The sequence below is a fragment of the Pinus tabuliformis genome, chromosome 3_2 (assembly GCF_031772625.1).
Source record: "Pinus tabuliformis cultivar Carrire ecotype Pingquan chromosome 3_2, CPIR1, whole genome shotgun sequence".
Classification (NCBI taxonomy): domain Eukaryota; kingdom Viridiplantae; phylum Streptophyta; class Pinopsida; order Pinales; family Pinaceae; genus Pinus; species Pinus tabuliformis.
In genome coordinates, this window is record NC_142302.1 from 1,086,213,255 (window position 1) to 1,086,501,612 (window position 288,358).

General features: G+C 39.1%; 1 protein-coding gene across 1 annotated transcript; it reads left to right on the forward strand.

The window, feature by feature from the left end:
• The first annotated feature begins 43,198 nt into the window (after nucleotides 1-43,198).
• Nucleotides 43,199-163,148, forward strand: LOC149184456 (MICOS complex subunit MIC10-like). The gene is made up of 3 exons (XM_089417492.1): nucleotides 43,199-43,623; nucleotides 110,975-111,129; nucleotides 162,464-163,148. The coding sequence occupies exons 1-3, from the start codon at nucleotides 43,494-43,496 to the stop codon at nucleotides 162,476-162,478; spliced, it is 300 nt and encodes a 99-aa protein (XP_089273618.1). The 5' UTR covers nucleotides 43,199-43,493; the 3' UTR covers nucleotides 162,479-163,148.
• Nucleotides 163,149-288,358: the final 125,210 nt, after the last annotated feature.

Consider the following 288,358-nt stretch of genomic DNA (forward strand, 5'->3'; position numbering starts at 1 on the left):
ATATTGTGTCTAATATCTATTTGATTTTGGTTTTTTCATACTTGTTCATTGATTTCACTTTACTCTAAGTGTGGGAATGCCTACCTCGGTGATGATTATTGATATATATTTGCATTGTAATCCTTGAATGTTCCCTGCATGTTTCCAACCATTGTCCCTGATCTGATCCTTGGAATGATGAAGCACTTCAATCTTTTAAACTTATTTTACAGACTTCGCACTTTTGGGGGAAATCTGTTACATGTCAATTTGTCGCCATGATCAATTTATGGGTCTTTTTACCATCCATGAACATGTTCGATTGAACTCCCTTACAAGTCAAACAACCAAAAATATCTTGAAGAAGATGAGAAATTTGGGAATAATAGTTGTCACACCTTGTGAAGTTTCACCTACACTGATTTTCCTAACTCTTCCCATGCATTCGCTAGAATAAACTCTGAGAACAGCGCAGAGATGCGCTCGGTCTGGCACTATAAACCCATGCAGGTGAATTCAAGAAAGTAAAAATAAAAAGTACATTCTAGAAATATAGTTTGTCGAATATTTCCCAACTGAAAGCTTCCAGGTGATGACTATTCAAACTATAACCCTTAGATGATGCATCTTAATCCATTTCCTCTTGGAAACCTAATCCTTCAATCAAGGTATCTCACCCTCCTCTTTTGGATCTGAAACTTCTTCCTCTTGGCCTATAAAATGACTAGAGGATAGAAGGTTAGAGGAGGTCATAACTCAGAGAAGATAAACTTATGCTGTTAGTTTGAGATTGGACAGCTTGTCATCTAAGGAGGAGATTGAAGGCATTTGGGAGGAACCTCAAGGCATTAAGACGAAGATTGTAAGGCTCCCTTTATCTTTGATTAATACAAATGAACACTTTTTCCCATTGATTTGTCTTATTGGAATGATGAATGGTTTATAATTGTTTACAATGTTTATTAAGGCAAATTCAATTCCTAATCTCCTTGATCATTAGGTTAAGTTTTGTTTAGATTATTATATCGCATATGCTTTGGATCCTTTTATTGTTTATGGTTGGAAGTCTTGTCAAGCATTGAGGAGTTGCATCAAGTCACAAGAAGGGATCTTCATCGAGCATTTCATGAAATAGGTAAGAGGCTCATCCATTAGCTTTAATTCTTATAATTCAAACAAGTCCAACTTAGGGAAAGAGTCAGTTCAATTGTCTTGCTTGTTTCTAGTTTCCGTCAAGGATCTAGGGAGATTGTTCTTGTCCGCAAGAGGGATTTATCCGTTGTAACACCATTGTATCCATTTCCTCTTGAGTTGGAACTAGAGAATCATTTGCTTGAATTGTCGATGGGTAAGCTTTGGGAAAATCCTTAGCTCAACAAATAAGATGTGATTGGATCATCAACTTTCAAGTTGTTATAAACTCATTGCTACATTTGTGATATTCTCTTCTTCCATCTCCAAGTCATTTGAAATGGGATCCAAAGTAGAGGAAACATTGTTGGACGTTGAACCATTGGCATGCAATGGTGCCTCTATGGGTCCATGTTTGGGAGAGTCCACTTCAGAAGAGCTTTCCCTATCAATAACTTGATGCTTGGGTCTAGAACCAACCCAATAAGTTTAATTACGCTTGTGTTTGTTGTTCTTCCTATTCCTTGGGTATTGGGCTATAAGATGACCTATATTGAAGTAAGATTTGCATCAAAAATAGATTTTTTCATAATCTGGTTTTTTTTTTTGGTCAATGAGTAGTGTTTGTTGTTCTTCCTATTCCTTGGGTATTGGGCCATAAGATGATGTTATGAAACCAGCTCAAGAAAAGATAGAAAAGATAGATCAACGCCTTAGAAGTTAGCCTCTTCGAGGGGGCAACCTCCTTTACATTACATAAATGAACAATTCTTGGATGATTCAAATGACAAAACCTTCTTTCTCTATATAGAAGTCTAAGGAGTCACAATATAACCCAGCCGACCTAACAATAATAATATAAAGCCACAAAAATAATAATAGAGGGATTCTATGGGGCACAATAATAACAATATGGGGATGATAGGGCACAACAATATTAATAAGGGATGCAACTACAATAGTAATGGGGTAATTACTAGTATTATAGGGACCCAACATGCCCTAGGGACCCAACATGCCCCTCTCCTTCAAAAAAAGTGTTGTCCTCAACACTTGAGAAGTTCTGGATGCTTCTGTATAAAATTCTCATCCTCCCATGTGGAATCTTCAGCAGATAAGTTCTTCCACTTGATAAGATACTCTGAAATTGATCGATTTCGTAGCTGTCGAGTTCTTGTTTCTGTGACTGCTTCCGAATCCAATATAATTTTTCCTTCCTCGTCAAGTTCTGGCAATATTGTTTGAACTGGGAGCTTGTCGCCTATAACCTTCTTTAAACGTGAAACATGGAAAACTAGGTGCAATCGAGAAGCTGCAGGAAGCTCCAATTTGTATGCCATAGCACCAATCTTTTGCAACGCCTTGTATGGACCATAATACTTTGGTGATAATTTATTATCCTTCTTAGCTTGCTTGAGGGACATTTTCTTATATGGTTGTAGCCATAGGAATACCCAATCACCTACATCAAAACTTCTTTCGCTGTGATGTTGATCTGCCTGTTGTTTCATTCTATTCTGTGCCAACACGAGGTTATCCTTTAAGAGTTGGAGGACTTGTTGTTGATGTTCGATGTGATGTTCCACTGCTTGAACCTTAGAATTTTCTCTTAAATATGATGTGATGGATGGTGGCTGATATCCATAAAGTGCCATAAATGGTGTCATTTTTATTGCTGTATGGAAGGAAGTGTTATACCACCATTCAGCCAGAGGCAACCATTTGACCCATTGTGTCTGTTTATCAGATACAAAGCAATGAAGATATCCTTCCAAACATTTGTTTACTATCTCAGTTTGCCCATCCGATTGAGGATGATAAGGTGAGCTATGAGCTAACTGAGTACCAAGACAAGAAAATAATTATGTCGAAAAATTTCCAGTGAAAATGGGATCTCTGTCACTTACAATAATCTTTGGGTTTCCATGTAGCTTTTGAATTGTTTCCATAAATGCAGTAGAAACCGTACTGGCTTTAAATGGATGTGATAATGCACAAAAGTGTGCATACTTGGTAAGTCTGTCAACTACCACCATGATGACACTCTTTCCCTCAGACTTGGGTAAACCTGTGATAAAATCCATTGAAACCTCCTCCCAACGTTGGCTTGGAATGGATAAAGGTTGTAATAGACCCGGTGTCTTAATTGTTTCAACTTTATTTTGTTGGCAAACCAAACATTCCGCCACAAATTTTTGAATATCCAATTTAAGGCCATCCCGAAAAAATTCCTTCTTAACCCTGTGGTAAGTTTTTAAAAATCCTGAGTGCCCTCCTAAGGGAGAAGTGTGCAATTCCATAAGAATCTTTTGTTTTAGTTGGGAATTCTTACAGAGGTATAAGCGATCTTTGTACCATAAAGAATCATTTTGCCAGCTAAATGTATCAGACGTACTGGAATCTTGTTGTAACTTTCGAATAAGTGCCCATACTTCTTCGTCATTCTTCCATTCCTCCCTTGCTTCGTTTATCCAATCTGGTTGGATAATAGAAATGGCGCACAACAATGCTTCCACATCCTCATCCTTTCTTGAGAGTGCATCTGCCACCACATTTTGCTTCCCTTTCTTGTAGATGATTTCAAAGTCATAACCCAACATCTTTGTGACCCACTTTTGTTGCTCTTCAGAGGATAATCTTTGCCCTAAAAAGAATTTAAGGCTATCATGATCCGTTTTTACCTTGAAGTGTCTTCCCATTAGGTAGGCTTTCCATTTCTTAAGTGCATGGAGTATTGCCAACGTTTCCTTCTCATAAATAGCTTTGTGTAAAAACTTTCCCTTGATTGGACGACTTTCAAAAGCAATGGGTCTTTCATCTTGCATTAAAACAACACCAATTCCATTTCCTGAAGCATCGCATTCCACAATAAAGGTTTTTGTGAAGTCCGATGTAGCTAAGACCGGTGCTTGGCACATTGCCTCTTTAAGATGTTCGAAGGCCTTTGTTGCTTCTGGAGTCCATGAAAATGCATCTTTCTTCAATAATGTTGTTAGAGGTGCTGCTATTCTCCCATAATTCTTAACAAACTTGCGATAGTACCCTGTCAACCCAAGAAATCCTCGCAGATGCTTTATGGATGTGGGGATTTTCCTTTCCTTAATGGCTTTAATTTTGCTAGGGTCTACCTTAACTCCTTCATGAGACACAATATGACCCAGATATTCCACCTCTTGTACTCCAAAAAAACATTTGGATCTTTTTGCATATAATTGTTTCTCCTCCAATAGTTGTAGCACCCTATCAACATGTTCAACATGATCCTTCCAAGAATTGCTGTAGATTAGTATATCATCAAAAAATACTAACACAAATTTTCTAAGGAATGGTTTGAAAATGGAATTCATCAAATCTTGAAATGTTGAAGGTGCATTGGTAAGGCCAAAAGGCATGACCAAAAATTCATAATGACCCTCATGAGTTCTAAATGTTGTTTTCGGAATGTCTTCAGTCTTCATTCTGATTTGATGATATCCTGAATGAAGATCCAACTTGGTGAAGTAAATTGATCCATGCAATTCATCCAGTAATTCATCAATGACGGGAATGGGAAACTTATCTTTAATAATGAGCTTGTTGAGCTCCCTATAATCCGGACAGATGCACCATGATCCATCCTTCTCGTGCACTAATACTACTGGAGCAGAGAAATAACTTTGACTCGGTTGAATTATACCAGCCTCTAGCATTTCTGCAACCATACGTTCAATTTCATTCTTTTGGGCATAAGGATATCTGTACAGCCTTATGTTTGGAGGAACACTTCCTGGAATCAAATGAATAGCATGATCATGATCACGAATAGGTGGGAGACCTTTGGGAGTCTTAAATACCTTGGAATGATTGTCCAAGACTTTTTGGAGATATGGAGAAATAGATGATTGCAATGTGGAAACATCTAGCGAACATAATTATGCAATTACACCCCTTTGTTCCTTTTTTAGAAGCTTTGTCATACCATTAGAGCTAATTATCTTTCCCGTTTTCCCTGCAATACCCCTTAATTCAACTTCCTTTCCTTCCACGGAAAATTTCATGAAAAGTTCTTGAAAATTGAAAGCTATTGTACCCAAGGATTGTAGGCATTGTACTCCTAGTACAACATCAGCACCTCCCATTGGAATGGAAAGCATTGGGCTAGTCAATACATATTCTCCTATCGATAGCTTGATATTATGGCATTTCCAGAGTAATTTATTGTTCCTCCATTTGCAACCGTCACTTGATACTCTGGTGTTGTGTATAAGAAGCAATTCAATTCTTTTGCTACCTTACAATGAATAAAATTGTGGTACTTCCTGAATCAATCAACACTAGTACCTTTTTCTTCTTGATTTGTCCTTCTATCTTGATGGTTTGAGGAGTGGTAATTCTCGCCAATGCATTACAAGATATGGTCGGATTCATTTCTTCTTTATTTAGGCTTTGTTCATGGATTATGTCCTCTTCTTTTGACCTTTCTTGCTCCTTTTCTTCTTCCTCTTCACAATCTATGTAGAATAATTTATTCTCAGCACACTTATGACCTTTAGTGTATTTGCTATCACAACTGTAACAAAGCTCTTTTGCTCTTTTTTCTTCCAATTTTTGTGGTGTCAACCTCATAGGTTGTGGAAGACTAGGAGCAACCACACTTCCATCTTTATAGTTGTGAGTGGTATGCTTCCTGGTTGCCATAATTTTGCTTTCCATTTTTCTTGCTATCCTGAATGCCTTCTCTAATGAATCAGGTTCCCAAAGGCGAACATCATGTTGGATATTATCTTTTAAAGTCCCTATGAACACATCAATCCTATGCTCCTCTGGAATATCTTTTACCCTTATGTTCAATTTTTGGAACTCCTCAATGTGCTCCATTATTGAACCCTTTTGTTTGAGACTTATCAATTGGCTAAAAAAAATGTTGCTTTTTGTATCCTCATAATGTGATATCAATTCTTCCGTAAAAATTGCCCAAGTGATAAATTGTTTACGAGAGCAAAGCCATTGATACCATACAAACTGATTTGGTTCCAAATATAAAGTTGCAATACGCACCTTTTGTGTGTTTTGCACATTATTGAGATCGAAAAATTGCTCCATTTGTAATATCCATGTCGCGCGATCCTTGCCATCAAACTTCCTCATATCGGTTTTTGGAATATGGTGGGTTTTCGATCCCCCGTTAGAGTCTAAGAAATCATGATTAACATTTTTTTTTGTTCGCATCATGAGTTTCGTTTACTACCTTTTCACCATTGGTAAGTATTTCTTGTAGAAAATTTGTCAAATCTGTCTTCAAATCTGCCATGCCTGTCTTCAAATTTGTGTTCAAATCTATCTTCAAGTTGTCCATCTTAGCTTCCATGCCATTCATCTTAGCTTCCACACCATTTATCTTAGCTTCTGTTAGCTTTTGTGACAGTGACATTTGTTGCACTTGTTCTTGTAATTTTGATATATCATGTAGCATTTCTTCCTCTTCTTCATGAGTCATGCTAAAGCTTTCAGTTTCCTTACTATGTGTTTGCATTTTCTTTCCTCGGGGCATCAGTTACTGATAATAATGCTCTATTATGCCCTTTGAATTCCTTCAAAATAAATTTTCAAACCAAGCTTAAGCAAAAATTTAAGAAAATCTACACACCTTTTTTCACTTTGTAGGAGCTCGATATTGCCTCTAATGTATCTTTGTACTTTCCGATCATCTAGTTCTGAATTTGTGACCTGCAGTAGCCCTCTGTGTCCTCTTTCCAATGCCACAAGTCTGACCCAAATTGGATTCTCTAAGGAAGAGTTATGCGAAATCTCCCACACTGACTTGATTATAGACTAGTTCAGTAGAGCGAACTTGTACGACATGCCATGAGTCACTGTTTCGACCTTTGGATCTGAAAAATGCATACAAGAAACTACAGTCCGTCCTCTTTCTGTACCTTCTTACAAAATTTCAATCCGATCCCCAGAGAGAAAGTTATGATGATTTTCCCCAGGTCACCTGTTTGGAATGTAATTTAGGAGTCTGCAAAAAGACCAACTTTCTTAGATCATATCTCTGCAAATATAGCACGAAAAGCTCTGAAATTCGAACCCGAGGTTCATCGCGATTTCTTATCAAATGGGTTTTTTTTTTAATTTCTGAAACGTCGCAGAAAAAAAGTTATAGCGAAAATGCCACGATGACCTGTTTGGAGTAGCGAAACCCTAGAATCCAAAGCTCTAATACCAAATGTTATGAAATCAGCTCAAGAAAAGATAGAAAAGATAGATCAACGCCTTAGAATTTAGCCTCTTCGAGGGGGCAACCTCCTTAACATTACATAAATGAACAATTCTTGGATGATTCAAATGACAAAACCTCTTTTCTATATATAAGAGTTTAAGGAGTCACAATATAACCCAGCCGACCTAACAATAATAATATAAAGCCACAAAAATAACAATAGAGGGATTCTATGGGGCAGAGTAATAACAATATGAGGATAATAGGGGCACAACAATATTAATAAGGGATGCAACTACAATAGTAATGGGGTAATTACTAGTATTATAGGGACACAACAGATGACCTGTATTGAAGTAAGATCTGCATCAAAAATAGATTTTTTTCATAATCTAGTTTTTTTTTTTTTTTGGTTTATGAGTAGTTTGTCCTCATCAAATTTCTTTTCATCGAAAACCCTTTGATAAAGTTCATTTCTACACAAATTCATGCATAAATACAAATATTAGAATCCTTTATTTCAAGGTTGCAATAATGATATTTTCCCAAATCATTTTGAATGGTACAAAGAGAGGGTAATCTCCAAAACTACAAAGGTAAATTTGGGAGCCTTGCCCAAACAAGGGTTGTAAAAAGAGAAACAATAGAGGGATCAAAGGCCAGATTCCAAGGCATCATTCATAGACTGGAGCTTTTACAAAAAATAGGGATCATAACCCTAGATCTTATCCCTATTTCTAGATATACTAACTCTAGTGTTAAAAAGCCCCTTTGCACAAGGTTGAATAAAAACCTTTGATTTCAAATTTGGAATCCAAGATTTATAGATCTAGTGATGAAGATCAATTAGGCGAGACCAAAAACCATTAGAACGTCCCACCAAAGCTTTAGTATGGAGACGAGAAGACTAAAAAATGACATCCTCACTAATATGTGTGAATGGGGCTCAAGCTTTTTGCACAAGACAAATGCAAGAAGAATAACAATAACAAATGCCCTAAGTGCCATCAAAATCAGAGAGAGTGTGAATAGATGACCTAAGGGGAACCTGAAATAATATCAAAAGAATCAAGATCAAACCCCTCTAAAAAGAAAACCTACTAATGTTATCATATTATAGACTATTACTACTTTTATTTCATATTAATAATTACTCTTAAAACTATCATACTACCAACAAAAAAAATAAAAATAAAAATAAAATTTAATATTAAATTATTTTTTTCTCATTAATAATATCCTTTTCATTGGGCTGAGAGCGGCTCTACAACTCAATATTGGATGTGTGAGTGTTAGATGTGAGATGTTAATTTTGAGATGTGAGATATTTTTAAATTCATTTTTTTTATATTGTATTTTTTTTATTAATAAAATTACGAACACTTTAAAAGAAAGTATAATATACATATCACATTAAAATATATAACACATAAATAATACTTATAAATTAACATCCATTTTACAATATAAATTAAAATAATGATTGCATAACAATCTTTAAATTTAATTAATAAGTCCACACAAAAATAATATTTACAATATAACAATAATTTTAATTGTGAATATTTACCATGGATATTATTAATTTCTAAATAGGCTTTTTTACAATACCATGAGCCAATATCGAGAAGAGAAAGAGGGAAAACAATCATAACACTATGGTTTATCAATAATACTATGGGCCATCCATGCTTTTGATTATTATTTTATGGATCTAGACTTTTAATTATTCCGTTACAATACCATGGCCATTGGCTTATCAATACCACACGCCCAAAAACCATAACTTATTTCAAAATCAAAATATTTTACAAATACTTTATTTTAATTTATTTTTATAACATTTTTAAGCCCAGGGGCTCATTCTACAGCCCAATGTGATGTGTGTGATGTGTAATGCTATTCGTCGGTCTTCAAAGTTGAAATTTTGCTCATCTCCCTCAAAATAAAGAAATTTAAATATCTAAAAATAAAAATAAATAAATAACTATACAAAACATTTAATAATGTCCACTCATTATATATATATATATATATATAATAAAATAAAATAGCAAGTGAAGAAATTGGATCCCTCTCAGTGTAAGTTAGATCTATGTTGTTAGATCTGTGTTGGTTTAATTAAATCTAAAAGCAAAAAGGTTATAATTACTTTTGAGGTATATCTAAACCCACCATCCTCACGACTACTAAAAATATTCCCATAGAGATTAAATCGAGGTTTTAATAAATTAAAAATGAGAATACTTTTATATATACAAATGTGAAATTTATATAATATAAATAATATTATAAAGAACAACATAGTAGATTCATTTTAACCAAAGATCCAAGCAAAGAGAGAAAGAAAAGTGACTAATAATGATAGAGGAAAGATAGTGCATGATTCTTTTAAGTTTTTTATTATTGTATTTTCTTTGACATGATTGATCCAAAATATAGGTTTAATATTTTACAACCAATTATGTTTTTTTTCTAATTTAGATACTTTCTTAAATAAAATACAATGGGATCATATTTAAGAGAGAGAGAGAGTGAGATGGAGGGGGAATAGAGTGGGGGAGAGAGACATATAGGTGAGAGAGACAGGGAGAGAGAGGAAGGAAGAGAAAAAGGAGGAGAGAGGGAGGGAGAGGGAGATGGATTTGGAGGGGGGAAGAACAAATACAATGCAAGAGAGAGAGAGAGGGAGATAGAGAAGGAAGAGATGAAGATGGAATGAGGGAGAGATGAAGATGATATAAGGGAGAGAGGAGATGAGGGAAGGGAGAGAAAAGGAGAGGATAGAGACAAGGAAAGAAGGGGACAAGAGAGACAGGGAGACATAGATATGGAGGGGGGAGAAAGAGGGAGATAGTGACAGAGTTGGAGGGTGGAGAGAGAGAGAGTGTGTGTGATGGGGGAGAGAAACGGGGGGAAGTGGGAGAGAAAGGGAGAGAGAGGAAGGAAAAGAGAGGGGACTTAAGAGAGAGGATAGGCAGGGGGAAGAGAGATGGAGTTGGAAGGGGGGAAAGAGAGGGAGGGAAGAACAAATACATTGAGAGATAGAGGTGGAGAGAGAGATAAGAAGTGATAAGGGAGAGATGAAGATGGAATGAGGAAGAGAGGAGACGAGGGAAGGGAGAGAAAAGGAGAGGATAGAGATAGGGGAAGAAGGGGAAGAGAGAGACGGGGAGACATAGATATGGAGGGGGAGAGCGAAAAGGGGAGAGAGAGGGAGATAGTGACAGAGTTGGAGGGTGGAGAGAGAGTGTGTGTGTGATGGCGGGGGTGAGACATAGGGAGGTGGGAGAGAAAGGGAGAGAGAGGAGAGAGAGGGGGGGGAGAGAGATGGAGTTGGAAGGGGAAGAAAGAGATAGAGAGATGGATGGAGGTATAGATTTAGATAAAAGGGGGGGAGAGGGAATAAGGGAAAGATAGAGAAAGGGAGGGAGAGGTGGAGAGAAAGAGACGAAGGAGAGAGGGATGAGGGGAAAGAGAAGGATAGAAGGAGGGAGATAGACACATAATGGAAGCTTTAAAGGGAGGAAAGAAGAAAGAGATACACAGAGACAAATATAAACATATAAGTTAGATCTAGAAAGTCATGAATATTTTGGTTTTTCACTAAAATAGATGTATTGATTTCAATGTAGTTCATTTCTAATACTATTTGATCACTTGCACTAAATGCATTGACTTCAATGTAGATGTCGATTTCTAATCCTATTTAATACCTTACGCTAGATGCATTGATTTTAGTGTAGATGTTCATTTCTACTCCTATTTGATTGCCTGCACTAGATGCATTGGTTTTAGTGTAGATATTGATTTCTAATTGTATTTGATTGCCTGCACTAGATGCACTGATTTCAGTGTAGATGTCGATTTCTAATCCTATTTAATACCTTACACTAGATGCATTGATTCCAGTGCAGATGTAGATTTCTACTCCTATTTGACTGCTTGCACTGGATGCATTGGTTTCAATATAGATATTGATTTCTAATCCTATATGATTGCTTTCACTAGATGCATTTATTTCAATATAGATGTCGATTTCTAATCATATTTAATACCTTACACTAGATGCATTTATTTCAATGTAGACGTTGATTTCTACTCCTATTTGATTGATTGCACTTGATATATTGGTTTCAATGTAGATATTGGTTTATAATCCTATTTGATTGCTTGCATTAGATGCATTGATTTAGTGTAGATGTGGAATTATAATCATGTTTGATTGTTTGCACTAGATGCATTGATTTTAATGTAGATGTTGATTTATAATCCTATTTGATTGTTTGCACTAAATGCATAAATTTTAGTGTAGATGTTGATTTTTGATTTGATGCAACTAAATGTATGATGTAGATTAATTTCAAAGTAATTATATTAGTAGTGTGAATTGATTTTAGTATAAACACATTTATGCCCCCTCCATCTATATCTCTACCTCCCATTGTCTCTCGTTCTTTATCTCTTTATCTCACCGCCCAAGCATACACACACACTCTCTCCATATCTCTCTCTCTCTCCCCCTCCCTCCCTCCCTCCCTTTTCCACTCCCTCTTTCTCTCTTCCCCTTCTCTCTCTCTAACACTTCTCTCTCCATATCTTTATCGCTTCCTCCCTCCCTATCTTTGTCTCTCTCTTCCTCCCCAAGTGTCGTTTCAAGGGCAACCTTTACAAGGTCAACCCTAGAGTTAGTTTGTTCAAGGTCCACCTTTCCAAATTCAATTTATCCAAGGTCAACCTTTGCAAAATAAATCCTTTCAACGACAGTTCATTCAAGGTCAAATGGGTCAGAGTCCTCCTTTTCAAAATCAATTGTACCCAGGTCATACGTTTCAAGTACCTATGAAACCACAATACAGTGTGGCTCATCTTGGATTTCTAGGAGATATGCAGATTCCAACTGCTCAGGCTATTCCATGATATCTTAGGTATCCTCCCCCTGGTACAGGACACGTCCCTCAGGGTTATCAATATACACCTCAGGATCCTAACCTCCAGTTTCCTTTCATTGTAACTTTGGATTTGCCTAACCTCTCTCGGTTAACTAATGATCCTCTTCTTTATTTACCGTTTTGGCCAACCATTCCTTCTAAGTTGCCCAGTGACATCCCTAAGTTTGAAGATAAGTCGGGCGAAGACCCATCAATCCATGTTATGACCTATCATCTTTGGTGTGCGTACAACTCATTAATTGACGATTCTATTAGATTACGATTTTTTCAACAAACCTTAACTAGTTCAGCAACCAAACGTACGTAGAATTGCCATGAGCTTACTAAAATACATTTAACGCCCTTTCTACAAATTTTTTGACCCATTTTCAGTTTCCCATTGGATATGATAATGGAACTGAACTTTTAACCTCTTTAAAACAATCAACGTCAACCTATATCTCAGATCACATTCATGAATGGTGACAAAGACATCTTTTGGTTAAAGTTTACATTCCAGACCATATTTTGGCTAAATGGTTCATAAAATCCCTTTTACCACTACTAATTAATATGTTTCCAAAGGAGGTATTGTAACTGAGGAGCAGTAATTGCTCGTGCTCAATACCTTGATCTTGTTTATACTCAGTCCGATACTTTGTATGAAAATATCCCAGATTTACCCCGCCCTGGTCAAACTAATCCAACCCTTACAAGATCACATGCCTCTAATGGTAAGATTGGTTATGTGAGCCAAAAATCTAAGAATAAAAAGAAGAATTCTAAGAAAACTTAGATTTTGGCTTTATCTGATTCACCTAAAGAAGATCCCTCTCCCAAAATTACTTCAGAGATTATCGTCGTAGAATCATCTACTGGCAAAGGTAAGTAATCGAGTAATAAGAAAAATGGAAAAGGGAAAGCTAAAAAAGACACTTATTCTAAGGAGAAATCAAACAAGAATGAACCATCTGATGAAAAGAAGAAACCTCGTTATCCTTGCCTAATTTGTGATGAAGATCATTACACCAAGGAGTGCCCACATCATGCCGAAGTTTCTAAATTTATCAAAGGTTCACCCACTCCTGCTGTTTTGAAGGACCCCTTTCCTCCTCAAGACAACAAAATGGTTTCTCATGACCAATCCTCCTCATCCACATCGGCATATATCATGATGATGTCTTCCAAAGTTATGGTAGCAACGAGATCCAAAGATTATACATCAAAGAGTCTTGTTGAAGATGGAGATGACTCTAGTCCAACTGGTAAAACTTCCACATCTACTCCTTCTTACAAACCATTACATATTGAAAAAACAAACCCTGATATGATAATTTGTCCCCCTCCTATGGGTATGCTTTGAAAGTCAGCCTTTAATCCTCATGCTAGGGCTACTCATAACTATAACATCGTCAAAGATTTGGCTATGTCACCTTTGGCAATGTCGGCTCTTGAAGTGTTGCAAACTTGTCCAGCACAAAGGAAGTTATTATTATTAGCCATTGGAGTAGTAGATCCTCATGACTCCAATTTGATTGTTTTCAATCTCAAGAATCATGTCCCATGTCTCCCACACAAACTGGATTTTCAGATACCAGTCCATGTCAAAACTCGACGAGTTTTTCGAACAATGATTGATGAAGGAGCATCAACATGTATTATGTCCATTGCCTATTGGAGAGCTTTAGGTTCTCCGACAATCAATCAATCTCCCACAACTTTGAAAGCCTTTGATGGAAGAGGTTTTTGTCCTTACGGTATTTTAAATGATTTACCAATTGAATTAGAGGGTAAAACGATTTCAATAGAAGTTGAGGTTGTTGATGCTCAACTTGACTATAACCTTTTGCTTGGTCAGAGCTGGACTTATGCCATGGCAGCAATAGTCTCGTCATATTTTAGGATGATCATGTTTCTTCACAAAGGAATAATTGTGAAGGTAGACCAATTTTCCTACTAAACCTCAGATCCTAGTTCCATTGGTAGTGCCCCTTTTGTTGGAAAATCAACGAATCTGTATGAAGAAGTTGGTGCTGGTCGGCTCAAAGACTCATCTTTGATGGGAACTTTCGCATTCCCTCCACCCAATTTCCCTCATAATGATACCCAGATTAACATGATTACATCAAGTATTTTTGAATCGGGAGATCTGTAGAAAGTACCTTCAGAGTCAAAATTAGTATTATATGGCAGTGAGATGCCTTGTAGCCCTTTTGAGTTGGCTTATGAGGCAATTCAGTCCTTTTCCAACTTATCAACATCTAAAACAATCGAATGAATACGATGATTGATGAATATTCTCATTTGTCACGCTTAGAACCAATCTCCATGCCTGATCCTTTTAACACAATTTTTTTTAACTCATGAAGGGATTATGGAAGTTATGACCTTAGATGAAATGCCATGGGACGATAATCAACATCGTTCAACCTTCTTGCCATATTTTGACAAAAATGAGAATAATTTCTCATCTATGTTTTCATTCGAGACTCTCAGTGATCCTCAATGTCCAATATCTACCCTTTCTTCCGATTCTGAACAGAATTTAGGGAACATATCAGCAATCATACGCATAGACATCTCAGTGAAACCAGAGATAACTGAAAATATTCATATAGGAGCTTCTTGTTCTTTAGAAGAGATTCAAACTTATAATTTCGTATTTCAGGAATTTTGCGACATCTTTGCCTCGTCATTTGAAGAAATGCCAAGAATCGACCTTAGCATAGATGTACATGAGATAAAAACTTATCTGGATGCTAAGCCTGTTAAACAACGATTACGTCCTATACATCCATGAAAAGTTACCGCTATTAAAACTGAGGTTGAAAAATTGTTGAAAGCAGGATTCATTTACCCCTTTCCTTTGACTAAGTGTGTATCAAACATTGTACCTGTTAATAAAAACCAAGGAATTATTAGAGTATGTGTTGATTACAGAGATATCAATAAACAAGTCCCAAGGATAGTTATCCAACTCTGTAAATCGACCAGATTATTGATGATTGTTCCGGGAATGAAATTTTTTCATTCATGGATGGATTTTCCGACTACAATGAGATAAACATACTCCCTGTCGATCAGTACAAAATCGTGTTTATATGCCCATAGGGGACTTTTTCTTATCGCAAACTCCCATTTTGCCTGAAAAATGTTGGCGCAACTTTTCAACGAGCAATGTCTTATGCATTCCATGATATCAAGCATATGCCTTAATTGGATGACCTGCCAGCTCAACCGATGAAAAGGAAAGATCACCCATTGCACTTAAAATAAATTTTCATTGGGTGCAAGCATTACAATATTTGCTTGAATCCGCACAAATGTGTTTTTTTGTGTACACTCGGGTCGGCTTCTAGGTTTCATCATTTCGAAAGAGGGCACTCATGTTGACCCCCTTAAGGTAGAGGCAATTCTGAATTTTCATTCTCCTTCTAGCCTTCCACAACTCTAGATTTTGCAAGGGAAAGCAAACTTTTTGCGTAGATTCATCCACAATTATGCCAAACTGTTATGAAACCAGCTCACAAAAAGATAGAAAAGATAGATCAACACCTTAGAAATAAGTCTCTTTGAGGGGGAAACCTCCTTTACATTACACAAATGAACAATTCTTAGATGATACAAATAATAAGACCTCCTTTCTATATATAGGAGTATAAGGGGTCATAATATAATCAGAGCCGACATAACAATAATAATGTAAGGGCACAATAATAACAATAATGGGCTTCTATGGGGCACAATAATAACAATATGGGGACTACATGGGCACAAAAATATAATAAGGGGGTTGTACTAATAACAATAAGGGGTTACACTAGTAGTATAGGGACCTAACATGCCCCTCGCCTTCAAAAAGTGTTGTCCTCAATGCTTGAGTAGTTCTTGATGCTTCTGTATAAAATTCTTTTCCTCCCATGTGGAATCTTCAGCGGGTAAGTTCTTCCACTTGAAGAGATACACTGAAATTGATCGATTTCGTAGCTGTCAAGTTCTTATTTCTATGATTACTCCAGGTTCCAATATGATTTTTCCTTCCTCGGCAAGTTCTGGCAATATTGTTTGAACTGGGACTTTCTGTAACTTTTGAATGAGTGTCCACACTTCTTCATCCTTCTTCCATTCATCCCTTGCTTCGTTTATCCAATCTGGTTGGATAATATAAATAGCACAAAATAATGCTTCCACATCCTCATCCTTTCTTGAGAGTGCATCAGCAACAACATTTTCCTTCCCTTTGTGTAGATGATTTCAAAGTCACAACCCAACATATTTGTGACCCATTTTTTTATGTTCTTCTAAAAATAATATTTGTTCTAAAAAGTATTTAAGACTATCATGAACCATTTTTACCTTGAAGTGTGTTCCCATTAGGTAAGGTCGCCATTTCTTAAGTGCATGTAGTATTGCCAACATTTCCTTCTCATAAATAGCTTGCTTGAGATGTAACCGTAAAAATACCCAATCGCCTACATCTTAACTTCTTTCACTGCGATGTTGATTTTGCTGTTGTTTTATTCGATTCTGCACCAAAGTGGCGTTATCCTTTAAAAGTTGGAGAACTTGTTGTTGATGCTTTATGTGATCTTTCACTGATTGAATCTTTTTCTTCTTGATATGTCCTTCCATCTTGAGAGTTTAAGGAGTGGTAATTCCTTCCAATGCATTACAAGATATGGTTGGATTCATTTCTTGATGCTCAATATTATCTTTCACTTCTTGAACATTTTTCTTCTTGATGTGTCCTTTTATCTTGATAGTTTGAGGAGTGGTAATTCCGGCCAATGCATTACAAGATATGGTCGGATTCATTTCTTTTTTCTCAATGTGATCTTTCACTTCTTGAACCTTTTTCTTCTTCATATGTCCTTCTATATTGAGAGTTTGAGGAGTGGTAATTCTTGCCAATGCTTTACAAGATATGGTCGGATTCATTTCTTCCTTCTCTAGGTTGGTTCCTAGTGTATATCCTCTTCTTTTGATGTTTCTTGATCCTTTTCTTCCTCCTTTTACAATCAATGTAAAATAATTTCTTGTCAGCACACTTATGACCTTTAATGTATTTGTTATCACAATTGTAACAAAGACCTTTTGCTGTTTTTTCTTCCAATTGTTGTGGTGTCAACCTTGTAGGTTGTGGAAGGCTAGGAAAAACAACACTTCCATCTTTATAGTTGTGAGGGTTAGGTTTCATTTTTGCCATAATTTTGCTTTCCACTTTTCCTACCAACCTGAATTCCTTCTCCAATGAATCAGGTTCCCAAAGACGAACCTCATGTTGAATGTTATCCTTTAAAGTCCCTATGGATACATCAATCCTCTGCATCTCTGGAATATCATTTTCCCTTATATTCAATTTTTGAAAGTCCTTAATGTGCTCTGCCCTTATATTCAAAACTTTTGTTTGAGATTTATCAATTGGCTAAAGAGGGTGATTCTCTTTGTATCCTCATAATGTGCTATCATTTCCTCTGTGAAAATTGACCACGTAACAAGTGGTTTACGAAAACAAAGCCCTTTATGCCATAAAAATTGATCTGGTTCTAAATATGAAGATGCAATACGTACCTTTTGTAACAGTTGCACCTCATGTAGATCAAAATATTGCTCCATCTGTAGTATCCAGTTTACCTAATCCTTGCCATCAAACTTCCTCATATCGCCTTTTCTTGATTTTAGGGGCTCGATCTTGAAACGACTGTATCTCTGTAATTTCGGATCTTCCAATTCTGTAATCATGACCTGCAGTATCCATCTGCGTCCTCTTTCCAATGCCACCAGTCTGATCGAAATTGGATTCTCCAAGAAAGAGTTATGCATAATCTCCCAAGATGACTTGATTATATACCTTTTCAGAAGAGCGAACTTGTATGAAGTTCCACGTGTCACTGTTTTGACCTTTGAATCTGAAAAATATACAAAGAAAACTATAGTCCGTCCTATTTTTGTAACTTCTTATGGAATTTCAATCTGATGCTCAGAGAGATAGTTATGACAATTTTCCCTAGGTCACCTATTTGGGATGTAATTCGGGAGCCTGCAAAAACCCTAAATGTCTTGGATTGTATCACCGAAAATATAGAGAAACAAGATCTGAAATTCAGGCCCGAGATTCACTAAGTTTTCAAATCAAATGGTTTTTAATTTTAGAGTCTGAAACTGCATAGAAAAACAATTGTATCAAAAATTCCACGATGACCTGTTTGAGATGGAGTTTTGGAGCTTACCAAAACCCTAACATCCTCAGATCAGATATCCCAAAATATAGCATTACAAGATCTGAAATTAGGACCCGAGGTTCAGCGATATTTCGTCTCAAATGGGTTTTTGTTTTAGCTTCTGAAACATCACAGAAAAATGTTATAGCGAAAATTCCACGATAACCTGTTTGGAGCAACACAACCCTACAATCCAAAGCTCTGATACCAAATGTTATGAAACCAACTCATAAAAATATAGAAAAGATAGATCAAGACCTTAGAAATAAGCCTTTTCGAGGGGGCAACCTCCTTTACATTACACAAATGAACAATTCTTAGATGATACAAATGACAAGACATCCTTTCTATATATAGGAGTCTAAGGGGTCATAATATAATCGGAGCCGACTTAACAATAATAATGTAAGGGCACACTAATAACAATAGTGGGCTTCTATGGGGCACAATAATAACAATATGGGGACTACATGGGCACGACAATATAATAAGGGGGTTGTACTAATAACAATAAGGGGTTACACCAGTAGTATAGGGACCTAACACAAACTAACCCCAGGTTTTTATTCGACTGTTGAAAAAGGGTATTCCATTTTTCTAGGATGAGCTTGCTGATAAAGCTTTTGATGCATTAAAACATGCACTGACCAATGCACCATTACTGCATCCACCTGATTATCATCGATATTACTTTTTGTACTTAGTTGCATCTGATGCCACTATTGGCATGGTGTTAGTCCAAGAGGATCATTCTAGCAACGGACATGTGATTTATTATTTGAGTAGAAATCTTATTGAAATTGAGATTAAATACGCACATGTGGCGAAGATAGCCTTGGCAGTTGTTCAAGATGTTCAACGATTTTGTCACTATATACTTCTCTGAAATACAACTGTCATTTTAGATTGCAAACCTATGATGTATATTCTTATTAGGCAATTGCTATGGGGAAATATTCCAAATGGATAGTTATATTACAAGAGTTTGATTTAGAATTTGAAAGATCTAAATCAAATAAATCTTTGGTTTTCGCTGAACTATTGTGTGACTTTCCTCATACTGATATAGAAACTGTAGTAGAAGATTCTTTTTCTGATGAATCTCTCTTTCTTATTAGTACGTCAGATCCATGGTATGGAGATATCATTATATATCTCCAAACCCAAAAATTAAGGCCAAAGTTATCTAAAACTGATCATCATCAGATCCGATACCAATCCCAACAATACAATATTATTGGTGACACTCTTTACCGTCGCGATATCGATTATATGTTTCGATGTTGTTGGACTCCCCAAGCGGCTGAAAAAAAACATTAAATGACTGTCATTCTAGAGCATGTAGCGGTCATATGTCTGGGTATGCTACCACCCAAAAGATATTACGTGCCGATTATTTTTGGCCTTCGATTTTAAAGATTACATTATCGCGGTCTGCAAATGCCATAATTGCCAAATCTATGATCGCAAAATGTGAGCACCTCTAGCTCCTCTTCACCCTATCATAGTTGTCGGTCCTTTTGCCAAATGGGGCATGGGTATATTATCCTTTCAGTAGATTACTTTACGATATGGGCCAACGCGATGCCTACATATAAAGACGATGACGAAACTGCAACAATTTTCATTTTCAATCATGTGATTGCTCGGTTTGGTGTCTCGCAAGCTATTGCTACGGGCCATGGTAGTCATTTTCATAACTTTATGATGGTTGAACTATCAACACAACTCATCCTACGCCATGATATCTCTACTCCTTACTTTCCACAATCTAATGGTTAAGTCGAATCCATCAATAAATTTTTAACCAATATGATTAAACGGATTGTTGGTATTCACAAAGGAAATTGGCATTCCATGTTCTTTCTAGCGCTGTGAGCTACCATACCACTACAAAAACATCGACGGGTTTTACTCCTATCCAATTTGTTTATAGTTTGGAAGCAGTACTACCCATTGAATGTGAAATCCCATCTCTGAAGCTAGCTATCGAACTATTTCCTGATACCTCTGCAGACGAAGAACGTTTTTTACATTTAGCATGTTTAGATGAAAATCATCGTGATGCCGAACTAGCTAGTGAAGCTCACACAAAACGAGTCAAAGCTCAATTCGACCAAAACGTCAATCCTCGTTCATATTTAGAAGGTGACCTAGTCTTTTTTTATGATCAAGCTGATGACAAGTTAAATGTGGGATAGTTTGAACCCATGTAGCATGGCCTTTACGTCATAAAACACGTATTAGCTAAAGGAGCCTATGAGATGGTTGATTACTATGGTATTCCTTTAGGAAAGCCCATAAATGGTCTTTACCTAAAGAAATATTATGCATAAAATTTTAGTGGAGATTTGTACATAATTTACCGTTTTTTAGGTATGTGTGATAACTAATGTTTTTTACATTTTCTATTACTTCTCTTGCTTATCTTATTTAGCACTTGATTTGCAAATGTCGACGTTCCCTCAGACTTACATTGGCTTTGCTGATGGTGCTAGTCGCAGTACTCAAAATTTATCTTCTGCAGCCTGGGTTATCTATTCACCCAGTGATGAGATAGTTTCTATTCATGGAATATGCCTCGGTCAAACAACAAATAACATAGCAAAATATAGCATAGTCATCGAGCTATTATTTGATGCCATCACATTTGGTATTCAACGTTTAATCATTAGGTTAAATTCACAGCTTGTAGTATTACATTTAAACAGTGTATCTGTAGTAAGAAATCCAACAATGTTAAGAATGTTTTTACGGGTCCGTCTTTTGGAAAGGCAATTTGATTATATCGAATATCAACACATTCCAAGATATTTAAACACATTGATAGATGTATTGGCTAATCATGTGTTGAATAGACATTTGCGACATTTGTAAATTAAAACAATATTCATTCATATTGATCAAGATAAATTATAGGCAAAAGAAGTATTTTTTCATTGAAATAGATTTTGCATAATCGTGTGTCTACAAAATATGTCATCCAAGGACATAAGGCCTCGTGGCCTTTATTTTCCGAATATGTTGGCACCACAAATAAAAAAAATGTGGTCCTAGAAACTATAAGAGCTAACCATGATGATGCTCATGATAACAAACAATAGCACGAGCAACTCTACGCAGTAAATGTCTAAGTGGCACTGGAACCCCAACTGCATGTCTCTGATACCATAGAGGAATGTCATCCATCCCAGTCTCTGGGATATCCAAAGTCAACCTCCCTAGGTTGTGTTCCAGCTCTGTCAAAATCTCTACTGCTCCTGGATTAGTTATCGCAGCTGCTATAGGCTACTCACCTCATCCATGAAATCCCCTTAGCCCTATTGGTCCGTTTGGGCCCACGCACATGCATTTAAGATAATTAGCCTTTGAAGACAAAAATCACATAAAAATTGGAAACATGTCAAAATGAGAAATTCTCACCTATATCACCCCATTGAGATCTGGTTATAAGTGGGATACTGGGATCACCTCTGTAATCCATCCTGGCATATGGGAAGTCCTCAATTGAAACAATTTGCTGGCCTAACGAGTCGAAAAACTCAGAAGTATACCTCACTACTGGTCCATCACCTCCATGACGTGCCATCGGTGCAACCCACCTCATCATGCATGATCCCTAGGTTCCCCCTCATCTGCTAGAACTTTTTGTGGCCAGAGAAGAGGAATCCTCTCTGGGGCGAAAGCAATAAGAATGGCACATAACTGAAGTTCTTCAGTTTCCCATTCTTGCATCTAGTCAGTTGTCCTTTCGTGTTTATAACCACTACCTCACACCAATTGAACACCGTGGATTCCCAACATTCCAGAACAGTTTGCATTTGTGTCGTGTGGCTAAATGAACGACAACATTGCCACACAACTTGCTAACAGTGAAAGTAATGGGCCTCAGGGGCAAGAGATCAATGGTTTGAATATAAGTTCTACCATCCTTGGGTGGTGCACCTCTACAAAAGCATCGTAGATACCCATATGTAGTATCTCCTCTTGTCCTTTGTCCAAACAATGAAATATCTGCTCCCTGATGAGAAAGCTCAGCCAAGAAATAAACATCATCAATGTCAATGGTAAACTAGTTATCGAACTATTTCCTGATACCTCTGCAGACGAAGAACGTTTTTTACATTTAGCATGTTTAGATGAAAATCTCCGTCATGCCGAAATAGCTAGTGAAGCTCACACAAAACGAGTCAAAGCTCAATTCGACCAAAACGTCAATCCTCGTTCATATTTAGAAGGTGACCTAGTCTTTTTTTATGATCAAGCTCATGACAAGTTAAATGTGGGATAGTTTGAACCCATGTAGCATGGCCTTTACGTCATAAAACACGTATTAGCTAAAGGAGCCTATGAGATGGTTGATTACTATGGTATTCCTTTAGGAAAGCCCATAAATGGTATTTACCTAAAGAAATATTATGCATAAAATTTTAGTGGAGATTTGTACATCATTTACCGTTTTTTAGGTATGTGTGATAACTAATGTTTTTTACATTTTCTACTACTTCTCCTGCTTATCTTATTTAGCACTTGATTTGCAAATGTCGACGTTCCCTCAGACTTACATTGGCTTTGCTGATGGCGCTAGTCGAAGTACTCAAAATTTATCTTCTGCAGCCTGGGTTATCTATTCACCCAGTGATGAGATAGTTTCTATTCATGGAATATGCCTCGGTCAAATAACAAATAACATAGCAGAATATAGCATAGTCATCGAGCTATTATTTGATGCCATCACATTTGGTATTCAACGTTTAATCATTAGGTTAGATTCACAGCTTGTAGTATTACATTTAAACAGTGTATATGTAGTAAGAAATCCAACAATGTTAAGAATGTTTTTACGGGTCCGTCTTTTGGAAAGGCAATTTGATTATATCGAATATCAACACATTCCAAGATATTTAAACACATTGATAGATGCATTGGCTAATCATGTGTTGAATAGACATTTGCGACATTTGTAAATTAAAACAATATTCATTCATATTGATCAAGATAAATTGTAGGCAAAAGTAGTATTTTTTCATTAAAATAGATTTTGCATAGTCGTGTGTCTACAAAATATGTCATCCAAGGACATAAGGCCTCGTGGCCTTTATTTTCCGAATATGTTGGCACCAAAAATAAAAAATGTGGTCCTAGAAACTAGAACAGCTAAGCATGATGATGCTCATGATAACAAACAATAACACGAGCAACTCTACGCAGTAAATGTCTAAGTGGCCCTGGAACCCCAACTGCATGTCTCTGATATCAGAGAGGAATGTCATCCATCCCAGTCTTTGGGATATCCAAAGTCAACCTCTCTAGGTTGTGTTCCAGCTCTTTCAAAATCTGTACTGCCCCTGGATTAGTTATCGCAGCTGCTATAGGCTACTCACCTCATCTGTGAAATCCCCTTAGCCCTGTTGGTCCGTTTGGGCCCACGCACATGCATTTAAGATAATTAGCCTTTGAAGACAAAAATCACATAAAAAATTTAAAAATTGGAAACATGTCAAAATGAGAAATTCTCACCTATATCACCCCATTGAGACCTGGTTATAAGTGGGATACTGGGATCACCTCTGTAATCCATCCTGGCATATGGGAAGTCCTCAATTGAAACAATTTGCTGGCCTAACAAGTCGAAAAACTCAGAAGTATACCTCACTACTGGTCCATCACCTCCATGACGTGCCATCGGTGCAACCCACCTCATCATGCATGATCCCTAGGTTCCCCCTCATCTGCTAGAATTTTTTGTGGCTAGAGAAGAGGAATCCTCTCTGGGGCGAAAGCAATAAGAATGGCACATAACTGAAGTTCTTCAGTTTCCCATTCTTGCATCTAGTCAGTTGTCCTTTCGTGTTTATAACCACTACCTCGCACCAATTGAACACCATGGATTCCCAACATTCCACAACAGTTTGCATTTGTGTCGTGTGGCTAAATGAACGACAACACTGCCACACAACTTGCTAACAGTGAAAGTAATGGGCCTCAGGGGCAAGAGCTCAATGGTTTGAATATAAGTTCTACCATCCTTGGGTGGTGCACCTCTACAAAAGCATCATAGATACCCATCTGTATTATCTCCTCTTGTCCTTTGTCCAAACAATGAAATATATGCTCCCCGATGAGAAAGCTCAACCAAGAAATAAACATCATCAATGTCAATGGTAACATGATGATCTCCGATCACGAAACATTGTTCCTGGACATTCTAGGTTCCTACCAGCCATGTCGTCAGATCTACCTGAGCTTTCATCCCAAGAATGAGCCAGTATTTCAGGAGGCCAGAAGTTCTTAGAGCCTGCATGGTAGCTGGATCTGCCAAAGCTGCCAAATCATTAGCTTCGTGCTCTCTTTCCCTCCACTCCATTTTGAACAATCAATTAACCTGAAATGACAATTTTAAAAAGATCAGAATCATTTTTTAGGCCGACCTCATATTTTTTGGGGCCCAAATCTTTCAAAAAATAAACCCTCGTCGCCTGCGCTGTCATTGTTTTACAGATAGGGTGCGATTGCGTGGAGTTTTCCAGAAAACATCTGCCTAGGCTGCGATTTTCCATATGGAAAATTGTCCTCGACTGTGCGGGCTTGATTGAAGGAAATCAGCGCAGGGCCGAGGGCATATTTTTTTACAAATCCTTGCCCCAAAAAATTAACTGAAAGCTAAAAATGGAAATTTGAACGGATAAAAAGCTAAGTTAGGGAGAGATCTTCTCCTTGGAAGAAGTTGTTTGCGATTTCATCCACCAGTTAGCTAGAAATCAATCTCGGAAGTCTAGTGGTAAAAATCTCCTTTCTCTGCTCTCAAATGGTAAAAATGCAAATGGTGAGAAATAATTTACTTTTTCCACTTTTATACGGTTTTTAAGCTAAAAATAAATATTATTTTTATATTTAAAACCTTTTAGGAGGGAAAATTTTATAATTTTGAGCATTTCTAATGATTTATTGAGTTTAAATGTGCACGATAGGTTACAAAGTGAGAATAAATCATTTTGGCTATTTAGCGGACTTTTATCGCTTTTCATGACGTAAAAAATTATGAAAAGCGAAAATCATAGAGTCGTCTTTTAAGCCCTTTTCAGACTCTTTAAAAATGAAAAGATTGTCGAGTACTTGTTTGTTCAAACTGGTAAAAGTAAATGAACAATCGTCCACTCAGTATAAGTTTACCCATATTACAGACTGAGTTAGGAATATTTACGAAAAAGGTATACGTTGATCAAACATGGTCAATAGAGTTCTCTCTTGTATTATTTTATCCCTTTTTCGGACGGAGGGACTAAAACTTACGAAAAAGAACTTGATGGAGTCTACTTTTGTTTTTCTTTTGACTCTCTAAAACTGAAAAACGCCGAGCTTTACTTTTTCCAGGATTGTTAAAATTTTACGTAAAAGAACTAAATGAGTTTCCTTTTTGTGTCTTTTTCAAACTCTTTAAAAGAAAACAACACCGTGTTACTCCTTTACTGGACTCATAAAAGCTAAACAATATAGGACTCGTTAAGTGTAACGGGACGAGCCATTCATTCTTATGGTTCATTAAAAATACTTCGATGGACTCATCCAAAGGATGAGCTTACAGTCCAAGCATATGTTATCCTCCTCAAGCTTGTAAAAAATAAAGAGGTACTTGCTAGTAATGGTGGGGGGAAATTGGGAAAATGTGTCCATTTTATATTTCATTTCTAAAGGTAGCATGTCACTCTTGAACACGACACTCTGTCACATTCATGTTTGGGTTGGGAAATCCATTTGTCTTACAATTAATCGAACCTCATTGAAAGTCTTCATGGTTTTGGGTATTATCGTTAAGTCAAATGCTGCCAAGTCAATTGTCATGTCGTTATGTGTTCAAGAGAATTTTAACCTAAGTTCAAGTTCCTTTGCAAATTTTAACCTTCAATCACGTTGGCCATCCTTGAGTCAGTCCTTGCAAACTATTTTCAAAACTTGACACTGTGTTTCGTGTTGTAGGCTTTCCTAACATAGGTTGCTTCCTATTGACTTCAGCTCATTATCTAAGAAGTTGATTTAGAAACCTTCAATGCCTTGAGGCCTGCATGCCTTAATGGCAGGTTTTTCGCCTTCGACGACAAGTTCTTATCATTAGCTTGTGACCAAACGATTCTATGAGTGTTCGACTTTAGACCACTTATTCACACTTCATAGATTGTACTGGAAGTACCAAACCATTCTCATTATTGGTGGTTTCTCTCACACTTGTTAACGATTTACATCATTGACCGGTAATTAGGTGGTTTCTGCCATGTTCAACTTCGAAACATTCACTCGCATGGTTAGATTCGTACTGTGGATCGAGAGATGGAGATCAAGACCCTAGATCTAGTTTCATCAATCTAGGTTGCGAGGAGATTTTATATCCATGATCATGTAGACCTGTTTATGACAGATGGTTTTTGTCCATACTGTGTCTACTATCTATTTGATTTTGGCTTTTTCATACTTGTTCATTGATTTTACTTTACTCTGAGTGTGGGAATGCCTGCCTCAGTGATGATTATTGATATACATTTGCATTGTAATCCTTGAATGTTCTCTGTAGGTTTCCAACCATTGTCTCTGATCCGATCCTTGGAATGATAAAGCACTTCAATCTTTTAAACTTATTTTACAAACTTCGCACTTTGGGGGCAATCTGTTACATGTCAATTTGTCACCATGACATTTGACCAGTTTATGGGTCTTTTTATCATCCATGAACATGTTTGATTGAACTCCCTTAGTAGTCAAACAACCAAAGATATCTTGAAGAAGATGAGAAATTTGGGAATAATAGTTGTCACACCTTGTGAAGTTTCACCTGCACTGGTTTTCTTAGCTTTTCTCGTGCATTCACTGGAATTAACTCTGAGAACAACGCAGAGATGCGCTCGATCCGGCACTATAAACCCATGCAGGTGAATTCAAGAAAGTAAAAATAAAAAGTACATTCCAAAAATATAGTTGGTCAAATATTTCCCAACTGAAAGCTTCGAGGTGATGACTATTCAAACTATAACCCTGAGATGATGCATGTTAATCCCTTTCCTCATGGAAACCTAATGCCTTAATTAAGGGATCTCACCCTTCTCTTTTGGATCTGAAACTTCTTCCTCTTAGCTTATAAAATGACTAGAGGGTAGAAGGTTAGATGAGGTCAGAACTCATAGAAGATAAACTTATGCTGCCAGTTTGAGATTGGAAAGTTTGTCATCTAGGGAGGAGCTTGAAGGCATTTGGGAGGAACCTCATGACATTAAGGCGAAGGTTGTAAGGTTCCCCTTTATCTTTGATTAATACAAATGAACACTTTCTCCCATTGATTTGTCTTATTGGAATGATGAATGGTTTATAATTGTTTACAATGTCTATTAAGGCAAATTCAATTCCTATTCTCCCTGATCATTAGGTTAAGTTTTGTTTAGACTATTATATCGCATATGCTTTTGATCCTTTTATGGTTTATAGTTGCAGGTCTTTCCAAGCATTGAGGAGCTGCATCAAGTCACAACAAGGGATCTTCATCGAGCATCTCATGAAATAGGTAAGAGGCTCATCCATTAGCTTTAATTCTTATAATTCAAACAAGTCCATCTTAGGGAAAGAGTCAATTTAATTGTCTTGCTTGTTTCTAATTTCTGTCAAGGATCTAGGGAGATTTTTCTTGTCCACAAGAGGGATTTATCTGTTGTAACACCATTCTATCCATTTCCTCCTGAGTTGGAACTAGAGAATCATTTGATTAACTTGTCGATGGGTAAGCTTTGGGAAAGTCCTTAGCTCAACAAATAAGATGTGATTGGATCATCAACTTTCAAGTTAGATTGCTATAAACTCATTGCTACATTTGTGATATTCTCTGCTTCCATCTCCAAGTCATTTGAAATAGGATCCAAAGTAGAGGAAACCTTGTTGGAAATTGAATCATTGGCTTTCAATGGTGCCTCTATGGGCCCATCTTTGGGAGAGTCCACTTCAGAAGAGCTTTCCCTATCAATAATTTGATGCTTGGGTCTAGAACCAACCCAATAAGTTGAATTACGCTTGTGTTTGTTGTCCTTCCTGTTCCTTGGGTATTGGGCTATAAGATTCCCTGTATTGAAGTAAGATCTGCATCAAAAACATATTTTTTCATAGTCTAGTTTTTTTCCGTCTATGAGTAGTTTGTCCTGGTCAAATTTATTTTCATCGAAAACCCTTTGATAAAGTTCATTTATACACAAATTCATGCATAAGTACAAATATTAGAATCCTTTATTTCAAGGTTGCAATATATTTTCCCAAATCATTGTGAATGGCACAAAGATAGGGTAATCTCCAGAACTACAAAGGTAAATTTGGGAGCCTTGCCCAAACACAGGTTGTAAAAAGAGAAACAATAGAGGGGTCAAAGGCCAGAGTCCAAGGCATCATGCATAGACTGGAGCTTTCATAAAAATAGGGATCATAACCAAAGATCTTATCCCTATTTCTAGATATACTATATCTAGTGATAAAAAGCCCCTTTGCACAAGGTTGAATAAAAACCTTTGATTTCAAATTTGGAATCCAAGATTTACAAATCTAGCGATGAAGATCAATTAGGCGAGACCAAAAACCATTAAAACGTCCCACCAAAGCTTTGGTATGGAGACAAGAAGACTAAAAACTGACATCCTCACTAATATGTGTGAATGGGGCTGAAGCTTTTTGCACAAGACAAATGCAAGAAGAATAACAATAACAAATTCCCTGAGTGCCATCAAAATCGTAGAGAGAGTGAATAGATGACCTAAGGGGAACCCAAAATGATATCAAAAGAATAAAGATCAAACCCCTCTAAAAATAAAACCTACTAATATTATCATATTATGAATTATTACTTTTTTCATTTCATATTAATAATTACTCTCAAAACATCTGTTGTTGACCTGACGAGTTAGGTCTCGCGCTGCATTGCTGCTGAGCCTGCGCTCTCCAGTGCTTGCGTCCTTCAGCCCATCACTTGCCATGGCCCCTTCGGATGCAACCCTGGAGGTGGCCGCTGCCCAGCTGGCCTTCTCCGCCCTAGTCAAATCTTTGCCGCCTCAGCACCCTCGCCCAACAATCTCAAAGTTTGTTAAGAAGTTAGATGTTTTGCAAGAAGTGATTCTTCCCCCTGCTCTCCCTCGCATGGCAGCACTTTCTCTGGCAGAACAAGGTCTCATCAGGCAATTCACTGGACTCTGGCCCTCTCCGAACACGGTGCAAAGGTGGGTCGAGTGAAACGGATCCGATAAAATAAACGACAAAATTTCCATCCGCTTCCGTGCGAAAGGGTACTTCACCTTCCACTTTGAATCAAGAGAAGACAAGGATCTAATATTTAGGAATAGACCATATTTCATGGACTCCAAAGGCTTGTACCTCAACAAATGGACCTTAGATTTTGATCCTGAATTGGATGTTCCTAGCGCGGTCCCGGTCTGGGTTCGACTCCCTCATCTCCCTCTCCATTGTTGGGGAGATGAATTGGTTTGAGCCATTGGAAATTTTGTAGGAAAGTTTATTGATCGCAGTGAGCCAAAGGACAACATGCAAGCTTGCGCTCGCATATGTGTTGAATTTGATCTCAACAAAGGCCTCCTAGAGGCCATCAAGCTCAAAGTGGATGACTGGACTCACATCCAACAGTTGGACTACGAACAGATCTCGTTTAAATGCAAGGTATGTCACGAATATGGCCATTTTGCCAATCGCTGCTCTAAATTAATTGATGTTGAAAACGTTTCACAAGATGAGCAATGGGAAACTGTTAAAAAAAAGGAGACTGCATCCATCCCTAAGGCAAACCCTGAAGTTGCTCCTCCCAAGTCTAATCACACAGCCTCCGCCTCCACCTCCTCACTGGATCCTCCTCTCCTCAACTCTTCCATCCCTGTCCCTCTGCCTCCCCCCCCCAAAGACTTCCTTAGAATCATCCAACCCCTTTTCCGCCATTTCCCTCCCTGAAGATAACCCCCCCTCTCCATGCCTCTATCCCAAGCTGACACTAATGCTCCCATCTCCCCTTTCCTAAATTCTTCTTCTTTTTCCCAAGATCCTCCCTCCACTAGGTCAACCAGGAGTTCTTCTAAAGAGCACGGTGTAAATCTAGACACAAAAAAAATTAAGGGTCGGGAAGGAAGTTTACAAAGTAGCAAAGAGATGAAAATGCCCAAAAAGACATTGACATGGGTACGCAGAACCCCATAGAAACTTAAATTTTGGGGAAAAATAGTAAAGAGGCAGCACATAAGGAACAATGAGGGCGAGCAACTCTCAGTATACCTCACATTCAATGATGAAAGCCCTATCCTGGAATAGCAAGGGACTAGGTCACCCCTCCAAAATTGTTGCTCTAAATGATCTGATAATTCATGAGAAACCAGAAATCCTAATGCTACAAGAAACAAAACAAGGACACCAAGAAATGAAAGGAATCATTGATCAGCTCAAGCAGTATGAAGGTTGCATATGTGAGTCAAGGGGCGCCTCTGGGGGAATTGCAACCCTTTGGAACCACAGAGTTTGGAAAAACACAACAGATACAATCGACCAATATTGGATTAAAGTCACTTTAGAGAGCCTAACAGATAGCGAAATAATTGTTATCTACAATATCTATGCGCCAAGTCACTACAGAGACAAAGAACAATGTTGGACTTCCCTCAAAGCAGACATAGATGAAGAAGAAAACAACAATATTATCCTTGGTGGAGATCTCAATCTGATACTCCACTCAACCGAGAAAAGAGGAGGCTGTTTTTCACATGACCCTTGCAAAACACGGTTGGAAACCATCATGCAGGACCACGATCTAGTTGATGTTGCACCAAAAAATCATAAATTTACTTGGAATAATCACAGACTAGGCAAAGGCAATATCATGGACTGGCTAGATAGGATTTTGGTGAATGTTTCGCTCCTCTCACCTTACTCCACTACATACACTGTTGTACTCCCCTATTCAACGTCTAATCATTATCCCACAACTCTTGTTCTCGAAGCCCATTGTCCCTTGGGGCCCATTCCATTTAAATATAATCCATTGTGGAGTAGCATTCCTATTGTCAATCAGATTGTCAAATTCACATGGAGTCAGCACATAGAAGGGTCGTCGGGATACATATGGGAAAACAAGCTGAAAAGGACCAAAAGTGCCTTGAAGGAATGGGCAAAAAATTATTACAAGGAACCTGAGAAGGTTAAAACTGAAATAAAAAGCAAATTGGAGAAAGTTCACAGCATGATAGAGGAACGAGGGCTCTCCCAAGAATACAAAGCACTCGAAGGCGATCTCTACTTCTAGCTATATTGTGCCAATAGAGCGGAGGAGCAAAAATGGAGAATAAAATCAAGACAGCTATGGCTGCAAGGAGGTGACAAAAACTCTGCCTTCTTCCATAAGCAGGCCACTGTCAGGAAAATCAGAAACAATGTTACCTCCATCACCGATGCTGAAGGCAATCTCCAAACCACACAAGATGCTATTAAAAAGGCTGCCTCAGAACATTACAGCGTCCTCTTAACTGAGACAAAAGAAGTTGAAGATTACTCAGATCTTCTATAACACCTTCCCGCGGAGACCAATGAGGAAATCAATGAAAATCTAACCAAGGAAATTGAAGAAGAAGAAATACAAAGAGCTATTTGGACGCTTCAGCCAAATAAGGCCCCTGGCCCAAATGGTTTCCCCATCTGCTTCTATAGAACTTACTGGGGAATAATAAAAAAAGACCTTGTTAAGATGATAAAATGGGCCCAATGCAAGTGCAAAATCAAAGGTTTCATCAACGCCACCCATCTTGTCCTCCTCCCTAAAGAGAATTGACCTTCCTCTTTCTCCTGATTTCGACCCATTTCACTTTGCAATTCCTCATATAAAATTCTAACCAAAATCCTCGCTTCTCGTCTTAAACCTCTTCTCCCCTCGCTCATCTTTGAGAATCAAGGAGGCTTCTTGGCCAATAGACAAATTTCTGACTCCATTCTTCTTGTCCAAGAGGCTATACACTCCAGCCAAACTAGGAAAGAAAAAGGTTTCATTTTAAAATTGGACTTAGCCAATGCCTTCGACCGAGTTAGGCACTCATTCCTCTTTGTTGTTCTAAAGAAAATGGGATTTGTTGTGCCCTTCCTCGACCTTGTCAAAGCATGCATTTCAGGTCCTTGGATCTCTCCTCTCATCAATGGTAGACCAGGGCCTTCCTTTCAATCTTCTCGAGGATTAAGACAAGGCTGTCCCCTTTCTCCTTACCTGTTCATCTTGATGGCTGAGTCTTTCAGTAAGGCTTTGGACTATAATCGGTGCATCGGTCTTATCACTGGTATTAAATTTGGGAATGGAGTCAAAAACATAAATCATTCTCAATTTGCTGACGACACACTGTTAATGGGAGGAGCCTCCAATATCATAGCTCATCGATTCAAAACCCTCTTAGACAAATATATGAGCTACTCTAGAGGTATGGTCAACTATATCAAGAGCTGCATCTATGGTTGGAACACATTTTCTCAAACTCTTCATAACATTGCCAACACATTTGGGGTCCCTTGCAAGTTAGACTAGGGGCATTTCTCTTATCTGGGCATGCCAATGAGTGCTGGTCCTATGAAAGCTGAAGTATGGGACACTATCATAGATAAAATGAAAAGGAAAGTGCAGCAATGGGGCTCCTCTTGGCTTAATCTAGCAGGACGCCTAATTCTTCTTAAATCAGGTCTTTCTTCTTTGCCCTTATATCAATTTACACTTCTGCAAGCTCCTGCCAGTTTTCATCACAAAGTGGAAGCCATCCTTCGTCACTTTCTTTGGCAAGGGGGGAAAAATGAAAGAAAGAAATACAACCTTATAAATTGGAAACAAGTTATTCAACCCCAGGAGCATGGAGGTTTAGGAATCAGATCACCAAAGCTCTTAAATTTGGCTTTTGGTGGCAAGATTGTGTGGAGACTCATTAGTGGCCAATCTTCTTGGTGGAAAAATGTGTTGGAAGCCAAATACCTTAATTCTCCAAAGCAACACCTCTTAGATCATGATATCCCTATCAGAGCTTGCTCTAAAATCTAGGGGCTGTGTAAGAAAGCAATTCCCTTTCTTTCTCAAAACATTTCCAAGGTTCCCAAGGGTGGCAACAATATCAGAATTGGGGTAGATAGAATAATGGGCCAGCCTCCCATTAGCAGCAGACCTGGAACTCATCAGATTCTATCCTTTCTCAACAACACGGGGCTCCATTATTTGGACCAGATATCTCAGTGGAACATTCACTCACAACTTTGGACAGGATGGATCTTCCCAGAAATACCCACTGATCTCGAAGCAAGTCTTGCTAATCTCCAAACCCATCTCCATGGCATTGCCCCTACCAAAAAAACAGTGATGATGGCTTTCGTTGGGACCCTTCAAGCTCCAATTACATAGTCAAAGTTGCTTACCAACATATCTGTAGCAATGAATATCCCATGCCCATTAGGGCACATTGGAAAATTGCTTGGAAACTAGAGACCCTTCCAAAAATAAAATTCTTCATTTGGGTCCTCCTAAAAGGGAAAGTCCTCACCTCAGACAATCTGCAAAAACGTGGTATAATTGGCCCATCCCGCTGCCCAAACTACTAAGCAGTCGAAGAAACCATCCAGCACCTGTTCATTGGTTGCCCCTTTGCTATTGCCTGTTGGAAACAATTTTTTCTAAACATCCATCTCCCTTGGGGTTCCCACAACTCCATTGTTGAAGCTTTGCATCTTTGGAAGAGGAACTATCCTTGGCAACGAAAGAAGAACAATATTGCTATAAGAGTTTGGAATGCTCTCCCCTGCTCTCTTCTGTGGAACATATGGCTAGCACGAAACCGTATGGTCTTCAAAGACAAAGAAGCCAACATCAGGAAATTATGCAGCAAGGCATGAAGCCTTACATTGGAAGCAATATCTGTCAAAAGTCAAGGGAAAATTGACATCGTCGATCTCTATGTCGAAGAAAGGAATTTCATAGGGTATTTGTTGGATAAAAGTAATAGTGGCCAAAGCAGGAGTGACATTAGCAGTTAACGCGACAACTGTAATTATAGTTGGAAAATAAGAATGAAAGACGAGGAGTTTTTTTATCTGGCTCAGAAACTGTAACACACATTATCTTTTCTTTGATGGGGCCTCCAAATTTAACCCAGGAATGGCCAGGGCTGACGGAATCATTTGCAATGCCAATGGAGATATTATATCTGCTTATGAATGGGGATTAGTCCCCCTCTCCAATAACAGGGCTGAAGCTCTCGCACTATACCAAGGGCTCATTCAACTTCAAAAACTCGACATAACCACTGCAATGATCCTTGGAGACTCGCCCATCATCATTAGTTTGATGGTATATAATCGGAACGCCTCCAATGTGATCCTGCAACAAACAATAAGTCGATGTCAAGCACTTACCCAGCAAATGAAAGAAGTCCGTTTTTTCGAACGTACTTCGCTCCCTCAACAAGGAGGTCGATTCTCGTGCAAGCAGAGCCTGCTCCAAATCCATAGGCAATCTCCGATGTAATGCCATCGAATCTTAATGTTACCTGCCATGAAAAGAAGTGAATCAATCTTCAAATCGCCCGGAGAGGTATCTAACAACATTGGGTACCTCCTCACTGTCATTCGCAATGTATTTATGCTAAATTTGGTCCTTGTTTCAGCAGAAATCTCCTTTGAATCTTATGATGATGATAACACTGTCACAACATCTCTGAATCCAATCTGAAATCTTACTTGGTCCATTCTCCCAAGAAATTCTGACTCTTTCGTATCTTACCCATGATTTATCCCTCAAATTCCCCGTGACTCCCTCTTCGCTCCACCTTATCCCCCTACCTGAGCCTCATTACTTATTTGCGTTTTCCTACGTCCTGAATCTCACCTCTATCTCCCCTTTGTTACATTCAATCTATCCCCTGTTTTCTCCTGACCGATCCCATGCTACATTGTGCTCTCGACCATCATTCTTCAGGTTAAATTCTATTAATCTTCACCAAGCTCCCTTTTCCCCTTTTAGTCTAGACCCTTGCTCTTTGGAACAGCGCATTAGTAGCCTTTTGCTTTTGCTGTGCACTGGTAAATTAGTCTGGTTATACTCAATGTCGAGAAGCGAAGATTGCTTGCTCTGTGCTGATTTCCAGGCAGAACTGGAGCAAATCCGAGCACACCAGAAGATCTTGGACACCAAAATCGATACCCATGCTCAGATCAGCAAGGAGAAACATGAGGCCGACTTCAATCTCTTTCACAGAGTTTCATTCCTTCAGGAGCAGTTCAATGACCTCTCAAACAGATGCAATCATGTCCAAGAGTCCATTGACATCCTGAAGTACATCCTGGAAAAAATAACGCTCCTAGCACCAGCTCAACAAATTTAAGGAATGCAGGTGTTGAAGGCAATCCTAAAGAATCCACTGCCCGCCAAATCAGTCATATAAACATTGATTAAGCATGACTTGCAAATTCTGCCTTCTACTGTTTCAGTTTGTTAGAATCTACATTAGTTTGGTATTTCAAAAAGTTAAGAATGATAGAAGCAAAAGGGATTTTGTTCCTCCTGTTATATTTCCCTACTCTGCTTCTCATGCATATCGCCTTGTAACAATGGAGCTTAGTCTCCCTAATCTTTTTTGAATACAAACAACAATCGATTATGTAAAAAAAAAATAATAATTACTCTCAAAACTATCATACTATCAACAAAAATAAATAAAAGTAAAAATAAAATTTAATATTAAAATTTTATTTCTCATGGCTGAGAGCCACTCTACAACTCAATATTGGATGTGTGAGTGTTAGATGTGAGATGTGAGCTTTATATGCGATATGTTAGATGTTAGACGTTAGATGTGTAGGCATTAGATGTGAGATGTTAATTTTGAGATGTGAGATATTTTTTAAATTCAAATTTTTTTATAATGTAATTTTGTATGTGAGATGTTAATTTTGAGATGTGAGATATTTTTAAATTCATTTTTTTTTGTATTGTAATTTTGTTTTTTTTAATTAATAAAATTACACATACTTTTTAGATAAAAGAAAGTATAATATACATATCACATTAAAATATATAACACATAAATAGTACTTATAAATTAACATCCATTTTACAATATAAATTAAAATAATGATTGCATAGCCATCTTTAAATTTAATTAATAATATCATAAAAAAAAATTATTTACAATATAACAATATTTTTAATCAGAAAGAAAGAAAGAAATAAATTATTTTAACGTCCATGAGGCTAAAGATAGCCTATGGGACAGATTGATTCTTCCTTTGCTTGATGTATTCAACCCTTTTTCTGTGAAGCTTCACAATAAATGCTCCCAACTTCTTGACAAACCCCTCGATAAATAGATTATCCCATCAGCTAGCTGCCAACATATTTGCATAACTTTCCCTGTTGTCTTTAAAGGCCTCACATTCTAAAATGAAATGTTTTCCTGTTTCCACTTTTCTTGAAGAACAAAAAATGCATACCCTTTCCTCCCACACTTCCTTTGGCCTTTTCCAGTGCCCTATTTCACAATGGAGTTGATGAAAATTAGTCCTTAACTGAGCAATAAGAATTTTGGCTCTCCAAGAGATATTGGCCTCTATGTATGCTTTTGGTTGATGATTATGAGTGGGATTAAACACTTCAATATAGTGATTTTTCTTTCTTCCTAGCTCCTTATCCCACGTATGCTTATGGAACTTTTCCATAACAAAATCTTTTATCTCTTTGTTGTTTATGGGACACGTGTTCAAGCAAATACCCCATTTACTAAACCATTTGTTATTTTGCTGCATCCAAGTTTTTTTTCTCTTGCACAATCTATCTTTAAAGACAACCTTAGTCCATCTACCCTCTTCCATTTGCTCTTTTTTTTTTTAATACCTTATGACTCGCACCATAGCAATTGCTTCAATAGGAGCAGTCCCTGTTTCACTTAACAAGATATCATAAGGAACTGCACTTTTAATCTTAAATTTGTTTGTAATCAAACGCTTCTGAATTTTCTCAATTTGTCTCCACTGCATGTCGGAGGTACTGCTAGTCCACAATTCACAACCATAGAGAATCACTAGAAGCCCAAAAAGAGTTTGAGTGGTCTTCCAGTCCCATAACTCTGCCTCTCTACACCTATTTTGAAAAGCATAAAATGCTTTCCAACCCCCCAAAGTTCTTTTCTTTCTACAATCATTCCAGCTTAGATTTTTGTTTAAGTCAATTCTGGGGTATTTGTAATCCGCAACTTCTTCGAGAATGTTTCCTTCAAAGTAGAACTTATGCTGGTTATGTTTTATTTTCTTAGAGAAAACCTCTACTTTCGTTTTGTTGATATTGACTTACATCCCCACCCTTCTACAAAAATGCTCAAGGGATAGTAAGTGCTCTTGCAAACCAAGAGCCGATTTAGCAATCAGAATAAGGTCATCTGCATACAAAAGAAGCCTTATAACAAACTTGCACAAATAGATACCATCACCCCCTTGCAAATTTAACCACTCCTCAAGCTTGTCGATATATAAACCAAAAAGGGTAGGAGACAGTGGGCAACCTTGCTTGACCCCGATATCGCTTCTAAAACTTTTAGAAATGCTTGCTGAAGTTCTAATTTTGACTTTCACCTCTTCATACTGCCTATGCACAACTGCTCTCAAATGTTTAGGAACCCCAAGTTCCTCCACTCTTTGCCAAAGTTTATCCCTAGGAACCGAGTCAAATGCTTTTTTGAAATCAACAAAGCAACAAAAGACTTCTTCCTTTTTCTCCCAAAATTTTTCAATGATGTGCCTTAAAGTTATGCAATGATCAACTGTGGAATGTTTAGGTCTAAAACCTGCTTGCCCTTTAGCACGCTTATCTCTTTCTTTTGCCCACTTGCCAATTTTGCTTTCTACCATGCTTCCAAATAGCTTTGCAAACAAAGGGTTTATCATGATGGTCCTATAATTGGAGGGATTATTGATGTCACCGCTCTTGAAAAGAGGTATTGCCAGACTAGTTGTCCAATCTGTGGGGAGCCCTTGTTGTATGATGTTGTTGAAGATTTTTGTAATGTGAGGTGCAAGAATCTTTGAGCCCCACTTTAGATATTCTGCTTGGAGTTCAGCTAAGTCTTTTGCTTTTCCAACACCCAACTTCTTGATACCCATCTCTACCTCTTGTACCGTGAAGAGTTCAGTATCAGTGTTGACCAAGGGGGGAGGGTCAACCTTGGGAACTTTCTCATAGAGTTGTTTTGCATAGTCAAACCATTTAGAAGCTGTAATATTATTTCCAATTTGTATCTTTTTCGGTTGGAGCTCCTTCCAAAATAATTTGGGATTATTTTTCCCAAGGAAGATTAGTTCTTCCCTCCTTGAAACCATGAAATCAGCCTTTTTCTTGCTTAATAACTGCTTGTAAGATTTGAGCTTTATGTTATCCTTGTTTGACTCTTTCCACATTCTCCTTGCCTTTTTGCATTCCTCGTCAAACCAAGCATTAATCGGAAAGCAATTTGTTTTAGACTTCTTAATTTTTGTTCTTTTGCACTTTGCAAGTGCGCAATGAATTAAATTTACCATGGATATCATTAACTTCTAAATAGGTTTTTTAACAATACCATGGGCCAATACCCATAAGAGAAATAGGGAAAACAATCATAATACTATGGTTTGTCAATACCATGGGTCATCCATGCTTTTGATTATTATGCTATGGATCTAGGCTTTTAATTATTCCGTTACAACACCATGGCCATTGGCTTACCAATACCACACTCCCAAAAACCATAACTTATTTCAAAATCAAAATATTTTACAAATACTTTATTTTAATTTAATTTTATAACATTTTTGAGCTGAGGGGCTCATTCTACAGCCCAATGTGATGTGTGTGATGTGTAATGTTGTTCGTACGTCATCAAAGTTGAAATTTTGCTCATCTTAGTCAATAAAAATAAATAAATAACTATACAAAACATTTAAATAATGTCCACTCATTACAAAAAATTGCAGATGAAGAAATTGGATCCCTCTCGGCTCATGTTAGATCTGTATTTAAGATGGATCTCGGTCAAAAAGATAAAAATAAAAATAAAAAATAAAAATCTAAAAATAAAAATAAATAAATAACTATACAAAATATTTAAATAATGCCCACTTATAAAAAAATTGCATGTGAAGAAATTGGATCCCTCTAGGCTCAACTTAGATCCATATTTAAGATGGATCTGTGTTGGCTTAATTTTTTTTTTCTAAGTAAAGGCTACTGCTATATTAAGAAAAGAAAAATATGTACAGAGTTTAGATCTCGCGAGGAGGCCGAGGCCAATCCTCAAGCTGAAGAAGCTTGACAATTCTATCTATCTGCTTTAACTGAGTGTCAAAACAAAGTCCATAATCATCTGTGTTGGCTTAATTAAATCTAAAAGCAAAAATGTTATAATTACTTTTGAGGGATATCTAAACCCACCATCCTCACGACTACTAAAAATATTTCCATAGAGATTAAATCGAGGTTTTAATAAATAAAAAATGAGAATACTTTTATATATACAAATATGAAATTTATATAATATAAATAATATTATAAAGAACAACATGATGGATGCATTTTAACCAAAGATCTGAACAAAGAGGGAAAGAAAAGTGATTAAATGATTCTTTTAAGTTTTTTATTATTGTATTTTCTTCTACATGATTGATCCAAAATATAGGTTTAATATTTTACAACCAATTATGTTTTTTCTAATTTAGATACTTCCTTAAATAAAATACAATGGGATCATATTTAAGAGAGAGAGAGAGAGTGAGATGGAGGGGGAATAGAGTGGGGAGAGAGACATAGAGTTGAGAGAGACAGGGAGAGAGAGGAAGGAAGAGAGAGAGGAGGAGAGAGGGAGGGAGAGGGAGATGGATTTAGAGGGGGAAAGAACAAAGACATTGCGAGAGAGAGAGAGAGATATGGAATGAGGGAGAGAGGAGACGAGGGAAGGGAGAGAAAAGGAGAGGATAGAGACAGGGAAAGAAGGGGACGAGAGAGACAGGGAGACATAGATATGGAGGGGGGAGAGAGGGGGAGGGCGAGAAGGAGAGAGAGAGAGGGAGATAGTGACAGAGTTGGAGAGTGGAGAGAGAGAGTGTGTGTGATGGGGGAGAGAGATAGGGGGAGGTGGGAGAGAAAGGGAGAGAGAGGAAGGAAAAGAGAGGGGACTTAAGAGAGAGGAGAGGTAGGGGGGAGAGAGAGATGGAGTTGGAAGGGGTAAAGAGAGGGAGGGAAGAAAAAAAGACATTGAGAGATAAAGGTGGAGAGAGAGAGAGGAAGTGATAAGGGAGAGATGAAGATGGAATGAGGAAGAGAGGAGACAAGGGAAGGGAGGGAAAAGGAGAGGATAGAGATAGGGAAAGAAGGGGAAGAGAGAGACAGGAAAACATAGATATGGAGGGGGAGAGTGAAAATGAGAGATAGAGGGAGATAGTGACAGAGTTGGAGGGTGGAGAGAGAGAGAGTGTGTGATGGGGGGAGAGACATAGGGAGGTGGGAGAGAAAGAGAGAGAGAGGAATGAAGAGAGAGAGGAATTGAGAGAGAGGAGAGAGAGATGGAGTTGGAAGGGGAAAAAAGACATAGAGAGATGGAGGGAGGTATAGATTTAGATGACAGGGGGGGGCCAGGGGAGAGGAAATAAGAGAAAGATAAAGAAAGGGAGGGAGAGGTGGAGAGAGAAACAAAGGAGAGAGGGACGAGGGGAGAGAGAAGGATAGGAGGGAGATAGACACATAATAGAAGGTTGAGAGAGAGGAAAGAAGAAAGGGATACACAGAGACAAATACAGACATATAAGTTAGATCCAGAAAGTCATTAATATTTTGGTTTTTCACTAAAATAGATGTATTGATTTCAGTGTAGTTGATTGCTAATCCTATTTGATCGCTCGCACTAAATTCATTGATTTCAATGTAGATGTCGATTTCTAATCCTATTTAATACCTTAGACTAGATGCATTGATTTTAGTGTAGATGTTGATTTTTACTCCTGTTTGATTGCTTGCACTAGATGTATTGATTTTAGATGTTGATTTCTACTCTTGTTTGATTGCTTGCACTAGATGCATTGGTTTCAATGTAGATATTGATTTCTAATTGGATTTGATCGCTTGCACTAGATGCATTGATTCCAATGTAGATGTTGATTTCTACTCCTATTTGACCGCTTGCACTGGATGCATTAGTTTCAATGTAGATACTGATTTCTATTCCTATATGATTGCTTGCACTATATGCATTTATTTCAATATGAAAGTCAATTTCTAATCATATTTAATACCTTACACTAGATGCATTGATTGCACTGTAGATGTTGATTTCTACTCCTATTTGATTGCTTACACTTGATATATTGGTTTCAGTGTAGATATTGGTTTATAATCCTACTTGATTGCTTGCATTAGATGCATTGATTTTAGTGTAGATGTTGAATTCTAATTATATTTGATTGTTTGCACTAGATGTATTGATTTTAATGTAGATGTTGATTTATAATCCTATTTGATTGTTTGCACTAGATGCATTGGTTTTAGTGTAGATGTTGATTTATGATTTGATGCAACTAAATGTATGATGTACATTAATTTCAAAGTAATTAGATCAATAGTGTGAGTTGATTTTAGTATAAACACATTTGTGCCCCCTCCATCTATATCTCTACCTCCCATTGTCTCTCATTCTTTATCTCTTTATCTCACCCCCCCAAGCATACACATACTCTCTCTCCATATCTATCTCTCGCTCTCTCCCTCCTCTCTCTCTCTAACACTTCTCTCTCCATATCTATATCTCTTCCTCCCTCCCTATCTTTGTCTCTCTCTTATTCCCACCCCCTGCCGCCTCCCCTCCATCTATATCTCTATTTTACCCCCAAAACATATACACACTCTCTCAATGTAAGCCCATAAACATTATTCATGGCGTGAATTGACACTATGTGTTACAATGATTCAATCATAAATATAATACTTGATTTTTCATCCTAAATAAAATGTTCACTTACTTGAAATGTCTTCTTCCTGGAACTGTAAACTATTTGTAATTGGCTACATTCTTATTATTCTCATTTTTCATCATTCAACATTGTTAATCACTTTGCATTCAAACGTGGTATTAGAAAATAACTAATAGGTGCGACAATAAGAAAAATAGAAGAAAATAGTTTTAGATTGATCGTAATGAAGATTGTTTCTAATTCACTATATTCTTACTATTCACATTTTCTATCATTCAACATTGTTACATTATCACTTTGCACTTAAATTTTTTATTTCATCATTCAAGTTACTAACATTCAACAAAAAATAATTAAGCAACGTTAAAATAAAATTGACGAAATTAATCTTAGACATATTTGGCATATTTAAAATGATCAAAATTATTAGATGTTCAACAATTTTTGTATCACTGCATATGAAACTAACCTAGATTTATCTTAACCCCGGATCTATCAAGCACCGAAAGGAATCAAATCTTTAAGAAATACAAACCTTTCATCAAATTTTGCACTCAAGAAAAAAGTTTACACCTCAAGAGATTTAATACCTCTCTCTCAACACTTACAAATAAAAAATTAAAATGAATATAAACTAATACATACATAATAGTATGTGAGGATGAATACCACACCCTTTCCTCACTATGAAATACAATTTGATGAAAGTTGCTGTGATAACCTTTTCCATCAGCGGCAATTTGATTTGTGCGCGTCCTTTAACTTCCAATCCGTAGCCATTTACGATCGGTATCATCCAACTTGAAATCATAGAAACCCAACCTTAAATTTGAGCCCCTGAGATTTATAAGGCGCGGGCGCACGAGTGTCTTAAAAACTCAAGGAACTCGCCGGTCTCTGGATTTTGGAAAAACTTACATACATTCTATTTGCTGGTGGTGGGAGAGTGGCCAGTCTGGGAGGAAGAGGCGGATTTAGCAGCGCAAGCGTGGGAGAGCTAGAGGAAGGAGGAGGATAACAGTAAAAATGGCGGGGGAGAAGGGAGTGCCTCCAGAATTGGAGCTCGATGCCAAATGGGATGCCTGTCTCGATATTACTCTGCGGCGATTTGTCTACTCCTCCGCTGCTGGAGCGTGTTCGGCTCTGCTCCTGTTCAGTAAGTTTGATCTCAAAGCCCTACTGTATTTATTTATTCATTTTCTGGCCGAGAGTTTTGTCTATTGGAACCAGGGTTTTTGTCGATGGAAATGCAATGCCTCCGTGGGATTCGAACCGGGATTCGCAAGAATATCTTATTAATTAGCCAAAAAAACAGATCGGGGGTTGCTGTTATTCAGGCTATTTTCGTTTGTACGGGGTTTGCTGTTATATATTGTTGTTTAACTGTAGTTTGCATCTTTTTTCGAAATGTTATCAATGATGAAAAAAGGATGAGAGGATTGTGGGAATGGGAAAAAGTTTCGGCTGTATTTGTGTTTCATTCTCAAGGGGCAAGCGAACCTTAAATTTTGTGTTTGTTAATGTAAGGCGACATCAAAAAGACTAACCAGGGTTCGTGGTGAGGTACTCCAGTTTATTGATTAAACGATGTAAGTCCACATTAACGCAGTCGAAAGTATCTTGTTTGTAGCTGCACCTTGGATGTTTGTCCGAGATTGTGACAATCGTTCTTTATCACAATGCTGGTTGCAAGGTCTGTGTACAATATCTTTGACATTCTTGGCATTGCTGATACAATGTCTGCAATTACGTTTACTCTATGTTGCATGAGTTTTTGAAAAGTGGGATGTTGCATGAGTTTTTGAAAAGTGGGAACTTTGGGAACTTGGGTACGGATGTTTATAATGGCTAAAAGTTTCCCCAAAATTTACAGGAAATGGTTAATCTAGAGCAATAATATTATCTAATACAATTTTTTTTGGTTGTTGTAAGTTTATATAATAATCAAAATTGATATTGAATCAAAATATTTAAATATTAAAATCAATTAAACTATATAAATAATAAATATATAATCTCTTTTATATATAAATATATTCTCTGGGTGTCTCTCTCCTTGAGTCTCTCCTTTTTATATATATATATGAAATGTCAAGTTCATTATCACTTTTCTGACACATGACCGGTGTTTGAAACAATTACTAAAATCAATTTAAATATATTGTTGACACCTAATCCTTGTGATTGGGTGAATTATTGTAAATAGATAAATAGGAAATATGAATAGTCATTGGGAGATGAACTGAACAGTCTCTCCCTCATGTATATAATGAGGACCTACCTGATGGAATAATACAGTCAAATTATTTCTGCCTTATGGAGTTACTGCCTGGCCTGACATGGTATCAGAGCCAGCTCCTTTTTTAGCTCTCATGCTCCTTGTAACTCCTCTGTCTGCCATATTCCTTTACCTGCGCCCTCTGTCTGCCATATTCCATTATCTGCGCTCTGTCTGCCATATTCCTTTACCTGCGCTCTCTGTCTGCCAGAAGGCGACTGTCCATAAACGTTTGCTGTTCTGCCATATTCCTTTACCTGCGCTCTCTGTCTGCCAGAAGGCGACTGTCCACAAATGTTTGCTGTTCTGATTGGTTTCATAAAAAAAGGCGCCGTTGGATTGTCCATACTATGATTGTGCTTGACATCATCTCTAATTTTTGAATCCCGCATGCCCTCCATTGCCGACAAAAGAGATCTTTAGGAACCCTAAACGCACCCTGTGCGCACACCATCGCTACCCCAAACATCAACGCCGAAATGAGCATAGCCTTGACGCTTGTCATGAAGACGATAACAATCGTAAGGACCGTCAGGATCCCCAACACCTCCCGCTCGCTGTAGGTTCTATCGAGTAGAAGCAGGGGCTCCCTCCTCAACAGATAAAGGAAGATCCAGCCCCCTTGGAGCGCAATGAGGAGGAAAAATCGACACAGGGTTGGACAGAAGGCTGAAAGCGAGGACGCCAGAGAGCAAGAGGAGGTAATTCACGCGGAAGTATGTCCAGTTCTTGCGGACCCTGGTGACCGCTTTTGCCATGGACGCGGGCTTTGCCAAGGAGTTGCGGTCTACGAGCTCTGGCCAGAACCGAGACCTCGTTCTAGTGGTGGCGCTGCCCGGACGGGTACTTTTGAATGGTGTTGAAATTTAAACTATGATAGTATATGCGTGTTAGCCTTTTTTCACATTGCCTTTTATATGATGGACATGGCATATAACAGATTAAAATGTTATATGCGGTGAAGATTTTTAGCGCAGTGAAATTCTATTCACGCCTTCCAATGGTCAATGGTATATGAATGGCGTAGCGGAATTCTATTTCTGCTCCGGTTTTGGATGGTTTTAATACACTGTTGTTTTCATACATACACTGGTATATATAATGTTTGGTGTGGCTACTATTTTCATATAGGCTATATTCCATATATACCACGCTGTTGGGCTACCATAGTGTTGTTTTCATAAAGCTGTTTTCAAAGTGACTAACATAGTTAACGCTCCTGCGTTTGACTGTGTTTAATATATTGTTTGAGGCCAGAATACACTTTGATATCAGAATCATTTTTTTTAGCAGCAGAAGCTTTTTTTTCTCCACAAAAGCACTTTTTTTTGCCAATAGAAGTATTTTTACAACTCTCGGATTTTACAATGCATTCAATCATATCTATGGTGGGAATAGTTCTCACTGGCAAGGAGAACTATCCTGAATGGTCTCGGATGATAAAACACACCCTCATTTTCAATGAGTTGTGGAAAGGAGTGTGTGTCGGAGACGGAGACAATGAACCAGTACATCCTACCTCAGACAAAGAGCTCGTCATTTGGGAAAACAAGAACAACAAAGCTTATGCATTAATTGCAGCATATGTAAATGAAGAGGTGAGTCGCCATATTTCGTCATATTCAACTGCCTTTGAAGCCTTACAAAAGCTAAAAGAACTCTATGACTCACATTCTGCACTTGAAGTTGTTCAACTCATGATTAAACTCTTCACTTTTGAACTGCAAAATAATGATCCTCTTGCTCTCGCATCTGAAGTAAAGTCTATAATGCATGATATCAAATCCACTAAGGTTGAATTGGATATTCCTCTTATCGCTTTTCTCAAGGCACTTTATCCTACTTACTCCAATTATCTTGAGTCATTGCAAGCAAATGGAAATCTCAAAGATAACCTTTGACTCTCTTGTGAAAAAGTTTGTTGAAAGAGAGAAAGCTTTTGGAAAGAAGACAGCCCTTGAATCTTCTGAAGAGGCTGTGTGCCTTGCTCATGAAGAAAAGCATCCTGTTCAAGATTCTACAAGAGGAAGAGGTGGTCGAAGAGGAAGAGGAAGATATTTCAGAGGCAGGGGGGGCAGACATTCTCAAGGAGAAAAGGCAGATTTGCACCGCATACGCTGCAAAAAAAATGGATCACAAGATGCCTCTACATGCAAGCTACCATGGGACAAAATTGAGCAGAAAAGAAACCAACAGAAAGGTAAAACTGATGATACAGACAAAGGTAAAGTACTTGAATCCGCTCACTATGTTGTGGCACAATGTAACATTGGAGTAAATGAAGATTTATTTAATGCTTCACTTGCTTCTTGGAAAAATGATTGGTTGCTTGATTCAGGAGCAACCTGCCACATGACTCATAGAAAAGATTTTTTTGAAGATTTTACTGACAATGTTGATGGAGCAGTATACTTTGCAGATCAATCAAAAATCAAACCATCAGGGCTTGGCACAATCAGGCTTAAACTGCCTGGTCTTCCAAACTTTCTTCTGCATCATGTTCTATATCTCCCACAGCTCAAGAGGAACTTGCTGTCCTTGGTCCACATCCGCCAGCAAGGTCACTCCATTCATATGTTTGATGGCAAGCTTGAGGTAAGAAAAACATCTGACCACTCACTTGTCATGAGGGGAATAGAAGAAGAAAGGCTTATCAAGCTGCAAAGAACCTCTGCTCATGCACAACATTTCTCATACAGTTCTCATCATGAAGAAGGTACACTTCCATCAAGTTTATTATGGCATGCTAGATTTGGACATTTGAACTATGACAGTCTCCACTTGTTGAAGAAAAATGGTGTTGCTGGTTTGCCTACAATTCCTAGGAAACTTAAGCAATGTGATGCTTGCATTCTAGGAAAGCATAGCAAACAGTCTTTTCATGATTCGCATTCAAGAGCACATAGAAATCATTCATTCAGATTTATGTGGTCCAATGGCTGTTCCTTCCGCAAATGGAAATAAATATATCATGACATTTATTGATGACTACACCAGAATGTGTTGGGTTTATTTATTGAAGAACAAATCTGACGCTTTTCAAACATTCAAGAATTTTCATAAATGGATTGAAAATGATGCACAATCTCATATTGGGTCTATTCGCACTGATAATGGAAAAGAATATACATCAAATGAATTTGAAAACTATCTTCGCCAACATGGGATCAAACATCAAACAACTGTGCCTTATAATCCCCAACATAATGGTGTAGCTGAAAGAATGAATAAGACAATCTTAAATATGGTACGATCCATGCTCTTCTTCAAAAATGTAAAGATAATGTTTTGGGCTGATGCTGTTCTCTGTGCTGCATATATAAAGAATAGATGTCCATCTAATGCTATTAGAAACAAGACTCCATATGAAATGTGGTATGGACATGTTCCTTCGGTAAAGCATCTCAGGGTCTTTGGTTCCACCTGTTATGCCTTGATACCAAAGGTACATAGAAACAAACTTGGTGCTAGAAGTCGTAAGTGTATCTTTCTGGGATATTCAAACACCTCCAAAGCACAACGCCTCTATGATGAAGTAAATAAGAAATTTGTTGTATCTAGAGATGTAATTTTCCTTGAATCATCCAAAACTGACAATGTTGTTGAGCGGCAACTTGATTGCTTGGATAGATTCGCAAAAGCAAAATCATTTCAAGAATTTGATAATCAGATTCCACATCTTGAAGGGGGGACTCCTATACTAGATCAACATGTGGAATCTTCTTTTGAAGAACACTCTCCCCCGCATGAAACTCCAACAACGGATGATGCTTTAAGTGATGTGATTGATAGAATTGGGAGACTCAATCTCGATTCAGTCCCAACTCAATCAATGGAGCAGCTTGGACCATCTAAAAAAGGTCCCCCAAAGTGGGTGACAAAGACACTTGAAAGTGTTCATCCTGATGTAGTTGGAAAGACAGGAACCAGAAATTCAAACCGGCAAAATGGAGGTGATGTAGATGACTCTAATTCACCTGTTGATATGGATGTTTCTTATGATTGTGAATTAAACTTGTCTACAGATTTTGAACCAACTTCCTTCAAAGGAGCTGCTTCTCATGATGAATGGAAAGAAGCGATGCAAAAGGAGTATGATGCCCTCATAAAGAATGGCACTTGGAAGCTGGTTGATCCTCCATTAGGAACCAAACCAATTGGCTGCAAGTGGGTCTACAAGAACAAGTATAAAGCTGATGGCTCACTTGAAAAGCACAAAGCTAGGTTTGTGGAAAAAGGTTTTGCACAGAAGGAAGGGGTCGATTATGAGGAGACTTTTGCCCCCACAACAAAATGGGCTACCATCCGGACACTCTTTGCACTAGCAACTCAGAATGATTGGAAAGTCCATCAAATGGATGTAAAAACTGCTTTCTTGAATGGAGATTTAAAAGAGAATGTTCTTATGTCCTAGCCTGAAGGATTTGTTGTGAAAGGACATGAACATAAAGTATGCAAACTTGTGAAGTCCTTGTATGGCCTCAAACAAGGACCGCGAGCCTGGTATGAAAAACTAACTGAGCATCTTCTGAAACTCAATTTCAAACATTTTGATCTTGATGATGCAACTTTATTTGTCAAGAAAGTTGGCAAAACAGTTGTATATCTTGTGGTATATGTAGATGATCTTTTGATGACAGGGAACAATGAAAGCTACATTGCATCCATAAAGAAGGAATTGGGGAAAAGTTTTGAAATGATTGATTTGGGCTATGTTCATTGCTATCTTGGCATTGAAGTAACCCAACATCCAAAGTCCATATTTCTTTCTCAAAAGAAATACATTGGAGATCTGTTGAACAGGTTTGGCATGACATAGTGTAATCCTCTTGCTACTCCAATGGAACAAAACTTAAAGCTCACATCTATTGAAGGAAAAGAATTTGAGGATGCAACAAAGTATAGACAGCTGGTAGGAAGTCTCAACTACCTAACTACTACCAAACTAGACATTTCGTTTGTTGTTGGAATCCTCTTCAGGTTTATGCAAAAACCTTGTGAAGGACATTGGTCTGCTGCAAAAAGAGTTCTAAGGTACTTGAAGGGAACTCAAGACTTTGGAATCAAGTATATACAGGTGGACGACTTCAGTTTGATTGGATACTTTGATTCAGACTTCGATGGAGACAAAGAAACTGGGGTATCAACTTCAGGATATGCTATGAGTCTTGGATCAGGAGCTGTCTCCTGGAGATCACGCAAACAATCAGTTTCAGCAGATTTCACAACAGAAGCAGAATACGTGGCAACAACTGAAGCAACAAAAGAAATTGTGTGGCTCAGGAAAATTCTTGAAGATTTGCAGGTAAAACAAGTACAATCAACTCCACTCATGATTGACAATACCTCTGCAATAAAGTTGGCCAAGAACCCAAAGTTCCATGATCGAATGAAGCACATCAATACTAAATATCATCTGATTTGGCATCGTGTTGAGGCCAAAACAATCCATCTCCGTCATTGTTCCACAAATGAGCAAATTGTAGACATCTTCACCAAAGCTCTTGGAAGGGAAAAGCTTGAACGATTAAGAATGATGCTTGGACTCACCAACATCCCTTCAGATTAAGGGGGGGAATGTTGACACCTAATCCTTGTGATTGGGTGAATTATTGTAAATAGATAAATAGGAAATATGAACAGTCATCGGGAGATGAACTGAACAGTCTCTCCCTCATGTATATAATGAGGACCTACCTGATGGAATAACACAGTCAAATTATTTCTACCTTATGGAGTTACTGCCTGGCCTGACATATATAATCTATTATATATATAAATATATTCTTTGGGTGTCTCTCTCCTTGAGTCTCTCCCTTTTATATATATTTATATATATATGAAATGTGAAGTTCATTATCAGTTTTCTGACACATGACCAATCTTTGAAACAATATGGCTTAAAAATACAAGGGAACAATTTTACATATGTTTCTCTAGTTATTCTTAAGAGAAAAAAAACAAAGCAACTCTAATGTTTAAGCATTGACTGCCACATACAATATGCGCACACAATCTTCTGTGATATATATACATAAACAAAAGAAATACTCATCACCATGACATCCTAGATATTGCAATTTGCCCTTACATCGACATGCCACATGCTTCCTTAACCCATCAAGAGATTGCTTCAGTTTCTCAATTAAGGATATCTTTGGCCTTTCTTCCTGCGAAGGTTTCAATATAGGCTCATGTTTTGTGGGTAGTTCAACATATTTCTCTACAAGTTTTGTATTCTCCAATTCCAAGGAACGTCGGAACTCCAAAAAAACAGTCTTCAAAGCTCCCAGAACTTTCCCCAAGTCCCATTGCAACTCCCGCTGAAAAAGTGACATTCCCATATAGTTCCGAAGCTCCCGAGAGCGCGGAAACTATTAGAACGAGTTTCCCACCTCTCGGAAGCAGTTCCAGTGTAACAGAGCGATTTACTGTATTTAGGCAAACGGTTGGAAAATATTTTGAATTCAATAGCATTGAAATCTGTTTGTAAACTTCAATAATCAAGTCATGATTGTATTAGGAGATGAGAGAAGTGAAATGCTTTACATCCCGGACGGGGTGGGTCAGATCTTGACCACTTCATGTTTGTGTGTAAATGATGCATTGAATGTGGACACTAGCACACGCCCATCTAAAGCAATATTTAATATGCACCTCACGCCTGTGAAGCTCCAGGTTGTATATCTTGAGTTAATACAGATGATGCATCAATTAATGTATCTCGAGCTTCACTGCCTTGAGCTGTATGATATATATCAGACCCAGATTTAGATAGTCCTGTGTTAGTCGAGAATCATCTCTGAGAACATGCACTGTATATGGTGCTACGAGTAGCTCGACAACACACGTACAAAGGTGTAGATATAACAACTGTTCAGATTTGAGGCTCACCTATTAGTTTCCTTCTAGTGCTATATTAACCTAGAAGAGTAAATCCATTCTCTGAAAATGCAAAATATTGCAAACGAGCAAGATGGAGTGAAAACTTTACTGTAATAGCCAGATGGACCTAATCCTTAACTGATCTGTGCCATCCCCATATCTATATCTTGTAACTTATTACATAAGCTTTTTGAAGGGAAGCTGTGGCATATAGAATACATGGTATGTCTTATAGTAGAATACCGCCGGGATGTATGTATTTTTGTTTGTTTGTTTCTCGAGGAATCGATGACTAGGTTAGGCTGATTGTTTGTTTCTAAAGGAATCGATGACTAGGCTGATACTCATGTGACATGGTGTCGACTCTAACTATTAATTCATTAATAATTACAGCTCATCCTCCTCATGTTTGCGGTATGTTGTTATTTTTGTTATTTAACTCTAACTTGCATCTATATTTCATTAGTAATTGCATCTCATCGTCCTCGTGTTTGGGGTATGCTGTTATTTTTGTTGTTTAACTCTAACTTGCATCTATTTTTTAAGTGCTGTTAATGATGGAAAAAAGGAAGAGAGGATTGTGGGATTCGGAAAAAGTTTCGGCTGTATTTGTGTTTCATTCTCAAGGGGCAAACGAACCTTAAATTTTGTGTTTGTAAATGTAAGTCCACAACAAAAGGCCAAACCAGGGTTCGTGGTGAGGCACTCCGGTTTATTGAATAAACAATGAAAGCCCAAATTAACGCAGTTGAAAGTATCTTGTTTGTTCCTGTGCCTTGGATGTTTATCCGAGATTGGTATATTCGTTCTGCATCACAATGCTGGTTGCAAGGTCTGTGTACAATATCTTTGACATCCTTGGCATTGTTGATACAATGTCTGCAATCACATTTACTATATTTGGGCAAGCTGTTGGACAAGATTTTGAATTCAATAGCATTGAAATCTGTTTGTACAATGTAAACTTCAATAATAAAGTCATCATTGTACTGAGAGATGAGAGAAGTGAAATGCTTTACATCCCGGACGGGGGTGGGTCAGATCCCTGATTACTTCATGTTTGTGTGTAAATGATGCATTGAATGTGGACACTAGCACACACCCATCTAAAGCAATATTTAATATGCACCTCACGCTTGTGAAGATCCAGGTTGTATATCTCGAGTTAGATAGTTCTGTGCTAGTCGAGAATCATCTTGGAGAACATGCACTATATATGGTGTTGTGAGTAGCTCGACAACCACACGTACGAAGGTGTGGATATAACAACTATTCAGATTTGAGGCTCACCTATTAGTTTCCTTCTAGTGCTATATTAACTTAGAAGAGTAAATCCATTCTCTGAAAAGTGCAAAATATTGCACACGAGCAAGATGGAGCGAAAACTTTATTGTAATAAAGTGCCAGATGTACCTAATCCTTAACTGATCTGTGACGGGGTGGGTCGGATCTCTGATCCCTTCATGTTTGTGTGTAATTGATGCATCAAATGTGGACGCTAGCACACGCCCATCTAAAGCAATATTTAATATGCACCTGGCGCTTGTGAAGGTCAAGGTTGTATATCTCGAGTTAGATAGTTCTGTGCTAGTCGAGAATCATCTTCGAGAACATGCACTGTATATGGTGCTGTGAGTAGCTCGACAACACACGTACGAAGGTGTAGATATAACAACTATTCAGATTTGAAGCTCGCCTATTAGTTTCCTTCTAGTTCTATATTAACCTAGAAGGGTAAATCCATTCTTCGAAAAGTGCAAAACATTGCACACGAGCAAGATGGAGCGAAAACTTTACTGTAGTAAAGTGCCAGATGGACCTAATCCTTAATTGATCTGTGCCACCCCTATATCTTGTAACTATTTACATAAGCTTTTAAAGGGAAGCTATGGCATATATAATACATGGTATGTCTTATAGAATACAACTCGGATCTATGTTTTTGTTTATTTGTTTTGTCTATAGGAATCGATGACTAGGTTGGGCTGGGGTGGGTTTTGATCGACTTATGTGTGCACAGGTCATGACACTATTTTTAATAGTCTTTTTGGGTGCAATCACACGTTTGGTGACTACCTGGCTTCAGGGCTAGGCCCTCAGAGAAAATGAACTTTGCTCAAGGATGAAAAATTCCACATTTTCCACCATTCAATCCAACCCTTTAGTCACCAAGATCTACTTTTATAGTAATCGGAAATAAGGATTGGAATATGAAAATAGAAACAGGGCTAGAAACATGAACCTGAACATGAAACATGAACCTGAATCCCTACCCAACAAATATTATTCTAATAAAATTGATTAACGATGTACTAATAGTAGCGTCAAGAGTCAAGATATGAATATGAATGGGAATAAGGAGAATGAGAAAAAAATGAAAAATGCGTCTCGTAATCAAGTTTATGAGCAATAGACTGGGATTATATAAAGGCAAAGAGAGGCAACTATGAATTGAGTACTATTGAAACACAAGAATGCGGTGTAGCGCATGTATCATACTTTTATAGTCACCCCTCGAACAAATGATTTGTAAAACTAGGAATTTATGAGTATAATAAAAAGGATTTATTCAAAAAAGGAAAAAGAGCATTCCCTATGCCATAATTTGTTAATTTATGGTATGTTTTATGCTTAGTGCAGTTTACTTCGATTTCTTCTTACTACTTACTATTTAGCAATCACATAAACATCAAGTAAAATGCTGATAAAACATTAATAGATCGATAGAAAACAAGCCAAGACAAGAGACACAAGATGTGGTGGCTAGCCAGGGACAAACCCCAATGCGGGGAAACCCTTTGATCAATTCTTCTTTAATCTTCAATAGTTCAGCAGAGAGAATTAGTACAAATTCAACAATCTGTAATTTTTTGACAGCGGCAGCAAACTCTAAATCAACGAAGTCAACTCTAGTCAAACAGCCTCGGATTGACCTCTAGTCAACTTTGAAGAACTTGGTCTTCAACAACAAACTTCGGTAGCCCAAAACAATCCTTGGTGAACGGTCAAAATAGCAGTTAAAGATCAGCAGTCTGCGGTCGGCCCTAACCAGTCAACACTGGTCAACACTTTGGTCAATGTTGTTCAACGCAGCACCCAAACAACATGCACAGGTCAGCCTTTGGTCAACACTTCATTTAGCAGCCCAACACTTGGTCAATGCAGCCCTAGAAAAGTCAATGCTGCCCTAAACAGAAAATGTGTCCTTCCTCTTGCACGTGTGAGAGAAGCTCCTCCTTCGCTGGCCCAATGAGATGAGGAGAGAAAAGATGACTGTTGAGATGATGATGAAATGAGGCACAATGTCTCCTTGCTTTATATGCAATGTTGAGGTAAAGCTGGGGGTGTGCCCCATACTTAAACACTTTATCTTGCTGGCCGACCTTGACAAATTGTCAAATATATACAAATAAATTCATATCTCCATAAATACACGTTGGAATCGAATGATCGTTAGATCAATCCTACACCTCTCGACGAGAGGAATCAAAGAAAAATATCAGCTGCCATAAATAAGATGACCCACATGGAGTTTGGCCCTAGTTGCCAATTTTAACACTCCCTCTCAACTAGGGAGAACTCCATCTGCTAATCCGTCTGATCGTCGATACTATCTCTGCCATCAAATGCACTGCCCTGCACTGCTCTGCTTTGCTCTGCTGAACTATGAAGAAGAAGAAATGATCGAGGATGTATCATACCATCCTCTACTGACCCGAAGTCAGTCCCAGAGAGTGTGTCATACCACTCTCACTGATCCCAGATCAGTTTCATTGATCCCAGATCAATGGAGGTCATCCTAGCATAGGGAGTACGGTAGATACAACGATGCGTCCATCGATAGTACTACTATGGTCCCTAACCCCATTTCCCTGCTCATTGATCAGATGAGAGGTACTTTCCATGAGTCCAAGACGGCATGGGTAGGATGCCTAGACAGGGGAACTAATCATCTTGTCCCTAAGTCACCATGGGGTATCATAGGGGAAGGTTGAACCTTTCACCTTGTACATAGCGCACCACTAGGGGAGGGTGAGTCGCCCTGTGGTTGCATGTCGCTCCAATAAGTACCCCAAGCCATCCAGAGCTCCCAGAGCTCAATGTATGCATCATACACGACCCTCATAAGAGGGTCTCTCAAAGACACCAAGTCGTTCTCGGAAAGTCAAGAATTTGACCTTTCCCAGGGGCTTTGTCAAAATGTCGGCGACCTGCTCATTTGTATCGATATGTTGGAGCCTTATTGCTCTCCTCTGCACCATATCCCGCATATAGTGGTACTTGATATCGATATGCTTGGAGCGATCATGAAATATAGGATTCTCTGATAAACGAATCCTGCTTTGGTTGTCGCACAGGATCACGGTAGTATCCAATGTAATTGAAGAGCTTCCGCAACCAGACCGCCTCACAAGAGGCCATACTCGCAGCAATGTACTTTGCCTCAACGGTGCTCAAAGCTATCGGCTTCTGCTTCCTACTCATCCAGGATATCGAGGCAGATACCAAAGAGAAACAACACCCGAAAGTGCTCTTTCGGTCCACCACACTGTTTGCCCAATCAGCATCTGTATATCCATGTAGTCTCACATCTCCGGCAATGTATCTTAACCCATGAGTGGTTGTGCCACGAAGGTATCTCAATAGATTCTTGGCAACAATCCAATGTGTGTGGTGAGGCTCAACCATATGTTGACTCAACGTGTTGACTGCAAAACATATATTTGGACAGGAGTTCACCGAGAACATCAATTCTCTGATGAGTTGACGATACTCGGTAGCATTTTGTAGAACATGTCCGGCAGCACTACTGCTTAACTTCTTGAAGTCAAGCTCCATCGGGGTAGTCACGGGCTTGCAGTCCACCATATCGAATCTCTCCAATATCTTCACCACATATTTTCTTTGAGAAAGGAAAATCTCCCCTGGCTTTTGCCAAACTTCTAGTCCTAGGAAATAGTTCATTAGTCCTAGGTCCTTCATCTCAAACTTAGAAGCCAACTCCCTCTTACATTTGCGAATGAGAGGGTCTGCACCTGTTAGAAAGAGGTCGTCAACGTACAACACCAGTATGAGAGGTTTGTCATCTTCAACCTTAAAGTAAATGTTAGGGTTGACTTCACTCCTAGTGAATTCCAACTTCATCAAGTAGCTATTGATCCTCTCATACCAAGCTCAGGATGCTTGCTTCAGCCCATAAAGGGATTTCTTCAACCTGCACACGTGAGATTCCCGATCATGAATCTCAAATCCTTCGGGTTGTTCCACATAGACTTCCTCTTTGATTGAACCATGCAAGAACGCGGTCTTGACATCCATCTGATGTAGGTTCCATCCTTGCGAAGTAGCAAGGGCTATGATCGAGCGGATGGTGGTATATCGGGCAACAGGTGCAAATATCTCGTCATAGTCTATACCTTCCTTTTGAGAGAAGCCACGAGCGACAAAACGAGCCTTATACTTTTCAACACTTCCATCAGCTCCATGCTTTATCTTGTAAATCCATTTCGAAGTGACAACTGCTTTGTCCTGGGGTCTGGGGACCACATCCCAGACATCGTTCTTCATGATGGACTCATATTCCTCAGTAGCATCCTTCCATACTTGATGCTTGACAACTTCTGCGAACGATGAAGGCTCATTTTTAAAGATCGTGCTCATGATGGTCAAGTATCCCTGATACCTGGACGGCTTCTTACTTTCACGGAAAGTCCCTCTGGGTGCAATGTGTCCTTCGGCATCATCAAGTGTCCACATGAGCCATGAAGGCCTCTTCCTAGAAGAGAAAGTGTTAATTTTAGGTATGTTCTATGCTTAGAGCAATTTATTTCAATTTTCACAGTTAGCTCAATATTCTTTCCAGATTAGCAATCACATTAGCATTAAAGTAAACTGCAGATAGAACATAAACATAAATCGTAGAAGACAAGCCAAGACAAGAGGACACAAGATGTGGCGCTAGCCAGGGACAAATCCCAATGTGGGGAAACCCTTGATCAATTCTTCTTATATGTTCTTCAATAGTTCAGCAGAGAGAGAGAGAGATAGTACGTTCACAACAGAAGTCAACACTTTGACTTATCTAGGTAAGAGCATAGGTAATCTCTAAGAAGATGATACATGAGATCAGTTGAAGACATGCTGCTTCAACTGATTCTCCAAGGTGACTCATTCACCTATCGTTGTGCTGCATTTCGTCATCATGCTGCACCTCACCGCGTTGCACCATGTTGCACCCATCATCACTATGCTGCATATCATCTCGCTTCATTAATCATGACTGTACCCATCGTTGTACTGCATTATGTGCCATTGTTGCACCATGTTTCCATCCTGACCTATGTGTTGGTTGCACTTTGCTTGCTTGTTGTCCCTTGCTTGCTTGTTGTCCCTAGCATGCTTGTTGTCCTTTGCTTGCTTGTTGTCCCATGCTAGTTGTTCCTTGCATGCTAGCTGTAACATTGCATGCTTGGTGTATTTGTTGCTAAGTACCATACAACTGTCCCAATGTTAGTTAGTTGTCCCTTGCATGCTGTTTTCCTTCGGAGACAGATGCTCCGGCTGTTCCCGCAGTTCCCGGCAGTTCTAGCTCTTCTCGGCAGTTCCGGTTGTTTCCGATAGTTCTGGTTTTTTCGACTTTGCCGACTTTTCTTGCAGTTCAGGCTTTTCCAGCGTTTTGGGCTTTTCCGGCATTTCCAGCAGTACGAATTTTCCGACAGTTCGGCTTTTCCGGTATTTCCGTCTTTTTCGACAGTTCCGGTAGTTTCGACTTTTCCGGTTTTTTGGCAGTTCCGGTAGTTCCGACTTTTCCAGCAGTTCCGACTTTTCTGATAGTTCCGACTTTTTTTCGCATTTTCGGCTTTTCTGCAGTTCCGACTTTTCCGACAGTTTCGGCTTTTCTGGCTTTTTGAGCAATGTAGAGCTTATTCTCCCATGACTGCATTTAGATTTAGGGCATGTTATCTAGGGCAGCGTATACCCTAGGGCACTCCCTCTAGCTCTCATCTTCATCAAACCCAAAACAGGATGAAGTGAGATCACAAGAGTGAGTGTGTGTGTGACAAATGACTTCAAGTCCTCTTCTATTTATACTAAAACGTAGAGGTTGAATAGACATGACTGTTAGGCTTCTGAGCCTACATAAGTTGCTGCCCGACTTGACAATTTGTCCATAATCAAAATAAATTCATATCTTCATAAATACTTATCGGAATCGGATGATCTTTAGATCAATCCTACACCTTTCGATGAGAGGGATCCAAGAAAAATATCAGTTGCCATAAATAAGATGACCCACATGGAGTTTGACCCTAGTTGCCAATTTTAACACTCCCTCTCAACTAGGGAGAACTCTATCCGTTGATCCATATGTCCGACTGTACTATCTCTGCCATCATTGCCTGCAATGCTCTGCTCTAATCTGCTGAGCTTTGCTCTGTTGAACCATGAAGAAGAAGAATTGATCGAGAATGTCTCATACCATTCTATACTGACCCGAAGTCAGTTTCATTTGAAGAGAGTGTCACATCACTCTTACTGACCCGAAGTCAATTTTATTGATCCCGGATCAATATCACAAGAGAGTGTCTCAAACCTCTTATACTGATCCCAGATCAATATCACAAGAGAGTGTTTCAAACCACTCATACTGATCCTAGATCAGTTTTATTGATCCCAGATCAATGGAGGTCATCCTAGCATAGGGAGTATGGTAGATACAACGATGTGTCCATCGATAGAACTACTATGGTCCCTATCCTCATTTCCCTGCTCGTTGATTAGATGAGAGGTACTTCCCATGAGTCCTAGACTGCATGGGTAGGATGCCTCGACAGGTGAACGAATCATCCTGTCCACAGGCGAACGAATCATCCTGTCAGTGGATGCCACGGAGAACGAATCATCCTGGCCCACAGGAGAACAAATCATCCTGTTCCACAGTTGCCACGGAGAACGAATCATCCTGGCCCACTGGAGAACGAATCATCTTGTTCCACAGTCGCCATAGAGAACAAATCATCCTGGCCCACAGGAGAACGAGTCATCCTGTTCCACAGTCGCCACGGAGAACGAATCATCCTGGCCCACAAGAGAACGAATCATTCTGTTCCACAGTTGCCACGGAGAACAAATCATCCTGGCCCACAGGAGAACAAATCATCCTGTTCCATAACGCACCACCAGGGGAGGGTGAGTCGCCCTGTGGTCGTATGTTGCTCCAATATGTACCCCCAGCCCCTTAGAGCTCCCAGAGCTCAATGTATGCAACATGCAGGACCCTTATAAGAAGGTCTCCATCGACTTCAAGTCGTTTGGGAAAGTTATAGATTTGACCTTTCCCCGGGGCTTTAACAAAAAATGTCTGCAACTTGTACATCGGTCTCAATGTGATGGAGCCTCCTCGCTCATCGACTTACCATATCCCAGATAAGGCAGTATCTGATGTCTATCTGCTTGAGCAATCATCGAATACGAGATTCCTCAATAATCGAATCCCACCTCTGGTTGTCATAGAGAATCACAGTGGTATTCATCATTTGTACAAACAACTCACTTAAGAGCTTCTGCAACCATGCAGCTTCACACGAGATCATACTCGTAACTCTGTATTCAGTCTTGGCGGTGCTTATAACAACTGATTTCTGCTTCCTACTCATCCATGATATCGAAGCAGAATCCAAAGAGACTAGCACTGAGAAGTGCTCTAGTGATCCTCCACACTGCCTGCCCACTCAGCATTCGAATAATCATGCAGTTTCATATTTCCGGCAGTGTATCTCAATCCATGAGAGATTGTGCCCCGAAGATATCTCAGAAGATTCTTGGCACCAATCTAGTGAGGTTCAACCAAATATGAGCTCACCATGCTAACTGCAAAACATATGTCTGGACGGAAGTTCACCAAGAACATCAATGCAAATGAGTTTATGAAACTCAGAGGCATTTCCCAAATCTGGTTCGACATCACTACCATATAACTTCTGAAAGTTAATATCCTCGAGGTAGTCACAAGCTTGCAGTTTATCATTCCACATTCGGAGTACAACTCCCTCTTACTTCTGCAAATGAGAGGGTTTGCACCTATCAGAAATAGGTCGTCCTCATAAGGTGTTGGTATGAGAGGTCTATCATCCACAACCTTCGGGTAATGGTTTGGGTCGGTTTCACTCCTAGTGAATCTCAACTTCATCTAACAACTATCAATCCTCTCATACTATGCCCAGGGAGTTTTGCTTCAAGCCATAGAGGGCTTTATTCCACCTGTATACATGAGATTCCCGATCATGAATCTCAAACTCCTCGGGTTGTTCCAAACCCGTGGACTTGCTACATGAGGGGAATGGTCCCCTTGTAAGATTTTCCTTTGGTACATTTTAGACATGTACTTTCATGCTCTTTTTGAATTCAGGCATCCTTGTCACCATCTGACTCACAGACCTTCTGTGCTATGTGTCAATGGACATGGTCCTCAGTGGACTTCCTGCAACTTGATACAACCCTGAACTCAAAAACATCTTTGAAAATTCTATTTTCAAACACGTACCTTTCCATCGATGAGTGCCACCCTGAAACCTTTGACTTCCATTGTTGAAATGGACACCAGGTTCTTCTTGCGATCAGGTACATAAAAGCGATTTTGTAAATGAATTGAGTTACCCTCATTCAATTGAGGGATAACATTCCTTGCACACTTTCCGGGATAGGTGGCATCGGCTCCAAGTATATTCCCATGATTGTTTTCATCTCTACCAAATTAGAGAGTGCACCCATATATCCGATGAAGTGCCTTGAAGCACTACAATCAATAAGCCAGATTCCCAAAGAATCTGAAGGAGAGGGCCAATACAAGATAACGCTTCTTTATCTTATTAGAAACAACATTTGATTCTTCATACTTGGAGTTCCTTGCTTTCTTTGAAGAGTCGACCATTTCCTTGATGACTTGCATTACCTGTCATTCCTTTGATCACTGAAGATGTCTTTGGAATGATTGTTATCTTCATCAAGAGATGTGTCTTTGCCATTCAGACACTCCTTCACATAATGGCTGAACTTATTGCAACCAAGGCATCTGCCTTTCCTTCCACCCTTAGATCCGAACTTCCCAATGAAGTGATCTTTAGGTAGGCCATTAGAAACTTTCGCTGCGCCATTCTGATAATATGCTTTGCTTCGACTTCATCCTCGGTGAATTTGAAGAGGGATGAGGAATTCACTGATCCTTTTGTCCTTTCCCAACTGTCTTCGGTGATTGCTCTTTCACTCTTGCTTGGGCATTTGTCTTCACCTCAGCTCCGATTCCATGTTAATTTTAGGTATGTTCTATGCTTAGAGCAATTTATTTCAATTTTCACAGTTAGCCCAATATCCTTTCCAGATTAGCAATCACATCAACATTAAAGTAAATTGTAGATAGAACATAAACATAAATTGTAGAAGACAAGCCAAGACAAGAGGACACAAGATGTGGCGCTAGCCAGGGACAAACGCCAATGTGGGGAAACCCTTGATCAATTGTTCTTATATGTTCTTCAATAGTACAACAGAGAGAGAGAGATAGTACGTTTACAACATAAGTCAACACTTTGACTTATATAGATAAGAGCATAGAACATCTCTAAGAAGATGATACATGAGATCAGTTGAAGACATGCTGCTTCAACTGATTCTCCAAGGTGACTCCTTCACCTATCGTTGTGCTGCATTTCGTCATCTTGCTGCACCGCATCGCGCTGCACCATGTTGCACCCATCATCACTATGCTGCATCTCATCACGCTTCATTAGTCATGACTGTACCCATCGTTGTACTGCATTATGTGCCATTGTTGCACCATGTTTCCATCTTGACCTAGGTGTTGGTTGTCCCTAGCATGCTTGTTGTCCTTAGCATGCTAGTTGTCCCTTGCATGCTAGCTATAACATTGCATGCTTGGTGTATTTGTTGCTAAGTACCATACAACTGTCCCAATGTTAGTTAGTTGTCCCTTGCATGCTGTTGTCCTTCGGAGACAGATGCTCCGGCTGTTTCGGCAGTTCTAGCGGTTTTGGCAGCTCTAGCTCTTCGCGGCTGTTCCCGACAGTTCCAGCAGTTCCAACTTTTTCGTCAGTTCCGGCTTTTCCGACTTTTTCGGCAGTTTCGACAGTTCCGGATTTTCTGGATTTTTTGGCTTCTCCGGCATTTCTGGCATTTCCAGCTTTTCTGACATTTCCAGCAGTTCGGCTTTTCCGGCAGTTCCGTCTTTTCCGGCAGTTCTGACTTTTCCGGCTTTTTTGGCAGTTTCGGAAGTTCTGGCTTTTCCGACAATTCTGACTTTTTCGACTTTTCTGGCAGTTTTGGCTTTTCCGACATTTCCGGCTTTTCTTGCAGTTCCAGCTTTTCCGGCAGTTCATGACTGTTGGGCTTCTGAGCCTACATAAGTTGCTGGCCGACTTGACAATTTGTCCATAATCAAAATAAATTCATATCTTCATAAATACTTATCAGAATCGGATGATCTTTAGATCAACCCTACACCTCTCGATGAAAGGGATCCAAGAAAAATATTAGCGGCCATAAATAAGATGACCCACATGGAGTTTGACCCTAGTTACCAATTTTAACAGAAAGGTTCTTGCGGAGGGGGGTCAATAGGATCCATAGGCTCTTCTACATCGGGCATCATCTCATCTTCCTTTTCCTTCGGTTTCCTGGTGACAACTTCTCCAGATTTCTTCAGTATAGGAAGATTGTTAACTTTGCCAAGAGCCATATCTTCGTCAAGGGTGACATCATGGCTAATCTCGACATCCTTCTGACTAGCCACATAGATTCTATAGCCCTTAGTATTTTTGCTATAGCCCACGAAGATTCCTTTCTTTCTGGATGCACCCAATTTATTCCTTTTCTCTTTCGGCACATGAAAATATACAGGACTAACAAAAATTCTAAAATGAGATATGTCAGGTTTCTTACTAGTGAACATTTCTTTGGGAGTCTTGGAACCCAATGCTTGATGAGGGCATCGGTTTTGCACATATACGACAGTATTTGCAGCTTCGGCCCATAGAAACTTCGAAAGCCTTTGATCATGGATTATAGCACGCACAACTTCCACAATCGTACGAATCTTCCTTTCCGCCACACCATTCTGCTCAGGAGTATATGGTGTTGTAGTCTCCCTCTTAATGCTAGCGTCTTTGTAAAAATCATGGAACTCTTTGGATTCATACTCAGTCCCATTATCAGTCCTTAAGATTTTGATCTTCTTTTCGGTTTGATTCTCGATCAAGGCTTTGAAGTGATGAAACCAGGAGAACACTTCATCCTTCTTTTTGAAGAAGTATATCCAAGTCTTGCGAGAATAATCATTAGTAAAAGTGAGGTAATATAAATATCCTCCCAAGGAATTCACATGCATCATACTAGATATGTCATAGTGAACCAACTGCAATATCTCGGAGGTCTTGCTATGGCTTGAGGGGAATGGTCCCATTTTGAGCTTTCTTTCGGCATATCTAGGACATACATCTTCTTGCTCTAATTCGAACTCGGGCATCCCGGTCACCATTTGTCTCACATCTAGCAGAGTTTTATAATGAAGGTGGGCAAACCTCTGGTGCCATAGTTCGGACTGAAGAGATGTGTCACAAGTCATGATACCCAACGGACTTCCTCCGACATGATATAAAGAGTTAAACCCAAGAGTGAAAGCATCTTTGAAATTATTTTTCTATACACTTACCTTGCCATCGATGAAGGCCACCTTGTAGCCTTTGTTCTCCATTGCCGAAAGGGATACCATGTTCTTTTTGAGATCAGATACATATAGGACTTCGTGCAAATGAATTGTATTACCCTGATTCAATTGTAAAGAGACATTCCCTACGCCTTTTACGGGATATTTGGAGTTGTCCCCAAGAACAATTTCCAGGTTGGTCTCCTTCTCTATCAGATTAGAGAGAACTTCTTTGTAACCAGTGAAGTGCCTTGAGGCACCACTATCAATAAGTCAATTTCCCAGCGAGTCTGGGGGAGCAGTAGTAGAGAGGGCTGCTGGTATTGCTTATTGTTAACAATGGTATATTCATACTTGGAGTTTCTTGCCTTCTTGGAGGGTTGACCATTTCCTTGATTTTCGTCATTCCTTTTTCCTTTGCCATTGAACCTTCCCTTCCTTTGATTGTTGTGGTGGTTAGTTCCCTGTCAGGAACGACTTCCCCAATCGATAGGAGATCATGCTTGATCTCGGTGATCCTTAAGAAGTATGCTTGCATACTCTCATCTTTGCCCTTCTTAATTTCCTTCAGCTTATTTCTAAGGAACAAAACTTGATTTGCATCATTAACTTTAAATAAGCTTACTAGTCTATCGTAGATTTCTTTGGAGGTGGTCAACTCGGAAACATAGGCCACCAAGCGTTTGTCGATAGAGTCCCGGATGATCTTCTTTGCTTTGACTTCTCCCCTGGTCCACTTGTTCCTAGCAGCAGCAGATGCATTTGATGGAGGCTCAACGATTCTGCCTCTCACATGGTCCAACACTTCTTGCTCTTCTAATGTCAGATCGAGAGACATCTTCCATCCGTGATAGTCAGACTTCTCATGGAGCTTGTCTTCAGTGGGGAAGTGTGATGAGGACCCCATGAAGTCTTTGAGATTGCTTCAACAACCTTCGGTGATTGCTCTTGCTCTTGCTTGGGCTTTGTCTTCACCTCAGCTTTGATATCATGTCAATTTATGGTATGTTCTATGCTTAGTGCAGTTTACTTCGATTTTTTCTTATTAGCCACTGTTTAGCAATCACATAAACATAAAGTAAAATGCTGATATAACATTAATAGATAGACAAAAAACAAGCCAAGACAAGAGACACAAGCTGTGGCGGCTAGCCAGTGACAAACCCCAACGCGGGGAAACCCTTTGATCAATTCTTCTTTAATCTTCAATAGTTCAGCAGAGAGAATTAGTACAAATTCAAAAATCTGTAATTTTTTGACAGCAGCAGCAAACCATAAATCAGCAAAGTCAAATCTAGTCAAACAGCCCCGGATTGACCTCTAGTCAACCTTGAAGAACTCGGTGTTCAACAGCAAACTTCGGCAGCCCAAAACAATTCTTGGTCAATGGTCAAAACAACAGTCAAAGATCAGCAGTTTGCGGTCAGCCCTAACTAGTCAACGCTGGTCAACACTTTGGTCAACGTTGTTCAACACAGCACCCCAACATCATGCGTAGGTAAGCCCTTGGTCAACGCTTCATTTAGCAGCACAACACTTGGTCAATGCAGCCCTAGAAAAGTCAATGCTGCGCAGAAACTCAACACTGCCCTAAAATCAGTCAACGCTGCCCTAAACAGAAAATGCAGCCTTCCTCTTGCACGTGTGAGAGAAGCTGCTCCTTCGCTGGTCCAATGAGATGAGGAGAGAGAAGATGAGTGTTGAGATGATGATGAAATGAGGCACAATGTCTCCTTGCTTTATGTGCAACGTTGAGGTAAAGCTGGGGGCGTGCCACACACTTTATCTTGCTGGCCGATGTTGACAAATTTCTAAGTATATACAAATAAATTCATATCTCCATAAATACATGTCGGAATCGGATGGTCGTTAGATCAATCTTACACCTCTCAACGAGAGGAATCAAGGAAAAATATCAGCTGCCATAAATAAGATGACCCACATGGAGTTTGGCCCTAGTTGCCTATTTTAACAACATAGATATTGATATATAGATATTAATATATGGAAATCCCATATATTGAAATGTGAAATCCCAGATCTCCGCTCATGATTTGGACTAATCTTTGTGGTAGTGGTAAAAGATTGGGCCGAGTCTGATTGGTAGAACAAAAGTCACTGGATTACAAGCGATCACTCGCATCAAATTTGAAATTAAATTAAATACATATTCTTTCAAGCTTTAGGATTACTATTGTGGGTGCATGTGCAAAAGATTTTTAAAATCCAAGGACGATAACTTCTTGCAGTATAAATAACAATTGCACTATTTAAGTTATAACATACATGCCTTCTCTTTGTTTTCATTTATCTAAAACTAATGTCCACTCTTTTTTAAATTAATTTAACTTAAGTTTTTGTTATTTTGGATAAACCCTATTTGCCTCTAACATAGGAAAGAAGAGGACACACATTTTTTGAAGGCATGACAAGAGTCTATAACTTGGGATATTCCTAGTAAACTACAGGAAAAGGGTTAAGCACCAGAAAATTGTTATTGAAAATGTGGCAAAAAATTGAAATAAAACCTATCATCTATCTATCATTTTTTCCCAAGGAAAAAAAACTTTATATTTGATATTTCAAGAGTGAAATAAAAATATTCATCATCTGAGCCCCATGGCTCCTGTTCAAAGGGATCATTAACAATCTAAGTCCTATCCATGCCTCTGCTTATTACAGTCATCCAAATCAGTCCTTGTCACTAAAAAGAGATGATTACTCCTTTTACAAAGAAAAACAGTCCCATAAGGGCACTAGGGAATCAACCCTACAATGAATATTCTGAAGGATCATTTTTCTCAATCAGACAAAAGATATATATATGATAGATTCAGAAGAGAGCTCTTCTCACCTGAACCCTTGAGCTGCGAAAGTATTTTCCTGCAAAGGGAGAGCACTCTTGGAGAGAAAGTTTGCTTTTGTGTTGAATTCGCTAAAAGTATGTGTGAATGAAATGAAGTCAATTTATTTATTTATTTATTTAATTTTAATTTTTAATTTTAACCTTCCAAACTCTATCTTGATAGATCCCAGAGTCATATTAGTGATTTGACACTTGACATTTGCCCGGTCTGTGAGTGATTTAGAGCCACCCAACACTATCATCTCTCTATCATGTTATTGATTTCATTTAGAAATAAAACAATAAAAAGCTATACACAATTTTGAACTTTAATCTGAACGAAGAGATGAAACTTCTATTGCCAACTTAAAATTTGAACTCAATATTTAATGTTCATAATTTACAATACATATATTTAAGGAACAAAATCACACCTAATGGCAACGTCATGGATTAATCATCAACTGCATGGAATCTCTCTAGAGGTTACGTAGAGGTGATCATCGTGATTCGTTGCCATGTAGTGGTCATCTATGGCTAAGTGAACAATGTTAGACAATTCATCTTTATTTCATTAGTAATTACACCTCATTCTCCTCACGTTTGGGGTATGCTGTTATTTTTGTTTTTTAACTTAGCTTGCATCTATATTTGAAATCTATGTTGCACGAAACTACTAGGAACCCAACGTTTCGGGCCGTACCCATACCTGAAACTCTGAAACTTGGCCGAAACTCAACCATCATGTAATCATCTACGATAGTTAATATAGACTTGTTTATCTTTCTAAATTGTCATATATGGGTTTTATTCCCTTTTTTCTTGCAAGATAATGTGTTACTCACTCATTTATTTATATATAGATATATGACGTTTCGGCCAACATTTCCATTTTTGGGAGGTGACGTTTCTAGACGTACCTGTTTTGGAAACTCTGAAACGTTTCGGAGTTATTTGCAACTTAGTTCGAAATGCTGTTAATGATGGAAAAAAGGAAGAGAGGATTGTGGGATTCGGAAAAAGTTTCGGCTGTATTTGTGTTTCATTCTCAAGGGGCAAGCGAACCTTAAATTTTGTGTTTGTAAAATGTAAGTCCACATCAAAAGACCAAACCAGTGTTCGTGGTGAGGCACTCCGGTTTATTGAATAAACATTGAAAGCCCAAATTAACGCAGTTGAAAGTATCTTGTTTGTTCCTGCAACTTGTATATTATCCGAGATTGGTATATTCGTTCTGCATCACAATGCTGGTTGCAAGGTCTGTGTACACTGTACATTATCTTTGACATCCTTGGCATTGCTGATACAATGTTTGCAATCACATCTACTGTATTTGGGCAGATTGTTGGACAAGGTTCTCAATTCAATAATATCGAAAACTATTTGTAAACTTCAATAATCAAGTCATGATTGTACTAAGAGATGAGAGAAGTGAAGTGCTTTAAAGCTCATACGGGGTTGGGTCGGATCCCTTATCACTTAATGTTTGCCATTGCGTAATGGTGCATTGAATGTAGACATTAGCTGCTAACACACATTTATCTAAACCCATATTTAATATGCATGTTGTGCTTGTGATGCTTCACGTTGTATTTCTCAAGTTAACACAATGCATCAAATAATGCATCTCGAGCTTCATTGCCTTGAGGTGTATAATATATATCAGAGCCAGATTTAGATAGTTCCGTGCTAGTCTAGAATCATCTGTGATAATATGCACTATATACGATGATGTGAGTAGCTCGACAATACACGTATGAAGGTGTGGATACAACAACTATGCAGATTTGAGGCTCACCTACTAGTTTCCTTCTAGTGCTATATTAACTTGGAAAAGTAAATCCATTCTTCGAAAAGTGCAAAATATTGCACATGAGCAAGATGGAGCAAATACTTTATTGCAATAAAGTGCCACATGCACCTAATCCCTAAATGATCCGTGCCATCCCTATATCTTGTAACTATTTACATAAGCTTTTAAAGAGAAGCTGTGGCATATAGAATACATGGTATCTCTTATAGAATATCACCAGGAAGTATGTTTTTTGTTTGTTTTGTCTAGAGGAATTGACAACTAGTTTGGGCTCATACTCATGTGACACGTGGTCGATTCCAACTGCTACCACTATAATCTCCCATGGCACGACACATGGGCTAGGTGAGGTTTGAACCAATGTTGCATGACTCGTACTCGTATAAGACTCGTCGACTCTTATAAGACTGGTCACGACATTGACTCGTTAACTCATATAAGAGTTGGGAACGACCCTTATAAGACTCGTCAAAATACAAAAAAAATTAAAATATGGTAATTTTAAGCACAAAAAAGAAACTAATGACAATTCCAATCCTTATAAAAACCACAATATATGCAATAATTCATAACATCATCTCATATCTATAAAAGTACAACATAACATATTCGATTTTTGTAAGCAAAACTTTTAGATACTGAATAAGAAAAGGACTCATGATTCCATAATTAAAATAAAAAATTTCAGCAAGTTCAACATTCAAATACATATGTCATAAATGATAAATGATTGTCTCATAACAATCTTGAGTCTCATCACTCATGGACGACCACGTCTACAATAAGCCCTCGTGGAGCTAGTGGTAACATCGAAAGGTTGAAGCAACTATGAGGCAGGTGTATTTGGAGTCTCCTTTTGAGATGACAAACTAGAGAGATCCTCAGTCTCTTCATCAAGCCAACTCAAATCAGGGGCCTCCTCCTCTACTACCCAATCAGACTCTAAATCAATAGTATCCAATAAAATTGGATTTGTATCCGTTGGTTGCACTTGTTTTGTGAGCATTCAAAGGTTGTACTAGATGAAAACCAACTTCTCCAACCTCTCATGCTCCAACCTGTATCTCTTTTTGCTGTGGATGTGCTCAAACACTAACCAATTGCGCTTACAAGAAGAGGCACTGCAGGGTTGACTCAAAACTCTGATGGCAAATTCTTGTAATTGTGGCGCCTCAATGCCACAATCTATCCACCAATGAGCTGTAAAAAAATAACAACAAAGATTATTAGTTTGCAATGCCAAACATATAAAAGAGAACTAACAAAATTACAAGCTAAGTTCTAACAATTGGCACTTACAAGGCATTTTCTTGTCCTTGAGACGTTGGCTTGCGCTGAATCCAAACATGCCAGATGCTTCCTTGTACATATCTTGTTGTATGTTGATTTTATCTTGAATATCTTGATTCGGGAACATCTTCTCAATGCATATCATGACACCTCTCATCACCTCGGGATCTCTTTGAATGCTAGAAGCTCGGATTGAGATATGCTCCTGCTGCATGCAATGGTGAATGTAGTTGCCTATCACACCTGTAATCAATAATTTGCCATATAGGGAGATATTTAGATTCATTTCCCTTGTAGAAAGTCTTGTTGGCCTCTTTGGCCTTGTCCATGCCCTCATAAATATATCCCATTGCAGGTTTCTCTCCGTTCATCAATCTCAAGAGTTTCACAAGGGGCTTAGTGAAGCTGACAATCTCAGTGAATTTGTTCCACAAACTATCACCAAAGACATATGCTTTCACAGACAATGCTTTTGGCTTGGTGCTATCTTTCCCAAATACCCATTGCTGGCTACAAAACATTCTTCTCAAAGCTTGGTACTCATACAAAAGGCTTTGGAGGGAAAGAAAGTTTGTAGCAAACTGTGTGACAGCTGGGCGACTAAGCTCACCGTGTGTGAATTCCCTCATAAGGTTCAACACCCAAGCATGATTATAAATATACTTGGTAATTTGCTTGCATTCTTGCACAACATTTTGCACGCTCTCCAACTTCCCAGTGTCCTCTAGCATCAAGTCTATGGAATGGGCAGCACATGGAGTCCAAAAAATGGTGGGATATTTGGCACAAAGCAACCTTCCAGCTGCCATATAATTTGCATTGTCCGTGATTACTTGGACAACATTTGCAACCCCAACATCCTCCACCACATCAGCCAACAATGAAAAAATCAAATGTTCATCTTTTACATTTGCAGATGCATCAATGGATTTTAGTAACATGGTTCCTTTAGGACAAGCTACAACAAAATTTATTATTGTTTTACCCCTCTAATCTGTCCACCCATCAAACATAATTGTACAATCTATAAATTTCCATGAGCTTTTAATGCTTTCCAATTGTTCCTTGACACACTCAAGCTCCTCATCTAGCTCTTTCCCCCTAAGTGTATTATAAGATGGGGCTTTGTATCCAAGGCCAACACTTGCAATGGCATCCTTATGGGCTGATAAAAATAAGACTTTGCATGGTTGAATGAAAGACTGTTATGGTACCAAAACCTCCTCACTGCCATATCTGCCTCCTTCCTCTTCTTTCCATTAAAACTCTCCAAGGTTGGTTGAGATCCTGGAGTTGTACGAGGATTGAAGAAAGAAGAGGTTATACTCCTGTTTGCCACAACACTTGAAGAGGAGTTACCAATACCTGGACTTTGAAACTGTGTTCCACTCTGAGATGAACATCTACCTATCCCAAAAATCTCATCCTTCCTTCTTGCCCTTTTAGAACTTTTTTCTTTAATGGATTCCAAAGCAGCTGCTATTTCAGTAGTGACTTCATCAGGGCAACTATGACAACATCCCACACCATTCCCAGGAATTCTGGCTAGGTGGTATTTCAACCTTTTTATGCCTACATGCATTATGGCATTGCAATAATTGCACTTGATATGGTGGTCATTACCGGCAATGATTCGTTGACCATGTGCCCATGCCGGATCACGAGAATTTCTAGAATCCTTTGGTGGTATGGTGAGTTTTTTTATTTTTTTTTGGTTTTGCAATTTTTTTTGGCCCTGTGGTTGCCGCTGTGTGGCTGAGGAACTCAGCCACAGGCAGCCCCAGACATAATTTTTTTTTTAAAGTTTGCAAACACAAAAATTTGAATACATGGAAAACATTCAAACAAGGTTCATGAAGCCTACCTAAAGCTGAGTCTGATCCGATGAAACATCCTTTATCCTCCTCCAAGAGCTCCTTCAGCCTCCTTTAGCTTCACTGCTCAACACTCATACAAATTAGCCAAACAATCAAATGACAAGTGAATGAAAAATGGAAGGGAGAGAGGTGCTTATAAAGATTTTTCCCTCCTCCAATTTGCCTTTCCCTCCACCTCATTTCCAAAAAAGAAGAAAAAATAAAAATAAAAAATTTGAAGAGTTTGTGCCTTTTGAGGCTCGACAGGTCCTATACGGGTCCGATACAGGTTTTATAGGCTACTTGCGGGTCCTATACGAGTAGACGAGTTTAATTATAAACCCGTCGGGTACGGGTCTTAACTGCGGGTTCTATGCGGGTGAACCGGCCCGGTAGAGGACCCGTGCAGACCGCGAGTCATGCTTCACTGGTTTGAACCAACTACGTCGCAAAGAGTGCCTTAACAATACGCTTTATTGTCAATTGATATACACTCCCGGGGATTCTTAAAAGAGGACATGAGGTGGGCTTTGATACACTTATGTGTGCACAAGTCATGGTACCATTTTTAATATAGTCTCTTTGGGTGCAACCACACGTTCGACGACTACCTCAAGTTGCCCCCATGGCTTTACGGCTAGGCCCTCATAGAAATTGAATCTTTCCGAAGGATGAAAATTCAACATTTTCCAATATTTGATCCAACCCCTTTGGTCACCAGGATCTATGTCCACAGTAATTGGAAATAAGAATTGCAACGTGGAAATAGAAATAGAGCTAGGAACATGAACCTGAAGTCCTTCCCAAGAAATATTATTCATATAAAATTGATTAGAAATGTACTAATGTAGGGTCAAGAGCGAAAATGTGAATGGGAATAAGAATGGAATGAAAAATGCGTCTTGTTATCAAGTTTATGATAAATAGATTGGGATTATATGGAGGCAAAGAGAGGCAAGTCGTAACTATGCTGAGTAGTATTGAATCACAAGAATGAAGTGTAGCACATTTATCATACTTTTATAGTCACCCTTCGAAATCATGATTTCTAAAACTAGGGATTTATGAGTATAATAAAATGGATTAATTCTAAAAGGGAAAAAGAGCATTCCCTATTCTAAAAGTGAAATTTAAAAAATACATATCTTTTTCAAGCTTTAGAATTACTAATGAGGGTGCATGTGCGAAAGATTTTTAAAACTCAAGGAAGATAACTTTTTGCAATATAAAAAATAGTTACACTATTTAAGCTATAACATACATGCCTTCTGTTTGTTTTTCTTTATGTAAAACTAATATCTGCTCTTTTTAAAGTTAATTTAATTTAAATTTTTGTTATTTTGGATAAATCTTATGTTCCTCTAGCACAGGAAGGAATAGGACACACATTTTTCGAAATGGGCATGACAAGGGTCTATAACTTGGGATATTCCTAGTAAATTGTAGGAAAACGGGTAAACACCAAAAAATGGCTATTGAAACTGAGACAAAAATAAATTGAAATGAAACCTATCATTTGTCTATCATTTTTTCCCAAGAAAAAAACTTTAAATTTGATATCTCAAGAGTGAATTTAAAATATTCATCATCCGAGCCGCATGGTTCCTGTTCAAATAGATCATTAACAATCTAAGTCCTATCTATGCCTCTCCGTATTACTGCCATCCAAATAAGTTTTGGTCACTAAAAAGCTATGTTGCACAGGGACCTGTCCCCACCAAAATTCACGGCGTTTTCTTCGTCCCGACGATCCGGGTATTTTGGAACTCGTCGGAAACTTCCCTAATTAGCCGATGACTCCATCGAGGACTTGGGGACTTCCAGGCTATCTTCGAGCTGTCCCTCGAAAAATTGGGGACTTTTCGAGGGACTTTAGGACATCCCCAATATCATGCACATTAAACTTACAAAAAATTTAAATTAAAAAAAATAAATTTGAAAACCTAACTTCTAAACTTTAAAGTCAAAAAAATAAAAAACAAATTTTGAAACCTAAACCCTATTGCAACCTAAACCTATTGACTAAACTAAACCTATCGCATACACACTAAACTAAACCTACCGCATACTACACACTACACTACACGACACGACGACGACGACAAAGGTAAACACTATTACAGAGACATGACAACAAAGGTAAACACATGTTGTGAATGTTGCAGGTAAAACTTGAGCTCGAGTGAATGTTGCAAGTAAACATAGGTTGCGAGGGTTGCAGGTAAGAGTCGAGCGAAGTCTGAGACAGTGGGTGAAGGTAAACATTGAACAAAGAACTTCATTCACGGCAGCAAAAGGCAAACAACGCTAAGAGAACTTGAGCGAAGGTTGTAGGTGAGGTAAGAGTCGAGCGACAAGGTGAAGTCTGTGACTCTTAATTTGGGATTTATAATTAAATTTTAATGACTTATTCATTTTTATAGTTTATAGTCACTATACTCCATGAATTAATTTGCCTTCAATTTGAACTTTTCTCTTTCTCTATGTCTGTTACAAACCTTTTCTTGGCATGAGTATCTGAAATTTCCTTATGCCAAAATCACCATGACTTTAATACCATGTTAAATATATGCAAGAGACAAGCATGAGAGACTATATGAGAGATAAGATGGCATATCAATGTGCTACTAAATTACTAGTGGTGTTGTCTATATACATAGCAAGTTCCATCATTCATTTTAGGAACCAATCAACTAATTCCCTGAACACATTAATTTAAACATCATTTATTATATATAATTTTTTTTCACTTTATGACATTATTTTTGTACATAACATTTGTTACTCCTGAAACAAACATTACAATGGCTAACTCATTTTTAACGTTTGAAACAAACATTACAATGGCTAACTCATTTTTAACGTTTAATGCTATAAGGTAAATAGATGGGATGGTATTACTCTTTGTGCTCTGTAAATAGTAGTGATTATGAATGATTATGATATACATTATAACGATGACAGGTCCTGCAAGGTTCTTAATTTGGGATTTATAATTAAATTTTAATGACTTGTTCATGTTTACAGTTTTATTTAATTTTACTTTTAGTCTTTAAAGTTTAGCTGCTATTTAAATTTTGTAATGATTCATCATGCATCATAGAATGATTATGTTGGCAGTAGTAGATTGTAGGCTGTAGCAGACTAATAGCACTTCTTAAGTTCTTGACAATGGGGAATGATGATAAGCTATGTTTTTGTGATGCACAATGATGATTAGATAGTAATGCACTTTAATATTTTGTTTTGTAATTTGAATTTCAAAATTAGTAATAGTTCTAATTTTTATATTTTAATTTGTCATTCATGTTTATGTTGAATTACTAAATTTATTTAATTTATGATTCATGTTTATGTTGAATTACTAAATTTTATTTTAATTTTAATTTTTAAATAAATATAAAAATTATTTGTCGCACTTGCCCTCCCCAACCTGCCATCTCCTGAAAATTTGGGGGTGCACTTTAGCCGTTCCGGAAACTCGTCCCCCGTCCCCACAGCCAGGACAACATAGCTAAAAGGAGACCAATTACACCTTTTACAAAGTAAAAACAGTCCCATAAGGACACTAGGGAATAACCCTACAACCAATATCCTGAAGGATCATTTTTCTCACTCAAACAAAAGATAAATATGATAGATTCAGATGAGAGCTCTTCTCACCTGGAACCTTGAGCTGCCAAAATACCTTCCTGCAAAGAGAGAGCACCCTTGGAGAGAGTCTGCTTTTGTGTTGGATTCTCTGAAAACATGTGTAAAGGAGATGAAGTCATGTTGATTTTTTTACCTCCAGAACTCTATCTATGGTAGATTCTGGAGCCTATTAGTGATTTGACACTTGACAGTTGCCCAGTCCTTCAGGGATTTAGAGTTACCCAATACTATCATCTCTCTATCATATTAATAATTCCATTTAGAAATAAAACAAAAAAAATGTTATACACATTTTAACTTTAATCTGAACGAATATATGAAACTTTCTTTGCCAACTTAAAATTTGAACTTAATTTTTAATGTTCATAACTTATAATACATATATTTAAGGAACAAAATCATGCCTAATGGCAGTGTCATGGGTTAATCATCAACCGCATGGATTCTCTTTCGAAGGTGTGCAAAGATCAAGATCATTGTCGTCATGTAGTGGTCATCTATTGCTAAGTGAACAATGTTATATAATTCTTCTTTGTTTCATTAAACCTCATCCTCCTGATTAAGTCATTTATTCTTTACATTAATACCCCAATGAAATGTTGGACCTTCGAATGAGTAGGTTTCTTCTGCTCCACAGGTGTAGTCTTTCATTTATGTAAACCAGTTTTTGCCTCTTTGTAACTAACATTTTCATTTTTTTTGTGCGATGAAATAAATATGTACTCCAGCTCCATTCACATACATAGGAGTTGGTAAATCGGGACCACGAATTGCCAAATGCCACATCTTTGGAGCTCGATCACCAATTCATTCCTTAACAAAACTAATGAAAGTAATTGTGTTCTATTAAGGTTGGTCCCTTTTGGAGCAAAAATCTTTGAGAAAGCTTCGGATTCTTATCTACGTTTGCATCTTCCATTCGTGGGATCTTATGAGGCATACCTTCTGCTATTTAGGATTGAAAGTATACATTACGTTGTTACCATATGTAAGTAAAGGAAAATTTAGCTCCTCAAATGCTATTTCAATTTTTAACTATAATGCTACTTTGTGTCATAAGCATTGGATAAAGTAGCAAAATTAGTGTCTAAATATATAATGGCCATCACAAAGGTTGTGTGAAGGCTATCAAATATTCTAGGTCCTCCTACCATTTCTTGTCAAGCACATTTTCTTGAATTTTTCCCCCTCATCTGTTTTGGATCCATTTCATCTCTCCAAATCATTACAAATAACTGTGGTGTTTATTGATTCTTTACATTGAATCATGTGTTCCATGAAAACAAAATAAAGCATCACTTTTGTTGGTCTTAACAACTCAAACCATGCATGTGACCTATATGTGGTGTTTGCAAAGATATATTTGTAGAGATTTACCTTGTATAGTCTATCAGAAATCTAATCAATCTTCATCATTTTTTTCAATGAATTTTTCAATCCATGACTACCCAAAACAAATGTCAAAAATGTTTTTGCACCATTAGTTCTGCAAAACAACAAATTTGAAATAGCTGTTGCGGCTTTAACCATATATATTGTATTTGAGGCTCCAGTGTTGGCTTTTAGAGATCCACATCCATAAACATCCAAGGACATTTGATATATGAAGACTTTACTATTTACTAATGAAAGTTATTTTGTACATTGCCTATAAACAAATTTACACCTTGACTAACCTATATGCTATGCTGGGTCAGTAACATTTATTGTGCAATCGTGGAGATTAGGATGGCCAACAACAATAGCAACATCACCATAAAGTCCTATGCATAGCCATAAACTACTTCTATAAATCACCATAAATTTCTTTGAGTACAACAGCATAAACTTCTACACACAAGCTTCCTCCTCAACTAATCTATACTTCATGTTGGGTCATTAACATTTGTTGTGCAATCACTGTTATTAGGACTACCACAACCTTAGCATCACTTTATTGGGTGTTACCACTCTACCAGCCCCCCTCCCCCATTGTAATGCCTCTTTTTTTGATATGTGCCCAAAAATTCACAAAATTCTCGCTTACACATTCAAACACCTTAAATGCAATCAAGAGAAACCTTTTTCCGTAGGGACATTTCATTTAACATGTTGCATGCAATTTAAGTAGTACACCCTCACACAATAAAATGCACAATGAAAATCCAAATGAGCAGCAAATAATAGCTCAACCAATTCTTTATTTCTATCAGTTATGGAATTACATGCCAATGCTTCAGATTTAGAAACTGTAAATACTCCTGCAAAATGGTATGCTTGGCTGAATAATAATCTCAAACATTTAGCACCAATGAGAAACCTAGATGGCTCCTCCTCTAGACTAGCTAGGGTGGTTGATTCTCCCCACTGAAACTAGTTTTAATCAGCTAGGGTGTATGAATCGAAACCAATCTGTTCGGATTAACTAGGGTAGATCTCACACCAACGAAACTATCCTCCTTACGCGGGTTCACACCCTCACACTTAAGCTCCAGGAGCTCTTAAATCAATATGAAGACAAATAACCAATAAATGTTCATGAGAGAGCTATAGTCTTCCATTTAAAGTCATGAGCTATTAGAATACCATGGGCCATCCAAATACCATGGACGATGCGATGGGTCATCCAAATACCAGGGGTCATTTGAAATACCATGTGTGGATACCATGGACGATGCCATGGGTCATCCAAATACCATGGGTTATTAGAAATACCATGTTTGGATACCATGGGTCATCCATTTACCATGGGTCCCCCTTTTCCCCCCCTTTGATGATCACTTGGAAAAGGACACGATAGTCCTCCTTTCCCAAGATTGCTTGTCCTCATTCAATTGCAAATTCTACACATCAATACTAGGATCCCAAATGAATTTGAAAAATTCCTGCTACATCAATAAAATACTATACTATCGATCCCAGTACCTCTTGCCAACTCTTTCACACAATGCAACAAATCGTCCATCATAAAATCCTTGCATCCAAAACTTCGGTATCATCATATATCCTGGAGGTGGTATTCGAGTAAAGCCAACCAAGGGAAGGATGTCAAAGTCTTCCTGCCATGGGTGTACTCCACCTGGATCCCATTTCCAACTTGGGAGTCCAACATGTTTCCACGACGCTACTCAGATGACATTTGGAATACCAATATGTTGGAGCTCTATCTCTTTTTCCTGCATCCCCACAAAATAGCCATCTTGTAGAAACAACCTGAGAGACCTACAAGACTCAACTCCTTTCTCCATAGAAGGAAACACCTTATATCAACCCTCCATCCCATACGTATGTGTCATCACCCTTTGTGTATGTGGGCTAAACAATAATATGCAAGGCCGCTCATTAATCACACATCCACTCATATGCAAATTTGGACTCAAAGTGCTGCAAGCCTTGTCTGTGTACTTCTGAAGAGGGCTGTTGTACATCCCACCTCTTGCTTTTGCTAAATGCAATTCAAGAGCATGTTTCTGTTGCTGCCCCATTAGGAATTTTAATTACTCCTCAATATTAGAAAGCTTGGCAGCTGCCCTAGCACACATGATTCCACACACCTCAAGCTCATTGTCCTTCTTTAATATTGTGCCTTTTAGCCTCGAGATTTTCCTTCATTGCTAAGAGGCATTTTGTAATATTTTTGATCTCCTCTCGAGTATGCCCCTAATGAATTTCATTTGAAAGCTTTGGAGAAGAAATAAAGGAAGTGGCACTTCAACTAGTGGTATTAGATTTCACACTACTATCATCCTCTTGTATGATGGCATTTGAAGAATGTGCTTCCAGGTTCCACATAAATTCCATCTAGCCTTTCTTCTTCTTCCATTAGTTCCTCATCAAACAAGTGAGGTTTCAACTTCCCTTCACATTGTTTGACAATACTATGTACCAAGTTGTAAGTAGTTGTAGAGGTGACTTCTTGTTGTTCCAGAACAACCACTAACAAAGATATGATGGGTTGTGAAATGACATCACTTTCCTCAATAATTGTAGTCATAATGATTCTCATTGTTGAGAAATCAAGGGGGCAACAAGTGTAGGTGATTTCTCTTACTTTGATAACTGCTTGTGATGTATTTTTACTTGATTAACTTTTTCCTTCCTTTATTATTATTAGTGTTCTATATTATCAAACAACTACCAAATCATAAATAACAATGAGACAACATGACACATGATATAGGCGATCAATCAAGGCCAAAGCGTCTCCAACTGAGAGGAAAACCCACTAGAATCCTTCTCTTCTTATAGAACTTCAATTGACAAATTCCAAGATCTATGACCCTTGACCAAGACCCTCCAAGACCAAGTCATCCTTTCTTCTTGATGAGCTTTCCTTACACAGCTTCCAATAACAAACTTTGACCTTCCAACAACTTCTCCAACAACTTTGACCCCAACAACAATTTCTACAACTTCGACCTAGCAGCTTCACAACTTTGACCTTGATGTAGCTTCACAACTTCGACCTAACAACTTCACAACTTTGACTTTGTAGCTTCATGGTTTCGATGTAGCTTTAGAATTTCATCTAGCCCAAAAAATGTGGAAACCCTAATTAAAGAGAGAGAGAGAGAGAGAAGCCCAAAAACTTTGATCTTGATCTTCTTCTTCTTCTTCGTCCTTTTCTAGCTTCTATCTTGAGGAGATTGAACTTGCTTTAGTTATTGTGCAAATGAGGTCGAATTCCTTCTCATTTATAGGCTTGTGAGGGGTACGAATTGCTATCTTGAGGTCAACTTGTCCTTCGTGTAGGTTGACTTGATCTTTGTGCCTTGACGAGGCCTTGGAGGGTCTTTTGAATCCATTTTGACTCAATAAAATTTTCTTTACAATATGTAACATGCCCAAATGGGTCTTCAATACATGACAATGACTCAATTGACTTTATGACAAACCTAGAAGCACTCAATGGGTGCCTGACTTAAAAATAAATTTTCCTTGAGCATGAAACCCATGCATCAAGAATACAAATAATAAATTTATTTTCCTCTTTTCATTAAATACATAAAATCACGATTACATATGCCATTATGAAGACCAAACGTAGTTACATATTTCAACACTCTCTCTTAACTAGGGATGTATTCATAATCCATACAAGGTACTTGGACATTCTCATTCTGAAGAATTCTCATAAGAAGAGTCAAATTGGTAACCCATCTGTATAGCATCATATCATCCAATATTGTCACATAGAAGCGCCTTGACTAACAACTCTGTCTCTCCACAAGATCAGATCACAATGCCGGTGAGACCAATGATTTATAGACACCCTCATTATTGTCTCTCTTGGAACATACCCCACTTGGGTTCTCTTAGTGTATGTTCCACCAAGACTATTCTTATCTTGGATTCCCAATCCTCAAAGAATATTGGTCCTCTATGACTACTCTTATCTTGGATGCCCTACCACATCCCCAAAGAGTATCGGATGCCAGATGCTTACCCAATCCTCCATTCTATCTTCCCAGGTGAAGACAAGAATGATGTGTCTATCTCTCCCTCTCAATTAGGGAGGATCAGTGTTACTTGGGAGCGGGAGCGAAAACAGGTGCGAGAGCGACATTTTCAGAAGCTCTCGGCTTGGGAGCGAATCCCGAAGCATTTTTTATATAATATATATATTTTTTATATTTTGATACATATATGTCAACAAAAACATGTAGAATGATGAATTAGATATAAAAAACATAAAAAACCATAGATTGATCATTGAACCATATAACAACAATCATCTAGAAGTTATAATATTCATCAACCATGTCCACAAGTTAGTAACAAACAACATATTGAGTCTCATGAATCATGATTCATCAATCTTAAAGTTTCAACTTCAAGCTTTCAAAATTGAAAATTGAAAATTTCAATATATAACATTTATCATCATTGATCACCAAAGTTGTACTTGTAAGCTAAGTTTAACCATTACAACAAATAATATCTAACTGTAACATGAAATGAAATGTTATAAAATGAAATAAAATGAAACAACTTTCACGAAGCATCATATTCATAATTCATTACCAATGAGTTATAATTGCCAACTTCAAACTTCAAACTTAAATTGTCATATATTGTTTACAAAAATATCATAATAAATATGAAAGAGTCAACTGTCAACAATTATGAAAACTACTAGAAACTAGAAAAGACAAGTAAATCTATTATCTACTACTTCATGTGGCCCTTGCCACGAGAAATGTCTGATGTATGAGCAGGTCGTGGTGGTCTTCTAGGAGTCTGCTCCCGCACAGACCGATGACCAAAACCAGAAGACACATGCCCTCCATGTGAGGGTGTAGATGGAGGCGACGACAACAAACGAACAAGACTTGGAACTTGAGCACTGCTACTGGATGGTGGAGGTGGCATGGTTGTTGCTTCATCTTCCTCTCTCATAAGTTCTGCTTCGAGTTCTTCAAGATGTATAGTGCCATCGTCCAAATTATCATTCTCTGGGTTGTTGTCCCAAATTTTATATGTTGGGTCCTCGTAAGCCCGATCACAGTAATGACTCAACAACCTCAAGTTGTAGTGCACAAAACCAAGCTTTCTGCTCTGCTTTCATCGAGTATGTTTCTTTTCACATTATGTATGAAGCTGTAGGTGCTCCAACACCTCTTTGCAAAAGAAGTATTTACAACTTGTGAGAGAACTTTTTTTGCCAATTTTGGCAAAAGTCCCTGGCCGCCATATGCTTCCCACCATGTGAGAGCATCAAATCTGTCTCTATCTTCATTGCATGGAAGGTACCAAACAAACCAATGCAACTGAAGTATCTGCCCAATTCAAGACGCAGACTAGCACATTCCTCCCTGTCAGGGATCAACTTGTCTAATGCTTGCAAATATCCTGTAGATACCTCTTCATCTATATGGGGTTTGATCCTAACCCCATCCCCTAGTGCAGGTTGGTCCAACCAAGATGCAGAGTAGTATTTTGGCGTAAGGATATATGCCAAGCATGTAGTGGAACATTAAGTTTATCCCACCGTATACACACACAATTGTGAACCAGTGTATACAAGTTGGGATCATTTTTATGAACAATATCTTTTATTTGCCCCAACATGGTATCCATCTGCTCATACACCTCCCCAATCACTGGTTTATCTGTATCTGCAAATGGAATCATGTGATAAACGGGCTTCGTGAAATCCAATACTCGCCTCACACGCGCCCAAAAGATACCATCAAGAGCGGTCTCCTCCACTTGTTCAAAACCTTGCCTGTCAGCTACATTTGTAGCCCTTTCCTTTAATACCTTCCAGTGTGGACTTGATACCATGCGAGCCAATGACTCTCTTACCTTCAAAAGGCGCCTGAAGGTGAGGTAATAGCTACCAAATCTAGTCCTCACAGTCTTCAACAACTCCAATCTTGAGTGACTGCGGAAAAGGCCATGGGTATTGCTATGATTTGTAATAAATTTTATTATTTCTTTGCCTCTCTTGTACAAATCACCAATCCATTTGTATTGTTGGTTTTTGTTCTTAACAATATCATGCATCAAAAGGTTCATTATGTGAACCAAACACCCAAACCAAAATATGTTGGGGTAATTATCCTCAATAATTGCTCCCACTTCCTTACAATTAGGAGCATTATCAGTGATGACTTGGATGAGATTGTATGGCCCAATACGATCAATTGTTTCAAGTAATGGTTCTGCAATGTTGATGCCGGTCTTGAACTTGTTTGAGTAATCATATGCTGAAAGAAAGATGGCACCGCTAACAGACACATCAAGAACACTTATCAATGGCTTGCCTTTTACATTTGTCCATCCATCAGATACAATGGACACCCCATAGTCAGTCTAAGAACTTGTCATTCTACTCAAAGAATGTGATATTTTTGCTTTTTCATGATCAAGTCCAACGGTTCTAGCCTTGTCATAACTAGGGCTCTTGTATCCTTTAGGGGCGTCATTTATGGTAGAAACCATTTCGTGCCAATAAGGTGAGCGAAGAACATCGAATGGTATCCCACATGCATAGAGAAACTTGTAAACTTTTGAATCCACATCATTCCTACACCTTTCATCAAGGAAATCTGATATGCTTCTACGCCTTAAACTTGGTGACCTTGTGCCTCCATATTCACTGCCATGGGAGGATGCTGAAGGAGTTCTTTGTGCATGTGATTGTGAGCTTGGTTCAAAGAAACCCTTTGATTTTTTAAATTTGTATTGGACTTCCTCCTCTTCCCTTATATATTTGGCTCTATCTGCTGTTGACACACCTGTACAAGCTTTGATTCCTATTTGTTTATCTCCATCCCATGGCCTTTTTCTGTAGAGGTGCTTTCTGGCACGGGTGTATGAACCTGTATAATTATTGTTGCAATGGGGGCAATGAAATTTAGTGGTTCCACCCCCTTTCCTTGCTTCAGGCCTATTAACATATTTCCACAATGGGGTTTGATCTTGTTTAGTTTTTTGAGCCGACTCATGTTCACTGTCCTCCAACTCCTCCTCACCAAGGTACTCCTCTTCGGGGTTTTCATCAAATCCACTATGACCCACTTCTTCATTTTCAACCCTCGTTTTTCTACTCTCTAACGCCATAATAACCAAAAAAGGAACCAAGAAGAAGAAAATGCCAAGAAATATAACCATGATGTTTGAAATTTGAAGTTTTGAATCTGCAAAAAAATGGAATGGGAAATAGAGAAAAAATTTATTTATTTATCTAGGAATGAACATTATTTTCTTTTTGCTAGAATAGAGTGTAGAGCCTACCTCTTTGGCTTTCAATATCCCTTTTCAAGTTCTTCAATCTCCCCTTGCTCCTTGCTTTCTCTTGCTCCTTGCTCTCTCTTGCTCTCTTTTTGGCCTCCAATCTCCCCTTGCAAGCTCTTCAATCTCCCCTTGCTCCTTGCTCTCTCATGCTCTGACACTCGCTCTCTCTTGCCCCTTTATCTCTCTTGCTCCTCAGTCTCTCTTGCTCTCTCTTGCTCTCACTCTCACTCTCTATTTCTCAAATAATGGAATGCATTTGAGGGAGGGTTTATTACATTCTATCGCTCCCTCCCTTTAATTTTTCCCACCGTCGCTTTTTTTTTGGTTTGCGCGAATTTTTTTGGGTGTCGCTCACTGCGGCCAAGAGCGATTTTTATAGCCCAAGAGCGGTTGGGAGCGATCGCTCTCCGATTGCTCCCGGGCTATAAAAATCGTTCTGGGAGCAACGCTCCTTAAATCGATTCGGCAATAGGTAGGGAGCAATTTTTTTTTAGGGAGCACGCTCCGGAAATCGCTCCCTTTCCTGACCCACTCTCGAGTCGTTCCCTGCCGGAGTGCGGATTGGGAGCGGGATCGAGGGGGGGTGATCACTCGCAACATTGGGGAGGATATTATGTTAAAATTGGCAACTAAGGCCAAATTCCACCTTGGGACAACTCATTTGATGGAGATGATGATTGCATTAGATTCCTCTTTTCAAGAGGTCCAAGATTGTTTTAAAGATAATCCCATTCGGACAAGCAGAATTGTGATTTTGAATTTATGCCCACATGTGCAAATTGTTTAGGTCGGCCTCATCATCATGTAGTCTCAAGAAGCCCAATGGATGTCTCTTCACCCACAACGAATTGTATAAATACAAGAGAGCTCACACTTCTTTTGGCACATTTATCACTCACACATTCTTCTCTCCCTTCATCTGATTGGTTCATACAACTATTGGACAACTTCTCTCTCTCACACGTGTGGCAAGGAGGACGAGTTTTCTGGGCAGAATTGCAGGCCAAAATTTCAGAGTTCTGTGATAGGTTTGACCAGTGTTGACTGAGGACTTGTTCGCCGGGTTTGACTGTGATTTTTGCCTCAAAAGTTCAATTTTTCTAGTCACATCTCCGGGCACAAAAACCGAGAAATTTTGCGCTGTTTGACTTCCGTTGACTTTAGGGTTGACTGTTGTTTGACTGCAAAAAAATTACAGTGGTTTTCTCTCTCCTTTGATTGAGTTTGACCGAACTGTTTTGCGCTAAATTTGTCCCCCTGTTCAGGTCGAGTTTCACTGAGGAAGACTGAGTTTCTTTGAGGATGATTTGCTGCTGTTTTGACCAGCGTTGACTTTTTGGTTAGGGCTGAAGTTTGACTGTATAAATTTACAGGGTTGTGTTGACTTTGTATTGGGCAAGTCAATTTGACTTTTGTACTCTCTCTCTCTCTCTCTTTGCTGATTTGTTGATTTAATAATAAGAAGAATTGATCAAAGGGTTTCCCCGACATTGGAAATTTTCCCTGGCATCCACCAAATCTAGTTTTTTTTTGTCTTGGCTTGTCTTCTGCATTTTGTTTCATGTTCTATCTGCTTTTACTGTCATTGTGATTATTGTGATTGCTATTGGAAATCATAAATTGTTATTAGGCTACTAAGGAACATTGAAGTAAATTGTGCTAAGAATAGAACATACCATTGTTAACTAAAATTAACATGGTTTTAGAGCCCAGGTGAAGACAAAGCCCAAGCGAGAGTGAGAAAAGCAATCACTAAGGAAAGTTGTTGGACAAGAATATTGGTCTAGCTTCAATGACGACTACGTCATACTTCAAATCCGAGGACAAGCTCAAGGACAAATCCGACTATCATGCATGGAAGATTACCTTGGATTTGACTTTGGATGAGAATGATGATATGGACTATGTAAAGAGAAGATTGGTGGAGCCTCCTTCAAATGCACTTGTTGCTGCAAAAACAAATTACAAGAAAGGTGAGGTCAAAGCTAAGGAAATTATTGTGGACACCATTCAAAAGCATTTGGTTGCCTATATTTTTGATTTGGAAACATCTAAGGAGATGTATGATAAGTTGGTTGGGATGTTCAAAATAAACAATGTAAATCAAATCCTCTTTCTCAAGAACAAGATGGATAGAGCAGAGTCTATTCAATCCTACTTCATGAGGATCACCGAAATCAAGAATGATCTTCTATCTATTGGAGAAGTTGTTGGTGATAGGGAGCTCACTCTTATTGCACTTGGAGGTATTACAAGAGCATGGGATGTGTTTAACACCACCATCCTCAACAATGACAAGATTCTGGGTTTTAATGAATTATTGGCTAGATGCACTCAAGAAGAAATAAGGATGATGGAGAGAGATAAGCCCTCAAATGGAAATGATCCTACTGCTTTCTCCGTTCATGCTAAGAGGAAGAACAATGTTGCTCCAAGGAAACGAGGTCAAGGATTTAAGTCGGGATTCAAAGAAGCAAGAAAAGGTAGACGCTACAATTGCAACAAGTTGGGCCACTATGCTAGAGAGTGTCCTCACAAGAAGGATACTCCAAGGGATGATGAAAACAACAACCACAACAACTACAAGGGCAATGGCAATCAAAGGACAACAAGTTCAACAATAAAGGAAAGAGAAACGCTCCGCTGCTCGATATGGAAATGGTCGCCCTCCCAAAAGATTAAGAAATTCCAGGTATGAGGAAAGTAAATGTTGTAGAAAAACAAAATGAATTTTATGTTATTTCCTCTTTATCTACTGTCTCTCCTCCGGATACATTGGATCATTGGTTGATTGATAGTGGAGCCCTAAGGCACTTCACTGGGTACAAAGAGGCCCTCTCAAATTTGGTTGAAAAGAAGACTAACTTGCAAATCATACTTGGAGATAATGCCACCTATCCCATTAAAGGAATAGGAATTGTCACTCTTCACTTGAATCAAGGTCAAACCATTCATCTACAAGAAGTATTGTATGTGCCCAATTTGAAGAAGAACTTGGTATCTGTTTCTGCGATGGAAGAAAAAGACTTCATGGAATGATGGAAAGGTATGTCTTTGGAAAAGAAACCCTAAAGATGCATTTACACTTGGATTTAGGGTTGATGGTCTTTATCAAGTTGGAGGAAGTCCTCTGGGAGCCATGTCTTGTGACACTTCTCTTCGATCCGAATTATGGCACCGAAGATTTGCCCACCTCCATTATAAAGCTTTACTTGGGGTAAAGAAGATGGTCACAGGTATGCTCGATTTCAACATGAATCATGAAGGTGTTTGTCAGGGTTGTGCAGTTGGGAAACTTATAAGGGGACCATTCCCTTCAAGCGAAAGTCAAACTTCTGATATTATTCAACTGGTCCATTATGACCTATATGGCATGTTGTCCGTAACATCATTAGGAGGATACTTATAGTAATCTTTGTAGACAATTTCTCTCGCAAAACATGGATCTATTTCTTGAAGAAGAAGGGTGAAGTATTCAAATGGTTTTGTGCTTTCCAAGCCTTGGTGGAGAATCAAATAGGGAAGAAGATCAAAATATTGAAGATCGACAATGGGACCGACTATGAATCAAATGAATTCAATGACTATTGTAGAGAAGTTGGCATTAAGAGGGAGACAACCGTTGCATACACTCCTGAGCAAAATGGAGTTGCTAAAAGAAAGAATCGAACGATCATGGAAGCCACCTGTGCCATGCTTCATGATCTAGGTCTACCGAAGTTCTTATGGGGAGAAGCTACAAATACTGTCGTATATGTTCAAAATAGGTGTTCACATCAAGCATTGAATTTCAAGACATTTGAAGAAATTTTCACTGGTAAGAAACTTGATGTTTCTCATTTTAGAATGTTTGGTTGTCTCGTATATTTTCATGTGCCTAAAGAAAAGAAAAACAAGTTAGGAGCATGCGGGAAGAATGGAACATTGTGGGTTACAGTGAAAATTCAAAGGCATATAGAATCTATGTGGCTGGTCAACGAGATGTGGAAGTAAGTCATGATGTTACATTCGATGAAAATACTGCTCTTGGGAAAGCCAAATATCTACCCATTCCAGGAAAAGAGAATGATGATGTTACAGGAAAGCATGATGAACCTTCATCTGATGAGCGTATGCTCGATGTTGAAGGCCCGATGGATGCCATTGATCTACCTCCTGGTGATCCCTATACCTCAAGGAAAAGACCTTTGTGGCTCAAAGACACTCTCAAAGATGCTGAAAAGCATATTGTTCCAAGAGGGACATTTCGTGAAAGTAAGAAGTCCAACAGATATAAAGGGTACCTTGTTGATATGAGTACCATTGTTCAATCTGAGCTTTGTACGTTTGAAGAAGCCATGAAACACCAAGTATGGAAGGATGCAATGAATGAAGAGTACGAATCCATCATGAAGAATGATGTCTGGGATGTGGTTCTTAGACCTAAGGACAAGTCTGTGGTCACTTCTAAATGGATTTACAAAATGAAACATGGCACTGATGGGAGTGCTGAAAAATACAAGGTCAGATTCGTTGCTTGAGGCTTCTCTCAAGAGGAAATAGTGGACTATGATGAGATATTTGCACCAATTGCCTGATATACCACTATCCGTTCGATTGTTGCTCTTGCTGCCTCTTAAGGATGCAACTTACATCAAATGGATGTGAACACTGCTTTCTTGCATGGCTCACTTAAGGAGGAAGTCTACTTGGAACAACCTGATGGGTTTGAAGTACAGGATTGAAGGACATCGTACGCAGATTGAAGAAAGCCCTCTATGGGTTGAAGAAAGCCCTCTATGGGTTGAAGCAAGCCCCCATGGCTTGGTATGAGAAGATTGATAGCTATCTTATGAAGCTGGGATTTACAAGGAGCAAAGCTGACCCGAACCTATATTTCAAGGTTGAAAATGACACGCCTCTCATTTTGGTCCTTTATGTGGATGATCTCTTTCTGACAGGTGCAAACCCTCTCATTTATCAATGCAAGAGGGAGTTGGTTTCCTAGTTCGAGATGAAGGACCTAGGGTTGGTGCACTACTTCCTAGCCCTGGAGGTCTCGCAAAAGCCAGGTGATATTTTCCTTTCTCAAGGAAAATACATTGTGAAGCTGCTTGAGAGATGTGTGATGGTGGATTGCAAGTATGTGTCTACTTTGATGGAACTCAATTTCAAGAAGCTATGTGGAAGTGTTGCTGGGCCCAAATTGGCAAATCCCTTTGAGTATAGACAACTTGTGGGGGCCCTGATGTTCTTGGTAAGCTCCCATCTTGACATATGCTTCGCTCTGGATATGTTGAGTCAATTTATGATCGAGCCTCATCACATACATTCGATTGCTGCTAAGAATCTCTTGAGATATCTCCGGGGCATAATCTATTATGGACTGAAATACATTGCCGGGAATTTGAGGCTGCATGGATATACAGATGTTGACTGGGCTGGCAGTGTGGTGGATTGTAAGAGCATGTCTAGATGTTGCTTCTCATTAGGGTCTGCTTCAATTTCTTGGATGAGTAGGAAGCATAAATCAATTGCACTAAGCACCGCCAAGGCCGAATACATTGTAGCTAGTATGGCCTGTTGTGAAGCTGTTTGGTTGAGGAAGCTCTTTAGTGACCTATTGGAGCACGTATTGGATACCACCGTGATCTTCTGCGACAAAGAGAGTGGGATTCGCCTTTCAGAGAATCTCGTGTTTCACGACAGCTCCAAGCACATTGATATCAAGTACCACTTTATCCGGGATATGGTACAACGGGGAGCAATAAGGCTCCAACACATCAAGACTGATGAGCGGGTTGCAAATATCCTCACGTAGCCTTTGGGGAAGGCCAAATTCTTAGCCTTTCGAGAGAGACTTGGAGTTGAGGAAAGACTCTCCCATGAGGGTCCCGCTTGAGTTGGAGACTAAGCTTTGGGAGCTCTTGGGGGCTTGGGGTACTTCTTGGAGCTATAAGCAAACATAAGGTGAGTGGTTCACCTTTCCTTATGTGGTGCGCTATGTATAGGGTGAGTGGTTCACCTTCCCCTGTGATACCCCATGGTTACATGTGTGTAGGGTGAGTGGTTCACCATCCCCTACAATTGATATATGCATAGGATGAGTGGTTCACCTTCCCCTACCCGCTTGAGTTGGAGACTAAGCTTTGGGATCTCTTGGGGGCTTGGGGTACTTCTTGGAGCTATAAGCGACCATAAGGTGAGTGGTTCACCTTTCCTTATGTGGTGCGCTATGTATAGGGTGAGTGGTTCACCTTCCCCTGTGATACCCCATGGTTACATGTGTGTAGGGTGAGTGGTTCACCTTCCCCTACAATTGATATATGCATAGGATGAGTGGTTCACCTTATCCTATGGCATATGAGTAGGATGAGTGGTTCACCTTCTCCTTCTGATGCCCTAGCATACATCCTACCCATGTAGTCCGAGACTCATGGGAAGTACCTCTCACCTCGCTAATGAATTGGGAAACGTGGATAGGGACCATAGCACTACCGATGGACGCATCGTGTACTGTCGTACTCCCTATGTCTAGGATGCATGGTGTTCAACAAGTTGATCTGGGATCATTTGAGGTTCTACCTCTGGACTGACTTTTGTCAATGGAGAGTGGTACGGTCTTGTGACTCACTCTTGATCGATCCTTCTTCATTATTATTTCCATGTTTCAGTAGAGCAGAGATGAGATGACATAAATGATACATGACGACAGGATTGCATGATGATCAATGACGACAGATGGATTGACAAGTAGAATTCTCCCTAGTTGATAGGGAGTGTTAAAATTGTAAACTAGGGCCAAATTCCACCTTGGGACAACTCATTTGATGGAGAGGATGATTGCATCAGATTCCTCTCTCCGAGAGGTCCAATATTGTTATAGTGATCATCTCATTCGGACAAGCAGAAGTGTGATTTTGAATTTATGCCCACACGTGCAAATTGTTCTGGTCGGGTTCATCATCATGTAGGCTTAAGAAGCCTAATGGATGTGTGTCTTCACCCACAACGAATTGTATGTGTACAAAAGACCTCACACGTCATTTGGCACATTTATCTCTCACACATTCTTCTCTCTCTTCATTTGATTGGTTCATACAGCTATTGGGCAGCTTGTCTCTCTCACATGTGTGGCAAGGAGGACGAGTTTTTTGGGCAAAAATTGTAGGCCGAAATTTCAGAGTTCTGTGACAAGTTTGACCAGCGTTGACCGAGGATTTGTTGATCGAGTTTGATTGCGATTTTTGCCTGAAAAGTTCAATTCTTCTAGGGCCGCATCTCTGGGCCCAAAAATTGAGAAATTTTGGGCTGTTTGACCTGCATTGACTACAGAAAAATTACAACAGTTTTCTCTCTCCTTTGATTGAGTTTGACCGAACTGTTTGGGCTAAATTTGTTCTCCTGTTCAGGTCGAGTTTGATTGAGGAAGACCGAGTTGCTTTGAGGATGATTTGCTGTTGTTTTGACCAACGTTGACTTTTTGGTTAGGGTTTAAGTTTGACTGTAGAAATTTACAACGCTATTTTGACTTTGTATTGGGCAAGTCAATTTGACTTTTGTACTTTCTCTGTTGAACTTTTGATTTAATAATAAGAAGAATTGATCAAAGGGTTTTCCCCACATTGGGGTTTTTGAATTTTTCCCTAGCATTCGCCAAATCTGGTGTCCTCTTGTCTTGGCTTGTCTTTTGCATTTTGTTTCATGTTCAATTTTCGTTTACTTTCAATGTGATTATTGTGATTGCTATTGGAAATTGGAAATTGTTATTGGGCTACTAAGGAACATTGGAGTAAATTGTGTTAAGCATAGAACATACCATTGTTAACTAAAATTAACATATTCCCATTCCAGTAAAGGAATGTACCCATTCCTATAAAAGGAATGGACCCAAGCTCCCTCTTAATTAGGGACTTGACCAAGCTCCCTCTTGCCCGGGGACTTGCTTCCAACAACTCTTTAGGTGGAGATCATGGAACAACCAGCTGCTTGAAGAGCACCTCCTTTCGATGTCATGAACTTATTTTTTTATTATTTAGGAGTCTTTTATCTTTTTGGGACTTCTTTGTAGGGCATTGACCATCCATCACTTTCATTCACGAACCATGTCAGTCATGTCATCCTTTCTTTCACTGGAAAGTGATCCATTAGTCCATATCTGGCCTTTCCTTCATATCTTGCTACCTTCTTCGCATCATGTTTCCTTCAGGATCTTTCATCCTACCACATGAGTGTTAGTGGTAGATGAAATCTACAACTCTTCCTTTGGTAGCCCTGCATTAGCCCATTCAAATATTGTTCAAATATCGAAAATGAACATAAAATTAAAAATACCTTTGTGATGGTCTTTCATCAAGACATCTCCTTGTTTGCATCAACATCCTACAACGTCAAGGGTCTTTTTCTTTTTTAGACTTTATCAGGATCTTCATATCTTTCCCATCGAGATATCATAGTCAAATCTTCTAGTCCTTGGATGTTGATTGGCTTCTCCATAGTTGCATTTTTCATGATCTCTTCCTTTCTTTATTCACACATTTCCTCCCAGGAACTTCCAATCATACTTCCCTCGACTTTGTCAACCACATATTTCATATGAGGACATATTATGTTGATTTAATCTAGTCAATGTGTGAACCATGCCTTCATGCATCCTTTCACAGGAGGAGATCCTTTCTTTTGATCATGCTCTTGAGGTAGAACACTCATTCATGATATCTGCAACCATATGACATGACTCTATTTTATCAAGTACAAGCATACATACCTCATTTCTTTCTTTTGGTCATCTAGACTTCCTTCGGTAGATTTCTTGATTGAAAGAACTTCAATCCCTAGGCCCGCTTCACTTATTTTGGCATCATACCATCATCCCATGAATCCCATACAAGTTGGAATTCCTGGCGAGACACTTGCTTCTTCCAGTAGGTGAACCTTCCAATGAAGATTCCAACGAAGGATCTTGATCATCCTCATCTTGCAAATGCTCCTTTTGAATGATGTATGATGAGCTCTATACTAGATGACTTTCTTTTTCCCATAAGTACTACTTATGCTTCTAATGAGGTTACCAAGAGCTACATCCTTCTATAGGTGACAACCATAGACTTCTATTTCAGCTATCTTTCATGCTTCTTTATGATGATGTCACAAGCTCTTGCTTTCAATCATATGCTTCTATGATGCCATCTCCTAACATGATGCATCCTATCATGCTTCTAATGATTCCTACCATGATAGTTATACTTTACAACAGAAAACTTGAAAAGAACTAGGTGAGGAAGACTATCTCAATCATAGTAGAGATCTTTTACTTCCTCCTCCTTGAATTTCTTCTTTTCATCTTCTTCCACTTCTTCAATGATATGGGCTTCTTCCCTTCCTCTTTTGTTGTTGTCCTTCTTGAGCTTTTGACAATCCCTCTTGTAGTGCCCATATTTATGACATCCATAACATTTGAACCTTCGACATGTTCTTCTTCTTTTTCTAAGGACCAAGCTTTCCAAACTTCCACTTTTCTTCTAGCCATGGCAACAAAATCGGTTTTTGCCTTCAACCTTGTTTCTTTGATTTTGCACAATGACCATAGTTCATTGAATGGAGTAGCTTCCTTTTTCCCATAGATGCTTGATTTGAAGTTGCCCCATTCCTCTGGTAGTGCATTAAGCGCTATAGTAGTCATTTCCTTGTCAGACATTATTTCTCCTAACTCTTGGAGTTGGTCTCTTATTTAGGACACCCTCATAAAGTATGAGGCTATTCCTTCTTCTTTTGATATCTTCATCTTGTAGAGCTTGAGCTTCTTCTTTCGACAGTTCAACAATTAAACCCTTAACATGACCAACAACTTCATTTTCTATGAGGATCAAATCTATCCTCTTCTTCCATGCAAGAAAGTTTGATGACCCAACCAATTTGTTGTTTTCCTTGCAATATGAAGTCATTTTTACATATTCAATTATAGATATAAAATACTTACTTGTCAAGTGAAGATACTCTTAGATGGTGAAATCTTCAACTTGATGCCTTCTTGATTTTGATGATGATGTAGATAATAGAAGATGTCTTTCTTCAAAAGTGATCCTTGGCTCAAAGAGAGATCACATTGATTCCTTGATGATGATGACAACGCTTTTTCCCGCTTTTCTTCCTTCAAGGCAACGCTGGTTAAACTTGTTTCATAACCTCAAATTTCATCCCTTTTTTAGAATTTCAGCTTGTTGTAGCAATTATGCAATTTCAACCTTTTCTGCAATAACCCTAGTTCTCACGTGTGGCTAGAAGATGGACAAATTTGCCTCCTTTCTACTTCGCTTGACTTGACTTCTTCTTCTTGTTATTTCGGCTTGCAAAGGAGACAAAACTTGATCCTTGATGGTGGCTGCAATTCGATACTTGCTGTTGTAGAAGGATGTCTTAATACTTCGCACATGTGGAGAATATAGATCATAAAAACAGATCCAAAAGTGCTTCGCTCTTCCTTCCTCGTGATAATGATTGTAGAAAGTGTGAGATTCCCAAGAATTCTTCAAGTGTGGAACCCTTCTTTGGATGATCTAGGGTTTTGAGGTCTTCTTTGATGCTCTTAATTATTCCCTTTCAATATGATGAGAGGGTTAGTCCTTCTTGATGATTGATTCTCTTGATGTTTCTAAGATGATTTCTTTATACTTTGGCCCTCGATTATCCTTCTTCGTGTTACCCTTCCTTGATGTAGTCACCTTAGCTCGGATACCATGTTGAGAAATCTAGGGGGCAACAAGTGTAGGTGATTTCTCTTAACTTCTTGTGTTTTTACTTTACTTGATTAACTTCTTCTTTCCTTTATTATTATTAGTGTTTTCTATAATCAAACAACTACCAAATCATAAAGAACAATGAGACAATACGACACATGATATGGGTGATCAACCAAGGCCAAAACCTCTTCAACTGAGAGGAAAACCCATCAGAATCATTCTCTTCTTATAGAACTTCAATTTTCGAATTCCAAGACCTATGACCCTTGACCAAGACCCTCCGAGGCCAAGTCATCCTTCCTTCTTGATGAGATTTCCTTACACAACTTCCAGTAACAAACTTTGACCTTCCAACAACTTTGACCCCAACAACAATTTCTGCAACTTCAACCTAGCAACTTCACAGATTTGACCTTGATGCAACTTCAACAACTTCGACCTAACAACTTCACAACTTTGACCTTGCAGCGACACAACTTCGACCTTGTAGCTTCACAACTTCGATGTAGCTTCAAACCTTCATATAGCCTAGAAACTGTAGAAACCCTTGTTGAGAAATCAATGCTAGTAGAATTAGGGTTAAATTTCTCTTTCTTGATAATTACTTGTGAATTATGTTGACTTTTTTTACTTCTTTGTTATATTATCTTTCATCAAGCAATTACCAAATTATATGTGCATGAAGATCACAAAAGCACAAGACACAAGATGTAGGCACTCTGCCGAGGAAAAACCCTATCTAGGGGAAAACCTAGTCAACAATTCTTCCTTCTTTAGTTTCTCGAGATAATCCAAGGCTCTTGACCTAGACAAATACTTCCTCCACACCAAGTCAACCCTTAATCCTTCTTGCAGATGATAACCCTTCAATAGCAACTTTGACCTAGCAGCATTAACTTGTAGTAGCAACTTCGACCCAACAACTGGTAGCAACAACAACTTTGACTAGATAAAAAATAACTTCGATCTCCCTAGGTACTCCTCCTGAGTGAGAGATAGATGGCCCAAAATTTCGATCTTGATGACTTCTTGCTTCTAAAATTTCGCACTTTTTTTACAACCCCTTTCCAGCTCTTCTTCAACTTTGCATTTCCCAGCTTCTAGCTTTAGGATATCGAACTATGAGAGAGAGTGAATTGCTCCAAATTAATTTGAACTGCGTTGTATATATAGCCTTCCAGTGAGGTCGAATTAGCCTTCTTGAGGCCGACTTGGTGTGGAGGAGACTAAATTCATTTTTGACTAAAAAATAATTCTTTTTACATAATTCGAAAGCCCTAGAAGGGTCTCTTTTAATGTACAATGACTCTAATGACTCAAAATAAATCCTAGAAGTCCTCAACGGGGACTTTGACTTAAAACAAGATGACCCAACTTCCAAGCATGAAACCCATGCTTTAATAAGTCATAATAATAATCATAAAAATATTTTATTCGTTCTTTTGATGAGTACATTTCATTGTGATTCAAATACATTTATGAAGATTGAACCTAGTTACATATTTCAACACTCCCTATTAACTGGGGAGGTATTCATAAGTATAAGGAAGATCTCAGAAAACATGAACCATGAAGAATTTCGGCACCGCAATGCCATGTACTAGATTCTTGACCAGGGAAATCTATCCAAGGTCCTCTAACAGTGTAGGCATCGTAATGCCATGGACTAGATTCCTGAACAGGGCAATCTTTTTAAGGTGGGACTAAGATGGACTAAAGCTTTCAACCTCTCTAGGTACCATCAGGCTTACTTGCTAACCATCAACCAAGGATGTAGGTGCGTATATGAGGTCAGAGCTCCATGACCAATGCCATCCTCCCATCCTTGGGAACTAGACATCAACACAAAGTATCGGCCAGATGTCCTCCCAGATAATATGTCTTACACACAAAGCCTCAACACTCCCGATTATTCCAATCAGTAACAAATCTTTCTCGTTCAAACAGATCGGTAACAAATCTCACCCGATCAAACTGATCGACAATCCTAAGCATGTAAAACATGCTATCAAACCTCCGAGAGATTTACTTGTACAAACACAACCCCAATCGGTAACAAACTTTCAAATGTACATAAATGGATATAAATGTCCGGGTCTTCCAGACAACTAAATTTTGCTTCTCAATTTATCACAGTAGGACTTTCAAACGAATCTCGACAAAAAATTCCTCAATCATACATTTTCCTTTCTTACTTTACATGCAACAACATATTCTATAAATAGATCCGGCTTTTCTTATCCCACTAGCCCCTCAAAATACATTCTTTGCTTTTCTTCTCTCACTCATGGCCTTCACTAAGACTTACGACTGTTAGTCCTAGTCTAATGCATGACACATGAAGTAGAGAACGATATCCATCACTCCCTCTTAGTCAGGGAGGATTTAGTCATTCCTATACAAGGAATATACCCAAACTCCCTCTTAACCTAGGGAGATCAACTTTCATCCAAGCTCCCTCTCAACTTAGGGAGATTTCTTTCATCCAAGCTTCCTCTTAACTTAGGGAGTTTCACTTTGTTTCTACGACATTGGAGAATCCTTCATGGCTTTCGTCCTTCTCATCAGAGTTATCATGACCATCATGCTTTTGTTTTAAGAGCATCTTCACCATCTTGAAGATTATGTACTTGCACTACTTAGATAGCAAGTACATCCAAATTTATAGAAGCATGAAGTTAACCATATCAAAATCATATATTAATAGAAGCATTCAATTTTATACATCAGATACCCAAACTTAGTTACAAACAAAGACAGATACTCTTCAACCTCTTGCTAGGGTTTTTGTCATAAACCCTAGACTATATGAAGACTTTGAGCATTTCATAACGTCCTTCATTACATCTAGGGTTTCAATGTTTCTTCCAGAGGTATGACATGCCCTACTACAAACCATTACAAACCCTAGAAGCAATTCAAGTAAATATAGATCTATAATGCATTGAACAACTTTCAGAATTCATATGTTAGACTTCCACTAGGATTTAGTTCAAAACCCTAGATTTTATACATGAGCTTTAATAATCAAGATCAATCACGACTCAATTCAAAATAACATGGCTAGCTTCCACTAGGGTTTGTTGTAAACCCTAGATTTTACTAACACCCACAATGTAATTTCATATTTGATCAACTTTTCATAGATGCTGTCATCATATATTAGAGATTCAAACTTCTACTAGGGTTTAGTTACAAAACCCTAGAATTCACAAATAGTAGCATCCTAGAGAATCAAACTTTGACTAGGGCTTAGTTCCAAACCCTAGGACTCATGACCATCAACAATTAGGTCAACACATATATCTAGGACTTTATCATCATGCACAAACATATCATAACATGTGTTAGTCAAACCCAAAGACACAAATATCAATAAAAGTTAGATATATAACAAACTTGATCAGACTAGGCCTTGATCGGACAAACACACACATGCCAAGGATTTCGTTCCTAGAACATTATAAGGGGCTTGCTTATACACCCTACCAAACCCTAATGATTTAGGGTTTCAATACAAAACATAACAAACCCTAAATTACCAATACTTCAAAGGTTCAGGATTTCAGACATTACCATTCAACTATAACAAGTTAGGGTTTCCATAACCATACCAAAACCCCAAACATGATATCATCAAAGCATCAAACATTTTCTTTTGAATTCAACAATAACCCTAAGTAGGCTAGGGTTTCACATATTATCATCGATATGATATGCACTTAAGTTAGGGTTTTCACAACGAACCTTTTTAGGATTCCACAAGAGTAATCAAAGATACGAGGAGGGTAGATTTATCCAATGATGAATCACCCAATCAAGAATCTTCAAGATTCAAGAAATCTAGACACAATGATGTTAGCAATAGTTTTTCAAGAATGAATATAAAGAGAGCAAAAACTTGTAGTTCAAAACATACCTATTGTTTCTTAACAAACCTGGTAATTCCAATGCTTTGTCTTGTGAGGCCTTCTTCCTTGAGTTTCCAACAAGTTTTTCCTAAACAAGGAAAATATGAGTGGAAATGTGATTAGTATTTAATGCAAACAAAACTGGATAAGTAAGGAAAACTAAAAATGGAAAGGTAATAAGATACTTATCTTTGGAAGTTAGTAATGGCTCTCTCCAGGCTTGAGGGATACTTATGAAAGTGATAGAGTCCCTAAGAGTTCCTAGCAAATGGGTCCTTGACTTCGGTTCCTTCCATCATGTTCTTCTTCGGTGAAACTTCTTTGGCATAGTTTGCTTGATCCTTGTCCCTTCTTTCTTGGCCCTTTAGACTTCTTGATTTTGTAGACTTCTTCACTTTTCGTTTTACCAGATTCAAGACTTTATTCTTTTCGAGGATGAGATGTATACTCTTCTTCCAAGCATTGTAATTGGATGCTCCTTCTAATTTGTTCTCTCCCTTTATTGTGTTAGACATTGTCCTTGAAGATGGTAAGCTTCTTTCCTTATAAAGTCTCCTTATATAATCCTTTAGTCAACTTCTAGAGGTTCCTCAGATTCCTTTCAATAGATCCTTACACTGTCTTTTTCCTCCTTCTTCACCTTAGCTCCATTTTCCAGCTTCAATGATGTTGATCCTAGGCCTCTAATAACATAGCTTTTGTTGTCTCCCAATTCCACTATATGAGAAGATGATTCCTTTGATAGAGTGCGAAGTTGTTTACTATTCCCTGTCATATGCTTAGATGCTTTACTGTCAATAACCCATGCATTATCATCATTAAGTGAACCTGTAAGTGCAACCAAAAACCCTTGACTTTTGACTTTGTTGAATAATGCAGTACTAAATCCCATTCTTATCATAGAGGGAGGAATCATTTTTCCTTCAAGCCAATGAAGTGATCTTCAATCTTCTTTGACCTTAGCTCTGAAACCATGTTGAGAAATCAATGCGAGTAGAATTAGGGTTAGATTTCTCTTTTTTGATAATTACTTATGAATTATGTTGGCTTCTTTTACTTCTTTGTTATATTATCTTTCATCAAGAAATTACCAAATTGTGTGTGCATGAAGATCACAAAAACAAAAGACACGAGATCTAGGCAGTCTGCCAAGGAAAAACCCCTATCGAGGGGAAGCCTAGTCAACAATTCTTCCTTCAATAATTTCTCGAGATAATCCAAGACTCTTGACCTAGACAACGACTTCCTCCACACCAAGTCACCCCTCAATCCTTCTTGCAGATGATAACCCTTCAATAACAACTTCGACCTAGCAACATCAACTTGTAGTAGCAGCTGCAACAACAACAACTTCGACTAGACAAAGAAAAACTTCGATCTCCCTAGATACTTCTCTTGAGTGAGAGATAGACGGCCCAAAATTTCGATCTTGATGACTTCTTCTTGCCTCCAAAATTTCGCACTCTTTTACAGCCCCTTTCCAACTCTTATTAAAGTTCTCATTTCCCAGCTTCCAACTTTAGGATATCGAACTATGAGAGAAAGAGTGAATTGCTCCAAATGAATTTGAATTGCTTTGTATATATAGCCTTCCAGTGAGGTTGAATTACCCTTCTCGACGTCGACTTGATCTTCTTGAGGCCGACTTGGTGTGGAGGAGACTAAATTTATTTCTGACTCAATTTTTTTTTTTTTACATATTTCGAAAGCCCCAAGAAGAGTCTCTTTTAATGGACAATGACTCTAATGACTCAGAATAAATCCTAGAAGTCCTCAATGGGTACTTTGACCTAAAACAAGATGACCCACGCATGAAACCCATGCTTTATTAAGTCATAATAATAATAATAAAAATATTTAGTTCATTCTTTTGATAAGTACATTTCATTGTGACTCAAATACATTTATGAACACGGAACCTAGTTACATATTTCAACAACCCTAACAAGAGAGAGAGAGAGAGAGAGAGGCCCAAAAACTCCGATCTTGATCTTCTTCTTCATCCTTTTCCAACTTCTATCTTGAGGATATTGAACTTGCTTTAGTGAGTGTGCAAATGAGTTTGAATTCCTTCTTATTTATATGCTTGTGAGGGGTATGAATTGCTATCTTGAGGCCGACTTGTCCTTCATGTAGGCCGACTTGATCTTTGTGCCATGATGAGGTCTTGGAGGGTCTTTTGGCTCTGTTTTGACTCAATAAATTTTTCTTTACAATATGTAACATGCCCAAATGGGACTTCAATATATGACAATGACTCAATTGACTTTATGACAAACCTAGAAGCACTCAATGGGTGCTTGACCTAAAACTAAATTTCCTTGTGCATGAAACCCATGTCTCAAGAATACAAATAATAAATTTATTTTTCTCTTTTCATTAAATACATAAAATCACGATTACATATGCCATTATGAAGACCAAACCTAGTTACATATTTCAACACTCGTGTCATCACAAATAGATTTGTCATGATCCTCATTGAATAGATCAAGCAAAAGATGGAACATTTGTAGAATAATATCATAATCAATCATGACAACACATGATTTCACTTGTGCCATCAAATTTAGAATCTTAGCCCTCTTACTAAAAGGAGGACTTTTGATGTCATCTAACCCTTGAAGACTTTCAACGATTAGTTGGAATATCTCCTTCATTATATCTTCATTGTAAGGAAGGTTAGGAGTTGTAACCCTTAGAAGTTCACTCAAAACAATGTGTGACAACAAGTCTTACCTCCTTATCCTTATGTCTCAGCAACCTATGCTCACCCAAGTAAATTGCTATTGGAACCATTGCTGCGTGCATCTGCTGAGAAGGTGTCTAATCCACCTTATGTAAACCCTCCGCCGCCACCTTCAACGAGCTAAGAAGGGCCTCTCTTAATGGAGATAAATGACCAAGCTTGTCCTCTGCATTAAAAAATTCCTCCTCTTTCTCTAGCATTTTTTCCAAGGATCCCATCAACATACTACTGAACTATTTAAGAGTAGTGCTGGTCACCATTGTTCACTGTTAACCCCATCAGATTGGCAGGATGCACAACTCTGATACCACTGTAATGTCCTTTTCTTTTGATATGTGCTAAAAATTCACAAAATTCTCACTTACACATTCAAACACTTCAAACGCAATCAAGAGAAACACTTTTCTATAGGGACATTTCATTAAACGTGTTGTGCGCAAATTAAGTAAGAAACCCTCATACAATAAATTGCACAATGAAAATACAAATGAACAGCAAATAATAAGTCAACCAATTCTTTATTTCTACTAGTTATGGAATTACATGCTAATGCTTCAGATTTAGAACTTGTAAAACTCCTACAAAATGGCATGCTTGGCTGAATAATAATCTCCAGTGTTGAGCACTAATGAGAAACCTGGAGTGTGCCTCTTCTAGACTAGCTAGGGTGGTTGAATCTCCCCACTGAAACTGATTTTGATCAGCTAGGGTGTATGATCTGAACACCGAAACCAATCTAGCCGGATCAGCTAGGGTGGATCTCACACCACCGAACCTATCCTCCTTATGTGGGTTCACACCCTCACACTAAAGCTCCAAGAGTTCTCAAATCAATAAGAAGACAAATAACCAATAAATGTTCACGAGAGAGCTCTAGTATCCCCTTTAAAGTCACAAGCTATATGAATACCATGGGCCATCTGAATACCATGGGTCATCCTAATACCATGGGCGATTACCATGTGTCATCCAAAATACCACGGGCCGATACCATGGGTCCCCTTTTTTTTCCCTTTGATGATCACTTGGAAATGGACATGACACCTGTTAACACAAATACCACTTTCTTTTTAACCCCCTTAATATGAAAGGTCATTTTTTTTGGCAGGATGGTTTTAAAAGGTGTATACAAAATCTAGATGTTGACTGTCAATCTTTATTGCTTGTGTCTCTTCTGCACGTCTCCGGCAAATAAATTGGAACTCCCATCTGTACTCCTTTAGGTTGTCATTACCCTTGTAAGGGTAGAATTCTTTCAACTCCACTGAATTCCTGTGAAACACTGTCCATGCTACCCCTCTTGTTGGTCCTATTTGGAGACCCATAAAAGCAGGTACAGCCATTCAAAATAAGAAGAAATCATTGTCAGTTTTATCCCTATTGGTGTCATCGTCATCCTTATCTTCAACAATAATACTAATAACAATGTTATTCCTTTCTTTCTGCCTCTTCTCTTTAACTTTTCCTTTGAGGTGATCAATGACTCTGACTCTACAATTCCAAATTACAAGGCAATGTTCCTCTTCTTTGTTGTTGATTTACACATTTTCTTGCTTGCTTTGTTTATAGCGGTAGGGTGAGGTGTTTTCTTTATTATTCTTTTGTTCGCTCAATTTTAATCTTATCAATAATAAGAGTAGAAGTCATCGTCTTCAATGATTGCAGAGGCAATTGACATTCTGTGAATGCCATGTTGCTACAATTCAACAGTAAATTCTATGATAATACCGCTTAAGTGTCTTTTTTTCAACCTTTATTCCTACTCTTACCAATTGTTTCATAATTGATCTCAAGTTGTTTATGTAACTTGATGCAGTTACTCCAGTAGTCTCTTTGAGCCTTAAAAACTTTTGTTTCAAGGAGAACTTGGCATTCAGTGCCTTTGGGCCTAAACAGTCCCTTCAACCCATCTCATATTTCTTTTGACGATTTTGACAGGACAAAATGGTTACAACTTATGCCAAGCTTGATAATGGATTTGGCCTTGTCAGCCCTATTTCTCTATTTTACGTTTATCTTCAGCTCAGTCCTGCTCATTATTCTTCAAAGGTTTGTTGGATTTTGGAACATGCAAAAAGGAAGAGAAACATGGTACCAGTCCTAGTAATCTGACCTAACCTACCTACTTAGGATCAACAGGAAATGGAAAGTACTATCAAAATTGCAATTTGATTTTTACTAGGAACCAAAAATGGCCAAACTGAAAATTATAACAGAAAGTATAACAGATGAAAATCAAATCACATCACTGTCCATTATTTTGAAGAGAGAAACTATTGGAAACTTCAAACCCTAACTCTATTTACTCACTGCATTCTACTGAATTGAGTTGGAAATTTATAAATCTGGAATAGTAGCGAATTAAAGATATAAAAATTGGAAATAAACTAAGGTTTGTGAATGCATGCTCATGCGTTCCTCACTCCCCTACTTAACTTCAAATCTCTGACTCTGCTGTGCGCATGAATCCAAATAGATTGCTTTAAAGGCTTGCTTATGTGTGTGATTAGGTATTGGACACCTTTAGAGCTCTGTTGCAAGAAACTCCTAAACTGTCCACATAGCAGTATCAAAACCTTAGTGGAAATTTGGAAACACCTCAGAAATTTCAATGAAATGTCCAAGTGCCCACGAGGTTTGTGGGACTCATAGGAAGTCTTAAATCTTTAATCTAAGGAAAATGAGGACAAATTAATCTCTAATTCATTTCTAAACCCTACCTACAAATTATCATTCTTGTTTTTTTGCAAGATAATGTACACGCACACCATGTTTCCGTCCATGTACCAGTGTTTTTTTTTGGGGGGTGGGGCGGGTTTGTGTTTCTGGGCATTATTGTTTTGGAAACTAGTACATATTTCCATGTTTTTTGCAACTTAGCTTCAGAGGAAATTGTTGAAATAATAAATGCACCCAAGACGAGAACACTTTAGAGGTATAAACTATAAACTGTAACACATGCTCATACCAAGGATAGTGGCTTATGCCAAACACAAGATGCTTCATCGACATCTTGAACCTCCCCTCTACTTGGGGCTTGGTCAAATTATTGACCTCTTGCAAATTTGAAGAAGCACGACACTGGATTATTGCTTTTTCTTTTGTACTTTGCACTCTCTTCAAAATATTCATTGTGAAAACCTTTTGTACAAGGATAACCGTATCGACAACCGCGAATATCTGTTGTCCTTCATGTCAATTTCATTAGTCAAAATCTTCCACAATACAACATGAACTGTACTAGATTTCATGCAATAATCAACTTATCTGTATACATTACCAAGACAAGTGTATTAAATCTATCAAACAAATAATTGACATTTGCACTAAACTCATAAAAACCCAACATGATTACAAACTCATTGATACTGAAATCCAAAACTGGTGGCGTATGCATTAGCCCAGCTAGGTCAACTACATTTTCCTGGGAGAGTCTTCCAAAAGCTGGAGTAGGAGTCTTGTCAAGGTTAGCTCCCTCTCTTTGAGAGAATCTTGTTGTAGTTGTCTCCTCAAGGCTAGAGGAACTACCCTTCATCCTCACATGTTGCCTTACTTGGTCAACTGGATCTGCGAGTAGCCTATAAAGGTCATCTTCTCCTTTTAATTCGACCAGATCCATGGCTGTTGTCTTTGATGTTGGCTTGTTGATCATCAAACTAAGCCAAACATTGTAAATCTGCGGTGCAAGAAATGAAAGTAAACTCTTCGTTAAATCAGGAACATACAAGATAGGGTCTAATTCAAAATTTCAATTGAATGCATTTGGAAAGATATGGAGCCCAATCCTTTCATAGAATATGTGGCATTTCTCTTTTTTGCTCCTGAACCTCACTTAAAATTTCATGCTGTAACTAGTGTCGGTCTTCATAATGTAATAAATTGTAATTTTTATCATTGACATATTTATTATATTCATTATCATTATTATTTTATTTTTGGTCAAGGCATGTTATTAATGCATATAAAGTCAAAAGAGTAAAAAATAATTTATTATGAGTAAAAAAAATGTATTTGAGTCAAGTCCCATTTGGACTATTGTAAGAAAAAAATTTATATTTTATTTTTGAGCCAAAAAGTCAACACAAGACCAAGTTGGCCCTCCATGGACAAGTCGACTCTACTGGACAACTATATATAAAAGTCAACTTGGCCTCTTGGATTTATTCACTTACTCATCATATCATCCATCGATTTCTGTGCCAAAACAAGAAGATAAGACAACTGAAGTCAAAGGATAGAGAGAGAAGCCAAAGGAGAGAGAGAAGACGAGTTTTCTGCCCTTGTTCTGCTCACACGTGCTAAGTTTGTTTGATTTTCTGAGGCTATTATAGGGCTGAAATTCAGCCTCCATTGCAGGTCTGAAATTTTATGTGATTTGACCAGATTTTAGAGGGTTTGACTAGCGTTGACTTTTGATGACTTTGACTCGATTGGGGGAGACTTGTAGTAGGGTTGACTTGGATCTTTATGGCAGTTTTGGTCTTGGATATCTCATTTTGATTTGATTCTGTAAGAGAAGGATTGTTCCGTTTTCCCCCTTGTGGGGTTTTTCCTTGGCTTAGAGCCTAATTTTTGGTGTTCTTTGTCTCTTTGTGATCTTTATGCTTTGAAGTTTTTGTATAATTGCTTGATGAAGAGAACATAAAATTAATAAGAAGATAACTAATATTCACAAGTAATTATCAAGACAAAGAAATTAAGCTTAACCTCATTACACTTGATCTCTCAACACACTCGACACCATACTGTTGGAGAATCAAGTAGGGCAGCTATTTGTACAGTTCTCCTTATCCTTAATAATTGCTTGTGAACTTTAGTTAACTTCTTCTTATTTCATTATTAGATTCTTTTCATCAAACAATTATCAAGAACATAAACAATAAGACAATAGACACAAGAAGTAGGCTCCAAGCAAGGGCAAAATCCCTTTAAAGGGGAAAACCCAAGAATAATATCTTCTCTTCTTATAGAATAAGATCAAATGAGAAAGCCAAGACCCAAAATTCAAGACCAAGACCTCCTCCAAGCACCAAGTCAGCCCTCCAAAAGATCTCCTTCAAGACAAGACAAGGTCAACCAAAGTCAACGAAGATTAACTTCCTTAAGGTCTGCTTCAATCAAAGTTTCAACCCTCAATTCAGGGCTGAAACTTCGGCCTGCAACTTCCGCCCCTGCAACAACTACAAAAACCCTCGAATCTTTGCACGTGTGAGAGAAAATGATCACAAAATTCATATTTTCTGTTTCTTCTTGAGATGCTTCCTTCTCCTAGACCTTCACTCCCTTTTCTTCTTCTTTCTTGCTTGAGATCGAATTGCAGAAGCATGTGCTAATGAGGTCAAATCTCCTTCTATATATATGCTTTTCATGAGGTCGAATAACCATGGTTGCGGGGGAGCGTCCCCCCTCCCACCCTGCCCCCCCTGACACCCCTGCTCCGAATTCGTGCTCCAGTTGGGAGTGCTTCGGGAGCTAGTCGAAAGTGTGTTCCTTGCCAAAAAAAACGCTCCCGGTTTTTTGGGAGTGTTTAGTCTTTTTTTTTTATTGTTTTGGTAGTAACATTCCAAATGCAATTTGTTTTCAAAGAAACAAATAATTTTTGAGTGGGGCAGCCCAATGATCAAGCCTATGGCCCTAGTATTGATATGCGATTCATGGTAATGTTAAATTCTTAAAGTAAAAGTGACGTTCTCCTTAATCTTCATTTTTAACATTACCATGAAATGACTCAGGATGTTTGAGAGTGGTTCCGACCTCATTGGATTTCATATGGAGAAAGTAGAATTTTATATCTCATTCAAAATCCAATAGACTTATCAGTTTTTCAAGATTTCATGATTGAGGGGATTGCAATGTTTCCATTGGATTTTTTCATGTATTAGGGTATGAAACTCGTATTTAATCAAGAGCACTAATCCCTCTATGTACCTTGATGTTAGTGACATTGGTTGTCAAACTCCTCTATCATGACCCTCCTAAAAATGTACATGTCACTCAAACAAAATCTTGACTTGACATGCTATGCTTTTTCTATCTTATGTTAATGCTTAGAGGGTGATATAAATGACAAAGATCCCTATACAGATCCGGAGGTAATGACAAAGATACCTCTGGATATTAATGCTTAGAGGGTGATATTAATGACAAAGATCCTGATTTTCCAACAAGACTAAAAAATTAGACATTTCTCGTGGTGGCAAGAGGCACAAGCATTAGCAATAGATAATAGATTTACTTGTCTTTTCTAGTTTCTAATAGTTTTTATAACTATTGACTCTTTCATATTTTTTATGATATTTTTTGTAAAGAATATATGACAATTTAAGTTTGAAGTTTGAACTTGGCAATTATAATTCATTAGTAATGAATTATGAATATGATGCTTTGTGAAAGTTGAAAGTTGTTTGATTTCATTTTATAACATTTCTTTTCATGTTAGATATTATTTGTTGTAACGGTTACACTTAGCTTACAAGTACAATTTTGGTGATCAATGATGATAAATGTTATATATTGAATTTTGAAAGCTTGAAACTTTAAGATTGATGAATCATGAAACTCAATGCGTTGTATGTTACAATGTTACTAACTTGTGGACGTGGTTGATGAAGATTATAACTTCTAGATGATTGTTGTTATATGGTTCAATCTATGTTTTTTATATCAAAATATAAAAAATAAAAAAAATATATATATTATATAAAAAATCGCTCCCCGAATTGCTCCCAAACCGGGAGCTTCTAAAAATGTCACTCCTGCTCGAGCTCCCGCTCCCGCTCCCAAGTAACCTTGCAAATAACCCTCTCTTAGGCCGACTTTTCATTGGTAGAGCTGATTTGGTCTTGGAGGTCATGTTGACTTTCTAGGCTAAAAAATAAGTTCTTTTAGATGTTACAGCTTTCCCAATAGGTCTTAAACAAATGATATTGACTCTCTTGACTTGTGACGATTATTTTTGTGACTTGACAAACCCTAGGAGCATGAAATGCATGCTTGACCTAGTTGACCATTTAAATGGAGCATGAAACGTTTCTTTGAAAATAATATTTTTCTTTCTTTCTTTTGCTTGTTACATAAGATATACATAATGACATGAGTGCAGTGACAATTATGAAGGCCCAAACCAGTTACATTTTCCAACACATACACTGTGTTTGTGGGAAGACATGACACCACATTGAAGTTCTGCAATCTGCACTTCCATAGGACAAAGTTGGAAGCATTCTCCAGACAGTCATGTATACCGGGAGTGGCCATTTTTGCAGCTCTAAAAGAACAACCTTAACAAACAAATCTATCAACACAAATTAGATGTGCAACTTACCTCAAGTGCAGATGGCCTATCTCCTATCGAATTCAGTTTTCCAATCTTTGGGAGATTCTGGGCATCAACACCCTTTCAACAAGGTCCGCATGTGCTAATTACAACACAGTTATGTGTCAACCCATGAAGCTTGTGGGATTTTACTCCCTTTGAACCTCTGACAACTCTCTTCCCTAGATAGTGAGTCTCTCTAGAGATGGAAGCTAGAGAATGTTAAATTTCTTGAAACTCTGCGCACTATTTAGATGAATTACTGAAAACAAGGCAAGTGAAAACTGAAACAAATTTTACTTTCACCAAGATACAGAGAATGATGTATTCCTTTTATAGTTCGACAATTCTGCTTCGTGATTAGAAGTTCACATCATCTTGTATCATCAACTATTACATCTCCAAGAACAAAGAATGATGCGAAAACATTACAAGCCTAAGAAAAATACGTTAGGCCCTTCCTTAAATATGCTTTGAGGACAAAACATTTCTAAATGAATTCATTAGTAAGTAATGAAAGGACATCTCCCATTAATAAGTAATCATAAGTAATTACTAATAAGTAATCATTAATAAGTAATGATAAGTAATGATAAGTAATCATGAAAGGACATGTCTCAAAGATCACAACTCTTAATGAAAGGGCACTCCTGTTTAAGTATATATTCGGGGTCTTCATTTGTAATCAAATCTTATCATTTTTCTCATGGATTTATTCGATATATATTATTTTATTCTAAATGGATTTGTTTATCTGTTTGTGAGATTGGTTTTGTTTTGCTTTCGCTAATTAATATTAGGAATGTATTGATGCAATTCATTTAGTAGATCTGTGATCTGCCGGGTTAATGGTTTGTCAGTTGCTGGGTTTGCAGGAAAAATTAACAAAATGTTGAGCCCTTCCATAAATATGCTTTGAGGACAAAGTATTTACAAATGAAATCATTGGTAGTAATTAAAGGACATGTCTCATTAATGAGTAATCATTAATAATAAGTAATAATGAAAGGACATGTTTCAAAGATCATGACTTTCAATGAAAGGGCATTACCACTTCGTTATATATGCGGTGTCCTCATTTGAAATCAACCCATATCCTTTTTCTCATGCATTTATTCAGTATACATTATTTTATTCTAAATGGATTTCTTTATATTCCTAGTATTTCAGATATTTAATTGGTGAGCCAGATTTGGTTGCCACATCTGACATGTTTTCAGGAAGTCATAACAAAGTTTGCTTAATTCTCTATGTTTAATATAATGGTGAATTTGATCAATTTTTTTGCGCCGATGATTTCCCTTTTCAAATTTCATTGTTGCTGAATTTGAGCATGGAGTCTGGACACTAACCAATTGACTTAGTTTACAACTATCGTGATATCGTGATTTATTTACTCTTTTTCTTTGACTTTGATTGACAAACATCTATTGGTAGTTGTGTTTCATATGGTTGAAAACTTGAGAACCATCATAGTCCATCTATTATAAAGCGATTGCTTTGACTGACATATTCAAATGGTTGTTCAGACACTGGAAACTAGGTCGTCTTAAGTTTTCTGCTGGTTGATTGTTGGGCAATAGTTAATGGTTGTTAAAATGCATCTTAATAAATCACTATTCTGTAAATATATAAATTCCTTTTACTAACTCCTGGGGTGATTTAATAAAGAATGCGTATTTTTTAATCAATTGCCGCAATATTATCAAATTGAAGGTTTAATTCTTGATAGTGGTTTCTTGGAATATGTTCAGGGAGTCCAACTACAAGATGGGCTGCTGTAGCTTTTGGTGCTGGAGTAGGCCTTGGATCAGCATATACAGACTGTTCTCGTATTTTTGATGGATCTCTTCCAAAGTGGCCATTGCCTGCAAATGTTTCTTCTCCTTTGTCTTCATCATCTCCGGAGGTATTGTGCTGTGTTGTATCATTTGTGGCTTCTTTTTTAAGTGTCCTAGTTTGTTTTCAAGTTTTAGAGTGAACTCTGCATATTCTTGTTGGAGATTTAGTTTATACCATCTCACTTATACTGTTATAACTATATAATGTTTAGCACATTTTGCATTAGGTTCAGATATGATCTCAATTAATTTCGTTCTTTTGTTAGCCATGTTGAGTAGCCTGCAGAGTGATTGACATAAATAATTTTACATGTAATCCTATCATAATTGTCATTCAAAATTTCGAGGATCCTTTTGCACTTACCATTTCTTCAGAGGTTCTATTTCCTATCAAAATGATGGACCACCTGGGCAATTTTTGATTGATATTGCGTGTATAGACTAGTAGATTTCAACACCAATTTTTTTGATTCTATGAACAGAGTCAAGTTATTCATTCTCAATGGTTACTTTTATTTTTCTCCTGTTATATTCAAATTTTGCTATTTGTGTGCCACCATTTGACGCTGCTATCACCTAGTGTGCCATGTACGTTGGGTATGAATAGATCATTTAGTAGTTTACTTTGAACTATTTCTACTTGTAGAAATCACTATATAAAAATTTATTTCATTTCAGATTATAATGTTCTTATTCCTTGTAGGACAGCTGTTCCTAGTAATTGATTTGATTACAAGTTGGCGGTGACAGTTTCTTCAGTATTTCGTTGAGCTAAATGTGCATAAAATACAGTCCTGGACATTTTAAATTGGACATCCTCTAATTACCTAACCACAAACTGTTTTGATTAGATTGGCATCTTCATTTTAAAAATATTAAGTGGAAAGTTTAGTCACAAGAACTTATTTGGAATGTTAGTGTGTCGAGTGACAAGGTCATTTGTTTATAGAGATGTCAGATAGTGTTATTCTTTCAAGAAACTCACTCATCACTTCATCAAACATATTCGTTGGTTTGAACTTTACCCTATTACTTTTGAAAGTTTTGAACTATTTTTGCCATTCCATCTTTCAATGCTGAGTGCCCTGAAGGCTTATTAATTGTCTATCCATTAACATCATTGCCTTGTGATATTAAATTGTTTTTATCACAATTTGAACATAAGATGTAAGCCATAGCTATGGTAATCTTCAACACTTTGTGAGTCAGTGATGGATGATTTTATCTGCTCTCAAGAGCTTTATTTTATAATTTATACTGCTTTTGTGATGATGATGCATTTACTTATGGATGTTGAAGAACACACTTCAAGAAATTAGACATGTAAAAGTTGTTCTCATTCATCAATAGACTATCACCTATTTTAAGTTTTAATCACGGTAGATGATATGTAAACTGCTGCTTAGTAGTAAGTTTGATTAAAACTCTAATGAATGTAGTTGTTTCTCTATTATAAATTGAGTTGTTATCTACTGGGACTGGCTTAATATTTTTTCGTCTTTTTAAGATGACTCTGGCATGAAGAGTATTTTACCTTTTTGCAAGTTTCTGAAAACTTTCTGGCTGTTATTGTACTTGAGCAAATCCTTAGTTCTCACTTTTTTAAGCAGAGTTCTTTTCCCGAGGATTATAGTCCCCTACTCACCCATGTATTTAGCATTCCAATTGTGGACACTGGTATCTTGCCAGACCCCTGTAGATTTCTTCATTCTTCGCTGGTTTTCTGGATGGAAGACAGTAGTAACTGTTAATTTTTCATCAATTGTTCTATGCTGCAACTATTACTTCAGCAATATCCAATAGCATCCAATTTAACAATTTCCATTTCAATTTAACCAATGACAGTAGATAGAACAATTATACAAATGCACAATGAAAGACAACCAAGAGACAAGAGGCACAAAATTTGGTCAATGACCAGGGAAAAACCCCACAAGGGGGAAAACTTTTTGCAAATCTTCTTCTGTTAGATTGTCTTCAAATGTTCAGCAGAGAGAGTACATTATCCAAGAGTCAACGTCAAACTTTGACTAGCCAATATCCAAGGACCAAAACCAATATACAATATTCAATCAATCTTATGTCAAATCAATATACCAATGTCAAAATGATGAGGAAGAGTCAAATCTGGTCAACTGTTGAATGTACAAAAAGTCAACAGCAGTTGACTGCCCTAACCAGTCAAGTCAACAACAGTCAATTCATGTCAAATCTGCTTCAATTTAATTTGGTCAAATCCCAGTCAACGTGACCTATTTTGCTGGTCAAGGATCAGTCAAAACAGCTCCAAAAACTTCTGTCCAACTTGGTCAATGGAGAGAAAAAGTACAGCTCTGTTCTGCGGTCAGCAGCAGTCAAACTCCTCAAAATGCCTCAGTTTTGGAGCCCAAAAATGTGGCCTGATGGGACGGACCTCCAAAAAAATCGAAGTCAAAAAGTCTCCTTTTGATCCTTGGTCAATGCTGGTCAAATTTCAACTGCGGAAATGTCAACTCTGGTCAATGGTGTTCTAGCTGCTTCAGAATTTCGCCATTCCTTCCTCACTCAATTCGGCCTCCTTAATCAGATACAAAACCCAAGAAAAACCAAGCCAAACCATACGCCCAATCATCAAAAAACAAAGATGCCAAAGAGAGAAGTCAATGATGCCTCCAAACCCTCGCACATGTGAAGAAGAATAGAGCTGCCTTTAGCCTGTACGAACCAAACAATTGAAGAGAGAAGAAGAATGTGTGTTGTGTGATGTCCAAATGAGACAAGATGGCACTTGTATTTATATGCAACTTGAGGGGGGTCATTTTGTCCATGAGATGTGCCATTTGACCCAAGGCCGACCTTGATAATTTTGTATTTGTGGGCTTGACCTCAAAAATTCACTTTTCCTTATTCAAATTGAGTGGTTTAAAAGTAATTTTATTCCTCTCAAAAAGAAGAATTCAATGCAATGATTGTCTCCATCAAATGAGCTGTCCAAAGTGGAATTTGGCCCTAGTTGCACAATTTAACACTCCCTCTCAACTAGGGAGAATTCCATCTTGCCAATATCTGACGATTGATCATCATGCCATCATGTATCATCTTTGCTTGTCTCAGCTCATCTCATGCTGAACATTCTCGAATCTAAAGAAGTAAAATATGCTACAGGGGAGCTTCAACTATAACCCTGCCTCTATCACCATCGGGGAGACTCTGCTACCACCTGGAATAATCATCATCATCATCATTGGGGAGCCATGGCTACCACTCGGAACTAAAGACAGTGGGTGAGATCAACCTACCCCAATGCATAGGGATCACACTCTATCCCAAAGTCCTTGATAATAGGTGAGATCATTTTATTGGAGGTAAGGATCATGCTCTACCCTATTGTCCCTGATCATCCACCTTAACCCTAAAGAGTGAGATGGTAGAACACTTCCATAATGAGATCCACCTATTGCAAGGTGTAGGGATCACACTCTATCCCAAGTCCCTTAGCCCATTGGCCAGATGGGGGAGGTTATCCCACAGAGTGGGCATGACACTAACTGGGGCATACATCCTATGGGACTAGGGGAGATCCTGGGTCTCAACATCCTACCGGTGAGAGGTCTCCCATCGCTAGGAGTCCTATAGCTCCATTCCTCACCCTGGGAGCTCAACCAGGGGGGGCAGAGCACTGGTCAATGTTCTTGATCAATCCAGACCCTTATTCGAAAGGGTTGTCTCAACCAGTCCAAGCTAGTCTCTAAAGACCCGTTGACAGTGATAGAAGCGCCAACAAGGGAGATCTCCCTGATGTGAAGTCCCAACTAGACCTCACATTTTTTGGTGTAGGAGTCCCATCCGGTATGAAGGCCCGATTGCCATATACTTAGAGATCTACCTTGGCTCTAGCTGTCAACACATGAGAGTGTTACGCTAGTATCTTTAAACAACAAGATATGTGTGCTTGGTGAGTGCGTAATGTAACCGTGTCAAGGTTCTCTTACTACAAAGGGGGAGAGTAAAGTGAGCCTTTAAGTGAGAGGTAGTAGTACCACCCAGGAAGAGAGACATGTGAACCAGAAGGGGTCTGTCCAACATCTAGCAAAATAGTTGACAGCTGACGCGACAGTCGTTAAAACCAAAGTACAAGGGAAAACACGTACACCATCCAGTAGAGTAGTCCACACAGATGTGACAGTTGTTATAACCAGTAAACAAGACAGGTCTGTCTAATGTCCTGCAGAGTAGTCCACAAGGACGAGACAACAGTGATAAGCAATACAACACATCTTCAACAATGTAAGTACTAAAACAACCAAAGTAGTTCAACTATCTTAGTACAGGTTAAGCAAACATGCATTACAAATGTTTAAAGAGTAGTCTTACAAACATCTACAAAACATGCGTGAAAACATGCTGGCCTTAACAGGCTTCTGAATTAAGCAAAAGTCCCAAGACACATTTGTACACCATACATCACTAGCCCCAGTAGTGGGACATTGGAGCCACTCCTTGCTCCTAAAGAACAAACTACAGACTTTCAAGGCTATGTGGGAGGAGCCAAGGTGAAATGTCCTTTGCTCATACAATGGGAGGGGTATATATAGCCAAGGGTGATGCTTGACCCTTGTGACTTTTGGACTACCCTCATGACCGTTCAACTTCCTATGACTTTTCAGTTGACATGACTCTTCAACTTCTTGTGTGCGTCCATTGGACTCTTACTTTACATTACATTTAGTTACAACAAATATGGCCCATAATGGTGATGTGACCAAGACAACTCATGACACAACTCGACATGACATTGCTGACATGTACTGGCTGACTGTGGTGTCCATGTCAAGTTGCTACATTGCTGAGTGATGGATGTACTATTGGTGTGCTTTGTCTTCACCTCCACATAGCTTGGTGCTATGGGGTCTCTAATGGTCTTGGTCTTGGTCTTGCAAGATGGTTTCATGCATGTGTTCCTTTCACTTGCTGCCTGATGTGCTTTGTTCGTCCATCCAGCTGCAAGTATGTTTTCTATCATGTGCGCTCCTTCTTCATCCCTTCGTCGTCTCACCATGATCCATCTGTGTACCTGTTCCTGCAATTCACTCATGACAGGACGACATCAAATCCAAAATCTCCTAGTCTAGCATGATGCATTGTTTTCTGTGTTCAGGTGACAGGGAGGGAGGACAAGTCACTAAGAGTGCGCAGAGCACAACTCACTCTGGGATGAGGAACTTTGGGGCACAGACTTCATTGTCGAGGAAAAATGCGCAGTGGCCACTGGGAGGCAAAATTGCGCAATGAAGGACACCAGTGGCAGTTGCAAGGTGGGATCCTGAGGGGCACTTCTACGCATTTTCTGGAGGGAAGACAAAACATAGCTGCAGGGGATCTGTTGGGTAGGTTTTTGCAATTTCTGGGAGTAGTGCAAGACAAGTAGCAGAGGGCCAATTGGGCATGTCTGCGTAGTTTCTGAGAATCGTGCAGGACAAGGCAGCAGAGGATTTGCTAGGATGTCTGCGCAATTTCTAAGAGCAGTGCAAGTTAAGGCAGCAAAGGACCAGCTAGGCATGGCTGCGCAGTTTTGGATAGCAGTGCAGACCCAGGTCTTGGTGCAGTGTAGGGTTCCGATAGACAAGAAGGAGGCTTGATGAATGTGCTTGGGATTGGACATGGAGGCAGTTTCTGCGCAGTTATGGGAAGGAAGACAACTGCTCATTCCTGGGATTGCGTAGTGTAGCTGGCCTGGACAACCTCAAGCATTGCGCATTTTTGGGTGACAGCAACGCCATTGAGGGCTGAGACTGTGCAGTGCAGCTCAATTGGGGTACGGTGAAGTGGAGTTGGTTCATCAAGAGATTTTCAGGAAATTGGCTAAGTGTGAAAGGGAAGTGAACTCACGAAGACTTGACATTGTGATCAGACACTTAGCATACTTCGAGAACACGACGACACTGACCATTGGGACAACATAGCAAAGGATGACCCTTTGTGGGGCTATCTAGAGGTGAAAGCGACAAGTGCGACACTTGAGATAGATCTTCAGACGACCATGACGACACTTGTGCGACAATGCTTACATCTTTGTGTGTGAGTACGATGATGTTCACATAGCTAGGACAACCCAAACACACAAAGACAAACCTTCGAAGTTACCAGAACAAGATTGCAAGCATGACAAAGCAATCAATCATGCCAAAGATGATAGTTGGTCCAACAAGCGAAAAGGAAGCAAGACACATCGAGGAAATACATGGAATGACTATCAGTACTTGCAACTATGCATGTCATTGAAGACAAAATGATCTGACAATGATAAGCAGTCCTTCAAGCTACACTAAGGATGTGTTTATAAAGATGTGCTTTGTTTTCCAAATTGACCCTCCAAAGGGTTATGCATCCGACAGAGTCTTCATGCAGTGCCGATCTTCTATCATACCTTGGGTTCCTTAGTTTGCTTATCTTTCTCCTCAACTCTTTGAGAGTTATTATCTGGCATGTCATCCTGTCTTGTGATCATTGAGAGACACATCTGCGCAGTTTCATCAGGCAATAACTGTTGTTGGGATGAGACCCTGGGAGGCACATCTACGCAGTTTTTGGATGCAAGGCAAACTAGGCAGCTGAGGGACAACATTGCGTAGTTTTCGGATGCAAGACACTATTGTGGGATGAGGTCCTAGAGGACACCTCTGCGCAGTGTCTGGATGCAAGGCACTGCTGTGGGATGAGGTCTTGGAGGACACCTCTGCGTAGTTTCTGGATGTAAGGTAGACCGAGTAGCTGAGGGACAACACTGCGTAGTTTCTGGATGCCAAGGGAGGCTGGGGTCTCTGCGCATTGCACAGTTCTAGCAGGCAAGGGGAAAAGCTTGAGGGTTGTAGATGTGAAGTGTGCAATTCTAGAAAGTTGGATGAGGCTAAGTCGCTAGGGAAACTCTAGAATTTGGCTAAGTGTGAGATCAAGGAAACTGATGTGAACAGTGATAGAACTTGATTACGATCACACACTTGAACACTTAGTGATGCAACATAGACCATCCGAAACATATAAAACATACTTCGCCTAATGCAACAACCTTTATGACAAGAGTGCGTGAAGTGAGTGCGAGACACGTCTATGTGATGAGAACAACTCATATGCACAAAGATTTCCCCTTGAATCAGAACAAACTTCCCTTTGCATGACAAGCAATAATCCCCATGCCCAAAGATGACACATGCTGTATAAGATAAAGCGTGAATGACTCTTAGGATCAAAGAGGGGAGCTTGAGATCGTCAACTTACCAATAAGTGACTAAGGAACGATTGATCACAGGATCCACAATATGCTCCGAAATTTGAGTATAGGACAAAATTTTAGAGGGTGTTGCAGCCCCTACAACAAGACCATCCAGAACATATAAAACATACTTCGCCTAATGCAACAACCTTTATGACAAGAGTGCGTGAAGTGAGTGCGAGACACATCTATGTGATGAGAACAGCTCATACGCACAAAGATTTCCCCTTGAATCAAAACAAACTTCCCTTTGCATGACAAACAATAATACCCATGTGTTAAATTATGGTATGTTCTATGCTTAGATCAATTTACTTATTTTTCTTTTTATTAGCCACAGATTAGCAATCACATATACATTAACTAAAGTGCAGATAGAACATTAAATGATCAACCGAAAACAAGCCAAGACAAGAGACACAAGATGTGGCAGCTAGCCAGAGACAAACCCCAAATTGGGGAAACCCTTTGATCAAATCTTCTTTTATCTTTAATAGTTTAGCATAGAGAAATAATACAAAATATGAATTCTGTAATTTTATATCGGCAACAACAAACCCTAGATCAGCAAAGTCAAATTTGGTCAAACTGGCTGAAATTGACCTCTAAAATATTTGGTCAATTTCTGGACAATTTGTCCTCAAACAGTCCCAAAAGTTTAGTCAAAGTGCAAATTTCTGAAGTCAATTGCAACCCTAAACTAGGGCAGTCTAAGTCACCGGATTCGTCCTAAACCCCCTACGAATCCCGAATCCAGCGAATCCGACACAATTCGGTCCACGTCGTGTCCGTTTTCGACACATCGAATCCGAGGTCGTGTCACGATTTTCAAAAGCGTGTCGCGATTTTGGGACACGTCCTATTTCCTGGACTCACTAAGCTCAGTGTGGGAATGAAAAGGGCGTGTTTGCTCATTAATATTTTCATTTGGCAAGTGATTTGTGCTATTGCAGCAAGGAGTAGAGCATTTTGGCAGCTTCATGATCAAGTCTAGGCCCTAGTATTGATATGCTATTCATGGTAATGTTTAATTCCTAAAGTAAAAGTGACATTCTCCTTAATCTTCATTTTCATCCTTTTACTTAAATTTTTAACATTACCATGAAATGACTCAGGATGTTTGAGAGTGGTTCTGAGTCCTGACCTCATTGGATTTCATATGGAGAAAGTAGAATTTTAGATTTCATTCAAAATCCAGCAGACTTATCAGTTTTTCAGGATTTTAGAATTGGGGGATTGCAATGTTTCCATTGAATTTTGTCATGTATTAGGGTATGGAACTTGTATTTAATCAAGAACACCAAACCAAGAGCTTCTGAATATGTCGCTCCCGCTGCCGTTTTCGCTCCCGCTCCCCGCTTTCGCTCCCGCTCCCAAGTAACACTGTTCCTGATGATATGGGTCTGGACACCACTGTTGAGTTGGCATTGGCCAACATGGATCTCAATGATCCAGTGCTAGAGCCTGTTAAATTTGATGACTTGGAGGGGTCAACCTCCATACCAATGCAGAGGCGACTATGGATATAGGGGAGTAGGAGGATGCAGAGGAGAGTAGTGGGGACCATGATGATGGGGACAATGATGCTGATTCTGATGCTGATTGATGCCTTGAGGCTTGTATACCTGTAGTTGTTTTATATTTTTTATTTCTATTTGCCATTGGCATTGCACCAACACTACCTATGTAACACATTTTGATTTGATGACTTAATGAGAAAACTACAGTTGTCAGTGTGTTTATCTTACTATCTTGTAGTTGTAAGTTGTCTTTCAGTTATGAATTATGAATCATGATTTAAATTTTTAATAGATTTATCATTTATGTGACCAGTACCACTGACATTTATTTGAATTTTGTATGTACTATGCATGCTAATAGCTATAGATGAAGATCTATGTTTGAAATCAATAAATTTGTATCATTAATTAAATTTTGTGTAAGAAATATGATAATATCTAATTTTTAATATATATGTATATTTTTTAAATATATATATCTATATATATATATATATATATATATATATATATATATATTTTTAATAAAATAATATATAACGTGTCCTGTTCCGGGGGGTCAGCGTGTTCGAATCCGACACCACGAATCTCGAATCCTCGTGTCGTGTCCTGTTCCGGGGGGTCAGCGTGTTCGAATCCGACACCACGAATCTCGAATCCTACGTGTTCCGAATCCTCGTGTCAGGTGACTTAGAGGGCAGTCAATACCGGTCAAACCAGAGGTCAGATCACCTCGATTTTTGTGCCAAAAATTGCGACCTGCCTAGGAGAGGCAACCACACCCAATCCACACTTATAGAAAGGTCAACGCTGGTCAAAGATGACTCGCTGTCCTTTTTTTGCGTCCTCTTTGCCCTAGGATGTCTTCCTTTCAGCCACACACGTGAGAGAGAGAGACTCTTTCTGTGCAGGAGAGAGAGAGAGATGTGTGTGAGAGTGAAGTGTCCAAATGAGGAGAATGCTCCTTGTATTTATATGCAAAACGTTGAGGTTGAATAAACATGACTGTTGGGCTTCTGAGCCTACATAAGTTGCTGGCCGACTTGACAATTTGTCCATAATCAAAATAAATTCATATCTTCATAAATACTTATCGGAATCAAATGATCTTTAGATCAATTCTACACCTCTCGACGAGACGAATCTAAGAAAAATATCAGGAGCCATAAATAAGGTGACTCACATGGAGTTTGGCCCTAGTTGCCAATTTTAACACTCCCTCTCAACTATGGAGAACTTCATCTGCAATCTGTCAGACCGTCACTGCTATCCATCCATCAAATGCACTGTCCTGTACAACTTGACCCCACTTTGCTCTACTCTACTTTGTTCTGTTTTGCTTTGCTCGAACTATGAAGAAGAAGAAATGATCGAGGATGTATCATGCCATCCTCCACTGACCCGAAGTCAGTCTCAGAGTGTGTACCACTCTCACTGATCCCAGATCAATGGAGGTCATCCTAGCATAGGGAGTACGGTAGATACAACAATGCGTCCATTGATAGAACTGCCATGGTCCCTATCCTCATTTCCCTGCTCGTTGATCAGATGAGAGGTACTTCCCATGAGTCCCAGATTGCATGGGTAGGATGCTCTGACAGTAGAACTAATCATCCTGTCCACAGGAGAACGAATCATCTTGCCCAGTGGATGCCACATAGAACTAATCATCCTAGTCTACAGGAGAACTAATCATCCTGCTCCACAGTTGCCACGGAGAACGAATCATCCTGGCCCACAGGAGAATTAATCATCCCGTTCCACAGTCGCCACGGGGTGTCACGGGGGGTGGTCGAACCTTTACCCTATACATAGTGCACCACTAGGGGATGGTGAATCGCCTTGTGGTCACATGTCGCTCCAAGAAGTACCCCATTCCCCCCTGGAGCTCCCAAAGCTCAATACATCATACTCGACTCTCATAAGAGGGTCTCTGAATGACACCAAGTCGTTCTCGGAAAGTCAGGAATTTGACCTTTCCTAGGGGCTTTGTCAGAATGTCGGCGACCTGTTCATCTGTACCGATATGTTGGAGCCTTATTGCTCCTCGCTGCACCATATCTCGAATATAGTGGTACCTGATATCGATATGCTTGGAGCGATCATGAAATACGAGATTTTCTGATAAACGGATCCCGCTCTGGTTGTCACATAGAATCACGGTGGTATCCGATGTAAATCCAGATAGCTCACTGAAGAGCTTTCGCAAACAAATTGGCTCATAGGAGGCCATGCTTGCAGCAATGTACTCTGCCTCCGCGGTGCTCAAAGCCACTGACTTTTGCTTGCTGGTCATCTAGGATATTGAGGTAGATCCCAAAGAGAAACAACACCCGAAAGTGCTCTTTCAGTCCACCACACTGCCTACCCAATCATCATCAATATACCCAAGTAGTCTCACATCTCCGGCAGTGTATCTCAACCCATGAGTGATTGTGCCATGAAGATATCTCAGCAGGTTCTTGGCACCAATCCAATGTAAGTGGTGAGGCTCAACCATATGTTGACTCAATGTGTTGACTGCAAAGCATATATCTAGATGGGAGTTCACCAAGAACATTAATGCTCCGACGAGTTGACGATACTCGGTAGCATTTCGTAAAACAGGTCCGGCAACACTATCGCTTAACTTCTTGAAGTCAAGCTCCATCCGGGTAGTTACGGGTTTGCAATCCACCATGGCGAATCTTTTCAATATCTTCACCACATATTTTCCTTGAGATAGGAAAATCTCCCCTGGTTTTTGCCAGACTTCCAGTCCTAGGAAGTAGTGCATGAGTCCTAGGTCTTTCATCTCGGACTCAGAACCAGATCCCTCTTACATTCGTGAATGAGAGGGTCTGCACTTGTTAGAAACAGGTCGTCAACATAAAGCACCAGTATGAGAGGCTTGTCATCTATAACCTTAAAGTAAAGGTTAGGGCCGACTTCACTTCTAGTGAATCCTAGCTTCATCAAGTAGCTATCGATTCTCTCATACCATGCTCGGGGTGCTTGCTTTAGCCCATAGAAGGCCTTCTTCAACCTGCACACATGAGATTCTCAATCATAAATCTCAATTCCTTCGGGTTGCTCCACATAGACCTCCTCTTTGATTGAACCATGTAAGAACACAATCTTGATCCATCTGATGTAGGTTCCATCCTTGCAAAGCCGCAAGGGCTATGATTGAGCGGATGGTGGTATATCAGGCAACAGGTGCAAGTATTTCGTCATAGTCTATACCATCCTTCTGGGAGAAGCCACAGGTGACAAAACGAGCCTTACACTTTTCCGTACTTCCATCAACTGCATGCTTTATCTTGTAAAGCCATTTTGAAGTGACAACGACTTTGTCCTGGGGTCTAGGGACCACATCCTAGACAACGTTTTTCATAATGGACTCATATTCCTCGGTCATAGCATCCTTCCATACTTGATGCTTAACGACATCTGTGAATGATGAAGGCTCATTTTGGATGATCGTGCTCATGATGGTCAGGTATCCCTGATATCTGTTCGGCTTCTTACTTTCACAGAAGGTTCCTTGAGGTGCAATGCGTCCTTTAGCATCATCAAGTGTCCCCCTAAGCCATGAAGGCCTCTTCCTAAAAGAGGAAGGCTCTTGCGGAGGAGGATCAATAGGATCCATAGGTTCTTCCACATCAGGCATTGTCTCATCTTCCTTTTCCTTCGGTTCCCTGGTGTCAGCTGCTTTAGATCCTCTTAGAGTAGGAAGATTGTCTACTTTGCTAAGAGCCATATCTTCGTCAAAAGTGACATCATGGCTAATCTCGACTTCTCTCTCACCAGCCACATAGGTTCTATAGCCCTTAGTATTTTGGCTATAGCCCACGAAGATTCCTTTCTTTCCAGATGCACCCAATTTATTCCTTTTCTCCTTTGGCACATGAAAATATACAGGGCTTTCAAAAATTCTAAAATGAGATACGTTAGGTTTCTTACTAGTGAACATCTCTTTAGGAGTCTTGGAACCCAATGCTTGATGAGGGCATCGATTTTGTACATATACGGCGGTGTTTGCAGCTTCAGCCCATAAAAACTTCGGAAGTCTTTGATCATGGAGCATAGCACGGACAACTTCCACAATCGTACGGTTCTTCCTTTCTGCCACACCATTTTGCTCAAGAGTGTATGGTGTAGTAGTCTCCCTCTTAATGCCAACCTCATTGCAAAAGTCATGAAACTCATTGGATTCATATTCAGTTCCATTATCAATCCTTAAGGTCTTGATCTTCTTCTCGGTTTGATTCTCGATCAAGGCTTTGAAGTGTCGAAACCAGGAGAACACTTCATCCTTCTTTTTCAAGAAGTATATCCAAGTCTTGCGAGAATAATCATCTGTAAAAGTGAGGTAATATGAATATCCTCCCAAGGAGTTCACAGGCATCATACGAGATATTTCTGAGTGAACCAACTGCAGTATATTGGAGGTCTTGCTTTGGCTTGAGGGGAATGGTCCCCTTTTGAGCTTTCCTTCGGCACATTCGGGACATACACCTTCTTGTTCTACTCAGAATTCGGGCATCCTTGTCACCATTTGTCTCACATCGGGTAGAGCTTTATAATGAAGGTGAGCAAACCTCCGATGCCATAGTTTGGACTGAAGAGATGTGTCACAAGACATAACACCTAGCGGACTTCCTCCTACCTAATATAATGAATCAACTCGAAACCCAAGAGTGAAGGCATCATTGATATTCTTTTTCACACACGTACCTTGCCATCGCTGAAGGCTACCTTGTAGCCTTTGTCTTCCATAACCGAAATGGACACCAGGTTCTTTTTGAGATCAGGTACATATAATACATCTTGTAGGTGGATTGTATTACCCTGATTCAATTGAAGAGTGACATTTCCGATGCCTTTCACGAGATATTTTGAAATATCTCCAAGAACAATTTCCAGGTTGGTTTCCTTCTCTATCAGATTATAGAGAGCTTATTTGTAACTAGTGAAGTGCCTTGAGGCACCACTATCAATAAGCCAATTTCCCAGCGAGTCCGGGGGAGCAGAGGTAGATAGAGCTGCTGGTAAATAATATTCATCTTCCTTATTGTTAACGGTGTTAGATTCATACCTGGAATTTCTTGCCTTCTTGAATGGTTGTCCTCTTCCTTGATTTCTGGCACTTCTTTTGCCTTTGCCATTTGGCCTGCCATTCCTTTGATTGCCTTGAGAGGGATTTTGATCATCGTCCTGGTGTGAGTTCCTTTTATCAGCGCACTCCCTTGCATAGTGACCTGTTTTATTGCAATTGTAACATCGTCCTTTTCTTCCACCCTTTGGTCTAGCCTTTCCTTTGAATTTAGCCCTAAAATTGTTTCTTCTTTTAGCATGAGAAGAAAAGGCAGCGGGATGACCTTTAAGTATGGACATTTCTTGCTCTTCCATCGTTGTTTCTTTTTGAATGCATCTTGCCATTAATTCCTCAAATCTAGGAATTACATTATTGTTGAGAAGAGTAGTCCTGAATATCTATCATTCAGATGCTAGTCCTCCAAGAGTTGTGAGTGTCATTTCCCTATCAGGAATAACTTCCCCAATAGATAGGAGATTGTTCTTGATCTCGGTGATCCTTAAGAAAAATGCTTGCATACTTTCATCTTTGCCCTTCTTAATTTCGTTCAGTGTATTTCTAAGAAACAAGACTTGATTTGCATCATTAACTTTAAATAAACTCACCAGTCTATCATAGATTTCCTTGGAGGTGTTTAGCTTGGAAACATAGGCCACCAAGCGTTTGTTGATAGAGTCCCGGATGATCTTCCTTGCTTTGACTTCTCCCTTGGTCCATTTGTTCCTAGTAGCAGCGGATGCATTTGATGGAGGCTCAACAATTCCGCCTCTCACATGGGCCAATACTTCCTGCTCTTCTAATGTTAGATCGAGAGACATCTTCCATCCGTGATAGTCAGAGTTCTCACGGAGTTTGTCTTCAGCAGGGAAGTGTGTTGAGGAACCCATGTTTTAAGACTGTTGATTGTTCTTGCTCTTGCTTGGGCTTTGTCTTCACCTCAGCTCTGATACCATGTTAAATTATGGTATGTTCTATGCTTAGAGCAATTTACTTATTTTTCTTTTTATTAGCCACAGATTAGCACTCACATATACATTAAGTAAAGTGCAGATAGAACATTAAATGATCAACCGAAAACAAGCCAAGACAAGAGACACAAGATGTGGCAGCTAGCCAGGGACAAACCCCAAATAAGGGAAACCCTTTGATCAAATTTTCTTTTATCTTCAATAGTTCAGCAGAGAAAAATAGTACAAAATCTGAATTTTGTAATTTTATATCAGCAACAACAAACTCTAGATCAACAAAGTCAAACTTGGTAAAACTGGCTGAAATTGACCTCTAAAATACTTGGTCAATTTCTGGTCAACTTGTCCTCGAACAGCCCCAAAAGCTCAGTGAAAGTGCAGATTTCTGAAGTCAATTGCAGCCCTAAACTAGGGAAGTCAATACCGGTCAAACCAGATGTCAGATCACCTCGATTTTTGTGCCAAAAATTGCGGCCTGCCTAGGAGAGGCAACCACACCCAATCTGCACTTCTAGAAAGGTCAACGCTGGTCAAAGATGACTTGCTGTCCTTTTTCTGCGTCATCTTTGTCCTAGGATGTCTTCCTTTCAGCCGCACGTGAGAGAGAGAGAGAGAGAGAGAGAGAGAGAGAGAGAGACTCTTTCTGCGCAGGAGAGAGAGAGAAATGTGTGTGAGAGTGAAGTGTCCAAATGAGGAGAATGCTCCTTGTATTTATATGCAAAACGTTGAGGTTTAGTAGACATGACTATTGGGCTTCTGAGCCTACATAAGCTACTGTCCGACTTGACAATTTGTCCATAATAAAATAAATTCATATCTTCATAAATACTTATTGTAATCGGATGATATTTAGATCAATCCTACACTTATCGACGAGAGGAATCTAAGAAAAATATCAGCAGCCATAAATAAGGTGACCCACATGGAGTTTGGCCCTAGTTGCCGATTTTAACACCATGCCCAATTATGACACATGCTTTATAAGATAAAGCGTGAATGACTCTTAGGATCGAAGAAGGGAGCTTGAGATCATCAACTTACCAATAAGTGACTAAGGAACGATTGATCACAGGATCCACAATCTGCTCCAAAATTTGAGTATAGGCCAAAATTTTGGAGGGTGTTGCAGTCCCTATAACAAGACCAAGAACTTCCCTTTTGGCAAAGCCTTGGTGAGGATATTTACTATCTGTTGATCTATCGAAATGTGGAGGAGGCTCACGGCTCCACTCTGCACCATGTCACAGATGTAATGATATCTAATCTCGATATGCTTGGACATGTTGTGATTCGTGAAACATAGGATTCTCTCACAGATGAATCCCATGACTATCGTGTCCAGAACTTGCTCAAATAGCTCTCCAAAGAACTTCCTCAACCAAACTTCTTCAGCGCTTGCCAGGCTGGCTGCAATATACTCGGCCTCAACAGTGCTAAGGGCTATAGATTTATGCTTCCTGCTCATCCACGATATCATGGCAGATCCTAGACTAAAACGACATTCGAAAGTACTCTTCTTGTTGACAAAACTATTAGCCTAATCTACATTTGTATATCCATGTAGTCTAACATCTTCAACGACATTTCTCAATCCAATGTTAATAGTCCCATGTAGATATCTCAATGCATGCTTGGCAACAACCCAATGTACGTGGTGAGGCTCAGTCATAAACTGTCTTAAAGTGTTAACTGTGAAGCATATGCCATGGCGAGTTCTTACAAGATACATCAGGGCACCAACTAGTTTTCTATACTCCGAGGGGTTTGCTAGGTCTGGTCTGACAACCTCTGCAGAGAGCTTCTTGAAATTCATCTCCAAAGGTGTAGGCGAGGACTTGCACTCAACCATGCCAAATCTTTCCAACAATTTTACAACATATTTTCCTTATGAAAGGAAAGTCTTGCTTGGATTTTTCCATACTTCTATTCCCAAGAAATAGTGCATCAAACTAAGGTCTCTCATCTTGAACTCAAAGCCAACTCCCTCTTACATTCTAGAATGAGAGGGTCTGCAACTGCCATGGATAAGTCATCAACATATAATACCAAAATGAGAGGCAAACCTTGGATTGTTTTGAAGTACAAGTTTGGATCATCATTACTCCTTGTGAATCCCAGCTTCATCAAGTAGCTGCCAATACGAGCATACTAAGCATGAGGGGCTTGCTTCAATCCATAGAGAGCTTTCTTGAATTGACATGCATGGGTCTTCCTGTCATGAACTTTAAATCCTTGAGGTTGTTCAACATACACTTCTTGTAGCAAACCATGTAAGAAAGCAGTGTAGCAAACCATGTAAGAAAGCAGTATTCACATTCATTTGATGAAGAGTTCATCCCTAAAATACAACAAGGGCTACTATTGAACGAATGGTTGTATATCGGGCCACCGGAGGAAATAAATCATCATAATCTTCTCCATCATTTTGGGAGAATCCACGGGCTACGAAGGTTTTTCAATGCTTCCATCAACCCCATGCTTGATCGTATAGAGCCATTTCGAAGTCACCATTGATTTCCTTTTAGGTCTTGGCACAACATCCCATACGTCCTTCTTCATGATTGACTTGTATTCTTCGGCCATGACATCTTTCCATACTTGTTCTTTCATGACTTCTTCAAAGGTATGAGGCTCTGCTTGAATCATATTGCTCATAGCTACAACATATGCTTGGTACCTGCATGGCTTCTTGTTTTCCCTGAAAGTTTTACGAGTAGCAACATGTTTTTCAACATCTTGTAGTGTGTCCTTGAGCCAAAGTGGTCTTTTCCTCGTAGGGGGATCACATGGAGGAGGATCCAAAGGGTCCATAGGCTCCATGGGATCATGAATGATGTCCTTGTCGGATTCAAGCAGAAAAGGACCTTCTAGAATACCCATATCATCACTCTTGTCTTCAGGAGGATGAAGTGGAGGGAGGTCCCTTGCTTTTCTAAGGGCAACATCTTCATCTGTTAATTTCAACCTTCCTTTGACCATAAATATATATGCTAAATGCCTTAGAATCTTCACTATATCCAACAAACATACCTTTTTCTTCCTGTGGCTTCTAGCTTGTTTCTTTTGTCCTTTGGCACATGGAAGTATATGGGGCAACCAAAAATTCCGGAGATGACTAGTATCAGGCTTGACACCTGTGAATACTTCCTTAGGAGTCTTATTTACCAAAGCTTGATGAGGCAACCTGTTTTGAACATATACGGCTATGTTTGTTGCTTCAGCCCAAAGGAACTTTGGAAACTTTTGATCATGGAGCATGGCTCAAACAACTTCTACAATGGACCTGTTCTTGCTCTCAACCACTCCATTTTGTTCGGGAGTGTAAGGCACAATGGTCTCCTTCTTAATTCCTTCCTTCTTGCAAAAGTATATAAATTCATTTGAGATGTGTTCCCCGTCGTTGTTAGACCTGAAGATCTTTATTTTCTTCCTTGTATGATTTTCAACCAAAGCCTTGAACTCTTTGAATATTCAACTTCAAGTGCCTCATCCTTGTGCTTCAAATAGTATATCCATGTCTTCCTTGAGAAATTGTCGATGAAGGTGATGTAATAAAGATGATCCCCAAGTGAATGCATGAAGATTGGACCACATATATCAGAATTAATGAGATGAAGGACGTCTTTTGTCTTGTTTTCGCTGGAGGGGAATGGTCCCCTTGTCTTCTTTCCACTGGCACACCCAGGGCATACTCCATCATGTTGAGCTTGAACATCGGGGATCTCGGAGACCAACTTCTTTAATTTTGGAAGAGCATCATAATGTAGATGGGCTAGCCTTCGGTGCCACAACTCGCTTTGATGATTTGTATTATGGACCATAGCTAGAAGGGGTCTTCTAGTGACTCTATAGAGTCCTTCAAACCTAGATCCCAATGTGAAGGCATTTCTCATATAGGATCCAACAGGCCAAGTGAGTACTTTTCCTTTGATGAATGCAACCCTCATTCTTTTTCCTCCAAGGCAGATATTGATACCAAATTCTTCTTCAATCCCGACACATACATCACATCATGAAGAAAAACAGATTCCCCAGAGTTCAAATCAAATTTGACAGAACCAAAGCCCTTTACGGGATGAGTGGTATTGTCACCAAGAATAATGTTCAAATTGATCTCCCTCTCTACCAAATAGAGAATTATATCTAGAGAAGTGATGAGAGGCCCTGCTATCAACCAACCAACTATCCCAAGAATGCGGAGGAGATGAACTAGATAATGTGGAAATAAGAATATATTCTGATTGATTAGTAGCATTACTTTCACACCTGGAGTTCCTTGACCTCTTTGGTAGACGATAGCTATCTTCACGATCATCGAGAGAGTCTCTTATTCTTTCTTTCCTTCTTCCACTTCTTCTATCATCTCTTCTTTCATATGACCTATTGTTGTTGAAGCCACAATTATTGTTGTAGGACCTTGAAGAATTTCTTCTTGTAGCATCTCTCTTTTCGGGACAGTCTTGAGCATAATGACCCTTTCGATGACAATTGTAGCATTCAACATCTCTATCTCATCTTCTTGAATCCTTAGAATCTCGATTGGATTGAAAATATCTCTTAAAGAATCAATAATAATCTTCTTTGCTTTAATATAAGATTTCTTATACTTGGACATGACAGCTTAAGAAACATTTTCTGGTCGTGGTGAAATCTTTCCTTCCACGTACTCCAAGACATCATACTCATCTAAGGTGACATTGATCCTGGTTTTCCATGCTGCAAAGCCAGATGAGTCATCTAGCTTTTCATTATCCTTGAAATAAAGGTCTACCAATACTGTACAAGGGACCCAGCTAAACTGAAATAAGACCTCGATCAATCGTTGCCAAAACACCTATAACGGGATAATAGGCTTGATTTGTTCCCCACTCTTCAGGTGCTTTCGTTAGTTCGCCACTGATCTATCAATGGAATGTGATCAGTCCAAAAGAAGCATCTTCCTCTTCTTTCAGTGAGGTTGGTTGTTGTTCTGGCTATTGCGAACAACCAGCCCGGTTCACAGATGAAAGGAACATCTCGCAACCGGTTGAATATTTGCAAAAATAGAGAATTTTACCAAAAAATTTTCCCCTTTCAATCAGCTGCCTAGAAGATTGATGCTCTTGCTCTATGTCTTTTAGGCTCGTCTTCACCTCAGCTTTGATCCCATGTTAATTTTTCATCAATTGTTTTATGCTGGCACTATTACTCAACAATGTCCAATAGCATCCAATTTAAAAATTTCCACTTTTTCAATTTAACCAATGACTGTAGAGCAATAGTAGATAGAACAATTATACAAATGCACAATGAAAGACAGGCAAGAGACAAGAGACACAAAATTTGGTCAATGACTAGAGAAAAACCCCACAAGGGGGAAAACTCTTTGCAAATCTTCTTCTATTAGATTGTCTTCAAATGTTCAGCAGAGAGAGTACATCATCCAAGAGTCAAAGTCAAACTTTGACTAGCCAATATCCAAAACCAATATACAATATTCAATCAATCTTATGTCAAATCAATATACCAATGTCAAAATGATGAGGAAGAGTCAAATCTGGTCAACTGTTGAATGTGCAAAAGTCAACAGCAGTTGACTGCCCTAACCCAGTCAAGTTAACAGCAGTCAAATCATGGTCAAATCTGCTTCAATTTAATTTGGTCATAGCCCAGTCAATGCGGCCTCTTTTGCTGCTCAAAGATCAGTCGAAACAGCTCCAAAAACTTCTGTCCAACTTGGTCAATGGAGAGAGAAAAAGTACAGCTCTGTTCTGCAGTCAAACCTGCTGTCACAGAAGTCAAACATCTCAAAATGCCTTGGTTTTGGAGCCCAAAAATGCAGCCTGATGGGACAGACGTTTTCGAGAAAAATCAAAGTCAAAAGTCTCCTTTTGACTCCTGGTCAACACTGGTCAAACTTCAATTACAGAAAAGTCAACGATGGTCAAAGGTGGTCTCGCTGCTTCAGAATTTCACCCTTCCTTCCTCACTGAATTCAGCCTCCTTAATCAGATCCAAAACCCAATAAAACAAGCCAAACCATTGGCCTAATTATCAAAAGTCAAAGATGCCAAAGGGAGAAGTCAAAGATGCCTCCAAACCCTCGCACATGTGAAGAAGAATAGAGCTGCGTTTAACCTGTACGAACCAAACAATTGAAGAGAGAAGAAGAATGTGTGTTGTGTGATGTCCAAATGAGGCAAGAGGGTACTTGTATTTATATGCAACTTGAGGGGTGTCAGTTTGTCCATGAGATGTGCCATTTGACCCAAGGCCAACCTTGATAATTTTTTATTTGTGGGCTTGACTTCAAAAATCCACTTTTCTTTATTCGAATTATTAGAATATTCCTATTTAGTATTTAATGCTCAGTCTTTTAGCGGTTGCTGTTTTTATTCTTTTAGCAGTTTCTTAGATGAAATTGTTTGTTTCCATATGGCATATTCTGCATAGAAACCTGATGTTTCTATTATTGTAAATATCTTTGTATTATCATTGAGCTGTTTGCTCATTTCTAATTAATTCATTCGATATTCTTTTATGGTATCAGAGCACAGGGATTTTTTTCGAAATAATTTTTCATAGTTTGAAAAATTCAGTAGTTCATTTCGAAACTGCTCTCAGGATCTGTAGATTTCTTGATTAACTATCCTCTTCGTATCCTAATCTCTTGAGTTCCTTCATTCCTTTCTAAGGTCGAGCCCTCTGTAAGCCAGGTAGCCTTCACTGAGTCTTAGCCTCGGCTTTGCTCACTGTGATAAAAGCTTACAGTCGTCAATCTCGATACAGAAAGGGATTCTTCTCCTGCATTATCACTTTATGAGGAATTAACTTTGTGGCGGTGCTCGGAATCGTAAAATTGCTTTGAAAGGAACAGTTTATTTGTTTGAAGCTGTGTTGTCTCATGGTTCTCGTGGCCCTTGAAGCCTAGCCACTGAAGAGGAAGAATACGCGCAAGTTCAAGGACTCGGTATTTTTTATTGTCGAAATTGACGGGGATGAGCACAATCTGTAAAACCCGTATTCGGTTTCCACCCTCGCTGTAATAGCCAGTAGCCAGCTTCTGCGCTTTCTGTCGCCTTTCCTTAGTAGTTTATTCTCTGGCTTCAAAGGCTTCTTTTCTGTTGAAGGCGAATTCCCCACCACCGAGTTTTTTCCCAGCTGCGGGCCTCTTCTCTGCCCTCGGGGCCATTGATGCCACTATCGTGACTCGAATCTCAAGACCACACAAAAGGCTCGGGGTCACTATATCTGTGAAAAGGAAAAGCGTCAGTGGAAATCGCGTTCGTATCCTGAGCCTGAGTATCGAGAGCCTGAGTATCAGAACCGGAAGCGGAACCAGATCGAGAAGCGGAAAACCGTTTTTTTTTGCTCACGAATTTTTGGCTCACGTATTCGACAGATCGAGATCCTCCAGAAACTTAAGTTCCGTTTTCACCACGTGAAGGCATTTTCTAGTGACGGCATTGAAAAATCAAGCATTTTTCCAGAGACGACATTTTCTCTTCAAAAGGTATCACGCATTTTCAGATTACAGTGACGACATTTTTCCAGTTCAGTCCAGATTATATCACGCATATATATCACGCATTTTCCAGATTATAGTGACGGCTTTCTCCAGTTCAGTCCAGATTATATCACGCATATATCACGCATATATAACAACGTATATATAATCGATACATATATCACGCATATATAACAACATATATATATCACGCATTCAGTCTACGCATTCAGATTATAGTGACGGGACCAGAACAACGTATATATAATCGTGGACAGCTTCAGTCTACGTAGTTTTATGAAGATACATGTGACCTCTTGTCATATTTTTGGTCTGGTGTTTTGATCTGGTACAGATCTGAGTTATTGTGAAAGCCTATTTTTTTTCCAAAGCAGAATTTGTTAAGGTTTGGTACAGTCATCCTGAAAGAGGGATTTTAAGCAGGCAGCTACATTGTTTTTGTGTGTCAGACTTCTGTATTGTCTTTGGGAAAATGGCCACGCTCACCAATCTGATGTTAGAAGGAAATCAACGCTTTAATGGCAACAACTATAACATTTGGAAACAAAGAATGCTGACCATTTTTGAATACAGGTGTCTTGATCAGCTCATTTTGGGCAAAGAGTCTCGTCCCGGTACAGCTGGTACCGATCAAGATAAATTTGATGATCGAAATCGAGAAGCTGTTATGCTTCTCAAGCTCTCTGTCGCTGATGATCAGTTACCTGAGATTCCTTCTGGCAAGACCGTTGCCGAAATCTGGCAACAATTGAAAGAACTGCACGAGACATCTGACAAAAGCAGAGCATTTTTTCTCAAAAATCAGTTTTTCTCCATCATGATGGATGAACATATGTCTTTACAGGAACATCTCAACAAAATTAAAGACATTCGAGATCAGCTCGAAGCCATTGGTCGGACCATGGAGGAAGAAGATATGGTAGTCATTACTCTGAAAAGTCTACCGAAATCTTATGAACACTTCATAGAAACACTCAACATTACGACCACAAGTGTTGATCTGAAGTTTCCAGATTTATGTACCAAACTTCTGCAGCAGGATCGGTGGAAACAACAGTTTGGTAGTGGTGCTTCATCAGTGTCCTCGGAAAATGCATTTGCTGCAAAATACCAGTCCTCTCAGTCCTTTCAGCAGAAAGGCTCTTCTCAGCCTTTGGATCCTGCTAGGAAGAAAAGTGTGCAGTGTAATTACTGTCACAGGTTCAGTCACATGAAGAAAGATTGCCGACAGAGGATTGCTTCTGAACAGAAGAAACAGGGAGGGCCACATCAGACAGCTAATGTTGCAGAACATTCCGAGCAGACAGATTCTGCCTTTTACACCTTTATGGCTAAAAGGTCTTCAGAACATGTTCCTTCCTCTGCATGGTACATTGATTCTGGTGCATCACGGCACTTCTCTCACAGGCGTGACTGGTTTATTGACTTCTCACCTTTCAGTGATTCCGTGGTATTTGGTGGAGGTGAAAAGTACACTGTAGCTGGCAGGGGTACAGTTCAAATTCAGTCTGGTGGACGCACACTCATATTTCTGAATGTATACTATGTTCCTGGTATGGAGATTAATCTGCTATCTGTCAGCCAGATTATGAGGAATTCTCCTCAGCTTGATGTTGTGTTCAGTGCACACAAGTGCTCCATCATTGACAGGGAGACCAGTCTAACAATTGCTGTTGGGCTAGAGGACCATGGTCTATACAGGCTACTTGACACCGGTGACTCTCCAGAAGTGGCTCTAGCAGCACTTGTCTCTCCCATCAGCACTCTATGGCATCAACGATATGGGCATCTAAATATGCAGTATCTCTCTCAGCTCTCTCGGGAGGGACTTGTGTCAGGATTACCTGATATTCAGACTCAGCAGTTGGGGGTATGCAGCGCCTGTCAAGCAGGAAAGCAACATCGGTCTTCATTCACAAATGGAGAATCTTGGTGCGCATCTAAGGTACTTCAGTTACTTCATGCTGATATTTGTGGTCCTATGAATACAACTTCTATCACTGCTTGCAAATATTTTTTACTTATTGTAGATGACTTTAGTAGAAAGATGTGGGTGTATTTTTAAAAAAATAAATCTGATGCTCTTAGTACATTTCAGAAGTTTAAAACCTTAGTTGAAAAAGAATCTGGTTGTAATATCATGACCCTTAGGACCGACAATCTATGTCACACGGTTCGAGTTCGAGTTCGAGTTCGACAACGATTAAGTTCGATTCGAATTCGAATTTTCCGATCAGGTTCGAATGAGGTTCGGCATTAGGTTCGACGATACATATTTTTCAATATAAAAAATTTAATATAATATACATAATTGTAACATAAATTTCTTTCCACCCAGTTAAAATTATTTACTAAATGATTATTTCTTTCTTCTTAACAAAGTAATTAAAAATGAGATTTCAATAATAATAAATATGATAAAAAGGATAAAGATTTAATATTGTAATTATTAAATTGGGATTTCAATAATAAGTATTATAGGAATGTTAAAGATTTAATAAACATTAATAAACCTACAATATTATTTGTAGTTATTATCTACATGATATGAAACTCAAAGATGATTAGTATCCATTTCTTACTTTGTTGTTTTTTCTTCTTCACCCATTTTTCATAAACTGATATCTTTTTCTCTATATATTTTTCTAGTAGAAAGATTTTTCTGAATTCTTTATCACATAAATAAATACATTTATCACATAAATAAAATAATGTAATCATTCTTAATCATGATTATTAATAATATTTTAGATATTATATTATATTTTTTTCTATATATTTAAGACAAATGAAATAATGTAATCATTCTTAACCATGATTATTAATAATATTTTAGGTTAGATATTATATTTCTTTTCTATTAATTTGTAATGGTTGTTCAGCAATACTAGGCTCACAAGTAACCTGGGTGAGATTGTATTTGTGAATTTAAATTTTTTTTTTTTTTGGTTTAATATTGAAGTGGTAAAATATGTTTTATAAAATAAATGTTTTGATATTTATTATAATTTATTAATGTTTATTGAAATAAAATATTTATATTATAAAAAAAATTATTTGTATAATCATAAATTTATATTTTTTTCCCAAATCTTCAATTAACCATTATGACTACGCGTGCATTCCATACCAGCCCGGTGTTGTTTTTCGCTTGAATTACAACACACAGAAAGAGTTTCTTTTTGTGGGCAAAACTCGAATGAAGAACATGTATTTAGTGGATGTCACTTCACATGTTTGCCATGTTCTCTTCCAGATATGATTGCAGTAAGGAAAGAAGTTCTTTTCACACATGAAAATTACGTTGTGTTTTTTTTCAAGAATATTGATCGGACCACGACCACGACGCACTTTACGAGTCACGACTCACGATCCCGGCCGCAGCAAGACCAGTCACCACACTCTCAGAATCACGCACGATTCACAGTCACACTCACGACTCACAGGCAGCAGGCTCACAGCAATAACAAATCAAACCTGAAGGCTGAAACCACTCGGCGGGAAGCAATGAATAAAACCAGTTTGTGACCCAAGGTTTTATCATAAACAGGGAACTAAAACCGCCAAAAAAAAACCATCGAACCTCAAAAAAACCCTTGAAATTCGCGTTGATCCGTTCAGGTTCGTTTTTTAGTTTCGATTTTTGAGGTTCGAATTTTTCAGGTTCGAACAAGTTCGTTTAGGTTCGATGGGTTCGGGTTCGTTCAGGTTCGCCTTGAGGTTCGCCTTTCAGGTTCGGCGAACCTGAACGAACTTGAAAAAAAAATTTCGGGTTCGGCGAATTTCGAACCTGAAGCTTCAGGTTCGCCGAACCCTGTGACATAGCCGACAATGGGGGGGAATTTTGTTCCTCAGCTTTTGCCAACTTCTGTGATATTCATGGCATCAAACGTCAATTAACCACCCCTTACACTCCCCAGCAGAACAGTGTTGTCGAGCGTCGCAACCGCACGGTTGTTGAAATGGCTCGTTCCATGTTACAACACAGGAGTGTTCCAAACAAATTCTGGGCTGAAGCAGTATTTACTGCTGTTTACCTTCTTAACCGATCACCTACTCAGGCTGTTAAAGGGAAGACTCCTGAAGAAGTTTGGTCTGGTCGTAAGCCTAAGATCAGTCACCTCAAAGTATTTGGCTCAGTTGCATATGTTTGGATTCCATCTGCTAAGCGCTCTAAGTTGGATTCCAAAAGCCAGAAACTCATGATGACAGGTTACAGTGATCATCACAAGGCCTATAGGCTGATAGATATAGCCACTGGTCGTCTTAGCTTCAGTCGAGATGTAGTATTTGATGAAGACAGAGGATTCTTTCAGTCTTCTTCTTCTGAGCAGCGTTCTGAGGATTAGTCTCACAGTGTTCTTCTTCCGGTCGGTCCACTTGATGGGAGGGATGATGTAGCATCAGTATTTGATAATACTCTATCTGAGCTTCCTCCAGAAGCTAACCCTCCCCTTGCTGCCCCTATTGCTCTTGAGTCTTCTCCATCTCCTCCTGATATTGGTTCCTCTACTCCTGATATTGGTTCTTCTTCTCTTCGGCCTAAATGGTGGGCTAAAACCATTGGTGATCTCCGGGATGCTGAGCTCCTTGAAGGTAGAACTTCTAGACATAAGAACAGACAACAGTGTACAGTCAATTTTGCTCTTATGGCTAACCTACACAGTATTTTTGAGCCTCAAACCTATTCAGAGGCTAAGGGTACATCTGAGTGGGAGCAGGCTATGGAAGCCGAATTCCAGAGTCTTCAGAAGAATCACACCTGGACACTTTCTGATCTTCCTGCCGAAAAAAAGCCCATAGGCTGCAAATGGGTGTATAAAGTGAAATACAAAGCTGATGGAACCATAGACAAGTATAAAGCTCGTCTTGTGGCTCGAGGGTTCTCACAGAAGGAAGGCATCGATTATGAGGAGACTTTTGCTCCTACAGCCAAGATGAGTACCATAAGGCTTGTTCTTGCCCTAGCAACTCAGTTCAATTGGAAAGTTCATCAGATGGATGTAAAGAGTGCTTTCCTAAATGGTGATCTTCAAGAAGAAGTCTACATGACGCAGCCTCCAGGATTCAAGGTTGCTGGTCAAGAACAGAAAGTGTGTCGGTTAGCTAAAGCAATCTATGGATTGAAACAAGCTCCTCGGGCTTGGTACATGAAAATTGATCAGTACCTGACAGATTAGGGTTTTCAGCGGAGCCCATCTGATGCAAACCTGTATATCAAGCATACTGGTGATGATATCTTGTTTGTGGTTGTCTATGTGGATGACCTTATCATTACTGGCAGCTCTGCACATTTGATCCATGGGATCAAACAAGATCTATGCAAAACTTTTGAGATGACAGACTTGGGACTTCTTCATTACTGTCTGGGGGTTGAAGTTTGGCAGACTGAAAATCAGATCTTTCTCTCTCAGTCCAAGTATGCCAAAAATCTTGTGGAAAGGTTCAGAATGCAGGATTGCAAACCGGCCACGACTCCTATGGAACCAGGGCTCAAACTTTCAGCACAGTCATCCTCTCCCCTTGTGGATGAAACTTTATTCAGGCAATTAGTGGGCAGTCTCATCTATCTTACTGCTACCAGACCTGACATCATTTTTGCAGTAAGCTACATTTCTCGCTTTATGTTAGCTCCTAAAGCTGATCATTGGATAGCAGCAAAGCAGGTGCTACGATATGTGCGTGGTACTTCTGATTATGGCCTCTTATATACTCGCAGCTCCAATCCTATTCTCAGTGGCTACACTGACTCTGACTGGGCCGGTTCGGTTGATGACCGTAAATCTACAGCTGGGTATGTGTTTAGTCTAGGATCTGGTGCTGTTACTTGGACTAGTAAGAAGCAACAGGCAGTGGCTCTCTCCTCAACAGAAGCAGAGTATCGGGGAGCAGTTAAGGCATCCTGTGAGGCAGTTTGGCTTCGTCGTATGCTTGCAGATATGCATGTTTTCCAGACAGGGCCTACTTCTTTGTTTTGTGATAATCAGGGAGTGCTCAAACTTGCCAAGAATCCAGTCTTTCATGAACGAACAAAGCATGTGGAAACTCATTGCCACTACATTCGCCAGCTGGTTGAAGACAGCTCAGTTCAGTTGCAATATGTTCCCACAACAGAGCAGCCCGCCGACATTTTCACCAAGCCTCTTGGTCCTGATAAATTTGTAAAATTCCGAGGGTCTATTGGTGTTGTAAATAGATTGAGCAGTAAGGGAGGGTATTAGAATATTCTTATTTAGTATTTAATGCTCAGTCTTTTTGCTGTTGCTGTTTTTATTCTTTTACCAGTTTCTTAGATGAAACTGTTTGTTTCCATATTCTGCATAGAAACCTGATGTTTCTATTATTGTAAATATCTTTGTATTATCATTGAGCTGTTTGCTCATTTCTAATTAATTGATTCGATATTCTTTTACGAATTGAGTGCTTCAAAAGTCAATTTTGGTCCTCTTGAAAAGAGGAATTCAATGCAATGATTATCTCCATCAAATGAGCTGTCCAAAGTGGAATTTGGCCCTAGTTGAACAATTTAACAGTAACTGCCAGCCAAAATACTGGCTGGCAAACCCAAGGGACATTGGGACTTGATCCTAAGATCTCCAAGAATTTTTGCGCAAGAGCAGCTACCAATTGAGCCAACCCTTGGGGCTTTTTCTACTGGAGTTCTGGCTGTTTGAATTCTGAAGATTAAAGTACATGTTTTAGTCAATTAAGATTAAGTTACTCTTTTACTTGGTAGGATTGTGATCAAATGATCGCTGTTCTTGTTGTGAGTACTAATTAAAGCTAGCTAGAGTTGACTTCCAAATTCCTTTACATTTTCTATCCTGCTGCATAAAAAAGAAAGATGATTGGAGGTACCTCTACCTAGAAATTTTGTTGGCGCTTGTATAAAGAGAGAACCCTTGAAAGTTTGTATTTTGTGTGTTGCAATATATGTTTATTTAACATGGATTGGAATTTATGGATTATAAAGAAATTAATGCTAATGTTTACTCTTACAACAAAATCTAGCATCTGCAAAAAGTGTAAAGTCCCAATTGCCAAGGTGTTAGTTTGGTGCAACTTAGGAAGGCTACCCACTGTCACCTTAGTGGCTCTTCCTCTCGTTTGGTTCACTCTTCTCCAACTCAATGGACCCTTCCCGAAATGAGAAATGCCAAGGCTATGGAGTAGGGGTCTTAGGTGATGTAGGAAGAGTAATCCTTAACAAAATGTATGGTTGGAGTATATGAAAGGGAAATGGGATAAGGACAAGATAGGCAAATGAAGGACAAAAACAATGGATTAAATTGAAAAAAGATGGAAGGAAACCAGTGCCTATCAGTCATGGGCTAATGGATTCATATGGGATTGGATAAATGAGAGAACTAGTGTCACAAACAACTATTTTGAAGTAGGTCATATGGTAGAAAAGGGTTGTTTACTATCTTCCACCAATTAGTAGATTTAGAAATCAATTGATACATTCATCTTTAAGTTGTGTACTTTAGGTAGAAAGAACCTAATTTGATACATTTGAACCTTAACTATTTGGTGGAATCTGTTGTAGAAAACCAGTCTTAGAGGCTAAGATTGCTACTCATCAATCAAATTATAAAGGTGCTGTTTTATGGATGAAATGTGCTTTAGAATCTACATTTGAGTTGATAGAAGAAAGGAAATGAAGTGCGGAAATAACAAAAGAAAAAACTAAAAGGGAGAACCTCTTCAAATTGCTTTGCTTCTAGATGAATAAATTCATTTTTAAGCCTTTATGAAAGAATGACCACAGGAAGAACCCACAACAACATGAACAACAAATTAATGAGCATAAATAAACCATAGCTTAAATTGTATCAATATCTTCAACTTCCATTAATCTTCAAGTACTAGTACGAAAGTGCTCCACCAAGCTTCGATTCCTAAGCTTAATACTTCATCACTTCTCTAGCTATGAAATCCCCAATAACCAATTACAATTGAAATAGAGAGAAACTGCTCTTTATATAAAGTGAGTTGAGTATCTCATACAATAAAATATATGTTAATTTATGGTATGTTCTATGCTTAGAGCAGTTTACTTCAATTTTTCTTATTAGCCACTGTTTAGCAATCACATAAACATAAATTAAAGTGTAGATAGAACATTAATAGATCGACAAAAAACAAGCCAAGACAAGAGACACCAGATGTAGTGGCTAGCCAGGGATAAACCCCAATGCGGGGAAACCCTTTGATCAATTCTTCTTTAATCTTCAATAGTTCAGCAGAGAGAGAAATAGTACAATAGTACATATCTGTAATTTTTATGACAACAGTTATAGAAGCCCTAACCAGCACTTGCAAAGTGGATCAAATGGTTCACAAATAGCCTAGAGTCAACCTTAGTCAACTCAGCCGTCAACAGCAATGAAAGACAGCCCGAAACAGCCCAAAAGGAATGGTCAAAACTGGTCAACGTCTAGGCAGCCCTGCAGTCAGCCCTAACCAGTCAGCGCTGGTCACTTCATGAGTCAAATCAGGTCCATGGGCAGCAGATCAGGATTGCGGCTTGCTTGAGGGAGACTCCCCACACTAGGCCATAGTCAAAATGGCTCCCTCACTGGTCAACGCAGTCCTCTCTTGCTTGCTGCACTCAGGTCAATGAAAGTCAACGCAGAACAGACCTGTGTCCTTCTCCTTGCTGCGTCTTCCTTGCCTCCTTGCTGCGTCCTTCTTCTCCCACGTTAGCTGCTCCTTGTTAACCCAAAAGTAAGGAGAGTGAGAGAGAAGACAAGATGAGATGAGATAATGACTCAACCTCACTTATATTTATATGAAATGCTGGGCATGTGTGCCACACACTTAGCTGTTGGCCAACCTTGACAATTTGTCAAGTAATTACAAATAAATTCATATCTTCATAAATACTTGTCGGAATCGGATGATCAATAGATCAATCCTACACCTCTCGACAAGAGGAATAAAGGAAAAAATATCAGCTGCCATAAATAAGATGACCCACATGGAGTTTGGCCGTAGTTGCCAATTTTAACACTCCCTCTCAACTAGGGAGAACTCCATCAAATGCACTGCCCTGCACTGCTCGGCTGAACTATGAAGAAGAAGAAATGATCGAGGATGTATCATACCATCCTCCACTGACCCGAAGTCAGTCTCAAAGAATGTGTCATACCACTCTCACTGATCCCAGATCAGTCTCATTGATCCCAGATTAATGGAGGTCATCCTAGCATAGGGAGTACGGTAGATACAACGATGCGTCCATCAATAATACTACTATGGTCCCTAACCCCATTTCCCTGCTCATTGATCAGATGAGAGGTACTACCCATGAGTCCCAGACTGCATGGGTAGGATGCCTCGACAGGAGAACTAATCATCATGTCCCAAAGTCGCCACAGGGTATCAAAGGGGAAGGTTGAACCTTTCACCCTGTACATAGCGCACCACTAGGGAAGGGTGAGTTGCCATGTGGTCGCATGTCGCTCTAAGAAGTACCCCAAGCCCCCCGGAGCTCCTAGAGCTCAATGTATGCGTCATACACGACCCTCATACGAGGGTCTCTCGAGTCTCAACGACACCAATTCGTTCTCGGAAAGTCAAGAATTTGACCTTTCTCAGGGGCTTTGTCAAAATGTTGGCGACCTGCTCATCTGGACCGATATGTTGGAGCCTTATTGCTCCCCGCTGCACCATATCCCGAATATAGTGGTACCTGATATCGATATGCTTGGAGCGATCATGAAATATGAGATTCTCTGATAAATGAATCCCGCTCTTGTTGTCACACAGTATCACCGTAGTATCCAATGTAAATTCAAACAACTCACTGAAGAGCTTCCGCAACCAGACCGCCTCACAAGAGGCCATACTCACAAGTCACAACAATGTACTCTGCCTCAACGGTGTTGAAAGCCATTGACTTCTGCTTCCTGCTCATCTAGGATATCAAGGCAGATCCCAAAGAGAAACAACACCCGGAAGTGCTCTTTCGGTCCACCACACTCCCTGCCCAATCAATGTCGGTATATCCATGTAGTCTCACATCTCCGACAATGTATCTCAACCCATGAGTGATTGTGCCACGAAGGTATCTCAACAGATTCTTGGCACCAATCCAATGTGTGTGATGAGGCTCAACCATATGTTGACTCAACGTGTTGACTGCAAAACATATATCTGGACGAGAGTTCACCAAGAACATCAATGCTCCAATGAGTTGACGATACTCGGTAGCATTTTGTAAAACAGGTCCGACAGCACTATCGCTTAACTTCTTGAAGTCAAGCTCCATCAGGGTAGTCATGGGTTTGCAGTCCACCATATCGAATCTCTCCAATATCTTCACCACATATTTTCCTTGAGATAGGAAAATCTCCCCTGGCTTCTACCAGACTTCTAGTCCTAGGAAATAGTGCATCAGTCCTAGGTCCATCTCAAACTCAGAAGCCAACTCCCTCTTACATTTGTGAATGAGAGGGTTTGCACCTGTTAGAAAGAGGTCGTCAACGTACAACACCAATATGAGAGGTTTGTCATCTTCAACCTTAAAGTAAAGGTTAGGGTCGGCTTCACTCCTAGTGAATCCCAACTTCATCAAGTAACTATTGATCCTCTCATACCATGCTCGAGGTGCTTGCTTTAGCCCATATAGGGCTTTCTTTAACTTGCACACGTGAATTCCCGATCATGAATCTCAAATCCTTCGGGTTGTTCCACATAAGCTTCCTCTTTGATCGAACCATGCAAGAACACGGTCTTGACATCAATCTGATGTAGGTTCCATCCTTGCGAAGCAACAAGGGCTATGATCGAGCGGATGGTGTTATATTGGGCAACAGGTGCAAATATCTCTTCACAGTCTATACCTTCCTTCTGAGAGAAGCCACGACCGACAAAATGAGCCTTATACTTTTTAGCACTTCCATCAGCTCCATGCTTTATCTTGTAAAGCCATTTCGAAGTGACAACTGCTTTGTCCTAGGGTCTGGGAATCACATCCTAGACATCATTCTTCATGATGGACTCGTATTCCTTAGTCATAGAATCCTTCCATACTTAATGCTTGACAGCTTCGGCGAACGATGAATGCACATTTTGAATGATCGTGCTCATGAGGGTCACGTATCCCTGATACCTGGCCGACTTCTTGCTTTCTTGGAAAGTCCCTCTGGGTGCAATGTGTCCTTCGATATCATCAAGTGTACCCCTAAGCCATGAATGCCTCTTCCTAGAAGAGGAAGGTTCTTGCAGAGGGGGATCAATAGGATCCATAGGTTCTTCTACATCGGGCATCGTCTCATATTCCTTTTCCTCTGGTTTCCTGGTGTCAGCTTCTTTAGATTTCCTTAGTATAGGAAGATTGTCAACTTTGCTAAGAGCCATATCTTCATCAAAGGTAACATCATGTCTAATCTCGACTTCCCTTTGACCAGCCACATAGATTCTATAGCCCTTGGTATTTTCGCTATAGCCCACTAAGATTCCTTTCTTTCTAGATGCACCCAACTTATTCCTTTCCTCTTTCGGCACATGAAAATATACAAGACTTCCAAAAATTCTAAAATGAGATACGTCAGGTTTCTTTCCAGTGAACATCTCTTCGGGAGTTTTGGAACCCAATGCTTGATGAGGGCATTGATTTTGAACATATACGATGGTATTCTCAGCTTCGGCCCATAGAAACTTCGGAAGCCTTTGATCATGGAGCATAGCACAAACAACTTCCACAATCATACGATTCTTCCTTTCCGCCACACCATTCTGCCCAAGAGTATATGGTGTTCTAGTCTCCCTCTTAATGCCAACCTCTTTGCAAAAGTCATGGAACTCATTGGATTCATACTCAGTCCCAGTATCAGTCCTTAAGATCTTGATCTTCTTTTCGGTTTGATTCTCGATCGAGGCTTTGAAGTGACAAAACCAAGAGAACACTTCATCCTTCTTTTTCAAGAAGTATATCCAAGTTTTGCGAGAATAATCATTTGTAAAAGTGAGGTAATATAAATATCCTCCAAAAGAATTCATAGGCATCATACCAGATATGTCGGAGTGAACCAACTGCAATATATTAGAGGTCTTACGATGGCTTGAGGGGAATGGTCCCCTTTTGAGCTTTCCTTTGGCACATCCTGGACATACACCTTCTTGCTCTACTTTGAACTCAGGCATCCCTGTCACCATTTATCTCATATCGGGTAGACCTTTATAATGAAGGTGAGCAAACCTTCGATGCCATAGTTCGCACTGAAGAGATGTGTCACAAGACATGACACCCAATGGACTTCCTTTGACCTGATATAGTGAATCATGTTGAAACCTAAGAGTGAAAGCATCTTTAAATTTTTTTTTCCATACACTTACCTTGCCATTGATGAAGGCCACCTTGTAGCCTTTGTCTTCCGTTGCTGAAATGGACACCGGGTTTTTTTTGAGATTAGGTACATATAGGACTTCTTGCAAATGAATTGTATTGCCCTGATTCAATTGTAGAGTAACATTTCCTATGCCTTTCACTAGATATTTGGAGTTGTCCCCAAGAACAATTTCTAGGTTGGTCTCCTTCTCTATTAGATTAGAGAGAGCTTCTTTGTAACCAGTGAAGTGCCTTGAGGCACCACTATCAATAAACCAATTTCCCAGCGAGTCCGGGGGAGCAGTGGTAGAGAGGGCCGCTGGTAGATAATATTCATCTTGCTTATTGTTAACAACATTAGATTCATACATGGAGTTGTAGATAATATTCATCTTGCTTATTGTTAACAACGTTAGATTCATACATGGAGTTTCTTGCCTTTTTGGAGGGTTGACCACTTCCTTGATTTCTGGCATTCCTCTTTCCTTTGCCATTGAACATGCCATTCCTTTGATTGCCTCGGGAGTGATTTTGATCGTCGTCATGATGTGTGTCCTTTCTATCAGGGCACTCCCTCACATAGTGGCCAATTTTTTTGCAAATGTAACATCTTCCTTTTCTTCCACCCTTCAGTCCGGCCTTTCCTTTAGATTTAGACTTGGAATTGTTTCTCCTTTTAGCATGAGAGGAGAAAGCAGTGGGATTTCCTATAAGTGCAGGCATTTCCTGCTTTTCCATCCTTGTCTCTTCTTGAATGCATCTTGCTATCAATTCCTCAAATCCAGGAATTACATTATTATTGAAAAGAGTGGTTCTGAATATATACCATTAAGATGGGAGCCCTTCGAGAGTTGTTATGGTCAGTTCCCTGTCAGGAATGATTTCCCCAATTGATAGGAGATCATTCTTGATCCCATTTATCCTTAAGAAGTGTGCTTGCATTCTCTCATCTTTGCCCTTCTTAATTTCCTTAAGCTTATTCTTAAGGAACAAAACTTGATTTACATCATTAACTTTAAATAAGCTTGCCAGTCTATTGTAGATTTCCTTGGAGGTGGTCAGCTCGGAAACATAGGCCACCAGGCGCTTGCCGATAGAGTCCCAGATGATCTTCTTTGATTTGACTTTTCCCCTGGTCCACTTGTTCCTTGTAGTAGTAGATGCATTTGATGGAGGCTCAACGATTCTGCCTCTCACATGGTCCGACACTTCTCGCTCTTGTATTGTGAGATCGAGAGACATCTTCCATCTGTGATAGTCAGACTTCTCATGGAGCTTGTTTTCAACGGGGAAGTGTGATGAGGACCCATGAAGTCTTTGAAATTGCTTCAATAGCCTTCGGTGATTGCTCTTGCTCTTGCTTGGGCTTTGTCTTCTCCTCAACTCTGATACCATGTTAATTTATGGTATGTTCTATGCTTAGAGCAGTTTACTTCAATTCTTCTTATTAGCCACTGTTTAGCAATCACATAAACATAAAGTAAAGTGTAGATAGAACATTAATAGATCGACAGAAAACAAGCCAAGAGAAGAGACACCAGATGTGGTAGCTAGCCCGGGACAAAGCCCAATGCGGGGAAACCCTTTGATCAATTCTTCTTTAATCTTCAATAGTTCAGCAGAGAGAGAAATAGTACAATAGTACAAATCTATAATTTTTATGACAACAGTAATAGAAGCCCTAACCAACACTTGCAAAGTGGATCAAATGGTTCACAAATAGCCTAGAGTCAACCCTAGTCAACTCAACCTTCAACAGCAATGAAGGACAACTCGAAACAACGCAAAAGGAATGGTCAAAACTGGTCAACGTCTAGGCAGCCTTGCGGTCAGCCTTAACCAATTAGCGCTGGTCACTTCTTGAGTCAAATGAGGTCCACGGGCAACAGATCAAGATTGCGGCTTGCTTGAGGGAGACTCCCCACACTAGGCCGCAGTCAAAATGGATCCCTCGCTGGTCAATGCAGTCCTCTCTTGCTTGATGCACCCAGGTCAACGAAAGTCAACGCAGAACAGACCCGCGTCCTCCTCCTTGCTGCGTCCTTCTCTCACATTAGCTGGTCCTTGTTAACCCAAAAGTAAGGAGAGTGAGAAAGAAAAAGACAAGACGAGATGAGATAATGACTCAACCTTACTTATATTTATATGAAATGCTGGGCATGTGTGCCACACACTTAGCTGCAGACCGACCTTGACAATATTCATATCTTCATAAATACTTGTCGGAATAGGATGATCGTTAGATCAATCCTACACCTCTCGACGAGAGGAATCAAGGAAAAATATCAGCTGCCATAAATAAGATGACCCACATGGAGTTTGGTCCTAGTTGCCAATTTTAACAATATATTATCTTTCTAACTAACTTCATGACAAGTTAAGAAATATACAATGTTTGAGTAGTTAGATCTGTGGTTGACAATGTCAAGGTGTGAGGACTCTATTTCTTTCAAGAGAGGTTTCCCTTATCCAAAATAGGCAATAATATGTAACAATAACCTCCAATAGAGGACACACTCTTGAAAAATTAGGTATTGTACCAAGTGAAATGCTAAATGGGTTCACATATAATTTTCCCCCCAGTGATGGATGCATGCAAAATATAATAAAATACTCTTCAATCTAGGTGGATGTGTTCACGAATCTACCTAGAAGGGCTCAAAAATTGCGCTCTCAAAGGTGCTTGAGAGATATAACGATAAATATTTCTCACAGGGTAATGCTCATGACGAACCTCCAAAAATAGAAAGTGGTCGACAAGATGCATGCAACCAATCCACATGTGCAAATCACAAGGCAACCAACTCCATGGATGAACATGTAAGATGAAGTAGTCAAATCCCAACAGTGAGTGGGCAACCTCCAACAAAAAAATCCAGGGAGGTGAGAGTGAATTATTGTTTTGACCACGCCACGAAGGTTAGCAAGAAGTTCTCTACAAGTTTTCCCTCCAAGGATATGCTCAAATATAGTAAAATGACCAAGTAGCCTTGCAAGTATGCCACACACCTCCCAATAAAAATCCTCGATAACCACCTCCAACTAACCCCTTCTAGTATGAAAAGAAAGCTAGTGAGGTAGGGCACCCAAGCTATTAACCTTAATTTGGATAAATTAGATTAATTTAACCATTGAACAATTAAATGAACTTCAACATGTGTGCACAAAGCTTAATGCTCAAATATAACCATATTCCCACCATGAACATGTGTGGCGATTATGGGTGCACTCTAATTAAGTTTTGTAGCATGTGAATACAAGTGTTCTCCTTAGCAAAACCCCACTGTGATAACAACAAAACATAAAACCCTACTTAAGGTGCATCACCACCGAGGGATTATTACATCAAAATTCATTGTCCAACCTTGTTTCTAACTCAAACTTGGGAAATAACACATCAATGAGGGTTTTTAACATCATGAAATAGATTCACCCCTAGGTAATGTCTAGCAAATGCTATACCATAAAGTCAAATCACCTAGGAAAATCCCACAAAAGTAATATGAATCATTCCATCATAGCAACTTCCTAAGAGAAGTGGACATAGTAAAGTGCTAACCCATCCAATCACCAAGTGTGTTCCCCATCACACATCTGACACATGAGGACCATGTAATGAGTAGAACACCCCTTTCAAGTGGTTGCAACATCATGCATCAACCCACCAAGACACTAGGAAACATCAACAACGTCATGAAACATCTACCTCCTAACAATATCATCTAACCCCTTAGGGGACTAAAACCATCATCCATATCAAAGATAAGCATATATACCAAACCAAACCACAATGAAATAGTATGCTCCACGACCATCCATAAGTGCCACCAAGGGGTGATAACAAGGCGAGCACATGTGAGAAGACCACAAAGTAGCAAGCAAAATCATCCAACCAAGGAGGAGTGAGACTCCCCGAAGCCAAAGACCTCCAAGGGGCCAACATCAAATCTCCATCAATGTGACCAAAGTCACAAAGAGGAACCTCATAAAGTATGAGGAGATGTGAAGCATAAAAACTGATAGCTTGTTGACTTAATGTAAAAATACACGAGGTATTTAATAATAATAACTTATTATATATAAAAATGTATATGTGTTGATTGTTACAATGAGGACTCACATATATATACTTAAGCAGGTGTCCTTTCGTGACTGAGCATGTCTTCTAGACATGCCTTCTCACTTAACTTAATGACTATTTAACACAGCCAATATTTAATTATTTAATATTTATATTAATTTTATTTATCTTACTTGTTATGAATTATATTCATAACATAGCCCTTCCCTTTGGAAGCTTTGTCCTCAAAGCTTTAATGTTGTCGATTTTCTTCACTTAGTGTCTGTAGTCTCGATGTATACAATCTGGTCATCATTTCGCCATGTAGCTCATCAATGATATTCCCTAGAATTTGTTTTTTTTTTCATTTTTTTTTATAATAATGCTATTTTTTTAATAATATCTATATATATATATCTATATATATATATATATATAATTAAAATATATTAATTGATTAAATTATAATTACATATATATTTGTTATATAATTATATATTATATATTTATGTATTATATATAACTATAATTATATAGTATATAGCTAAGTTGCAGGAAACGTGGCCCTAGGGGGCGTTTCGCCAGGGGAAACGAAACGAAACGCGTTTCCCCGTACCGTACGGCCTGGAAACGCGTTTCCGGCTGTACGGCCACGTTTCCCGAAACGGAAACGTGGCCGTACGGCTGGAAACACGTTTCCAAGCCGTACGAGCCACGTTTCCCCAAAAAAAACATTTGTTTTTTAATTTTTTTTTTCTAATGTAGATCTCTTACATTTGTTTGCTCTAGTGTTGATATGCAGTTCATGGTAATGTTAACTTCTTAAAGTAAAAGTGATATTCTCCTTTATTTTTCATTTTCATCCTTTTACTTAAATTTTTAACATTACCATGAAATGACTCAGGATGTTTGAGAGTGGTTTCGCCGTCATTGGATTTCATATGGAGAAAGTAGAATTTTAGATCTTACTCAAAATCCAACAGACTTATCTGTTTTTCAGGATTTCAGGATTGGGGGGATTTCAATGTTTCCATTGGATTTTATCATGTACTAGGGTATGGAACTTGTATTTAATCGAGAGAACAAAGCCCTCTATGCAGGGGAGACTCCCAATAATCAAGAGAATGTACGGTACTAGGGTATGAAACTTGTATTTAATCAAGAGCACTAAGGTCATTCGACTATGTAGGAGGAGACTCCCAATCAACCACGAGACAAAAAGTTAGAAATTTCTCGTGGCTGATTTTGGATATTTCTATTTTCATTATGTGATTATTCATGAGTAAATGTGATGTAAATTTAGATACTTATAGTCTATGCATTGACAATTGACAATTTTATCTTAATGTAATAAATTAGAATGTATCATATATGCTTTATGATTGCACATATTTCTTAAATTCCTAATATATATATATATATATATTCGCGTTTCCCCGTTTCCAAAATTTGGGGAGGTCGCATTTCGTATCGCTTCCCATTTCGGAAACTCGTACCCGTTTCCCCGTTTCATGCAACCTTGGTATATAGTATTCGATTAAATTAATTTAACTCCAACTCTGCTGAACGATTGCGTCGACAGATCCTTGGTCATGACGGTTGACCCTACCCATTGTTCCGATATCAAACCAAACCACGCTTGCAGCATAGACGAGCGGTTAGTCTTGGTCAGAAACCGTGACGGCATGGTGACTCCGCAAAGCCACACGCCTATTTGCGGAGGTTGTTTGACTGACGTTTATCAGCGCGGTGTACACAATCAGCACGACAGACCATCACAGGGTTGTACGTCGGCACATTCCTAGTCACGTCCTCGGACTTGCAGACAACATCGGTGGCTGGATCTTGTGTGTGCTCGTAATTATGAACAATCTCGACTGGGAAGATAAAATGGTAGGTCGTACCGTGCTCTACAGCATCACTCTTAGTCCAAATCTTCCCTTTCATAAGCTTTGTAAATTCCTTTGAGATTGGCCAGCTAAGGCCACTACCTACAATGTTGAGCAAAACGTGAAGAATCCTAATCTCGTCTCCTACAACAGTTTGGGGCAGGCTTTGGTGTGCCATGAAGGTTAATTGAAGGCCCTTAGAAGTGGCAGCGGGCTCAAGCAAAATTTTAGCTACATGAATGAGTTCCGGGAGGAGAAATTTGTTAGAGTTCAAGCGAAGGTTATCGAACTATGGTCTTGAAAAGTCTAGTATTTCATCCATAAGCTTGGATATAACTTTGTTGCTTCTCTGCATAATACCCATTGTTTTAGGGATTTCTTCTTTGACAACAGTTAACTGGGGTCACTGACCTGGAGTGGATTTTCCCATTCCTGTTGCCTTTTTTTTTGAAGACATATATGAAGTAAAATCATCCCCAACATGGTCTGGATACATGAGTTGCTGTCTTGAAGATGTCAAATAGGAATTCGTATAGAATGCTCTCTGATTTAGCAACTTCTGTCTACCATCATAATCTACTGAATTTACTTTCTGCCTAGAAGGTTGTCCAAATCCAACCAAGGTATGACTGCCATTAACATTTGATACCCTTTGTTGATTACCAACAAAATTAGAGTAAAAAATTACACGACTAGGACAACTAGCCCCTGTTGAGCTTAATTTTCTCAGATGTAGCAACCAAACACTGTTGTAATTATGGCTTGGGTTCTTCTTTTCGGCTTCATCACTTTCACTGTCACCAGAGAACTCTTTATACTGCCTGTTATCAATACTTCTATGCATTGATACTACCTCTCTGCATCCGCCTTGTTGTCTTCTTATTCTACTATTTTTAATGGGGATTGGTATTTCAAGTTTAAATGTCTTGGGGCAGAGTTTATATTTTCTATATTGTAGTTTTCTATTCCAATAACTTACATGGTTGATTTTAAAATATCTGTTTATAGGTGTGTTTCATCACCATTAAATCCTCCCTTGCATTCTCTATAAATTTTTAGGTTGTTGTTCATTTGATTAGTCTCATTTTGTTCATTCATTTTATACTGTTTTACATCCTCTTTCATAAATTCTATATCTTCAAAACCCTGCTTTTTCTCAAGAGCCACCGATGGTAGATTTTCATTGACATCTTTCAACAAGGATAAATCTAATATCCTTTCATTGTCAATATCTACAATAGCTTGCTCTTTCTCCAGAGTCACAGATGGTAGTTTTTCATTGACGACTTCTTCTTCGTTGATATGATATTGTACATCTCCTTGTTTCTCAATATAGTCCTCATCTTGATTTTGTTTCGTTTCTCCATTGTTGCTATCATATTCCTTACTATCGATTTCCTTTTGACATGCTTTAACTTCTGCAATGATTTTTTTAAACACTGAAATGCTTCTTGAATTTTGCTAAACTGCTCAACGCATTCTGGAGTGAATGTAATGGCACATTATGCGGCGAACAATGCTCAAAGACCTGCATGATTATATTGTGTGCCATGGATCTGATACCACTGAAGCATAAAAACCGATAGCTTGTTGACTTAATGTAAAAATACACGAGGTATTTAATAATATTAATTTCTTATATATAAAAATGTATATGTGTTGATTGTTACAATGAGGACCCGCCTATATATACCTAAGTAGGTGTCCTTTCATGACTGGGCATGTCTTCTAGACATGCCTTTTCACTTAACTTAATGACTGTTTAACATAACCAATATTTAATTATTTAATATTTATATTAATTTTATCTATCTCACTTGTTATGAATTATATTCATAACAAGATACGACAACCACAAATAACTAAATTAAGTCATTTGGTATCAAAAGTACATCAAGCAATAATGGAAATGTAGGAGGGTTCCAAAGCATCCCCAAGGGAAAGACAAAAAGTGAGATTGTAGGGTGATAAGGGAATAAAATTCAAAGCCATTATTGGTCTCATTGTCACAAGCATTGTTCACCCAATATATCATCTTCCCGTTGGCTTCTGTTTGACAATATTGGCTTATATATTTCCCATTAACCTTTCCATATTGGCTTCATTCAAGGTCTCATATTCTTGGGGCTTGTGCTGTTGGAAATCAATAGGTGGGCAATTAAGTAGCGAGCACCATAGAGTAATAACTCAACAAATTAAAGATAGAGACAACAATGTTTACATGGTAAAACCTTCAAAAAGGGAAACATCCATAGAGGAACAAGTAAGTTGTATTACTATTCAAGAAAGGCTACATCTAGTACAATACTTTGTTATCCCAATATTCTACTTTGTAATGTGGCATTACATCAACATCACCAACAAATGGACCAATAAGGTGAAAGGACACATCAAGTGTCAATACAATCTAGAATATGAGGATTGTTAGATCATTGATGTACAAGATAGAATGGTGATTGTTGGATAACTCTAGTACAAAAGCACACTAAAGAAACACACTAGAAGCACACTTAATAGTACTTAGACAAAATTTGTTTTAAGCCACCCCTAATGTCTAATATACTAATAACCCCCTTTAAAAACAACATGGGATAGGAAAAATGGTTTACAAAGTAGCAAAAGGAGAGGGAGGGAGGCATTATGCGTATGCCCCCTTAATGTCAACTTTTTTCGCATCTAAAACAGATCAAAGATGAAAAAGGATGTCATATGTACTTTATGTGTAGGGTGTTGTTGTATAATTTGATACTAAGCAAGCTGTAGGAAAACAATGCCTAGCCAATGGCAATGTTGAAGTTGGAAGTGATATTATAAAGTCGCTACACGTGTCAAAGATCAAGAGTTCTCCAACCAAACCAGAAAACATAACTCTAAACAACACATGCTAAGGTGGAATTCCTTCGTAAGAGTTACATGTCTAAAGGAAGCAAAACAAATTTCCATCATAATTGTCAAGAGAACTGGAAGTGCGGATGTTGGAAAGATGAATGCAGAGGCTCCAAAAGGCAAAAAATTGTCGATGATCCACAATAATGCTTCAAACAATCCAAGAATCATGTAGAAGCTAAAAGTGGTCTAATGTTGTTGCAACTTGAAAGATCGATGGAAGTGTGCTTCAAGAAATTAAAGAGAGCTGATGCATCTCTTTTAAAAGAGTAAAAAACTCGTCTAGTGCTCCAAGTAACACATGACCTGAAATATGCATATGTCAAAGGAAGCACCATGAATATGCTAGCATAATAGCATGGAGCTAAAGTTTGAAAAGGATTCATTGTAGAGGCACAAAAAATGCAAGACATTGACAATGATCAAGATAACAGACTGTAAAAATAGTCTTGGAATATTCAACAATACTGGGATGGGGGGTGAATCAGTATTAACAATTTTTAACATCAAAAACTTGTAAATGCATCCACAAATATAAAGTAAAGCACATAAATATAGAGAGCCCAAATATTTTTACATGGAAGCCCAAAGCGGAAAAAACCGCATAATGGTTTTCTTAATATATGTAAAGAGTATATTCAAATTTATCAGCACCAACTGAAATGAAGAACCAACTCCCCGGTTTATCAGCACCAACTCCTTGGTTTATCAACACCAATTGAAAGGAAGCACCAACTCCTTGATTTATCAACACCAAAACTTGTACAAGAGTCAATATTAGTCAAAGAAAGTGTGCCCTCTTAGCAGCTGCTCCTCTGTCCTTCACACAAGCTCCCAGTTTCCCAAACACAACCTTCTTAGCAACAAAACTTACCTCAACACATGATCCTTGAACGCGCCCTCAATAAGCCCCAAACCAAGATTGTAACTTGGATTTTAATGCACCTAAACTTGACCCTTGAGAATTAGAACTTGACTTCTAAAACTTTTGCCTCCTCCATAGGGTTCAGCCTCCTCAATGGAGAACAATGTTAAATATTCAAAAATAGCCCTGAAACTCACCTTCAAACACAACAAAATTTGGCCCTCAAAACAGGCTTGAGTTTGGCCTTCTTTGTACCAAAACTTTGGTACTGAAATTTAGTGTCAACAAGGACACATCACTGCTCTCATGACAGGCTTGAAACTTCACCTTCCACATTGGAATTCGACCCTCTACACAGAGTTGAAATTCGACCTTCAAAGGGGATAGTATTCGACCCTCAAGAACAGGTCTGTAATCATATTTTAACCAGGACCAGAAACCTTCAAAAAATGTGCCGAAAATCCTTCCAAAATAAGCCAAAAACCCTTTCCAAAATAAGCCAAAAACGCTTCAAAAATCCTTCCCCAGAAAGTCTCTCCAAATCAACTCCTCTTCACTTCTGGTTCATGAGGTATGAACCTCATAACTTCTCTTCTTTGCTTGTTTGAACAGATCCGAAATTGCTTGACCGAGTGACGTGAAATGCTCCTTCTCACGTCTATTTATTGTGCATTCGAGGTCTAGACTTGTCCATTGGATGGACTGGCTTGTGCAACTTGCAAAATGTATAGTAAATATTCAAAAAATATTTCTCTTCAACCACGAGGAGTTAGACGGAGTGCCATATACCATTGGAAAGGTCTTGGAATAAGCTTTCCAACCATATATGTTATGCTTCCATTAGAACTAGGTAAATGAATGAAAAATACATTCCAAGATGGGGTATCCAAATTGGGCTTTGAAAATCCAAAATCGATATTTCAAAATGTGCTATTTGAATATGTAAATTTCTTTTTCATTTGGACAACCTTTGACATCAATGACAACTTCTTTTGACACAAAGGAGTGTCAATGTGCAAGCCTAGAAGCAAACGCCACAATTGCAAATATGGTTGATGCAATAAAGTTGAAGAAGATTGGATGCAGATATGGATGAAATGGAAAAACTTTGATAATGATCAACATAAGGGGCTCAAAGTAGAAGAGTTGTGCTAGTTTAATAAAGCTAGTCCAAGGTGCTTCGTGAAAGAGAGGTGTGTTAATTTAATAAAGATAGTCAATACATTTCATGAAAAATACGCTGACATTTAAGTTGTCAAGATGGTTGATGTGCTAATATTGAAAGATTGGATTCATAGGCAAGAAAAGGGAAAAATGGTCATCAATCAACAAAGTCACTCTACAAAGACAATTGTGCAAACTACTACGCTGGAAGCAAACGCCTTGTTTTCAAGATGGATATTGCATTGAAGTTGAAGAGGATCATGTTGAATTTTTTAGCTACGAAAGGTTTTCTACATTGGCTTGGTGTCTTAACATGTTGAAGAAGTTTGATTCTCTCTTTAGATGCTCGCTTGGTGGAGTAAGTGACTTTATTATTTTTTCCCAAGGTTAACCTTAGGAAAAGTATGATAATTGGAGTAATTAATTATTGTGGACTATTAAGCAAATGTTCTATGGATAAATAATAAATTTTTTAAAGTGACTTAGATTTAATCTCAGCCATTGATCTCAAGAGAGGCTTATGATGCAATCCTAGCCATTGAGATTAAAGTTAGAGATTATTTGCTTAATGAAGTGATAAAGTGAATCTAATGGAGAGGTGAAGACACCATTATGTACTTCTGAAAGTGATCTTTTTAAGAGGAGTGGGAGAGGCTCTAGTTGAATGAAGAAGATTGATGAGGAATTATCGGGAGTATTTTCGGATAAATTCAAGCGAAGCTGAGCAAGAAGAGAAGGACCGAGCCGACGAGTTGATTTGTTGTGGTGGTCGAGTTATTTCCTTGGGTTGATTTGACAGGTGCATAGGTCATATGATTTTTAGAGAGACCATGAGCAGGGAGAGAGGGTTGAGAGCACTCCAAGGAGACCAAATTTGTCTTGGGGCTGATTCCACTTCAACATTTGAGTTTTTGGGTAGCCATAGTTTTTAGGGGGGCGAGTTTCAAGTTTCCCTTTAGCGGCTATTTCTTTAAGTAATTTTTTATGGGTCAAAAGCCATTATTTTCTAGATTTAATATAAGTGATGGAAAAACAATTTGGGTCAAATTTATTTGTTCTTGTGGCTGATTCTCTTGTGATTTTCGCATTGCATTTTAAGTTACTATACTAATATATTTAATATTTGGCAAATTCATAAATATTTGAGATAAATATTTTTTGGGGCTTTAATAAGTTGTTGAAGTAAAATAAGTTAGTTCTGATATGAGAAAAATTAACATGGTATCAGAGCAATAAAATCTCTAGGGGAGAGATCAAAGATAATAAGGGTTTTACAATAACAAAATTTTTATTTTGCAACTAGGGTTTTGTGGCCAAGGTTGATCAAGCAATATGTCATGAAGTCTAAGTTATGAAGACAGGTTGGAAGGGGCCGGTCAATTGAGTCCATGGAAGGAACAAATCTCCATTGTTTTGGAGGTGAACAACTTGTGGGAACTTGCAAGCACGAAGATCTAGGTTCCTACAAACCTTGTCCAAGCAATTGAACACAAGTTGAACGATGTGAAGGCAAGGGGAATTATTTTGGATGGTGCGAAGGATCATGTGATCCCTCACATAACAGGGAAGGACACAACGCATAAGATGTAGGTGGCCTTGACTAGTCTATACCAGAGTATAAATGGGAATAGGAAAATGGTGTTGAGACAGAAGCTTAACAACATTCGTATGAACAGATCAAAGACCGTGACCTTATTTCTCACTAGGATCTAGCTGGTTTGTGATGAGCTATTAGTTGTGGGAGAAGTTGTGAGTGATTCAGAGTTAGTGAAGGTAGCTTTGAAGGGTTGTGCTAAGCAATGGACCATCTCTGTGGAGGGGATCCTTGCTAGACAACTTCTTGATTGGAGTTGGTAGTGAGATGACTTCATCCATAAATAAATTTTGGAGAGTTCAATAACTAGTGGACAATGGTGGAGTGGATGTGGGGATGAGGAACTTGCTCTTGTTGTGCAAGCTAAGATGGGCAAGGGAAGGCCAAGCAAAGCTAGGGTGGAGGAGGATCTTTCGCAAGGAAAGAAGGAGAAGGACATTAGCAATGTTAAGTGCTTTGCATGTCACAAGTTTGGCCATTATGCCAGACAATGTCCCAACAAGAAGAAGGGCAAAGGGAAGACATCCATGGAAACCTCAACACAAATGGATGAGTTGGTTGAGAAGTTCAAGAACTTTGCCTTGGTGTCATGCCTTTCTAGTACTGTTACAAGGGGTGTGGCTTGTGGATAATGGAGCATCTTGCCACATGAATAGATCTTTGAATATCTTCATAGTATGGCCAAGGAGCTTAGAGATTTACATGTGGACCTTGGTGACAACAACTAGGTATGTAGTATACGAAATTGGCAACATATAGTTTTAGATTGTCTCAAGGAGTATCATGGAGGTGGAGGTGATGTTTATACTAGGGTTGGAGAAGATCTCCTTTTAGTTTCGACCATGGTGGACAAAGGACTAGAGGTCAGCTTCATGTGAGGTGAAGTAGCTATTAGGTGGAAAAGGGATGATGCTAGCACGAGGCGAGTCATGGGGAGCAAGGAGAAAAATCTATACCTATTGAGAGGTCAGCCAGTGAAGGCCCTTGTACATGATAGAGACAACCAATGCGAGATTTGGCACAAGAGGATGGGACATCTTCACTACAAGGCTCTTCCTATGTTACGAAGGATGGTTACAAGTTTTTCGGATATTAAGGTGGAACAGGAGGGCGTGTGTAAAGGGTGCGTGCTTAGTAAGCATGCTAAGAGAACCTTTCCTCACAACGAGATCAAGTTCAAAGGAGTGTTGGACTTGGTGCATTCAAATATATGTGGTCCTATGGCAGTGGAATCAATCACAGGGTCTAGGTACTTTATGACATTGATAGATGACTATTCTAGGAAGACTTGGGTATACTTACTGAAGGCCAAGGGTGAGGTCTTAAAGTCGATTTCAAGAGTTCAAAGCTCTCGTGGAGAAATAGATTGAGAAGAAGATTAAGGTATTGAGATTTGATATGTTGAAATATGGTTGTCATTGATGTCAACCCAAGAAGTGCCATAAGAAGCCTCGCCTTTGATGACAAATATGACAAGGCAAAACAAGAGTTTTGTGGTCAAGGTCACCCTCATTGTATAGTCCTTGTCATGCCAATTCTAACGATATGTGGCATGCCTCGTAACTCCTCACGATTGAGGAGATATGTTCAATCATAGATCGCTGCCGCCTTCATATGGTTAAAGTCCCCAAATGCTAGATGATGTGGGAAGTTGTTTTTGAATTAATTTTCTTAACCTCATCCACGAAGATGGTCAAAGGTGTTTATTTTTATGGTTTCTAATTAAATTTAGGCTCTAAAAGAGGTCAACCTCACATTTTGGCTCTATATTTAGTTTTAAATTCAAATTTCATTAGGTCGGCTTTGGTTAATTAAGGCCTAGTCGACCCCTCCAATAGCCCTCTCATCAAGTATATATATAGGGTATATTAGCCCTCCAAAAACATATCTCCCGCATTGTTCTTTTGAGAATTATTTCAGAGATTATTTCGGCCTTGTGGAGCAATGTCTGATTTTAAGGGTGGACCAAAAATATAGTGGGTGTTGGCACGTTTTTCTTTGTTTTCTGGTCTTGGAATTCACCGGTTTCTTAGGTCAGTCGACCTCCTTTATGGGTTAGCTCGAGCTCAATCCGAAGTACATATTCTGAGGTTACAACTGGAAAATTTGTGATGTTTTCTTGGGATCCTTTTGAATTCATCTGAAGTAGTTTGAGTGCACATTCATACGCAGACTCCGAGGCACAAATTCACATATATCTGAGGCATTCAACGTAATAGTTTTGTTCATCTCCACGGCCTTTAATCAAGCACATCTTAAGCAGATCTAGGGTTTCTCTTTTGATTTTTTTCATGGTGATTCGTTGGGACCTATGTTGCAGGAAACGCTGGTCCCAACGGCGTTTCTGTGCTGAAACGAAACTGAAACATGGAAACACATTTGGTACGGCTTGGAAACGTGTTTCAGGCCATACTGGCATGTTTCACGTGGGGGAAACGTGGCCCAGTACGGCCTGAAATTCGTTTCCAGGTCGTACGACCGCTTTTCCACCTTTAAGTTGTGATTTTTTTTTTTTTTAAGTTTATTGGGCGAATAAAATATCTTTTGGATGCTTCTAGATGGCTCTTACAAGTTATAAAAAGACTCTCACCTCATTCCCTCATCACATGCATTGAGCAAGTCGTTTCACTTGGAGACGGACGATTTTAGAAAGGAGAAAAGAAGAAGACAGCAGTGGTTTCAGCTAGGGCGTTTTCAACAGTAAGCAAAGGAGATTTCAGCAGCAAGAGAAAGAGATTTCACAAGCAGATTTGAAGTGCGGAGTTTCTCGCTATGACATTCTTGGTTTTTGGCTCAACTATAGCCATATCTCTCGTCTTTTCTGGCATTTTGGGGTAGCTTCAACTACAAAAAAATAATTTGGATAAGAAGCATTCATTTTCTTAGTTTTTTCCCACTATTTCTTCTATTTTTCGAGGGTTTATGCTTCTGAATATATGAAAAACGTTTTTTCTTTATGGATTTGTTTTTTTAATTTTTTTTTTTGCAGCAATGGTTTTCAACCAAGGTGCAAGTTCAAGCCCCAAGTCCAACCCAAGGGCTGAATTTGAGGTTCATTTTTGAGACTTGTATAATTTACATGTATGTTTTAGTAACAATCAATGCCAGTGTTTTGATATGAGTATATTCTGATAACCAAATAGTGATGAAATTTCTGGAGCAGGCAATAAACCTGTTATTCCGTTGTTTTAGCACCAGGTAAGTCTCATTGAACAATGAATGAAGAGAACTTAGTTAGGCAGTGGCTGTAATTACAGTGTTTGGGTGCCTGAATTTCCATTGTGTTCCTCTTTTATTTACTTTGACCATGGCATCGAGCCACAAGTTTTTACTGCAGAAAAATTGTGCATAACTCTCCCAAGTTATATGTTTGTACTTTGTAGTTAATTTTGCTTTAGCACGTTTGCCAAACTTGATGTCATAATTGTAAGATGCAGTCAATGTTGTCAATTCTTCGTTGTCTGTGATACAGAGTTGGGGATTGCCCACATGATTGACATTCTGGTTGTAGATATTGTTGAGATGTGTTTATGTGTTGAGAACATTTCTTTTGCACCTCAAACATTGCCCTTTTTGTTCTACACACCAAATGTTATCCTAATAATTATAATGGCCATTGATATTTTGAACATTAATAGCTATCAGGTAAGTCTTATCTACCCCGCAAAGCTTTGAATATGATGCTAAAAGGTATCAATTCTTTTTGTCCTTAAGAAACATGGCTTTTATATTTTTGTAGCTGCACTTTATAAGTAATCTGACTGAGAAACAGCTATGAAGGGAGATTTATCTATATACCTTTGTGGTGAAGTACAGATACTATACAATAAAAACTACTAGATTATTTTAGTGCAAGAGCACAATCTATTAGTATACAAATATTTGAGGGAAGCTGAGACTACTGTGTTCTTTATTTTCATTATCAAATTTGGAAGCAGTTAGTGTAAAATGAGTTGAAACTTAAAATCTATCCTTTCTGTTAAGCCTCTAGGATGCTACCTTGCAGGACAATTTTACTTGTGCTTTCATGACTTGTAGTTGGATAAGAGGCGGGTTCAGATACATCATACAACTGATTATGATACATTCACTCTGCTTTGCAATTAGCTGATGAGAGTTTCTTGAGAAGTTTTTACGTAAATTATATTATTATAGATTTAAACTATATAAAAAAGTATACATAAATCAGGGATATGGGAAATGGAAGAATCACTCATGAAAAGGATTCTGATTAAACTTTAATATTTGTTAGTTAAGTTGACATGTTGGCTTTTGGTTTGCAGGATACGGCGCACTGATACTGTTACGTGCAGGTGTCTATTTAATTGAAATAGATGGCTATTATACAAGGTCAAAATTATTGCCATTGATATAAGTTTTTTTACGTCATCTCTTATATTGCTTGGCCTTGGTTGATGGACCAGATTGTATTTTTTTGATTGGGTCGAATTTATGATTTCTAATGCTGCTGCTACATTGAGACTCGAGATTGAATACAATTTTAGCAGGAAGATACTTTTTAGAAAATATTAACAGCAGTATTGCCTTCAGGGTGAAGGCAATAGGTTGGATTCAGCCTTTTCCCTCTTTTATTGAATAAGCATTGCAGCAAAGGGATAGTATGAACAGAATTAGCAAGCTTTAGTCACTTAATCACTTCCACCAACTTTGGTTAAGAACGAGACAAGTTCGGTTTATGAGGGTTTGGAGTGGTGCCTGTTCTTTTTGCTGATAAACCACCATGTTTTCTGATAGTGTTGAAGATTTTGATAATCTTCCATGGACCTATTTTGTGATCTTACCATCTGAAATATGCGGTTACCTTTGTTCTACAGTTAAAGGAAAGCCCGTTGAATAATAGACTCAATGCGTCCAGCATGTAGTTCTAATCTTAATATTCTGACTTCTACTATTACGAGGCTACTTTTGTCAGGCCGCATGCAAATAAAGAGTTCGACTTTTAAAACACATTATCACGGTTCTAGATTATTATGCACAACTTGTTTCAACAGCAATTATCTTCTTGCTACTCATTGGCTGATAAGGTACAAGGCTTTAGCTATCACAACTTTAACTAGTAGTTGGTTAGAAAGCGGTGTTGTGATTGTTTGTCTCTTAGAAAATGAAATATAGTATAATAAATCCAGACCCAACATTCCTTGCTTTGGAGTATGATGAGAACCGAATTGGACTGGACCAAAGCTTTGCGAGCAAGTCATGTACATATGATTGAATGAATGTGGCACAATTTTGTTCTTCACGATTTAAAGAAATTAAACCAAATAAGAACAGTAACACAATCGAAAAACAACCTATTTTTTTTTGACCAAAGCAATTTTATCAAGAGATAGGGTTATGTCATAAAAGCTTGTAGCTCGTGTATCAGAGATTCTTGCGAACAATGCTAGATCACGAATACTGTCTATTTCCAGAAAACTTTATGTTTTACTTGAATGTTGAATTTAATAGCGACATACTGTTTGGCAACATAATAGGCTTAGCCTATTTGACAAAGATTTTATATCTTTACAATAAGAAGAAAGCATGCATGGATTTGGTCTACTTGAATATGCTTCTTAACGCTTAATATGTATTTTTTGTTCTGGCTTTGAAATACTTGAAAGATGTAAATAACAAGAAATATTAGTGGTAAAGATTAAGGTTGACTATGGGAAGCAAAAGTAAAATAATTACAAAAATGTGCATGCTAGTACGAGGTAAGGGTAATTAATGTTTATATTTTTTTGTTATGGCTTTGAAATACTTGAAGGATGTAAATAACAAGAAATATTACTGGTAAAGATTAAGGTTGAATGTGGGAGGGAAAGGTAAAATAATTACAGAAATGTGCATTCTGGTACGAGGTAAAGATATATAACGTGAGGTTGGCCCTTGTGGAAATATTTATGTATTTGGACGAGGGAGACAAGAGGCTTTACTGTTTTATAACAGCACTAAATATTGTTTTTAACTTTTAGCCACATTTTTATTGCATTTAAAATTTATTGCATTAAAAGTGCAATATGTGCTTTTTAATGGAAATATAAAGGTTTAAATTATTGTTTTTAACTTTTAGCCACATTTTTATTGCATTTAAAATTTATTGCATTAAAAGTGCAATATGTGCTTTTTAATGGAAATATAAAGGTTTAAATTATTGTAGAGAGAGAATTATACATTAATACACAAATCAGTTATAGGCCCTTCAATTTTTTTATGGGGTCTTATTTGTTGAAATATGTAACTAGGTTCGATTTTAATAATTACATATGTAATCATGATTTTATATATTTGATGTAAATAGAAAAATAAAATCATTATTGTCATTCTTGAGGCATGTGTTTCATGCTCAAGGTTATTTGATTTATAGGTCAATCACTCATCAAGTGCTTCTAGGGCTTGTCTTTGACTCAACAAGTCATGAGAGCCATTGTCATGTATGGAAGACCCTTTTGGGCATATTATATATTGTAACGAAAAAATTATTTGAGTCAAAATTAGAGTCAAAGACCCTTAAAGACCTTGTCAACGTGCAAGCAACAAGGCGGCCTATCAAACATTGAAGTCGGCCTCCTAGAGTTGACATGTCGGCCTAATGAGGCTCTTTAGAAGCCTATATATGAGAGGGAAGTCCATCGCATTTGAGACGATCCAAGCAACTCACAAGAAGTTCGATCAAGTGAAGTCAAGGAGACCTAAAACCAGAGAAGAAGAAGAAAATTCTAATGAAGAATCTGGATTTTGGGAATTATTTTTGGGCCATCATTCTCAGATGTGTGAAGGAGAATTAGGGCACATTAGAGTTGATGCAAGTCTAGATTGTAGTCATCACTAAGAATTGAGTTTTGGGTTAAAAGAAGTCACTTGCAAGCCAAATTTACAAGAAAAAGAAGTCATTTCAAGCGAAAGAGAGAGAAGGAAAAAATCACCATAAAAATCTCACGTGTGCCATCCAGGGTTTTAGCAGCAAGGGTTGAGAATTGCAGGTCGAAATTGCAATCCAAGGTTGCAGGTCTGAAGTCTAGGTCGAAGAAGAAATTGCAGTTGCTACAAGGCAAGATTGACTTGGTTTGACTTTGCTAGAAGAAGAAAAGTTTGACTTGGTCTTGGAGGAGTCTTGGTGAAGGGTCAAAGGTCTTGGAATTCGTCATTTGACGTTCTATAAGAAGAGAAAAGTTCTTGTGGGTTTTTCTCTCAAGAGGAGAGGTTTTGGCCCTCGCTGATAACCTATATCTTGTCTCAATGTTCTTTATTATTTGGTAGTAGTTTGATGATAAGAACACTAATAATAATCAAGTGAAAGAAGAAGCTAATCAAGGTAAGTGAAAATGCATCACAAGTTATTATCAACGCAAGAGAAATCACCAAATCTAGCTGCCCCTAGATTTCTCAACACCATTGAGGCTTGACATGCCAAATATAACATTTTTCCTCAAGCTATTTGAGCCAAAACATAGCAGAAATATTTAGGACAGATGCTGAATACAAATTTTACATATGTTTAACTAACAATATTGTGACGAGTTGACTCTATTCATGGAGTAAAGCAAAGTGTACCAAACTAATTTCCTTTTTTACCTTGCACAGTCCATATTTTGGAGGGCCTTCTTATACTTTTTTGCGATGAGTTTTCCATTTTAGGATGTTGCATGTGACAAGAAAGTTGTTTTCTTGGGCCTTGGATCTTAATTACATATTTTAGCACATATATTGTTTTTCTCCAATATCTTCATGTGATATTATTCTCAAATTGGTTGATTTCACTAAGAACTCACTTGTACCTATTGTCCCTTGAAATGGCAACATTATTTTGAAGTTCTTATTAAAGGACATTCTTTTTCTTCATCCATTTCCCTTGCCCATTTGTCTCATTCCACCTAAATAACAACATTCTTTTTGAAGTCTCTTGTTAAAGGGCATCCTTATTTTCGTAATAATTTCACTAGCCATAGATTAGTGTGTTTTCACTTTTAAACTAATCTTTGTTTCTATCTAATATAGGGTTTCTAATTTTTGAATTTTATTCTTGGTTTCTATCTAATATTTGATTGATGTGGATTCAACCATTGTTTTCGAAGTGCATTCTTGCAATAAATTTTCTTTGGTTTTGTAGAGGTTTATAATTTCTCCTTCATCCTCTTCGATGAGAACTTTCTTACCATATCCATCTTCAAAAACCTAAGGTTGAAATCCCAAGGGGGATACTCTAATACATGCATGACAAATTATAAATAAATTCCAATAAAAGGTGATCAATGCCATGAACCTTATGAAGAAGGGTTTTTACTTTCCTCCCCATGGATTGCTAAACATGTTTAAAAAATAAAATGTTTGAAAGTGAATTAAAATTTATGGTGGGTGATGCAAACAATCCTACCAAGCTTAATTTGTATTTGAATAAGCTCTATGATGTTGTGGTTACTTCATTAGGGCTATGGACACTTGATTGGTAATGGAACAAGGTCTAATGTCATGGTAACTCCATTGGGACTACGGAAGATTGTGGGTATAGAAACAACACTCGAGTAATATCCCCCCTTCCAATACAAATGATAAGTTTGTCAAATTGGTTCATGAAAGTGATCATCAATTCCCCTGCAAGGAAAGACTTTAGGTAACCACTTATTTTTTAATCCTTAAATTTCCATGAAAAAGATATGAATATGCCTTTGCATTATGTTGATAGTGTAGTGGTATCTATTATAGATTCTTGGCTTCGTCCAAATGCGACATCATTTGTGGGGTAATAAATTAAACCCTATAGGGCCTAAGATGACTCCATTTTTTTTCTTCAAGTCTCATCAATCATGGCTTATTACCCTTTGATTCAAGCATTGGATGATTTAAACTCTTTGATTAGTTTAGCTATCTAACACTATTACTTGGAATGCACATGATTATTAATTGTGCCTTTTTGGGTGGTTGATTGATAATGCTTTCTTTCCTTTAATGTTTGTGTGATTGACCTCTTGCTATTTGCTTATGCTAGGAATGGATATCCAAATGGCATTATTAGTCCATTGTGTCAACTTAGGGCCCTCATTATTTCATTGAGCTCTTCTGTTGATGATTGGGATAAGCTTTGTTGCTTGTTCCATTGTTCTATTCTTATGCAGGCGAGGATAACTAAGTAATGCATAAACGCTGGGATGTGGTGACGTAGTACTTACTGGTTTGGGTGTGCAATTTTGTGTGATATCAAGGTATTGAGTTTATTGTTTTGATTTTTTGGTGACTTACATAAGTATGTTGTGGTTAGTAAGTAATGTGAAGTATTGGATTCATCAAAAGAGTCGACGTGCTATTATTCACCCTTTATTCAGGGTTGCCTTACTAATTGAGTAGTAAATGATTAGTCCACTCTTTACATTTTGTCATTAATTATTGGCATGTGAAGATGGATGAATGTGAACGATATTATAGGTGTTCTTGTGGCCTTGCTTGGTATTGTGTTATTTACATAAATGTTTTGACTCTTTTGATATGCAAAGGTACGCTGATGGTGCAATTTATCAAGTTTCCAAAATCATTTGAATTTTTTTGCATCGATCGCTAATGGTATCTTGCACATGAAAGTTCATAAATTAAATGTTGCTTGAGCCTACCTTGGTTTTGATTGGAGGATGTGTTAGTATATGATGATATTAAAATTCTTTGGATGATTCTGGATAGATGGCATCAAGAATGGTCTACTTATACCAATGCACTCTCGGAAGCTTATATTCGGATTCAGGACAGGGAGGATGAATTAGTCTGGGCCATATCTCATCATGGTAATTACTCTCCAAAAGTAGGATATCCCTTTATATACGCAGATCATGAACCCCATAATACTGTTTGGTGGTGGCGTCCGCTGTGGAAGTTAAAAATCCCTCCCAAAGCCAAGTTGTTTATGTGGTGTCTGCTTCGCAACAAAGCCCCTACAGGTGATATCCTTCAACGCCGCTCCTTCCAAGGTCCCACTTGGTGCTTTCTTTGTAGATGTTGTTCAGAAAGTATTGATCATTTATTTTTGCAATGTAAGTTTGTGACTCAATTATGGAATAAGATATATCAATTGATGGAAATTCCATATAGATGGGCGGGACACTCTGTTTGCTAGACGAGAGATTCTATTTTCTACGTTTGGGAATCTTGTTGGAATCAGGTCCACCCTACAAAGCTTTGTAACCTTCCCCTGCTAGTAGGCTGGAGTATATGGATTGCTTGGAATAAACTCATTTTCTAGGATATTAGTGTCTATGAGTCATAAATGATCAAATGTGCTCTTTCAATATGGTTGATAGGGTTCTAGGTCAAATTGTTATAGTTTCAAATAAAATTTCAAATAAAATTTGATCATTGGTCAGTTTTAGGTAATTACTACTCCCTCCATTCTCAAGGTCAATAAATGCCATTATGGTCTTGTCATCACTCGTGATAGGTCATCTAAGAGTGTTTTGGTCATCATTCTGGTTATCATTCCATTTGGTGTCATCATTAGGTCATATCATCAAAAGTCATGTCATCACCATAGTCACCATCTTAGGGAGTAATAATTAGGAAAAACTGTTCAAAATGATTTCTAAGGTACATTTTCCTCCTTATGAAGATGTAACTATGCTCAATAAAGTAATAAAATTGCAGTACACTACCTCATCACATCATTTCTCAAAGGGACATATGATGTCATGCTATAATCAAAGCATAAATCGACTTGCAAACCATAAAGGGAACACCCAAGCTTGTAAACACTTCATTTCATCTTTATTCAGCTCTCATCCACCATCGTGCTTCACCTTAGCCTCCAGAACCTGCAAATTTCCATCACTAAGCCTTTGCCAGAGTAGCTCGCTGTGCTTTTTGCACTAACATGCTGCGCTTCTAGGATAACACTGCGTTTTTGAAATGGGGACAAAAGGAAGCCACAACAGGGTTATTTCATTAGTTTACAGGGTTCAAATCATCATAAACAAGTATGTAGAACCTCCCATCAGCTTTAATACAAAGAATTTCTTTAGCGAGTGGTGAATTCCCTCTCCTAGGGTTTTTCGCTGCGCTTTTGGTGTCTTTTGGTTTCTGCATCAGTTCAAGGTTAAAACTCCTAGTTTATTGCCCTAATACCCCTGAACACACCTCATACACCTCCCTCAACCCTTTCCCACATTCCTCTCTCTCTCTCGTTCCCATCATTTTCCCCAACACCCTAGCCCCATGCTGCGTTTTTGGAAAATTCCTAGGCTAGGACTGTGTGTTGGTGTTTTTTCCACCTTTCCCTCACTCTTTTCAAGAAATTCCACCTCCATACACTCCCTAACACCTATCCCTACCCCCTAGATTTTTCCCACAAATTTACATAGCCCCTAGCCCCTTCATTTCCTTCAACACAACTGTCCCATTTTCCCTATTTTCCCTGCATGCATCACCTATTTCAGATACAAACCTTAGGGTGCAACAGATTCATTCACAGCTGGATAGCCTGTACTTGGAGTTGTAGAGCTTGAAGAAATGAAGGGAAGCTCAGCCAGAGGTACGCGCTGAGATCTGGTGTCTAAAATGTAAAAGCCATGGACATGATAAGGATCAGTGCCCAGTAGTTAAGAATTATATTATAGGGGGAGGAATTGTACCCCTAAAGCCAGAGACTAATATTGGGATGATCACGAGAGATGCACTGTGGTGTGCTATTTCTCAGGTTATAAGACATCATGCTACTAATAACTGCCATCTATTATAGAAGTTTGTACAGACCCCTCTGTAGTTATTTTGCAATTTCTGTAAGTCTGTAGGGCATGATGAGCGCCATTGTAGAAGTTATGAGTTATTGATGGATAGAACCCCTACCTACATAATTTAGGCAGAAAGTTAGCCTTAGGATGAAGGTGCGGGAGTAGCGCGCAGGGGATTCCAAGGCCGAGGACATAGAAGAGGTGCTGGACTAGGGCGAGGTCGTGGGTAGGTGATCTGCTATAACTGTGGTGAAGCAGGGCACTTCGCATGTGATTGTCCAAATCCCACGCATCCCTCATGTCAATATTGTTGACAGTTCGGTCATGTCATAGAGGAATGTCTGGTCCTTATGGCCAAAATGCAAGAGAAGAAGGCGAAGCCCTAGTAGCCTATGCAGAACATTCCTATGATGAGGGCTAAGCCCCACGAAGAGGATCATAACATAAACATTGTGTTAAGAAGTGGTATAACAATTGGCGCAGATAAAGGTAAGAAACCTAAGGAAGAAGGATGGGTACGCAAGGCTGCTGAGAAGGAAGTTGACTTTGATTGAATCATGCTAAATGATATGATATTCACCCTATGAGTGACATCAATTAAAGATTTATTAAACTAAGGTAGTACAGACTCATGTGTTGGTGTGTGTTTTGTTTTATTGAAGCAACAAATCGATCAGATTGCCAATACATAGACAATAAAATGGGAAGACAACAGAGAAATACAGTAAGCAAACACAAAGAAACAATCAATTTTAATAAGGAGTTCACCCTATGCTCCAGGGCTATGTCTCAGGTCCAACTTTCAGTGGTGGCCTTATTTTATTGTGCCTTTGGGCAGAGAATTTACAATACAGGGACTCAATGTGAGTTCTCCTGAAGCAGATTTGCTTGGCAGGGTGGTCCTTGGATTTCCCAAGCCACGGGAGTACACAGACTCTTATTCCTCCTACCAGCTCTGTGACCTTCTGGTCTATAATGGCAAGAGCCCAACGTGGTGCTCAACCCGGACAAATCCTCTATGGGATGGTTTGAATCTTCAAGCTCTCTGGTGCTCAATGCTGCTGCTAATCAGCTCGACCCTCTGTCTCTTCTTCTCTGCTTTATTGTTCTCTGTGTTTAGTCCTCCTCTCAGGGTTCACTGTTCCACTTCGTCTCTCGACTTCTGTCTCTCTCTGTGTCTAACTTGACTGACTTGATTCGACTGCCTCTGTTCATGGATTTAGCCATTCGATCCCTACGCCAATTCGGTTCCTCTTCCGCCTCTGTCGATTCACCTTCTGCAGCTGTGCTTGGAGTTCCCTATTCGGCGTCATCATCAATGCTCAGGGAGTTGCCACTTGTCTTCCTCTAAACGACGCCAAATTTCTTCGTTGGTTCGTTTCTTCAGTTATGTCGTGGATGTGTTTCTTTCTCCATCGTGGCAGTCAAACGGATTTCAAGTCCCCTCTAAAAAGCGGCTTAATTCCCTGTTAATTCTGCTTCTTCCATTGGGCGTGATCTCAACTGTCCGATTTGGGCCCTCCAGATCTGACGCCATACGCACGTTTCACGTGGTTGACTTGCTCGACCGATATCGCGTGATCAACGACGGTTTTCTCTCACCTCCACCTGCTACGCATCAATCATTGTGTGGAATCACTCTGCTTTCATCCAAAACCTCTTACATTTAAGGGTGCCCCAATCAAAACCGTCGATTTTCTAGAGCGCGGGTCCCGCCTTGTACGTTTAGTGCTTTTCCCTTTTTCCACCCACGGTCCTTCGGTTCCCCACATGAATGAGTGCTCGAGCTTTTTTATTTTGGCCCTGTTCACCCAGCGCGCCTCAAAAATCACCTTCGTTTCTCGATCTGGGCTTCCAGGGGCTAATTCGGCCTCCCACGCAGTCTCCATTGGCCTTAGTTAGCGCACTTTGACCGAGGTCCTCGTCGTTCCAAGTTGGATGCCATTGCCACTAGTTCAGGGTGTTTTTGATCCCTGTTCTGGAATTCTTTAGAGATTTGTTCGACCTGATACAATCATGGTTCTTTGATAGTCTTCTATGGACCCAATTCAGATCACTAAAGAAACGTTCTTGGAAACAAATAAGAACTTCGCCTCTGCCTCTGCCTCAGGAAGTCAGGAGAAAATAATTTAGACTAATGCGACTCAAGAAGTAGATCCTTCAATACTGCCTACCTTTCTGAAGACTTGTATGAAGCTTCTTCATGATCAAAAGGACATTGAAGGATTGCAAGACTTAATAGGCAAATGCGCTAATAAGGAAAAGACTCCTATGGAGCAACAAACAGTTAGAAATATTGGTAAGCATAAGGCACGAACGGGGCGCGAGATGAGGCACACAGATAGGTGAATACAAAATGGAATAAGTAATCTTGGATTTAGGGTTTGATGAAAATGTCTTGCCTAAGAAAACATGGGAGAGGATGGGGAGGCCTACGCTGCAGTGGTATCCTATTCAGTTGCACATGGAAAATTAGCAAAAGATTATTCCAATGGGGCACTTATATGGTGTAACAATGGACATTGAGGGTGCGAGTGTGCTGGATGAATTTGAAGTTATTGAGATAATGGATGACAATAACCCATACCCTGCATTGTGAGGAATTGAATGGGCTATCGGTATGAACAGAGTAATCAACCTAAAGAAGCGGAAGATGTCCTTTGAGAAGAAATCACTTATGGTAGTAGTGTCATTAGACCTTGCTGAAGGAACACGTTATACCGAACCTGTGTGCAACTATGTGGAAAGTGACAATGATCTCGATCAGATATCAAAGATAAAAACGCATGATGAGGATTGAATTAATCCTACAGCCTATGGACGAATCGCGTGGGACAAGGATAGATCTTGCGCCTTAGATTCAGATGAAGAGCTTGAAAGGTGGCAGAAGATGCTTCATGAAGTATCTATGCTCTGCTGCAACATGATGACCAAGTCGCTAAGGTGTGTTTCGACTGAGGTAAGAAACCTTCCACATTATTATGGGTTGACTGATGTGGAATTGTTTTTAGATGAATTTCAACGCGAAGTACTGGAAGAGCATTGACTCTAGGCACTGGAATTGACACTGCGCGCTATGCCTGCTCGTTGTGGGGAATGCACAAGGAAAGCTTTGTTGGATGGAGAGAATACTGCATAATGATGAAGTTAAGGTTTGGCTATGCTAATACTAGAATGACAGAAAAATATAGTGGGAAGGATGATCCGCGCGATCATTTAGCACGATGGACTAAGGCCTGGGGAACAAAACCACAACCAGAATGGGTGCATATATTCTGTCATACGCTAGATACGATCCCAATGAATTGGTATTTGGAAACAGAGCTTCGCCATGGGACTGCTGAATGGGATGTTCTAAGAGAAAGTTTTCTATTAACTTTCAGCTTTGAGGATGGCTTTGAGAGTATTGATGAAGTGCTGCAAGAAATAAAAGCATCTATATTCATAACGCTGAAGGAACCAATAGAATGGACTCAGCCGGATTGGAGTACACAGTTGCGCCATGCATTGTAATGCTATAATGTGACTGCTGAAGAAGAGGATGACCCATGAAATACTGCCATCCTTGAGACCAAAGGGCAGCGTGACGTCGAAGGACCAAAGGTAGCGAATCCAAATATATCAGAACCTCTAAAAACTAGACAGGTAAACATTGGGTTTGAAGAAGAACCCAAGTTTGTGAAGATAGGAGATTATTGGGATGAGGATATGGTTGATAAGGTAGTCGAGCTACTGCATGAGTACCAAGACTTATTTCCAACAAAGTTTTCATATTTGAAAGGGATTGTCGGAGATTTAAGTGTTATGAAGATTACATTGAATCCAGATGTGAAGCCTATTAAGCAACGACTCTTCGATTGAATCCAAAGTATAAGGAAAAGGTGCACCTAGAACTACATAAGATGCTGGAAGCTGGTACTATTGAGCCTATAGAAGAATCCGATTGGGTAAGCCCCATGGTGGTCCAAGAAAAGAAACAAAAGGGAAAAATCTACATATGGGTAGATCTAAGGAAGCCGAATGATGCATGACCCATTTCCGACACCGTTTACTAACAGAGTATTAGAGAACGTTGAAGGATAGGAAGCATATTCATTTACATATAGATTTTTGGGTTATCATCAAATAAAGATCGTGCCAGAGGATCGAAGAAAAACAAACTTCGCAATGGAGTGGGGTTGCTTCCAATATATAGTAATTCCATTTGGATTGAAGAATGCGCCTACCATCTTTTCTTGGGTAGTGATTGCGACATTCAAGGAATTTATTCCTAAATTTATGGAAGTGTATTTTGATGATTGGACCGTGTTTAGGTTGGTGAAGCGCCATGTTGCGATTCTATGCCTCATGCTGGATACATGTCAAAGATATCAGATTGCGCTCAACTTGAAGAAGTGTATATTCTGTGAGCCTTTTGGGATTTTGCTCGGCCACGTTGTAAGTAGGGATTGATGGTGGACCCTACAAAGATCATTGTTATTGTGAATGTGGAACCCCCTAGGAACGTGAAACAACTATGTGTGAGATTAGGACATACCGGGTCCTACAGGAAATTTATCAAGGTGTATGCCTAGATAATCGCGCTGATGGAGAAATTGTCAAAAAAGGATGCAATGTTTTGTTGGGATGAAGAATTTCAACGCAACTTGGATGTCTTGAAGGAAAAGATGATGACAACGCCTACTCTGGAGTTTCCATATTGGAAAAGGGAGTTTCATGTGCATGTTAATGTTTCCTGCATTGGGCTAGGAACATGTTTAACACAAGAAGTAGAGGGAGAGATTGATCATCTGATAGCTTTCACGAGCAGGAAGTTATCCAAAGTTGAGAAGAATTAATCCACTATAGAGCGTGAGGGACTGGCGATGGTCTACACGTTGCAGAAATTCATACATTATTTGTTGGGTGAACACTTGAAAATGTATACAAATCACTCTGCACTAAAGTACCTGGTCAATAAGCCTGTGTTGGGGGCAAGATCTACCGATGGTTGCTATTGTTCCAGGAGTATGATTTCGAGGTGATTGTGAAGCCTAGAAGGTTAAATGCAGGCCCGAACCATCTATCAAGGATCGAAACATGCGAAGAACCTAGTAGCTTGGAGGAAGGACTGTTAGATGCACAACTCTTTGCGGTATGTGTCGCGGATGACCATTTTGCTGAAAGGATTGAATTTTTAAAGACCAGAACAACTCTGGAAGGCTATACCACTCAACAAAAGGAGGAGTTAGTAGTTTGTGCTGCATATTTTTCAGTAATTGCGGGTCATTTGTATAAGATGGGGGCATATGAGATATTGCAAAGGTATGTTTAGGAGTTTGAACATGCGAATATCCTCGCTGAAGCCCATGGGGGTGTGGAAAGAGGTCACTATGCAGGGAAAGCGACCATACAGAAGATATCGCACGCTGGGTTATGGTGGCCAACGTTACACAAGTATTCTAAGGCATATTGCAAGGCATGCGATGCTTGCCAAAGGATAGGGCAACCTTCGCGAAGGGATGGGTTTCCTTTAAATCCCCAAGTTTTGTTACAGGTATTTGAGAAATGAGCCATTGATTTTATAGGTCCCATACAACCACCTGGAAAGAAGACAGGCACACAGTATATTATTACTGTGAAAAAGTATTTAACCAGATGGGCGGAAGCAGAGCCAGTGAGGGATTGCACAATTGCCACTGGTGCGAAGTTTCTCTTCGAGTATGTCTTAACAACGTTTGGATGCTTGAAGATTTTGATGAGTGACAGGGCTACACATTTCTTGAATGAAACGATCAACATGATGTTGGAAGAATTTTAGGTATACCATCAGAAGAGCACGCCCTACCACCCACAAGCAAACAAAACAATGGAAGCTTTTAATAAGATTTTGGAGCATGCATTAACCAAGGTATGCAACGTGTAGATGAATGACTGGGACATTCACATACCTGTTGTATTATGGGCTCATAGGACAACCTACGAGAAGCTAACATGACAAATTCCATTCAGGTTGGTCTATGGAATTGAAGCAGTCATGCCAATGGAGTATATTGTGCCCAGTTTAAGGATTGCAGCCTTGACTGAGATGGCGGACTGCGAGAACTTAGATGGCTTGCGCAGATCATGGAGTTAGAAGAAGACTGCTTCCTTGCAAGATTTCAGCAACAATTACAAAAGAAACATGAGAAGGCATGACATGATCGACATATTAAGCTGCGCAAGTTCAAGGTGGATGATTTGGTGCTGTTATATGACAACAAGTTCACAAAGTTTCCAGGAAAATTTTGAATGAACTGGTTGGGGCTGTATGTTATTAAGGATATCACGGATGGTGGTGCAGTTCAGCTCGTGAAGATGAATGGGAAACCATTCCTTGCCAAAGTGAACCGAAGCAGGCTGAAGCTATACACAGGGGATGTTGCCTTTGCGTGATGACTATATGGTAGCAGGACAGTCTCAGTAATCCAGGCAGCTGTAAGGAATTGCAGGACTATAAACTAAGCTGCTCGACGAGGTGAAGAATGTGGTAGAAAGGCTACGCGATAGATGATAGGGATCTAATAGGTGAAGCCGCACTGGATGAGCTACGCCAGGGAGGATGGTGCTGCATAGATGGGTTAAAAAGTAGCCATTGAGGTTACTATTCATGATTTGATGGACAAAAATAAGTTAAAAGGAGAAGGTAGGCACTATTTATGGAGAAAATATTTGAATATATTCCGCCAAAGAAGCATTTATTATCAGATTTTGTGGGGAATGGTCAAATTTGAATTCAAAAATGCCTATAAATCTTGCATGTTGGACCACAAAAGAATGCTTTGCATTCTAAGACTTGTCTGGGCGATTTTATATCTAAAGTTTATGAGTCTTCAGTTCTGAGAGTTTGGATAATATTTATTCTCCACTACTAGAAACCAAATAGATGGACAACTACCTTATGCACGATGAAAAATCCTTCATAAAGTTTCTGCATGGTGGCCTCAAGATTTGATACTTTAGCAAGTATTTCTTTCCTCATTTATGCCATTGCGGATCCTATGGATTGTTATTATTTTTTCCTAACCTCTTTTAAATTCTTAGTCATATGTTCATTCTCTGCTAGCAAGAACTTGACATTTGAGCTCGTGGCTCTTGCATAAGATATAGTGGCATCGACCATTGCAACTGGATGCTTTTTAACATCTGTCACTATCACCCTTTCCTTCATAAATGCAGGTGATGCATGATCATATGGGAAATGATTTCTCTGTGCCTGTACAATCTTCTTCTGTAACTCATCAAATGACAGATTGTACACATCCATCATTGTATCATCATCAAGGATAGAAACCTCTCCTTGCTCACTTGGGACTGGTTCTGATACTGGAGGTGGTGGAGACTGCGGGGCGACCTCGAATGATCTCGGCATGAGGTCAGTATCTTGGTCCTGTGGCTCTTGTCCCAACTCCATGTCTGTTGCTTCAACCATTTTATCAATATACTGAGCAAGCTCCTGATCCTGCATCTGCTCACCCTCTTCTTCATCTGCTGGCTGTTTAGAATCCTCAACCTTTATGGGTGTAGTTTGCTCTATCATCATGCCTTTCCCTTCTTATTTTTCATGTGTCTTCTTCTCTTATCTCTCTCTCCATCTTAGCTCATGTTCTTCTTTCAACTTCTTCTTTTTTTCCTCTAACTTCCTTTCTGCTTCCTCCAACCTTTTCTTTTCTCTCTTCCTTCACTCTGCTCTCTTTATGCATTGTTGCCTCTTTTCCTCCGCTGCCAAAGTTTTTTTCTCAATGAGAGGATCTTCTTTTAACTTGTAGCTTTGCTTAGCCTCTGGGTTCTTGGAAATATTCCTCTTACCCTTGTCATGTGTCAGTTTACTGCTTATTTCTACTGTTGTTGTTGCCTACAGAGTATCTTTCCATTCTGTGGCTATATTGACTGGTTCTTTAGGCTTAGAGTGGTTGTAACAATACCTCCAAGGGTCCTCCTCTGTGCAATGACATGCCCCTTGGATCCATGGAGAATACACCCTCGTGCAATGGTTCTTCCAAATCTCATGGGGATCATATGGATTGTAATCTCTGGTGTTGAACTCAAACTTTTCTATCTCCTTAGCTTCGACATTTGCATCTTTCAAGCTCTTAATATCGTACAATCCAATCTACAAAGGAAGAGCAGACCAAGGTGCCTTCTTACTCCTATGCAACCCTATGGAGATGTGATATGAAACCTCTTACATGACCAACTTGTCTGTGGCATACCTTGGTAGCACAAGTAGAGGCTTATCTCTGCCAAACATCTTGATGAAGGTGCCACTTAGTGAGGCATAGTAATCCATAATGTTAAGTAATGCCTCCATCGCTTCTTGGGACATGAAATGTGGATTCTGCTCAAAGATCAACTTGTACACCAGAGCGATGAAATGGTCAAATAGCCTCGCCATAACTCCTCGGTAGCTACACTCAGAAAGAAGCTTGCAATAAATATTGACGGCATGCTTCTATGGTGTCCATGTCAAACCCATGCTAGGAAACTAATGTTGGGCATGTAGAATCTCTCTTTCTCATCCTTGGGTGGATTCTGGGTGTTAGTCACATTGTTGGCTTGAGGGGTCCTAACCTAAGTTTGAAGTTAGTTGTGCCAAAAAAAAAACCCTACACTGCTGGCCCTTTCGGTAGAAACCTGCGTAGCACAGGCCGTAGTTTCACTCGAAGTAGTATTAGGGGATGCAAGAACCAAGTTTCTGCATCCAAAGACTAGTGTGATGTATTTTAGTGCCTTAGATTTGCTTCCATGCAGATCTAACCTTCCAAAAAACTCCTAATTTGGCCTTAGGTAGCTTCAATTTTTTGGGGAACCATCCAATTGCATTAATCAGGCCCTGAAATGATATGTATGCTACTTTTGCGTGACTGAACAGGTCTTCTAGGGCTTCTGAGAACTAGATTTGCTATCGTGCATGCCTATCTTTCTTATCCAAAATTGACCCAAAATAGATTTAGATATTCGTGAATATCATTCAATCATATTGTTAAGCATAAACATGTTTAATTAACTTGATTCACGTGGAGAAAACAAATTGAATTACAGAAACAACAGTGAAAGTGACATAACAATTAAATAGATAGATGCAACATAACAATTAAATAGATAGATGCAAGTATTTCCAACCCAAAATCAATCTTTATTAATTAGAATCTTTCCAGTACAAACTCAAACTACCCTGCGCACTCAAATGCGGGGGTCCACGCACTCAGCTGTGGACTCTTCCAGGCCTCTGTGCACTCAACTGCAGAGCCTTTCCTTCACTTACTGATAGGAATAGTCCTTCCTGTCTATCAAACCCTTACAACTTCATTAATTCCTCCTTATTTCATCATCAGTTATCTCTGAGACTCGCTATGAATCAACTATTTATAGCCTTTCTAATACAATGCCATGGCCCTCAGCTCATGGGTGAGTCTTCAAAACTGCCTATCACTTACCCAAACAAGGGGCTAAGGTCCCTGTGACTTTTGACTAGCAACATGCTCCACATCCATATTTTTCAGATACTTTACATTCTTTACAAAATTATTTACAAAAAATGACTAAATTAATTCAATTCTACCCTGGGGGACCCCATCCTAACAGCCCCCCAACAAAAAGATCATGACTCGCCCTCGTGTTACTCAGTTGGTTGTTCCACTTTCTGGTGGAGTTCACTGACTACCTTGGTCAATGCTTGAAGTTCTGTGGTACTTTGTTCTGCTACTTGTTATACCTCCTGGACCAATTTCTCTGTGGTTGGTCCATCCACTGCAAGTTGTGTAGTTCGCTGGGTTTGCTGCATGGACTTCAGCTTCTCATGAATATTTTGTGAGAGTTGGCTGGCTTCCTTTGTCTAAGGGTGAAGCCGGTCTCTTAGCAGGGACTACTTTTTCTGTAACTCCTGCATCTGCATCTGAATCACCTTGTCTTCCTGCAAGTGCGCAAATCACTAGACTGGGGCCAACGTCTGCATAGTCGTATTGATTTCATCATATTTTTTTTCGCTTCCTTGATCTCTGTGTTCAACTGTTGTAGCTTAGGGTCCTCCTGCAATGTATCCCATAGGCCCATTTCCTGATTGAATAGCTGGTTGCAATCATGAACTACGACATCTAGTTGACCCATGGATTCTTTTATAGTTGCACCTCTTTATTCTCGAACTTCTGGCGGTGTAGTTGGTTGAAGCTTGAGCTGGAGTTTGGATATCTTCATTTGGAACTCAAAAGTGACTTGCCCAACCTCCTCTTTGGCATCGTGCATTGCAGCAGCTAATTTCCTGACTTTTGTCTTGGCCTACGCATCGTCTGGGATATGCAATTCTGGAACTATTTTGCAGGCTTGTTCAATTGCTGACTCTAGATTTGCGTGTTGCGATTGAATTTCCTCTTTCTCCTTTAGCGCTTGTGTCTTCTCCTCATACATATGTTCATTGTTGACTTTAAATTCACTAAGGACCACAAAGGCGCACTACTCCTTGATCCATAACTCATCGGAGACCCCCTGATGCAATGCGTGGAGGGCCTGGAGCAGTAACATGGCCACATTGAGTCCAATATCCTTGATCTGTTATAGCGTTCCACGGTCTTCTTGCTTATCTGCTTGCAAGGATCCTTCTGGTAAAGGAATGATCCTTAGGTCCAATGTCTATTCCACTTATGGGACACTCACGTTCACTTGAGTTAGGCTCGCTTGCACAGTGCTTGCTTGCCCAACGCTCGCCTGGATCCTACCGGCCTAGATCTGGAGCTTGCGTAGATCTTTATGGACACTCCCTAGTGTCTGCATATACTGCTGCTCAAAGTGCGACCATAGCTTTGATGTGGTATCTCTAACTTTATCGCTGATCTCATCTAAATCGCCCTAGGTTAGTACAAGAGGGTCCACTGGTGAATGTTTATCTGATTTCCGCTTCTTTCGCAGACCTATCACTATCTCTTTGGTGCACTTCTGGAATTTAAAGGGGGTGGACACCTCCTCACCCCCATTGCCACCCTATGCAGATAACTCCTATTCTATGGTATGCGAGGAAGCTGATGCCTTGACTTCCATTTTGGCTTGCGCCTTTTCTGTACATGCCTTGTCTGCATGATCCTTTTCAACGGGCACTGTCTCTGTAACGACCTTTTCAGCAACTTCTTTCTTTTGCTGCGAAACCTTCTCCCACGCGACTGCCTGTTCTTTTTCTTTCCCATTTTTCACAATAGAGGTTTGCACGAAGGATATTTCTCCTGCTTTTCTTGTCCCAACATCCAACTTGGTAAGCTTGTGCCACTCTACTGGCCATCCACCCATAGCCTCTTGTACATCTGTTTCGGTCACTAAGTAAGGCAACTTGTGCCATTCCTTTTGAGGGTCTCTTTTTGCGCAGATCCAAACATTGTGAAAATATTCCTTAAATTCTGTGAAGGACCTCAATTTCTCAAACAAGGTGGGATATAACCTTAGCCTCTGGTTTATAGCAAGTCGCATGTCCATCCCCATGAATGCCCAAAAAACTTTGGAGTCTGTAATCTGTTCCACACCTTTTGTCTACCACAGCAAAGCAAACTTTGCTACCTCTGGGAGGGTCTCATTCTGCGGAGGGAACTTAATGTCCTCCTAAAGCCTCCATGCCACCAAAAAAATTAGCAATAAGAGATAAGCATAGTGGAACAACTTGCTCTTCTCTTGTGCCTCGCGATAGTTTTCCAAAAATTCTCTACAGAGATAATGGGCTCAATTATACTAGACCTCGTTTGCACACTGCGCTACTAATGAAATGACTGACACAGGCACTTCATCCGCGTGACACTTCCACATTATCTTTCCTTCTAGGATCTGTGCTACAAATTGTACTGCCTGGTATTTTACGGAGCAGATAGAATATCCATGCGATTTCTTTACAAGCCTGAATTCACTTTTCATGCAGTCGACGAGTTGTTTTTCCTTGGTTTTGCCCACAAACTCCTTTGCCGGGTCCAATCCTTTATATGGTATCTTAGTAATCTGATGGATTAACATATCCATGATGGGGATAGTCTCACCTAGCCATAAACACCCATCATGCACTAAATCCAACAACTGGCGCACAGACGCCGTATTGATGTTGGAGCGGTGAAAATGGGGTACGAATAACATGTGTAATATTCCCGCTAGCTTAACTCCTTTCACCTATTTCATCGCTTCCAACTTTGTGACCCCTGCATCTTCATATTATATGCGAGACATATACTGATTTGTTGCTAAATGCTGGAATTTCTCTTGGTTGGTGAGGTCCCAGTCTTCCATCTGGCATAGCAATTGAAAATTTGCTAGAATCAGGGTCTTTGGTCACCTTCTTCTTTCCTCTTCACAAAGGCACATATGCTAGAAGCATAGTGATTGGATTAGCATCCTCGACATTCAATCCCTCAATCCCATGGCAGAGTTCCTCTTCTTCTAGATCTAGGGGAATAAAATGTTGCTTTTTCTTGTCCATTTTTCCCTTCTGCCGCACCTCCTGCGGATTCTTTCTGGTCGATTTGTGCACTGGTTCTACGGTTGGCTTCTTTGTCTTTGGCTGGGAAGAAGACTGCTTTATCTTAGGTGACCTTGGAGCCGTAGGCACTGCGGGTGTAGCTTCCATGCTCGCAGTTTCCAGAGCTGGGGCATCAGACACCACGACCTTAGAACTCATAGGCTCAGATATCCTCTCCAAGAAAACTTTGTGAAATGTATCAGAATAATGAGCTAGCCCTGTGTGATTGAAGAAAATCTCCCAATATTCTCGGTGCATGCAAAAAGTTTGTAGACAACAAAGTGTTTCTTTGTAGACCAACATGAAGTACTTATAGCAATTTTTGGATTCAAACCTGATCATTCCCTCCATAACTTTGTCAAAAATGAACCTTTGGTGGCAAATTTTCAAATATTTTCGCCTTAATTGCTGCCTTCCCACTCCACCTAATGAGATTTTCTCAGTGAAATCAGCTATAGTGACTCCAACGACTATTTTTGGGCTGGACTGCACAACAACTTCCTCCATGGTGCAACGTCCTAAGCGCAACTTCATCTGTTTCACCCTTGTCAATCTTCGTGTGGCCTGTGTGCATCCTTGTCCCCCCAATTGGGGAGTGTAGTTTATAGCCCTGTGCTCCCTTGCAACTGTCTAGAGCACTAAGACTATCCTTCATTCATAGAGTCATTGTGTAGGGGCAGGATCTCCCGTATACAACTTTAGCTGGCTGCCATTCACTTTTCTCAGAAAAGGTTCACCATTCAGCTTCGTGAGTTGAACTATGCCTCCCTATGTAATTTCCTTGAAAATATACGGTCCTAACCAATGCATCTGGAATTTACCCGGAAGTTTGGTGAACTTGCTATCATATAATAACACAAGATCATTTATCTTGAAAGTGTGAAGCTTGATATGGAGATCATGCCATGCTTTTTCGAGTTCTTTCTGTACTTGTTGGTGGAATCCCGCCAGAAATTAGTCCTCCTCTAACTCCATTAGTTGTACAAGCCGTTCCTCCAAGGCCTTGCGATCCTCCATGTTTGTCAAAGATGCTATGCGTAGGCTAGGTACAATGTACTCCATAGGCATCATCGCTTCTACCAGATAGACCAATCTGAACAACGTTTTGCATGTCAGATTCTTACATGTTGTACTATATGTCAGGCGGAAAGAGTCAATTTTGCGGACAAAACCGACCTCCCTAGAAACCAAAGGTTTTCTAGTGACAAACAAAACAATCAAGCACTATATTTCCCTAAATATGCATTTAAAATAAAAGAAACCAGGTGTTCAAGTCTTACCTTTAGTCCAACGCTATTTGTAGCAGCCAAGCCTCTCCGATCCAGATGAGCTCCTTCTCCTTGAAGCCTGCATTCACTAACAAACAAACGATTACATAGCACCTGAATAACTCATATAATAAAACATATTCATCATAAAGACCAAGGAGTTTATGAAACAAATTATATATAACAACTTGTTGAGAAAAATGAACTTAATTGTATTAATTGGAAACAAAAGAAACTATTACAACCAGTGCCTTGGTGTTGTGCAGGTCCCTCCCAGGGTCCAGCAAGAGTTCTCCTTTACTTCGATCAGCTCACCCACTTCCAAATGAAGCTAAGAAAGGATGGGAATCTCTCCTCTCAAGCTCTAAAAGGGAGTCCTAATTTCAGTAGCATCTACCCTTAGGAATGTTCAGCTTTCAACCTCCCCTCCCTCTGGCCCAATGCCTGTATTTATAATGCTTTGGAGGAAGTTAATCAGGTCCACCATGAATGGGATAAGCCCCTCTTTCAAAGGGATAGCTCCCCTCTTCATGGGATAAGTTCCTCTTTCTTTGGGATGCATGAACCATCTGGAGGTGCTCAATCCACGTCAAACCATCTTCTAGAATGCTCTAGAATCGACTGCAAGTAAGTTTTTTGAAGTAAAACTTGCGCCTTTTGACCTTTACAGGAGTACGCACCCACCCCTTTACAGACAGAGCGTACAAGTACGCAGGTATTATGAACTTGAGGTGCGTACACGCAGGTAAGGGTAAGAGAAACTGCGTAACCAGAGTTATATTGACTTTTTAAAGACTTTCTCTCTTTTTTGGAGTTTGACATGAGGAGCAGAGGTATAAGACTTGCCAAGGAGGACAGTATGACAATTGATGGAGCCATACTGACTGCAAATAGTCATGGTGACAAATTTTAGTGTAACAGATTGCCCCCTAAAGTGCAAAGCCTGTAGTAGATTAGGGTTTCATATCATTTAGGAAGGGTGAAGCACTTTATCATTTCAAGGATTATCTTGTGGAGAGCCCAGTCGGAACCTGCAAATATTCAACACAAAATACATATATGAGATCATATCATCGCTGAGGTAGGCATTCCCATACTCAGGTCAAAAACTTAACTAACAAACTAACTACTGCTCTGATATAGGAATGATTTCGCAGTACATCATAATCATAGACACATGTAGACACAGTATGGACGCAACCATCTGTTTATAATTAGTCTACTATATAATGAATAGAAAACTCCTCGTAGCCTGGATGGCGGAAACTAGATCCAGGGTCTTCATTTCTACTTCCCGAAATAGTACAATTCTATCCATGCGAATAAATGAGTTGATGTCGAACATGGTAGAAACCACTTGATTACCAGTGGATGATGTAAACTGTTAACAAGTGTGAGAGAGACCACCAGTGATGTCAATGGTTCTCAAAGTACCCAGTACAATCCATGAGATGTGAATGAATGTGTTGATGTCGAACATGTCACGGAATCCTTCGATCGAAAGTCAATGATGTAAACTGTCGTCAAAGGCGAGAAACCTGCCATTGATGCATGCAGATTTCAAGGTACTGACAATTTCTAGATCATCTTTCTAGATAATGTGCTGATGTCGATAGAAAGCGATCCGTTGCAGGCAAGCCCACAACACGAAATCATAGATCAAGTTGAAGAAATGTAGCTGTAAGGACTGACTCAGGGATGGTCAAGATGGATGACAGATATTTTGTAGATGAATGGTTTATTTGCAGTGACCTCTTGAACACATAACGACACAACAGATGGCTTGGTGATAATTGACCCAAAGTTAATACCCAGAAACCGGCTGAAGACTTTCAATGTGGTTTGATCAACTGTTAGGCAAAGGATTTCCCAACCCAGGTGAATGAAAAGTGTCGTGTTCAAGAGTGGTGATAAGGTTTTTTTGAGACAAAGGATAACAAATAGGCTCATTTTTCTCTCTTTTCCCCCACCATTTCTGGCAAGTACCTCTTTATTTTTTTACAAGCTTGAGGAGGATAACATTTGCTTGATTATAAGCTCATCCTTCGGATGAGTCCAACTTAGTTTAGATTCGAACCCTAAGAAGGAGTGGTCCGTTCCTGTTTGTAATCGAACAGGTCCTTTACTGTGAAATTTTAACGAGTCCAGTATAGGAGAAACTCGGCGTTTTTCAATTTTAGAGAGTCTGAAAAAACTTAAGAAGACTCCAGGGTTGACCTTTTTCGTAAATTTGTGTCTCCCAAGCCCGAAAAAGTATAAAATAATACTTGAGAGAACCGCTTGATCTTTACGACCAAGGAGTACTTTCATGATTAGTGTCTCTGACCTGAAAAGTAAAAAGCGATCAAGGACATGTCGTTTTATTTCCAATATCGAATTTGAAACGACAAAAATCCGGCAATCTTTTCATGTTTTTACGGTCAGAAAAGGGCTATAAGAGGACCGTCTTTTAATTCCGTTTTAACGAGTGTAAAAGAAACGCTCGGCAATCTTTTCATGTTTTAGGAGTCAGAAAAGGGCTTAAAGATGACTCTGATGTTTTTGTTTGTAAAAAATGACAATTTTCCTTGAAAATCCTTTATCCTGCACAAAAACCAACACATTACTCATACCTGTTGAAGATAGATAAAAATACTTTGAAGAATACCTTTTCATGGTGAAAAATAAACAAATTTACCATTTATTTACCCAAAAAAAAACCTATAAAAAGGGCTTTTACCAATTCATTTTTACCATTTTACTGTTGAGGAGAGAAAAAAGGGCTTTCGGCAAGAAACTTCCCGTGGACATTGCAGAGAATCCGACCGTTGAAATCGAACGCCGTCTCTTTCGGGTATTCTACAACATCCTCCTCTTCAATTTCATCCGTTTAGAATTTGTTTTTAGGCCCTAGATTTCATTTTTTGGAGGCTTTGGGGTTTGAAGGACCGCCTCTCGGGGTACGCAGGTGCCACACTAGGGACCCGTGTACCCCGACATTTTCTCAGTTGGGAAAATGTCGGGCGTATGCACCTTACCTTAAGGGAACCTGCGTACCCACACTCTGTTCCTAAAGGCGAGGTGCGTACCCCGCGAAACGAGTTTTCAAACCCCAAATTCTCCAAATTGGACCAATTTTTTTTGATTTTATGGACTCTAATGGATGTTTTATGGTGTGTAGATTGTTCACCATGCTTGATTGGCGCGAGAGAGAGCACGAAGATGTTGATTTGGCCGCCATTAATCATCAACCGTCAATTGATGCTTTGAAGGCATGCAGCCTTTATAAATACTGGGCCATACTTGGCATGAGGGCCCAAGTGAGATTTCTAGAGTGGCTGGTAGAAAGATGGAACGTTCAGGACCAGTGTTTTTATATTGGAGGGAACCAGCTCGAGATGGAGTCCGCAGATATCTACTTTCTCACTGGTTTGCCCAAGAGAGGCGAACACTTGACTCTGTTCGGGACTAGGCCGGGTGGCCAGTCCATCGCTAGTATCCGACTAGAGTGGTGTAACACTCAGACTCAGGAGAAGAGGATAGAGATCAAAACTATATCCCATCCTGAACTTATGGTGATTGCCTTTACAGTTACCAGACTTTGCGGGGCTGCCGCTTTACACATTGCCCCTGGATCCTAGATGCGGATGGCGATTGATTGCTATCGAGGTACCATTTTCAATTGGTGTGATGCTGTGTTGGCCAATGTAAAAGGCCAACTGACTAGAGCTAAAAATGGACAGCTAAAGACTTTTGGTTATGGGCCTTTAGTTGTGAGTTTTGGCTTAGAGAGGGTTCCGATGCTGATCCCACAGCAGCTCACTGTTGAGGCTGGGTTTCCTCGAGAGCCCAAATTGATGCGATGGGTTGCGGTTATGGCCCGTCATCCTGATGAGGGGACGGAGGTTGTTCGATTTACTCTGGAGTACTTTCACTGGTTAGAAGACCAGGTCTTTTCTATACAGGATTTTCCTTATGCCGGAGTTGATTTTCGTGGAGATCCGGACATGGTTCTTCCACCGGGGGAACAATGGGATGATACAGGTAACTTCATTTTCCACAAGTTTTTAAACTATCTATTTTTTTGTTTGTTTTTATATCGTCTCAAAACTGATAGTAATAATTTTCAAAATGCAGATGTAGGCCCACGTTGTCTAGCCAATCTTTGGCCTTTCGAGAGGAGACTACCAGTTGCAGCGGCACCGGCCCCACAGGACGAGGCCATAGAGACTTTAGCTGAGTTGGAACATGACCTAGAGCGTCTTACAACAGATATACCAGAGACTACCATAGATGATATTCCTATCAGGCTTCAACGCTATGTAGTCGGGGTCCCAGGACCTTTTAGGAGGTTCTTGTGTAGGGTGGCCCGTGCAGTGGTGTCATATAGAGATCATCACCAGTGATTGGATGGTCGTTTTGTAGAAACATGTGACATTTTGGTTTTTTGTACTTATCATTTTTGCCGATCATAAGGTGTTTTTCAACCTATGATCGAAGACGAAGACGATGTATTTTTTTGACACACTCCTATATATATATATATCATTATTACCGGCTTATCTTGTTAAACATGTGTGATGAAATGTTTTTAAATTTACATGTATGATTATTGCAAATGTCTATTTAACATTCGAGAAGCAATTGCATCTGCTAATGTATTTAAAGACCTTGGAATATGTTGATATTCAATGTAATCAAACTCACGTTCCAAGAGACGCACTCTCAAAAATAACCTTAATAACACTGGATTTCTAATGGCATACACTCTATTAAGCTGTAATACAACGAGTTCAGAATCTAACGTCACTATCAAACTCTAAATCCCAAATGAAATAGATTCAGACAATAACTCAATCACTGCACTGTATTCGGCAATGTTGTTTGTTGTTTGACCGAGGCTCACCCCATGCATAGATACTAACTCGTCAGAGGGAGAATAGATAACCCAAGCTGCGGAAGAGATATTCTGTGTACTACGACAAGCACCATCAGCAAATCCAATGTATGCTTGGAGAGGCATCGACATCTGCAACATCAAGAGTAAAACCAAGATAAGCAGAATAACGACGAAAAACACACTCTCTAAGCTAAGCACACTGTCTAAACTAACAAACACACCAGCTAGAAAGAAAAACTAACCTAACTAAGAATCTCCATACCCATCTTTTAAGCATAATACCTCTTTAGGTAAAGTCCATTTCTGGGTTTACCCAAAGAGTCCCCGTCAAAGTCTACCAGCTCATAGGCCCCTTTTGCTAGCTTTCGCTTGACAATATAGGGCCCATGCCACATAGGAATGAGTTTTCCAGCACCTAATTTATCATTAGCTTGATCATATAATAACACTAGGTCTCCTTCCGAAAAATTTCGAGGGGTCACATTTCGATCATACTGAGCTTTCATACATTTTGCGTGAGTCTCGATCGCCAATGCAGCATCACGTCGATTCTCATCTAATTGAGCTAAGTATAATAAACGCTTTTCCTCTTCGGAAGTAGCTGGAGGTAACTCGATGGCCATTTGCATTGACGAGATTTCGCATTCAATGGGTAGCACAACTTCCAAACCATAAACTAGTTGGAAAGGAGTGAACCCTGTTGATGTTTTTACTGAGGTTCGGTACGCCCAAAGCGCTGAAAATAACATGTTGTGCCAATTCGACCGATGAATACCAATGTCGTCGGATCATGATAACTAAAACTTTGTTGATAGACTCAACCAGACCATTCGCTTGTGGATAATAAGGAGTTGAGATATCGTGATGCAAACCAAGCTGGCCTGTAAGTTCTGTCATCATAACGTTTCGAAAATGGCGCCCATGGTTAGTGATTATTGCTTGTGGGACACCAAACCTAACAATTATGTGATTGAACATGAAAATTGCAGTTGTCTTGCCGTCTGCCTCGAATGTAGGCATCGCCTCGGACCACTTAGTAAAATAATCTACCGCAAGGATGATATACGCATGCCCCCCGACCGAGTGAGGGTTACATGTAATAAAATCAATACCCCATTTGGCAAAAGGACCAACGGCAATTATAGGGTGGAGAGGAGCAGGTGGATTGCGCATCTTTCGATCAAACACTTGATAGTTGTGGCATTTTCGGACCGCAGTAATACAATCTTTAAACAAGGACGACCAGAAGTAGCCAGCGCGCAATATCTTTTGGGCTGTGGCATACCCAGACATATGACCGCCACACGCTCTAGAGTGACAGTCATTCAGAACCCTTTCAGCTTCTTCGTGAGTTAAGCAACGTCGAAAAACCAAGTCCGCCCCACGGCGATAAAGAGTATCTCCAATAATTTTGTATTGTTGGGATTGGAATCGAATTTTCCAACGTTTCGACTTTGAAACTTCGGGCCGAAAGGATTGGGTCTAGAGATAGACGATGATATCCCCATACCACGGATCTAAAGTGCTGATTAGAAACAAAGATTCGTTCGCAATGGGCTCCTCTGCCACAGTTTCCGTGTCAGCACGCGGGAAGTCACACATTAACTCTGCAAAAACTAAAGATTTCTTAGACTTAGATTTCTCAAACTCCAAGTCGAACTCCTGCAGGATAACAATCCATTTAGAGTACTTACCCCCTAGCAATTGTTTGGTCAAAATGTAGATCATATGGTTGCAATCTGAAATGACTGTAGTTTTACGAAGTAAAATGTAGTGACGAAAACGTTGGACAGCTTGAACGGCTGCCAATGCCAATTTCTCCACATGTGAGTATTTTAGCTCAATTGGATTTAACGTCCGACTAAGGTAATATATCACATGTTCTGTTCCAAATTCGTCTTCCTGAACTAAGACCATCCCAATGGTGGAATGGGAGGCAGCGAGATACAAAAAGTAATCCTGGTTGTAATTGGGAGGATGCAGCAACGATGCATGGGTCAACGCGTGCTTGAGTGCATCAAAAGATTTCTGAGCTATCTCATCCCAAGAGAATTGAGCGTTCTATTTCAACAACCATGTAAAACCCTTTGTAACCTCGGCGTAGTTAGGAATGAATCGTCGTAAAAATTTTGCTTTCCCCTGCAAACTTTGGAGTTGGCGAAGACTCGAAGGATGAGGCAATTTGATGATAGCTTCGACCTTCGAGGGATCAACGCGAATGCCGGCTTTCGAAACTACAAATCCCAGCAATCCTCCCACTTCTATACAGAAGACACATTTGTGTGGGTTCAATCGAATACGATAATGCCTACACCTCATGAAGATTGCTCGTAAATGGACAAGGTGATCAGCTCGATGTAACGAATGAGCAGGCAAATCATCGAGATACGGTTGCACAATGTGTTTGATGTCATGAAACGCATAAGACATCGCCCTTTGAAAAGTTGCTCTGGCATTCTTAAGCCCAAAAGGTAATTTGCAATAAGCAAATGTCCCCCATGGACAAATGAAAGCCGTTTTTGGTTGATCGGCAGGTAGAATATTGATTTGATTGTAACCGGAAAAACCGTCCATAAAGGAAAATATTTCACTGCCGGCACAATCATCAATTATTTGATCGATATAGGGTGTTGGGTAGTTGTCCTTTGGACAAGCTCGATTAATGTCCCTATAATCGATGCATATTCTTATTGTTCCCTGTTTTTTGTTAACCGGAACAATATTCGATACCCAATCCGTTAACAGGATCGGATAAATGAAACCTGCTTTCAACAGTTTCTCAACTTCTGCTTTAATTGCAGCCGCTTTTCGTGGGTGAATCTGACGCAAACATTGCCGGACGGGTTTAGCGTCCGGGTAAGTCTTGATCTCATGAACAACAATCGCGGGATCAATTCCTGGCATTTCCTCATAGGACCAGGCAAACACGTCGCGAAATTCTTGAAATAGGGCCTTGTATGTCTGAATTTCGTCATCTGTACACGAGGCACCTATATGAATGTTCTCAACAATTCCAGGCTTGACTGAAATGTCAATGGGAATAGTTTGAGAGATGTTTCCCAAATTCAGCTCTGAATCAGGATGTTTCATTGGATTCTGAGCTTCTTTGAAATATTCAGCTGTAAAGATTGATGAGAAATCATTTTCAAAACGATCATCCTTAGGTAAAAACGAAGATCTGTGATGGAGATCTTCCCATGGTAAATCATCTACAGACAGGACTTCACGAAGTTGCTCGTCAGATGAAACAACTTCGGGAAACACTATTAACTCCGAGGTTGATGTGAAAAGTGATTCCTCATGGACCACATTCATTAGGTCGATTTTGGTTGAACGCGAGTCGGTAAAAGACTGCACAGCTTCATAGGCAATTTCATATGGACTCAAAGGCATAGCATCACCAAATGAGTTTATCTCAGATTCAGAAGGAATGATCCAAGGATCATCATAAACAATGGTGTCTAATGTAATCATATGAATGGATGCAAATGAAGACAATGCGTTGATTGGAGGAAAAGGAAAAGTTCCTAGTAAACCGACATCTTTAACTAATCCTACTACAACATCCTTGTAAGGGATAGTCGTTTTACCGACATGCTGAATACTCTCTGAAGAGGCTGGGTTGGATGAAAAGTAAGCCAGCTGGTCTATTGTTACGATCTTGCCATTATGTGGAAACTTTATTACTCGAAAGACCGATGAAATGACCGCTGTCATAGCGTAAGACCAACTTCGACCCAAGAGAAGGTTGTAGTCTAGAGGGGCATCAACCACCTCCACATCTAGACTAACGATTTTTCCTTCAACCCCTATAGGCAAATCCTGAAGAATTCCAAAAGGATGAAACCCACGGCCATCAAAGACCTTAAGAATTGTCGGGGATTGATTTAGTGAAGGAGAACCAAGCGATCTCCAACACTGTATCGACATAATCCACGTGGAAGCTCCCTCATCAATTACAGTCCGATGAATAGTCCTGTTTTTGACTATCACTGGGATCTGGAAAGCCATTTGATGAGGCAAACGCAGTGTACTATTTTCTAGATCAAAGATTATTAGGTTCAGGTCCTGAACATCAACAGCTCCTATAGCCGACAAGAGTAATTTGCGTTGTGCTGGGCATGATTGCAGCACTTCCAAAGCCGACATTGCTGAGGGTGAAACAACTAAGTCCTCAACAATGTTATAATTCTGGGCCGCTCTTGCATGTGGATTGAAAGCAGACTTTCGAAGTATACCCTTGGCGGGTGGTTTGATTACTAAGTCCGGGTTAGGTTTCTCGATCTGTAGTGGATCAGAACCGGGAGCTGAGGTTGATGGATTAGAATGAGAAGATTCGGCTTCTTTTCCATCAACAGGACTTTTACTACCATAATCTTGCAATCGAGTCGCAATCCTTACATGAGACATCATCAATATGGGTTCTTCACTGGCACTCGAGGAAGAACCTATCATCTTACTATCCTGCTTTGGAAATGGATCTTTCAAAACAGCAGGAGTTTGGGAACCCTTAACAATCTTCGCAACCTCTGCCCGATGAGGGCAATCTCTTGTAAAGTGTTCCGCTTCACAAATAAGACATGGATAACGAGGTTTACGCTTTTCATCATTGGATTCCACCTTTTCAGTTTTCTCCTTTGGAGTTTTGTCTGCTTTATTCTTCTTCTTTCCTTTCTTCTTTCCACCGGATTTTGATTTAGCCGTAGATGACTCTACAACGTGAACATCGGTGGAAACCTTTGCAGAAGAATCTCCTGTCGGGGAATCAGGCAAGGTTATGATAGGAGAAGAATTCTTGGAAGACTTCTTCTTACTCTTAGTGTTCACCGTACCAATCATGCCATCAGCAGCATGAGATCCCGAAGGAGCAGCAACGATTTGATTTGACTTAGGAAGATCTGGGATCTTTTCGGGTAACGTACCTGACTGAGTATAAACTAAGTCAAGGTACTGCGCTTGAGAAATCACTTACTCCTCAGTAACTACTCCGGCCTTAGCTACGTCTTCAGTAATCTTCGGTAACAATGATTTAACAAACCATTCAGCTAATATCTGGTCTGGAATAAAAACTTTCACTAACCGCCTTCGACGTCTCCATTCATGAATATGATCGGAAATATAAGTGGACGTCGATTGCTTTAATGAAGTTAGTAACTCCGTGCCATTATCATATCTGACCGGCAACTGAAAATGAGTTAAAAACGAGGTAGCTAACTGACTAAAATTATAAAAAGAGGCCTGTGGTAAATCAATATACCACTTGGCCGCAAGACCAATGAGAGTGCGCTGGAAAAGACGTAAGCGGATCGAATCATCCGAGATGGAATTAGAGGCACACCAGAGGTGGTAAGTCATCACATGATTCGACGGGTCCTCTCCAGACTTACCCTTGAACTTGGGAATGTCACTGGGCAACTTATTCGGCATTGGCGGCCAAAACGGAAGATAATTAATTGGATCGTTCGTTAGGCGCGACAAGTCTGGTAAGTCCAAAGTTGCGATAAACGGTAACTGCCGATTAGGATCCCTAAAACTCTAGGTCACAAGACCAGCCCTAGGAGGTGGATATCCGGGATAACTTGGAATAGGAATCGCGTTCAGGATATTGTATCCTCCCGGAAAACCAGGATTAACCGGACCGTACTGGGGTTGCTGTGGTTGTTGATAAGTGTACCCAGGATACGGTTGATACTGGTAAACTGGCTGCTGGACAACAGGACCGAATTGGTACTGTCCCTGGTACGGTTGATAAGTGAATTGTGGTTGACTTGTGACAACCGTACTTAAACCAGGTTGTCCTACAGGCATCTGAACTGTAGTTTGAATCGTGGATCCAGACGATGGTAAAGATGTCTGAGGAGTAGATACAGAAACAGTAGAAACCGGAGCTGTTGATACTCCAGAAGTAAGTGGGGTAGATTGAACAGATGTTGCGGCAGTTGCAGCAGTGGTTTGAGATGGAGTACGAGGCGAAATAGGCCCAGACTGAGAAACTACCGAAGGTACAGAAGTTTGAATATTAGATTGGACTGGTTGCTGGGGTGAACCAGAAACTAAGGGTTGTCCAGTTTGAGATGACAACTGTACACTTGGCTGCAACACCTGTTGAATTTGCGATGGATCCCACACTATGTTCATTCCGGGGTATTGACCCATAACAGGTTGAGGATATTGAGATCCATAACCGAATTGAGGGTAGGATTGATAATTGAAAGGTACATTTCCCATACCTTGAACATAATATTGACCTTGGGGTGGTTGGAAACCTTGGTTCGAGTACTGACCTTGGGGTAGATACCCTTGAGGCATGTACTGATACTGGGGTTGACCTTGAGGTATAAATTGATACTGAGGTTGACCTTGGGGTACATATTGAGTCTGGGGTTGACCTTGAGGAATGTATTGTACCGTAGGCACATACTGTCCTTGAGGTTGCCCCCCAGACACAATTTGTGTACCTTGAGGTTGCCCCCCAGGCGTTAATTGAGGCTGCCCCCCAGGCGGTAACTGGCCACCTTGAGGTTGAGAACTGGGAATAGAACCCGACATCATGAAAATGTCTCCTACGCTCAACGGTTTATTACCATTGTTTCCAGTTAATAACCCATGTTCAATGGGTTGAGGAGATGCTCCCGCAAAAGTACCAGAAAGTGACTGATACCCAGAGATAATAGAAGGACCGCCGTACAAAAAAGATTCAGGCGATTGAGTAAACATGGACGACTGACCAGACATATTTACAGGAGTATAAAGACCTCTAGGTGGATAAGGAGCACGAGGTGGTGAAAAACTTAACCCTGAGTTGTCCAAATAATTAGTTAAAGAAAGATACCAAGTAGTACTTCTAGGTGGACTGTAAAAAATGGATTAACACTCCCTTAGATCAATAGTAGGTTGATTCTCAGGGATAGGGACGCCTATTTCTTCTTCCGGAGAAAGTTCTTCAATAGCTATCAAACCGGAAGGAAGATTTTCGGTGATGACTCTTTCTACCCTAGGTGAATTAGGAGCACTAGAAGTTGGAGAGACTAACCACGATGTTGGAGTAACAGGTTCAGATATCTCAGGTTCTTCGCCTATATCACTAGTAGATGAAAAACTCCCAGCAAGTTCAGAAACTGAAATAGCTTCAGGATTATAACCTGTTTCTAGAGTTTGGTAATCAGGATGAACTACCAACGAAGACTCTCCTTCTTCAGGTGAACCTACTTTACTGCCACTAGGAGTTATGAGGACTTTCAAACCTTCGTAATGACCCGAGACGTCTTCAGGAGGTTGGCCCCGAAGTCTACGGGACTTCCTCAACAAATCGGCCACAGTTACAACCTCAGGAGACTGGCCCCGAAGTCTACGGGACTGTCTCGGTAATTCAGCCACAGTTAAAACTTTTAACTACTGCACACGCGAACAAAGTAAAATCTCAAAGAAAACCGCCTAAACTCTCTAAAGAACCAAACAAATTCGAATCACACGCTTAAAGAATCTAGGACGTCGAACCACACACAAACAGTAACCTTCCGGACCGAAAACACTAGTTGGTGATGAAATCCAACATCGCAGAATTTAGTACAGAAGTGGCGGGTGGAACAGTTACCCCGGCAACCTGCTTAATGAATAGATTGGCACAAGTTCCTCCACTTTAACTATCTCGAGTGAAGTGAACCCCCCAGAAAATCCAAGATAGTCTAGCCGACGTCTGCTCCAGGTACAGTGGGATGTTCCTGTTGTTGGGAAAAGTATCCAATACGGAATGACCCTATCCCACTCTGAGGGTGATAGTACCTCAGCAACAACTGAATGCAAAGCTATTCAAGATTACTTCTTTATGAGATGAGAGAGAGAAGAGAAGGATGATCTACTAACCGTTATCTTGCGCTTAATAGTCGATCCAGTCTTCACTCTTTGCTGCTTGCTCCTAGCTCCTTGCTCTTTCACCGACCCAGCTACACAAAGATCCTGTAAAAGCACAAGAAAAGGAAACTACAAGAAGCATACATCCATAATCGATTCAGGGATTAGCATAAATCAAATATACAAGCATCTATTCACCATAAAGACACATGCATATAGAAGAACCTCAAATACTTTATTAATGGAAGAAGTAAAGTTCTGAGAGGGTTACAACCATAAGAGGCCCAATCCAGCAACACCTCCCAGCAGAAAGAAATCTCCTCTTCACCTCCTTCAAGCAATCACCCAATAGTTCTATACACAAACCAACAACACTTCCTTACTTGCACAAAATTCCAGCCTCCTTAGACCTCATGAGAGAGCTCTATATATAGGAGATTTGGAGAAAGGATGAGTCAGCTTGAGGCTGGCATGAAGCTGACTAGTGTCCTCTCCCACTTTAGTTAATCTTCAGTTCTTGAGTCCACTTGGAGATTCTTGCTTCCACTTGGAGATCAAGACCCTCTTACTCATCACAAGGCGAATTCCTTGACCCAAGTGTCAGTTTGGAAGCTTCCTGGGCAGTTGACACCTTGCAGAATGACTGTGCCACTTGGCCAATCTCGCCCAGCGCAGGTAGCCTTCATTAGTTTTGACATTCAGCGCAGGTACAGAGTGGAGAAGTTGAAATTCAGCGCAGATGCTCAGTGGAGCAGCTGACATGATCCAGAAACTGCTTGTTTTTGAGTGTTTTCAGGTGGAGAACTGATTTTCAGTGCTGTGGTTTGCTGACCTTGTTCCTCTAGGGGTAAGAACAACATGTTTTAGGGACTTTGGATCCCTCAGATTATTGACATTTCATGCTTCATGCTGTTAGGCACAAAAATGTCTATAACAGTTGCCCCCTAAAGTATGAGGTCATTTATCGGGTGAAATGCTTTATCAGGAGGATCCGAAGTTCATTCGATCGCTGAGAGGTGCCCTGTAATAAGATACAATACAATACATTATTTTTCATTCTGCTTTCATGATCTAGTTGAGGCGGGCATTCCCATGCTCAGCTTTATAAATTCATTTTGGTACATAGAACAGACGATCGTCTGATGGTAGACTGATAATTCTCTGCTGAAATTATCATCCTTTGAGTAGGATGATCATCTGCTGCAATGATGTACATATCAAATGTCTTTATATCCTGAATATATATCGCAGCCCGGATGGATGAAACTAGATCCGGGGTCTTCAAAACTCATTCGATCTTCACTCTAAGTACAAGTCGATCCATGTGAGAATTGCGCTGAAGTCGAACATGGAAAGACATCGCTTGATTACCGGTCAATAATGTAAACCGTTAACAAGCGCGAGAGGGATCACCAATAATGACAATGACCCTCAAGGTACTGCAGTACAATTCACGTGGTGTGAATAAAGGACTTGGCGTCGAACACCACGCAAAATCTTCTAGTCGAAGGTCATTGATGTATACCTGTCGCCGGAAGTGAGAAACTTGCCATTGAGGCATGCAAGCTTCAAAGTACTGGGGGTTTTGTTCCTAGATCAACTTCTTGGATAATGAGCTGAAGTCGACAAGAAGCGATCCGTCAAAGGAGGGCCTTAATGAATCCCACATCAATGACACAGAACGGAGCTAATGATTTTAATGGAGGTGAAAACAATCTGTGAGACATGATTCAGGGTGGCGATCATGGGTGGATGAAGGATAATGTATGGCAGTGGATGGGACACGGTTGACTCTTTCTGAACACATCTCTTGAACATATAACGACACTGATGTGATGAATCGGTAGCATTACCCCAAATGTGGATGGTTTGGCGAGGACCATGGTGATGAGACCGGTGAATGAAACAACCCAACCCGATGTGATATGGAGGACAAAGTGTCATGTTCAAGAGCGACTTGCTACCATTAAAGCTTCGAGGTTCTCCCAATTTTTCCCCAGTCATTTCTGACCAATACCTCTTTATTTTTGTCAAGCTTGAGGAGGATAACATATGCTTGTTCTATAACCTGCCCTTCGGGCAAGCCCATCGCTATGTTTTAACGAGCCTAGCGATAGGGAAAATCGTTCTCGTCTAAAGACAAGTTTGTCGCTATTTAATCATTTTAACGAGTCTAACGACAAGGAAAACTCGGTCCTTTTCATTTTTAGAGAGTCTAAAAAGGTACAGAAAGTTAACTCCAAAATTTCTTTTTCGTCATCTAATCCCTTAAGTCCGAAAAAGTATAAAACAATACAGAAGGGATGAGTTTTCGATAACTTTAACGAGCCGAATAAAACAAGCGCTCGACCTTTTTGTGTAATAATCCCTCGGGTCCAAAAAGATTAAAATCTAGAGGAGGGATAGCTCTTCCGGTTACTTTAACGAGCTGGAAGGCCAAAACTCGACAAACTTTTCATATTTTACGAGTCAGGAGAAAAGAGCTCAAAGAAGACTCGTCTTTTGAGGAACGAGTGATAAACAGGGATAGCAGCAGATTCCAGGTACAGGTTGGAATTTTCCAATCACGGCAGTGTCACAAGGATGGCTAAGTGAAATCACTCTTCGCAGCTGTTCCTCAAAATGGGTAAACAATCATATGGAAGAGAACGGTAGGCCAAATAGAATGGAGGTGGGTGCAAACACGACCAAGGTTTTTATGGCTAATAAATTTACGATCACAATGGTTATTTACCGGTACTGGGTTCATTTTTTAAAGAGCTTGAATGCGCCAAAACACTGCTCAAAAGCTTATGTTTATTTTTTAACGAGCATGAACTATGACGCTAAAACTGCTCGGATCTCGCTTTTCTATTTTTTAACGAGCATAAATTCCGCGGTAAAACTGCTCGATATACCAGTCATAAGATAAGAAATGTCTCTTGTGAGATAGCTATTTTTTATGGAGCTTTATCTCATGAAGCTATGCTCCTAATTTGGCAAATTTTGACCTTTGCCCCACATCCTTTCTTTATGTAAGTTAGGAAACGATCAATCCAAAAACTGGATAAATGACCGCTCTTTGTTTACACTCCAAAAGGTTTGCATGCCCCCAGGTATAAGGTACAATTTCAAGGCTGCCCCTACTTATCCTTCAAAACATTTGTTTTGATGGGTGAGGCTTGCCTCTTTCAGGTTATCCAAAAAATGGTTTTATTCGCTGCCGCAAATGAAACTCTTTCTTCGGCGATGTCTATCATTAGGTTACTCAAAGATGGTTACAATTTGTTGCAGCAAAGGAATCTCTTTCTTTGGAGGCTGCCCCTACTTATCCTTCAAAACATTAGTTTTAATGGGTGAGGCTTGCCTTTTACCCAAAGATGGTTACAATTTGCTGCCGCAAAGGAATCTCTTTGGTATTGCCTACCTGTTTAGACAACGGTGAATGACTAGAAATCATCAAACACATAACTTTGACAAAAGAATCCTGTTCCAGAACAACCCCTCTTCCTTCTTTCGGACGGGGTACGGACTAGTCATATTCTTTCGCGGAAATTCTACCTTACACCCAGGGTTTCCTTTGCCCGAAGGAGACCAGGATGCATGCCCCCTGGGTTCCAGTCCCATCTTTCCGAATCACTCGCACTCATCGGGAAGGAGGACTGGTGGTGGAGACATTTCTTGGGTGAATAGACCATTGAGGGTTGGTATTTGACTATTTGCGATGTGTGATCCCGGAAATGAAAGTTGGTCTACGAGCTTGACCATTCTTCCTTCGTGTGGAAAACACATTACTCTAAAGAGTGAGGAGACTATAGCTCCCATGCAATATATATAGTCTCGTCCAAGGAGTAGGTTATAATCCAAGGGTCCTTGAACGACCATCATGTTCATTTGAACGGTCTTCCCTTTCAATGTAACAGGCACATTGGGGAGGATCCCTAACGGTCGACTGGTTCCTTTATCAAAACCCGAGAGATTCCTCATCTCAGGCAAAAGCGCTGGGGAACCCAGTGCTTTCCAAGAAATAGAGGAAAGGATACTCACAGATGCCCCTTCATCAATGATAGTTCCAGCCATTACCATTCTGTAAATTTGGACGATGATTCTGAATGGTATATTGGCTGGTAACCAGGGTCTGCCTACTTATCCTTCAAAACATTAGTTTTAATGGGTGAGGCTTGCCTTTTACCCAAAGATGGTTACAATTTGCTGCCGCAAAGGAATCTCTTTGGTATTGCCTACCTATTTAGACAACGGTGAATGACTAGAAATCATCAAACACATAACTTTGACAAAAGAATCCTGTTCCAGAACAACCCCTCTTCCTTCTTTCGGACGGGGTACGGACTAGTCATATTCTTTCGCGGAAATTCTACCTTACACCCAGGGTTTCCTCTGCCCGAAGCAGACCAGGATGCATGCCCCCTGGGTTCCAGTCCCATCTTTCCGAATCACTCGCACTCATCGGGAAGGAGGACTGGTGGTGGAGACATTTCTTGGGTGAATAGACCATTGAGGGTTGGTATTTGACTATTTGCGATGCGTGATCCCGGAAATGAAAGTTGGTCTACGAGCTTGACCATTCTTCCTTCGTGTGGAAAACACATTACTCTAAAGAGTGAGGAGACTATAGCTCCCATGCAATATATATAGTCTCGTCCAAGGAGTAGGTTATAATCCAAGGGTCCTTGAACGACCATCACGTTCATTTGAACGGTCTTCCCTTTCAATGTAACAGGCACATTGGGGAGGATCCCTAACGGTCGACTGGTTCCTTTATCAAAACCCGAGAGATTCCTCATCTCAGGCAAAAGCGCTGGGGAACCCAGTGCTTTCCAAGAAATAGAGGAAAGGATACTCACAGATGCCCCTTCATCAATGATAGTTCCAGCCATTACCATTCTGTAAATTTGGACGATGATTCTGAATGGTATATTGGCTGGTAACCGGGGTTTGCCTAGTTGGTTCCAATCAAAGGACACAACCAGGTTGCTTGGTGGTGGGACCGAATACATGACCGGATACGACCCTGACGATGTTCCTTCCTGCGATAAAGGAATGGGCGCATTGCCCTGATGCTCGTCAGAATCTGTGTTGATGAAAAGAATCTGGATGGTGTCATCCTTTTTCTCTTCAGTGAGGGTGTCACTTGAAGATGAATCTTCAGTGATGGTGTCATTTGAGGATGAAACCTCTGAAGGAAGAACCGGGTCAACTGTCGTATCGACCTTTAGACTTTCGTCTGGTCTGGATTCAGTAGGTTCATTTTCAATGACTGACGCTTCAGCTGACCACTTGAGCGGGCCAGCTGTATTTTCAACCAACGAAGGACTTGGCACGAGTTTTTTGTATCCAGGAGGAAGTATTACCGGTGAAACCGGGCGATCTTCCAAAACTCTCTTTGCTTTGTCTAAGAAGGGACAACGGTGGATGGCGTGACCGCCTTCACACAGTCTGCAGGGGGATCTTGCTCCCCCTCTTCGTCTTGAACCTTCACTTTCGCTGGTTGACGGTAAGCAATCAACATGGCTATTAGAGGTTGATGTTCCCGAATTGTGCAAACGAGGTGACCAGTCCCTTAGTATCCGGGGAATACAGGGACAATCTCTATGGAAGTGGTCTCCTCTACATATGACACATGGCGATTTAGGCCCGGTCTGTGCTGTGTGTGGGTTTTTGTCAGATGTCTTTTGCTTGCCCCCAGTCGCCTTAGGCTCCTTCTTCTTCTTTTCCTTCTTCTCCATGGGAGCTTGGCTTTTGCCAGCCCCACCTTGCGAAGATGGAGGATTAGAGGAAGAGTTATAAGAAGTGGAAGGATGGTGGGCAGCTCTAGACTGATCTAACAGTTGACTCGACTGTTCAGGAACCATGGTGGTCTGAACTACATTAGTTGAGAATAGCCAAATAGGCAGGCCAATTGTCAGTCCTGGAAGCAACAATGTGGCCATGTGGGGCGCACCAACTTCTCCCCAAGAGGAGAATGGACTAGGATTTCCATCATGTGGAGTTCCTTGGTTGGGGCGTTCCATGTTCTCAACTTAAGATCAACGCAGGAATAGGAGGTGATTATGTTCCATTTAAAATAAATTTTATAACGACGCTTAAACACAACTTGCTTTTTCACTTTTTAAGAGTCGAGAAAAAGCTAAAGATGACTCTAGTCTCCTTCGATGTTTTAACGAGCCCGAAGTGACAAATGCTCGGATGGACTTTTTCAGTTATAGAGTTTGAAAAAGGCCAAAATAAACTGCTCTGGAGTTCTAGGCAGAGGGTGTGCCAAACTTTTCGCAAAACCACAGAATACGTTTTACGGTACGGGTGGTCGATCTTCGTGAATGCTGTGTTCACTGCATTGCGATCAGTAGGGCGGCCGACACAGTTTCCTATTGGATAAAGGCTTTGTTCCTATAGGGGTCTCCCAATATATACGCGACGGTACGTGGGAGCACAAGTCTGTATTGATACTTATCGCTTCACCGTGGAGGAATCACCCAACCACTCAACGCTAAGATATCACGTTTAACGACGCCGGAACACATCTCTAGCTTAGACCTCTATGTGTTTGCGTTATGTTTCAATGCGTTGTTATGTAAATTCAATTTATTTTAAGGTTGATCTTGTTTAGCAGTTTGCCTTTATGGATCACCACGAGATGTATAGTAACACTCCTAAATGCAGTCTAAGATGATAAGCAAGCTTTTCAATCTTTCAACTTTGAAAACCTTAACTACTGAGGGAAAAGAAAGATAACACCTTTTCACACAGATCATAGAGCACACACTAATGCACTTTTTTCCTAAATCGACATGCAAACTGTCATAATGCACATGCACAATGCAAGTATTTCTTTTCTCTTTCTTAATGTTGGTGAAATGCAAAAAGAAAGCTGTTGTATAATTTTGAATTCAATTTCAAGTGAAAGCAAACAAGCTTGTCCAAAATCAAAAGACACCTTAAGATTTACTTGTTTTGACACTAGAAATATATAAATTCAAACCATATGACGAAAGTAAAAGCTCAATCAGCTATGAACAACAGACAAACTAACTCTTAAGATCAAAACGACACTTTATCACAGGTCTAGATCTAAGAGGCCACAACAAGACTAGTTCACTTTTGTTATGGGAAACTGTAAATGTACAAGAAATACACAAAGAACAAACACAGTTTCTTTATACAACTGAGGCGGAATAGTGACAAGGAAAGTTAGTTTCAGATAGGCCTACTGACTGGTAACAAACAACAAAAATAAGAGTGAAAACAAGGCAAGAAACAGCAGGAAACCCCAGTAGCACAAGGCAGGACTGGTCCAGCGCAGGTGGAACACTGCCTGTTTGACCTTCAGCGCAAGTAACCCCTTCGGGAACTGCGTTGAAATGCAAACAACCTTTGTACAACCTGCACTGAAGAACGAAACTTTCGTTTCTGGTGGTTTCCGGGTCACAGATTGCTAAAAAATTCACAGTTTTTGCTCAAATCAGAAGCTATCAGTCAAGGACACACTAAGGAATGATAAGGAGGATGAAAAGCTATCACTAAGAGCTTATTAGAGTCCTTGTGGATCAGCTCTTCAAATTATAAACTTGCCCAGAAACTGAGCTAGAGTAGCTGCCCTCTACTTTGTATTTGAAAGATTCAAATACAGTTCGATTCGGTACTCCCTTTGTTTATAAAATGAATAGCAAAAAACACAAGTAACCAACAAGATACGATCCCCAGTGGAGTCGCCAATTTGTTGTTGGGAAAAGTATCCAATACGGAATGACCCTATCCCACTCTAAGGGTGATAGTACCTCAGCAACAACTGAATGCAAAGCTATTCAAGATTACTTCTTTATGAGATGAGAGAGAGAAGAGAAGGATGATCTACTAACCGTTATCTTGCGCTTAATAGTCGATCCAGTCTTCACTCCTTGCTGCTTGCTCCTAGCTCCTTGCTCTTTCACCGGCCCAGCTACACAAAGATCCTGTAAAAGCACAAGAAAAGGAAACTACAAGAAGCATACATCCATAATCGATTCAGGGATTAGCATAAATCAAATATACAAGCATCTATTCACCATAAAGACACATGCATATAGAAGAACCTCAAATACTTTATTAATGGAAGAAGTAAAGTTCTGAGAGGGTTACAACCATAAGAGGCCCAATCCAGCAACACCTCCCAGCAGAAAGAAATCTCCTCTTCACCTCCTTCAAGCAATCACCCAATAGTTCTATACACAAACCAACAACACTTCCTTACTTGCACAAAATTCCAACCTCCTTAGACCTCATGAGAGAGCTCTATATATAGGAGATTTGGAGAAAGGATGAGTCAGCTTGAGGCTGGCATGAAGCTGACTAGTGTCCTCTCCCACTTTAGTTAATCTTCAGTTCTTGAGTCCACTTGGAGATTCTTGCTTCCACTTGGAGATCAAGACCCTCTTACTCATCACAAGGCGAATTCCTTAACCCACGTGTCAGTTTGGAAGCTTCCTGGGCAGTTGACACCTTGCAGAATGACTGTGCCACTTGGCAAATCTTGCCCATCGCAGGTAGCCTTCATTAGTTTTGACATTCAGCGCAGGTACAGAGTGGAGCAGTTGACATTCAGCGCAGATGCTCAGTGGAGCAGCTGACATGATCCAGAAACTGCTTGTTTTTGAGTGCTTTCAGGTGGAGAACTGATTTTCAGTGCTGTGGTTTGCTGACCTTGTTCCTCTAGGGGTAAGAACAACATGTTTTAGGGACTTTGGATCCCTCAGATTATTGACATTTCATGCTTCATGCTGTTAGGCACAAAAATTTCTATAACACTTCCCTCCACCGTCACCTTGGGTAGAACCCTAAAGATAATAGTCACTAAGGTCACCAACAACAACAAATATACCTGGAGGAACAGTCTACGATCTGATACACACGCAAGGGCAGAGTAACAAGCTCAATCCCCTTGCCGGCTCCTTGACAATAATCCAAGGTTTACCGACAAGTGACCCCAGGCTCCTCGACAATGGTTAATCCGAGGTTTACCATTTGTAGTACGTGCATATCTGGTGTCGTTCCCAATGAAGGAGGATTGATCCCCTCACTGGTTCGGACACGATCTCGTGCTTCTCCTTTAAGAGGAGATTTCCCAGAGCATAAATGTAACAGTTGGATTTATCCTACCACAAGGTAAGCTACTTGTTTGTTTTTACTGTCTTGGAGAGTTAATTACTCTCCTACTCGAAGACACTATCCTGATCTATATTGGTGTATCAGAGCCCTAGTAAAGAAAAAGTTACTAAGTGAATTTTACTTCAAGCGTTAATTTTTATGGATTTTCTTTAGGAAAAAAGGTAGCGGAGATGAAACTGATGGTGTGTAGACTCGACTCAAATCCACTAAAAAGATGCACCTAGGATGAAACAAATCAATCTTTCCTTTTCAATGAATTCCCTAGCTAAGAGAGTTGGAGAATGCAAAATTTATAAAGACAACTTTCTTCGCAATGAAAATCAAAGAAACAATCTCTTTATCTTTTCCAAAGCACACAACAAATGACCACTAATTATTTCACGAAAACTTCCTTTCTCTTTTCAAAACCTTCAAACGCTACTAAAACAAACTTTTCTTCAAAAGAGATTTTGTATTTTTCCTATTTTAACAAAGCATGTAAAACTACTTTAACAAAAATCAATTTTAAGATCTATGAAAATCTAAGAGAAATTTACCTAAAAGCAAATCTAAGAGAAATTTACCTAAAAGCAAATATAATGAGGTAAAATCCTACAAAATATAATTCCAGGATGTTTTACTCGGTTACAATTCAACCAAGAACTAATTCATGCAGAATCATAAACCAGTCAAAAACAAAAATAAAAATATTTTGTTCTTTTTCTTAAGAATGAAATTCACAGCTTAACCAACAAGCCTTCTCGAAATTCCGCAAAGAGACAACACAAAGGTAGGTTTCTCACAAAGGTGGATTTTATGAAAGGTCCGACTCCTAAGAAGACTGAAAAGACCAGGGATATCCAAGATTTTTACAACTTCTAAAGCCAAAGTCACTACAAGACCAATACAAAAATCAAACCTAGGGCTAGAATTTCTATGAACTTCACTAAAACCCTTGATGATAATGAAACAAGCTTAGATGAAAACTTTTGACAGGTAACCAGTGGATCTGGGCAACAAAAAACAAACTATAAACAAAATCTAATAGGTAAAAAAGGAAAAAATGGAAAATTTCTAAACTTTTGATAGGGTACGCAGGCAGCCTGTTTGCACAGGTGCGGCCACGCTCTGTGTACAAAGCAGAAGTGCGTACAGGTACACACTGTGCTTAACGCAGAGGGTGCGTGCTGCTCTCAAAACAAAGAAAAATAAAAACTAACTCAACCCTAAGCTAGTCCACCCAAATTCACAGTCAATCAGTAAAAAACTAGAAAGAAATCAGATTTTCTCAAATCAAAGTATCAATCAAAAGAGAAATCAATCAAATCCATGGATTCCCCAGTATGGTCGCCATTTTGTCAGGCGGAAAGAGTCAATTTTGCGGACAAAACCGACCTCCCTAGAAACCAAAGGTTTTCTAGTGACAAACAAAACAATCAAGCACTATCTTTCCCTAAATATGCATTTAAAATAAAAGCAACTAGGTGTTCAAGTCTTACCTTTAGTCCAACGCTGTTTGTAGCAGCCAAGCCTCTCCGATTCAGATGAGCTCCTTCTCCTTGAAGCCTGCATTCACTAACAAGCAAACAATTACATAGCACCTGAATAACTCATATAATAAAACATATTCATCATAAAGACCAAGGAGTTTATGAAACAAATTATATATAACAACTTGTTGAGAAAAATGAACTTAATTGTATTAATTGGAAACAAAAGAAACCATTACAACCAGTGCCTTGGTGTTGTGCAGGTCCCTCCCAAGGTCCAGCAAGAGTTCTCCTTTACTTCGATCAGCTCAACCACTTCCAAATGAAGCTAAGAAAGGATGGGAATCTCTCCTCTCAAGCTCTAAAAGGGAGTCCTAATTTCAACAGCATCTACCCTTAGGAATGTTCAGCTTTCAACATCCCCTCCCTCTGGCCCAATTCCTGTATTTATAATGCTTTGGAGGAAGTTAATCAGGTACACCATGAATGGGATAAGCCCCTCTTTCAAAGGGATAGCTCCCCTCTTCATGGGATAAGTTCCTCTTTCTTTGGGACGCATGAACCATCTGGAGGCGCTCAATCCACGTCAAACCATCTTCTAGAATGCTCTAGAACCGACCACAAGTAAGTTTTTTGAAGTAAAACTTGCGCCTTTTGACCTTTACAGGAGTATGCACCCACCCCTTTACAGACAGAGCGTACAAGTACGCAGGTATTATGAACTTGAGGTGCGTACACGCAGGTAAGGGTAAGAGAAACTGCGTAACCAGAGTTATATTGACTTTTTAAAGACTTTCTCTCTTTTTTGGAGTTTGACATGAGGAGCAGAGGTATAAGACTTGCCAAGGAGGACAGTATGACAATTGATGGAGCCATACTGACTGCAAATAGTCATGGTGACAAATTTTAGTGTAACACTATAGGCCCATAGTACTGCAGGTATACGCACATCCCAGCCATTTCGCTGCATGTTACAGACCTTTGTCAACATGTTCTTCAAAATTTCATTAAAAGCTTTGACTGTCCCATTTTCCTGTGGGTGATATGGTGTTCTCTTCTAATGGTAGACTTGAAATTCATCTGTCATCACGCTAATTGTTTCATTTAGAAAGTGTGTTCTCCTATCACTCATTAATACTTTTGGGAATCTGAACCACATTAAGACATATTCAAATAATAACTTTTCTACAGTAGCCAACCCAATTAAATAGATAGATGCAACATAACAATTAAATAGATAAATGTAAGTATTTCCAACCCAAAATCAATCTTTATTAATCAAAATATTTCCAGTACAGACTCCAACTACCCTCCGCACTCAGCTGTGGACTCTTCCAGGACTCCGCGCACTCAGCTGCAGAGCCTTTCCTTTTCTTACTGACAGGAATAAACCTTCCTGTCTATCAAACCCTTACAACTTCATTCATTCCTCATTATCTCATCATTAGTTATCTTTAAGACTCTCTATGACTCAAATATTTATAGCCTTTCTAATACAATACCATGGCCCCCGGCTCATGGGTGAGTCTTCAAAACCACCTATAACTTAGCCAAACAAGGGGTTAAGGCCCTTGTGACTCTTGACTAGCTACGTGCTCCACATCCATATTTTGTGGAGACTTTACATTCTTTACAAAAAATGACTAAATTAATTCAATTCTACCTCTGGGGACCCCATCCCAACACACATGGGATTTCAGCTAATGAGCCAACAAACTCGACCAGTTGTATGGTTTTCCATCATTCACCAACTGGTCCAACACAACCACCAAATTCTACGGAAAGGTATTCATGCTCTCTTGACCATATAATCGCCATGCAAAGATGATCAAGAATTGGTAGGCACTTCTGTGTGACTTCAACTTGTAAACATGATTGGGTGTTGATCTAAATTTCGATGGCTCTTTCACCCAACACTTTATAATATCTCTAGTGTTCACATAGTTGTTGGTGGCATAGAAAAGTGTATCCATGCAGTTCACTGGATGAGTTAAGTGATACATATGATGATAATTTTCCATCCTAAAGGTAGCAAGTTATGTTCCACTAGCACTGCTTAATGTCATAGTCTCAGGATTTGTGTGTGAGACAATCCAGTGGATGATGTCCGCACAAGGGAAGGAGGGATACTTGCATGCAACCTTATGTAAGCATGACCGGTGGATATTAAAATACACCTACCAATCTTCTAGATCTTCCTTGAAGTCCCCTACAAAGATATCCTTTATTTCCTTCCATGTTAACTTCATTACATTCTCAATGAATAGTTGAGTGTATGCATAAACTTGAAAATTCACTGACACTTGCTCAACTGCATCCCCAGTGCTGCTTTCGACAATATCCTTTGATGCAGCTCTCTTGGAAGCCATGTTACCTGTAACTATTAAAGAGTATCTCGACAACTATTGTACCTAGATACAAAGAGGACACTCATGGCATGTAAATGTTAGCTTGAAAAAAAATCACTTCAAGAACAGACCAAACAACAAACTGAGCATCTACTAGGAAAAATTGCACAATACTAGATCTCAGAGGTGACTAACTGTCAGCTGGTTTTGCACATTGCGCAGTCCCAGTTGCCAATGGGGAGGTGTGGCTTACTAGAACTGTGCAATGCACAATTCAGTCAAGCTTAGGTCAATTGGGACTGTGCATTGTGCAATCCCAGTGACCAAGGCTTGGGATTGGATTTTTGATCGTCCAGGTGGATATTGGTGTCCACCCACCTATTCCACCTAGACTCCATAGTCAATTTCATTTGTTTCCTTGTTCATTTTAGCATTTACTATTTTTAGCAGTTTTTTGGGTCCTGAACTTTCGAAGCAGTTTTGACCCCCTAAACGGAGTTTTTTTGGGGTCTGTGATAGGGGCCCATAGTTGTAGGCCGGGGCATGCAACGAACATGTAGTACTCAGAGAGACCTTTCCAACAAGGTATCTACATGCCAAACAAAGATAATATGACCAAGTTATAACCCTGGGAAGTTGACTGCCCAACTAACCCCAACGAGGCCCACAAACTCTTGGTGTTACATCTCCTAGGGTTAGGGTTTTGGTTGTTTAGGGTTTTCTCATGTTTTACAATAATAAATAGGCCCTTGAGCCTCATTGTAACACAATTCAGTGGCATGTAGCTACCACATATCTTCTCAAAGGAAAGATACTATCGCTCGAGCTATCTTATTTCCATTATGTTTGTAAGCATAGTTCAATATTTTTCTATTAATGAAATGAAGTATTTTTTTGCTGCATCTCTGTGGTTATGATTATATCTCTAAGTTGTTACATTCCAGTTTAAGTTTGGATCATTGGAACTGCGTAGTGTGTAGTTGGAGCCAAGCCTTGGCAGCCTATGCACAATTCCTGGAGCTAAGCCTTGGCAGAGCTTTGAGATCCAGAAATACGCAGTGCATGCCAGGAGGAGAAATATCTAGGCCAAGGAAGTCGATATCATCCCAATGGAAACATGAAAATGAGTATATCTCAAGTGGAAAGTGAAAGTGGGTGCATATCTAAGTGAATGATGATGCATGAAAATAATACGAGTGCAGGAATCAAACAAACTGAAGAAAAATGAAGCACGTGGAGAGAGTCGCCGCAACGACGACTGTTAGTGCAAAAACTGGGTTATGCATGCGACACTTGGGAAAGGCAATGCACAAATTGAAAAAACACATCTACAAGCTAAAAGAAGTTAAAATGCCAGTAGTCACTCAAAAAACAAGTGAAACAACACTCTCACAAGCTAAATAAGCAAAAAGTGACATAAAAGGTGGAAAAAGACGATAAAAGAAAAACTCACCGAAAAGTGACAATGATGCTCCTAAGGTTCCTTGATCTCCTCAGGTATTCTAGAGATTGATGATTGAGTGTAAAAATTCTCTAGAGGCATCTATTACATCGAATTGAGCAAAATTGGAATTCATGACGCACATGCCTAATATCAAGGACAAAAGTGACACATGATGGAAGCTTCTAATAATAGAATTGTGCCACCTTCGGAAAACCAATAATAGATCCCTACTTCCTAGGGATGTTTTTTTAATTTTCAGGAAAATATGCCATGCATTTCCCGAAGGGATTGCACAGTTTTGGGAAGGACTCTGCAACCCTCTGGCTTATGCACTGAGCAACTTTTGAGCATAAAGGCTTCTACGCAATTTCTTGGCTGGGTGACTTTGGGATACCTTTCATGCTCTGTGCAGTTTCTCAACTAAAGGTTGGATGTCAACTGGATCTACACAGTTCTGGAGTTGAAGGCTCACTGTTTTCTTGGACTGTGCAATTCTTGAGAGAAAGGTTGGTTTGCCTTCAAGATTGAGCAGTTCAATAAGGCAAGCCTGGAACCGAGTTGAAACCAAGTCAAGATATCAGCTTGTGGGTTGGTTAGTAAAGAAAGTAAGAAAACACAATCCAACATGCAAAATATAAATCTCAATGAAAGAACAAGTATCTGGGTCAGTGCGAGATGAGTTGTTGTGCTTGAGGAGGGAGGCTCCAAAATGAAGCATAGGCAAACTTTTGGGTGGTGGTTTTAGCCGCTACAATAGGCACCAATTTCCAGAAGGTAAGGGAATACAAAAAGCATAATTTCATCAAAAAATTGTTGGTCATTAATTTCTAAATATGAGCCAAATAATCAAATACCTTTAAGGGAACCCTGATTCAAGGCATATTTGATGTAGTGTCCAAGACCTTATGCTACTAGGATGAAAAGGAAAGGAGAAATGGGATCTCTTTTCCTTAAACCCATAAAGTTATGGAACATATAAGATGGCAACCAATTGATCATAATGGATAAGAAAGGGGTGGAGATAAGAGACTTGGCCCAAGAAATCCATTGGGGAGAGAACCCATAGGGTAAGAGAACTTGAAGGTACTCCCAAAATAATATGTTGTAGGCCTTAGAGAGGTTCAATTTGATTATCATCCCTCAATTTTTCAATTTCTTAAGAGAATGGATGACTTCATGTGTTGAGACTATCCCATCCAAGATTTGACAACCTTCTATAAAGTTGGATTTCTCCAAGGAAATAATATGATTAAGAATGGGTTTAAGACATTTGAAAGTCATAGTGGAAATGATCTTATAGATCACATTACATAGATCTATCGGTTTGAAGCCACTTGGATCCTCTAATTTACCATTCTTAGGAACAATCATAAGGAAAGTAGCATTAAGACCATACCATACCTGATTAAGTTGTTGGGACTCCTTCACTAGGGCATGCACTTCTTCCAATAAATAGCCAACATGATTTGAATAATTCAACTGTGAATCCATTTGATCCTAGAGCCTTATTACTAGGCATATCAATCACTACCTCCTTAACATCCAAGAATGAAATATCCCACATTAAAATATCATTCTGATTTGAATTAATAAGTCTCAGAATATGGGTTGTGATTTGGTTGATCGCCCGGTTCCTGTTTGGGCCACTCTCCCTGAGCATGCCCTAATAGAATGAAAGCTTGTTGTCAATGAGAAAATGTAGTTGTGATGGCAATACTTAATCATTTCCTTATGAACAAATTTTGAGTTATGTTCTCCCTCTCTGATCCATTGAACAAGAAATTTGTGTCTACATATTTTTTCCTGTTTCTTACATCTTTTCTCCCACTTATGAATTTGTTGTCCTCCTTCGATAATCAAATTCTTTGACCATTCTTCCTGAATAATCCATTTTTTTAATATCTTGAATGTGGTTTTCCAATTAATTTTTTTAGAGAAGATGTTCCCAAAATTGCTTTAATTTCATTCCTTTATTTTAATTTCCATCTCCTTTAGCTTCAGCTGAAAGGTTTTGTAACACCCTCCTCCCACATCTACCCAAGCAACAATTTAGCTGGGGTAAACATGCGACGAGAGGCTACTATGATATGATTCAACGTCCTAGGTAACCTTAAGGAAATGGAATAGACGGAAACACAACACACATACCTCCCTTAGGTGCTTTAGGACCCCCAGGAGATAATCCACCACTCCAGGTGCCCAACCCCTGAATTCACCTAGTATTTAGATGAATTAAACCCAAATTCACTCCCATGACAAGGCATGGATGTGAATGTAACCCTATATCGATCTCACAGGCTTGCCCACCAGCAACCAGAGACCTAATTTTTCAGTGTTATGTCAGCGACTTCGGGATTTGAGCCACTTTTGAAGGCCCATAGCCCAGGTCACTGCCAAAAATTGAACCATCTCTTCAAATTAGTAAAATAACATGGAAATGACAGTACTAAAGAAAATGCTTATTCAAGACCTTGACTGGACCCCTACTCGCCATAACAAACATTTTGTCAAACACTTAGTAAATATGCAACCTACAGGTGTAAATAACAAATATAAGCATAGGTGTCTCATACTTATCTTAGATTCACCCTGAATAATTGTTCCTTATCACATTAGCTACAATTTCATCCATTAGGTCATAGATACATTTATCATTCAATAAAAAGTAAGAACATGATGAGAACCACTCATGGATGCTGTCATAAAACATGTAAATAACCAACATAATAGGGACAGAAATACCAATAAAATCATAGCCATATAAACCACATATAATCCATCATAATGCACATAGAGAGACAAGGAGAAATAAACTTTCATTAATGATGAAAAATCTAAACTCGGGAAGGGACTTCCACGTTCCACCCAACCATAGAATGGTTGAGCCAAATCTCTCTTCAGCCATTCATTCTCGTGTCATATTCCAAGCATAATGTGGGATCTCATAGAACACATCAATCAAAACTCATCCAGGGCTTCCAGAGGCCATCCACCTCAACCAATCAAACAATGATTCCACCTCACGGTCATACATCACAAAACCAACATCAGATCGATCTCCATCCAAGCCTTCCAGGGCTCCAGAGCATTTGTTCCAACCCGGCTTCCGGGACTAGTAACTCAACCCACAAACTACACTAGGCTCTAGAGTGTTTGTCCAACCAAGGCTCCAGGACCAGTAACTCAACCCACAACTTTTACCAAGCTCTAGAGAATTTTTCCAATCAAGGCTCTAGGACTAGTAATTGAACCCAAGTTTTTTTAGTGATCTAGAGTGTTTGCCCAACCAAGGCTCCAGGAACTAATAAATCAACCCAAGATAAAGGAAACATAAGAACCAACCAGAAAAAACAAATAAATAAACCCACAACACCATGGCTATCCAGGAAATGGCAAGGCTAGGCAAATCCATTGTCAATCTAGGAAATCCTCCATGTGAGTGACAGATCATGACCAATAAACTACATGCATGTTCCATGCATGCTAAAACTAGTGATGGAAACATACATGTAACTCGGTACTTGCTAGAGAAACCTGTTGTAGTTGTTGATCCCGATGCCCTCTTATGCTTTCCTACTCTTCCTTTGCCTTCTTGCTCCAAAACTCCAAGTGTACGACACTCTCCAAGATTTCTCCAAGAAAAGAAGTGTCCAAGAGTATGAGAGAGAGAATATAAGAAAGCTCCAAAACTGAACTGACCACGTCTCCAACTGATCCTCAGAAGACTTTTTATCAATGAAGCCTCTATTTACTTCATTTTCCATTCTTTTCCTTCAATTTACTCCTCACATGCAACCTTTGACCTTTGACCTTCATTTTCTCCTGATTTCCATTATTTTCATAAATAAATGTGCCAAAAATTTCATTTTTCCTTTCCAAATCCTTAGTCATTACCTTTTCCAATTTCCTTAGCCATAAACAACCAAATGAACACCCCCTAGGATGTCTTGCCCAACATTCAGCTTGGAATAAGTGTCCCATCGACTGTGGTTATTGTTTTTAACTTTTATTACATGGAATTTTCACTAGGGTTGTTACAGAACCCTCCCCCTTGGGGGAACAATGTCCTCGGTGTTCAATGACACCTATAACCAACAAGACTGCTGAAATAAAACATACTTCCCATGGAGATTTATAACACAACTCATTGAAGTATTTACAATGAATGACCTGCTCAAAATAAAAAACATCATGAAAACATGACCAGATAACAACCATACCACATACTGGAGCTTTATAGAACAACTCATTACGGTATTTACAATAACCACATATACACATATGCACATTTGCTAAACCAAAAAATAAAGGATATGATGCTTGCATCTGCAATAAGGGAATCCATAGGCTCACACCTCCACCCTCAAATTAATACCAGGATTCACCTCCTACTAAGGAAGTCCAAATCCAATGCAAAGTCAAATCTGCATCCAATGTCCAGTGCTATAATCCCGCGCCACTTGTCCTCTCAACAAACTGTTACCAACTCATTGTTCCAGGGCGCACTCCCAATGTGCATATGATTCCATCTAGAAATGATAATGATAAAAAATAAAATTATATTTGTGACCTTCCCTTCTCTACTACACAGTCCCTTGGGAAATCTGGTCACCCCCTTCCCCGCAGTCACTCACCTTCCAAGTTCCCTGAAATCCCTTATCCCGAGCGATCCATCCCTTAGTAAGGATTCCTAGTATCAGAAGATACAAAAACCAAGGCATATCCGTACCTCAGAACCATCATACCGGTCACAACATGCTCATGGAAATCAATGGACACTATTGGGGACCAGTGTACCATATTGGCCCTACTCCTGAAGTGCTTTACCAACATATTGCTACTTGTTCCAATTTCTTTCACTGTTGCTGGAATTCTTGCAGTCGATTTCAACCACACAATCCATGCATTTCATGCATTCTTGTACCAAGCACATAACTTCCATTAGATTTAAAATAAATTGAAATAAATTCACACCATACCTCATTGGTAGCTCATCAATAAGCTACACTTGCAATTTTGTTCACTTCCTGTCACAACAAGTCAAACTAGCATATTTGACCAAATCAACATGTATAAAAGTATCACATAAGGTTATCTCAAAACATAACCATTGTAGATCAAAATCATAAATCAAATGTAACCATCATAAACCAAAATAATATATCATATATAATCATCATATACCATAATCATCAATCACATGCATAATAAAACATAAATAATATACCGATACTTATCCTTTAATCAATCCTTACTTTTGCCTTTGTTCTTATTTCGTACGCACATTGGATCAGTTTCCACATCTAGAAAACACCTAGTGCCTTCTCCTCAACTAGGTGCACATATGCATAGTGTACATCACACACATACAACCACACACGACATACAACTCCATGCAATACATGCACCTACACATGACATACAACACATACACCTACACCCAGTGTATAAAATACAATACACACGCCTACATCCAGTGCATAATGCAATACATACACCTACACCGAGCGTACAACACAACACAATATGTCTATACCCGATGTACAACACCACATAATACATGCACTTACACAATGCACATACATAGTACCACATGCCCACAACACAACATGTACGACATGCACTCAATCCCACACATTTACCAGTACCGTATGTACCTAGCACCACCTACGCAATGTGTACACAATGCCATATGTACACTACACCATTTGTACGATGTGTACACAATACCACATGTATAGAGTACCACATGCATGACATGTATGTGACACCACATGTACACAACACCACATGCACGACATGTACACAACACCACTTGCACACAAAGCCACTTCTACAACATGTACACAACACCACATGCACACAACACCACATATACAATCATGCACACCACAACATATGTACATAGCACCACATGTACAACATGCATGCAACACCACATGTTCATAGCACTGCATATCCAACATGTACATAACATCATATGTACACAAAAAAACATATCCAACACGCATCGAGCACCATATGCATACAAAATTGCATATCCATCATGTACACAGTTCAATATGTACACAACACCATATATCCAACATGTACATAGCACCATATATACCCATCACTGAATATGAAACATTCATACAATATTATCTGTACTAACACCATTTACATAATATTGCATAAGAAACATGTACACACACTACATATGCCCAATATTGCATACACACAATCATCACATACGCAACATGTACAACATATATGACATATGCACAATAGCAATACCACACATCTGAAACCACACTGTCCTTACCAAGAAACCTTGCTTCTAGTGTCTTATTCAAGCTTATCGTAGCATGTCGCAGACCACACTGCTTTCATTTCGTTGATGTATCCATTAGTATAACCCGTCCATAACATAAACACAATATAATCACATAATATCAACTCATAACCGCATCATATTGACCTCATATATTTTCCATGACTACTCTTCCACTTGAGTCCTCATAAACTGGGAACCCCTTCATGTCATTCGCCTGCATAAGATATCATTCCTCCACGAGTGATTCCTGAGACCTTGTTGGAAAGTGACATAGATACATAGACACATACATACATATACATAAACATTAGCATAAAACAATCATGATCCACGATGATCTTGTCAAATAACAACATACATACATACATATATGAATATAATCATTAGCATAAAGTAATCATGATCACAACATAAATACTAGATATCAAGGTTAAGGTTAAGAGAACTTCCTTTATTCATGCACAACATTGATAACCACCATTCCCAACTTAATGAAGCCATTCGATATCTCAGGTCCATTTACTTTACCTTTTATGGTTACCTTTTTCATGTTCGTACTACCACCATCTGTTTACCACAATGGACCCAACCAGTCCAACCGAATTTCATAGTCTTACGTTCTTATGTGCTTACTCATGCTAACAACTTCATCTGAGTTCTTACATTACTTGTTGGGTGCCACACATCTCTCCCCAAGTGCCATCAACTTTCTGCCTCCCCAACCAATTCCCAAGACACTCAAAACATAAAAGGCAAGACAAGAAACAACCAAGAAGGAAACCATGAAACCAATAACGACACCACAACCCAAGTGGCATGAGCATGCAAAAGACGCAAAAAATATTGCAATCAAGCACAACAAAGCACCAAAAGACCAAAAGCACAAGACTAGAAACAAACACCATGACTCAATCCGCATGGTTCCCAAGGAAAGATCACCCCGAGCCTTCTTCAATATTTCATGGAAATCTCTTTGCTATGCAATCCTCTACATCATACTTCCATAAACACATAACTGTTAGCATATATATAACATAAAAATACACCAATTACCTTATCTTGTTATGCCAAGCATGCTGCATTGTAGCTGAACACATATGTGCCATATCTCAAGGGACTCTAATTCCCTTGACAGATCTACCTGTAACTAGAAACTGGTTGACATACTTCTCAAATACATGTCCATGAATATAACACATATCCACATAATGTTAGATGAGATCAAGGTTTAGAAGGCTTCCTGTAAAGCACTCATTTATTTGGAATTAGGGTTTCCAAACATAGCCAAAGTAATTCTTGCTCAACTAATTCCTTTTACCTTTTTACCATTTTGCAATTGAGGCTTACTATGTGTTGTCACATCACCCAACTGTTAGTTATGTAAACATGTCAACTATTACCTTGTCATACTAATACCCAACACGTTTCCTGCAACTGCTCACGCATGTCCACCACATGTTCCAAATATCAAGACAATCATATCTATCAATTTGAAACCAACTTTTACAAACAATCCTATCATAATCCATAGTCAACTCACAATCATTAGACATAATGCTACAACTATCACCTACTATACTCAGTACATATCAATTGTTCCAACACATATGTATTAGTACAATCATCTTAAAACAAGATCATTGGAACACATACTCGTATTATTCAACTCATCAAACATTCAACCAACTTGCAAACATACCATGTTAAATAAATCAACTAGATGAAATGATAGACACCAAACACTCAACATCAAATATATGACATAATCAAGAATGAAGCACCAAGTATATTACATAAGAAAACTCATACCTTAGTGTACCACATGGGAGGCTATCTTGTTTTCAAAATCAATCTAGTTAGCAATATATAACTTTACAACATGTCAACTCAAACATAAATAAGATCATGATATCCATAACACTAACTAACTAACATGTTCACATCATAAACTAATAAGCATTTATCGTTCATGCATAACAACCACGTGTGCCAAGTCATCACAAATATGTCAGCTCATACCTGAATGTGGTAACCCAACAATCTACATAAGCCAATCCAATTTAGTAGCATGATACATTTGACACCAGGATCTTAATGAAATAACCCTAATCATCAAGTTACTAGCATATAACAACCATAATCTATATGTCATGCTCATTGACAACATATAACCTAATCGTCAAGCTAATTGTCATATAACAATAACAAGTTAACCTATAACGTACTCATCAAAAACATATAGAATAATCATCAGGTTATCTAATATAAAACGACAATAGACATGCATACAACTATAGGTTACTATTATCCTTGACTATCCGACTCGTGCATATAACCACACTAATCAATTAACATTTATCATGAATGTAACCATAACATCAAAAGAAATCTACATAAACCTAATGTATACAAACCTAATGCATATGACAATCCTTAACTTACATACCTGCATGCCAAACATACAATACCTGTATGATGATCTTCTCTTATCCCAAAGTCTATTGTTGCAACCTCATTATGGTTATCTACATCCCCTGCTCTATCTCAACAAACACATTAGCATCATAACAACCAATAGCACCATGATGACCTAAATTGCATACCATGACTTCACAAGGCATGTTTAACCTACTATTCATGAATAACTATAACCAAGACCGTACATGCATAACAAATGTATAATCAACCATACACACATGAAGACATACTCCACGACAACACCTTCAGTCTTCACATGGTGACATCACTACAACCATGATCAACACCATGAAAATGAAACAAGAACATGGAATATATGCATAAGGAACACATATGCAATCAAAATGAAAGCATGATCAACACACAACCCAAGGAGAGCACAACCACACTCTGATACCACTCTATAACACCCTCCTCCCACATCTATCGAAGCAACCGTTAAACCGGGGTAAACATGCAACGAGAGGCTACTATGATATGATTCAACCTCCTAGGTAACCTTAAGGAAATGGAATCGATGGAAACACAACACATAGACCTCCATCAGGTGCTTTAGGACCCCCATGAGCTAATCCATCACTCCAGGTGCCAAACCCCTGAGTTAACTTGACATTTAGATGAATTAAACCCAAAGTCGCTCCCATGACAAGGCATGCATGCGACTGTAACCCTATAGTCACTCTCATAGGCTTGCCTTCCAGCGACCAAAGACCCAATTTGTCAGTGTTATACCAACGACTTCGAGATTTGAGCCACTTTTTCATGCCCAGAGCCCAGGTCACTACCCAAAATTGAACCATCAGTTCAAATCAGTAAAATAACATGGAAATGACAGTAGTAAAGCAAATGCTTGTTCAAGACCTTGACTGGACCCCTAATAGCCATAACAAACATTTTTTCAAACACTTAGTAAATATGAAACCTACAGGTATAAATAACATATCTGAGCATAACCGTCTCATACTTATCTTAGATTCACAATGAATCATTGTTCCTTATCACATTATTTGCCATTTCATCGATTAGCTCATAAAGACATTGATCATTCAATAACAAGTAAGAACAGGATGAGAGCCACTCATGGTTGCTATAATAAAACATGTAAATAACCAACATAATAGGGACAAAAATACCAATAAAATCATAGCCATATAAACCACATATAATCCATCATAATGCTCATAGAGAGACAAGGACAAATAATCTTTCATGAATGATGCAAAATCCAAACCTGGGATGGGGCTTCCATGTTCCACCTTATTGTAGAATGGCTAAGCCAAATCTTTCTTCAGCCATTCAACCACGTGCCATATTCCAAGCATGAATGTGGGATCTCATAGAACACATCAATCAAAAATCATCCAGGGCTTCCAGAGGCCTTCCACCTCAACACATCAAACAATGATTCCACCTCACGACCGTAAATCAAAAAATCAACATCAGATCGGTCTCCATCCAAGCCTTCCAGGGCTCTAGAGCGTTTTTTCCAACCCAAATCCTAGGACTATTAACTCAACCCACAACTTACACCAGGCTCTAGAGCGTTTTTCCAACCAAGGCTCTAGGACTAGTAACTCAACCCACATTTTTTACCAGGCTCGAGAGCATTTGTCCATCCAAGGCTCCAGGACTAGTAACTCAACCCACCAAGGGCTCTAGAGTGTTTTTCCAACAAAGGCTACAAGATTAGTAACTCAACCCAAGTTGTTCCAAGGCTCCAGATTGTTTGTCCAACCAAGGCTCCAAGAATAGTAACTCAACCCAAGTTATTTTAGGGCTCCAGAGAATTTTTCCAACCAAGGCTCTAGGAACTAATAACTCAATGCAAGCTAAAGGAAACATGAGAACCAACCATAAAAAACAAATAAATATTCGAGCAACCTGTATGGACTCTCTCTTTAACACCATTGTTTAAAAATAAGGGTGAAAGAAGCAATTGAAATCGAGAAATCCTCCAATAACATGAATAGAGACGACGGTCTAAAGTTAAGTAATACTTGGAAACCCCTATTAAATAAAATAAAATAGTAGCAATAAAAAAAATAATAAAATAAAATAAAAATAAAAAAATAAAAATAAAAAAATAAAAATAAAAATAAAAAATAAAAAATAAAAAAATAAAAAAATAAAAATAAAAATAAAAAATAAAATAAAATAAAATAAAATAAAATAAAATAAAATAAAATAAAATAAATAATAATAATAATATAAATAAATAAATAAATAATAAAACAAGCAAATAAATAAATTAATAATAAAACAAAAACAAAAACAAAAACAAAATAAAAAATAAAATAAAATAAAATAAAAAAACAAAACAAAACAAAATAAAATAAATAAAAATAAGGAGAAAAAAATAAATAAGTAAATAAATAAATAAAAATAAAAATAATAAGAATTTATTAAAAAAATAAAAAATAAAAAATAAATAAAATAAAATGAAAATGAAAATGAAAATAAATAAATAATTATATAATGAAATAAATATTAATATTAATAAACCAAATGATTTAATTAAGAAATACATAAATAGAACCTACTCTCTTGTAAATGAATTTTAACAATATCACATTAAAAAAAAATAAAATTGGTTAACATACAAAGTCAAAACTAATCCTTAAAATTATATATATTCTAATAAAACAACTAACATATAGCTAAGGATCGAAAACAAGTAATAATAATAATAATTATTATTATAATAATAGTATATATATACACATATATATAGAGACATAGGTATGTAAATAAATAAACAATAATAAAATAAGAATATATCTAAATAAATAAATATTAATAATAAATAATAAATAAAATAAATACACATTTAAATAAATAAATAAAATTATTATTAATTAAATTAATTATTTGTAAACCGACTACAGAAGAAGACATCAAAAATATTTCTCAATAACTATTAATAAGCTCTGTAATTCGCTCTCTCTTCTCAAATATAAATCTCATTGCCCTGATGATGGACTCACTAAGCTAGTCCGAAACGTTGGTTTCAAAACTGTTCACAGGTTTTTCCACAAAATTATAAAAAAAACAAATAAATATGTTGAAATGTGGCAACAAGAATATTCCAATTTTAATTTGTCCTTGAACTAAAATTGAGAATTAAAATTCGAATTTAGTCTCACCAGTTGTTTGAAAAATAATTAATTAATTCATATTGAGCTAATTAGTTGGAGAAATTCAAGTTAGAAGTCTTTCTGAAGTCATGCAACAGTTATCCCTTAAATTAAGGAGATTATCCCTTAATTAAGGAGACAAGGTTGAGTTATATTTGAGTTGTAATTAGTTAGCTCAGTTTACTGAGTTAAGTCCAGTTAAATTAGTTCCAAACTATTTGAGGAACTAATTGTGGGTTCAGTCAGTTAATGCATGCAGGGATCCAACTAGTGTACTAGATAACTGAAGATTCTCTCATCATTAACTCATGCGTGTCTATTCTGAGAAAGACCCAGTTGAGATTAAAGACAGGGACATTGTACTATCCGTTGTATGAATTTTTCTATAAGGAAAACTCATGCATGTAGAAGGAATTCATTCCTTGAGGATTGCGTCGCTTTACAGGGTGTGAGATCAGTGTGAGTGATCATTGTTACACTTGGTAACAATAGGATCACTCAGGAAAAATTGTTTTAGGAAATAGGAGCTTGGAGGGCAGTGTGGAAGACTTATGAGAAGTTTATTTTGGCTGTGAGCATCTGTGAGGATTGTACTGAGAGCTAGCTAGTTGTGAGAGCTAAAGCTTTGTGTAATTATGAGATATTTGAAACTTGTATGATAATACAGATAGTGGGGTTTTTAGCCGAGGCTTTCCCTTGAGTATTCTTCTGTGTTTCATATGAATTGATTATTCTTTTGGTTATATGTGTTTAGCGTGATCTTGCTCAAATATATTAAACTTCCACAAGTTTGATTGTAGAAGTAGATTAAAGTATTTTGCTTTAGTTATATTGCATTATAAGGTTAATCTACAGTCAGAATTTCTACATGGTATCAAAGCAAAGGTTATTGGAGCTGTGAACAATATACTGAGAAGAGAATTCGAAGTTTGAAGTTCGGCGTTGCAGGTGCAAATCGAATTCATCTCATACTTCAAGTTGATCAATGGAATTCTATGGCTTGAGACTCGAGTATGCCTTGGAAGGAAGCTCGAATTAAATAGCATGGAAAGATATAATGGAAGCTATATTAGAAGACAATGGCTTTAAGGATTTCATTGATAAAGAAATCCCCAAGCCAACTGCATCTAATGCACAAGAGTTGGCTGAGTGGAAGAAGTGTGTGGCAAAGGCGAGACGGATCATCCTGGAGGGAGTTCGAGACCATATTGTCTCAAGTCTCCGTGGGAAGGATACTCTGTTTTCAATGTGGAAGACATTGAAGGACCTCTACCAGAAAAATAACAAACAGAGGAAATTAGCGCTCAAGGATAAGCTTTGGAAAATCAAGAAGGAGAAGGGTGATACTATTTCCACATATATGAACAAGCTCACCACCTGTAGATATGAGCTTGGTAGTGTGGGAATAACTACTGTCGATGATGATATGGTGAGCCTCACTCTCCTCGACCTTCCAAAGAGTTGGAATAGCTACCAGGACTCTGTGAATGGAAGGGAGAAACTGCCGGATTGGGAACGACTGTGGTCGGATCTCATGTAGGAGGAGATCAGGAGGAGCACACGAGATGGTTCTTCATCAAAGAATGATGATGAAGAAAATATGGCCTTAGAAAGTAAGGCGAGGAAAGGGAAGCGGAAGGCTTGCCATTCCAAATCGAATTCTTCTCATGGAGGGAAGAAGGTTGACAAGTCTAAAGTGAGATGCTTTAATTGTCATGAGATGGGACATTATGCAACTAATTTCCCATTGAAGAATTCCAAGAAAGGATCCTCGAAAGGATCGGAAGGTGAGGCATTATCCTCTTAGTTCGAAATGGACTTTACCCTCATCACATGCATGGTGTCATTGATGGTGGGTTGTGTTTGGTATCTTGATAGTGGAGCCCCATTCCACATGACCGATGATAAAAGTTTATTCAGTACCTTGGAGGAGAAATACCTCAAGATGTGCATAGAGATGGGTGACGACAGAAAGTACAGTGTTTCAGGAGTGGGCACAGTTGCTTTTCAGAGGGAGCATGGAGCTCCTTTCACCTTGATAGATGTGAAGTATGTGCCTGGACTGAAGAATAACTTGGTATAGATCGCGATGTCGAAGGAAAAAGGCTACGATGTTGTCTTCAGTAAAGGAAAGGCATTCCTAAGACACAAAGCCATGGGTCAGACCAAGAGGATTGGGATTCAGGTGAAGAATCTCTATAAACTAGAGGTAGATGATTGTGGAGCATTGAGTTCGAAAGTAGAATTGGTGCAAAGCCAAGGCATTGGTGAGTTGTGGCGCAGGCAGTTGGGCCATTTACATCATGGGGCCTTGAAGATAATGCAACAGATATCCACAGGACTTCCCAAAGGTAAACTTGAGCAAGTTGACACATGCAAAGGTTGTACCTTGGGAAAGTATGCCAAGTCTTCCTTTCATGATCGAGACAGTTGAGCAGAAGTGATCTTAGAGCGAGTTCATACCGATTTGTGTGGACCATTCTTGATGACATCCACTGCGAAGCAAAGGTATTATGTGAAGTGACAACGGTTGAGAATATGTCTCTCAAGAGTTTAAGGACTTTTGTGCAGCGGAAGGAATTAAATGAGAGTTGACAGCACCTCATAACCCACAACAGAATGGGGTGGCTGAGAGGAAGAACAAAACTATTGTAGGGGTAGCACGGGTGATGCTACATGACCAAGGCATACCACTTCATTTGTGGGCTGATGCATGCAACACAACGGTCAATTTGCAGAATAAAAGCCCACATCGCATACTTGGGATGAAGACACCAGAGGAATCCTTCTCTGGTAAGAGACTAGATGTGGGTCACTTCAGGATCTTTGGCTCATCGGCATATTGCCATGTGACAAAGGATGCACGAAATAAGCTTGAGTCGACAGTAGAGTTGGGATACTTATGGGGTACACTTATACACCCCACAACTATCAAGTGTATTTACCTACCAGTCGGAGGACAGTGGTTTGCATAGATCTCAAGTTTGATGAGCAGAAGGCCATGCGAGTTTCCCTTGAGAAGGAGCTCCAACTACAGGTTGTGGAGGAACTATTGGTTCCTAAGGAGGAGAAGCCTCAGACTGATGCAGAGTAGCCGCATGTAGAGGATCCAAGAGTAGATACATCCACTCAGGCAGAGTCTTCCAGAGATGGACGGAAGCACACAAGAGAAGCTGACAGATTGTTTTCGGATGCGAGAGATAATGTGGGAGAACCATCTTCTCAGCGCAGACAGAGGAGGTCACCCGAGAGGTACATTGGATACATGGCCCTTGTTGGGGAATGTGTTGAGACCGAGCTATCTTCCTTTGAGGAAGCAATAGAACAGCTGATTTGGGTTGATTCTATGGTGGAGGAGTATGACTCAGTTCGTAACAGTGTTTGGGACGTGGTTCCGAGACTGGAGAACAAGTTAGTTGTGAGTTCCCGTTGGCTTTACAAGGTAAAGAAAGCTGTTGATGGTAGTGTGGAGAAACATAAGGCAAGATTTTTTGCCCATGGTTTTTCACAAGTCGAGGGGATTGACTATGATGAGACTTTTGCTCCTGTAGCAAGGTACTCATCTATCAGATCGATGTTGGCACTATCAGCACAGATCGGTTGGAAGATCCATCAAATGGATGTGAAGACTGCATTCCTCAATGGCAAGATTGAGGAAGAGGTGTACATAGAGCAGGCACAAGGTTTTGAGACCTTCGATCACGAGTCGCATGTGTGCTAACTCAAGAGAGCTTTGTACGGGCTGAAGAAAACACCTCGTGCTTGGTACACCAGGATAGACAACTACTTCACCGGGTTGGGCTTCACAAAGAGTGAAGCGGATGAAAACCTGTACCACATCATGGCGAAAGGTAAGCAGTTGATCATTGTACTTTATGTTGATGATCTCATATTGATAGGTGATGATCAATTGATCATGTCTTGCAAGGAGGACCTTGGAAGAGAATTTGAGATGAAAGACATGGGTCTCATGCATTACTTCCTTGGCATGGAAGTGTGGCAGAAGGATGGGGAATTTTTTGTGTCTCACAGAAAGTATGCCAATGAGATACTCAGGAGATTCCACATGGAGAAGTGCAAGCCCATGCAGACTCCTCTAGCAGGTAATTGGTGGAAGGAGGATGCTACTTCAAGAGAAGTAGTAGAGGCTATTGTGTACAAGAAACTTGTGGGTTCATTGATGTACTTAGTGAACACACAACCAAATTTGTGCTATGCCATGAACCACCTGAGTCAAGTAATGGTTCAGCATACCAAGATGTTTTGGAAGGTGGAAAAGCATGTATTGAGATACCTCAGAGGCACATCTCAGTATGGATTATGGTACAGACGGACAGAGGGAGTGAAGCTACAGGGATTCACTGATGTAGATTGGGTAGGGATTCCATCAGCTTAGAAGAGCACATCAGGAGGGATTTTCAACCTTGGGTTAGCTGTAGTTTCTTGGTACAGCCAGAAACAGAGGTTGATTGCACTCAATTTGGCAGAGGCTGAATACATGGCTACAAGTTAGGCAGCATGTGAGGCCATCTGGATGCGGAAAATCTTAGTTGGTTTGTTTGATCAAAGGATGGATCCAACAGTGATCCATTTTAATAATCAGAGTTGTATAAAACTCTCTAAGAATCCAATATTTCATGATAGGTCCAAGCACATCGATATTCGGTATCATCATCTCAGAGACTGTGTAGCGAGGAGGATCATGTTGCTGCAGTATATTTTGATAGGGGATCAAGATGCTGACATTTTGACAAAGGCATTGTCAAAGTGTAAATTTGAGTTCCATAGAGATAGGATCGGGGTGGCAGATAATCCATTTCTTGTTGAGAGGGAGTGTTGAAATGTGGCAACAAGAATATTCCAATTTTAATTTGTCCTTGAACTAAAATTGAGAATTAAAATTTGAATTTAGTCTCACCAGCTGCTTGAAAAATAATTAATTAATTAACCTTGAGTTAATTAGTTGGAGAACTTCAAGTTAGAAGTCTTTCTAAATTCATGCAACAATTATACCTTAAATTAAGGAGATTATCCCTTAATTAGGGAGACAAGGTTGAGTTATATTTGAGTTGTAATTAGTTAGCTCAGTTTACTGAGTTAAGTCCAGTTAAATTAGTTCCAAACTGTTTGAGGAACTAATTGTGGGTTCCGTCAGTTAATGCATGCATGCATCCAACTAGTGTACTCCAGATAATTGAAGATTCTCTTATCATTAACTCATGCATGTCTATTATGAGAAAGACCTAATTGAGATTAAAGACATGGACATTGTACTATCAGTTGTATGAATTTTCCTATAAGGAAAACTCATGCATATAGAAGGAATTCATTCCTTGAGGATTGCACAGTTTTACAGGGTGTGAGATCAGTGTGAGTTATCAGTGTTACACTTGGTAACAATAGGATCACCCAGGAGAAATTGCGCTAGGAAAGAGGAGATTGGAGGGTAGTGTGGAAGACTTATGAGAAGTCTAGTTTTCCTATGAGCATCTGCGAGGATTGCACTGAGATCTGGCTAGCTGTGAGAGCTAAAGCTTTGTGTAATTTTGAGATATTTCCAACTTGTATGATAATACAAATAGTGGGGTTTTTAGTTGAGGCTTTCCCTTGAGTATTATTCTGTGTTTCATATGCATTGATTCTTCTTTTGGTTATATGTGTTCAGCTTGATCTTGCTCAAATATATTAAACTTCCGCAAGTTTGATTGTAGAAGTATATTAAAGTATTTTGCTTTAGTTATATTGCATTATCAAGTTAATCTACAACCAAAATTTCTACAAAATAAACCCACAACACCATGGCTATCCAGGAAATGGAAAGGCTAGGAAAATCCAATTTCGATCTAGGAAATCCTCCATGCCAGTGATAGATCATGACCAATAAGCCATGCATGCCAAAACTAGTGAGGAAAACATACATACAACTCGATACGTGCAAGAAAAGCCTGTTGTAGTTGTTGATCCCGATGTCCTCTTTCACTTTCCTACTCTTCCTTTGCCTTCTTTATCCAAAGCTCCAAGTGTACCACACTCTCAAAGAGTGATCCAAGAAAAATATTGGTGTCCAAGAGTATGAGAGAGAGAGAATATAAGAGAGCTCCAAAATTGAACTGACCAAGTATCCAATTGATCCTCATAAGCTTTTTTATCAATGAGGCCTCTATTTTCTTATTTTTCCATTATTTTCCTTCAATTTACTCCTCACATGGAACATGTGACCTTTCACCTTACTTTTCTCATAATTTCCATTATTTTCATAAATAAATGTGCCAAAAATACCATTTTTCCTTTCCAAAGCCTTAGTCATTGCTTTTTCCAATTTCCTTAGCCATAAACAACCAAATGAACACTCCCTAGGATGTCTTGCCCAAAATTGAGCTTAGAATAAGTGTCCTATCGATCGTGGTTACTATTTTTAACTTTTATTATATGGAATTTTCACCAGGGTTGTTACAGGTTTGCATTTTATGATGCCACTAAGTAGAAATACCTTTCCACCAACTTTTTGCTTTGGTGAGGAAATCTAGATCTTGGATCCAAAAACTTTTAAATCGAAAAGGTTGATTTTTGGGGGCTATTTTGAGATCCGCTTCCAATTGAATATGCCAATGATCTAATCCTAGGCATGGAAAATGGATGCTTCTATGAAAATTCCCCTTCCTAATAATTTCTCGAGGATTAAAAATCAATCCAAATGACTTGAAATTTGATGGTGTCCTCCTCTATGATTATTCCCTATGAAAATTCCATTGATGGTGTCCATGTCTATAACCCATAGTCATGAATAACTTCCCTCAAGAGGTCATCAACAACGATTTTTTGCCTTCTCCTCTAGACCCTTAATGAGATTGAAAGACCCCCCCTACTATCCAAAGTTCCTTGCTATGGAAGGCTTAGATAGTTTGAATATGAGAAAGAAATGCAACTTTTTTGGCTAGGATAGAGGGGTTGTACATTGTTATTAGGAAGATAATCTCTCTTTCTCCCACATATCGAAAATTATCAAATAATATGTGCAGGCATACCATCTAGTAATTGAATACTATTTCTTTGTGGTTTCATACTATTTCCATTCTGCCTACATCCTTTTGGCATCCAATGCCATTGATTCACACCCCTTACAATAGTGATCCATAATATCCCTGAATTTCTCACTAGATACTTTAGTTTCCTATAAAATAACATTCATGGTCTTTTATTTTTCTATTATATATCAAAGGTTCCTTTGCTTACCTTTTTTGTTAAGACCCCTAATGCTCTTGTTGGGTTGTTTTATATTCTTTCCATGACTAGCCCACGTAGTTAACCGAGGGGTTAGAAGGGGGGCAGAGCCCCACCTTTGTTCCGCCGATTGCGTAGTGGGGGAGTCACAGGGGGTTTGAGGGGTGCAGAGTCCATGGTATTGGATGCTTCGGCATGTATAAATATGTATTATAACATCGAAAGGAACATAATGAAAAATCAAGCTGGTAGTCCCGGTTTTGGGATCCAGGGGAAAATCTCTGTGTATATGTGTTTTATGTGTTATGCTCTTGCATTGTTTATTTTTTGTGTTTTAGAATTCATATGCAGGTAATTTCTGTACGGGGTTAAAACCTACATTTGGTATTAGAGCTGTTTTTGGCTTCAAGGGGACGCCTTTGTTGCTGCGGGGTTTCGCTCGGGCCTGTGGTAGACCTTGTTCAGTGGGAGATTTGTGAGATCGATTTTGGTGGTAAAAGAAGATGGTGAGAAGTGGAAAGATAGAGATCGAGAAATTTAATGGTCAAAGTTTTAAGTTGTGGAAACTCAAGATGGAGGATCTGTTGGTGGATAAAGATCAGTGGGTCGTGGTAGATCCGGGTACTAAAGCAATAGGAGTGTCTGATGAAGAATGGAAGAAGTTGGATCGGAAGGCAAAGAGCACAATACAATTGTGTGTCTCAGATTCAGTATTGCTGAATGTATCAGGGGAAGCTACAGTAAAGGCTTTGTGGGACAAGTTAGGGAATTTGTACCAATCTAAGTATCTGGTGAAAAAAATGTTCCTGCAGAAAAAGCTGTATAACCTGAGGATTAAATATGGAGACTCGGTGACAGAGCATATGAACGCATTTAATACTGTGGTAAGTCAGTTAGAATATGTCGATATTAAAATTTCAGATGAAGATAAGTGCATCAGTTTGTTGTGTTCTCTACCAGATTCGTGGGATAGTCTGGTTATTGCAATATGTAGCAATGCAACTGCCTTGCAGTTTGATGAAATAGTCTCATCCTTTCTGACGGAGGAGATGAGACGAAAAAATATGGAGAGAAAAAATGGTGATGTCTTGTCTGTATGAGGACGGTCCCAGAACAGAAACAAAAATAAGTCATTGAGTGGGAGATCTAAATCTCCAGGAAAACCTATAAAGGTGGTGTGCTGGAAATGTGGAAAGGAAGGGCATTACAAAAGGGACTGTAAATCTAAAGCTCTTGATAAAGGAAAGGGATCTGATGATGCTCCTTATGCAGAGGCGGAAACCACCTCAGATGAAGGTGGGGATGTGTACTTGGCTTCTTCAAGTACACATGTAGATCATGAGGCATGGTTTATTGACTCAGGTGCATCCTTTCACTTCACTCCCCATATAGAGTGGTTCTTCGAGTATGAGAAATACGATGATGGTGAGGTCTTCTTAGGGGATGATAGGAAGGCTATAATTGTTGGTCCTGGAAAAGTAAAGTTGAAGTTGCAAGGTGGAAGGGTTAGAACACTTCCGGGTGTTCTGCATATTCTTGCATTGGCCAAAAATTTGATTTTTGTAAGCAAGTTGGATGATGCAGGTGTAAAAATAGTGTTCGAGAAGGATACCTACAAGATGGTTCGGGGAGCACTGGTATTGATGCGGGGAGTTTAGATTGGAACTCTGTACAAGCTGCAAGGTAGCACGATTGTTGATGGGTGCCACATTTCTATGGTTCTTGAAAGTGGAGTGGTCTCTGGAGAGAAGACCATGCTATGGCATCAAAGGCTTGGACATATTGGAGAGAAGGGCCTTCAAATACTTCATGGTAAATGTATGGTAGAAGGTATGAGTAATAGCTCTCAGGATTTTGATTTCTGTGAAAATTGTGTATATTGGAAGCAGAATCGGGTGAGTTTCCTCTCTAGTGGTAAGAGGGTGAAACATATATTAGAGCTTGTGCATAGTGATGTGTTTAGACCTGTGAAGGTTCCATCACTAGGTAATTCTGTGTATTATGTATCAAAAATAGATGACTTCTCAAGGAATACATGGATATATTTCCTTAATAAGAAATCTGAAGTCTTTGATAGGTTTAAAGAATTCAAGGTTCTGGTGGAAAACCAGACAGAGAAGAAGATAAAGGTGCTGAGGACAGATAATGGTGGAGAGTTTTGCAGTAAGGAATTTGAATAATTTTGTAAGAAGTGTGGTATAGCATGGAATAATACTACTACATATACACCTCAGCAAAATGGAGTTGCAGAAAGAATGAACAAGACGTTGATCGAAAGGGCAAGAAGCATGCTCAGTGGTGCCAGGTTAGGACAGAAATTCTAGGCAAAGGCGGTGGAGACAACATGTTACCTAGTCAATAGATAACCTTCATTAGCATTGGAGGATAAGACCCCACAAGAGGTGTGGACTAGTAAGAAACCCTCTCTTTCACATCTAAGGGTATTTGTATGTGATGCATATGTACATGTTCCAAAGGAGAAACGAACCAAGTTGGACAGTAAATCTGAAAAGTGCATCTTTATTGGGTATACAGATGGTTTAAAGGGTTATAAGATTTGGAACCCAGTAACAAGGAAGGTTGTTTATAGCCGAGATGTGGTGTTTAGAGAGGTGAAAGATGTTATTAAACATGAATTCCAACCAAAGGAACCTGAGAATATAGAGTTTGAGCTAAAGGAGGAAGAATTAGACTCTACATCGGAGGAGGAATCAGAAGATAAAGACCCACAAATTCCGGGTGTGAGAAGATCAATTCAAGAAAGAAGGCAACCAGAAAGGTATAGTCCATCTGCTTTTTGTTCAAATTTTGCTTTATCTATTACTGATGACGATCCCAAAACTGTGAAGGAAGCAGTAGATTCAGAGGATGGAGAACTCTGGAAAGAGGCCATGGTTGATGAAATGGCATCTTTGCACAAAAATGAGGCTTGGGATTAGGTGGGGTTGCTCGCTGGCAGGAAACCCATTGGTAGAAAATGGGTGTTCGAGAAGAAGACAAATGCAGAAGAAAAGGTGGAGAAATACAAAGCTCGATTGGTAGCAAAAGGTTATTCCCAGGTGCCAGGAAATGATTTTGGTGATATTTTTTCTCCCGTTGCTAAGGTAGCTTCTATTAGATTACTTTTATCTGTTGCTGCCGCTTTTGATTTTGAGATAGAACAGATGGATGTGAAGAAAACATTTCTTCACGAGGATCTGGAAGAGGAGATCTACATGAAGCAACCGGAAGGCTTTGCGGTGAAGGGTAAGAAAGAATTGGTATGCAAGTTAAAGAAGTCTTTGTATGGGCTAAAATAGTCACCAAGGATGTGGTATCATAATTTTGATACATTTATACGGGGACTTGGCTTCACCAAAAGCAAAGCAGATCACTGTGTGTATTTTAGTTTTTTTGTGACCGTGTTATTTATCTGGTCTTGTATGTGGATGATATGTTGCTGGTTGGAAATGGAAAAGAAATTATCTAGGATTTGAAGACCCAATTGTCCTCCAAATTCAACATTAAAGATATTGGTGCTGCAAAGTATATTTTGGGCATGGAAATTAAAAGAGATCAGACAAAGAGGAAGCTCTGGTTAAACCGGAGGAAGTATGTTGAGACAATATTGCAGAGGTTTAATATGCAGGATAGTAAACCGGTGAAGGTTCCTACTCTTGTAGGTGTAAAGTTATTTGCTGAACAGTGTCTCAAGACACAAGAAGAGGAAGAGGACATGTCCCATGTTTCATATGCAAGTGTAGTCGGTAGCCTAATGTATGCAATGGTTTGTACTAGACTAGACATTGCACATGCAGTGGGAGTATTGAGCAGGTTTATGTCAAAACCAGGAAAGGAGCATTGGACAGCAGTAAAGCGGGTTTTCAGGTATTTGCGGGCACTAGTGATTATGGTTTGTGCTACCAAGGAAGACCAAGATTGGATAGAGTGTTGGATATTCATGGCTTTGTTGATGCAGATTGGGCTGGAGATTTGGATCAGAGAAGATCTACAAGTGGGTATGTGTTTAACCTATTTGGAGGTGCAGTTAGTTGGATGAGTAAGAAACAATCTGCAGTGGTACTATCAACTACATAGGTAGAATACATGGCAGCCACTCATGCAAGCAAGGAAGCAGTTTGGTTGCAGAGATTGTGTTCAAGTATGGGGTTAGTACAGGGAGCCATAAGGATAGACTGTGACAACCAAAGTGCAATTTTCTTGGCAAAGAACCCTGCATATCATTCAAAGACAAAACACATTGATGTTCAATATCACTTTGTGAGGGATATGATAGAAGACAAAAAGGTGTTGCTGGTAAAGGTGGACACTTTGAAGAACACTGTAGATGCATTGACAAAATCTGTGAGCTTTGACAAGTTCTCTTGTTGTAGAGAAGCAATGGGCGTTGCAGGGTTGGATAAATGACTAAGCTCTCTTATGCTCCCTTATGGAAATAAAACAACAAGTGGGAGAATGTTGGGTTGTGTTATATTCTTTCCATGACTAGCCCACGCAGTTAACCAAGGGGTTAGAAGGGGGGTGGAGCCCCACCTTTGTTGCGCCGACTGCGTAGCAGGGGAGTCACAAGGGGTTTGAGGGGTGCAGATAACCCCACTCTTTTTCTTGTAGATTTGGTTGGTGTTAACCTAAATCGAGATGGCTCCTTTACCCAATTCTTCAGAATGTCTTTGGAGTTAGCACTGCTGTTGGGTAAGATGAAAGGAGTCTCCATGACAGTCACTGTTGGGTTGTGTTATATTCTTTCCATGACTAGCCCATTTAGCCAACCATGGGGTTAGAGGGGGGGGTAGAGCCCCCCCCCCTTTATTGTGCCGAATGAGTAGCGGGGGGAGTCACAGGGGGTTTGAGAGGTGCACATAACCCCACTCTATGGGGTCCGAGGCAGCGCCCTAGTAAATTTTGGTTTTGGACCCTATGTTAGGTTGGGTGGACCTACCTATGGTTTTGTGCATGATTTTCGCACATGGTTTTGGACGCGATGGTTTTCGGTCCATGGTATTTGATGCTTCGACATGTATAAATATGCATTATACATCGAAAGGAACATAATGAAAAATCAATCTGGTAGTCTCGGTTTTGGGATCCAGGGGAAAATCTCTCTGTATATGTGTTTTATGTGTTATGCTCTCGCATTGTTTATTTTTTTGTGTTTTAGAATTCGTATGTAGGTAATTTCTGTACGGGGTTAAAACCTACAGTTCCAAGTGATGATTTCATTGAGGGGAGGGTTAAGAATGGGGAAAATACCCCTCGAGCAAAACCACTTGCTCTATATTGATAAGAAATTCACATTTTTTATTTTCTTCACAGGTCATTTTACCTCCTTTCATAGCATGCTCCCTTGATTCCTGTCCCTTTCCATTGGTCATCTTGGATGGCCCTTTTAGTTCTGGAGTATAATATTTTCTCTCACTTTCCCTTTCCTTTCGGTGTTTCCTCCATTAGAGGTAATAGTTGGTAATATTTGTTCTTTTTCTCCATTGTGATAGCGGTAGTTTCTGCCTGATCCCATGTCTTGATGATCTCGAGCAGTGTGCACTCTACCTCAATAGGGTATTATTTAGCATCCTCCATTTTCAAGTCTATGTTTGTGATCAAATCTATAATATACATAATTTTAGATGAATCCTCTGGGGTTATGCTCTTAGAATAAGTCCTCTCAATGGATCATCCTTCTTGTGGTTCAATATTCATAGATTTCTCCAGTATATTAGTCTTCTCTATGTGTCTCCCAATATCAAGAACTAATTCTCTCTTAGGGTATTTTGGGCATCTGTTTGAGTAGATATGGGTGATGGATACGTAGTTACTTTATGTTTTTTCCTTTTTTATTGGTAACTTATTGAAAACCATCCTCATCTTCCCTCATGTTCTTCTCTTGAATTTCTTTCACCTCCACTTTTACTATTAGGCAATCTTTAACCAGATGGTCATATTCATGGATTCAACAACATTTAAAAGGCACGTGCTCATAATCAAGAGGCTACTTCTAAATGCAATCATTGTACTTTATTTCAACTAATTTAGGGAGAGGTTTAGAGATGTTCATATATGCAAATATTCACACATATGAGGAATATTTGTGTCTCTTAGTGATTTCATAAATATTTACAAAAATTCTAGTGGAGTTACCAATGGCCTTGATGATATATGGCCCCCAAAAACCTTCTGGTAATAAAAACAAGTGTACCATCCCGAAGCTTCTAGAAATTTTTATTTCTCCAAATTATAACATTCCTCCTAGAATCACATAAATAAACCAACATTATTAAGGAAAAATGAAACATTTCTAAAGACTCTCTTCATGTCTTCCAAACTGGAAAAGACGACTGTGAAAAACCGTTTGGCTCTTAGACAAAATTTTGTTTGACCCTTAGGCTGCCATTTTTCCTGCATCCATCTGACCAAATCTCGCGCCCTTGGCCAAATTCCCATAAAATTGCATATAAACATGTTGTCCTTCATGCATTGGAATGATTCCTCAAATATATTATTTGGCACCGTGAACCTAGGGTTTGTTGTTTCCTTCGGCAAACAATTCCTCTTATGATGAGATTACCATCAAGCTCCAAGTACTAGACTTTCATTTTTGTTTTTGTTATCTATAGAGGCTCCATCTACCCCTATAGTTGGTTGGTGGGTTCCTACAATGACATTTCGATAGGAGGGGATCTCACCCCTCCCCATTATTTCACTCATGTGACCAATCCTAATGTACCAAAATAATGATTACCTGGATTATATGATCAAGGATCCATGATAAAGTGTCTAACTTAAATTATTCAAAAACTTTCTAAAAACCCTAACCCTAGTAGAGCAAACTTCCAAAATATGATTTCTAAGAAATGGTTAAATATAATCTTTAGAAAATTACCTTTTGTAATTTTTAAATAGAGTTCATGGACCAATTTGGTGTTAAGCCGTGAAATAAATTTCATTTTTACTAATGAGAAGATAAATATCATATCAATTTATGTCTAGAAGATAATTGTGATCATCAATCTCTTGATTAAAAAAAAAAATAACATTATGAACCAAAATCAATCTCCTTCCATATATATGCAAATGTTCAATCTACAGTGATACTAATAAGATGTTCAGTAAAAGGCCCAATCCGATTTGGTAATCTATTGATTAATCTGTATATACCAAACTGAGATTCAATGAGTCTAGAGCAATTTAATTTTGTCTCAAACAAAATATCCATATATTATAGATTAAACTTCTTTTATTCTGTTAATATAACCTAGTATAAATTCATAAGAAGATGCAGACCTATTTAAAATCGTTTCAAAAAATAAATCCATGAGATATAGATTAGGCTGATTTTAATATGTTGATACAAAGTTGTGCTTTTAACAATAAAACATCCCTAAGAAAATGCATGCATGAAAAGCTTGAGACCAACATGAATAAAAGATAAACATTATTATATGACACTCTAAGTTGGAGATTTTGGTACCTGCTAGAAAGTATATTGAGTCTTATGTTGGATTTAAAATTGCAGTACATTGATGCTTGAGGATGCAGGTCATTATATTAATAACTACACTGGAAAGATATATTAGATAGAACCAATTACATAGGTCACTTCGTGAATAATTATATTTGAGTGAAATTGCTACTAATACTAAGAGTATCAAGTTAAACATGTATCAAACAACCATTTTTCTCTTAGCTCCTCTTCCATGTTGATATACTTAGATTTTGAGCTCCTCTTCCAACCCCATGTACTTCAACTTCTAAGAAAACATCAAATGCATCAATAGATTTTAGTTTCAACGAGTAATCATATTAAAGTTCATGGTGAAAATAAAAAACTTTTCTAAGAGTGTCAATTTCAATAGGCATAAAATAGTCTCTCCAATCCTTGTTCCTCTTCTACGCATGTGAAATACGTAATTATCAATTTTTAACCCATGAGGTATAGGCACATTTGGTTGTGTGTGGTTTAGTCCCCATTATGTCACTAGTTCAAATTTCATGCAAACACGTTGAATATTGGAGCCACTTGTGGGGGATAAATACTATCCCAAGAAGAATTTAGGCTCAATTGATCATAGAAAAACCCTAGTGACAACATCCCACGGGTGGGAAGATCATTCTTTCATCCAACATTGGGGCTATCCCAGACCTAGTTGAAAAAACGAAATATGTAAATATCAATTTTTAGGTGTCATTCCTACCAATACTAATAATATCAAGTTCAATGCACATCAAGAAGTCTAACAAAAAAAAGAAAAAATGCAGGGTTAAAAAAGTGTTGAATAAGAAAAATATGCACTACTTACATACCTATTTTAAAGTGTGATTGCTACTTATATCATACATATCAAGTTCAACACGCATTAAACATCCTTTCCAGCTCTAAAATATAGGTTTCAATTTCTCCATTCCAAAAAAGTATAATTTGATAACCAAAGTTGGTGGCTTTCAATTTAGTCACAAAAAAATCTAATTCTCGGCAGACTAAAGGAAAGGTAATAACACTAAGATGTTTACAACTATCCACATTACATGCCAAAAAATCAGAATGGACATGTTATTAATGAATTTGAAAACCACAAACAATTAAATGGCATAATCCAAATCCTCTCATGCATCAGTAACACTAAATATGTGCTCATCATCATCCCCACGAAAGTCAAGATGCACTCCATATCCATCTCAAAATAACCAATGGCCAAGTGAACCTAATTAAAAGGGATTTTTCTAAGTCATATTATATATCTATTTTCCATATAAATATGAGAGATTAATTTAATCCATATAAGGCATGTAATTGCTCCTAACATGTACAAATTTCTCTAATAACCATGAGGCTACTTGGAACTAGTAATAATTTCTAAAAGGCCAATGTATGTTGTTTCCACAAGTCTTGGTTTAACAATATTTTTGTTGTATTTGTAATGACTCCCAATATTCAACTTTCATTAGAATAGTCATTTAAGCCCATTCAAATAATTATTCTATTGGTTCAAGAAATTGAACATACTGATTGATTTAAAAAAACATCATTCCATTGTAAATTCAAGACAATATTCTTTCATATACATACAATTTTTTAGTCTCCAATCATAAAAATGAGACATAAACAAGAAAATTTACTTCTTACCCATACAATATATAATAAGTGGAGTGGAACCTTCCTTTGTGATGTTTTGACACCAGTTTCTGCACCAGGTAAAGGCTTGAGAAGGGGAAACTTCCTTTGTGATTCTTTGACACCAATTTATACACAAAATGAAGGCTTAAGAAGTCCAAATAAATTAAATTTCATCTTAGGAAGGCTATAAAAAAGAGAATATGTTTTACAAAATGGGTTAGCTTGTTTCCAACATCATAATACTAATATATACTTTTAACAATTAAATAATTACCAGGTTCGCGGGGTCTTGGATAGACGATGATCGGGTGCATTGTTAAGGAACTCCTAGATGTTAAGTCAAATGTTCAACTCCCCACCCTATTCTAGTTTTATTCTTGGATGTGACCATGATGTAGCCCCACCAAGTCGAAATTACAATTTTTTTTAAAGAATTACCAGAAAAAATGCAATGGGATGAAAAACTTGTGAAACACAATTTTAATAAGAAAAACCAAGACATGAATCGTACTTCACACAAACCAATGCAAATAAAATAAAACTTGATTAGAATATACCCTTAGGGTTATCGCTCAATTTGAAATTTCCTGAAACCACTTGAAAAACCATGACAAAATGAGGCTAAGATACTGTTACAGGAATAATACACCCTAGGGTATGGGTTGAGCACCCCAACAGAGCAAAGGGAATACACCGATAAGAATAAAAAAAACAAGTAGACTTAATAATTAAACTACTAAAGTAGGAAGAAGAGATATTACCCGAAGGTCCTACGTTTGAGGTTGTTCCCTTAGGGTCCAAACCCTATGCTTTCTCCAATGCTTTAAAACCTGCAACTCATTCAAGAAAAGCACATATACTAGCAGTAGTTCAAATCATGTTCATGATATAGATGTTAGATCATATAAGCATATAAGTATAAAACATGAAATAATACATAAGTTAGATTAAAACATGAATTAAAGTATTAATATCATAACATCAGGAATAAGACATAGATTCTTTATTGATGACTGCAAAATAATGTGGAAGAATACAACCTGATTCGTCCATGGCTCCAAGCAAAACCTTCCTCTGGATCCATGCAACCCAAGCCTCAACAATCCTCTTTCAAACGCATACACATGGATGCCATATAAAGGAGATGGACATCTCAATGAGGAAACAAGGGTTTCATATAGCTGGGAGTGTAGAAGGCACATGGATAAATCATACTTGACCAGGGAATAATTGGATATAATGTCAATATCCTATCTTTCTCTCCCCTTAGGCCTTCCCCATGAGGCGTATTTATATCACTTCAAAACAATTTTTTCAGTTGGGATACAATTAGGCCACAGGCTCCTGTAGGTAGGCTTCCGGTGTAAGCCATAAACCCCACCCAAAAAATAGGGATTATATATATTTTTTCATATTTAGATCATATACGTAGGTTGGGTATCATTGAACCTGCGTGTGCATGCATTTTTTGAAGGGCAGAGTCACATATGGAATTTAAAATATTTTTTTTTAATAATTGGACCAAGTCTAAAGGGAAAGGGCTACCCAAGGCCATGACTCAGAGCATCAAGTATATAAAGGTGATAAATGATGCTATAACAAATTCCCCCTAATATATGAGGTCATAAGGGGTACATGATGGCCAAAATGTATTAAGTGTATAGAAAGAATCATGCGAGGACTTGGGAGGAGATCACCAGATTCCAGCGTGCCAAACCAGTGGAAGAGATCAAAAAGAAATCTCATGTCTAAGATGGGCATACCCATTCTTAGATATAGTAAAGTATGTCCACATATCAAGTGTAAATAGGATCCAATATGTATACAAGTACAAAGGAAACTGAGAAATACATAGTGGATCATCTGATCATAGCCGCACAAGTACATATCTAGGTCATGTCACAATATCAAATATAGAAGAACTGATCAATGATGTTGAAGTAGATATCTGATCACTGAAGTCACATAACTGATCCTCAAAAGTATCAAGTCAAAAAGTGGAATAATGGTATTGCATGCAACGCGGGTGCCAACATATAATATGTTGTTGTGATGAACTACAACATATAAGGAAGATGGTGTCATTGTTAGCAAACTGGAGGGAACGACAAGTGAACCATGAAATGTTGATGCAACCCGAGGTCTTCACCGATCACCATGGTACATTTCTACACTATGGAAATAAATGAGCTGAAGTTGACCATGTGATAAATTGTTTGATTAATGGTCATTGATGTATACCATTAAAAAATGTGAGACAACTTGTCGATAATGATGATGAGAGTCAACGTACCCCAGTGTAATCTAACAAGTGTGAACAAACGAGTTGAAGTCGAACACTTGAGAGACTCTATCAATTAGGAGACATTGATGTATTCTCACTATCAATAGTGAAGGAGTCTGCCACTAATGACTGCAAACCCTAAGGTACTGAAAAAGGACTCTAGATCTTATTACCATGGCAATGAGTTGGAGTCGATGGGAAAAGATCTGCTGGAAGGTAGGCATTAAGGAATCCTACATCAATCTAGTGTGAGTGTAACCCGCAGGCCAATAATGTGGATGTAATGATGATGAGAGTCAAGGTACCCCAATACAATCTAACAAGTCTGAATAAATGAGTTGAAGTCGAACACTTGAGAGAATCTATCAATCAAGAGACATTAATGTATTCTCACTATTGATAGCAAAGGAGTCTGCCACTAATGACTGCAAACCCTAAGGTATTGAAAAAGGACTCTAGATATTATTCCCATATCAATGAGTTGGAGTCGATGGGAAAAGATCTGGTAGAAGGTAGGCATTAAGGCATCCTACATCAATCTAGCTCGAGTGTAACCAATAGGCCAATAATGTGGAAGGAATCAAACAAAGAAAGATGAAGTAACCATACAACATACAAAAAATTTGGCTAGCGCATGAATGAATCCCTCTGAACCAACCAATAATAAAAGTTGACATAGAGGTTTGGAATCCACCAATAGGGTCAAATGGAAACCAAGGTACTACACGAATCCCAATGTGTAATAATGTAAGATGGTGTCGAACACAAGGGAAACCACTTAGTCAAAGACCCATGATACTGATCTATGTTGAGCACAAGGTCACCAATCAATAATGGAAATAGGGGGAGGGTGCAGATCTAGGCCTACTCTCAGAGCAATGTGTCAAAGTCGATAAGAGCATACCTGCCAGCAAGAAGTCAATGGAAACCTTCTCAACCAGCATGAGCAAAGGACCAAATAGTTGATGTGATACTGAACATAACTCTAACAGACCAGGAATGGCCGACTAAAAATGAGTCAAGAGACACCGCAGAAAGGCTGGCTCAGGTTTACTTCCCTTTAAAAAAATCACAACTCAAATGTGACTGTATGGCAGCATATGATAACTTTGTATATGTTTGTCATGTAGGAAGCATAAAAAAACTCTCCATATGATTGGAAGAGATAACCAATTGGAGGAGTATTGACTCAGTAACAAGGTTATGGCTCTCCTAAGTCAAACTAAAGCCCATCTCAATGGAGGAAATACTTGCTTTGAGTGCTTTGTTCAAGGGTGACACAACTGACTCTTACTGCCATCAACTATGGAAGTAAAGTCCGGTTCCCACTCTTTTTGGAATATATAGTTTTTTTGTCTTTTTCATATTTGGAAATCATGAAAATGAATAAAAAAATGCCTATGGTGTAGTGGAAATAACGAGTGTCCAGATACGTATGCACTAGTTCCTGGGAGGGGAACATTGCTATCCTCAATGCAAGGTGACACTAGTCAATGACACTCAAAGGAATGTTTTTTCCATGGGTAAAAGGTGTCAAGTTATAGAGGCTAAGTGCTTCCAAGATTGATTTTGTAGAAATACATTGTCAAAAAGTAGCTTATACACTAGTCCAAGTGAAGCCGGTTTAAGGAAAAAAGGTACAAATAGTCAACATGCAATGCAATAGTACAACCCAACATGTGGGAGACTCTAGGGTATAAATCCAGATTGATAGTGAGGAAGAAGGAGAATGAAGCTTCGTCACAAAAGTCATGGTGTGACTAAAGAGGAATCCCGAGCCTACTCAGTCTTTATAGCATGGGAAACATATGTAAATGAGGATCTAACTAGGAAGCCAATGTAAAGGAAGGCTCTACCATCATGTCATGATTTTATAAGTCGGCGAGTGAAAATGGTTTTAATAATCATAACACAATGGGGTCGACCCTAAGGCAACATATCGAAGTATGGAGGCTAGAATGCATAATGCAACGGAAAAAGTGATCTTCCCTAGCCTATATGCGAGTGACAAAAATGATACCTGCCATGGCAGGTCAACGGTCATGGAGTCGAAGCGGTAGAAAAAATCTCAAAGTATTCAATTTAACCTAAAATACAACCTATCCCAGCACTCAAATCCAAAAGTTCACAAAGCTTATAAAATTTAAAAATAAAACATAAACTTTGTGAAAGTGGGTTTTTAAAAGATTTTGAACTTACAAGTTATAAATAGACCTTTTGACCCAATCAAACATCATTTGTGTTTTGAAAAATTGAGAGAAATATCTCTGGAGCAAAGACCAGCAATCACAATCCACCCTATTTCTCGGCCCGAACAGTTACCAAACGTTCAAGTAATCTTCAAATTATATTTTTCAATGGATTTATGTACATTTCAAGCATTGTTTCAAGAATTTTACTGTAGGAATCTTGTTTTTAGATTTTTACTTTGCACGTACGCGAGTTGGGCATATCGAAGTCACGTATGAGTAAGACCTATACGTGACTGTGTATGAAGTGAACCCGCATGTGTGCAGTAAAAAAATTTAAATTATGAATTTGAATATATAAAAATGTTTGATTTGTAGGATTACTATCACATGGATGGAAACAAAGCATAGTGTAATAGACAATGAAGTAATGAATGACCCATTGGCACTGGATGCATTGAGAGGGTGTGGATTATTGAAAATTTTTAAAATTCCTAATATGAAAACCAATACAAGGTTGTTGGAGATGCTTGTGAATTACTGGGATCTAGAAGAGGATGCTTTTATGATTAATCAAATGCCCTTGCGAATTGAAGTAGAATATATCTACTTCATCACTGGACTTTCTCGGAGAGGAGAGCTAGTTAGATTGAAAGGAAGGCCCCATGAAGCCTCAACGTAGATGATTTTATTCACATATATTGCCCCGAGAACAAGGAGAAGGTAGGGACACAGATCCAAATAAATAATTTGGAGAGTCTAGCCCTCAGAATTATCCTTTTTACCATTGTGAGGGTAGCGGGTTCAACTTCATTGCACTAAGAATCACATGTTATAATGAGCCTAGTAATCTATTGCCTCACCATAGTCTTTGATTGGTGTACATCCCTCCTAATAAATCAAAAAAGGAAACTCACTTCTATAAAAAAGAGTAATACGAAACATTTTGGGTATGGTACCATCTTTTGCACTTTCTTATTTGAGAGGCTACCAGGGCTTCAACCCAGAGTTCTCTCTACCATCAACAGCCCAAGAGATCCACGTATAGGTAGATGGGTTGATTTGATGAAGAGAATAGGGGGTGGCGAGGTCGCTAGAACAAAATTTGATGACGAGTTTTTCCTTTGGTGGGAACAACAAGTCATTTCCATCGAGGACTACCCCTATGCAAGTATGGACTTCAGAGCAGCTCCAGATCTAGTGCTTCCACCTGACGCTACATGGGGTGCCATTGGTAAAAAATAAAAAATAAAAAATTAAAGTTATTTGATTTTTTTGGATTTAAAAAATTATGAATTGAAATTCTTTTTGATGAGACAAAAATTCTTACAAAATTGTTTGATCATGATATAGATGTGGGATCGGTAAGACCTAAGGGTCTGTCTAGGCATATGCTTCATGGAAGAGATGCGAAGAGTATCACAGTTGAGACTAAGAGACTCCTGCATACCATACAAAGGAAATTGGAGAGGTTGAATCACCAGGTACCTATGGTAGCGATAGAGGATCTACCATAGGCTATGCAAAGACATGTGGTAGCAGTACCATGAGATTGGGTGAGGTTCTTCTGACGGGAGGCTACTGCCATCGTCTTCTTCCAAGATGCACATCTGAGGCTGGATCCATAGATATAGATTAGAGATGTCCAAAGTTTTGATAGAAATGATGGGGCTTAAGCCTTAATTTTGTAGGACATTTTATCCCAATTTTGTATAATATTTTGAACATAAAACGTCTATCTATACACAAACAGTTTCATTATGTGATGATCATATATACAGATGATGTTTGATTATTTTTTATTTTTAATGTGATGAATGATTAATATGCCAATCTAATGCTTGATTAGCTATGGAATCAACAAATGAGTTTTATGATCGTGGAATATGAATAAATGTGATAAAATTAAATTATCTATGTAATAAACGCACTCTTAGAAATTGGCGTTATAAATAAGGATCTTTCATGCGATAGATGTTATTTAACTGAGAAACCACCAGTTTTGAATCAAAGTACACTTCTAACGAATCAATATCAAGAGATATTGCTTCAGATGGTAAGTTAACCACATTAGTATATTCGACAACATTGTTTGAAGCAGGGCCAACAAATATGCCTCTTGAAACCAACAATTGACCAGATGGATGGTAATTCACCCAAGCTGCGAAAGCCAAATTCTAGGTATGTCGACTAGCACCATTGATGAACCCCAAATATACTAAATCATTCATCGATACCTGCCAAAACAAACAAAAAATATCGATATAAATATGAAACCTATAGACATATATGCACAAATATATACAATATCTCCAACCAAGCAAATGCTAGGTAGAAATCTAAGCATAATAATTTTTAAGATAAAGCCCATTTCTGGGCTCCGACAGCTCGTTTCCATCAAAATCAACAAATTCGTAAGCTCCCTTTTTAAATACCTTTTTAATGACAAAAGGACCATACCACATCGGTTTAAAATTATCTACCTCTTTGTCTTGGTCATAGACCAGGACAAGGTCACATTTAGAGAAAACCCTAGGACGTACAACCTTATCATATTGGACTTTCATTCTATTTTTATGAGATTCGTTAATCGTGGCAGCATCTTGACATTGCTCTTCAAGATGTTCCAAATAAATGAGGCGTTCTTCAATACTGGAAGTGTCTAGAAGAAGTTCTACAACTAATTTAAGAGAAGGAATTTCACATTCCACTCGGAAGATCGATTCCAAACCATAAACTAGTTGAAAAGGAGTGAAACCCATAGCGATCTTAACCAACATACGGTATGCCCAAAGCGCAGGATATAACATGATATGCTAATTGTATCAAGGCTTATTAGTTGTCCTTTGTAGGAAAACTTTCAAGGATTTATTCATGACTTCTACCTGACCATTGACCTGAGGATAGTAAGGAGATGAATGCTCCTATTGGAAACCCAACTTGAGATCCAATTCATCCATCATCTTGTTTTGGAAATGACTACCATGGTCAGTGACAATCTCCTTTGGAATACTGAAATGAGAAATGACTTGGTTGAAAAGAAACAGGGTGTTGTTTTACCATCATTCACAACATTGGGCATAGCTTCGACCCACTTAGTAAAGTAGTCCACTGCTACAATAATATACTTATGACCCTTTTCCGAAGGCGGGGTATAAGTTGTAAAATAAAAGCCCCACTTTGTGAATGGAACAATGGTAATAATAGGAAAGAGCGGAGTCGGATGAGTGCGCATTTTACGAGTATAAACTTGACAAGGATGGCATTTTTTGATCGCTTCCACACAATCTTTGAAAATCGAAGGCCAAAAATACCCTACAGGCAAGCTTTTTTGGGTTGTAGCAAGCATGTATAGATGACCACCACAAGCTTCACTATGGCAATCATTCAACATTGACTCAGCTTCTTCTAAGGTTAAGCAACATCTAAGAATTGAATCAATCCTAGGATGATATAAAATGTCACCGATAATAACATAACTCTTTGCTAAGTGACGCAATTTTCTTCGCTCATCCTTTGAAAAAGAGAGGGGAAACTTCAAAATCTAAAGGTGTATTATAATATCTCCATACCAAGGATCTTGTGAAGAAATAAGGAAAATATGTTCATCAGGGAATGATTCATCATAAACTATTTCTTCTTCACAAGGAAACTCTCAGATTCATTCCATAAGTTTTAACGATTTCTTAGAATTGGAAAACAAGAAATCGAGATCAAATTATTGTAAAATAATAATCCATTTGTTATATTTACCCCCAATAACTAGCCTACTGAGAACAAACTGAAATGGGTTGACAGCCGCCAAGAAATTTTTTTTTCTAAGAAAAATATAGTGTCTAAGTTGCTGGATAGCATGAACACTGCCAAAGCTAATTTTTCTACGGGAGAATATCATAATTCATGACCTACCAAGCCTCGACTCAGATAGTAAATCATGTGCTCATGGAGAGCATCATCTTCCTGAACCAGAACCATACCGATGGTTGATTCTGCCGCAACAAGATATATGAGGAAATCCCTGCTATAAACAGGTGGACTCAGTATTGGAGCAGAGGTCAATGAATTTTTCAAAGCATCAAATGAGTGTTGAGAGAAATAGTCCCATAGAAATGGAACTCCTTTCTTCAACAATCATAAATCCCTTTGTAATATCATCCTAATTGACGATAAATATCCTCAAGGATTTGGATTTTCCTTGGAGACTTTGAAGTTGACGGATGGTAGACGGGGGAGGCAACTGAAGTATTGCCTCAATTTTGAAAGGATATACATGAATCCCATTAGTAGATACTATGAATCCCAATAACTGACCGGATGTGACAGCAAAAATGCATTTATTCAGATTCAACCAGATTTTATAAAAACAACATCACTCAAAAACTAATTGAAGATGATGAGGATGATCAATTCTCTTTCAAAAATGCGCAGTTAGGTCATCCAGATAGGCTTTGATGATGTGTTTGATATCATGGAAAGCGTAGGACATGGTGCAATGAAAAGTAGCTCCAACATTTTTAAGGCCAAAAGGCATCTTTTTGTATCCAAAAGTACCCTAAGGGAAAATAAAAGTTGTCTTATGCTGATCTTCAGGATGGATAGTAATTTGATTATAACCCGAGAAACTGTCCATAAAGGAGAAAATCTCATTTCCCACACATTCATCGATAATCTGATCAATAAATGGTGTGGGGAAATTATCTTTAGGAAAAGCTTTATTTAAATCCCTATAGTTTATGCATACGTGGATTGTTCCTTGTTTTTTATCAACTGGGATTGGATTTGAGACCCACTCAGTCAATGGAACGGGGTATATGAAACCCGACTTAAGTAACTTCTCATCCTCGGCTTTGATAGCTGTCACTTTCCTAGGGTTTACCAGCCGAAGCTTTTGTCATATAGGCTTCGCATTCGCGTAAGTCTTAATTTCATGCTAGACTATTGATGGATCAATTCCAGGCATTTCCTCATAAGACCAAGAAAAAACATAACGAAATTCTTTAAAAATATCGGTATAGATTTGAATTTCTTTAGGGTAGCATTCAGCTTTGATGAAAACATTCACGATTATATTGGGATTCCTGGAGATGTTCATCAGAATAGTTTTTGAAATGACAGATATGTTACCTTTGGAAAAAACCTGTGTTGGAGCCAAAGGGTTTAAAATTATGTGAACATCACTAATCGATGAAGGACTAGAAAAAAAATGATTCTACTTCATGCAAGTCTGGGAGAAAATATGACTGATGATGTAAATCATTCCATGGTCTATCTATACCCGTCATTTCTTATAGTTTTTCCTCCTCAGATGGTAAAATTGTACCAAGACAGTCCATAGAATAAGTAGAGTCAAGAGTCAAAGCCGGAGCCACATCTCCATCCAAATCCTCTGGTGAAAGAGCAGGATCAGAATCTGCAGTGTTAACCATAAATTGATAATCAATTTCAGATGTAGAAATAGGATATGCCATTCCACCCACTTTCCCTACTTCTAATGTGGTGGTAGAAGAGGGTAAGGACGAAGGATCTGAAAAATGATGAGTTCTGAAGAACTCCCTTCGAGAAGGGGCCTTGGACTATGAAATGGAATTTATTCGAGCAATAGGAGAAGGAAGATCAAAAGTACCCATCAATGAGGAATACATTCCGACTCCTAAATTCTCAATAGGTTTCTTGGGATTATTCACCAAGGGCAGAGGATGCATTATATTCTTTCAGAGAATACTACATCTGATCAACAGTAAAAATTCTCCCTTGATGGGGAAAGCACAGGATGTGAAATAATGATGATACAATGGCATCCATTTCATAAATCCAATTTCGTCCCAATAGAAGATTATAATCCAAATTTGCATAAACTATTTCCACCTCAATATTGACCACCTTGCCCCCAACACAGATGGGAAAGGCTAGAATAATTCCATGTGGCCTATGAGAATGACCATCAAATGTAGTCAAGAGAGTAGGTGAAGGAACAACTTGAGGATATCTGGTAGCTTTCCAACATGCAATAGACATGACACATGTGGAATCTACCTCATCAACTACTATTCGAAAGATATTCGTCTTTCGATATGTAGACTTAATTTGGAAATCCATGTGATGAGGTAGTATTTTATTAATATTTGACATGTCAAACGTAACAATAAGAGAGTTTTTTGGATCTATGGCCCCGATTGCAGTGAGAAACACACTCCTTTATGATGGACATGACTAGAGTACCTTTAATATAGACATCGCACAAGGGATTTGAGCCATATCTGCAACAATGGAGTAGTTCTGGGTAGCCCTGGCATTAGGGAAAATCTTCGAATGTTTTCTAGAGCCTTTCGTCATCTGAGGTATAAACTCAACTGTGGGCCTCTCAATATGGAGTGGCTCTGGAACATCGGGAGAGGCCTTAGCCCTAGAGGACTCTGGTTCACCATAATAATGTGATCTTGTAGCAACATCAACATGAGAACTCATCATATATACATTTGATGGATTTTCCCCTTCCTGGTTGCCCCCTATGGGGCTTCCAGTATTAACATCCATGCCAACAAACATTTGCTTCCCTTGGGGAAAGTTTTAGTTAGAACTGCTTGAGAGCTAGAAGAACCCTACTGCACTAACAAGCCCTGAGTTTCCTGAATCTTAGGGAAAGATGAGTTAAATGGTCTCCATTGCACAATTTTCAAGGAAACTTAACTTTCTTTTTGGACTCCTTTTTACCCTCCCCAGTATTATTACTGGGTTTTTTCACATTACCCTTCCCATCCTTATCTTTCTTCTCACCTCGCCCCTTTTTCTTCCCATCAGATTGTTGATTTCCTTTGGGGTTAGAAGATTGGACAACGTTAATAGCTACAGGTTGGGAAGCCATAGGCACTAACGACGATCCCTGAATCGAAGAAGAAGTTTGTAAAGACAACTACTGCAATTGATTTAGTAGGTTAGCCATATTATTATCGATCAATCCAATAATATTATCCGCATGGGGACCTGGCTTCGATTTGGCTAAATCGATCTTGGATTGAGGAGTATCAGGGAAAATCTTTTCAAGAATCCAAGAATGAGAATATATAAGTTCTAATTGTTGTGCTCTAAATATAGCATGTTCTTCGGTGAATACTACGGAGAGCGATTCCTCCTTAGAAATTTATGGCTGTAAAGATTTTAAAAACCATTCGAGAAGGAATTCATTAGGAATTTAGGCTTTGATGAGCCTCTTCCTTCTATGCCATTCCTGAATATGGTCAGAAATGTGAGTTTCCTTATCTTCCTGGAAACTAGCCAATAGCTCAGTTCCAACATCATATCAAATAGGAAACTAAAAATGGTTCAAAAACATAGTATCCAATTCACCAAATGAAGTAAAGGTAGCCCCAATTAAGATCTATATACCATTTAGTATCATTTCCAGTTAAGCTATGTTGAAACAATATCAACCTGATTGAATCGTCAATTAGGGAGTGAGATGAATATTGGGACCTTCGTTTTGAATTTTGAAAGATTTTGAGGATACAAAGAAGGGAAAATAGGTGGCAACAACAACGGTCAAGTTGCGCAGAAGACAACTGGGAAGGGAAACAGGAACAGGCAGTTGCGGGATGGTTGCAACAAGGTGTCAACATAAAGCAGGGGTAGCCGAGCAGACAAGGCGGACGAGGGGAAACCAAGGAAAGAGAGAGTCGAATAGAAATAGTAGTGCAAACAACAGAGGAGAATACAAAAGGAGGAGACCGCAAGGAGAGAAGGGTTGAATAGTTTTGGTTACGGATGAGTAGCGAGGAGGATGCGAGCTACCAGAGTATCTGATCTGAAGGCTAGAAAAGTAGCAGGAAAGCTAGAGTTGATATCTATTAGGAGTCGCAATGTTCTATAAGCCTGGTATTTTATGTATTAATATATGGTTGAGGTCGAATGTATAATGTATTGAACCTTCTTTTGGATTAATATAAATGATAAATCAGACTGGTTACTTGGTATTATGTGTGTCTTTGGTTACGATTCATGGACCCACTAATTTTTTTTATATGTTGCGAGTATATTATCATGTTAGAATGATCATCATGTTGATATGTTGTTAGACTAAATATATGCATTGGGCCGCATATAGAGTAATGGTTAATATATCCCTCACATTATACTAAACCCTTCTAAGTTTCGGTCGTGACATGCCTTGTGTGAGACTCCTTATTCCTTAGGGTAAGGTGAAAATGCCGACGTTGTCCTAGACTACAATGAACCATTGTTGGCCCCTTGTACCTGAACCTAGTGTCTATCCCTGATGTCAATTTTCTGCCAAAAAATGGTTCCGTTGCCGGGACCCTAAGTTATAAGAATCAGTTTGGATTATGGTGTTGAGGATATTTAAGAAAGAGATTCAGGATTGGTGGGATAAAAGAGTAGACCAGTTTATATCAGTACATGCTATACATTGCTGTCAACCTATTGCCAAAGTAAGGGAAGAAATTTTATACTCTGAGATTATGAGTGACTAATACGATATCTTCTAGTGTAAGTTCCCAGAAGACTTGTATAATTGGTTAAGGAGGCTAAAAGTGTAGAGTTGACAAGAGGGAATGACATTAGCCCGTCACAACTGGGTTCCCATAGAGCTTGCATCACTTTGACACTTGGATATCAATCTGACAAGGGCAGTAGATTTTTGGGTACAAACTACAATAGAGGGATACATAGTCGAGTTCACAGCAAAGAACTATCAGTCCTTTTCAAGGGCGGAAGCAGTGTTCAAGTCAAGATTAAGAGGGAAGCTAGTGAGGGAAGTGTCGTTGTGGATTAAGATGTTCATGGTGGAAGAAGGGTTGTTACCTTTACCTACAACAACCATGGTAGCATAAAACACCAGTACTAGGGGAAGGGCCTAAGGGGAGGATGCTACCGGTTGGGAAATGTAGATGTCGCTGAAGGAATGGATGTAGAAGGATTGCGGAAGGTTAGAGATATTAGAGCACAAAGGAGAGATCTACTAGCTGAAAAGTGGCAAGAGAGATTAGTACAAATGCTGGAAAAGAGATGGATGGGACCCCACCAAGTAGGAGTGGTGTTAGGGGACTCAGAAGAAGAATACATAATCAAGAAAGATGTAGGACAAGAAAGGAATGTCGATTGGAAGAACAAAGGCTGAGATAATGACGTGGACTCTCCCTTACAGGTTGCGAGAAAGATGTTGGAGGAAAAGGTTCGTAACAATTATGAAGAGGAAATGGAAGATGAAATGTGTAATGTCATGAGAATATTATTCGCCAAAGATGAAACATCTGCAAGAATTTAGTAGCAGAATCCCCGAAGTACAGGTAGTATCCACCCCGACCTTCCCCTGGTGCTTTACAATAACCTTGATAAACTTGTTGCTAAGTTAGCTAAAGCGATACGAGTACACAACGTGCATGAGAAGTATAAGGCAAGTTTTAACCCAGTAAATAGCAGTGGAATTAGCAGTGTTAGTAATTTAGGACTACAAGGATCTCAACAACCTGGAAATAAAGGATTTGTGTTGTTGGCGCACACTTGGGTAACCATGGCAGGATTTTTCACTAGATATCCTGAATTTGCTGATAGAGGAAATGAAGACATAGAAAAACACTCGTACCTTTGTGAAGCTATATGGAGAGCATGTCAAACACCAAAAAATGTCAAATCAATTGAGTTCCAGACCACATTGAGGGAAAGAAATATACGTTGGTTTATAAAATGGGCAGAACAAAACTAGAATCCCACAATAGATGATATCAAGAGAGGATTCGTTCAAGAATTCAAAGTACCTCAGACTGACCAACAAGGATTGTCGAAACTATGGGAAATTAAGCAGAAGGAAGGTGAAAGTGCTTGGGAACTAATGCAAAAATTTAAGGATGCTATTTCCAAGTTGAGCTACACCTTAGATCCTAATCATTAGAGGGACTGGTTCATCAAAGAACTCTTACCCCTTACAAGAATACCATTGACACAACAAAAGATTGGGACTCTCCAAGGTGATTTGGAACAAGAATCGCATATAGAAGACATGGCAGGATACCTACATGAGTATCAGGGGGCGGGATTGCAAGACCTATCAATCAAGGGCATCCAAAATCAGATCGCCAACTTAATGGAAAAATTGAAAGATCTATAGCCAATTCGGGCAGCTAGACCTAGCATATGGTGTACTCACTGCATGGTGGAAGGAAATATTGCCACAAAATGCCCAAGATTGAAAGGCATCAATAACTCAAGGGGAATTGCAGGATCATCAACAACCCCGCCAACAACAGGAGTTGCAGAAGTAGGAGCTCAAGGAGATTTCCTAGGCCATAATACATAAGAATATTGTGAAATTTGTAGGAATTACGAACATTTACCATGGGTATGTCCAATACTACAAAAGTACTCCAATGTACTGTTGTGCCCTACAACAACCCCCCATTTCATATCATTCTTATTTACAAAAAATTAACATATGGAATGGGTCCCTTTTAAAAATTTTGGCATCAATGCTTGCATGTTCAAAAAAGGCCGCATAATCAAATGAGTTTTCATGTATTTAAGCCTTTTTGGGATATTAATGTTTCAAATAATAAATAATCTTTTGTTATTGCGATAAAGCGATCGCAAGATCGCATATCGCAATAACATGAGAGATGCATTCAAATGGCATTTTGGTCTCCGCCGATGCGATATCGCTATCGGTGATCGGCAATGTTACATGCACACCACGTAACGGCACATAACTCATGCCCCGACGCGACGCGATATCGGCGATCGGCTATCGGCGATACCTCATGTGGAACCACTTTATGTTATAAATCCTGACCCAATGCGATATCGCTGTCGGCCGTCGGCAGAATTCCATGCACTTTAGTAAGGCACCCGGTTCCTACCCCCGATGCGATGCGATATCGCAATCGGCAACCCCCAAAACCACTTTATATGCACCTAGCTCTGTTTTCATGCGCTAGCCCGATGCGATATCGCTATCGGCTGTCGGCAGGATCTTTTGGTGATAATTGTGCAACACTTATTCCCCGAAGCGATGCGATATCGCTCATCGGTGGTCAGCATTCTTAAAAGCTATTACTTAAAGCTTTAATTTTATATTCATATCCGGTTGACAAAGCGCGAATCCCAAAATGTCGTTAAATGCAAGGGATAAGGTAATGCGTGTGTATTTAAAAGATTTTGCCCCTTCGATTAACGAAAACCTGCGTTTAACCGCTAGAATATCTGTTGCACGCTTAAGGGAGTCATTCACCCGGATAACGGTGTAATCATCACATTTAATGGGTAGCAGGCCTCAAATCACCATTAATGCATCTGCAATATCCTCTCAACGATTGGATCCGCAGCCACTTTTGAAAATTAATCTTGGCACGCTTCAAATGATATATCTATCCCGCCGTGAAGCGTCATTGTTATTGTGTTGTTACGATTTCTCTTGCAATTGTGTAGAATTCGTCTTTTGAGAGAAGCTTAAGCATGATGGGGAAAAGATCCAAGAGGACTACGGGCTCTGCTGTTACACCTGTAGCAGGTCAAGCTGCTGCAGATAAGAAGAAAGGCCTCATTTCAGACACTACGTGCACTGGTCTTAACAAGACTACATGGCAGGGCACATATAATTTACTAGAAGCTGAGCAACCGGAAGTTTTAGTGACAGTGGCTACTGCGGACTCACTCAAAAAGTCCGATGCAACTCTCAAAGAGTTGGCTGATTCCTTTCTTCACAGAATAGCGGCCAGAGAGCAAGTCCTTCCCTACACTGATGTAGTGCGATGGGAAATCGAGGAAATTCCAATCATTGACAGAACGTTCCACACAAGAGACGGACGGATTTTCGGGTCGTTTAAGCCAGAGCACCTAAGGCAAATGTATCATTTGCCTGATCCAGAGAAAATCTACAACAAAGACTTCGTGGAGAAGTTTTCAGCTGAAAATGAAGTACCATCTGAGCCCATTTGGGATTGGAGGCAGAACCCGGCCAAACACAAGCACGAAAGCTCGGGTAAGTACTCCGTTGATTCTTTGGCTTCTCCCTATTGCTATGCGGGAATTATGATGTGTAGGCTATGGGGATTACATGATTCTGCCAATTTCGATATAGAAATGGTTCCCCTGATGGAGGCCGCTGTTAATAGTATAATCATGGATTGGGCCACCATTCTTTCTGATAAGTTGACTGTAGCTGTTCGGGATTTTAGAGCTAAATCTGTAGTCACTGAAAGGAAAATCCCCCCATTTTATTATAGCGCCTACATTATGGACACATTGTGTTTTAACTCTGAGTTTCCCATCCTCGGTTGGAGATGGACCACCCAAGACCCTTCGCCCATTCATTTGTATCATCAGAAATTGTGGAAGTCCTCTTACAAGGACCATTTGTATCAAATTTGCAATGGTTTTATGGTTCCCATTTATTATTCCATTTTTGATCGGCCTATTCCCAAAATTTCCTATCTCGCTTCCTTCGACTTACCAGCTGTAGCAGGATGGTTTGGAGAAGAGCATTTTACCTATATTAGGGTTTATGGAAGCCAAGCCAAGCCGCATGTTCTCCCTCTATATGTTCCAGACAAACTGTTAGCCCGAGAGATCTCCTACCAAATTATGGCCGAGAGTGTAACCCAAACACTCAAGAAAGAGAAGAAGAGGGGCTGGCCCCCTTTTCCCTTGAGGATGGGTGTTTTTACTCTGCATAATCTTCAACATGCAGAAAAGGAGGCTATAAAGATGCAAGCTTTATCCCTGCCCACTATGCCAGCCAGACTCTATGATCCAAGGAAGACTGCTTTCATTGCCCTAGAACAGGCCAAACTGACAAAAATTGACCATCAAGAGGATGAGTTTGATGACCTGTTCGTAGCTGCCGATACAATAAGCCAAACCAAGCAGCTTGCCAGGATGAAATACAATGATGAGAATTTAACTGAGTTCAATAAACTTAGAGAGCAGAGGTTGCAAACTCTGCCTCTAGACTTATTGTCATTAACCTCAGCGTCCTCCTCAAGCGAGCCTGGTCAGAAACAGACAAGCCAACCTCCTGTTATAACTAAAGAACAAAAGAAACAACAGGAGGAAAGGCAAGAGAAGCAGCAGGCAGAGAAGCAGAGAAAGGAGCAATCTGAAAGGCAAAAGAAGGAGCAAATGGATAAGCAACAGAAAGAGCAGAAAGAACAAGAACAGAGAAAGCAGAAGCAGATGGAGGAACAACGGAAGAAGGAAGAAGAAGAAAAACAAAAGAAAGAACTGGCAGATAGGCAGAAAAAGGAATTAGCGGATAAGCAAAGAAAAGAGAAAGAAGAGAAACAGAGAAAGGAGTTAGAAGAGCAGCAACGGAAAGAGCTGGAGGAGCAAAAGAGGTTGGAACAAGAAAAGGAGAAGAGTAAATCCCAGACGGAGCAACACAAACAGACCTCCATAGATCCTGAATTGCTTAAACAATGGAATCAATTCGATTCCATTATCAGTGGAAAGGAAGGCTCCAAAGACGCACCAGACACCACTTCTTCTCAGGTTCTAAGCGGAACCAGCGGCCCACCCACTTCAAAGGATCTCGAGGTAATCACCAAAGACCCTTCCGATCAGATTGTGCTCCAGGTGGAAGATATTCCTCCCCTGGACGTTTTCTACAGCCCTAGGCAAAAAGCAGTTGTTAAGCGCTCAAGGAAGAGACGAAGGCTTGATCAACCTTCCATCTTTCCTGAGCAAACAGTCACAGGGAATGTAGTCTGGAAGGGGGAATTGGACCCCTCCGATGATCTAACCAAGCTATCGCAGTATGCGGGAGCTTATTCTGCAGCGACTATTGATAAAACATCAGAGGTAAGTCTTTTGTTAAAGACTAAGGACCAGGAGATTTGTGCATTGCAAGCAGAAGTAGCCGAGGCGCGAAACAAGGCAGCACAGGTAGAAGAGCAGTTGCTGGCACAACAGCAAGAAAACACTGTATTAACCCAGCAACTGCAGACTGAAAAACAAAGGATTGATCATAGCGCAATCCAGAAGCAGAAAGAATTAACAGAGGCATTGGCACAATTGAGAGCGGCAAACGAGCTAATGACGAAGTGAAAGGATGAGAAAATCGCTCAACTGTTAGCACAGCTCGAAGATATCAAAGGCACCAAGAAAGTCGAAGATTTCAGAGCAGAGGCAGCTCAAATAAATAGTGCATTAATCTCTCAGGTTAGACTCTTGTGCCAACAACTAACTGAGGCTGAGCCATTATGTGAAGTATCTACAGCAGTATGTCAGCAAATTGAAAAAGCCAGAAATGAGCTAGATCAGACCGAAGAAACCATAGCCTCATATCTTGATTGGCAAGATACTGATGTGGGGAAAGCAGCGAACTTGCCTAGGATCTATGAGCCATTCAAGGACATACTCTTCATGGAATGGAACACTCAGATGATGAAAGTGGAAAGGGCAGCTTCAAGGTGTAAAATGATTGCCAACAATATGATTGATTTAGTTAACAATACACTCTATTTGGCCAACATGATCTCTCAGTGCACACCTGGAAGCATAACCATGACGAACATGATTGAACAAACAAGTTATCATGAACTGGAGGAAAAGAGAAAGTTAACCGTTGGAGTAAATACTTTAACCTCCGACGCATATTGGCTCTTTCTAATCAAGCCGCACACTCAAAGGTCGGCTCTTAAGTGTTTAACAGATGCTCTCAAATGCCTAATCCCCAACATTCAGGATGCCACATATGATGCCCAACTCACGTCGCGTCTCAACACTCCACCGGAAGTAGAGCCAATGCTGGCGATATGTCAGCTGAGGTTTAAAGGCAAAGAGCCCACCGAATGAAGCATTGCTGCCGACTGCCAGATCGCCAAAAAAGATGGAAAATATTTATTGATGCCAATTTTATAGCTGTTCAGTTTTTTCTTAGATATTTAGATTAGATTAGTATTTATAGACCCTTTCATTGTTTTGGAAAGGGTCGTAAAATTTTGTAATAGACTTAAAGGCTGAAGTTTGCACTACTGTGCTTCAGCCTATATTCTTTTGTGAAACTCGACCGATAGTCCTTAATTTGACGAGAAGGCTATTTTATGCAATTGCGCACTATTGTCTCTTGTTTGGAATGCTTTCTTGTTTGAAGAAAGGACTGCGACATAGCGATTTATGTAATGGATTGTTGAGCGGCTTACATGGTACTTTTATCTGCATCTGTCTTCTTTCCTCTTATATGAATTGCTGTGTTATTATTTTTGCTATTGTTGAATACATGTATGCGCTGTAACGATGAATCTTCATTTCATTCCACTATTGGATGTTTTGTGATATGCCTCTTCTTTTAATCATGCATGTAGCAATGATATGAATGACAATGTGTAGTAATTCATTATTATCGCTCTGCATAACTAATTATGCAGAGCAATCTTAAATGGTTTAAACGTCTATGCTTTAGTGTCGGAGTCATCTATATGCCTGCATTAAAGTACAGATTATCAAATGCTACGCTTTGAAAGATTGATAAGTCCCGGGATTAGATTATAGTTAATATATATTTCGCTGATAGTTTTAGTTGTTAGCTTATCACCATCATACATCATAAGTTACTCATTCATCCCACTTTTATCCATTATTAGGAAACTGGTCCCATTATCCCCAGTCGGAGCCACTATTCCAAACGGAAAAGGAGCTGTACTAAGGTCCGGACCGGGTGGTTTCCCCTTTGTTGTGGCAGCGATTTTCGAGGCCTCAACAAAATTGGCGCTAGAAGGAGGGCCTCAACTGTGAATGGCACATAAGTCCAAACCTATAAGCCATTCCAAGAGTATTTCCCCCTCCGAATCCCCTCGACCTTCTCATTTGCATACTGGTTCGCCGGTATCCAAACAAGGAGAAGGGGAATCAACTACCACTGCTCAAACCCATCATACCACAGAACAATTAGCTCTTGAATCACCTGAAGTCCAGTCTCTAATCCATAAACTTCAGAGCTTCTCGATATCACCACAGAAATCTGAGGTATCAGAAAGCAGTGTGACTTCGCAATTCAACCTCACTCACCCTCTCACCAGACTTCAGAGCGAAAAACTCGGTATTGAACCCACTGAGTTTCCTTTACCTAAAAGGAAAAGGGCAAAGAAAATTACTGAAGGGTCTGATAGTGAAGAGCTTTCATCCACGTCCTCCATTGCATTTTCTCCTCTGCGAGGTCAACCATCCACTCCCCCATTACAAATTGTCGTTCACCAGGGATCAGAAGCCTCAATATCCCAACCCATTCACTCCTCATCTTTAATCCCTTCCCATACATCTGGAATCCCAGCAGTAGTCTCAACCACTGTCGCTATCATAATGGCAGATCCATGGACTAGGCCAGGAGCAGTCAACATGCCTGCACCATTGCATGATCTACCCGATGCTCCCGAAAAATGGCTACCTAAATTCAATCCAGATGACGGGACCCAGGCTGAAGAACACATCAACAACTTTATGTTAGCAGTTAACCTAAAAGGAGTGACAGAGCAAGATGTTGTTGTAAGACTCTTCCCTTACACTTTACAAGGATCAGCAGGATCCTGGTATTTTTCCTTACCTTCTGGTTCAATTACCAGTTGGAACACATGCCAAGAGCAGTTTCTCACCAAATATGGGGATGACAGGTCCTTAGCTACTTTAATAAACGACCTCTCCAATATGAGAATAGAGCATAGGGAACCGATAAAGGAGTTCAATGCTAGATTTAATAAACTCCTGAATAAAATCCCTACCGCTTCTAAACCAAGTGAACAAATATGAAGCGAATGGTATATTACAACCCTACCCGCCAACATAGCTATTTTTATAGACAGGGTTGGGAAACCTACCTTAGCTGAAAACATGAGAGAGGCACTTGCTGTTGAAAAGCGCATCAACGCTTTAGAAAAGAAAGCTGCTTTGGAAGATAGAAAAGCTAAAAAAGTTTCGTTTAAAGAAGATTCCAAGAAGAAAACCCCAAAGGACCCATATGACATGGAAGGTTTACAAAAGGTCCTTAAAACATTTTCTAACGAAATGGTTGAAATAAAGAAGCAGGTGGCCGAAACTTCAAACAAAAGACCATTTAGAACTTATAAGAAAACTGAATCAAAGCCGCCCAATGTTATATCTAACGCAGATTCAGACCAAGAAGAAGAGGAAGAGGAAACAACTTCACAAACCGATGAAGAAGAAGAAGTAGCTGAATGCCACGGAATGTGGGATTTTATACTCCCAAACTCTGATATCGAGAATGAAGAAGAAGCCTTTCCAGTTACTACAAGAAGTAAAAGCACTCCTGAACCCGCCCAGGCAACTTCAAAGAAGAGGAGCGCGGGTGCTACTATAGCAAAAGAAAAAGTTCCCCCAAAGAAGTCACCCGTAGTAGTTCCCCAAAACCAGCCTTCAACTTCTAGTTCTCCTACCACATCCAAGACACTAGTGGTATCCGATTCAATGGAATATAACATTGTTGATGACATGAAGAAAACTAAGGCAAATATAACCATGTTTGAACTTAGCAAACTAAAGCACCAACAAAAGTTACTTCTTAAAGAATTAAATGCTGTTCCCTCTACTCCCCTTCCCAGTGCAAGAGTTGCCAACGATTCAGGCCAGCCTCATGCAGGTATGGTTGAAATTACCGATTCAGTTTTAATCGGAGATAAATCAAATTCTCACACTCCACCCTTCCTGCTGACTTATGAGATTTATAATAGAAACCTGCACAACTGTTTAATTGATTCAGGGGCCTCATCTAATATAATGCCAGCTTCAGTTTGCTCTAAGCTGAACATTCAACCCCAGAAGTCTGCCATTCATATTGTGCAGTTGGATAGGACTAAGGTGCAGGTTGTGGGAGAAATTAATTTTGTAACCATCAGGTTGTCAGTCGACCCCAGAATTGTTCAGAGGATTGACATCTTAATTGCCGACATACCTGAATTTTATGGTTTGATTTTAAGCAGAGATTGGTCCGAAAAACTGCATGGGTATATTTCCACAGATTGGTCACATATGTGGCTTCCCTACAAGGGAAAGCCGAATCAAATAAGGATCGATCGGGAGAAGCATATGACCCACACAGTTACTGAATTTGAGCAAGAAAACCAACCTGTGGCATTCAATAATAACATTTTGGGAAACTATTCGTCAGAATCATTCTTTGGCAACTTTGTTGCCCAACCATCTCCTTTTTCAGTCAATCATTTTACATCTCAGATTGAAAATTTTTCACAAACAGATAAGTCCAGATGCTTTAATGATGAAAATGTAGATATTTTTGTTAATACTTCTTTATTTTGGTCTTTATATTTTGATGGCTCTAAGTCCAGCGAAGGCTCAGGAGCAGGTTGCATTTTGGTTAGCCCGCAAGGAGAAAAGACAATGCTGTCTTGTAGGTTAGAATTTGAGTGTACTAATAACACAACCGAATACGAAGCTTTAGTCCAGGGTTTATATAAAGCGATCGACCTTGAAGTGCGATATCTAAAAGTGTTTGGCGATTCGGAAATAATTGTCAAACAGGTGAGAAATGCAATTCATTGTCTTTCAAGTCACCTCAAGCATTATCAATCGCTAGTACAGGATCTTACCTCACACTTTTCAGCCTTCAACATTTCTTCCATTCCTAGGTCACAAAATTCAGCAGCCGACCTACTAGCCAATGTAGCCTCTAAGCTTCTACCTTCTGAAGACTACAGCGTTGATAGATTTTCTGTAGAATTACTTTTTAGGCCTTCAATTCCTGACAATGTCACCAATTGGAGAGTATTTAACCATGACGAAGATATCTTGCAGTTTCTAACTTCGGAAAAATCCTATGACAATCAAGTCATTGAGGAAGATGATCACGATCTACAGATGAAACAGGCGCCTCAAGAAAATTCAATTCCCAAACCCGTGGTGAAGCTTGAAGACCTTTATGATATCAAAGACAGGTTTAAACCTGTAATTAATGCAAAACTTCAAAGTTCCACCCTTAGGTTTGAATTAATAAATCTAGGCACTGACGATGCTCCTCAAAACATCAAATTAGGAATAGGACTTTCCCAGGAAGAAAAAGAAGCATTTATTAAACTATTGAGAAAAAACAAACAGGTTTTTGCTTGGAAATATGATGACCTAAAGACATATGATACATCTATTATCCAGCATACCATTCCTATGCTTCCTGATCAGAAACCAATTCAGCAAAAGTTAAGAAAAATACATCCAAATTTGGAGAGCCAGATAAAGTCGGAGCTTAATAAGCTTTTGAAAGCCAAAATTATCTTTTCGGTCCGACATTCAAATTGGGTCTCTAATATGGTGCCAGTCAGAAAGAAAAATGGCGACATTCGAATCTGTATTGATTTCAGAAACCTGAATAAAGCAAGCTTGAAAGATAATTTCCCGTTACCTACTATGGAGCAAATTCTCCAATCAGTAGCAGGCTCTGAATTGATGTCCTTTCTTGATGGATTCTCCGGATATAACCAAGTTTTGGTTCATCCTGATGACCAACTTAAAACCACATTCAGAACAAAATGGGGAACTTATGCATATCAGAAAATGCCTTTTGGACTCATAAATGTGGGAGCGACATTCCAGAGAGCCATGGATATAGCCTTCAAAGGGTTGATTAATCGATCAGTAGTCGTCTATCTAGACGATATTACTGTATATTCTAAAAAGAGATATAATCATTTGCATGACTTAAATCAAATCTTTCAGCGATGCAAAAGATATGGTATTTCTCTAAACCCAAAGAAGTCTTTCTTTGCTCTTGACCAAGGAAAAATCTTAGGCTTTATAGTATCCAAAGATGGCATTTATATTGATCCTGACCGGATTAAGGAAATTTCTGAAATCCCTTTCCCACACAATAAAAAATCGATGCAGTCATTTTTGGGTCAGATCAATTTTGTCAAACGATTTGTTCCAGATTTCTCTCAAATTGTATTACCACTTCAGACAATGATCAAGAAGAATTCAGTCTTCAAGTGGGGATCAGAAGAAAAGCAAGCTTTTGATGTTATCAAGCAATCAATAATCAATGCCCCAGCCTTGAATACTCCCAATTTTTCTAATCATTTTACATTGTATACTGTTGCGTCCAACGCATCCTATGCTGCAGTTCTCACGCAGCCAAATGCTCACAATTTGGAAGCACCCATTTCATTTTTTAGCTCAAATCTTCAGGGTGCCGAACTAAATTATTCTGATGTGGAGAAACAAGCCTTTGCTGTGTTTAAAGCAGTCAAACATTACAGGCCCTTTCTTTTGAAAACTCACACGAAAGTTATAGTCCCTTTCCCAGCGGTAAGACAACTATTAATTCAAAAAGAACTGGGTGAAAAAAGGGCCAATTGGGTCACAGCGCTTCAAGAATATGACTTAGAAATAAAGCCAGCAAAGATTGTTAGGGGCCAAGGTTTTTGCAGGATATTGGCAGGAGCATCAAACATTCCTGAATCAAGCGATATGGGTCAGTCCGAATCAATCAATCAGATAAGTGTCACTGATTCTGAATCTCAATATGCAGATTTAATATTCTATTTGAAGAATGGTCATGCTCCTCCAAATTTATCTTTCAAAAATAAAAGGGCCATTAGGTTAAAAGCGAAGAATTTCACTCTCATTGATGATGTGCTTTTTAGACAAAATTATGATTCTATCCTATTAAGATGTCTTGAGAAACTTGAAGCTCAAAAGGTTTTACAGGAGCTACATGATGGGCCAGCGGGAGGACATTTTGGAGAAGACACAACAGCCCACAAAGTTATTCATGCTGGATATTATTGGCCTACACTGTTTAGAGATGCTCATGAATACGTAAGAAAATGCTTCAATTGCCAAACTTCTAGTGGAAGACAACAGAAATCAGCTTTCCCTCTGCAACCTGTCAACATTGAACAACCATTTGAACAATGGGGATTAGATATCATTGGAGAGATTACTCCACCATCTTCCAAACAACATAGGTATATCCTCACTGCTACCGATTATTTTACCAAATGGGTAGAGGCTATTCCTTTGAAGGCAGCAAATTCAGAAGCAATCATTGAGTTCATTGACCAATTCATCATTACCAAGTTTGGTGTTCCAAACGCTCTCGTTTTTTATAATGCTTCCTATTTCTCAGGCAATGCTATATATGATTTCGCTATTAAGAGGGGGTTTAAACTGAAATACTCTGCTAATTATTATCCCCAGGGAAATGGTTTAGCAAAATCTACTAATAAGAATCTCATCAAAATCATTAAGCGAACTGTTGAACATAATCATAGAAACTGGCACAAATCTCTAGTTTTTGCATTATGGGCTGATAGGGTTACACAAAAGGCTTCTATAGGTTCCTCCCCATTTAATTTAGTATATGGAAAAGAAGCAGTATTGCCTACCAATCTTGTTCTACCCTCTTTAGCCCTAGTACAGTACATTGAAGAGACTCCTTCTTCCTCTATCCAACTTAGATATGACCAAATTCTCAAATTAGAAGAAGAAAGGGAGAAAGCCAGAATCACTCACGCCAAACATCAACAAATCATCAAAGCATCATTTGACTTAACCTCATCCGGTTCCAAACACTTTCAAGTTGGTGACTTAGTTCTCAAATGGGACAAGGCCCATGAAGATAAAGGTAAACATACCAAATTTCAGAAAATGTGGCTTGGACCATTTCAGATCTGTGAGAAGATAGGCCATTCGACCTTTTTATTGCAAGACTTATCAGGGGTGAGAGATTCTCTCCCTGTTAATGGCCTGATCTTGAAGAAATTCTTCAATTGAGAAGGTAATCCCTTCTCCTCTTTGTAGATTTGTCTAGTTTGTAGGATCAGTAAGAAATAAAATTCTAGAGTATCTCCATTGACCTATGGCTTGGTTTGAAGAAGCTGTCTCACAAAATAATATGAATATTTGCTTTTAGATAGTAGAACCCTCAACCAAAAGGAATAATTTCTAGGAAACTAGATATCTGTGTGTTCTGAAATCACAACCTAACGTTTTGGAAACTCTTCTCAAGAGGTAAAAGTTATGTGAATCATTTTCAGTTTTCAAAAATGGTCTCAATGGGTTATCCATTTTGAGATAGAAGCTAACCCATTTTCAACATCTTCAACTCTTCACCTGTCATCCATCTGCTCTTAAGGAGAAAATTGTTCACCCCATTCACTAAAGTTTATGGTTACTCAGAGTGTAATTCTAAAATATAAAAAGATTAAAGATAAGAGGTCTTATTACAAGCCTGCTTACCATGTTCATAGGGAAATAGTTTGACCGACATTACCAATACTGCCTACCAAAACAGGGTAATGGCTTGAAATTTCAAGACAAGAGGTCTCATCACGAGCCAGCTTGTTCCGTTAAATTATTACCAGTGAATGGCATTGTCAATAGCTGGCAACCAAACCAGGACAATGGCTTTTTATCTTATCAATGATAAAAAAGATGATCATGATCACCAGATGAAAAATAAAATATGGGAACATGTTTTAGATTCATTCTGTTAACTACACTCTTATGTGAATGGAAAAGCGAACAATACTATGGTTAAAAGGTATCCCTGTTGAGACTATAAACGTTTGCTGGCAACAGAGGCTCTACCTATGACAGAGGAGTTAATTATAAAAGGTGATTTGGGAAAGTTTCTGTTTTATCATTATAAACCAATAAAAGGCCTATTTTTTAAAGACTTAGGATGTATTTATTTTTCTTGAAACCAAAAGGAAAGAAGTTAATAGAATAAGTTCACTTGGTTCAGAACGCGCGAATATCCAGTTAAATTAGAAGTTTTCCCTTCTGATTGAGTTTCTATTTTCAAAAAGCTTAAGTGTTTGTTTTAATTTTAGAGATAACTGGTTCTTCCAGCGAATCGCCAATTGTTGTGCCCTACAGCAACCCCCCATTTCATATCATTCTTATTTACAAAAAATTAACATATGGAATGGGTCCCTTTTAAAAATTTTGGCATCAATGCTTGCATGTTCAAAAAAGGCCGCATAATCAAATGAGTTTTCATGTATTTAAGCCTTTTTGGGATATTAATGTTTCAAATAATAAATAATCTTTTGTTATTGCGATAAAGCGATCGCAAGATCGCATATCGCAATAACATGAGAGATGCATTCAAATGGCATTTTGGTCTCCGCCGATGCGATATCGTTATCGGCGATCGGCAATGTTACATGCACACCACGTAACGGCACATAACTCATGCCCCGACGCGACGCGATATCGGCGATCGGCTATCGGCGATACCTCATGTGGAACCACTTTATGTTATAAATCCTGACCCGATGCGATATCGCTGTCGGCCGTCGGCAGAATTCCATGCACTTCAGTAAGGCACCCGATTCCTACCCCCGATGCGATGCGATATCGCAATCGGCAACCCCCAAAACCACTTTATATGCACCTAGCTCTGTTTTCATGCGCTAGCCCGATGCGATATCGCTATCGGCTGTCGGCAGGATCTTTTGGTGATAATTGTGCAGCACTTATTCCACGAAGCGATGCGATATCGCTCATCGGTGGTCAACATTCTTAAAAGCTATTACTTAAAGCTTTAATTTTAGATTCATATCCGGTTGACAAAGCGCGAATCCCAAAATGTCGTTAAATGCAAGGGATAAGGTAATGCGTGTGTATTTAAAAGATTTTGCCCCTTCGATTAACGAACACCTGCGTTTAACCGCCAGAATATCTGTTGCACGCTTAAGGGAGTCATTCACCCGGATAACGGTGTAATCATCACATTTAATGGGTAGCAGGCCTCAAATCACCATTAATGCATCTGCAATATCCTCTCAATGATTGGATCCGCAGCCACTTTTGAAAATTAATCTTGGCACGCTTCAAATGATATATCTATCCCGTCGTGAAGCGTCATTGTTATTGTGTTGTTACGATTTCTCTTGCAATTGTGTAGAATTCGTCTTTTGAGAGAAGCTTAAGCATGATGGGGAAAAGATCCAAGAGGACTACGGGCTCTGCTGTTACACCTGTAGCAGGTCAAGCTGCTGCAGATAAGAAGAAAGGCCTCATTTCAGACACTACGTGCACTGGTCTTAACAAGACTACATGGCAGGGCACATATAATTTACTAGAAGCTGAGCAACCGGAAGTTTCAGTGACAGTGGCTACTGCGGACTCACTCAAAAATTCCGATGCAACTCTCAAAGAGTTGGCTGATTCCTTTCTTCACAGAATAGCGGCCAGAGAGCAAGTCCTTCCCTACACTGATGTAGTGCGATGGGCAATCGAGGAAATTCCAATCATTGACAGAACGTTCCACACAAGAGACGGACGGATTTTCGGGTCGTTTAAGCCAGAGCACCTAAGGCAAATGTATCATTTGCGTGAGCCAGAGAAAATCTACAACAAAGACTTCGTGGAGAAGTTTGCAACTGAAAATGAAGTACCATCCGAGCCCATTCGGGATTGGAGGCAGAACCCGGCCAAACACAAGCACGAAAGCTCGGGTAAGTACTCCGTTGATTCTTTGGCTTCTCCCTATTTCTATGCGGGAATTATGATGTGTAGGCTATGGGGATTACATGATTCTGCCAATTTCGATATAGAAATGGTTCCCCTGATGGAGGCCGCTATTAATAGTATAATCATGGATTGGGCCACCATTCTTTCTGATAAGTTGACTGTAGCTGTTCGGGATTTTAGAGCTAAATCTGTAGTCACCGAAAGGAAAATCCCCCCATTTTATTATAGCGCCTACATTATGGACACATTGTGTTTTAACTCTGAGTTTCCCATCCTCGGTTGGAGATGGACCACCCAAGACCCTTCGCCCATTCATTTGTATCATCAGAAATTGTGGAAGTCCTCTTACAAGGACCATTTGTATCAAATTTGCAATGGTTTTATGGTTCCCATTCATTATTCCATTTTTGATCGGCCTATTCCCAAAATTTCCTATCTCGCTTCCTTCGACTTACCAGCTGTAGCAGGATGGTTTGGAGAAGAGCATTTTACCTATATTAGGGTTTATGGAAGCCAAGCCAAGCCGCATGTTCTCCCTCTATGTGTTCCAAACAAACTGTTAGCCCGAGAGATCTCCTACCAAATTATGGCCGAGAGTGTAACCCAAACACTCAAGAAAGAGAAGAAGAGGGGCTGGCCCCCTTTTCCCTTGAGGATGGGTGTTTTTACTCTGCATAATCTTCAACATGCAGAAAAGGAGGCTATAAAGATGCAAGCTTTATCCCTGCCCACTATGCCAGCCAGACTCTATGATCCAAGGAATACTGCTTTCATTGCCCTAGAACAGGCCAAACTGACAAAAATTGACCATCAAGAGGATGAGTTTGATGACCTGTTCGTAGCTGTCGATACAATAAGCCAAACCAAGCAGCTTGCCAGGATGAAATACAATGATGAGAATTTAACTGAGTTCAATAAACTTAGAGAGCAGAGGTTGCAAACTCTGCCTCTAGACTTATTGTCATTAACCTCAACGTCCTCCTCAAGCGAGCCTGGTCAGAAACAGACAAGCCAACCTCCTGTTATAACTAAAGAACAAAAGAAACAACAGGAGGAAAGGCAAGAGAAGCAGCAGGCAGAGAAGCAGAGAAAGGAGCAATCTGAAAGGCAAAAGAAGGAGCAAATGGATAAGCAGCAGAAAGAGCAGAAGGAACAAGAACAGAGAAAGCAGAAGCAGATGGAGGAACAGTGGAAGAAGGAAGAAGAAGAAAAACAAAAGAAAGAACTGGCAGATAGGCAGAAAAAGGAATTAGCGGATAAGCAAAGAAAAGAGCAAGAAGAGAAACAGAGAAAGGAGTTAGAAGAGCAGCAGCGGAAAGAGCTGGAGGAGCAAAAGAGGTTGGAACAAGAAAAGGAGAAGAGTAAATCCCAGACGGAGCAACACAAACAGACCTCCATAGATCCTGAATTGCTTAAACAATGGAATCAATTCGATTCCATTATCAGTGGAAAGGAAGGCTCCAAAGACGCACCAGACACCACTTCTTCTCAGGTTCTAAGCGGAACCAGCGGCCCACCCACTTCAAAGGATCTCGAGGTAATCACCAAAGACCCTTCCGATCAGATTGTGCTCCAGGTGGAAGATATTCCTCCCCTGGACGTTTTCTACAGCCCTAGGCACAAAGCAGTTGTTAAGCGCTCAAGGAAAAGACGAAGGCTTGATCAACCTTCCATCTTTCCTGAGCAAACAGTCACAGGGAATGTAGTCTGGAAGGCGGAATTGGACCCCTCTGATGATCTAACCAAGCTATCGTAGTATGCGGGAGCTTATTCTGCAGTGACTATTGATAAAGCATCAGAGGTAAGTCTTTTGTTAAAGACTAAGGACCAGGAGATTTGTGCATTGCAAGCAGAAGTAGCCGAGGCGCGAAACAAGGCAGCACAAGTAGAAGAGCAGTTGCTGGCACAACAACAAGCAAACAATGTATTAACCCAGCAACTGCAGACTGAAAAACAGAGGATTGATCAGAGCGCAATCCAGAAGCAGAAAGAATTAACAGAGGCATTTGCACAATTGAGAGCGGCAAACGAGCTAATGACGAAGTCAAAGGATGAGCAAATCGCTCAACTGTTAGCACAGCTCGAAGATATCAAAGGCACCAAGAAAGTCGAAGATTTCAGAGCAGAGGCAGCTCAAATAAATAGTGCATTAATCTCTCAGGTTAGACTCTTGTGCCAACAACTAACTGAGGCTGAGCCATTATGTGAAGTATCTACAGCAGTATGTCAGCAAATTGAAAAAGCCAGAAATGAGCTAGATCAGACCGAAGAAACCATAGCCTCATATCTTGATTGGCAAGATACTGATGTGGGGAAAGCAGCGAACTTGCCTAGGATCTATGAGCCATTCAAGGACATACTCTTCACGGAATGGAACACTCAGATGATGAAAGCGGAAAGGGCAGCTTCAAGGTGTAAAATGATTGCCAACAATATGATTGATTTTATCAACAATACACTCTATTTGGCCAACATGATCTCTCAGTGCACACCTGGAAGCATAACCACGGCGAACATGATTGAACAAACAAGTTATCATGAACTGGAGGAAAAGAGAAAGTTAATCGTTGGAGTAAATACTTTAACCTCCGACGCATATTGGCTCTTTCTAATCAAGCCGCACACTCAAAGGTCGGCTCTTAAGTGTTTAACAGATGCTCTCAAATGCCTAATCCCCGACATTCAGGATGCCACATATGATGCCCAGCTCACGTCGCGTCTCAACACTCCACCGGAAGTAGAGCCAATGCTGGCGATATGTCAGCTGAGGTTTAAAGGCAAAGAGCCCACCGAATGAAGCATTGCTGCCGACTGCCAGATCGCCAAAAAAGATGGAAAATATTTATTGATGCCAATTTTATAGCTGTTCAGTTTTTTCTTAGATATTTAGATTAGATTAGTATTTATAGACCCTTTCATTGTTTTGGAAAGGGTCGTAAAATTTTGTAATAGACTTAAAGGCTGAAGTTTGCACTACTGTGCTTCAGCCTATATTCTTTTGTGAAACTCGACCGATAGTCCTTAATTTGATGAGAAGGCTGTTTTATGCAATTGCGCACTATTGTCTCTTGTTTGGAATGCTTTCTGGTTTGAAGAAAGGACTGTGACATAGCGATTTATGTAATGGATTGTTGAGCGGCTTACATGGTACTTTTATCTACATCTGTCTTCTTTCCTCTTATATGAATTGCTGTGTTATTATTTTTGCTATTGTTGAATACATGTATGCGCTGTAACGGTGAATCTTCATTTCATTCCACTATTGGATGTTTTGTGATATGCCTTTTCTTTTAATCATGCATGTAGCAATGATATGAATGACAATGTGTAGTAATTCGTTATTATCGCTCTGCATAACTAATTATGCAGAGCAATCTTAAATGGTTTAAACGTCTATGCTTTAGTGTCGGAGTCATCTATATGCCTGCATTAAAGTACAGATTATCAAACGCTAGGCTTTGAAAGATTGATAAGTCCCGGGATTAGATTATAGTTAATATATATTTCGCTGATAGTTTTAGTTGTTATCTTATCACCATCATACATCATAAGTTACTCATTCATCCCACTTTTATCCATTATTGGGAAACTGGTCCCATTATCCCCAGTCGGAGCCACTATTCCAAACGGGAAAGGAGCTGTACTAAGGTCCGGACCGGGTGGTTTCCCCTTTGTTGTGGCAGCGATCTTCGAGGCCTCAACATGTACCAAATAATAGCTATTGTGAATTTTGTGCATCCACAACGCATCACACTGACTAGTGCAAGGCATTAGATGCTTTAGCAGAGTGGCTGGACAGGTTTATGTTCAGAGTCAACGAATCTAATAGGGGAGGACGAGGAGGAAATACGAGAGGAGGAATAGCTGGAGGCAGAGGTCCCGTAAGATGCTATATTGTGATCAGGAAGGGCATGTTTTCAGAGAATATCCGCTCTCGAGAAGACCATGATGGTCACAATGTAGGGTCAATACACATGCCACATAGGATTTCCCTGAGCTCATTGCAAAATGGGAAGAGAGGACTTGACAGGGAGGGGCTAATCTAATCAATGCAGAGCCTCGTACTAATGACACTCTTCCCGTAGCTAACATAAATATAGTTATAAGAGGGATATGGGAAGATTGGGGTACGGTGGACCCGCCCTTAATTGTTCGGGTAGCATCCCCGAAGAAATCATACAACCCCACACAACAAAAACAATATTATCAGGAAGCAGCCAAATTATTTGAAGGAATGACAAAGAAAAAAGGAAAACCAGAAATAGGACAAATGCACACTCAGAAATGGTTGACCAATAGAAGAATGGTTTAATCTATTTCTCTAGATCATGGATGATGAGCAGATGTTGAAGGAGTTGCGCAGAAGTTTGAAAGAGGTATTTCCACAAGACGAAGAGAAAGGAGAACTAATATTTGCTAACTTTCCTGAAAGACATACAAGAAGAGTGTGATGGAACAAAAAGAGAACCAGGAGGGAATTCTGGATTGATGCTCAGTTGCAAGATTCCAAATCAAGGACACAATGCTAGACCTAGGGTTGGATGTAAACATTTTACCTAGAAAAACATGGGAGGTGTTGGGGAAGACGCAACTTAAATATTCACCAATACAATTGAGGATGGAAAATCAATATTGTATTTTTCCTATTGGAAGGTTGGAAGATGTAGAGGTGGATGTAGTAGGAGTAAAGACATATACTGAATTTGAAGTGATTGATATAATGGGTGATAAGGACCTGTACCCAACATTTCTTGGTATTGACAACTGGGCATATAAAAACTATGTTGTCATTGAACTGAAGAAAGAGTTAATGATCTTTGAAGTAGAAGGGATGCAAGTGATACAACCCTTGGATCCATATCAAGGACCTAGGTTCATGGAACCTGTGGATGATAGAGACGAGCCAAGAATGCTAGACTAGCTGTACAGAATAACGACATGAAAGAGAGAATATTACATAAATCCTACAACGAGAGGATCAGTCAGTTGGAGGAGTATTCAAAGCTCAGAAGTTGGTTTAGAAGCCGTGTGGGACGCATGGCAACAAGGGGGATACAAAATTGATACCAGTCATTGCGCGAAGATATGTAGGATAAACTAGATAGGGGCAGAGGTAAGCGACTATCCCAAATTCCACGGTATTGAATCGGTGGACATTTTTTTAAACAAGATATACAAAGACATAAGAGAATATCACAAGGTTCCATTATTAGATATCACATTACATGCCTCCCCGACAAGGTGGTGGAAATCACATTGTAATATGTTGCGTGAATGGGGAACCATAAAGCAAGCCATGAGAGAGAGGTTTAGTCAAGAAGAAGATCGGCTACATAATAGAGTGAAGTATAGAGGAAATTCAGATCCTAAGAAGCATTTAGAAGACTGCATAGAAAAATGGGAAAGAGAAAAGGTACTGAAGGAACTATGGGTGCATATATTTATACACACTCTAGGTACAATCGCGCAAGCATGGTACATACAAGAAGAAATTCGTAGACATATGGTGGACTGTGATATAATGGTTGGCCAATTCAGCAGCATATTTTCGTTCAAAGATGTTGATTGACGTATGACTGAAACCTTATATGCCATCAAAAGGATCATGTTCACTCTAGGACAACTATGGGAAGGTTAATGTTGATGAGAAGTTTCTTCAATATTTTTATGAAGCAAGTTATCTAGAATATATGTCTTGCAACAAAGTAGACCCAAAACCAGATGAGGATGGTTTAGAAGGATTAAGACACCTGGCCTTTTAGGAAACAGAAGGAGAAAGGTATATTCAAGAAAGTCTTGCAGGAGAGGCTGCACACCTACTCCCGATGTAACTGTGGAAGCATAACATTGGATCAAAGGATAAACCCAATATGGCATCCATCGAAGATTACTGGGACGAACGAATAACAAGGGAGATCTTCGACCTGCTGCAGGAATATCAAGACTTATTTCCAGCCTTGGTAGTTGAGCTAAAAGGGATAAAAGGGGACATATGAGAGATGAAGATTGTGCTAAAACTAGATGCCCGTCCAGTAAAGCACAAACCATACAGACTAAACCCAAGAGTGAAAGAACAAGTCAAGAGGGAGATTGACAAAATGATAGAAGCTGGACTAATATTCTCGGTGGACGAAGTAGAATGGATTAGTCCAATCGTTATACAGAACAAAAAAGACACGACAGATATCAGAGTCTGTGTCGATTATCGAAGTCTGAACAATGCATGTGTGCATGATCCCTTCCCAACACCGTTTAGTGATTAGTTTCTGGACAACGTAGCGGTGAATGAAGTGTATTCCTTCACTGATGGATTTTCAAGCTATCATTAGGTTCGAATAGCAGAGGAAGACAACATTCACAATAGAATGGGGGTCATATGCTTATCACGTAATGCCATTCGGGTTGAAGAATGCACTAGTTGTTTTCTCAAGGATTGTTATAGCTGCATTTAGAGACTATATTCATAGGTTCTTGGAGGTATACATGGATGACTAGACAATGTACAGTTTAGAGAAGAAACACACAATCTTATTAAGGCTCATATTTGAGAGATGCAGACATTTGCAAATTTCCTTGAATCTAAAAAAATGCATCTTTGCAGTTCCATTCAGAACCATGTTGGGCCATATTGTTTGTAAAAACAGAGTGTGTGTAGATCCTGCAAAGGTTGTGGCAATCATTAACATGGAACTCCCACATAATGTAAATCAGTTGTAGGCTGCCCTAGGTCATACAGGGTATTATCGATGATTTATCAGGAACTGTGCATCAATTACAACCCCTATGGATGTGTTACTGAAAAAGACGGAATCATTCACTTGGTCGAAGGCCTGCCAAGCGACATTGAATAAGTTGAAGGAAAAACTGGTAAGCGCTCCTATCCTTGTATACCTAGACTGGAATAAGACATTTCATGTACATATCGATGCATCATGGATCGCACTAGGAGTAGTACTGGCGCAGCCGAGAGAGAGAAATATGGATCACCCAGTGTACTTTTCTAGCAAGAAATTATCAACAGTAGAAAGAAACTATATGACAACAGAGAGAGAAGCACTGGCCATGGTTTACTCTCTACAAAAATTTAGGCATTACTTGTTGGGAGCACCATTTAAATTCTTCACAGACCATTCAACACTAAAATACTTGGTGAACAAACCAGTATTGGAAGGCAGAATATGTCGTTGGTTATTAATCTTTCAAGAATTCATGTTTGAGGTAGTCATAAAGCCAAGAAGGCTAAACGTGGGGCCAAATCATCTGTTTAGACTAGAGTCAGGAGAGAATGAAGGGTCATTAGATGATCAATTACCAGATGCTGATTTATTTAGAATAGAGTAAATTTCGAACTACTTGGAAGAAATTGCTGGGCTAATAATGATAGGGCACTACTTGGAGGGGTATATGTCAACACAGAAGCAACATCTAGTAGTAAGGGCAGCGGATTATCAACTAATCACAGGACATCTCTACAAGATGGGCCTTGATCAAATTCTAAGACGCTGTATACTTCAACATGAAAGGGAAGAAGTGCTCTTGGAGTGTCATGTGGGGTTGCAAGAGGCCATGTCGGATGGAAAGCCACTGCAAGGAAAATATTGCACACAGGATTGTGGTGGCCAACCATCCACAAGGATTCTACAGAATACGCTAAAAATTGTGATGTCTGTTAGAGAGTTGGAAACCCATCACATCGAGATGAATTACCTTTAAACCCAGTTCACACAGTACAAATTTTCGAGAATTGGGTGATGGATTTCATCGGCCCTATAAGACCATCACCATGAAATTAACATGTAAGGTACATCATAACAACTACGGAATATCTCACACGATGGGCAGAAGCAACACCATTCAAGGATTGTATAGCCGACACTGCTACATGATTTATTTTTGAATTCATAATATCAAGGTTTGGATGTCCAAACAAGTGATCAAGGGACACATTTCATTAATGAAACTATTGAGTCTCTTCTTAAGAACTTTATGATTCAACATTGCAAAAGTATCCCATACCACCCACAGGCCAATGGGACAGTTGAAGCGTTTAATAAAATATTGGAGAAATGCCTCACAAATATTGTATCAACCAATGGGGATGACTGGGATGAACGCATGCCAACAACTTTATGGGCCTAGAGAACAACAGTGAAAAGAATACACAAACAAACACCATTCCAGCTGGTATATGGAAGAGAAGTAGTGGTCCTAGCGGAATTCATAGTACCAAGCCTTTTTATTTCTCAAGCAACCAAAATGACAGATGATGCAACATTAAAAGAAAGAATGGATCAACTGATGGAACTGGATGAATCGAGATTCCTAGCTAAGTTCCACCAGTTAGTAGAGAAAAGGAGGCATAAATCTTGGCACGACATACATATCAGAAAGAAAGCATTCCAAGTTGGAGATCATGCACTGCTATATGACAGTAAATTTAAAAATTTTCCATGGAGATTGAAAATGCATTGGCTGGGCCCATTTTTAGTTGCGGAGATCAAATATTCTGGATCAGTAAGGCTAGCGCAACTGGATGACATAGTTCTACCAGGTTGGGTGAATGATGCACACCTAAACCCTTCCACAAGCCAACAACCATACAATCAATTTAAGTGGTCTCGGAGACGAGCTCGCAAGTAGGTTGCAGTTAATAATACATATTCAGTTCATTACCAAGTTCATTTACAATTCATGTCTTTTTCCTGAATAAGAAAAGGTTTCAATAAGGTTGCAGCAGCAATTCCATGATACTGCAACCCATTGGTGGTCGAGCGATAATCATATGCTTTGTCAGTCTTTTCCATCGTACGACTAGTCCTTTCCATAAAAAGTAGATAATAATACAACTGTCAGACAGAGGCCCGTAAAATATTTTCCTGTTAGGAATAAATTTATCTAATAAATACCCCCCATCACGAAAAATTTATTAACAATGCAGCCCACTCTGTCCTTCCCCGTTCTACGTCATAGATGTCAGGTCCAAGTCAGTCGACAGAGGCACAACACGGTTAAGCTGCATGGGGAAAGTTGCCATAGTAATTAGTTACCAAGTCCAGTCAGAAAATGTCGTGTCAAGTTTCGTCTACTTAATTTGCATGACAATGCAAGAAACTACAGAATTTCAAACGCAGGTAGCAGAAGAACTCCAAATTTTCTCTGAAGAACAACAATAGCAGAAGTGAAGAAGTTTGAGGCCTCCAGTAACAATTGTCTACCAGAGATGAAGATCAATGGAAAAAGGAATTATTTTAGTCCCAGAGGACAGACTCGATGAGCGAATTATCATGTTGGAAAATCCATATGGAAAATATGATAAATCCACCTTAGTGGACAATGATCTTATGGATTGTTTCCAATTTCCAGTCCTAAAGAGGGAGGTGTATACAAAGGAAATTCTGAAGGGACATGGCAAGATGACAACCAAGTTCAAAGAATATTTCAAAGGTTTATAACGATCGACGTTAATCAATCTGAGGAGTCTACTGGTTTCGGCACACAACTGGTTGTAATGCAGTGCACAAAGCTCCTAGCCATCATAATGCATGGGGAATCGTTGTGGCTTGATAAGGAGTATCCAATTCATGTGGATGATATCTATCATCTCACAATACTTTTGACAGGAAGAATTGTAATAAATACAACGTTCCAAGAAAGAACAAAACAAGCAAAGAAGGATGGAGATAATGAATATTATGGAAAATACGGCACAAAGCGCGGGGGGAAAGGGGAGAAAAGATTGATCTTATTAGAAAAATTGACGTAAAATTTGCTTGCTACATAATAACAGACAAAACAATGAGACATTTTGCAAGAAATGAGTGCACTCTGGACACAATCTTAGTTGTGGAGCACTACTGTAAGGGAGAAGTGCTCAATTGGTCAGCTTTTGTGCTAAATTACTAAAGGACAACTAGTAGCACTCAGGTATGAGCCATGGAGGTTTCAGGAGACCAAAGAAGCAAGGAAATAAATGAGGTGGCCTTCGTCGAATGGCATGAGCTGATGCTGGTCACAATTAAGTCAACATAAAGAATACCCAATCCACTTCTAGATGAGTTTTCGCAAGACATCTAGTTCAGAGTCGCACATGGACACATGTTCCTCAGACCCACATGTGTCAACCTTGAGACCTTTAAGATGAAGTCGTAGAATTTTTTTTTATTTGAGGCAGCACTCCACAACGAGATTGGGTCATGGCCGGGGGTTGCATGTAAGATCAATGAACAGAAATATTGGTATTTGTTTGAAGGACCGAGGCCACAATCACAAGCAGGGGAAGTGGAAGAGAGCAGCAGAAAGAGACAAGCCGAGGAAGATATAGAGCCAATGGTTCTACAAATGGAACAACAAATGTTTTCAATAAGGTAGAAAATCACAAGCTTTGATGAACCTTCAGGTGAGACAACCCAACCCATGCTTTTTCAAGGTTCTACTATGTTTACTCCAATAATGACAACCCTGCTAGCCATGACAATTCCTACTATTGTCCCTGATGCTCAATCACAACCAACAATCCCAAAGCCCAGGAAGAAAATAGTAATAAAAAACCTTGAAACCAAGAAGCCCAGAACTACCTAAGAAATTCACATTGTCGACCTCACTGATGAAGTTAGGCAATCAATATCTGCATCACCCATTGTCAAAGAAAACCCCCAAAATTCATCTACCATTCCACCACCATCATGGAACCTTCTTCACACAGCCTCCACCTCTGAAACCCTATCGGAAACCATTCCCCCCGGTAGAAGGATAGCGACTGAAGAGATGGAAGTATACTCAACCCAACATCCTAGAGGGGCCACCCATGGCAATGGCACCCAAACGACCTCATTAATGTCGTTACTTCTCAGGTTAGGCCCACTACAGGGGGAAGAACTAGTCACGTCCATTCCAGAGTTCGCAGGAAATGAACAATACCAGGAAATATTTCCTATAAATTTCTCGTTGGTTATCAACCCTAATATCATTCCCTCCACTCCCCAATTCACCCCACCATCAAACCAGTAAACTATCCCACCTCCCAGTCCAAAAAATCCATTGCTAGCGGCTTACCCATTCAAGCCAACTTTCCATATCCCAGCACAATGCAGATTGAGACCCTGCAACACTAGTCATCGGAACAACTATTTGCATTCATCCAGAAAGTTGCAAAGAGTTGAAAGGATACATGATGACCTGGTCCGGGAACATGCATAGTAGAAGCCGTAGCTACAAGAGGTCATAGAGGAAAAAGATCACCTAAGATAGGAAAATACCGATCTACAGGCACAGGTAGATCAAGTGATAAAATAAATTTGGTCACTCTATCCGACGATAACAAATGTTAACACAGAAGCCTCAAAGGACATTGCAACATGCACATTGGAAAATTGTTGTGACCACATTCAAGTAACATGCTCAAGTTTGGTGGAAACAAACGCTGACATGAAGAAAAGCTAGAGACAATGAGATCAACATTGCGAGATATGGTGGAGATATATGCCTGGACAATAGATGAAAAAATTAGCACAGTGGAAGATAAGAAACAAGCACTCGCTGAAGCATTGGCCGACGAATACACCCTAATGGATAAATTTCATGACTGGCTCTGAAACCTTGCAATAAAGAATCAACTAGTATATCCTATTAGGGAATAACTCCAAACCTTGTTTTCCAACAACAAGGAATGCACAGACTCTGACCAACTCCAAAAGATCGACGAACAAATCACAAATATTCAAGCACAAGTCGCTTAGATAGAGGAAGAATCAACAAAAACCAAGAAAATCATCTGGGACCTAAGACCTCCATCCGACTACAAGTACTAGCCCTAAAGGAAGTCTGTAATAATAGTGAGTAACAATGGAACCACCTGTAGAGTCAAAGACCAAGTGAACTAATGTCCATTGTAGCCAAAGACTTCACCCAACATGTTGATTCAATCATAATTGCATGGGAAGCTGTCCTCCACAAATACAACAAATTCAGGAAGAAAACAACCATCGTCATTCTTGAGTTGGGGCCTTCGTTTGAGAAAGAATGCCAACAAAGAGAAGAAGGAGTAGCCGAAGTAGGAACCACCCATCGAATGATAGAGGATACAACAGAAGTAGTAGCTCATCAGACGAAAGAAAAATAGAGGCCACCAATAGAAGTATCTACAGAAACAACAACAGGACCCACAATGCTTGAGAGAGATTGACTCGAGGATGAGTCAAATAACTGTGGTTGAGGTCTGTTGGGGCCTTCGTTTTGAATTTTGAAATATTTTGAGGATACGAAGAAGGGAAAATAGGTGGCAACAACAACGGTCAAGTTGTGAAGAAGATAGGTGGGAAAGGAAACAGGAACAGGCAGTTGTAGGATGATTGTGGCAAGGTGTCAACAGAAATTAGGGGTAGTCGAGTGGACAAAGCGGATGAGAGGCAGCTAAGGAAAGAGAGAGCCGAATATAATTTGCACTGTAAACAACATAGGAGCATACAAAAGGAGGAGACCACAAGGAGAGAAGGGTTGAATAGTTTTGGTTAAAGACGAGTAGCGAGGAGGATGCAAGCTACTAGAGTATCTGACCTGAAGGCCAGAGTAGTAGCAGGAAAGCCAGAGTTGAGATCTATTAGGAGTCATGATGTTCTATAAGCCTGGTATTTTATGTATTTATCTATGGCTGAGGTCGAATGTATAATGTATTGAACCTTCTATTGGATTAATATAAATGAGAAATTAGATTGGTTACTTGGTATTATGTGTGTATTTGGTTATGATTCATGGACCCACTAATAGTTTTTATATGTTGCAAGTCTATTCTCATGTTAAATTGATCATCATGTTGATATGTTGTTAGACTAATTATATGCATTGGGCATCATATAGAGTAATGGTTAAGATATCCGTGACATTATACTAAACCCTTCTTAGTTTCAGTCGTGGCACACCTCGGGTGAGACTCCTTATCCCTCTGGGTAAGGTGAAAATGTCAGCGTTATCCAAGACTATGACGAACCATTGTTGGTCCCTTGTGCCTAAACCCATGGTATGCCCCTAATGCCATTTTTGTGCCAACAATGAACACCATAAATGGAATGTTGTTATATGGTCAATCAGATCTTTGCCAGACTTTCCTTCAAATTTTGGAATATCCGATGGAAGTTTGGTGGGAACCGAAGGCCACACTAGATTATATCGAATGTGATTGTTCATTAATTTGAGAGATATGCAAAATTTAGGGTTGTCAGGATTGGTAAGCGTGGAGGAGCTTGAGAATTCCATCCACTATGAGATGGATTCCCAACATTTTGAAAAGAATATCATGGATTTGTAAAGGCCCCAGGTTGCCAAGGTTTGCTCGTAGAAGAAACTGAACTGTAAGGAAAACCTTATGGTCCAAAAAAATTCAGAGTTTGACCAACTCCTGCCGAAAATTTACCACAACTAGGAATATTTCCCCCAAGTGAAGTATTAAAAGGAGATGAGAGCCCTTGGTAAGGGTTTTACGCATTAGCGAAGGGAGAAAAATCCTGGAAGGAAGTTACGGAGGAGTAAGGCATGTTCCCTTGTTGACCAAAAGAAAACTGATTCCTCATTCCTAAACCACTAAAATTAGGGTTAGTCCACCCTTGAAAAGGATTATAACTTTGACCTTGAGCAAAAAAAGGAAGAGATCCTAAATAAGGATTAGAATGAGGTATATGACCACTTCCGAAAGGAAAACCCTAAAAAGAGGTTGAAACACAAGCCATAGAACTCATAGTTATGGAAACAACAGATGCGATGGATAGAGGAACCGAGGGAATTTCACTAGAAGGCATCCTAAAGGGGGAGGAACCAGTGTGGGAAGCAAAAGATTGGGTGCCCCCACTTGAAGATGGAATGGAGGTAGAGCCAAATATTGCAGTATTAGGAGTGATAGTAGATATAGAAATAGTACCTCCTCCTTGAACTGAAAGAGGAGTATGCTCGATAGCAGCACTAATAGCCATATTCGTGCTCCCAATAGTAGCCATTGAAGGAAAAGGACGATAAAAACCAAGGCTTGTCGACCAGTGAGTCAGGGTCCCAAGGTATAATGAAGGAGTCACAGGGGACTCAGGAATCTCTTCAACCTCAACTTCATCTTCTGACTGGAAGAGGACCCTAAAAAGGACAAGAGTATCCCTATCCAAATCACAACTTGCACTAGTTCTCCCTGGTGAAACTATAGCCTGACGCGGAGGATCAATCTCCGATGCATTCACTGCTACTTATTTAAAAATCACTAGCAAAATTGCTTATACACCTTCTAGAATAAGGCTCCGCACTTGTAGGTAAGAGCCCACGAAGCCTCCTGGACCGACAAACTGGTTGATCAACCACTTTTAATTAATATGAGAACTTATAAAGATTCAAAAAATTATAAAGTGATGGCAATCTAGGAGCAAAGAGCACTCACTGCAATATCCCTAAAGATACACTCAATCAAGCTACTCTAAGGTATTTCCGCTCCTAGTGATTAGGACCGGACACCAAAAATACAAGAAAGGAAAGTAAAGGACCTTCCGAAGATAGTTTGGGATAATGACGGCCCAAGCCTACCAGCAAAGGTAATAGAAATAGTTATGCTGACCTCCAATCAAAATCCTTTGCCAGTACAAGTACCCAAGCTTTGTAAGGGCACCCTCCAGAAGTACTAATGAGAGTGATACAATGTGTGCCTCAGGGTACCACAGGTATTTGATCAGGTGATCATTATTTAGCTAAAAAATAAAAGTGATCATAATCGCTCAAAACCTGAACGAACACACTTGTCTTGGTGATACGATCCCATTGAAACTCATTTCACTAAAAAAGGGGCTCATATGAGGAAGATATTGCATTCTGTTTGCTTTGCCAAATAGAGGAATTTTGCAAAAAAAGGGTACAGTCACTTCACAGTCAACTGTCCATACTACTGATGTGGCAGTTGGCTGTGCAGGTCAATGTTGGTCAATAGCTAATAGGATCTCGCCAAGTGACGCATTGTGGTTGGTTTGTAGTATGGTGAGTTGGCTTCATTTTATTGGTCAGAGAAAGGACCAATGATAAGGGGACATGTGGCAAGCCCAGAGGCTACCACTTGTCCCTCCCCAAAGGCCTGGGTATCGACACGCTTTACCAAAATTTTATGGGCAGGTCAACGAAGTTGAACCTACGACCTCGCCCATACAATGCTCACAACTTACCACTATACCACAACTTCAGTTCTTAACATATAACAGTTTGATATTGTATTTGTTATGTAAATGGTTTGCGGTTGGGGGAGGAGAGGGCCAGCCCCCTCCCATGTGACCACTATCACTTAACCAACAACTAACCATAATCACACAGATTAAGAACTAATCAAATTTAATGTTAATTAATATGAGATTATCCACTAGTTAATGCACAGTTTAGTTTGGTGGCCCCCCTAAATTCGATGCTAACTCCAGATTTAGCGGAGTTAACTAGAGTTCCTCTAGTTTTAGTGGAGAATTCCTAGGAGAAATTGAAGAAGACATAACTTTTGGAAATTTTGACCAAATTGGGATCATTAAAAGGAATTCCTACATGATTTTGATGTTCCAAGCACATTGAAGCAAGTTTTAGGAGCAATAGAGCATTGTAAACAACACTTTTCCTATTTTGAGCTAATATAGAGGCCCAAGCCATAGAAGCTAGATCAAGGAGATGTAGCCCAGGAGGGGTGAACCCCTTCATCCAAACATTCTGTTAAGTGTTAATTTTGATGGTTTGTTGTACATTTGTTTGTTGTTGTTCAACACTTTACTTTCATGCTATTTTTCTCATATGTTTGACATAAAACTTGACAAAAATTTACCTGTTCATTCACAAACACCATAAAGGAAACCTATGCACATGAAGAAAATGATAAGCAATTGTTTTTTAATTCCGAAGTTGAAATTAGCACCACAAAATTAACATTCAACAACAGATCAATATTCGCCCCCCCCCCCGCAGTCACTTATGTGGTCCCTAGGAAGGAAACTAAGGTCACGAGTTCGTATTAGCAGCCGGGCAGAACATTATTTGGTCAGGATCAAACAAGTCAGAGAGGGGGTATCTCTCTTTCCTGCCTTCACTCGCCCTCGTGCTTAACTCCCATAAGAGAAGAGCTTTCTTGGTCAACTTCACGATACTGGATTTCACTCTTTTAATCAAATTCTATGTTTAAATTTAGAGTGGCCTTGGAGATTTAACTCTCCACTCACCTATTCCAAGGCCCTAACATGATCTACACTAGTTAATGTTACTTTGACAAATCAAAAAATTCAGTTCATTTTAAATTTAGCACTTTATTTTAGTGGCTTTTCTTAGGTCAGGGGTAAAATGGAAGTGCAACTTTATGATGTTATGGACGCAAAAGAAATCAATATAAAACTTGCCTACATGCACATGCAACTTTTTTTCTTCGATGAAAAGATATTTCTACAAGGTTTTACGTACAAACTATGAAAGAAAAATTTCTTTTCTTTTTCAAAACACATGCCCACACACTCAAAATCTACAAAAAGACTAAAAATTCTTACTGTGCAACTATCCTAATGAAAACTAAATGCTTAATGCAAGATTCCAAGGACTACTCTAAAAACAAGAAAATGTGTTTCTAAAAATGATCAAGAAAACTTGACAAAAGGAAAAACAAATTCAATCACAAACTCTTCCCGGAATCAAGCCAATTCAACCTAATGAAAAGACCTCACACTTGCTCAAAATAATAAGAAGACCAAAAAAAAAACCAAAAATGAAAAAGAAATGCAACAAACCAATGTTTTTATCTTTTTCTTTTTAAGGACACAAAGAGTTTTCAAGAAAAAAAAAAAAACTACTAAAGGCTTCAAGATCAAATTCAAGCATAAAGAACCTCAAATTTCACCAGCCACAGAAATCGTAAGCATGATAAGACTTAAAGTGAAAAGAGGATACAAACTCAAATAAAGTGATCTAAACAACAACATACAAACTCTAGAAAACAAGAAAGAATTCAAGAAGACCAATAAAACTTTTCAAGATTGCAAGAAAAACTTTCTCAAAAACCAAGAAAAAACCAAAAATGCCATCTTTCAAGAAAGCAAGGAAAATTGATGAAAAGGTTGGATTATAATCAAATTGAAACAAATTCTCTGTTCCAAAGGCTTAGAAAAACCAAGAAATTCACTGAGAATCCTTGAACCCAAACACGGAAACCAAAACTTTACCAAAAAGCAAACCCTGGGTTGACTAGTCTTTTCACAAAGAGAGATAGGAAATTGAAAATCCACAGGAAGCAGAACATTCCCAGACAATCAATGACTAAATAGAAGCAAAAAACATCAGGTAAAACCCTTTATTGGACTCAGCATTTGAAAAATTCATTCAAAACCAAGCCTACACGATTGTGCAATGACAGACCCGCGTGTATACATGACTGTTCTCAAGGAAACATGCGTATACAAGACTGTATAAACTAAAACTCATGTATAGAAAAGTCTGTAAAGAAAAATAAAAAATTTAGGTTTGATCTAGAAGATCAGACTTTTTTCCCAAGTTGTAAACAAGTCAAAGATACTAGAAAAACAAGAAATCAAACAAGAAGGCCCAGATCAAGAAAGAAACAACCCAAACTAGGAAATACTATAAGTATTGCCCAGTGGAGTCACTAATCTAGTTACATGAATAATACACCCTAGGGTATGGGTTGAGCACCCCAAAAGAGCGAAGGGAATACACCAATAAGAAGCAAACAAACAAGCAGACTTAATACTTAAACTACTAAAGTAGGAAGAAGAGATATTACCCGAAGGTCCTATGTTTGAGGTCGTTCCTGTAGGGTCCAAACTCTCTACTTCCTCCAATGCTTCGAAACTTGCAAATCATTCAAGAAAATCACATATACTAGAAGTAGTTCAAAGCATGTTCATGGTATAGATGTTAGATCATATAAGCATATAAGTATAAAACATGAAATCATACATAAGTTAGATTAAAACATGAAATAAAGCATTAAGATCATAACATCAAGAACAAGACAGAGCTTCTTTATTGATGACTACAAAAGAATGTAGAATATAACTTGATTCGTCCACGGCTCCAAGTGAAACCTTCCTCTGGATCCGTCCATCCCAAGCCTCAACAATCCTATTTCAAACGTATACACATGGATGCTATATAAAGGAGATGACATCTCAATGAGGAAACAGGGGTTTCCTATAGCTAGGTGTGTAGGAGGCACAAGGATAAATCATACTTGATCAGGGACTAATTGGATATACTGTCAATATCCTATCTTTCCCTTCCCTTAGGCCTTCCCCATGAGGTGTATTTATATCGCCTCAAAACAATTTTTTCAGTTGGGATACAGTTAGGCCATGGGCTCCTATAGGTAGGCTTCCGGTGTAACCCTTAAACTCTACCCAAAAAATAGGCATTATATATTTTATTCATATTTTAAATCATATATATGGGTTGGGTATAACTAAACCCGCATGTGTACGCGTTTTTTGAAGGGCATAGTCGTGTATGGAATTTAAAATAATGTTTTTGATAATTGGACCAATTTTGAAGGGAAAGGGCTACCTAAGGCCATGACTCAGAGCATCAAGTATTTAAAGGTGATAAATGATGTTATAACAGATACTTCAATTGTCCCATGGAAAAACCCTAAAATTCATCAAATTTCGTCCCCCAAAACTCCTAGAACACTTACAAGAAGCATTCCGTTAGGAAATGCTCCCACTACGCTAGAAAAAGTGTTGAATACTCCCATTACTCCTACAAAGAGCATTTAAGTGGCTAGGGTTTTTGGAGTAATAAAATAAGGTTAGAAAATTACTGTATGGATATTTTTGTGGTTGTATTTGTTAGAATGTTTCATCAGAAGATGAACCACACTGTTCATTTTTATATTGAATTTTTCAAAGAGGTTAGAATAATATTTAGAAAGAGGATAAGTGTTGAAAGACCTTCTCAAACCAAGAGCAAAGTGTCTACATTCATCCCATGTACTTTCTCAACTTATCTTTAAATGAAACCCTCCGAGGGAGAAAAAGATAGAGAAGAGTACAATTTATGTTTTTGGAGTGACAATATGATTCTCCTACTTGGCGATAAACCCATATTAGTAGTGTGCCTTGACTATGACTCAAAGTGAGAGGAGGAGCATTTGATAAAGGAGCCATAAAGGCTTGCAACCACTGTAATCTTCTATTTGTCCAATATAAAATTATGTTTACCCCCCATTTATTTGTGTATGTTACATATGAATGGTTGGATCTGTGTTTTTTTATGTAGATTTAATTATTAACACCTGCTTTAAATTTGTATGGAAAAATAGATTTTGTGTGTCTTGATCTATGTTTGTAGGAGACAGGTGTTGGAGACAAAGACAAAGGCTCTCAGATAAGGCATCCACAAAATCAAACTGAGATAAAACTTCAAAATAAAAATATACACCCAAATCCCTTCCTTCCATGACATAATGCACATGCATCATAGTAAATAGGGAAAACTAGTGGATTGTTACTATTTGTCACAGATCAGGAGCATATTTATGGGAAGGAATCTCCTTGGAAACCAGGGGAAATTTCAAGAAAACACTTAGTCGAAAATTTTAGTGACTACTAGAAAATAAACTAAATCATATCACTGCACTATATGGTAATACTAGAAACTTTTCATTCTGTGTTGTATCCAATTTTTTAAGGTGTGCTGCCTGGTAAAAAATTGAGAAGCATTTATATATATATATGTATATATATATATATATATCTATATATATATATATATATATATATATATATATATATATATATATATATCATTTCTTTTTCATATTTCATAAATAATTGTAAATTCACCAGGATTTTGTTAATTTAAATAGGCTGCAAGCCCCAAGGGTTAGCTCAACTGGTCAAGTCCCCATTGTTAAGTACCTCACCGATCGGGAGGTCACAGGATCAATTCTCCTCGACGCCCTTGGGGTTAGGCCCTACTAGTCTGGCTGATGAGCTTTAAAAGATCCTCTTTGGGGTTGATTTGCCCAGATTTTCCTATGGGAAAAAAAATTAAATAGGCTGCAAATCTAAGAAGTAACTATTTAAAGCCCATATAATAATCTAAAAAATGGTTGACTTAAAAAAATAAAAAAAAAATTGAAGAAATAAAATTTAAAATCACAAAATTTTTCCACTTAGTTGCATAAATCACATCATAACAAATGTTTAAAGTCACTAAGATATTGATATATTCACTGTATAAAAATATTACAACAATTTTGTAAGGTTTTTATTTACAAGGCCTTGTTAAAGTACTTTTATTTTGATAAACAATTTCTTTAACTTTTAAATAAACAAAGTTGTTTATATGCATTTTAATTTTATACCCAATAATAATAATAATGTGGACACTAACCACAACCACTAGCTAATTTC

Bases quoted from the DNA above. Each gene is read 5' to 3' on its own strand.
- LOC149184456 (XM_089417492.1), top strand. From the start codon at position 43,494: ATGGCGGGGGAGAAGGGAGTGCCTCCAGAATTGGAGCTCGATGCCAAA. The intron at 43,624-110,974 runs GTAAGTTTGATC...GAATATGTTCAG, and splicing joins TTCGGCTCTGCTCCTGTTCA to GGAGTCCAACTACAAGATGG.